Source organism: Saccopteryx bilineata, chromosome 1 (assembly GCF_036850765.1).
Source record: "Saccopteryx bilineata isolate mSacBil1 chromosome 1, mSacBil1_pri_phased_curated, whole genome shotgun sequence".
NCBI lineage: Eukaryota > Metazoa > Chordata > Mammalia > Chiroptera > Emballonuridae > Saccopteryx > Saccopteryx bilineata.
This window is the reverse complement of record NC_089490.1, coordinates 48,189,001-48,432,793: the sequence shown is the minus strand read 5'-3', so window position 1 is coordinate 48,432,793 and position 243,793 is coordinate 48,189,001. Positions and strand designations below refer to the sequence as shown.

Below are 243,793 nucleotides of genomic sequence, written 5' to 3'. Positions count from 1 at the left end.
GTAGGGAAACCCGAGCTCCCCAGCCCGCCCCGAGCGGAGGAGTGCGCGGCTTCCTTTGGCAGCGACCCGGCTGCGGGCGTCCCCCGCCCGCTCCCCCCCCCCCGGGGCCCCCTCCCCCGCCCCCCGGCGGGGCGCTGCTACTACCGCGATCGCCACCTCACGCCGAAGGAATGCTCGAAGTATGCACACGTTCCCAAAAGTAGACCTCCTTCACCGCCGGAGGAGCATACATCACCCCGTGGCAGCCGTCCACCTTCCCAGGCGTTTCGTAACCGAGTAAACTGAGAGCTGGGAACAGCCCTCTATTAAGTAGCCCGCGGCGCGGAGCCTCTTCCCACTCGACAAAGGCGAGCCTCTCCAGACGCGTCCGCGCGCCGGCAGCTGCGGGCCCTGGCCGCCTCAGCCCGTTCCGCTGCTCCTGCCGCTCTTCCCGGTCCCCTTCTTCCCCTCCTCCTCTTCCTCCTCCTGCTCCGCGGCCCAGCCGCTGCTCCGCTCCTGGCCGCCGCCAGGTGCTCCTGCAGCGCAGCGCCGCGCCAATAGTCCGAGCGTGCGGGGGTCGCACCGAGCGCAGTTTTCTACAACGTCGGAAAGCCGCTCACGCCGCCTCTGCCTGGATCACGGCCGCCTCAGGTCCGTCGGCTTCCAGCCTTTCCCCCCTCGCCCCATCCCTTACAAAGATAACTAGAGAAACTTGCTTCTAGACTGTCGCTTGCTCCGCCCTAAACCATTAAGGATCCCGGGCGAGGACCGTTTAGACTTGTAAGTGTGGAGACTTGCCTGAGATTTGCCAGGGATACTGGCATTGTGTGATTCATTTGTATCTTTCAGGAAGAAAGAATTGTAGCTTTTCTTAAGAGCTAATGCAAGTGGCTGTGTCTGTCAAGCACCCTGTTAAGTGTTTCTGTTTGTAGCGGAATTTCATCTATAGATGCTGTTGATTTCAATGAAGGGTGCGACTGGTTTTGTGGCCACTCGTCCTCATTGTCTCGCGACTGCAGCGACTGCAGCTTTGCCGGGGATGCCGTGGTGCAGGGCGCAGGGAAAGTATTTTGGTGACGCATGGTGTGGAATTCTTTGGAGGGCTGGTGGAGTGCTCTGTAGCTCGTCGAGGCTGCGCGGGTGTGTGTGGCATCTTGAGACAGATTCCTGGTTGAGTGTTCTGGCTCGTGCCTCTGCTTTTCAAAGCATCCGAGATGGCGGGATAGTCTAGTTCTAGGGAACTCAGTCTTGGCCGAATTTCCCTAGCTTTTAGAGAAAGCTCCCTCTCCCCTCTTCCCGAGTTATTGGTGGAGGGAGGCCTTACTCCGGGTCGGTGAACCTTTTAGGTAGTTCCCATCCCAAATCCTAGAGTGTACGGATTATAGAGTGTGGACAACCAGATTCGTTTACGGATCGAAGACCGGTAGCCAGGGAGCAGAAAAGGTACTTCAAATCGAACACCCTCAGGGATCCCCCGGTGACCATTTCGGGGCTTTCCAGGCCCCCCTGCCCCCCCACCTCAACCAGTATGCTGGTACGCTGGGGTAGGGAGGGGGCAAGAAAGGAAATGAGCGCTAAACTTGCCCTTGGCCAACTCATGTCGAGGTCTCGGTGGGTAGGGGAGCATAGGATCTAGGACCTCAGCGGGGTTGGGGAAGGTGTAATTTTTTTAAATTTTAAATTAAGGAATTGACCTCTTACACCGGGGTGGGGAGGAGAAAGTTGGCAGAAGAAGATGTATCCCTTAAAACTCCCCTTCCCGACACCCCTCCCCCCACCCCTCAAATGACTCATTTTCATTCATGAGGGTGAAGTGAGGGAATCCTCGCTGCCACGTAGGGGCTGCCGTTTTCAGACATTTATGTCTGAGAATGCTCAATGAAGTATTGCTTAGCATTCAGATAAATGTTTTGGCTAAAAGAAGAGAAAACTTAAAAAAGGAAGAAGAACAATATATGCTAGATGCTCAGATACCCAGACACGACGTGATTCATTCTTGCCACTGAATCAGGTAGCCGATAGGTGGCGTTCTAGACCCAGACAAAAGCGCCTTCACTACTCGGGTTTTCTGTGGAGACTAGCGGTTTTAAAAAATATTTGCACACAACTTTTCGGTGGGTCGATTGTCAGCCTTTAACTTTTCGTGAGCACGACTGCCAACTGAGTTGGAAATTATTATAGCAAAGTAAAGGCCAGATGACGGGAACAATGGGCCAGTCTCACTTTTTGCTTTTCACTGATGTAGAAGAGAGTTAGAAATGTCAAACAGTTGTTAATTGGGAAGAAAAAAATTGCTAAAGCCCTTGGCTCTCCAGAGCAGCGCCAAAATTTTAATTTTGGCTTCATAAAAAAGAGCTCTGGGCAGATTTGGCACGCCTGTTCACCAGACATTTAAAATGCAATTTACACTCAGGCCGAGGAAAGCTGCCCTAATATACTGTGCCAATAATTTGGAAAGACCTGGTTGGAGCTTGTCGGGTTCTTTTCTCAAAGAGGACTTGACCTTTGGATCATTTTTGGATTCCCAAGCATGACTCCATTTTTCATGAGGCCTAGTCTGTTGCCTTACAATAATTTATGTGCCCAGACTCAACTGTCTTTTTATGTTTTATTGCTGGCAGCTTCCCAGTTCAGTTCATTGCTAGCGGCTTCTGTTTCTGGATTAGACCTTAGAATGGTTTAGAAGACTCCCTTCTGCCCACATTTATTAAACACCTACTGTGTGCTGGGAACCACAAATGAGGAATAAGACTCTTTGTCTTTAAGGAATTAATAATCTAGTTACAGAGTCAGGAAAAATTAGAATAGGACATATTCTTCTCTGGAGCAACACATACCTGTAATCTTCTGGGATAAATAAACAATTAAATAAAAAGATTAATTATTACTGAGAATTTTTATAAAAAAATCATCAGGAAACAGACAAGAGTGTTTTGTCTTTTCTATTGTCTCTTTTTTATTATGTAATTTAGAGTTGTTTTTCTCTAATTTTGCCTAAAGGATTTATCAGATGTGAAGACAACACAGCTAGCAGGAGGGTCAGGTTTCAGTTGGGCCTTACATATTTCTGTATAATCCATTACAGACCTAAAGAGCTGCATATTTGTAGGCAGAACAAAATGAAGAAAAAAAGAGAGTAGAAGAGGTTTATTATACTTTTCCAAATTACCCTGAGACCATTAAAGTACAGTTACCTAAAGAGTTCAGCAGCTAGGAAAAAGTGGCCGGCCAAATAAAATCCCCAGCTGGAAGAGACATTTAGTTGAGTCAGGGATAAAATGACCTCTGAATTAGCCATCACCAAGGCAGGATGAAGTCATGTGGGGCCTGGTAAGGCCTTCACCCTGGATGCTAAGCAGGACCGGCAGCCAGGAAAACAGGACCCTCTTTAAACTTGAACTCTCTCTTAGTGCCACGATTAAACTGCTGTAGATGAACTTGACTTCCACTGTTCCACAATAAGCCCATTATATTATATGCTGGGCTTGGCCCTGTTGGTTATTAAGGCAGATTTGGTTGGGTCCTGGCCCATGGCCAGGCTCTGATTCTAACCTGGTTCCAGGCCTGCCCAGAACCGGTTCTGATGCGGTCACTGCTTCCTCCCGTAGACCCCTTCATGCGGCTGTGAGCTCGGAGGCCCAGGCCAAGCATGAGGACCAGGCTACCCCCAGCGCTCACCATCCTGGGTGCGGCCCTGCTCCTGTCTTCCACTGAGGCAGAAGGTAAAAAAAAAAAAAAGACTCTTCCTTCACTCTCCCGCAGTGACAACGCAGAATTATAGAAAAGAAAAGCCAAGTGAATCTTCCTTCCATTGCTTGCTCTGTTTCCACGCACTTTGTCTTTTCTCCGGGGATTTCTCTCCTCTAGAGAAACTCCCTTTTCTGCTGAGGTTTGTCCACTTTCCAGCTCTCCGGTCCAGCTCTTCCGTATTCTGCTTAATCCATTCCGTACAGTGCTGTGTGGTCTCCTAGCGCTTGTCTCTGCGGTGTGCTGTCCACACTGCCACCTGCACTGCCGCCTTCCAAGAAGATCAGCTGTCCGAGTGGTGGCAGCGGCTGCGCCCGGCTCTCCAGACTGGATACCTCCGGGCGCCACCCCGGAGCCCCGGTGCGCGGGCGGGCTCAGGCGAGTAGCTGGTTAACAACCACCTGGCTTGGGGCTGCGACCTCGGTGACGGGACAAAATAAAAGACTCCAACAGCGCCGGCTCTGCGCGTTTGTGTGTTTTGTGGGGAGCTCAGTCGGACAGGCGGACCGTGCAGGCAAATGAGGTAGCAGGCAAACCGCCCAGGGGATGGGTGGCAAGTAGAGATCCGGGGCTCGGGGCGTGTTCGCGTGGCCCGGGGTTGCTGCTGTGTCTGTCTGGTTCGCCAGGCTCGGAGGCGCGTGGCCCCGGCCCAGCCCGACGCAGACGGCTTGGGTCTGGGCCAGAGCTCCCAACCCAGGAAGCGAACGGGAGCCAGACCAGCGGGGCACCACCTCCTCCTCTCTCATCCTTTCAGCACCAGACCTGAGCTCTGAGTTGGTTAGGGGCTGTGAAATGGGAGGTCCTAGACCCAAGGTCTGCAAAATGGCTCTGAGTGTCCTCCCCCTCTGGAGAACGAAGGGCTTTTGATAGATATTCAACCTCACTTCTTTTTCTTGTGTACACTTGATGCCTTAATTTCTCAGTATTTGCTAAACAAGCCATTTCTATCATTAACCAAATGGGGGCTTCTGTAATGCTCTCAATTGTCATTGGAGACCTGACAAACTAGATTTTTTGTCCTGCAAGGAAAATGGAATACCATAAAAGACATCTTAAAATTTCCCCCCCGCCTCCTTTGTTTCCTTCCTTCTTTCCCTCTTTCCCTCCTTCCTTTCTCTCTCTCTCTCTCTTTTTTTTTTCAATAAAGAAATGCTCTGATGGAGTTAAGGGGAAAAAAATACTTCTGCATGGAACAGACGTGAAAAATTCAAGGGTGGGTTCTGCTATTTAAAAGGCTGTGGGAAAACCCAAGCTGTTTCAAGCAACACTGAAATTTTCAAAGCCTTTTTTGTTGTGTTTGATTTTCTATTTCATGATTGCAGGTACAAGAAATTAAGATAGGAAAAACAGTGAGTCTCTACAATGTATGGCATGTTTAGAAAAGTGAGAAAAAACTTGCTGGCTCTTCTTATCTGATTAGTATTTTGTGAATGGAAAGGTTTTTCAAAGTGGCCTCTGTGACGTAATGTGCAGATGAGGTAGCCTTTAAAGTTCCTTTCTGTGTCACTGTGAAGAAGGAATTTTATTTGCGGAATTCTGGAAGCCCTACTAAAGATATTTTTAGATAACTCACTAAAGTGGCCTAGTTGCTGCTCATTAAGAAAATAGTTATTTGAAAATCAGAAAGATTTGGAAATTATTAGGAAAAGAATTAGGTTGGAAATGATGTAAGTGGAAAAAATCAATTCTGAATTAGATAATGGCTGGTTAGCAAAGTGCAGTTAAAAAGGACATTTTACTATCTACTACTGATTATTTCCATATTTCTCACATTGTATCTTTTTAATTTGTATTTCTTTCCACATGGCACAGCTTTTTTTTTGCCTTCTTAGGCTGTGTCTTTTCTTGTCTCTCATCCTCTTACAGCAGCATTTAATAATTATATTTTAATAGGATCCTTTTTTGGGGCCTTGATTCTCTAGTTTGGAAGTGTGAAATAGAAATATATTGTGGGCCACAAATGTAAGCCACATATGTAACTTAAAATTTTCTGGTTGTCACATTAAAAAAGGAAATAGAAACAGGAGATACTAATATTTATAATATATTTAATATCATTTAATGTATTCTAATAATATCACAATATCATTTCAACATGTAATCAATATAGAAATTGTTAGTAAATTAATTTACATCTTTTGTACTAAGTCTTTGAGGTTGAGTGTGTATTTTATGCTTGCAGTGCGTTTCATTTTGTACTGGCCACGTTTCAAGTGCTTGATAGCCACATGTGACTGATGGCTCCTGTAGTGGACAGCACAGCTTCCATGATAACTACCAGCTAATGGTCCCAGGGGCCTATGAAGAGCTAAAAAAATTTGTGGCCAAGACCTTTCTGAGGACAAGGGGCTAAAAACAGAATTTCTTTGAACTATTTCGATTGGGGATATTTCAAAATTTTAACTTGTACCCCTGTTTTCTGCTATGTCATTTTAATTTTAGTTTTAAAGTAGCCATAGTTACCTTTCTTTTCCTTTTGCAATTCATACTTATATTCTTGTATTTCTATTATTTTTCAACCAATTTCTATTTACTTAATTTTTATACGTTGAAAGCCCAGTACTTTTTTTTTTTTTCTGAAGTGAGAAGCAGGAAGCCAGAGAGACAAACTCTTGTATGTGCCCACTGAGATGCACCCGGCATGCCCACTAGGGGGCGATGCTCTGCCCATTTGGGGCTTTGCTCTGTTGCGGCCAGAGCCATTCTAGTGCCTGAGGTGGAGGTTATGGAGCAGTCCTCAGCGTCTGGGCCAACTTTGCTCCAATGAAGCCTTGGCTGCGAGAGAGGAAGAGAGATAGAGAGAAAGGAGAGGGGGAAGGGTGGAGAGGCAGATGGGTGCCTCTCCTGTGTGCCCTGGCTGGGAATTGAATCTGAGATTTTCACATGCCAGGCCGAAGCTCTACCACTGAGCCAACTGGCCAGGGCCAAAAGCCCAATAGTTTTAAAAATATTATTTAAAAGGTTTGGCATTCACTTTTTGCATATCTCTCTTTTTATAAGAGATACCGCTTTTGTCTTGTTCTTCTGCTATCTACTTATATAAGAAACTTTATTTTTCATAATATAGTGGTTTCTCCTATAGAAATAAGAGTAAAAAATTTTCTTTTCCTTTACTATTTGTAATTTTTAGCCACAGCATAGACTTTATTAACCTTGCCACTTGACCAGTGCTCTGTGTTACCTAGAATTAGAATATATAATGAACAATTTGACAGTATTAATTCATCAGTGAGTTGAAACCATAAGCTTTAATTATCCTGTGTTTAGATTAAGAGGCTAATTGATATATATTTCTATAATCCTATGTCAAACTTACATAAAAAATTTCAGATTAAAGGAGAACTCATAAATCATCTATTCTAATTCCCTCTTCCACATGAGAAAATGAGAAAAGAGAGGCTGAAAAATTGTTGACTAATTAACATGGTTACTCAAGGACAAGGCATAAGATAAACAAGACCCAGGTCTTCTAGTCCTGACTTGGTATTAGTTTGCCCATACTGGCCTCCTTTTTTTCCTCAAAAATTGGTCAATCCAATCAGTTTGAGGTGACACATTGTATAATGTGTACAAATGATTCATTACTTGTCTGAAATATTAACTTTTCAACTGATTATTTTTGGTTTCTTAGAAACACATGAAATAACATCAATATCATGCCAAAGATTATTAAATTTATGGAGAATTTAAATCAATGGCTATTGAATATACACTGCTCACAAAAATTAGGGAATATTTTATTTCTTCGTATTTATTTTGAAATATCCCCTAATTCTGCTCATAAAAATTAGGGGTTATTATATCACTTCATATTCATTTTGAAATATCCCTTAATTTTTGTGAGCATTATAGTAAAATCACCCTTTGCACACTTCTAATGTTTTCTGCCATTAAGGTAGCATCTTTTTCAGTGTTATTACCAGAAAAATTAGACCAAAGTTTTTATTAGTTTATCAAGATTATATTTTTGTAGTATATTCTCGGTTTTTCTTTGTATTGAACATATTTTAAAACTTATTAGAGTATTGTCCTCTCATCCGTTCATCTTTCCATCCATCCATCCATCCATCCATCCATCCATCCATCCATCCATCCATCCAATCATCTGCACAGTTAGTAAACTCTTGAATGTTTGTTTCTTTTGGGTGCCATGATTTTAAAATTTTGCTATTAAAAATTATGTATCAAGACAGACACTTTAGTTTTAAAATTATCTGAACAAGTGTATAGAGTTAATTTGACAAATATAATACTATATCTGAATTAGAAATATCTTAGTACTATATATTTATTATTGAACAAGCATCAAATAATGGTTTTCTATAAAGTAGAGAAATATATATATTTTAATATATGTGTAAATATTGGTTTTTAAAGTTAATCTTTCACTCAAATATTTCTTATTCTTTTTTTTTTATTTTTTATTTTTCTGAAGTTAGAAACAGGGAGGCAGTCAGACAGACTCCTGCATGCACCCGACTGGGATCCACCCAGCATGCCCACCAGGGGGCGATGCTCTGCCCATCTGGGGCGTCGCTCTGTTACAACCAGAGCCATTCTAGCGCCTGAGGCAGAGGCCATAGAGCCATCCTCAGTGCTCAGGCCAACTTTGCTCTAATGGAGCCTTGGCTGCGGGAGGGGAAGAGAGACACAGAGAAGAAGGAGAGGGGTGAGGGTGGAGAAGCAGATGGGTGCTTCTCCTGTGTGCCCTGGCCGGGAATCAAACCCGGGACTCCTGCATGCCAGGCTGACGATCTACCACTGAGCCAACCAGCCAGGGCCCAAATATTTCTTATTTATGTTGAACTCAGTTTAGAAGAAAACTGTATATGCTGAGTCAGATCTTGGAATCAAATTTTGCTGCTTATTAGCTGTGTTAATCCCCGTGGATCTCACTGACTGATCTCTGAAACTGGGATAATAAGGCCCACTATGCTGGGTTGTTATGAGAAAAAAGAGAGAAAATTATATAAAGTGTTTTAGGGAACACAAGATGCTGCTTGTGACAATACAAGGGCAATTGTGAAATATTTTTATGTAAAAAAAAATATTTTCAAAATTAATGAAAACACATTTTGCATAAATTTAAGTTGCTAGGGATCCATACTCACACCTACTGTTACCTTTTTTTTTCATTAAAAAATCCCAAAATGTATAAATAGCATAGTAATCCTGAAAGGTGTTATATGTGATAAAAGTGCAAGAAGAAAAGTGGAGTGGTCCGTTTGTTGTACACATGCCGGTTGGCCATTCTTTCCTACTTCTGACTCTCAAGTACCACATCTGAGTTTCTATGAACACCTGGAATTCCTCTGAAATGTTAAAGACTTTTCCCAACAGTCAATTTTTCAGTTTTTCTGGAGTCCTGGTCATTTGGAAATCAACAAGGTGGGCCGCTGCTGCCCTTCAGCAGTTTTAACCTAATGTCTGCTGCTTCAGGTCAATTTCCTTACAAGGTTGGTGGTACTATTTTTCCATGTACTGATTTTTTTTTTAAGCATGCTCAGGCCAGTTGTGTCTGCCTTTGCATTAAATTTGTCCTGAGCCATTGCTACTGGAACAATATTTTATAATGATATTCTTAATAGCTATTGTCCTATTAACATTTGTTGCATGCTTGTTATACTAAGTGATGATGACAGCTGACCTTGCAATATGGTTACAGCAGAATGTTGAATAATTAAACTATGCATGTAGATTAATAGTCTAATCTCACTGCCTGTGTATGGATAGTAAGAAAATAACATTCATTCCATTACTAGGGTATCCAATAAAAATAAGCCATCTCCTACAGTTGTAAGCAGCAGTGTTTTAAAGCAAATGTTTGCTTAATTTGTTTTATTCCCATTAAAACACATTAATATTACATGAATTGCTAACCCCAGTTAAATTCTATGACTCACGTCTCAAAGCTACTGCTGTATTTCAATTGACCTCTGTGAAAACCTACAAAGAGATTTCAATATCTCAAAAATTCTGACTCACAAGGAATACTTTCAGACCTAAACACTTTAAGAAGAGTATGGCTGAAAGTCTTCTTACTTTGTTGAACTGCTTCAAAAGTAATAATTTGTAATGCATTGACCATGCACTGACAGTGAGTCAGTACAATGCTGCATGATGAGGCATGAATATTACAGGAGAATATCATTATAAAATATTTCTGAGACGTCTTTGTGTAATGACTATTGTACATGGAGGCTGTTGTTCATTGTGGGAAACTAAAAACAAGTCAACATTTCATTGACACGTGCATGATGCTGTACAGTTTTGTATGTAAACTATTTCTTTCTGTACTTTTCGATTATTCTTTTCATTGACTTCTCCAAGTTTTTATGCGCAGTCATGTCTCCAGATCGCTGATCCTTCTTCACTGTTTCCTTTAAGTTCTGAAGTAAATGTCCATAAATATACATTGATGTTGTCTTTTCATAATTAACCATTGTTTTGTAGAGGACCATACTGGCATTTTAACTTAAAATGCCATTTCTAGTATGGAGTATACCTGCTGCAAAGGAAAAGAACAGTGTTGGTTTACACCTTGCAAAGTTATGGCAAGTTGGTGTAAACAGGCAGAATTTTCATTTTATAAACATTTGTATATCATTCTTTATATATTTATAAATTATTAACATCTCATATTACTATTTGAATATTTGTTTATATATAAATATACATTAAATGTATATTTCCTTGTGGAAAATAACAGTGCTAAATTTCCCATGATTCCTTCTTTTCATTAAAATTCAGTTTCATCTCTGCCACAGATTGGGATTTATTGAACAAAAAATTAATAGCAAAACTTTGATGCAGAGAATGAGCCCAAAACATCATTGATTCTTTTCCACATTATGGAAAAAACGTATTATGTCAGTGTTCTAAATGAACTGCGATGGTTGTAAGCAGGTTGTGATATGGCATGCTTATTCAAAGTGCACTCAGCATGTATTGAAATTCTTTTAATTGTTATGTGAATTGTTTGCATATGTGGTTATTATATGTGACCTCATTGTACTTGTATGTATTTGTATCCAAATATGTTCCTATTATGCTTGATTTTGCTGGCCATTCTTGGATGACCTAGCAACTCAAGGATCCAAAGTGTTTTGTGCTGTCTTCTGTAATATGTATACTCTCTGATGTTTTGTCATATCTTGTCAGCTTTTAATTTTATTCTTATCCAACAAGATATCTTTTATATTTGTTGGAAACAAATTTATGCAAAGACAATTTAGTAAGCTTTGCTCAACAAAATTCTTATTCTAAATTGACCATTTTCTGAAACTGGAAAATGTAGCTGATATCAATTCTCTTTTTTGCAGTTGACCCACCTTCAGACTTGAATTTTAAAATTATAGATGAAAATACTGTTCATATGTCATGGGCAAGACCAACTGATCCAATTGTGGGTTATAGAATAACAGTGGATCCTACAACAGGTAAGTTTTATTTTTAGGAACATCAAAGGTAATATAATCCAGTCTTCTTTTCTCCTTTCAGTTTATTATGAGGAATCTGTGATTTAGAAAACCTGAGAGATTTAGCCAATGTCACCAGATATTTGGTGGACTCAGGTCTCCCAATTTCTAGCCTAGTATTCACTGTCATATATATAGTATTTTTCTGAAGTTGGAAACGGGGAGGCAGTCAGACAGACTCCACATGCGCCCGACCGAGATCCACCTGGCATGCCCACCAGGGAGCGATGCTCTGCCCATCTGGGGCATTGCTCTATTGCAACCACAGCCATTCTAGCGCCTGAGGCAGAAGTCATAGCGCCATCCTCAGCACCCAGGCCAACTTTGCTCCAATGGAGCCTTGGCTGCGGGAGGGGAAGAGAGAGACAGAGAGAGACAGAGAGGAAGGAGAGGGGAGGGGTGGAGAAGTAGATGGGCGCTTCTTCTGTGTGTCCTGGCTGGGAATCAAACCCAGGACTCCTGCATGTCAGGCTGATGCTCTACCACTGAGCCAACCGGCCAGGGCCACTGTTATATTTTAATAGTGTAGAGTTTACTAGCATGGTGTGCTATGCAAAACTGTTGTTATTAAAAGTGGACTTTTTTTTTTAACCTGCTCAGAATATTGTTGGTAATCTTTTATTTTATAACATAGAATTTTCATTTCTTGACATTCTTCTTGAATTACTTAATATTTCCAACATGTAAAGTGTCAAGTGATAATTGAATTGTTATTACTGTACCCAGTGTCCTACACCCTTCAGTACTCAGGAAACATTGTTCTGGGATAATGGCGAGCTACCATGACAAAAGATAAGAATTTCCTTTGGCTATGTGGATTCTATAGACACCAGGCTAGGAGTCGGAAAAAAAATTGTTTCAGTTCTTCTCAAGAGTTATATTTAGTGTTCATGATGTTGCCTGTGTGGAAAACTAATCTCTATTAATTAACTATTAGTTCTAACATAAAATGGGAAAATAACCATTTCTATAACATGGACCAAATGGTCAGAAGAAGCCTTGATAGGCTGATGGTAGAGATGGATGATGTCAACATAATATCTCTAGAGCTGTGGTTTTTTAAAATGGTTTTTTAAAGTACCAATGATTTTAAATGCTGAACTATCAAGGAATTAGGAAACTATTTTTAGTTTGATATAAGAACTTAAAAAGAGCTCAATAATTTATTTTTTCTTCTTTGAATCTTTTCTCCCCATATATATTTGTAGTCAACTAATTCATTCTAAAGCAGAAAAACAGTTGAAAAAGAATCTATTCAGTTTCCAGATGTTGTAAAGAACTGACTCTTATATTCCCTAAGCTAGTACTGGGACCACCTAACACAGCAGAGCCTTGGTGTCTTGTTTTTCTGGGGGGAAGGGGCTGGTTGGTTCTGCAATGTTCTATGTGTAAACCAGGGGCATTTCTCAGAGTTCTATTGCATCTGTTACCTTTTTTGATTATTTGTGTTTTGATGAAAATTTCATGTAACTTAAAATCTTAACAAGCACTTAGTCCTTAGGAACTATTGTGTTTCTTGATTGATTTGAAATTTAACATGTTCTAGAGGGAAGTATATACATTGTTAATATGTAAGTAAACACTAGGTACATTGAACCTTGAAATGTTTGCTATCTGGTTAACTCAGAGGAGTGTGTGGTTATCCGTTAAGACATGCCCTCATTTGAGTATGGAGGACTCAAATGAACATTAACTAACATTGCTCCCACCTGAATTGTTTTCCAATAGAGGCTAATTTTAGCCTATGGAGTTTATTTTCCTGGCGCTGATTTTTATCCTTTCCCCCTGTCTTTTTCTGCTCTCCTCCAATGCATACTTTAATATTAAATTGTTTCTTACTCTATATCTTATTAATTGAAAAATTTTACCTCTCATTAGTCTTCCAAAACAATTAGCAATTTTTGGTTTGCTATTCTAGTATATCTTTAATCTAGAGGAATCCTTGAGGCCATATTATTGAATATGCTTGTAACAAGTAAAAGCAATGCTAGTCTATTTTATTGAAGTTCTAGAATTCAAAGTTTTGGGTTGGAAGGACAGTAAAACATAATATTTGGATGTTCTGGGAAATAAGACATATGAGTTTTTCAGATTTTGAGTATATCTGGGAATTACATTATATTGTGCTATATGTAAAAATGTTTTGTTGCATTCATATTCATTTTTTCTTTTATATTTACAGATGGGCCCACTAAAGAATTTACCCTTGCAGCTAGTATCACTGAAACTTTATTATCAGACCTTATACCTGAAATAGAGTATGTGGTGACAATCACTTCATATGATGAAGTAGAAGAGAGTGTACCAGTTATAGGCCAACTAACTAGTAAGCACACCTGTGAAGTACTTTTATTCTTTTAAGTTTTATTTCTGCAAAGGATTTCTCCAACTTTCACATTTAATCTGTTATTATGAAGAGTTAATTTACATCAATATTAACTATTCTTTCTAGAAGAGTCATTTTTATGATCCTAGTTATTACTGGATTGAATGATTAATTCTTGATTTATAACCCTGGTCTCTGGAATCATCAGGAATGTTATGAATGAAAACTATTTAAAACATTAAAGTTCGTTAGGCCAACAATATTAATGTCTTTTTGAAATATATCTAAAACTTATTAAAAATAATTTAGTTGCAAAAAAAAAAAAGCTTATTTGGCTATATTCTATGACCAGCTAAGCATGGACCATACACTTGAAAGACAATGGTGAAGGACAATGTATTCATTTTATTTTTAGGAAGTATTTGTATGGGTTCATTTCCTTTTGTAATATTGAGGTTTTGATTCAGTTCAAACAGGTGGTCCAACAAAGCCAGGGGAGAAGAAACCTGGAAAACCAGAGATACAAAGTAAGCATTTCCCTTAACATTTTTGCTGGGTTTGTAGAAGTCATAAACGTAATGTGAAGGAGATGTTTTAGTTATATACACAGTCTGATCTTATTTCTATATTATTTTCTATAAATTTTATTTAGAAGTATAGGCAATGTAATAATAATGTATGACTAAGCAGTTACAATATTTACATTTTGACTTTCTAGCCAATTTTTCACTTTATGCAATACTCTTTTTACTAGGAGTGTTTTCAATTTGTGTGTCTCCAGATTTTCCTGCAGAATTTTGTCAGTAGGTGAAAAACAAACCTCATCACTGCACTTAACTCATATTTCAAAGACAACCTGATAGAAATAGGTGGTTGCTCAGGGATATGAAAAATATAAGGCTGGAACAGAAGAGAGATGCCACCATAGTGTTTTAAGTAATTCAACTGCCACAAAAGTATATTTCCAAGTCTGTGTATATGTTATGCTCATGTCTAGGGTATTTACATGGCCTTAGTTGATGGTAGCTATATAAGCTTTCCAGAGTCTCTGTAAGTTATAGCCAGTAAGTTTGTACATTTGTAATCAAATGAAAGCAATTTTATTTAGTCTAAGTTTTGCAGTTTCTAGCTTCCTTTTGTCTTAGTGGGATGGACCCTTTAGGGGTTTTTTTGGACTTCCAATTTTGCTACCTTGTAAAAGTTGGATTTATGACCCAGAATGACAATAAAAACATTATAAACACAGTGTCTCCTTTATCTGGAATTTTTCATTCTAGATCATTGTTTATCATTCTTTCTGATGTTTAATAAATTGAAATGAAGTATGCAGTTACAATGCTGATATTTTCCTTGAACCATCAATATTTATTTTAGATCAAAGCATTGTGCCAAATATTGACTTTTCAGTAGACTTAAATTGGCCCATTAAATAGTGTGCAAAAATTATTTGGGCATGCAACTTATATTTTGCTTGCAAAATTTTCCAAGACCCTTTCCTTCTCTTCCTAGGCAAATACTTTTTTCCTTTTCTTTTTATCTACCAATTGACTTGTAAAGCCAGATGTCTTCAGAAAATTCACTTATTGTTGCCTTACAAATACAGATTTTTATGAAAACCAACCTGTTTCCCTGACCACAGAGAGTTGTAAAAGCAAGTCATTGTATTTTAGTAATTTAAGGGTACCACGTGTAGTTTTACTTTTTTTATTGATTTTTTTTTAGAGAGAGAGAAAGAGACAGAGAGAGAGAGAGAGAAAAAAAACTTGATTTATTGTTTCACTTATTTATGGACTTATTGGTTGATTTCTGTATCTGCCCTGACAGGGAATCGAACCCACAACTTTGGCATTTTGGGATGATGCTCTAACCAACTGAGCTACCTGGCCATGGTGTATTTTTACTTTTGAAATAAAATGTTTTTCCCCCTCTTTGTTTAGTAAAAGTAGGTTTAAGTTATCAAATTTAAATACATTGATAATTAAGATAACAAGATATTATGGCTATTTTGTACCATATCTATGCTTGCTTGTACTTCTGTTAGAGTTTATTAATCTTCTAGACTGACCCACTGCAAACTTTACACAATTATATTGTAAAATGCAGGAAAGTGTTAAAAGATTTGCTTATTTCTTCAATTCAACTGCATTTGCTTGAATGGTACAGCAATTGTTTTGTATTTATTTATTGCTAAATACCAAGGAGTAATAACACTGCTTACATTTCTTTTTTATATCTCCCAGATGTTTTATGTAATTTTTACTTGGAAAAAAGAATAATGTAGTCTATAAAAATAGGTTGATAGCATGCATACTTGGGTCACATGCTTTTGGAGAGAAGGTCAGCTATCTATTTATCTCTTCTTGCATGTCTTATTTAGCAATTTAAAGACATGTAGTTCCATAAATGCATCTTTGTGAAGGCATTGGACAAAATTCTCTGTGTGCTAATAAAATTTTCTATTATTTTGTGCATGTCGGTTGTGAGTGAAGAACAATGTGAATATGTTCCAATGAATAAAATAGTTTTAAGGAGCCAACATTTTTGCAATGTTCATTTGTATTCTTTTAATGATGGATAGCTTTAATAATGCATCATTTAAAAGTGTCTCAAATGTGTTTCAGAATGCTCTGTCAGTGCCTGGACTGATTTAGTGTTCCTCGTGGATGGCTCATGGAGCGTGGGAAGAAATAATTTCAAGTACATTTTAGACTTTATTGTTGCTCTTGTGTCTGCTTTTGACATTGGGGAACAGAAGACAAGGGTTGGAGTCATCCAGTACAGCTCTGATACCAGGACTGAATTTAACTTAAACCAATACTACAAAAGGGATGAGCTTCTTGCTGCCATTAAAAGAATTCCTTACAAAGGTGGCAACACAATGACAGGTATGTTTTATAAATTTTTTTATTGTTGGAAATAAATAAAAGACCTGCTTGGAAAAGAAAGGAAGCATTGTACAATTATCATATGGTAAATAATTTTGAAATTAATCACATAGTTTTTGACTTGGGCAAAATTGTGTTGTGCAGGGTGAATGAATATATTTCTTTTCATTTCAGGGGATGCCATTGATTACTTAATTAAAAATACTTTCACGGAATCTGCTGGAGCAAGAGTTGGCTTTCCTAAAGTGGCAATTATTATTACGGATGGCAAATCCCAGGACGAAGTAGAAATTCCAGCAAGAGAGCTTCGCGGTATTGGGGTTGAAGTTTTCTCTTTAGGTAGGTCAAGTTTGGTTATTTTCACTTTAGAACTTTTCAGTGCTTAATGCTGAGGAGGATGAAGGGTTGACTTCTCAGGGAAGGACATTGTTAAAGCTGTCATATTAAGCCACATCATCTTTGAGTAAAAATTCGGCTTGTCTATTTCTCTCACGTAACTCCCTTAGCATATGCATTCAGTGAGGTGGTAGTCACGTTCTTTGCCAGCCCTCTCTTTTGCGAAGAATACTGGGCCAATAGTTCTAATAAAGATCCTCCTTGTATTATCATTAAGTGTTTCTTATGTTTCCTATATGATGTAATACTTGAAGAATTTAGAGGGTTCCATCCAGCTTATTCAGGGCTCTGGAAGAAAACAGGGTTATCTTTAGAGATGGCAGGGACAGATGATGGCATGGTGGGATGAGGGCCCACTTTGTCTTACTAACCACTCATTTTCATCTTTGGCTGGCCATTGACATAAATGTATAAAATGCCTTTGTCATTTGAACAGTTGCACATTCATTATGAAGCAAAGCAGTCCTGGTTTATGACTGAATAAGAATTCGAAAATGTCTTCAGTTGTGAAAGACCGAGAAAACAAATATCTTCCCCAATTCAACACCTTTCCCTTTTCACTATACCTTTGTTATTTTGTTTTTAAGGCATTAAAGCTGCAGATGCAAGAGAACTCAAACAAATTGCCTCCACACCTTCACTAAACCATGTTTTCAACGTGGCCAACTTTGATGCAATTGTGGACATTCAGAATGAGATCATCTCCCAGGTGTGCTTAGGTGTTGATGAACAACTTGGTGAATTGGTTAGTGGAGAAGAAGGTGAGTGGATTGTTGACTTGTTGAGTGTTCCAGGTATTACCCTTTTCCATTATTTGATAGCATTTGGTTTCCATTATTGGATACCTGCTTTACAGGTATGCAGGAGGAAGAAATATGTGTTCAACCATGTCCTCCAGTGATTCTCTGTGTGTTCTCCACTGGTATTGTTTTTTAGTTACTCAACTTGTTGATATCATTTGTACTGCCCCCCCCCACCTTAGTGGAATATTAAATGATAAAATATTTCTATCACTGTAAAGTTCTTAAAAGTCTTTTTTGGATAAGTTTGACTTGCTCTTTTTCTTTCATTTTGTGCATGTTGATTATCCATAATTATACTGTTCAGGTACTTGCTTAGTTGTTTTACACTCTGATTTAAACATTGACAGTCTGGGGAGACATCTATTTTAGCATTCTGCAACTTAAACTAATAACAACACTTTCGTATTAAACTATAAAAAAAATGTATTTTTCAGCATCATACTCTGCATCATGTTTTCAAAGCTTTAAGAGTATTTCAAAATCAGTCAATTTGATTGTCCCATATCTGGAAAAATTTCCCATTTTTGTAAGCTATTGTTTCTGAATACATGAGACAAAGAGAAGATATTTCATATCCATCCTCTCAGGCATTAAAAAGTCACAATTTCTATGATTGTTCTTCTCTTAGCCTGAAAATCGACAAGTGATTAAAAATAAGTTCTAGATAGCTACATCTTCAATTACATAAACTCTTTAACCTCCAAACCCCAAGTACTTTGACAGTGTTCATTGGCCTTAATTCTGTTTCAGATCTCCTCATTACTTCATAGGCTCGAATCTTTTTCTTTGCTTTAACTGCCTAATGTCTGACGTTTTTGATTGGTATTAGTACAAAATCCACCCTCCACCCCACTTTTCTCTAGTTAATCTCTTTTCCTTAGTTTTTTAGCATTCTAACTCCTCTTTGTTTTCATTGGGAGGCAGATACCAGGGCAGGCCAGACTATGTCTGTCACTGTTTTAAGTACCCCCTGCGGTGGTGCAGGCCACATCACAGGTGGTGTTCACAGTCTTCTCTCTCTTGCTGGCATTTGCCTGAGACTTCTGTTGCTGTACTTCTCTGAGTTGCTCAAAAGATTTGGCCAGACTTCCAGCTGGCACACCCATTGCTTCCCTCCCACGATTTCTTACTTCTTTAGACATCATTTTTATGCAGTACATCTGATTACCTTTTTGAAATGATGAGTAAACTTGTACTAGTTTTATCATCTACTTCTTGCAGGCTGATGTAAAAATTAGAACTCTATTTTCGGGAAAATTGATTCCATTGACAAATGTAAAATTTGGGAGATTTGGTCTGAAGTATAGTAAAGTGCTTTATGTTTTCTGTTAAGTACAAGAACATGTTCTACATTGAGTAAGGGTAGAAATTGTTTAGATTTTAGTGTTTGTTAGTCTGCACGTTGTAAGCCATTGTTTCACCTCTCATTAGCATTATGAACCTGTTGAACTATTTTTATTACCTTGAAATAAGTAGGAATAAAATGGTTTCAAATGATTAAAACCTGTCATTTTGAACTTGTTGAATTCTTTTATTTTCTTGGCATACTATAAAGTGTCTTTTAAAGAGAAAACCTTTCTGAATAATTGAGTAAGTCGTTGATTGAACAAATATTTATAAAGTGAACAAATATTTATAAATTACCTACTTCGATATCTGAGAATAAAGGCAATGAATAAAACACCAAAACCAGAATGGAAATCTTGGTCCCAGAGAAGAAGTAGGCATAGGATGTCCTATCATCAATTTCTTCCAAGGACTTTCTTTTGCCCCTACACTCCTTAGCTTCCTGATTAAAAATCTAGCACTGAGTCTCTTTTGGTTTTCTGGATACAGGTGGAAATGAAAGATTGGGATTGGGTGACTCTTTCTGATATATTCATGATTAATTTGAATAAGGAGAATTGAAGGTCCAAACATGAGGACCTGATTAATAGGTTGCATCCTACTGTTTTTAATCATTGTTCTGCTTGCTACTTTTTAGTTATTGAACCTCCCTCAAATTTGGTTGCCACGGAAGTTTCATCAAAATACATTAAGCTAAGTTGGAGTCCATCTCCTAGCCCAGTGACTGGCTATAAAGTCCTTCTTATACCAATGACCGCGGGAAGCCGACAGCATGCTCTGAGTGTGGGGCCTCAGACGACCACACTTAGTGTTCGTGACCTCTCAGCAGACACAGAATACCAGATCAGTGTTTCTGCTATGAAGGGACTGACATCCAGTGAACCTGTTTCAATAATGGAGAAGACTCAGCCAATGAAAGTTCAAGTGGGTAAGTTAATAAGTGTATTACTGGGTTTGGAATATATGAAAATCCCTTTGATAGTGTGTCTTATTTATTCAGATTTAGTTATAAGCTAAATATTTTCAATAGTTTTAAATTAAGAAGCATGCTTACTAAGAAAATGAGATTGGTGTATTTTAATGGTTAATTCGTACTTGTTGAACTTTACTTGGCTTTCTTTCTTTTTACAGAATGCTCACGTGGTGTGGATATAAAAGCGGACATTGTGTTTTTGGTTGATGGTTCCTATAGCATCGGGATCGCTAACTTCGTTAAAGTTAGAGCCTTTTTGGAAGTTCTCATAAAAAGTTTTGAGATTTCACCAAATAGGGTACAGATAAGTCTTGTCCAGTACAGTCGGGATCCTCATACTGAGTTCACTTTGGAAAAATTCACCAAAGTTGAAGATATAATTGAAGCAATAAACACTTTCCCCTACAGAGGAGGATCTACGAACACTGGGAAAGCAATGACTTATGTAAGAGAGAAGATATTTGTGCCTAGTAAAGGTTCAAGAAGCAATGTACCAAAGGTCATGATTCTTATCACGGATGGCAAATCATCAGATGCTTTCAGAGATCCTGCTATAAAACTAAGGAATGCAGATGTTGAAATCTTTGCAGTTGGTGTGAAAGATGCTGTTCGCTCAGAATTAGAAGCTATTGCCTCTCCTCCTGCTGAGACCCATGTGTTCACGGTGGAAGATTTTGATGCTTTTCAGAGGATATCTTTTGAACTCACACAGTCCATTTGCCTTCGAATTGAGCAAGAATTGGCAGCTATAAAGAAAAAAGGTTAGTAGTCTTTGTAGAGTAAAAGTTATCTCTCTCTCTCTCTTATTTATTTATTTTTTTTACAAAGACAGAAAGAGAGTCAGAGAGAGCGATAGATAGGGACAGACAGAAACGGAGAGAGATGAGAAGCATCAATCATCAGTTTTTCGTTGCGATGCTTTAGTTGTTCATTGATTACTTTCTCATATGTGCCTTGACCATGGGCCTTCAGCAGACTGAGTAACCCCTTGCTCGAGCCAGCAGCCTTGGGGCCAAGCTGGTGAACTTTTTGCTCAAATCAGATGAGCCCATGCTCAACCTGGTGACCTTGGGGTCTTGAACCTGGGTCCTCCGCATCCCAGTCCGACACTCTATCCACTGCCCCACCACCTGGTCAGGCAGTTATCTCTTCTTGAACAAATAATTTTTGGTTTTAAAATTGTGAGTAATATGCTTTTTAAAATATATATATATATATATGAACCTTTCATGTGTTATTGAAAACTATTAAGTAAGTTTATTTAACTCTGAAACATGAATTTCTCCTAGACATTTTTGCTTTATAGAGTCATAAGATGTTTCTGATCCTAGATCTTCAAACAGGACTAGGAACCAACTTTGTCACACCTATTTATCTTATCTAATCAATTATCATATCTAATTGAGTGACCATTAACTGAGTGTCTACTATGTGCTGGATGCTGAGCTAGGTCCTTTGACTCAAGGGTAACTAAAACATAGTCTCAGACCTTTGAATTATTTTATGCACTCCCTTTCCTGGGTCATTTTTGAGTACCTTATATATGGACTTCCCTGTTCCTCTTTTTCTTTTTTATTTGTCCAATTTTTTTTTAGTGTTTACTTACATGCCTCATCTCTTTCATCAAGCCTTTCTTAATTGTTCTAGTGTTGACCACTTTCAGTCATTTGGCATTCATTTGTACTGCTTTGTTTTGTTGGTAACTTCACACTCTCTTGTCTCTCCTGTTACTTTGAATCTCCTGGGAGGACAGGCTGTGTGCCTTAAACATTGTTTCTTTCTACGTTTTAGTTTAATAAATATTCTTGTGTTAGAAAAAATTTCCTAATTATTACTTAGAAATAAACTGTTTACCACCAGAGGTTAATATATGATCGCCATGGATGAATGAGAACATTTTGGTGGTTCATTTTTAGGTCTGTTACTACTTAAAATCCCAATTATGGGCAGGACCATTGCATTACTATTTTGTCTTAAGAAGCTCAATATTGAAATTCAGTTTTAATTAGTCTTAAACAACATAACTTAGTATTGTGAATGGTCAAGATACATGATCAGACCTCTTTATAGGACTATGAAAAGTCTTCTCTGAATGGTCACTTGAGGAATATTTACTCAGTACATTGGTCTCAATGATCATTCTCCCAAATGACTATGAGCCATTTCAGAAACACGTCATTAAATCTAATTTTGCCTTATAGATTTAAAAATTTTGAACTATGTTCTCCTTCTTTTTTAATTAGCTTATGTGCCTCCAAGGGATCTTAGCTTTTCTGAGGTGACTTCTTACAGTTTTAAAACTAACTGGTCACCCGCTGGAGAAAATGTCTTTTCCTACCACATCACCTACAAAGAAGCTAGTGGGGACGAGGAGGTCACGGTGGTGGAGCCGGCGTCGAGCACCAGTGTCATTCTCAACAACCTGAAGCCAGAGACCCTATATTTGGTCAATGTGACTGCAGAGTATGAGGACGGCTTCAGCATTCCCTTAGTCGGAGAGGAAACCACTGATGAAGGTATGATGAGGTATAATGACACTTCATTGGATGTCTGGACAGCATTTTTATTCATTCACCCATGATAGATACTTGGGTTGCTGTCATGTTTTTAGCTATTGCAAATAATGCTGCTAAGAACATAAGTGTGCAAATTTTACCAAATGTTTTAAGCCATATTTGTTTAGATATATTCTCTTTGCTAGATAGAATTGAGTACTTTCTGATCCATTTCACTATATTTGACATTTAAAAGGTATGGAAGAACCTGGCTAGAAGAACTGTTAGCAGACAGCTAATTTTAAAGATAAATATAATGAATATTACAAGAGATATTGGTTGTTTCTCTCTATTGCTATTGGGGATAGGAGAAGAGGTGGAAACAGCACAGTTGAGGAACTTAAGTAGTTCCAAAGAACTATTTGCTGATGGGAAGGCATATGTTGGCACACCTTGCTGATAAAAGCTGGAGAATATTTTTTCTCTGAAATATTTTTCAAATAAGATTGATGTTTTTCTTTTGTGAGTGATTTAGGTATATTTTTACCTGAAGACCAGCAAATATAACAAATAGCCTAAGGTGTCTTGTGATTTTTATGATTATATAGCCTGGAAGTCCATCCTTAGACATTTGTGACTTTCTGATGATTTCTCTGTAGTGTCTATATTACTCCTTCAAAACCTGGCCTGGTTCTTCAGTACTTTGAGACAGGGATGGGAAAATGACTCAAGAAGAAATTTTAATTGAAAGGGTTTTTGAGTAGAGGTAACAACAGTCCTATACACTCTAGGTTCTGATCATTGAACTACCACAGTAGACTTTGATAATGCCTTTCCAGTCCTATTTGTCTGTAGTGATATCTGAGATTTGAATTTTCTTTAGTCCGTAAGGAAATTTCTGATGTAATACCTTTATTAAGTTAGCAATTATTGAGCTCCTGACTGGTGTCAGATATTATGATAATTGATTTCCACGGGTTATCTCATTTAACCACTTCAATAATCCGATTAAGTAGTCACATTTTCGCTGTGGGGTAATCAGAGGTTCAGAATTACACATCTATTAAGCTACAGAGTCAGTATTCAAACCCATCAGTTTATCTGCCTCATTTTGGGGAACTAATTTAGTCATTTTCTTTGTCATTTAAATTAATCATGGCACTAGTCTGCCAACAGCCATTTCTTTCTTTTCTTGAGAGGTATAATTTCTCCGTATGCGTTGGGTCTTTACGTACATTTCTAATTATGTGTGAGTGCATGCAGGCATGTTGCACTGTGATTTTGCCCCAGTGGCTCAGTGGATTGAGAAGACAATAACCTTTAATTCACTTCCTGAATGTGTGGTCCATGTGGACAATTTTCCCACTAAGTAAATAGACCACAATACAATCAACAGTTCAGATGCAATAGAGATGCTTACCTGAATTCTATGTATTCTTATTGATTAATGTCACCTTGTTAAATTTAATTTTCTAAATTAAAAAATAAAAATAAATAGGCCATTTAAACATGGTTACTAACCGCAAAGCAAAATGATGTTCTCAGGGTTTAATCAAAATTTCATTTAAGACTGTGAGTCCATGGATGTTACCTACATAGCTATTTAACCTCAAGATTTAGCTCTAACTAGCATTCACTAAGAACCTACAAAGTGTTTGGTCCTACATATACATGGTCTCCACATCAAATGACTGTACAGGTAAAAGTTAGTTGTGGGACTGATTGGGTAAGACAGTTCATTCACATGGTAATGTGGTAGGCCTGGGTATTAGGTATTATTTTCCTACTTTCCTGAGAAAATCTGGTAAGAGAAGTGAAAGCCGTGGTTACTTATATTTGAAGAAACAAATTGTTTTTATTTTTGAATTTTATGTCAATATGAACCTACCATTTTTTAAAGTATTTATGATTCGAAAAGTTTACTATTGTATATAACTCTTTATTTGATTAAAAAGTTAATAATACTTAGTCTGTTTCTGGATATTGTATTTGTTTGCTGTTTCAGAGTCTAGTTAATGTCTGGCTAAATGAATGCAGTAACCAGGATGTTTGTTAAAAAACTGTTCATGGGTTTGTTTACAGCAATGCCATTGTTTAGTGATCACAAAAGCTAGTTATATATTTTTCATATACAATCAGTCAACTTCTTTTCTTTTTTAATTTCAGTAAAAGGAGCACCTCGAAACCTGAAAGTGACAGATGAGACTACAGATAGCTTTAAAATTACCTGGACTCAAGCTCCAGGGAGAGTTTTAAGGTACCGAATTAAATATAGACCAGTTGCTGGTGGAGAGAGCAAAGAAGTGACCACTCCAGCCAACCAAAGAAGGAGAACCTTGGAGAACCTGACTCCAGACACAAAATATGAAGTCTCTGTAACTCCCGTGTATTTCTCAGGACCTGGTTCTCCATTGACTGGGAATGCAGCCACTGAAGAAGGTAGAGGAAATAGGCTGACTGTATGGTAACAACTAAAAACTTAGAATGAAAGAGAGACTTTGACAACTCTCCGCATACTACAAGCCCTGAGACACTTGGTCTCCATTATCTGAGTATTTTAGGATGTAGTTGTTTTAGACTTGAGTTACTCAAAGTTTTGGCTTACTCATAATAGCATTTATTTGTGTCAATAGAACTCACGTGCATGGTATGGCCTAAATATTCTTTTAAAAATATTATTAACTATTTTAATATAAATTTAAAGATTACTAGGGATTAAAAATCAAACTGCTATGCACAATTGAGACAGATTATTTATTACTTCTTCAGAAATACTTAAAAATATTAACTTATTTTTACTTAAATGATGTGGTTTGGATCCCAGGATAGATTCTGATATTTGTAGCCATTTATTAATATTTAATATTATTCATTGAGAAAAATTAAAACATTCATAATTTTTATTTTATTCCCCCCCCCTTTTTTTTAGAGAAAGAGAGACAGACAGACAGGAAGGGAGAGAGATGAGAAGCATCAGCTCATAGTTGTGGCACCTTAGTTGTTCATTGATTGCTTTCTCATATGTGCCTTGACTGGGGGGCTCCAGCCAAGCCAGTGACCTTGGGCTCAAGTCAGTGACCTTGGGATCATGTGAATGATTCCATGCTTAAACTTGCAACCTCAGGGTTTTGAACCTGGGTTCTCAGCATCCCAGGCTGATGCTTTATCCACTGTGCTACCGCCTGGTCAGGCTATTCCTTGTTTTTAAATTTTTTTAAATATAACAATAATAAGAACATACTAGCAATAATGAACTGTTGGCTAGTAAGTAGTTAGAATTTCCATGTTCTCACCCAGGATATGAATTTAATTTTACACACACATATGCATATGAAATAACAAAGTGTTTTCAAGTCATTTTTTTAATTAATGAGTTTCAATTTTTTTTTTTAATGAAGTTAGAGGGAACCCAAGAGACTTAAGAGTTTCTGACCCTACCACATCAACTATGAAATTATCTTGGAGTGCAGCACCAGGAAAAGTGAAACAGTATCTCATCACGTCCACCCCGGTGGCAGGAGGTGAAACTCAAGAGGTCACTGTGAGGGGAGATACAACCAATGCTGTGCTGAGAGGACTAAAGGAAGGGACAAGGTACACCTTATCTGTGACGGCCTTGTATGCTTCTGGGGCTGGAGAGGCCCTTTTCGGAGAAGGAACAACGCTAGAAGGTAATTACTGTCATAATTTATAGAAACCCCTCTTCTTGTCTGTGATTGCATTTAGGAAGCTTAAAATGTTTCCAGTGAATGAAATATAGAAATGTGCAATCCTTTTTCTTCAAAGAAATTTGAATGGAAAAATAAGTAATCATAAAACTCTCTCTTATTCAGAGATGGAGAATATAAGGGACTGAAAAATTTAACTTGATTAGGAAGAAGTGTATTGGGGAGCTGGGTGCATAATAAGGCCCGCGCAATGTGTCTGGTATGCCATGGGTTGGTTAACTGGAGAGTAGGTATGTGACACTCAGAGTAGGAAGGCAGCTGGGGAAACATTTGTGGATGAAGAGAGTTTGAATGGCCCAAGGTCACACAGCTGCTTCTGTCGCCCAGGGGCAGATAGGAGCCCTTTTCTTACTCTGTTTCTTCTCATTCGCAATGCAGGAAAGCATTCATAATTGCTTGAGATATTTGGAAATCCAAGTTTCTGTGTTTGTTTTTCAAGTGACCTCTAAAATTCAGTTATGTGTTAGAAGTGGAGAGTTCCTGCAGTGCCGATGCAGTGTTGATGCAGTGCCGATGCAGTGCTGATGCAGTGCTGATGCTATCTATACTGATGCAGTGCTGATGCAGCATCGATGCAGTGCCGATGCAGCGCTGATGCAGTGCTGATGTGGTACTGATGCAGTGCCGATGCAGTGTTGATGCAGCGCTGATGCAGTGCTGATGCAGCGTTGATGCAGTGTTGATGCAGCGCTGATGCAGCGTTGATGCAGTGCTGATGCGGTACTGATGCAGTGTTGATGCGGTGTTGATGCAGCGCCGATGCAGTGCTGATGCAGCATTGATGCAGTGCTGATGCGGTACTGATGCAGCGTTGATGCAGTGCTGATGCAGCGTTGATGCAGTGTCAACGCAGCGCTGATGCAGTGCTGATGCGGTACTGATGCAGTGCCGATGCAGCGCTTGGGAAGAACCATCAACAAGACTGGGGCAGTTTCCTTGGCTCTCTAGGGCAAATTGTCAGAAGGCTTCGTATCTTTTAGGATCTTTTGAAATGTAATGGCAGCTTAGTTTAGAATTAACTCACCACAACTACAAAGTTAAGTCATGTAAGAGAGAGAAAATATAAATTTAACTTAACCACAAAGAGAGTGGAATATAATGTTAAAAAGAAATATCAGAGGATGATTACAATGATGAGTCAGTTCCATAGTTGGAGGCCTGAATGGAAAAGCAGGCACAGCTTGCTTTCCTGTCATCACTGTCTTTTAGATGACTTACTCGAGGTGGTTATAGGAAAAAAACAAATCTAAAGTGTCTTTTGTGATGTGAAAGCATGGTGACAATTGGAAAAATATCCATCAGGTTTGATGGATCCAGGAGTTTGGAGCATTGTAGATGTTTTAATCAACAGGGGAAGGCCTACGGTAGGCGGTGTTGGTTAAAGATTCAAGACTTAGTCAAGAATTTAAAAAAATTAACAAAAATATTTTCTAATGAAAATTCTCTCTGTAATAGTGAATAAAAGGATTTAACTTCAATAGCCCATGAAATTTGTTTTTAGAAGAGGATTTAAATACAAGATTAAACACTTGTGTGTAAAAGTAAAGTCCTGGTTTGGCTCCTTAGCCATGTGACCTTGAAATAATTTCTTAACCTCATTGAACCTCATTTTACCCATCTATAAAGAGGGTATGATCATTGTTACCCTTTCCTACCACACCTACGGAGAGATGGGAGAATGCAAGTGACTCTCTTTAGGAACTGTAAAATACTATATGTATATACATTTATCAAGAAGAAATAACATTAATTTTGGAAACTGATATCTAATACTTTTGTAAGTATTTCAGAGCTATTGAGTGATTATACTAAGGTTTGGAAAATAATAAAAGTTAGAAATAAAAATTAGCTTAATTACAGAGATATAATCCAAACAATAAAAGTATGTGATCTTTATATCTGAAGCAACATCCAGAATTTTTGAGAAGTTGGTCCTTTTCTTTTGACCTTTTGAAGTTCTCTTTCTCATGTGTTTTCTGAAGGCTTTCAACATAAATTATTCATAAGATTTTTTAAAGGATAAACTTTCAAACTTTCCTTTTTTACAAAACAGTTGTAGTTTAATTATATTTGTGCAAATTTCTCCCTTATAAGGAATATCTTGGAAATATTTAATAGTTTTAAATTTGTTTGTAACTTTTAATCTTTTGATATTCTTCTGCATTTTCTTACTTTAAAAAATATATTTATATTCAGCCAAAATCTTTTTTTTTTTTCATTTTTCCGAAGCTGGAAACGGGGAGGCAGTCAGACAGACTCCCGCATGCGCCCGACCGGGATCCACCTGGCATGCCCACCAGGGGGCGATGCTCTGCCCCTCTGGGGCGTTGGTCTGTCGCATCCAGAGCCATTCTAGCGCCTGAGGCAGAGGCCACAGAGCCATCCTCAGCTCCTGGGCCATCTTTGCTCCAATGGAGCCTTGGCTGTGGGAGGGGAAGAGAGAGACAGAGACAAAGGAGAGGGGGAGGGGTGGAGAAGCAGATGGGCGCCTCTCCTGTGTGCCCTGGCTGGGAATCGAACCCGGGACTCCTGCATGCCAGGCCGACGCTCTACCACTGAGCCAACCAGCCAGGGCCCAAAATCTTCTTAATCCTAAAAATTATGGCATTTTGCTAAGAATAATACATGAACAACTTTAGAAAACAAAATGTGCATTTTAATTTAACAGCAGACACATTCTGCTGGGCTGTGATTTTTCTAGGCTAGGGTGTAGTTAAATTGTTTATACTATTATAGCTTTGTACAATCGGTGTAGAAAATTTACCAACTTGTAAGCATGTGTGAGTATGTGCTCGGGCATGTATTTGATCAAAATTATCTCTAAGGGAGATACATGAGTAGCAAAATAAAATTTAAAAATTATTCTTTTTCATTTCCTGAGGAGACAAGCCAGATGATTTGCAAGTTTTCTTGAAAAATATAGTTAATTCATAACTAAATTGACAAAATAAAAATTTTTTTTTTATTTACACCAAACTCTTGACTGTGGTGAAGGATTACATTAAATGCTGCCAGCCTGATTTTATTAACATATTTATCCCATTGCATTATGTGTGGTAAACTTGAAAATATGTGAAAGCATAGTTGTGTCTAAATTAAAATAATAGAATATTTTTGCCCCTGGTTATTCCATTTCATTTTATTATATTAACTCAGCCAAATCCACATACCATATACAGGAATAGGATATGATGGTAAATGCAGGAGATGGAAAGCCCAGAAGCAAAGCCAGGCAACTGCTCTTTGAGGGCTGCTGTTTTTCCCATCTGCTTCTCTCTCGGGAGAGGAGGTGGTAAGAGCCTACCTTGGAGGAATGTTTCCTTCATCCAGAGGCGTGGATCAGTGGGCAAGAGCGTTCTGTAGGTTGAAAATTTTATAGATTGCCTGAAGTGCATTCTATTCAATTCAGAAAGAATTACCAAAAATATTTAGTGTGGTCTACAACCATTCTTAGCTTCAATCTGTTCCCTAGTCCTTTCTTGAAATGCAGCCAATGATCAGAAAATTTCCTTGTCTCTGGAAGAGAGATTTATTAGCATTGGCATTGGGGAAGTTCATGGTTGGCTTTAGTACTGTATGAAATAGAATCACAAAGGCAGAGTTTATTACTATTTCAGATCCAAACTTGAGAGGAATCTGAGCACAAACCATTAAGTTTGATTTACATTGTTTTTATTTTTTTCTCCTTCTGTTGTTGTCAAAGTAGATTTAATATGCTTACTAAAACACTGTTGTGGACATAAACGCATCTTTAAATTTGGTAGAATTTTTACTTGTCACTGTGAAGAGAGAGAAAGGAAAACCTGCTCTTATAAACCTTGAAATGAACAATGCCCATTTTAATTCAGAGTTTTACCATAAATGAATGAAAATGTTAGTTTAGGTATAGTACGTTTTTTTGTTTTGTTTTGTTTTGGTTTTTGAGTGTTATTTTCTGGCTATGGAAAGAAGACTTTTCAGAATTTTCTTTGTTTCAGTTGCTATAGCAACCTGCCAATGTCCCAGATATCAATGGCTTCTTGTACATCACACCAGGCTAACTCAGCTGACATTTTGTTACAATGAGGGTTTTAGGGTACATCAAGGAATTCCTCTGCATGCTGTTGAGTAACATGAGGCCTCTCCAAGAGGTACTAAACAAAGCCTCTATGTTTTCCTAGATTTACTGCTATCTCTTAACTTGAACAAAAAATATTACACTCTGGGTAAAACTACTCTGACATTTCCAGGGAACTAGCACAATCACCGAACAGTAATTCATATTTCCTTTTTTACCAATTAATGGCTAATCAGAGAAAAATCTAAATCAAATTGGAGAAGTAACCAATGTGGAGGAAGTCTCACAGGCTGTGAGGCTGAGGGTGATTTAATTGTTAAGAGGTTTTTAGGCACTATGTACTGCCCTGGCTGGATAGCTCATTTGGTTAGAGCAGTGGTTTCAATCAGAAATTTCATACCCTTCTGTAATCGTTATACAACATCAGGGTGGTTAACTCTTTTACAGACAGGCACAAAATTTCTGACAGGCCAAAGATTGAAAAACACTGGGTTAGAGCATTGTCCAGAGACAGAACGGTTGTGGGTTTGATCCCCAATGAGGGCACATATAGGACCAGAGCGCTGTTTCTCTCTCTCTCTCTCTCCTTTCCTATCTCTCTAAAATCAATAAATTAAAATTTGCTTATAAGTAATTAAACTCAGTATTCAATACTGAACTTTGTCCTTTAGAAAAGTAACTCTAATTCATTGGTTGTACATCAACTGTGTTTCCACATAAACATCATCCAGAAGCAGGGCTTTTGTATTCTGCTATGGAAAGTTGGATGACTTCTGAGTTGAGCGCTAACGGAAAAGACAAATTGATTTAGAAGAGGGTTTACATTACATTTTCAATTTAACTTCTATTTTTGAAAGTGGTATGTGAAATTCAATGAAAGCTGACTGGAACAATCTATAAGATGAAATATAGTTTCAGTTCATTATGATTAATTTTTCAGTTATCATTATTGGCTAATTTGTATTATAATTATATTTGAATTGGATGACGATTTGCTTTTCAGAAAGCAAATGGAAAAGGGCTAAGAAAATGTAGGAAAGTTACTTCAATAAGGCATTAGTTCTTTGGCTTCCTACATGGAAAAAAGTAGAAATCAACCTCTGTGGATATTCAGACCATGAGAAGTGCACCTGTCTAAATTACTCCCCACAGCAGCAGCACGGTGCTGTGTGCAAGCAGGCACGAAAAATGCCTTTTGAACTAATGTTAATGCACTTTATAATCAAAGTATAAATGCTGGGTATCAAATTTCAAAAGCTGACAAATCTTGTACGTTTAAATTTATAAGAGAAAACCATTGTTTTTCCTTATTCCTGTACGGGTACTATGCTGGGGAGAATAGGGCAGAAGGGAAAACTATCAAGGAGAAATCAAAGGAATAAAGACGAAGGCATACCATCAGTGTAGAGCAGGGGTCCCCAAACTTTTTACGCAGGGGGCCAGTTCACTGTCCCTCAGACCGTTGGAGGGCCGCCACATACAGTGCTCCTCTCACTGACCATCAATGAAAGAGGTGCCTCTTCCGGAAGTGTGGAGGGAGGGGCAGATAAATGGCCTCAGGGGGCCGCATGCCGCCCAAGGGCCGTAGTTTGGGGATGCCTGGTTGCCTGGTGTAGAGGATGACTTCTATAAAACCATTGCCACGAATTCTATTATTAGAGGTAAAAGTAATATATAAAGCACAGGCACATAGTTTAGAATCATAAAATTAAATATTACCGAAAACAATGTGACCGGTAAAAAGCCTGAACAAACCAAAACATCATAGAACAATGCTGGTAAATCTTGGCGCAGAGGAAAGGAAGGAGCCTTTGCTAGAGCAGAAGTGGATCCAGGTTCAGGGAAAAGTAATGACAAAGTGGCAGGATGTCTACGAGGGCTGGTTTCTGTTGACTGCCACCACTGCTCTGCCTTTCCTTCTTGAGGAACAGGAGTCTTCTCTGGAGAGAGGCTACAGACTGGTCCCGTGGCGTCCTTCCTTTCTTATTCCTCTCCCTTTCCTCTGCCTTCCCAGGTACTCTAGAAAGAGATGTTCCTAAACCTGGTCTAATGAAAACAAGACAAATCATCTCTTCCCGTAGTTATTGATGTTTGAAGTTTCTTAGACTGGGGACAAAACTTACAATTCAATATGTTAAACCAAACCAAATGCTTTGCTGGATAATACTTAGATTGAACATCTTTCACAGGAAAATGTGATCAACTCTTGAAAAAGAAGCATACAGGTTCAGGCAAACGTAAATTTACAGGTGATCACATGAGAAATAATGCAATAATTAATAAATAGCAATAGAAGAATAAAGTCTTGTGTTTCACATACGCATCACTATAAACCTACTTTTACCCACCACTGTGTATGGAGAACCATTTCCTTTTGAGACAGGATGAGAGGGAAGAGAGAGCGGTGAGCTTCCCACATATGTTTGGGATGGAAAGGGTATGATGAGAAGCTTCAGTCAACTTCTTAATGCTTTCTGGGTTAATGTTTAGCTTACTCCCCTACCTGAAGGGCGATTTGTTGTGCATGGTCATAGACCCATACAATACAAACCTTTAAGCAGTCCTACACAGCATCACCATGTTCAACAATGTTGACCAGTTTTGCTTTCACCACACGTCTTTATTTTGAAGGAGCCTCATTTCAGAGTAAAAGCAAGTGTGAGGGTTTCTTCCCACACTGATCAAGCACACTTCCAAATAAATGTCTCTCTAGGCCTCAGAGAGGCGTAACAGAAAGAAGGGAAAAGGAAGAAATGAGAAAAGAATAAATAGTTGTGGATGAATTACAACCACAGAGGAGATTTAGAAAGCATCAACGCTTGGGCCTATTTACAGATATTCCAATTTCATTCATTTGAGCATGGCCTAGTCTTTGGCTCTCCAGGCGAGTCTGTGTATCTGATGAAGTCCAGTCCAGTTATTTTGTTCTGAGGACCCCAGCGTCCCAGGAGGTGACAGAGCCTGTTGGTCTGCTCAGCTGCTTTCATATCTAGTTTCAAGACCAGCTTGGCCACTTGGCAGCCTGCCAATGAAACTGGAGGATGTAATCTAAGCCAAGATCCCATTTTTAAAAACTTCAAGGGTTATAGGTCTGATAAAGTTTACTGTCATAATATATCATCTTCTCAAAATTCTTGGGTGTCACACAACAGGAATATTCAACCTTCCCACTTTTTTTTTTCAGATAAAGATGTTTATGGGTGTGTTTGACCATAGCATAAACTCAATGTTTAGCAGTATTCTTATCAAACTGTCTGACACCAAAGGAGACCTTTGAGGTGCTTTATCATTTCAATCTTGGCTACTGGATTGAGTGGTCTTTCTTCTTCCCTTGGATTTCATATTTCTTTGTCACTAACATGGATTTTATAATGCCAGTGCCTGAAAATAATGTCTTTATGTGACACACATAGAAATTATAGTTTTTGAGGATATTTTGTCTGTAATTAAGAACTTAGTGTTTGCTTGACTTGGTGTTGTTAGCAATAAATTAGAACTCAGGAATATCTTTTAGTTAATATTTAATTTGTGTCTTAAAAGGTGCTTTTATAGATTCTATTTGGGATATTGATAAACCTTACAAAGGTCTTTACTGCAGTTTAACTAGTATTTTGTTGTAGCTTGAGAATTTTAAATAATTGATTAAAATCCATGGGAATATGTCTAGTGATCTAGGTTATTTTGTATTCCAGAAATGTCTTTTTGAGTGTATTTTTTACAGCAAACACAATTCTTTTCTTATTATTTTCTTACTGTGACATCATTAGCCTGTGTTTGTGAAACTGATGTTTGTTGTCATGGAAATAAACAATGCCACAAATTCAGTGCTGTAGAAAATAGGGAGAAAAAAAAAGGCTGAGAAGCACAATCTTTGGGAAGACTAGAAACTGGAATTATTGCTAGCAAATTACTTCAGTGATAATTTGGAACATAATTCCACATTCTAGCTAATTTATTTGTCATATACTTTTTGGAATATCATTCATACAGCTTTTTAAAAAAGATTTTATTTTTATTGATTTTACAGAGGGAGAAGAGAGAAAGGTGTGTGGGGGATGAGAAATATCAACTCATAGTTGCTTTACTTTAGTTGTTCATTGATTGTTTGTCCTTGACTGGGGAAAGCCCAGGGTTTCAAACCAGTGACCTAAGCATTCCAGGTGGACACTTTATTCACTGCGCCACCACAGGCCAGGCCATTCATACAATTTTAACTCGTTAAAATTAAAAGTCAGTTTTAAGTAAAATTATTTTACAACAGCTGTTTCTAACTGCAATATAAGAAAGTTAGGAGAGACTCATAAAAAAAATCTGAATCTCCAGCCAACATGAGCTTAAATACCACTGGTGGGGATATCAATGATTAAAAAGCAAAAACAAAAACAACACCTAAATCAAACCAAATAAAAAGTTTGTTTATATTTTTGTAAGTAGAGAAAATATAAAGATGTATGGCCATTTCAGTAGCAAAGACAGGTAAAGAAGACCTCTAGATGAAATTGGCCTCAAGTACTAAGGGAAGAAAGTCAACATGTTCTTAAAATAAGTATTCTTGGTTACAATGAAATATGTAACTAATTTTCCTCAAGAGATGAAATGCAGTGTCAGCAGTTAAAGCTATTTATAATGGAGTTAGAATTTTCCACTTGCACTTGGGGTCTGGTAGGGTGCCCAGCTTCTGTTTTATTTATTTTCCCCTCTAAAGTCTACCACTGGTTTTTGTTCACCCAGATTTCTTTTCATTTATTGTTATCTTTATTTTTGTGCTGAAATTTAATTGTTTAATTATGAGTATTCTTGATATATTCATTTTTATTCTTTGCTTTAAGTAAAATAATAGCCTTCAAAATTCTTGTAACAGCATTATATATCGTTTGCTTGAATATATAATTACTGGTAGAATGTATGCTATAGAAGTAGATCATTTTATGTCATACTGTGGCATAAACCCTAGCAAAGGTAGCCAATATAAAGTAACCTGTATATTTAACTTACATTTAAATTATGGAAAGTGAGGGTTTTATTGGAAGACATCTATACCTCCTATTAAGTTGAGGTTTCTGAATTTTTCCGTTTGGGTTATATTTTTTTTAATGAAAGAACCAAAATTTAGTAGCAGACATTTTTGATCAGCTAGAACAAGTGGTGTTTTATTCTGATGACTAATCACTTTTAAGTTTTCCAGAAGAATTGGTGGTTTTAGTTTCATTAGGGGTAAGCTGTGTTGAAGGTTTACACTTCTACTTTTTTAACAATATGGACGAATAGTTTCCACCAAACAATGATTGTTGGAATTAAGATTTGTGATATGAAATTGTTGAAGTTATTGTAAATCATACACTGAAACTGAACTTCATCAAGTCAGATTAGAGAGGAAGAGATGATGGTAAAGAAATAAAGCTCTTTGTGAACAATGGGCTATGTCATTAGGTGGGCTGACCTGTGGTAAAGTTTTCTACTTTAGATGCATTGTTTTCCTTGGAACACTTTTCTCTTAGGCATATATTCTTTCATATTTGCTTGTCACCTTTGTCCTGAAAGACCTTACCATGTGACAGGACAGATGGGAGGCAGGGTAATATGTAAGAAGCAGATATAATCTCAAACTTTATTCCATCAATCTATTCCATTAATGGAACAGGACAGTCAGCTCAGAAAGGAGAAATGACCAACTGTAGGCAGTTTGAGTTTAGGTCCTGAAAATTAAGATGTCTACTAGGATAAAGGACTATTCATATGTCTAGTAGACATTAATAAAATATTTCCTTTTAATTTGTGTTCTAGAACGTGGTTCAGCTCGGGATTTAGTTACTAAAGATATCACTAACACGTCAATTGGGGCTTATTGGACATCTGCTCCTGGAATGGTTCGCGGTTACAGGGTCTCGTGGAAATCACTTTACGATGATGTTGAGGCTGGAGAGAAAAGTCTTCCTGAAGATGCCATTCATACCGTGATAGAAAATCTGCAGCCGGAGACCAAATACAAACTTTCAGTATTTGCAGTTTACAGCAGTGGAGAAGGAGAACCTTTGACCGGAGAAGCCACAACTGAATGTAGGTAACATCACAAGTGTGCTTGGGTGTGTGTTGATGCTATACCTAATAGCTACCAGCTTAAGCAACATGAAGTTGAACCGCTTGCATTTCTTTTTTCTTTGTATGGTCACTGAGGACTGAAAAATAAAGATCTTTAGAGAATGTGGTTTAAATTCAGATTCATTTAGTACCTAAAATTTATATCAAAGTTTGAAATTTTGAATTCCTTTTAATTACTATATTTCTCTCTCCCCATCCCCACCCCCCTCTCTCTTTCTCTCTCTCTCCTGCTGGGATGATGAACTAGATAAGAAACTCAACTAATAGAATGATCAGGAGCTATGGTGAGAGAGAGAATTGGGACACACTTGTAGCTACATGACCTTGGGCAAGTTACTTAACCTTTTTTGAGCCTCATTTTCTAATCTGTACAATGCAGCCTTTTAAGAGTTGTCCAGAGGATTACATGAAATAGCAATTTTCAGAGCACCAAGCAGTGTGTAGCCACTTAGCGATGATTGATAGATAAATGATAGAAGCTATTGAGACTAAGATTATCATACACCCAAGACTAATTTTAGAGTCTTTATTTCTACTGTAGTTTGTAAGTTTAAATCAAAAGTTCACTCAGATTTCTGGTGGATCTGATTTACCTTAACCTCATTAATATTCTTTCTTGTGAATAATTTGGAATGACGTGCCATCATTTATTATCAGCTGGCTGGTGAAATATGTGTCCACATTTCTTAATTCTCTTTCCTTAAAGAGTCATTTGTTAATTATGGGATTTCTTAAAATTTATAGGAAAAGTTTTGGAAAAATTTTAGGAAAAGATGAAAGAATAGGGATTCTAACATTTCCTTTTATTGGAAAAAAAGTAGAGGAATTGGGTGATTTTTTTGTCGAATAGGAAGTTCATTTAAGTCCTATATCTTGATTTTAAGGTACTTTTAAAATCTTTTAGTCTGCAGTGTCTGAAGAATTAATCTTTTTAAAATCACTGGCAAACTCATTTTGCTATATCTAAGCTTAAATTTGTGTCTAAATTAATATTTTTAAAAAATCAATCTCCTTTTTAGGAAATTTAAGTAGATGAAAAGGCATATTTCTCAGTCATTCACATGATTGCTTTGTATATCAGTAAATGAAATCTTGTGATTGAATATTTTGGCTGATGTTGTTTAAGAACATGGCAGAAATTTATTTCTATTTCTGGCAGGAATTTATTTGTTGTAAAGGGAAGCCATGTTGTAAACTCAGGCCAGAGACAACACATAAAGCTAACTATATTTGTTGTAGTAAAAGTACAATTTATGTGGCCGAGCATATATTCAAGCAAATTTATTAAAAGGGAATGAATTTTTTAAAGCTCTTCTCCATTGTGTCTTCTTCCCAAAAAACTGATTTTTCAGTTATTTATTTAGGATTGAAAGTCTCCACAAAGGATATGCTTTAGCCAAAAGCAAATATGGTAACAGAAATCCTATATAATCTTTCATCTCTAAAAAGCTGAGCATCTAGGAAATTTTCACTTTTTCTTGGCTAATTGATTGTAAAGTAGGGGTATGAGAAAGGCTTTTTAAAAACTAGGAGCAGACTAGGCAAGACTGAAACATACATTTTATAGAGTATTTGAAAACTGCTTTAACATCTAAGCAAATATGAGAGAAGCCAGGAACTTTTGTTTATTGTTTTGCTTAGCTCTCTTTGTGGCAAGTGAAGCAGTTTAGAAAGTACTTTTGGAAATCTGAGTCAGATGTGCTGTCTAGGAGGTGGATACATCCTGAAGTGTGGGTAACTGGGCAGAGTCTCTAGGTCATGCTCATGGAGTTTCTTATAAACTTCCCAGGGCTTTGGAAATACTTTCAGGATTGCTTTCAACTCAGAGACATGGTATGCAGGCTGTTGACAGAATAAAATCCATGCATTGTTGCTGGAAAGCCATCAGATAAGAAACTTTCTATTGGCCCTCCAGTCCGTAGCAGCTGGTTTAGCAGAGGTAAAGTGGTTGTTGAGAAGCTCCTTCTGAGAGTTACTGATACAAGGGAAGAGCTAACAATGTGAGTGCGACAGCATTATGTAGCATGTGGTATATCTATCAATGAATTAATAATTTTATTTTTATTTATGGGAAGCCAACAAAGCTTTTTTTTAATTTATCCCCCAAATCCTGTTTTCTATTAAACCTAGGATGAGGTATGTTCTACTTGAACTTCAGTTCCTTCATTTTAAAGAATTAATTAAAAGTCAGGACTATAATTGAGATCTTTGAAGCATTTCAAGGTATGAAGTACAATACTTGACTGTTATTAACATTTAAATTACAAGATATTTTCAAATTTGAGATTCTATTCTTTTGAGAACACAAGATTTAAAAGTCTATTTCCCTTAATTTTGAGTTGTGTAAAATTTGTGTTAGAATTTTTTAATAAAAACATTTTGTTCTATTGAATAAAAATTCAGTAGAAACAGAAGTCAGAAAAGATATTTTAGCACAACCCTTTCTAGAAAAAAAAAACTGTGTTAAAATTTGTAATTATAACCCAAATAGGTTGTCTATATACCATTCTTTCCCATACCATTTTCAAAATCCTATGTAAAGTTTTTACATTTTTTTGAAAATGTTTTTTCTTTTAATAGTTCACTTACGTGGAAATACTAATAGACAATTAAGAATTAAGCTGAGTACGTTTTAATATTTCCAGAAATTAATAAACTTGGCTGACAAATCTCTTATTTTCTTTAAACTCTATAACAAAAAATTGCAACTAATTTACTCCTAGTTGAAATTACACTTTTGCATCTTTCAGAAATATAACTCACAACCATTGAATTTTTTAACCTATTTTATAATTCTTATCTTTGTCCTCTATACATAATGTATCTTTTATTTATATGTCTGCTTTCAAGGTTTTCTTTTTTATTGCTGATTTTAAGCAATTTGCTCATGATGTGGGTTGATGTCATTTTCTTTATGTTTTTTTGTGCCTAGGATTCATTGAGCTACTTGGATCTATGGATTTATAGTTTTATAGAATTTGAAATTATTTAGAATGGTATTTCTTAAAATATTTTACTTCTTATGCTCTCATTCTCTTTAGGTACTCCAATTATACATGCATTAGTCTGTTTAAAATTATCACACAGCTCACTCTTGTGCTGTTCTTACAACGCTTTTTTTATGTTATATTTGATAAGTTTCTATTATTAAGCCATCAAGTTCACTAATCTTACTTTTGCAATTTCTATTCCACTGTAATGCTACCTTATTTGAGTCTCTTTTATATGTTCTATGTCTTTACTTAACGTGCTTAATATTTCCTCAACCATCATTAATATATGAAATATAGTTATAATAGCTGTTTTAATGTCCCTTTTGAATAATTCGGTCATGTGTGTCATTTCTAGTTCTGTTTTTATTGATTGATTTTTGTTCTTATTATGGGTTTTCTTAGCCCCCAAATACCACCAACTGTTGGATTAAACAACAGAATATTATTTTCTCATGGTTATGGAGGCTGGAAGTCCAAGATGAAAGTTCGGTCAGAAGTTTGTTTCTGGTGAGAGTTCTCTTCCCGGCTTGCAGATTGACATCTTCTTGCTATGTCTATACATGGTCTTTTTTTTTTTTTTTGTCTGTGCCTAAAGAGAGTGCTGAGAGCTCTAGTGTCTCCTTTTTTTTCTTTCAAGGATTTTATTCCCACCGGAGTAGGACCCTACTGTTATGGCCTCATTTAAGCCTAATTACTGCCCCAAAGGTCCTATCTCTAAATATCATCCATTGGAGGTTATGGCTTTGATATATAAATTTTGAGGAGGCACAATCATTTTGTCCATACAGGTGTCCTATTTTTTTTCCTTATTTGCATACCTGGAAAGTTTTATTTGATGCTGGACATGGTGAATTTTACTTTGTTGGGTGCTGGCACTTTTATATTCTTAAAACATCCTTAAGTTTTATTCTGGAGGCAGTTAAATTACTGAAACTTTATTTTGATATTTTAGAAACTTTATTTTGTTCTCTGTTAGAGATAGACCAGAGAAACTTTTAGTTTAGGGCTAATTTTGCCCCATTACTGGGCCAATAACCTCCTGAGTAAAATACATGATATTACAAGAATTCTGCTTTTTTTTTTTTTTTTTTTTATACTCTGGTTAGGGGAAACATTTCTGGCTCTGTGAGAACTCTAGAAATTGCTATCTCTGATATTTTGGGTAGTTCTTTCCCTTATTTGGAGTAGTTTCCTTATACATAAACACTGATTAGTACTGGGTTGAAGACTCAAAGAAGATCTTTTGCAGTTCTTTTTTGTTGTTGTTTTAGTGAGAGAGCAAGAAAGAGAAAAGAACAGACAGACAGGAAGGGAGAGAGATGAGAAGCATCAATTCTTTGTTGCGACACCTAAGTTGTTCATTGATTGCTTTCTCATATGTCCCTTGACCTGGGGCAGGCGGGGGGGTCTCCAGCTAAGCCAGTGACGCCTTGCTCAAGCCAGCGACCTTGGGCTCAAGCCAGCAACCTTTGTACTCAAGCCATCAACCATGAGGTCATGCCTATAATCTCATGCTTAAACCAGTAAGCCCATTCTCAAGCTAGTAAACCCACACTCAAGATAGAGACCTCGGGGTTTTCAACCTGGGTCCTCAGCATCCCAGGCTGACACTCTGTCCGCTGTACCACCACCTGGTTAAGCTCTTTTGCAGATTTTTGGAGGTTTTTCTCTGTTAACACCATTTCCTCTATAATACTCTATTCTGCAAGTTCTAAGAGTCTTGCACTCCCCAAACTTGAAAAACCATCTTCTGAATTAAAGAAGACCACCAAGCTCTGCCCGGATCCTGCCTTCCTGTACTGGAACTGAAAACTAAGTAATAAACCAGGGCAATCATAAAGTGCGTTTTTGTCTCTCAGGGAATCACTGTTTGGTGCTGCATGATGTCCAATGTCTGAAAAATGTTTTATAATATATATGTATATTTTTAATTCTTTCAGGATTTTAGTTGTTTCAAATGGTCCTTGCCTGAGTGAACATGAAAGTCTCTTAGAATTAAGAAAGATTCATTGCGGTGTATCTTTAAGCTTTAGTGTCTTCCTATAGAACATGCTTATGGCTTTCAAATTGCTAAGATTATTGAACTGAATGAAAGGATCCTGCTTACAAACTCTGATTATGTATAAGAAAAGGAGTAGTGTTGGCTATTTATGGGTGTTTGTTGATCTGTTTCTGATATAATTATTAGTAATTGTGAAATATTAGTAAAAGATAATTTAATACTAAATGATATGTTAATCAAACAGTTCTTCTATATAGTGCTTCCTAAAACACTCAGTGTTTACTAATTTATCTTTAGAGCTCTTGAGATGTTTTTATGTGTTAGAGTTTCCAATTACTTTGTGTTCATGACCTTACATATTCTTAGCAATCACAAAGAACAGCGTTAGCTATAGTCCTCTGGCTAGTCATTTGTGGGTTGTGCCTTATTCTGAACAGATCCAAGTAACGCTTCAAACCCTGCAATTGAGATTTTTACTCTTTCTCACAGAATGATAGGATTAAAAAATTTTTTTCATAGATTTGAGAGAGAGAGAGAAATAAAGAGGAGTAGGGAGAGAGAGAGGAGCATCAACTCACTGTCCCACTTAGTTGTTCCATTTAATTGTATACTCATTGAGTGTTTCTTTGTATGTGCCCTGACTGGGGATGGCATTTGTGACCTTGGTGCACCAGGAAGATGCTTTATTCACTGACCCACCCAGCAGGGCCAGGAATTCTTTACAGATGGAAATATAATAAAAAATTTTAAAGTTCATCTCTGAAAATGGGTGTTTTCTTTACTAAGGCTGTTAGAATGCAAACAGGAAATTTGTGCAATATGAGCTTCCATTTTTTTTATTAGCCAGTTAAAGAAAAAACACCTTCCTGTGATCTCGCTGAGATTAGGCTCATATACCATCCTGAATGATAAGAGATTATGATCCTAAGCAAGAGAACAGTGTACATATTTAAGAAACCACAGATCATTTATTTTTACATAAACGGGAGGTGGATCTATATATCTTCTTTCTACATGGTACACATTGCAACCTCTTTTTATTCCACAGTATCCCAAGATTCAAAAACCTTGAAAGTGGATGAGGAAACAGAAAACACAATGAGAGTCACCTGGAAACCAGCGCCCGGCAAAGTCGTAAACTACCGGGTTGTTTACCGCCCCCGAGGAGGAGGAAGACAGATGGTTGCCAAAGTGTCACCCACAGTCACCTCAACAGTGTTAAAGCGACTCAAACCACAGACCACATATAACATCACAGTTCTCCCAATTTACAAGACAGGAGAAGGAAAGCTCAGGCAAGGGTCAGGAACAACAGGTACAAAACAAAAAATTCTTGGAAAGTGTGTCAAATTTTAAGGAAGGCTTTATACATCTACTTTATTTGTAAATGTCTAAAATTAATACTATAATAAATTAAATTAGAGTAATTTGATAGCATGCCTAATTATCATATTACTTTTACCAATTGAGCTCCCGGTTAAATGATTCTACATATTAATCTTCTAACGCTAATTATCTGAATTGTGAGGATTATCTACACTTCCACTTGGGTAGCACTCTGTTAATCACCATTTTTATTGTGTATTACTGTATATCTTGTGCTGCCAGACTTTACTTTCCTATAAATATACATTTTGAAGTGTTATGTTTGTGATGATTCCCCCGTATGTCTCTTAGATATTTCCAATTCGATTTATAATTGTAGGAGCTAAGAAAAAAACCCCAAAGCCTAGTCTTATGGATAATATTTTCATCTCTTGTTTCCTGTACAGCTTCTCGATTCAAGTCACCCAGAAACCTCAAAACATCTGACTCAACCATGTCAAGCTTCCGAGTGACCTGGGAGCCTGCCCCCGGGGAAGTGAAGGGTTATAAAGTCACATTCCACCCCACAGGGGATGAAAGAACACTGGGGGAGTTAGTGGTCGGACCCTATGACAACACAGTTGTTTTGGAGGAGCTTAGGTAGGAATGAACTATATCTGGTTTGTGTTACAAGACTGAATATTTTATGTAAATTAGTTTGGCAGCCGAGTATTTAAAATCAGCTGAAGTTGCTTTCTTATTCTTGATGCTGGTGACGCTGACGTAGGATTTAGGCCTGAGCAGATTTTTTTGTGGTGTTTTAATGATTTTTGTTATTAAGTAATCAGGGATGGCATTTTTTTTCCCAACAATACCCTGTTTTTTAATAATTAACACCCATATTATACAATTGTACCCCAAACAGCTTTTCCTTAGCAACCTTGTGGCCATGTGGGGGTTCCCGTGCTTTCTGGAAGGCCCAGGTGATGCACACTAAGATTCTGAGTGTGGCCCCTCCTCCAGGGTGGGCCATGGAAGAGAGCAGGCAGGACTTGGTGCTTGGTGCCGCTGGCAGGATGGCGGAGGGGGAGCTGAGTAGCAGTCTCCCTTCAGGATGTGGAGTGGAAAACGAGGAAGTTTGAGTTTGAACAGTACTAGACATTCATTCAAGTAAAAAGAATGAACTACAGTGCAGTGCCTTTTTTTTTTTTTTTTTTTTACAGAGATAGAGTGAGACTCAGAGAGAGGGATAGATAGGGACAGACAGACAGGAACGAAGAGAGAAGAGAAGCATTAATCATCAGTTTTTTGTTGGTACACCTTAGTTGTTCATTGATTGCTTTCTCATATGTAGCCTTGACTGTGGGCCTTCAGCAGACTGAGCAACCCCTTGCTCGAGCCAGCGACCTTGGGTCCAAGCTGGTGAGCTTTTGCTCAAACCAGATGAGCCCGCGCTCAAGCTGGCGACCTCGGGGTCTCGAACCTGGCTCCTCCGCATCCCAGTCCGACACTCTATCCACTGCGCCACCACCTGGTCAGGTTGCAGTCCCTTTTTGAAAGTTTATTTCAACCATTCATTCAACGATATTGAAATCTATATAAATGCTTGCTATTTACTTTTATCAGAATAGGGAGTATAAAACTGATTGAGCCTACCATGCGCCAGGCATTGTGCTAAGTGCTGTGTGTTACCTTGCAATGTACAACATTTAAATTACTTTCTTAAAGTCCTATTGCTTAGAAGCAGTAAGAGTGAAGAGGCTCGTGTTTCCTTGACGTGCTCGGAAGCGTGGTGGGGATCCCTCTGTTAGACAGGAATGGATGCTCTGAAGCCCGAGTATTCTCTAGTGTCTGCTGGCTAGCTGCCCTTGATGCCTCACACTGGAAGTTTAGACTTGAATGTGATGGAAGTTATTTTTCTTCTCTTGAAATGTTATGCATTATAACTTACTCAGAGTGAAAGTTTGTAAATCAGGATGAATGTCTTTAACAAAGCGAAATGCTACCACTTGGGCCAATTATACGTACAGACTATATGTTTTCACATTTCAGGGCAGGTACCACCTATAAAGTAAATGTTTTTGGAATGTTTGATGGAGGAGAAAGTTCACCACTTGTTGGCCAAGAAATGACAACCCTTTCTGATACAACTGTAATGCCAATTTTACCCTCTGGTAGGTAATTGTGTTACATTTTCCTAGGAAACCTCAGTGTAATGAAAGTTATGAATTGTTAGGTTAATCATACAGTGAAAAGTGGCTATAAAATTTTTTACACTAAAATTCATATACATAATTTACATAGTTAAAAGTTTCTTTAAAAATCCAGCTAACCTACTTTTTGCAATATAGTTTTAAGGTTTTTTTCTTAGCATTGTAGTAATTACATAGTACTATATTGTCTAGAGATGATTTTTTTTTTACAATAGGTAGATAATGTACATTTTCTCTCTTTTTAATGTCTAAAAGGCAGTTTTATTTTGTTAAAGTAATGTCAGAAATGATTTATGTGGCTGAGCAAGCAGTGTTGGGTCATGTAAATAAGTGGGGGGCGGTGAGTGGGGAAGCAGATAATAACATAAACCCTTTAGACTGTCATGTGCTCGCCACAATTCCAGCTTTCTTGTACGTGGAGCTAGTTTTGAACATTCTTTGAGGTGGTAGTGGTGGGTAGAATTTACTTCTAAATATTTCCTATCATTTGCTAAAAAAGAGTAGATCTGGGCAGTCCGGGAGCAGACTTGCAAAGGTTTAGGTGCTTGGAACAGTACTTGCGAATCCGCAGGCCTGATTTAGTGTGTAATATGTTTTAACTTTGTAGTGTGATGGGCATTGTAATTTTTCTCCATGACCTACCTTCTTTTGTAATATGAAGGTCAGATGCTAACATGGCAGGAGGTGGGAGAACTCATAGCTGGTAATGCAGGCTCCTGGAAAAGAGAGAGTTTGAAAATATGGATGTGGGCAAAATAAAGTATCAAATCATGTTGTTTTGCTTTAATGTTCTATTGTTTCTCCTATGATGATATTAACTGACTTATATTTTTATTTTGTAGCTTGTGCACTGAGGATATTGGGATTTTCTCTCTTTCCAAAGCATCCTAGCTTTGTGTCAATGTTTGTGCTTGTTGTCTCTATGGCTCTCAATTTGTGTATTTGTTTGCAAACTTTTTCCAAATTGTCTTTCTTCTCTCTTGATTTTTTAAATGTGCAGACTTTACCATCTGTATTTACCTGATTTACATAGCAGATAATTCAGCAGTTAATAACTATATAATATAATAACTATCTGGTTTTAAAATAATAATCTTTATTTTAAAAAGGTCTGATTTTAAGAATTATGTTCCTAATCCTTCATAATATATGCAATAGTTACCTGGGAGTGTAATTATTTTAAGATAGTTTGGCTCACTAAAACCTTTTCTGACTTACACATTTTATCAGTTCATCTCATACTTGTCAGCTAATGACCATTGACTCTTACAGAAAAATAATCTTTAGGTCACATTAAAAATTTATTAAAATTATTAATGCCTTACAGATAGATGGCTGTACATTCTGATTTATTTCAGCTCTTGAGTTTGTGAGCTCATTTAAATATATAATGATAGTTTCATTTATGATGAAGGAAATATTTGCCACTGAAATAATCCTTGGAGGAAGTGATGATGCTTATGACTTACTTGAAGTTAATAAATCACATAAACATATTTTTCAGAGTCTCCACTCTAAAGCTACAAAACAAACAGTTAGGCAACACTGAGCACCCCGGGGGTGGCAGAGGCATGGCTAGGAAATAACCCTGCTAAGAATCTGCTCCTTATTCTGCCCTGTCTCACAATTGCCGTGTCAGGGATGGAGTGTCTCACCAGAGCCGAAGCGGACGTTGTGTTGCTGGTGGATGGCTCCTGGAGCATTGGCCGCGCCAATTTTAAAACCGTGAGGAGTTTCATTTCTCGTATTGTGGAGGTCTTTGAGATTGGCCCTAAAAGAGTACAAATTGGTAAGGTCTGGCAATATTGAAGACTTTTAGACATTTTTATTATGCTCTTTTCTATATGCTAATGTCAATGGTGTTATTTTAGCCCTTGCTCAGTATAGCGGGGACCCCAGGACAGAGTGGCAGTTAAATGCTCACAAAGACAAGAAGAGTTTGTTGCAAGCTGTGGCAAACTTACCCTACAAAGGAGGCAACACTCTCACAGGTGAGTCGGGATGGTTTGGTCCAATTTTATCTCCTGTTTTTCGTGAAAGCTTGTGGCTAAATAATGATGTCATTGATTCTCTTTTTAAAATCCCACTAGGCATGGCTTTGAATTTCATTCGCCAACAGAGCTTCAAAACCCAAGCTGGAATGAGGCCTAGAGCTCGTAAAATTGGCGTTCTTATCACTGATGGAAAGTCCCAAGATGATGTTGAAGCACCTTCAAAGAAACTCAAGGACGAAGGCGTAGAGCTGTTTGCTATTGGTAAGCTCCGAAGAGGCTAGCAATGCTCCCTGGTTACAAAAGCTGAGGATATTTTTGTAGTTAAAAATATTTTCTGAGGCATGAAAAAAAAGAACACATTTGCCTTATCATATAATTTATCAAAAATGATGTGACAGGAAGTTTATTTATTTTCTCCTTGTAATGAGACAACATTACATATCTTCTTTGAAGAAGTAATGGCTCAGGTAATGGATAACTACTTTTAATCGGGTTCAAGAAAATTCCTGTTTGGTTTTCCATGGCACCATCTTTATTTTTGGTATCCATTATTTTACTTTCTATAAAAATCACTGAGGAGAAATGATTTTTAGAAGCATTTAGAAGAAGTTAATTCAGAATATACTTCAGTTTATATTATTTTTTGTTTCTATTTTATATATTGGTAATCATTTTTTATTGAGGAAAATCATATATATGTTCTGGTTAACACTGACTATATAAAGGTAACTGATAAAATATTTTGCTTCGTTCTATTAAAAGCACCTGAGTGTTGCTTTTAATTTGTATGTATCCATTTTTTTGAGGTATTAAAAATGCTGATGAGGCTGAGTTAAAGATGATTGCAACGGATCCCGATGATGTCCATGCGTACAATGTGGCAGATTTTGACTCACTCGCCAGGATTGTAGACGACCTCACCATTAACTTGTGTAACAGTGTCAAGGGTCCAGGTAAGGTTAGCCCCAGGTTTCCACCTTCAGCACTGTAGTATTTTGGGCCAGATAATTCTTATTGTGGGTGAGGGGAGGGGACTCTTTTGTGCATCATGAGATGTTTAGTAACATTCATGTGCCCTGCCCCCCTGAAAGCCAGTGATATCCCCAGGTTTGTACAACTAAAAATATGCTCAGAATTTTACAAATGTCTGCTGAGAAGAATACACTCCCAGTTGAGAATCATTGCTTAGTCCCTGATTTGTTTCTGATGGAATCAAACTAGAAATGACTCCTAGCTGATTTGAGGATACTTTTAGTTATATGTGCCTGCACATGACAAACACACACACACACACACACACACACGCAGGCACACAAATGGGGATTAGGAAAGAGAGGTGCTTTCTTTTCTAGTGTAACATTTTCTCTTGTAAAGCATCTTCACTCTATAATTACAAAGTTTCTATTAGCTGGTTGTTTCCTGACTTTTCTGAAGTTTGGTAAATTTTTGTTGACTTCGAATGAAAGAGGGGTCTCATATCTGATTTGCTTTGCCTCAACTATGGATGAACACATTTGATACTTTGTACGTGTAACTCTTAAATATACAGAGACATAACAATTTTAGAGTTTGGACTTTTAGAAATGACATAATCTGTCTGTACCTGTGAGGAAACTGAGACTAGAGAAGTTAAATTACTTAGGGTCAAATGGTTAAAGATGCTTTTAGAGGTCTTTACAAAAATGTAAGCATTGAAAGAGAATTAAATTTTAGAAATAAAATTACGGAACTGAATTTGTAGTGACAATGGGTAGTGCAAAATGATTACTTTATATAAATCACAGGATAAAACACGGTAAGCACCAAAATTGAAGGGTTTTGAAAAATTAATGGTATCATATGATAAAAGTTTCTTTTGAGTACTTATAATGGCAATGTAGATTATAGTAAAGACTGTCTGTTATGAATTTATTCTGTTTTTGGAAAAGTTGGAATGAAGTTAACAAATAATGTGGTAAAATGGTTTACATGCTTTGGGGACTGGGCATATGTTTGTTTGACTGTTCCTTCTTGAATTTCTTGCTTCAAACTTTTTATAGATTTGCTTTTTGGGTTTTGAATAAAAGACTGACCTTTTCTCTAGAGAAATGGACCAGCCAGGAAGCCAGAATTTGTAGGCTTCTTGCTCTGGATTAGCTGAGAGAATTGGAGTTTTATTTAGTTGAAGAGAACTTTGAGTAGGGATGAAAACATCTTTTATCTCTTTTCCTTTTTTTTTGTCAGCTGTGTAATAATTGCATTCATTCTAGTCTCCCACACAGTAAAACTGCTTGATAATTTTGTAGGCTTGATTATGACCCAAGTACAATAAAGGTTAGGATACTAAGAATGGACATGCTTTCTCCAGCTTTGGCTTACAGAAGAAGTAGAAAGAATTTACATAAGAATGATTTGCCATTCTCATTAAGTCACTGGATTAATTCTCTTTAAATTTTTATTTGGCACATCTTCTTAGTGGTCAGATAGAGCTTAATAGTTTTATATTCATTGGTATTTATTTCAGATATTTTTCTGCATTAGTCATTTCACCTATATATACCCACAGAGAACAGGATCACAGACAGTATGATATAACCAAATTAAAAAAAAACAAACTTGGTTGTGTTTTTTTCTCTCTTGAGTATGAAAGTGATTAGTTTCTCTTCCCACTGAACTAGGTTCTGTAGGGAAAATAAACAGAAATAAGAAACCAATTCAGCTGTCATAGAGCGCAACCTGTAGTTAAGGAGATAAAACGTGAGTACAAATAAGCAAAGTGATAATGAAGGCAACGAACTTGGGTGATGCCATTAGTGAAAGAGACAATGGAATTGCCAGATCCCAAATCCGCATTTGTTGATTATAATTTAGGATTTATATTGAGTACAAATTATTAAAGTTATTAGACTATAAATTGATTACAAAACTAGAGAGAGAAGAAAGTATCCGAAGGATGATTCAGAGGCTTTGAGACTAGGTGACTGGTAAACTGGTGGTGCCATCAGGAAGAGTGGGATCAAGTTTTAATTGAAAGCAGTGAGCTCAGGTTTGAATTTTTGGAGACTGAAGAACCCTCTGGTCACCCATTCAGGGACATCTTATGGGCAATGGACCTCTATAAGGATTTACGGTAGCTACTTAGAATGTGAAAGAAGGTTTGTACAAACTTAATTTGGGCACTAATACCATTTCAATCTAATTGCAAATTTCCTCACCTTGATGTAGTAATGAAAAAAGTATATGTACTTTATTTCCATGTGTAGGTGACTTGGAAGCGCCTTCCAATCTAGTTATTTCTGAGCGAACTCATCGTTCTTTTAGAGTGAGCTGGACACCTCCTGCTGATAGTGTGGACAGATATAAGGTGGAATACTACCCAGTTTCTGGAGGGAAACGCCAAGAAGTGAGTAGACAGTGCCTACAATCTACTTCTTCCTGATGTTCAGGTTGAGTCCTCCTCTTCATTAGGGTTCTGAGAAAAATGTTGGGTGAGGAGCAAGAGGGTTGGAGAGCAGTGTGGAATAGTCAGCGATAGTGTTTTCTATTTCTTGCTAGGTAAGCACTTCCATTTGGGCTTACTGAAAGGGATAGAGCTTTCTTTAAATTCTTATGGTCTCTAAGAACTGAAGAATATCAATATGATTTTAATTAAAATTTAATTAGAGAATGCTTGGTTTGTTTATGAGTTTATACTGGAATCACAAAGTTAGAAGGGAACATTAAAGATGATCTAGTTTTACCCATTCATTTTACAAATAAGGAAACAACAGCTGGGAGAATAAATTATATGAATTGTCCAAGATCTCATTGTAATCTGGTAGTTTGCAAAAACAAAAGACAATAGTCTTATTGAAATATAATTTCTATGCTCATTGCAATGAACTATTTTGTAATTATAATAGAAAAGAGGGAAGTGATTATAACATGTTGTTGTTTAATTTCTTTCCCCTAGTTTTATGTGAGCCGACTGGAAAGTAGCACAGTACTGAAGGATCTGAAGCCTGAAACTGAGTATGTTGTGAACGTGTATTCTGTCGTAGAAGATGAATACAGTGAGCCTCTGAAGGGCGCAGAAAAAACCTGTAAGTCAGATTAAAAAGAAATTTATTTATTTATTTATTTTTATTTTTCTGAAGTGAGAAGCAGGGAGGCAGAGAGACAGACTCCCGCATGTGCCCGACTGGGATCCTCTGGCAAGCCCACCAGGGGGCAATGCTCTGCCCATCTGGGGCATCGCTCTGTTGCAACCAGAGCCATTGTAGTGCCTGAGGTGGAAGCCATTGAGCCATCCTCAGCGCCTGGGCCAACTTTGCTCCAATGGAGCTTTGGCTGTGGGAGGGGAAGAGAGAGACAGAGAGGAAGGAGAGGGGGAGGGGTGGAGAAACAGATGGGCATTTCTCCTGTGTACCAGGGCCAGGAGTTGAACCGGGGACTTCACATGCCAGGCCGACGCTCTACCGTTGAGCCAATGTTGTTTTGCTTTTTAAGATAAAGAGATGACAGCTCATGTGGAATTTTGTCAGTCTTCCAAATCATTCTATTATTCAATAGCCATTCAACAAATATTGACCAAGTGCATTCTTTGTGTAGGTGCTCAATAAATACTCAGTGGGTGTCTGTTTTTATTGGCTACTCCTGCCATTGTGGAACCCACTGGTGCAATGGGTAGTCATAGCTGTAGATAAGTTAGAGGACCAAGTTCCTCTCCTAGAGTTATTCACTTCTTAAAAAAAGACACCATATGAAGAGTGCAAGTAAGATTAGGAAGAAAAACTGTACAGAGATGATCTATTTTCATTCTGTTCATGGCCAGATCTTCCTGCTGACAATGTGATCTCATTATTTTCTGGCCTTTGATTTCTGGTCTTTACTAGAGAAGTTCTAATGGCTTTGACTTTGAGTAGATCTTTTAGGAGAGATGTTCCTCATACCTATTCCTGTTAGGGTTTCTGAGACCACATGAAAATACTCTTTTTTTCACCCATTCTTTTGTTTGGGCTCCAGGGGAAAGGGAGGCCACTTATAAGAGAAAGGAGTGGGTATCACTGTCTCCAACACAAGAACTGACTCTACTTACTAGTCAGTTCCTTAGGTCTTTATTTCTTCTATTTCCCTTTATATTAGACCACAGGCAATGGGAAAAAAATGTATTTTATAATATGCAGGATTAATTTAATAATTTCTTAAAATTTTAAACTCTATCTTTGAGCAAAAATAAAAAGCTATATGGGTACTAAGTGAGGAGAAAACTGTAGACTTTATATATATTTGCTTCATTGGCTTGATTTCAAAAAGCCCATAAATCCTCTAAGTTCCTGTTAGCAATGTGTGACACTCTCAGTTAAATATATATATATATATATTAAAACAAGGTGAAATAAAATACTGTGTTGCTTACTTATATATGAAATTCTATAATTGAAGAGTGAAAATAGTCAAATTAGAGATGTTCCAGAGAAACAGATTGACATCTCAGGAAATTGGTATCTATTTCAGCTTCCGTATGGACTCACTGGAATGTTATTTCAAATTTAAGTTTTCTTCCTTCTATGATATAATTGCAACATACAGTTGTGAGTATAAGATGGCAATGAAGATGAGATAGGGTTTTTTAGGGGGAGAGGAATGGATATTATCTCTTACTGATTTGTCATAGCAACTCATTCTCTGTTTAGCATATAGAAATATAAATAACTAAGTGAGAACAACAATGAGAAAAATGAGTAGAATGACAGGAATTAGACTGATCTCTGCTTTTACATTCCAACAGTGCCTGTCCCTGTGGTCAGCCTGAATATTTATGATGTTAGCCCTACCACCATGCACGTGCAGTGGCAGCCAGTGGGAGGGGCTACTGGCTACACTTTGTCCTACGAACCCCTCAATGCCACAGAACCTAAAAAACCCAAAGAGGTGAGAGATATTTTGTTTCTTTTTCATTGAGTCTTTCTGAGACCTTGTAGGTTCAGAGTCCTCATTAACTGTAGTTACTTAGAACTCATTTATACCTTTACTCAAAAAGCAGAAAAGTTGAAAATTAGATTTGTGCCCTATGACACATTTGAGAAAATATTGGTATGAAAAGAAAATACTGTTCAGAAAAATAAAAAATAAAAGTTGTGTTATATATAATCTAATGGTTACAAATGGTTTGTAATTGGCTGTCCCCAGTAAGTGGAAACGTTTGATTTGAATGTCTGATTTCTCCTCGGCATGTCCGTATATAGATGCGTGTGGGGCCAGCAGTGAATGACATGGAGCTGACTGACCTCTCTCCCAACACTGAGTACAAGATCACAGTCCAGGCCGCCCTGCATGACCTCACTAGCGAACCTGTCACTGCTCGGGAAGTCACCTGTAAGACATTGCTAGTTTTCCTTCTTTCCTGTGCTGTAAACGTGTTTGTTAAAACTTTTCTTTTATCCAATGATGCTAATCATAATTTGATTATTTGTGTATTTGTGCATAAATTATAACGTTATTACATACACAATCAAATTTGAGAATTAAAATTAGTGCTAGACTGATGGCAATCTTAAATTGATTCTAGGATTTACATTTTTTCCCTCACGTTTAACATGCCCAGTATTGAGATGTGTCTTGCACTTAATGTTGTCCTACAGTTCGTGGCCAGATGTCTATCAGAGCATTGAACATAAAATAATGGTATATCTTACAACTGACATTGTTGTAGATCGATGCAATACAGTTGGCAAGAATGGAATGTTGGGTGAGTGTAGTTTTGGAGAAAGATATTCAGTTGAAGATTAGGATGTTCCAAATTTTTATTATAGAATCTCTGTAGCACATATGAATAAATCTGTTTCAATGAAGTGTATTAATCAGTTAACTCAACCCAAAACATATCGATCATTTGTTATAGACCCATCACTGTGGCCGGTGATGCACCAATATGTAATACAAAGCACTAAAGAATGTGGATTCCATCCTGGTTTGCACTTCTCTTCAATGTCCTATTCAGCCCATTTTTGTGTGTTTCCTCCTTGTTTCACTAACAGTTTTCTTGAAAAGTGACAATAATTGCACATAAGACCTTTGCCTGACCTGGCTTGGTGTTTGATTTTATGCTTGTTGAGGTGGGCACGCTGGGGTAGATGATTTGGCTTAAATTTGGTGAGTGTCAGCCCACATTTCTAGGGAAATAAAAAATATTGGAAGGAATCTTCAAGGGGAAAAGAGGCTGAGACAGAAGCATGATGGGGCAGCAAAAAGAAAGAGTCCCTGCTGGGTGGAGCAGTGTAAATTCATGGACAAAAAATAATCTTCTTTTATATGTTAGATCCTGTTTCGAGTTGGTGGTTTTGTGGAAATGGGTTAATGGCAGGTGGAAAGAGTTGGCAGCCAGCCAGGGATGAAGACATGTGTTCTAAGAGTTCTCGGGGTGAAAGAAAATATGGCCATGGATTGAGATACAGGGCTGGGCTTTAACAATAGAGGAAGGCAGCACAGAGAAATAGAAACACTGAAGGGATGAAGGTTAGAAATGGGGGTGGAAAGAGTGATTCAGGAAGACAGAGATGTCCAGAGCTTCAGTAAGAGACAAAGGAAATTGGTCAAAGGGCAGCTAGAAAGAAGGAGATGTCTCATATAACGAAATAAAACCTCCTCATTAGTGATCCTCCTCCCCATTCTTTTGGAGGTAAATCTTTGTTTTCTTGGTAAAAAATTATCACTTGTATTTTCTTCCAACCATTTAAGCTTTTGTGGATTTTCATAAGAGCTTATTGGATGCTTACTTTTGGCCCATCTTCATTCTTGTCAGCAGCTGCCTTTCTATCAATATTCTTAAGGGATCTTGACTCTTATGGTGTCATTTTTTTATTTTAACCAATTTAAATACCTGGTAAAGAAACAGTTATAAATTTATGGTGGATTATGATTTATTATAGCTGAGCAGCAAGTAAGTGCTTATTTAAATAGAGTAGAAGAAATTAACATGTAAATGAGAAGTAGAGTTGTTGTAAAAGTTTAAATTTATCCTATTTTTAAAAAGCTTTCTTAAGAATAATTCGACTCTACCTGGTAGAATCATAGTGCTTTTATCATCGTAACCATTTTTTAAAAGTTATTTTGCTGCATACTTTTAGGCTTTCTCCAAACAACTTTCTGAAAGCTTGTGTGGATTCTTTAGAGTTAGGTGGTTGAGAGTTCCATCTGGACTTAATTTCTCATGCATCTTTTTAGTGCCGTTACCCAGACCTCGAGATCTGAAACTCACAGATGTGACCCACAGCACTATAAATGTCGACTGGGAACCCGCGCCTGGAAAAGTGCGTAAATACATTGTTCGCTACAAAACACCAGATGAGGATTTCAAAGAGGTAGGTTGGAGATTAGAATGGGTTTGGCATTATTTGTTTTCCTAGTAGGTTTAACAAAAGAACCTAAACACGTATAGTTGTTAGCATGTTTGGCATATTGTCATTTTATTAAAATAGTGTTGAAAGATTATGTTAATAAAGCGCCTTTTGAATACTGATTGGACTGTCTTGGATTTAAGTTAAAATGTTTTGCTGTATGATAATAATCTCCAAACGTCACCCCTTAGATAGTTATAGGATTGAGATGGGATTTCCTTTTCATCCAGAGGCCCTCATTTGGTGCTCTGCCTTCTATGAATTACTAAAAAATATCAAAATGTTTCTAAAAATAAAAGCTAGCAGGGGATATTGGAGAGTTTGTCAGAGAATGGAAAGGAGGACAATAGAAAAGGACAGAGAGAAAGTATAAATATGTTGTTAGAGGACTGTTCTTTTGACAGTGAGTGGTTTTGAGTAGATGCTGTGGTGGAGAGCTGTTTCCATGGCGACCTGATTCAGAGTGAAAACAAACTGAAGGCTTCACTAGTGAATGGGTTTAAAACTTGGGCATGCTGGGGCGGTGGCATCAATGTTGGAATCTCAGGGGCATTTTTTTTGAATACAAAAGTAGTTTCTCTAAGCACCCAGTACTGACTACTGGTCATTTGGATTAAACAAGCTAATGTATCCATGTGCACACATTCATTTCAATTTGGGTTTCAAATTCAAAAGAGGTACAATAGCCAGTGGGTCTCACAGGGTTCTTGTACATGGCAAGTGAGATCATGCATCGGACAACATGTCCAGAAGAAATGAGGCAGCGATACAAAGGAAAGCAAGTGGAAAATGATTAAGTTTTTTTGAATCAATAGGCTGTCATCATTTACCATGTCAGATATGGCTCTTGTATGTACTTCTTTTTCCACTTCAGAAACATGAACTGTCTCCAGTTTCTGGATTCTTATCTTATGCAGATTGGAAAGCATTGTTTTTTTTGTTTGTTTTTTTTGTTTTGTTTTTTGGTGCCACTGTTCTTATGCACTTGTGCTTAGAGGCACAGTTAACAGAGATGTCAAAACTGAACACTTTGTGAAATAGCTCCACTGCTGTGTTATAGGTAGAGGTGGACAGATCACGGACCAGCACCTCTCTCAAAGAACTCACCTCACAAACTCTGTACACAGTCAGCGTTTCTGCCGTGTATGACGAGGGGGAGTCTCCCCCAGTGGCTGCTCAAGAAACAACCCGTAAGTTGTGATCGTGCTTTATTGGGTCATTTCATTTCTTAATGCTATTTTAGCCAGTATTTAATGTTTGCATTCATCGATTGTTTTTCATTTATTTTGTTCTCTTCTATCTTTATGTTCATGTCTTTTATAATTTATATACTACTGTTATTCTATCAGCCAGTCACTAATTCATCTTCTAGATACTTAACTGCTATGTGTGGGGTTGGAGGAATGAGGGAGAAAGTACATTCTTGATGTATGTTGGACATTTTCTCTGAGAAAGTTGCATTAGTTATCAAATATTTTTTGACATGTTATTATAAGTAAAAAGCTATCAGTGGTAACAAAATATAAGCATCTTTGTGCTCAACAGTTTATGGCTTCACTGTAGAGATAAAATTCATTAAGAATACACGGGATCATGTAAGGAAGGTGAGGGTGTGGACTCAGACTGTGTGCACGCGGATGTCAGAGGAGGGAGAGCCTTCCGCAGTGGGAAGGTGGGGAGATGCAGAACACCCTGCCTCATCCTCCTTCCTGCTCCATCCGGTTACTTCTCCGAGGGACCCCAGGCTCTCCCGCCATGGCACTTCCGTGCATTTAACCCGATTATTATTGAGTGTTGTTGTTGTTTTTAAATTTATTCTCCTTTGCCCTTGCTCCCTCCTAGTGAAGGTAGAGACATATTTATTTTGTTCAACTCTCTATCTTGAGTGCATGGCACAGTGCTCAGCCCATAATTTCCTAATTGAATAGTAGTTAAGAAATCTAGGTCTAGAGCCAGATGTGTTCCGAAGAAATATAATGGGAGTCACATATGTAATTTCAAATTTTCTAGTACCCGCATTAAAAAGGTAAAAAGAAACAGATTAATTTTAATAATGTGTTTTACTCAACCCAACACAGCCAAAATATTATCATTTCAATATGTATCAGTATAACAATTATTGAGATATTTCACAATTTTTTTCATAATTCGTCTTTGAAATCCAGGATGTATTAGTTTTATATTTATAGCACACCTCAATTTGGAGTAGCTACATTTCAAGTACTCAGTAGTACATGTGGCTGGTAGCCTTCGTAGCAGACAACACAGGTCTTAAGAATTTGAATGACTTGCCCTGCCTTATGTAGTAATCTTGTGGTGGGGTCAGGGCTGTAGTCTGGAACTCTTACTTCTTATACAGGAACTCCCTCACCAGATCAGAGTTTCTCCTTTAGTGCCCAGCTGTCTGTACATGGTCAGGGTCTCTTGTGAAATGCCACAGCCTGCTCTTTAGTATTAGGCAGTGTCTACTTCTGCTATTTTCTTACCATGCGATCTCTCTTAGCAATTTCAGTTGCCTTCTTGACATCAGTTCTTACCTGGTAAGGGCAGTGGCTAAAGACTACAATTGATGCATATGAGTATAGTGGCAGCTTTGCATAAACATGTGTAATAAAGAGAAAAAGAAGTCAGGAAAAAAGGCTAGTGAAAGCAGGTAATTAATTTAGTACACTAAATGAAAACTTTTAATATGTTTTTAATTTTAATATTGCCTAATAACTTTTAGATACATCCAAAGTCTGTCCTTAGCCAACTTTTTAAAATTCAATTTATTTGGGTGAAGATTTAAATTCAATTTATTTGGGTGCAGTTTGAGGTGTGCAACTCAATAAAATATCATCTGCATCCTGCATTGTGTGTATACCCATCACCCAAGCAAAATCTGTCTCCATTGCCCCTCCCCTTTGCCCACCTCCCCTACCCCCACCCTGTTTCCCTCTATCACCACCTGTTGTCTGTGTCTTTGAGATATTTTTCTTGCTTAATCCCTTCACATTCTGTGATCCAGCTCCCCAACCCCCTTCCCCTCTGAGAGCTGTCAGTCTCATCCACGTATCCATGTCTCTGCTTCTATTTTGTTCATCCATTTAATTTTTAACAGATGTTTTGATGGCAACCGTGCTTGTGAAAGTGGTACCACTCTCCTTATCTCAATGGACCCTTTCATTGTAATTATTAGAAACAAATTTTTGATGGCTCTGGGTTTTGTGTAGTTGGTTTTCATTACCAGGAGATAGTCAGGGAAAGTTCAGGACTGGTGACAGACATTCCAAACTGCTTGTGCTGCAAACTAACTGGAGGGCCTGGTTAAGGAGGGGTTTTTCAGTGGGATTTCAGCAGTCATCAGCACTCCGTGGCTTTTCCTCTCTTTAGTGATAGTCTGCTTCACATCGTGTTTAAGGTTAGTGACTGTAGGAAAAGCTTATTGCATAGATTACTTAGATCATAACATTTCACGGACCATGCAGGTTCCTGCACTCTCTGACAATATATGCTAAAGTTTCTGCTTTTGTGTTCTGCTTTGTGAAAGAGCCCATGGCTTTCATTTGAGTCTCAAAAAATTTGAAATGCAAAATGACTAGGAACCATTGAATTAGGAGAGTATTACTAAATAATACCTTTTAAAAAACCACCCTTTTAATAGAATATAAATAATCACCTAGAAGAAATAAAAAATTAATAATGACCTATTATAGCCATACACTATTTCCAGTGTTCAGAGCTCTCTTTTATAGTTTTCTTGCAAATCAACTGAATTGGGGAGATATTTGATTTTAAGCCATGTTTTCAACCAGTTTTTCTACGTCTAGTAAAATAAAACAAAGCATTTTAATTTTATTAAATTAAATTTGTGGCTCACATTAAAAAAATTAGTCCTGCCTTTTCTCACGACAGGCACGGTGCCAGCCCCAACAAACCTAAAGATTTCTGAAGTAACCACAGAGAGTTTCAGAGGAACTTGGGATCACGCAGCATCAGATGTGTCTCTCTACAGAGTAACCTGGGCACCTTTTGGAAGCTCAGATAAGATGGAGGTAGTGTTGTTAACTCCGTTTCTTTTTTTTTAGTGTCCTATTTAATTATAGGAAATCTTGTCTGAAATCTGCAATACCTCTGTTGCCAGAAAAGCATCCGTTCCTTCTATTGACATTCGAACTCATGGCATGAATCAAAACAGGAACATCTGGCTAAATACTGTCAACAGACTGCCCTTGAGTGTATCATATACATGGTGACTTTATTTGTGTGGGTTTGTTTTTTTTTTCTTTTCCTAAGACCATCTTAAATGGAGATGAAAATACTCTGGTGTTTGAAAACCTGAACCCGAACACTCTGTATGAAGTTTCTGTCACTGCCATCTATCCCGACGAGTCAGAGAGTGATGATTTGACTGGCAGTGAGCGCACACGTAAGTGTTCAGCCTTCAGGACATTGTTATCTTAAAATTAATTTAAGACTAGAGCTATAACTTTATTAATAATATTTTCCTAATTTTTTTTTTTAGAGCGTGTGATACCTTTACCAACACCAGGTAGGAATTTAATTTGCTGAATTGTATGAATGACCAAATGATGAATGAATGAAGGGAAAGTGCAATAAAATGCATTACAAACAGGCCTTCTGCTTTTAAGCTTTTAAATTGGAAGGTGTTTGATTGAGACCTCTTTTAAAAAGGCTTTCTTGAAAAACTTTGCTTAGCTACTATTTGCTAAGCAGTTATGTAGGATTCAATGACCAATTTAGTTCTAAACCTAAAGGTATATAGCTGTATTGATTTCCTTAGGAACAGTGCATACTTTGCGGGGGTGAGGGGGAGGTACTGTCCTTTGTGCTTACTATGTTTCTCACCAATCTTCTTTCAGCTCCAAAAAGTGGCCCACGAAACCTTCAGGTGTACAATGCAACATCCAGCAGCTTGACCGTTAAGTGGGATCCTGCTAGTGGTCGTGTGCAGAAATACAGAATCACTTACCAGCCCACAACAGGCGAAGGCAGTGAACAAACGGTAATTTGTTTTGTAAAAACTATTACTTAGAAAAAATCTACTTTTTCCTCTTCAGATTGCTTTCACCCCCAGTTTTTAGTTAGCCATACTTGTTATTTTGAGAGCCGCAAGATTTACTCTATTGGAAGGAAATACTGGGCTTCACCCGTGGTGGAGACTCTGGAGGTGAGAGTTGTTTCACAGCAACCTCACAGAACAGGTGGGTGCCTCTTTGCACCCTCATGTTCCTTAGAAACCGTTCGTGTTGGATTATTCATGAAGATACCTAGATTTCCGAGTTTAGGTAGTTTTTCAATCCATATCTATCTGTCTTAAGTACTGAAATTTTCCTAAACTTCCATTATTCTAATTTTTTTAATGTGTTATAAGTTATCTCTTAGATCTGGTGTTTTCAGGCCTGTATATCTACTTCCCTGATTCATACTATTTGTCATTTTTATATTTATTTAAATAGAGGTTCCTGAGAAAGATGGCAAGACTGTAAACTCAGCTTTAATCTTTATTATTTTCCCAGTCTTCCCTTATTTAACAGGGCTGTTGTCCATTCACCTCGCTCACTTTGTCTGCCTTTCAACTTTCTCGAGCTTGGTTTTTATGAAACGTGACTATCCTAGCTCATGAAGTACCATGATTTTTACACAGATGGAGTTGATGCTTTTGGTGAGGTCTAGTTTTCTGTTGGCTCTTTTGGGGACTATAATGTTTCTTTACGTAGCTTTAGAGAGTTATGAGTTATCAACCTTTAATCTTCCGACTTGCTTTTCTCCAGCAAGCAGTGAGAAGTGTTAGCAAAGGTAGCTGCTGGCAGTGGTTAAGGGTGTGTGGTTAAAGTTCTCAGATAGTACATAGTGATAAGTGGGTATAGCTGAACCAGAAATCCTCGCATCCTCAGTGTAACTTTTAATTTGGTCTTTTGAGGTTTTCATTTAATTTGATTTAGGTAGTTTGATATATTTGGGTTGAGAATATGTCTATTTGAATTCAATAGATTATTAGTAATAAACTAAATACCAACTGTATCTATCTGGTTTGTATAAAAAGTAAGACAGATTTGATGGATTGACATTTATTTTTCTGAAGTGAGAAGTGGGGAGACAGAGACAGACTCCTGCATGCACCTGACCAAGATCCACCTGGAAAGCCCACTAGGGGGTGATGTGCTGCCCATCTGGGGCATTGCTCCATTGCAACTGGAGTCATTCTAGAGCCTGAGGTAGAGGCCATGGAGCCATCCTCAGTGGCCGGGCCAACTTTTTGTTCTAATGGAGCCTTGACTGCAGGAGGGAAAGAGAGAGATAGAGAGAAAAGAGAGGGGGAAGGGTGGAGAAGCAGATGGGCGCTTCTCCTGTGTGCCCTGGCCGGGAATCGAACCTGGGACTTCCACATGCAGGGCTGGTGCTCTACCACTGAGCCAACCAGCCAGGGCCTGGATTGACATTTTAATATCGGAAACAAAACTTATTTTCTTCTGTCCCAGGCCTGGTGTAGGTAAAACTATATAGCAGGATAAACTTGACCTTAACATTTCTCTTCTTCGTGATACCGACCCCGCAACTGCTGTTCTCAATCTCTTTTACTGTCTCTTAGCTATTTGTTATAATTAGATAGAGTCTCATAAGTGTATCCTCTGGAAAGTATTAGCTGATGATCCCTTAAACTTTGTTATTGTTAGGAATTTTTTCATTTCAGTGCTAATCCATGAACTAATCAAAGTAATGAGTCATTGGTGCTAGAATAATCTTGGAGAGTTGGACGGAAGAAGTAAGCAGATACCCCTCTGCTTACTCATAAGGCTAGTTCTATTAACTGGATGCTTTCAGATTGTTAAGTATCAATTGATACTTTTCTCTCATCACCTCAAATATTAAATTTATTAAAATTAGCCACTGTAGTTCATTTTGCTTCTATTAGAATGACTACAGTGAGTCACTGAGGTTTCCTCTGGAACTTGAAAGGATGGGGGAGACGTTGGGAACATCTGGACTGTGCTAACACGTTCAGCCATCCACATGTGCACTCATTATGGGCAGCATGCCATTTTCATGTGATTTTAATTAGTATGGCACAAACATCTGAATTCGGTAAACTGTTAACAAATCATACAAATTTTCTTTCAACAAGATAGCTAGATAGCCTTAAGCAATGAATAAAATGCTAAAACCTCTGTAATTGGTAAAAACTGAAAAAGTATCATTCCCCACAAAGAAGTCTGGGAACTTCTGCGTAAGTGTGTTATGTCACGTAGTTTACACAGCTAATGCTGTTAGAGTGGCAATGTTTTGGGGGAAACACCAAAAACTTTAGATCTTTTGCTGAATCATTTTAATGTGTTGCTAAAGCAAATAAAAACCATCTGTAAAAAAAAAAAAGAGTAAGAATAAAACTGAATGCTGCAGAGCCTCCGCTATCATTCAAGTCTTTGCTGCCTTAAATTTCCTTTGTAGCTCACGTACGATTAATGCTTTGTGGGAGGAGATCTGTGAAGTGTGCTTTGGATAAAATTTCACAGGGCTGGTGGCAAGCAAGTGGAAATATCTTTTTAAGGTCACCAGTGTAAGGCTTGGAGTCCTTTCTGTGATTTAAGGTGCATAATTTACATTTAAATTATGCCATATCTTTTAAACTTTCACTGTGATACATGTTTCCAGATCTTGGCAGGAGTCTCACACAGCTCCCTTGTAGAAAGAGAAAGAGCTTTTTCTAAGAGACGAGTGAGATGGAGACAGGGTTAACACTTATTCCTGTTTTACTCCAGACCACAGTAGGAGGACGACAGAACAGTGTGCTCCTGCAGAAACTGAAGCCCGACACTCCTTACACGATCACGGTGTCATCCCTGTATGCTGACGGTGAAGGAGGCCGGATGACGGGAAGAGGCAAGACCAGTAAGTGAACTCGGGCTCCTGCAGCTTCTTTAAGGATTTGGAATGAAACCACATCTTTATCTGGAAACACGGAGGTGATACAGGGTTTTACTCCTTAAAAATGCATTTAAAATAATATTGTTTTTAATATCATTGCTTGGAGTTAACTGTCTCTATTTGTAGAGAAAAACACATTATTTTCTAAGATTAAAAAAATGCTCTGAGGCCAAAATATCTTGTGGAGAGATGAGATGTGTCAGATTATTGCAGACAACCTTTCGTTATTCACTACTTCAGCAAATATTCGTTGGGTGCCCACTATGGGGTACCTGCTATGTTCTAGGGTTCCTGGGATGTATTGAACCTGTGTGTGTGTGTGTGTGTGTGTGTGTGTGTTTAATTTAAGTGAGAGGAGGGAGCTAGAGAAACAGATTCCTGCATGCACCATAACTAGGATCCGTCCGTTGACCCTGTCTGGCACCCATGCTTGCAACGGATCTATTTTTAGCACCACGGAGCCATTCTCACCACCGGGGGCCAACACACTCAAATCAATTACGCCATGGCTGCAGTAGAGGAAGGGAGAGAGAAGGGGAAGGGAGAGGAGAGGAGAATCAAATCAGAGGGTTGTTTCTCATTTGTACCCTGCCCGGGACTCAAACCCAATACTTCCACATGCCAGGTGGACGTTCTACCACTGAGCCAACTGGCCAAGGCCTGAACCTGTGTTTTGTGGGTGCTTGGTTGTTAGGATCATACTGTAACATGATCTCTGTACATTCCAGAACCTCTGAACACCGTGCGGAACCTGAGAGTGTATGACCCTTCCACCAGTTCTCTGAGTGTTCGCTGGGACCACGCAGAGGGGAACCCTCGCCAGTACAAGCTCTTCTATGCACCCACAGCAGGTGGTCCAGAGGAAATGGTAACTATTTCCTATAGTGAAAAATGTATGTTTGTTTAAACTGTAGCTGAGTGATTTAAAAATGGAGCTAAAGGAGTTAACTGATTTGTTATAGCCTTAATGAAGTTTATATTCATTTAATAGAACTTGACAGAGAGTAGGTTGGTGCCTTGGTGCCTGGGTGATATGGGGATATGGGGAGTCGGAGGAAGGGAACTGCTCATTCTAGAAGTTCTAAAGGGGGAGCCTAGGGTGAGTGTGGGGGCCTAGAGAAGTCTTCATAACCTCTTATAAGTTTGTGTGGGGGCATGATATTTCAGTATTACAGTGCTTGCTTCTTGACTTGCTCTTGAGTTAGTGTTTTGAGTATTCTACTATTTGAAGTGTTATTTCTTTTATAAGTTTTTCAAATCAAGTGTTTTATGTTTTATTAAAATCTTCAGGTACCAATCCCTGGGAATACCAATTATGCCATTCTTAGGAATCTGCAGCCCGACACCCCCTACACTGTTACTGTGGTTCCTGTTTACACTGAGGGTGATGGCGGGCGCACCTCAGTTACTGGAAAGACCTGTAAGTAAGAAGGCTGAAAAATCTAGCCTTTTCATTATAAAGGCCATATAGACCCATTGAAAAATATTTGGAAAATTCAAAATAATAAAATAAAAACATAAAAATGACCCATAATTCACCTCACTACTATCAGTTACTATTAGTGTATGAAATAAAAAATTTATAATGACATTTGTCTTCTGAAATGATAATTTCAAGATTTATAAATGTGTATACAATCATTAGGATGCCACTTTGGTTATTTTCTTTCACTGACAAAAATTCATTGAACTTTGGTTTGTGCTTTATAGATTTGTATAAAGCAGTGCTTTATAATTGGCTTTATAATGTGAATTGTTGAAATCTATTCATCACATTACTTGGTTGTACATTTCTACATTTCTCTGATTTGCTGAGGAAGTGCCCTTTGGCATTAAAAACCTGTATGCTTTCATTTGCTATTAACTTCTTAAAAACCAGTTTATAGTGGTTTTATTGTTCTTTGTAGTATTGCTTAAGGTTTTTGTCCATACTTATAAATATTTCTTTGGCTTTAAAAAGATACCTTCTAATGGCTAAAAGGAAGCAAGTGGATGGCTTCTTTTGGTAAAAGATTAGTGGTCGAAAAAGACGATATTGACTAACCTACAGTTTGGGCTTAATACATAGATTTAGTGTTTTTCTAAATCCCTATTGGAGCAGATGACTGGGGATCTTATTTCTCCCTCCTTTTGCCTTTAATTTTAATTATGGAAGACATTCATAAAATTAGAAACAATGAAATTCCTCTTCTCTATCTCTCCATTAACTCCTTTGTTGCAAAACTGAAGCTTCTTTTCTAGGTTTTTGTTCCTTATCCCTTGTCCCTTTAAGGCCAACACAGCACTAATTCATTTCTTAGCTTGTCTTTACTGGTCGCTTCTATATAGACAAAGGCCATCATTGGCTAACTGAGTAAACTTGGATTTGGAGAGTGTAAATCTACTTTTGTATGTAGATCATTAGAACTTTCAGAAGGATAGTATTTTATCCTTTTACAGAGTGTAAGTTCTGGAGAAGTGATAACAGAAGCTCAACATTTATAAACAAACTTAAAAAATATATATCGGCTTTTCCTTCCTCAGTGGAGAGAGGGCTGGCGAGAAATGTCCAAGTGTACAACCCTTCACCCAACAGCCTGGATGTCCGCTGGGACCCTGCCCCGGGGCCTGTGCAGCAGTATCGCATTGTGTATTCTCCTGTGGCTGGCTCCAGACCCTCCGAATCTGTAAGTAACTTTGTCATCTTAGAGCTCAGCAAATGAATGCTGTCGATTCTACTGCACCTCCTGCCATGGCTGCTGGCCCAGAACAATAGCCAGTTGTTGGTGTGGCACTGAGTTTCAGCGAAACGTCATTTCCTGATGAATGTAGGCTTGTCTTTGTGTCATGCTGGGTAGCCTGTGAGAATGCCACCACAAACATGCCAGAGTCTGAGGATTAAATGATTGACTTTGGTGCATTAAAGCAGGTATATTAATTACAAAATGAGTGAGCAAAAATGAATTTTAGGGCAAAAGCAAATTAGCAATGGGAGTTAAACTCGCCAGTAATAAATGCAAATCCTTGCTAAACCTTGTCAATATGGGCTTTTGTTGTAAAGTACAAATGTCTTATTATGAAACTGTCTTAGAGTATTCCCTCACTGGTTCATACAAATTGCCCAATCTGTCCTCAATTCATAGTACCATTCAGCTTTGTAAATGGAGTAGTAATTTAGAAGACAGAAATTCTAATTTGAATAAGAGAAAATATCAGAATACTTAAGAAAAAGTAAATTTACAGGCTACCTTTATTTATGTCTTTATGAAAATAAGCAATCATGGTAAACAAAGGTAAACAAATGATGAACAATATATGCTTTGTAAGAATGTTGATTTGCACGTCCCTGTGTATGATAAGACATATTCAGACAATGTTGTCCTTATTCATTGCAGAATTGCTCTCTATTTCAATACAAAATTTCTCCCCCCATCAGTGTAGAAGTCTCTTATGTGTATCTAACATTCAGGAATGTTTTTTGAATTATGATAATGAGCCCTGGATGTTTTATTTGAGAATCTTTACAATAAACCTAAATGTGAGGTGATTGAAGCTACTAAAGTCAAGTGTGAACTAAGTTTGTTTGGGGAAGAAATTTCAGAGCATAAACTCCATCTAATGGTGTGGGTTGGGCAGATTTCATGAAGAGGCAGAGTCGTTAGCTTCTGGCGTGTCTGGGCTCAGCCTTTTATTGTCAAAGTTATTGTGCTGACTAATAAAAGACTTGCTAAGCATTTGGGTTGTCATCAGGCAGAATTTGGCATTTTCTTCCCTCCAGGTGGTGGTGCCAGGAAATACCCGTACGGTGCACCTGGAGCGGCTGATCCCAGACACACCCTATTCCGTGAACATCGTGGCTCTCTACTCCGATGGAGAGGGGAATCCCAGCCCTGCCCAGGGCCGAACGCGTGAGGCAGAAATCCTTTCTCTACCCAATTCCCTTGTGACTCAGTGGCGGGGCATCTCTGAGTGAGTGAGGAGTGGGTGGTGAGTGAGAGGTGGTGAGAGCTTTTGTCACCTTTTTGCAAGTGAGGGTAGGCGTGGGCATGTGGTTCCCACATTTACATATCAGACTAAAGCTTTGGGTCCATGACTACCCTTTGTGCTGAGTGAGCTTTATCTGGCTTTATTTTCGTCATGGACCGAAGTTAGGAGGGGTTTCTGCTCCTTTTCTGTTCTTCAGTAGGTCTTACTAAATGCGTACTGAGCAAACATGAGGGCTTGGCTTCTGTTTCACTAAGCAGGAAGTGGGTCTAGTGATTAAAATCATCCTTTTCTTTCCCAGTCTGTAGCTTTAGGCTCAAGCCTAGTTTTATGTCACTGGAAGTTCAGCACGTAACGTAGCTCTGACATGTAGCACTTTCTGTGGTTTATGTTTTCACATTAAAACCATAGAAAATGTGTATTTTATCATAGGGAGTAAACAACCAAGTGAATGGTGAAACACCTGACAATAACTTCCTTAATCTGACCAGGGTGAAGTTCTTTTATACCCCTCCCTCCATCCCCATGTCTGTCATGCTCACAGGCAGGCATATAACTCTATTGTATTTATTTATTTAGTACCACGAAGTGGACCAAGAAATCTGAGAGTCTTTGGGGAGACAACCAATAGCCTCTCTGTGGCCTGGGATCACGCTGATGGGCCAGTTCAGCAGTATAGGATCATTTATTCTCCCACTGTTGGTGATCCAATTGATGAATATGTGAGTGTGATTCTCATTTATTGAGTATTTTATAATCTGACCTGGTTAGAGGGTGAAACTAAGCTTTTTTCTTTAGGATTGTGCTAGGATTAGAGTTGAGTTCTTGACTCTTGGTGTGACAATTACATTCTGTATGACTTTCTTTGGAGGCCATTTTTATTCTAAAGACAGATTGGAAAAACTCTCTTATCTCATGAAATGCATATTTCTAACCACCTAATTCTATCTTAAAAATTAAGTCTAGTGAAACATGATACCATTAAAAAAATTTATTTATTGATTTCAACAAGAGAGGAAGGGAGAGAAAGAAACAGGAACATCAAGTTGTTCCTGTAAGTGCCCTGATCGGGGATTGAACCAGTGACTTCTGTGCTTTGGGACAATGCTCTAACCAACCGAACTATCGGCCAAGGCACTACTAATTATTCTGAGCTACCTAAATTAACATTCAAATGCTGTGACTATTCAAATCTTATTTTTTTTTAATCTAATTTCTTTACAAGGTCTTCCTTAAATATTTGTGCTAATTGATCATTGATCTTTCTTTTCTCTAAATTTAATATTTTTCAGTACATTGTGATTTTGAAATATACATATGCTAATATTAGTTTCACACTCTTTGATTGTCATGTTTTATCTCTTTAGAATCAGATTCAGATTTCTTACAGCTTCTTCAGAGCCCTAATTATGCATGTCCATTTGTTGTGGATAGAAAGAGTCAGCACTTTCTTTAATTTTTTTTTTTAAGTTTATGGATTTTAGAGAGAGTGGAAAAGAGAGAAACACTGATTTGTTGTTCCACTTATTTATGCATTCACTGGTGCCCTGACCAGGGATCAAACCCCAACCTTGGCATATCATGTGATGATCTAAGCCAGTGGTTCCCAACCTTTTTTGGGCCACGGACCGGTTTAATGTCAGAAAATATTTTCACAGACCGGCCTTTAGGGTGGGACGGATAAATGCACAAAATAAAATTATGCGACCGGTGTAAAAACTGTGGTATTTTTAAATATAATTATCGAACTTACGAGACAATCGTCAAGAGTAAGTCTTAGACGGATGAAACAGAGGGAATCTGGTCATTTTTAAAAAATAAAGCATCATTCATACTTAAGTATAAATAAAACAGAAATAATGTAAGTTATTTCTTTTTTTCTTTTTTTTTTTTCTGAAGCTGGAAACAGGGAGAGACAGTCAGACAGACTCCCGCATGCGCCCGACCGGGATCCACCCGGCATGCCCACCAGGGGCGACGCTCTGCCCACCAGGGGGCGATGCTCTGCCCATCCTGGGCGTTGCCATGTTGGGACCAGAGCCACTCTAGCGCCTGGGGCAGAGGCCACAGAGCCATCCCCAGCGCCCGGGCCATCTTTGCTCCAATGGAGCCTTGGCTGTGGGAGGGGAAGAGAGAGACAGAGAGGGAAAGCGCGGCGGAGGGGTGGAGAAGCAAATGGGCGCTTCTCCTGTGTGCCCTGGCCGGGAATCGAACCCGGGTCCTCTGCACGCTAGGCCGACGCTCTACCGCTGAGCCAACCGGCCAGGGCCAATGTAAGTTATTTATTCTTTCTCTGTGGACCAGTAACACATGGCCCACGGACCGGTACCGGTCTGTAGCCCGGGGGTTGGGGACCACTGCTCTAAGCAACTGAATGACCTGGCCAGGACTGGTCAGAACTTTAGTGATAGTTTGGTGGAAGATTATACACAATGTTGATTTCAAAACAGTTTGGTCTGTTGTTTGCAACTGTTTTGCTGCATATATATTTTTTGGCCATTTTCCTTGTGTTATACTTATGTTATAAAATATGTCATCTACTTGAATTTGATATATTAGGCTTTAATTTAAGCCCCCATTTTAATCAATCAGAAACATGTAATTACCATTTAGTGTTTCTGATCAAAATGAGAGGAGTAGTACTGCCTGCCACACTTAGTTTGCCAAAGCAAAGATGTTTGCACTTGAGTGTTTGTTCAACCTTTCCAAACATACAATCATGCAATTTCCCTTCAATTTTGTCCCCCAATTCACCATTTGTAATCAAGGAACTCAATTCTGGGAATCACTGGCATAGCGATTCACATTATTTATAGAAGTAGAGCTTAAGGTTGAAAGAGAGATTGAGAGATCTATTTGATTCGTTTCTCCTTCATGGAGGTATTAAATGTACTTTCCCATTTCTTCTTTTTCACCTAATTAATATTAGTCCCACTGATACTCTTGAGTGCAGAAACCCTCACCAATGTATTCCCAGTGGCTAGTACCATCCCGGGCTCACAGTGGGTACTATGTGCATCTTTGCTGAAGGAATACACTAACATGTAGCTTGTACTGTTGAGAGATGGAGACAGACATACTACCGAGTGCTGCAGTACTCAGTAATGTGTACTGGGCTGTTGTACGTGGTACTGCTTTTCATCTTCACAATTTCCTTCAGAGGTGCTAAGTCATAACATTGGTAAATAGCTAATCTGGGATTTGAGCCCAGATCTGTCTGACACTAAAACTATTCTCCCATGCTATGTGCAGATGATCTGCCTTGCTGTGAGTTATTGTGCAACAACAACAACAAAAAATATGAAGAAAACATTACTGTTTATGGGAATACATAAAACAATATTGTCTTTTGACCTGCATGTCCTCTAGCTGATAATAAATTTATGATTTAACTTCCCCTCTAGACCACAGTCCCAGGCAGAAGAAACAATGTAATATTGCAGCCCCTGCAATCTGATACTCCATATAAAATTACTGTTATTGCGGTTTATGAAGATGGAGATGGTAGCCATCTAACAGGAACTGGAAGAACTGGTAAATGTCTAATACCTTTTATAATCTTTGAATTTTGCCTTTACCAATGCATCTCAAATACTTCATTGGTATTGCATTAACATTTATATTAGACATTGAATTTTGTCAAAATAATATAAGAACAAAACATGTATTTTAATTGTTTAAAAGTCCACTTGAAGAAAGGAGAGAAATATCTTTTATTTATTTTGCTTTGCTTGAGATAGTTTTATTTCTCCTTTGGAAAACCATTGCATATTCTCTGAATATTGTTTTAATTTGTGTGGTATCGGCTAAGCCAGTAGCTGATAATCAATTTAGTATCAGCAAAAAACATTCCATTGGGATAGAATCTTAAGTCATGAATAAATGAGATGAATAGCATTTATCATCTCTCTTTTACAAATATAGCTTAAAATTTTTTTTTTCTATTATACCAACTAATTTACAGAAAATACCAGTGCTCGGGCCCCTTTTCTAGCCTCCACCGGGAGCAGTTTCTAATGTTGCTCATTGGAATCACCTGAGGAGCTTTAAAAACTGCTGTGCCTGGGTGCCATGCTCAGAGCTACTGATGTAACTGGTCTGAGCTGTGGCCTGGACCTGCTGACGTTCTAATGAGCAGCCAAGGTTGAGAGCCACTGCTTCAGTGTAAAAGCATGCTAGGCTATAGATCTGGTTTCTGTTACTGGTAAATATTGGCATTCCTTCTTTCCACTCCATTCAGCGTGGTTTGAGGATCCTTACTACACCCAGTTGCCCTGACTCTTTTTTGTGCTTAAATGACCTTGACAATATTACAGAATTCGGGAGAGGTGACATGCAGAGGCTCTTAAGAGAAAAGCAGGACCAGGGCTGTTTCAGTTCAATCTGTAAAGACCAGGAATTTATATATTTATTGATACCTATAGGACTGAGGCAACAGAGACTGTTTAGTAATTTTAATTTAAAATCAAGATGATTTAATTTAATAATTTCTCATTTTTTACTTTCCCTTAGGTTTTAGAATATTTTGGTACTTTTCTGGGGAAATGGCATATTTCAAATTTTGTGCTTACATATTTATATATAATCTTTCCTAGATATTAAATTTTCCAGGAAGGCTCAAAGCCGTTTCTAGTTTCTCTTGCAAAAATTTTTTTGAAGTTGAATTCCTTATTTGTGTAATTCTATAATAATTCAGAAACTACTTAACATGCTGCCTAACAGTATTGACTTGAGGCTGTACCTCTGAAGGTCTGAGGATTTACTCTTGGTTATGTTGGTGGTGAATAGAATGGTGTTGAGAAAAACACCATTTTAGTCACCAGCTAGCAGTGTGGTCTTAAGCAAATCATATCTTATTCATGTGATAAAGTGGTTGGAGTAGATACGTCTCTAAATTGCTTATTGCCTCTAATAATCTGTATTCTGAAACACTGTAAAAGTGGTATGAGTTTTCTTATTTTCTATCATTCTGCATACTATAACATACCAGTTCTGGAAATTATCAGTTCCTGAGTCCATTTGAGCTGCAGTTTGAATTTGGAAAAGCCTTAAGCTTTCTGTTGAACATTTCAATATCTGTTATTTTCTAGATAAGAAATTTATGGGATATTATTAAATATCTTTCATGGGGCTGTATTATCAACACTTATTTTATTTAGAAAAATTAAATTTAATGGGGTGACATAGATCAATAAGAGTACATAGGTTTCAGGTGAACATCTCTATAGCATTTGAACTGTTGATTGTGTTGTGTGCCCATCATCCGAAGTCAAATCATTTTCCGTCACCTTATATTTGACAGTTATTATTGATACTCATCAAGTTCTATACTCTCCTTGCGAGTCAATGGAAGGTCAGTAATGTGTGCCAATATCTGTTTGCAGTGGGACTACTTCCGCCTCAGAACATACACATCTCTGATGAATGGTATACAAGATTCAGGGTGTCCTGGGATCCTTCACCCTCTCCGGTTCTTGGGTATAAAATTGTGTATAAGGCAATGGGTAAGGAAGCACGTTTATCATCATAGAAATGCACTGGAGAGTTATTTGGGTTTGAGGGTATTCTTTGTTGCATCACCTATGATTTGATTCTACTGGCAATTCAGTTATATCAAGTCCTCTTTGATCAGAGGTAGTGTTTATGGCAATAGCATTTTAAACCAATGCTCTAAAGTATCATTGTTACTATGGGTGTAGGTAATATTCTCATTAATTTGCATGACTAAAAAGTTTTACCTGGTCCATAAAACTGCACATATTGCAAACATTTGTGTTCAGACATTCTATGTGTTATGACTATGAAATAATGCATCTTTAATCAATACAAATTTCTGTATTTTTCCCATTATTTCAAGGTATTATTTCATTTGGGGCATATGCATTTTAGTTTATTTATAAAAGTCTTGCTTTCAACTTCCCATTGACACCGTCACCTAAATAGATATAACCTTTATTAAATTATTTGCTATATTTTTATGCTTTGTTTATATACTTAAAACAGTAGAAGAAAAATACTCTGTACCAAATTTTTTAGGGCATCTTTAATTTTTTAAAAATAAAAAACTTACCTGGCCAGGTGGTGGTGCAGTGGATAGAGCGTTAGACTGGAATGCAGAAGACCCAGGTTCAAAACCCCGAGGTCGCCAGCTTGAGCGCGGGCTCATCAGGTTTGAGAAAGACTCACCAGCTTGAGTACAAGGTCGCTGGCTCGAGAAAGGGGTCACTCGGTCTGCTGTAGCCTCTTGGTCAAGGCATATATGAGAAGTCAATCAATGAACAACTAAGGAACCACAATGAAGAATTGATGCTTCTCATCTCTCTCCCTTTCTGTCTGTACCTCTCTCTGACTCTATCTCTGTCACAAAAAAATCATTTAAAAAATAAAAAACTTTAATGTTATTTTATTTTTCAGAGTGCCCAAGCATTTCTGTAAATAAGAGTAAGAGTAGAAACTCACAGAAGAACTATAATCATTCAATAAGTCTACTATAGAGAATGAATATTTAAAAAATGAAAAAAATAATCAAAAGGAAAAGATTAGGAACTGTTTGTTTAATGTCCAGAAAAATGGAGTGTTCCTACTTCTTGGTACAGAGAGGAGGCTCAGGTGCTGGGACCTTGGACCCCTGCCAAGAGCAGGGACATCCGGGTGGGACAACTGTTCATTCGCTCCTGGCCATCAGCAGAGATAAAGGGAGGATTAGATGTGGCTCTCCTCAGCGGTCACCTGGGGCCACTGCACTTTGTCTGTTTACCTCAGGAGGCTACACAGATATGACCATTTTCAAAGTGTGTCACATAGGGCATAAACTTTCTGAAATTTCTTAGAAAAATTTCCTAGAAATACATAAAGACAGAGAGTAAGAAAAAGGAAAGGAAGGTGAGCTTGTAAAAGGAAATGCAGAACTTAAAGGGAGAGGTGTCAGAAACTGAGGACCTTCAGTCACTAAATGTATGAAATGAGGTCCACGGCAGATGTTCTTAAGTCTACAATAGACTGAAAAATGTTCATTGAGCCTCGACTAAGTGCAAAGCACAACGCTGTCCAAGTGAGGCTTAGAGAAGAGGCTTGAGAGTCTAGGGTAGTGGACTGTGTGGTTGATTTATTCGTTAGAGGAGCAGGGATTACATACCTGCCGCATTCCAGGGACTGTGCTGTTTTCAGAATCAAAGGATAACGAATTCGTTCTCTGCTTCCAGTTCTGGATTCGTTGTACAATGTGGCATGTGCTACAGTGCACATGTGCATAAGGGGCTTTAGAATGAATGGTGTTCATTTTGGTTTTAAGAAAAATTTGACACTACTGATGACATATATCTATGTATTTCATTGATTGTTATTAAAGGTTCCAATGAGCCTATGGAAGTCTTTGTTGGAGAAGTGACATCGTATACACTACACAATCTCAATCCCAGCACCACCTATGATGTAAATGTTTATGCTCAGTATGATTCCGGACTCAGTGTTCCCCTGACGGATCAAGGCACTACCTGTGAGTCATGATCTTTGCATGGTAGTAAGAAAAAATGTAGTGCAAATTGCCAGGTCAGCCTGTCTTAATTTTACTTCATCTTAACATATGCATGTTTCGTCAGCATTAAGTAAGTGACCCATTTGTGTCCAGCTAAACAAATCTATTGAGTAATATAATTGAGTATTCAAAAATGTATATGATGAAATATGTTTAGTTCACAAAAATATTATATTTTGAATTTTAAAGATAAAAATTGTAATTTCATTTCATCATGAATAAATTAGAGTTGGGATGCCATGTAGTTTTTTTGACATTTGATGTTAAAACATATATTACCTAAATACATTGATTTAATTGAAAGTTTTCACAGAAATGCCATGATCATTGATTCAGCCAAGTGCTTTAATAACAATTTAAGGACTTAGCACACTGCCTTTTAGAAAAAACTTCTACTAATTATTTTCATGAGACATCTTTGACATTTGTGGTATTGCGAGGGCCCATGTGGAATTTCTTTCCTCTTGAAAGTCAGCAATAAAAAGGGAGATCTGTTTGGCTATACTGCATTCTCATGGATGTTTCATATATGTTTCTTGTAAGGAAACATAGCAAGATTTTAGGCATTTATTTTTCATTTTAACCACAGTAGAAGTTTTAAAATTTTGTTATGATTAAAAGTATGCTTTTATGCCTTTATTCACAAAGTAAATTTAATATCTTCCCTTCTTTGTTTTGTAGTGTATTTAAATGTGACAGATCTGAAAACTTATCAAGTTGGGTGGGATACATTCTGTGTTCGATGGTCACCTCACCGGGCAGCCACCTCCTACAGGCTAAAGCTAAACCCTTCAGATGGTACGTGAGCAAAATGAAAAAGAATTGGAGCACAGAGTAGCAACATCTCTAAGTTCAGTGAAGAAGATGCCATTTTGTTTACAAATTTATGTATACAATACCTTTAAGTATAATCGATGATGACACTGGTGTTTTCCTTTGCTGTCATAACCAGGAACCAGAGGACAGGAAATTACAGTGCGCGGATCAGAAACCAGTCACTGCTTCTCTGGCCTTTCACCAGACAGTGATTATGATGTCACTGTTTTTGTGCAGACACCAAACCTCGAAGGTCCTGGTGTCTCTGTCAAAGAACATACCAGTAAGTTTCTGAGTGCTCTGCAATATCCCTGTTAGGCTTTCGAATAGGATACTCTAGGAGTTCTGTTACTGTGCTCTATTATTACAGAGGTGTGGCAGACTTAAGTGACTCCGGTATAGGCACATCTCCATGTAGGCAGCAGTAATGATGTGATGATGGCAGGTCCTTGAATGTGGAGTCTGTGGCTGGTTCAGGACCTTTATCTGCAGGAAATCCATGTTGCCGCTATTACAGTTGGTGTTATTTTAAGGAAAAGGCTAAAGGAGGGAGACGCCGCCCTAGTTGACGATGGGAAGTTGAGATGCATCTATGCTAGTGACTTTTATTCATTTAACCCTATCTGAAGGCCTTATATTCACCCTTTGAATCTTGGCTTTGCTTTTTGTAGCTATAATCAATGTTGAATGACTATCAATGATACCAAATTTGGATAAAATAGAACTCCGTGGATATAATGCCAAGGAAACTTGATTTGTCATCAAGGATTTAAATTGTTCTTAAAATTTACTCTCTGTGATGTGAAATGTACACATACTGTGTTTTTCTAATTATTATTTTAAAAATTCTAGCCATGAAACCAACAGAAGCCCCTACAGAGCCACCCACACCTCCTCCCCCTCCCACAATTCCACCCGCTAGAGATGGTAAGTACAACTGATTGGCAATTTAATAAGTAAGAAAGGATTTATCTTCTTACTGATGTAGCCTGTTCATCATTTATAATTGACATAGAACATTTCTGATTAATTGTTCTTGTTGACGAGTTTTTAGATCAAAAGAAAAGATTGTCAGTAATTTGTTCTCCCCTCCAAGCACATTTTAGTGTGAATAAAATCAGTCATCAACTACTCCAACTTTTCAGTTGGAACCATTTTCCCCTTAATTTTGCAGATTAATATCTCACAATACCTTACACAGCCCATGGTCACATGGTGGGCAGGCCCTTCTTTCTGTGGGCTGCTGGCATCAGTGAGAGCCATAGGTCTTTTTGGCTATTTCTGAAAGCTAGTCCCGGGCCTGTGGCTTCGGAAGTCCTGGTTTCTGACCAGGGAGTGCCTCGGATTACACAAAACTGAAGCATTTCTATTTACTCAAGTCTGAGGCATAATTGTCACTTGCAATGAACTGATAAAAACATACACTATTAATGCTGGTCTCTCAGTAATTTGGGGCAGTTCTTTCTGCTTCATCAAATTAAGTTTAAAATAATTAACTACTGGTTTATTTTCCCCCCATATTCTATTTTCAGTGTTTAATAACTGAAAGCATTTCAGATTTTCAAAATATTTTTCTTTTATCTTAGAAGGCGCTAGGCTGCCACAACTTCTTTAAACCTATTAAATAAGATAAAAATTAAAAATATTATTATAAGGCAAAACAATATTGGGTTTCTTTAAATTAGATTGTTGAAAAAAAATCAGTAAGCAATTTTGGCTCATTGAATTGTTTCAATAGACTTTATTTTATAGAGCAGTTTTGATTCATAGAAAATTGAGCAGAAAGTACATAATGTTCCCATATGTTCCTGCACCCTTGTACGCACAGCCTCCCATGGCATCAACATCCCCTGCCAGAGTGGCACCTGTGTTATAATCCCTGAACCTATATTGATACATCATTATCATCCAAGGTCCATAGTTTATATTTAGGTCCACTCTTGGAATTGTATATTCTGCATGTTAAGTTTTTATAACTAACATGTTGTTAAATTTCTATTTTCAGAATTATTTTTTTAGCCTCTAAATCTAAAGATTCAATGAAAGGTATTTATTGTATTCCATCCCTTTCTTCCCTCCATACAATTCTAGGGGCCTGATTTCAAATTAAAAGACACCTTATTTGCGCCAAACTTTTTGATAAATATATACAAAAATTTTCAAACTGTTAAGTGCTGGACATAGTTGCTTTTCATTTCATTTTGTTCTCATTTGTTGTTTGAAGCTCTTTGAGGAGTTCCATGGGGAAAGAGCATGTATTTGCATAATGGGTCTAAATAGATGAAGTAATTCTAGAGCAGAAATTGAAAGCCAATCAGGCTAGTGCCTGTCATACTTCATTGTGAGTTGAACCCACCTGGGCATCATCTTATTGCTGATTCTGATCCAGGAATTCTGGGATAAGACCCAGGGTTCTGCATCTCTAAGTCGCTTCCCAGGCGATTCCGTTGCGGTGGAACCACACTTTAAGCAGCAAGGTGTGAGACTACATTTCTCAGTTGTGGAATTTCACTTGAATGAAAGAATTCATGAGGTTTGCTTCTTCCTGTGTTTTTTGTTTCTCCAGTATGCAAAGGGGCCAAGGCAGATATTGTATTCTTGACTGATGCCTCCTGGAGTATCGGGGATGATAATTTTAACAAAGTGGTAAAGTTCATCTTCAATACTGTGGGAGCCTTTGATGAAGTCAATCCTGGTGGAATTCAGGTGGGTGTTGTTTCATAGGTGACTATTCACTTGTAACGTCTTGCTGTTTTCTTTGAAATTCTCTTTTTAAGTAGAAAGATTTTTTTAGTTCAAATTATGTTTTGAATTTTTCTATTTAATATTCTCATAACACATACATTTTTGGAAGGAGTTGGGTGTAAATGATAATTTAACAGAAATAGATAATCTCTTTGGCTCGATGATATTCCTGTTGGAGATTCTGACTTTAACTTCCTGCTTAAAACTCTTGCAATGATACATTTGCATAAAAGGTCAGCTGATGTTCTGAAATTAAATGCATTGTGATTGTCACACAGTGTTAAGTCAGAAGATTCAATGATGAATAGTGACTGGAGTGGGTGTATAGAATCCTGCTGTTCCCTCTATCACAGCATTGCAGATATTACCTTGACTAGAAGAGTGATCATCATCATTATTATTTTAATTTTAATGTTTAATTTATTGTGTAGACATGCTTTCAAGTGCCCCACTCAATACAACACCTCTGCACCCTTCATCCTGCCCCCCCCCACCATGCCCCATGCAAAGTCTCTCTCTCTCTACCCGCATTTCCCTCCCTTTGATTGCTTTGACCTCCCTCCCCCTACCTCCACCCCTCTTTTCTCTCTGGCTATTGCTACCCTGTTGTCTATATGTATTTATATATGTCAAGTATATATGATTTTGGCTAATCCCTTCACCTTCTTTGATCTCATCCTCTCTTCTTCCTTCCCTTTGACAGCTGTCCATATGTTTATGGTGACCCTGGCTCTCTTTTGATTTTGTTCCTCAGTTTATTGTGTTTAGATTTCACATATAAGTGAGGTCATGTGGTATTTTTCTTTCTTTGACTGGATTATTTCACTTAGCAAAATAATTTCTAGGTCCATCCATGCCATTGCAAAAGGTAAGATTTCCTTTTTTTTGTGTGTGGTAGAGCAGCCATTATCGATTCATTTAATTCATTTGTTTTCCTAACATAACTACCAATTATCCTGCTGTGGAGTTACTCCAAAAGAATTTGTTTTACTAGAGTAGGAATTTAGAGAAGTTTATTTTTCTATGAGAGGCTTCTAAGAATACATAATTCAGAATTTAGCCATAACTCACATGTAAATCTGAGAATTTCCTTTACTATTCTCATAAACCAGTGATCTGAACACTCAAGTCCAGTGGCTCTAAACTATTTTGGGGAGGGGGACTCTTCCCAGGCCCTTCTGAGAATCTGATTAAAGCTGTTATTAGCTATTTCTTGGATTCTGCAAACTTGAAGACCTGCCTTATCTGAAGAGGCTTGCTTGATGCCTTTAGACATTCCATGCTTCTGAAGGATTTTGTATGGATTACTATTATAGAACTGGTGGATTCAGCCATTTTGGAACTGGTTTTGCAGAACCAATACCTAACTTTTTGTTGAGTTTGGTGAACTGTTGTTAAAAGGCACTTGTAATCAGGATTCTCTCTAAGGTGGGTGCCTGGGCAGCCGCCCAATGTGAAAATCACAGATTTACATTCCTTATGCTTCTTTTCTTTTTGACAGAGACAGAGAGTCAGAGAGAGGGACAGATAGACAGAGGGGGAGAAAGTTGAGGAGCATCAATTCTTTGTCGTGGCACTGCAGTTGTTCATTGATTGCTTTCTCATATGTGCCTTGATGGTGGGGGGCATCAGCAGAACAAGTGACCCCTTGCTCAAGCCAGTAAACTTGTGCTCAAGCCAGCGAGCTTGGACTTCAAGCCAGCGACCTGTGGGCTTAAGCCAGCAACCATGGGATTATTTCTATCATCCTACACTCAAGCCAGTGACCCTGCACTCAAGCTGGAGACTTCAAGGTTTCAAAACTGGGTCCTCCACATCCCAGTTCGATGCTTTATCCACTGCACCACTCCTTTTTAACGAACTGCATAATAGCACATTCTAAGAGCTCATTGTAATGTTCATCCCATCCATAGGTGAAAAAATTTGCAAGTGAGGATGCCAATCAAAAAACAATATGGAAATATCTTAAATAACAGTTTTATTGTTTTTTGTCAGGTATTAATATTTTAAAACTCATAACAATCTAATTTTATGTACCTCTTTTATTCTTAAGTATTAAATGCATGAAATAATAAACTACGTTTTGGTATATCATTTTTTATACTTAAAACAGTCATTAGGGCAGAGAACTGATTGTTAAATAATTTGAATCCCACCATTATAGTATAGCAAGTATCACTTTATATGGTCCTTGTTTTTTGCGAATCTCTTCTAACTCTATCTTTATTCTTTAATGCCAAAGACTATGTTGTGTTGTTATTCTTTTGAATTTTCTTGTTTCCTTCCCTATTCCTCATGATGAATTGTATTCTTTATTTTGTTAGTTTGTACTTTTTTATTGCAGCATCTTAAAGACATTAGGAAAATAATAGATTTTGACATAAACCATAAATAATTTCATTAAAAAAGTCTTCTTTTATGGAAGAGTACTTTATGGAATATTCTAAATTTCAAATCCCCAAATAACCCTGTGTATAATATTTGAACCCAAAATGAGTAAAAAGTCAGGCCAGTTATAGTCTCAATTCAATGTGTCAACAACCAAGCCATTTTTCCATCTTATAAAAATTTAAGATTTCTAATAAAAATAAAGAATAGTTATATATTTTATTAACTTCTATGTGACAGCTACTTTGTATATATGATTACTACATATGTCTTTAATACAACTCTAGGAAATCAGTATAATTAACTCCATTTTACTGATGAGAAAACCGAAGCCCAGCGATATTGGGAACTTACCCAATGTCACATGGCTACTAATTGGCAAAGCTAGGATTTCAGTCCAATGATTCCTGACTACAAAGTTTGTACTCTTTCCACTAAATCACACTGCCACTAAGTTTGTGATGAATGCTGATTATTTTCACACGTGATATTTTTATATTACCATAAAGAATGGTAATATAAAGAAAGGCTGTGGCCAGTGACAAGAAACAGTTGGCTGTGGAACCAGTTGCTTAGCCAACATTTGAATTCAAGATGGCATGTTCTCATTTTTAATTTTGGAACCTCTCTGCTCCCTGATTTTACCCAGCTCTTCCTATATCCTAGAAAAAGTTACCATATAAATACAATATATTTACATTTTAATATCAATTATTAATTTAATTGAAGATAAGAAATGAGATAATTTAATGAGATAACAGTAGTCAGCCCTGTAATACTAGCTATAAAGAGCTTATAATACTCTCTCAGTCCTGAGGCAGTCCATTCTGCAGCTGGAGGGGTCACTGAAAAATTGCAACATAAAGAGAGCTGACTTACCTTCATCACAACCCACATTTTCTTTCAGGTCTCATTTGTGCAGTACAGTGATGAGGTCAAGTCTGAGTTCAAGCTAAACACATACAATGACAAGGCCCAGGCCCTGGGGGCCCTCCAGAATATTCGGTACAGAGGAGGAAACACAAGAACAGGTACAGCTGATCAGAATACACACAGACCTCATTCCCCAAAGTGTTTGGAGTGGAAGAACTGAGTGTACCATCTCACTCTAATATTCAAATTCTTATCAGATGGACGTGGCTAATGGCATGTGGATAGTTTGCATTGAGGTGACACTAAAATATTCCATGCCACACTCTATAGGTAAGGCTCTCACGTTTATCAAAGAAAAGGTCTTGACCTGGGAAAGTGGCATGAGGAAGAATGTCCCCAAAGTGCTGGTTGTGGTCACAGATGGTCGGTCACAAGACGAAGTCAAGAAAGCAGCTTTCGTTATCCAGCAGTCAGGTAAGCCCAGGCACGGATTTGATGCACAGCGATTGTGCTTATTACTTTAACAGATTTAAATGGTCAGGAAGGATTGCAAAGAAACCCCCAAATTGCTGATTTTACTTTATTGTTCCTGTTTAATCTGTACTTCATACCCTTGTAATATTAACTTATATTTAATTATGGAATGGTTTGGTAATTGCTCAAAAATAACGCGGTATATAAGATGTGACTCAGGGTCTGTCAGTGAGCAAGCTGTGTTTCCTCAAGGTGGCTGCAGGCCACAGAATGCCATAATGGGATGATTCTAGAGCAGCTTTCCTGCCGTAGCAGAAGTGAGTCTTGTTGCTGGTTCCTGGGCAAAGAGAACCATAGATAGGCCTTCACTTGAGCACAGCCTTGCAGATACAGGCTTTAAGCAGATGCTGAAAGGTACCCTGCAAAGGGGGAGCAGCTAGGCCTCAGGGACGTGTCTCTGGGGTATCTTGGCAACCAATCATCCTGAGTACCTCTTGATAACACTGCCCTTTGGTTTTGTTATTTAAATTATTGGGGATGAAGCAAGGTCTTTCCAGTACTTGCATTAACACCCTGTCTGCTCCCTACCCCTTCCCCCATAGGGTTCAAGGTGGCCATATATTATGCATATGTAGTAATTGAAAAGTGCTTGTTACATGGAATTGCACTGATCTTTTTATAAATTATTGTCACTATGTTATGCACTTTGAGCAGATTTTAGCATATTTTGTGCTCCTAGCTGACTTAAGTTTGGGGTTATGAATGCTTACTCCTTATGTTGCCTTATTTATACCTAATTATGTAACTGATTCCTTATATAGTTTCTTTTTTTCACAGTCAAATCAAACTTTTGGAATGAAAACTTTGTTTATATGTATTAACTTGAATAAAAGAAAGTTATTGCCTTTGGAAATTGTAGATTCCATTTTAAAAGCGATCAAAATCCTGCCTTTGAGCATGAGTTTGTTGAGAAAATTAGTTTTAAGAATCAGATTTTTAAATTAGCCTATTCTTGGTTTCTGAGTTGACTCAGAGCATAAGCGTAAAATGGAAACGGTGCCTAAGAGTGCAGCAGAATTCACGGGTATATCAGGACTCTAGATCTATGGAAGAAAATGTGCACCATGTTAAATCTTTCTGCTATTAAAATGTTTGCCTTTTGTTAGGATTTTAGTCTAAGGAAATACAATTAAATGAATTTTACAAGCCAGAAAATAAGAAGATCTTGGAAAAGTACATATTCATTCAAAAGAGTTTATGTCAATTAAAAGGACTTGCTGCATCCACTGAGAAAATATAACACCAATTCTGATAAGACTTTATTTTGAGTTGTTTAAACATTAAAAGGTAGGAAAAGAGCTAGATGATTCACTCTCCACACACTGTTCTGCAGGGTTCAGTGTCTTTGTAGTTGGCGTGGCTGATGTTGAGTACAATGAGCTTGCCAATATTGCCAGCAAACCAAGCGAGCGGCACGTGTTCATTGTGGACGACTTTGAATCTTTTGAGAAGATAGAGGACAACCTCATTACATTTGTCTGCGAAACGGCCACCTCAAGTAAGTTGTGATCCACATGGATCCATAATCTCACTTATTTTGAAAAATAACTACTTGGTAGGACATTCTCTGTCTCATATGAGATCAAGTTTGCGCAGAAAGAGATCCTGGGAAAGCCCTTGAGAACCTGATGAATCATTGTTCCTATTGAGATCGTGCTAAATGTGTGTTATCAGAGGTACATGTTAATCCTTGAAGATGTAATGTATTCCTTGTATAGAATTAAAGTGTTTTAATACATTTTTTTCACCACTATTCCAATGCCTGTGACATTTGAGTAAATTAATTTTCAGCTTTAGGATTGCATTTATAGAAGCATTTCTGTGAGATGAACTTTTCCTTATAAGTATTCAGTGGGTATTTGTTGTCAACATTCATGCTTCAAGGAACAATGAAAAACTGACTTGTACGTGTGTGCTCCATAGAAATTTATTTGGTTCCCATTTGTTTTTCTGGTACAGATCTTTTTTGTTATACCAATATCTCAAGCTCCACTTTTAAAATACAGTGTAAGATAAAACGTTGGTTATTTTTGTTAACTCATCCTCTTTCCCATCCATTAGCATTGATTCTTGGAGTATTAGATTATGGAGATAGTTAAGTGGCTAGCGTAGGCTCTTGATCCTAGGCAGGGCTATGCTTTACGAGTGTTATATTAAAGCCTCGAAACTCTGGTGAGAGTGGCAGCAGTCAACAGATGCCAGTGCTTCAACTATGAAAACTGACCTTGATGCTCAGAGAGGAGCTGAGTGGTGAAAGGTGGGTGGGGAACTACAGTTGTCTCATTTCCTCTCTTCGTGGTCCTGAAAGCCACTGTCTGGTATCCCTGGCTCCCGGTGGGGAGCCCAGGGTGAAAACTGCTGTACACTTGTCATTGTTACACCATGTTTGGTAGGTAGGATGAGGCTCTGGAGCTTGGCAGAGAAGAGGGTTGGATAGGGACAAACTCCTTTAGCCTCAGCATAAATCTAATATTCTCTGGGTGAAAAAAAAATAGTTCTTTAATCTATTGAAAAACATATGAAATTGTTTCCATTTAATTATATTTTATTATTCTTCAAAATATTATAAAACTCTGATTGGACTGGAGAATGTTCAGAAAACATTGCTAATATGGCAATAGTATAACTTATCCTACACATGGGAAGTCTATAAGAAATCAGTTATATACAATCAGAGTAGTGTTAGGTTTTATTAATGCACAAACAATTTTATTACTTGATATACAGACACAGCTGCTTTCTGTACCTATACAATGTTTGCATATCCTTGTTGAATATCTTGTGCATCTCATCTGTGTGAGTCATACTTAAGAACACTGTGCATTGCAGGTTGTCCTCTGATTTACTTAGATGGCTACACCTCACCAGGTAAGCATTTATGAACTTGGGCTAACTTATTTCAGTATTTAAGCAATAACATAATTTAAATGAGCTCATTTCCATATTTTCTTTCCTGATATAAAGGTTTTAAGATGCTTGAAGCATACAACCTGACAGAAAAGAATTTTGCTTCCGTACAAGGAGTCTCTTTGGAGTCAGGGTCTTTCCCCAGCTACGCCTCCTACAGGCTTCAGAAGAACGCCTTCATAAATCAGCCCACAGCGTAAGTGTGACAAGGTTCTTTTTCTCACAACGTGCCAGACTTTCTTTTTGAGGCTCTTGGAATCTTTGCTGGCTTGTCGGAATCCTGGAACTTTGTTAGAAGATTCCTTATGAATGACCTAGCTTAATTTCCTTAAATGTGGTTGGGTTAAGTGTCTTCTTCCATCAAGGTCATACAGGAGAACAGGACTCAAGCCTGGCTTTTCTCAGACCAAAGAATCTCATCCTGGTTCTGCAGTATTGTAGATTCCTGACCCTTTTGAATCGAAGGCTAGGACTGTAGCTATGCTTTTTCTAAGGGAGGTTGTTTAAACAGGAAGGCAGCTTCTCACTTGGAACGTGTCTCCCTGTGGTGCGGAGGGACTGAGGGGGTACGTGCAGAATGAGAGCAGCGTTCTGTTCAGTGCTGTGACTTCCAGATGAAAGGCCATGCAGTTCTGCTGTCCGGGCTCAGAGCAGTGGTCAGTTTGTATTGGCCGCCACTCAGACGATCCATGGGGTAGCTCTAGATGTTATTTTACTCCATGAAAGTTTGCACCTGGGAACGATAACCAAAGTATGTATTTCTTACTCATTAGAATTAAAACATTGTAATCTTGAGGAATATGTGTTTGGCAACTTATGGAGAGAAAAGAACACGGAGAAATAAAGCTTTCAGTAACTCAGGACAGGGTCAGAAAATGCTGTCGTAAATTTGAAATGCTCTGGGAAAGATGATGGAAAATTCAGACTAAAACCAAAACTAATTTGTTTTAAGGAAGTAAAAATCATATTGTAGTTCCTAACACTTTTTATGTTCAACCACACTGGTCCACAGCTTTGGGGTTTTCAGTGAACCTTAATTCCCAGTGTTTAACCCTCAGTCACCTCAAGAAATGACACCTACATTTAACTAATGACAGTCTGCAGTCCTCCCAAGAGCCAGAATTTGTGATTGAAAGAAGCATAAGTACAATTCAATTATAATTTTTTTCATAGGGACTCGTTCACTGAGAAAGAAGAAGAAAAATGGGCAAGGTTAGATGTAAATTAATATGGAGATGATATTTTTAATATGGGATATTATGCAGATAGTAGGCTTTTGAACACATGAAAGCTATTATGTCACATGCTCGGGACACATGCTTTAGGAAGCAGGGCTGCACTCTATTCCTGATGTACCAGCGGTATGGTCCAAGGGCTGGAAACCTTAAGAGACATTCTGTGCCGTCTGTCAAAATTCATGGAAGAATAGTTTCTCTTGAGTCTAAGACTTGATGATCAAGGCTTTTTAAATCTACCTTCAGAAATAAAGTGTTATTAAAGGGTATCAGGAAGAAAACTAACAATTTTGCTACAATTCCCCCTGAATAATGATTGACTCAACTCTGGAAGGACATGTGGAGCCACATTTTTTTGTCTAACAGTTTTAGAGCAAAGAAACATTTCCTTTTATTTGAATTATATGCCTTTATCACCACTAAACATTTGCACATGTACATGACCTTAACATTTTTTACTGGTTTTATTTTTGGAAGCATGTAAGCTTCTGGAGATTATTTGATTTATTTTATTTCAAGGAAGGAATTTGGAAGTGTAAAAACTATTAGAGGAAGCGAGGGAGAAATTAAAAACATGCACCATCTCATGATCTCATACCCCTGACACTGGAAATTAAGTATTTGTAGTAAGATTCATCCTCTTTAAGTGATATCCATAGATATATTGTTTATCACTCTAAAATTACTATGTAATTTTATAATCATTTATGTGTCTAGAACAAATTAGTAATTAGGATAAAACACCATTTGGCAATTTCCCAGACTTTTGTGACTTTATCAGATTATAAGTAATCTCTAAGTACTCACATAAGGGACTTTTAGTGTTTGTTCTTTTGCTGCCTTTCCTACATTTTTCTCCCTCTTTTTTTTTTTCTTCTTCTTTTCCAAGTGAGAAGAGGGGCGATAGAGAGACAGACTCCTGCATGTGCCCTGACTGGGATCCGCCCAGCAACTCCCATATGGGCCTATGCTTTGCCTGTCTGTGGCCATTCTCCCAACTGAGCCATTTTTTTTTTTTCATTTTTCTGAAGCTGGAAACGGGGTGGCAGTCAGACTCCCGCATGCGCCCGACCAGGATCCACCTGGCATGCCCACCAGGGGGCGATGCTCTGCCGCTCTGGGGTGTCACTCTGTTGCGTCCAGAGCCATTCTAGCGCCTGAAGCAGAGGCCACAGAGCCATCCCCAGCGCCCGGGCCATCTTTGCTCCAATGGAGCCATGGCTGCGGGAGGGGAAGAGAGAAACAGAGAGGAAGGAGGGGGGGAGAGGTGGAGAAGCAGATGGGTGCCTCTCCTGTGTGCCCTGGCCGGAAATTGAACCCGGGTCCCCCACACGCCAGACCCATGCTCTACCGCTGAGCCAGCCGGCCAGGGCCCCAACTGAGCCATTTTTATTGCCAGAGGCAGAGGCTGCAGGGAGCCATCCTCAGCACCTGGGGCCTGTGCACTTGAACTTGAGCCATAGCTGCAGGAGGAGAAGAGAGAGAGAAGGGGGAGGAGGAGAGGTGGAGAAGCAGATGGTTGCTTCTTCTGTGTGCCCTGACTGAGGATTGAACCTGGAAATCAAACCCAGGACATCCACATACCAGACCATGCTCTACCACTGAACCAACTGGCCAGGGCCTCTCCTTCTAATATGTAGCCGGATTATTATAAGTTATTTCTAAGACTACCCATAATAAACTTCTGTTCCAAAGATTTAAAATATTCTCTATTTCTGATGAGAAGTCCTTATTAATTAATTCATTTATTTGTTTTATCTAATAGAGAGCTACACCCAAATGGACTCCCTCCTTCATACACGATTATATTATTGTTCAGACTTCTCCCAGAAACTCCCAATGACCCTTTTGCAATTTGGCAAATCACAGACAGAGACTACAAACCACAAGTTGGACTGATTGCAGATCGTAAGGATTTTTATCTTATTTTGAGGCACATGTGTTCATCTTGCTTATCATGTTTTCTCTTTAAGAATCTTCTCAATATACAGAGTGAGGCAAAAGTAAGTTTACAGTTGTGAATATGCAAAAGAGAGTTTATTTTTGTATTATTATTTATTAATTATTGTATTATTTTCCACACAAACAACTCTAAAACTTTTGCTTCACCCTGTATATATTTACTTGGTATATGCTTCTATATTTAAAGTTTTAAAAATGTAACATATTAGTAAATATTCTAGTCATGTTTATCTCAGCTAAAATTATTGAATTTTGACATCTTACCAAAAAGAATCATATGTTAATACTTTCAATATAAAGTGTACCATGCATGTGATTTAGTAAAAATTATGTGTTGATTACAGCTTCTAGCAAGACATTATCATTTTTTAACAAGGATACAAGAGGTGAGGTACAGACTGTCACATTTGACACAGAAGAAGTGAAGACATTATTTTATGGAAGTTTTCATAAGGTAAAAAGATTATCTAGTTATTTATAAAAGAAGAATATGATTTATAATTTTAAATTAATTTCTTTTATTATTTATTAACATGTCATGTTAAATTGGTAGAAACATAACTATATCTTTAAAAAAATCTTATTTTAGAGAATTTGATTAATTAAAAGAAAACCCAAAATAAAACAATTTTACTATTCAAAAGATAACTATTATTAACATTTTGATATAAGAATGAATGCCTATTTTTTCTATCTACCATTTTATTGTGAATCATTACATCATTTTATTTCCAAACTTCATTTTTTATTATATTTTAATTGATAGAATTATTTCATAGAGCTGCTTCTTCCCTACCTGTTTATTATAAAGTTACAGATATGCCAGTCTAAAAGTTTTTATTATCTACCAAAATAATAAAGATAAATGTTTCTATGATTAGATTTACATGAATACACTTATGAATTCTCTAAAATATCTTATTATAAACATTCTAAAATTCTTGTAAGATTGCCTATATTTGTTGGTCTTAATATTTTGTTTGTCAACATCCAAGGATAATGAAGACTTTCTGTAAGGTTTTTAAAGGATGATTAATTGAAAAGAATACTGAAGTTTGGGATATTAGAAAGTAATAGAACAATCAAGGTTAAGAGTTGACTTTTTAATAGTATTTCTTTATCCACGGGTTGACAGGAGGAATACCTCTGGTTGCACAAGTGGTCTAAAGTCTCTCTAGGATAGCGGTCAGTGAGTTAGTCCCGTACACAGAAGACAAATATTTCCAGTTCAATCTGATTTTCAAATGAAAATTGAAGAACTCGTTCTTATTTAAGTAGATTTAGCTTTATTTTTTGCTGATTCTATTCCCAAGAATTTGGTTTCTTTCCAGAATGTTTTTCTTATTCATGAATTAGATTCTTAATAAGGATGGCAAGGGACTCTTCTGGAGCTCAAAGAGGCTTCATGATATGCACATTAATGAGGAGCAAAATACAATGAAGGAAAAGCAAAGGTCTTTTAGTAATAATGGCATATCCGCTTAACAGTTTATTGGCTTTCATGGTGAAGTGTAGTAAAAGAAATGTCTCATCATTGGGAAAGCAAATTCTTTTTTGACAAATATTATTAGCTTCAGCTGCTCCTTATCTGATAATAAATGTTGGATTTGCCAAAGTTCTTATGAGCTTTTTTGGCTCATTGATATACCTATTAAACTTACATTTGAGTAACTTGTTAAAAAGGACTATTTTATTTTTCCTTCCACATCCACTGAAGATATTAGAAATTTAATTTTCTATCAGCCAACTGATAACTATTTATTTTTTAAATTCAAACTTTTATTGAAAACTTTATTTTACTTGGGCAAAAAAAAAATGGCAGAATTTTTCAGAGGTCTATAGTGATAGTTGATTATTGCAAATCAAGATAATTTTTGGCATTCCTTCTTTATTTGTCTTTATACAAAGGTTTCTTAGTTTTAGATTTTTCTTTTAACAAACTCTCTTCTCAAATACTATACCTTCTTTTTCCATAATATGTTTCTTTTATTTTTTAAAAAATTTATTTATTTATTTAAAAATTCTTTTTTTAATTTAAATTTATTGTGTTGACATGGTTTCAAGTGTCCCACTCAATATAATACCCTCTATATTGGGGTATATAATACCCTCTATATGGTGCCCCCATGCAAAGTCTCTTTCCACTCCTGTTTCTTTCCTTCTCCCTCCCTCCCCCTATCTCCATCCTCCCTTTCCTTCTGGCTATTGCTACCCTGTTTTCAGTATATATGTGTTATGTATATATGATTTTGGCTAATGTCTTTACCTTCTTTGACCTCATCCCCTCTTCCCCCTTCTCTCTGACAGCTGCCCACCTGTTTCCTGTGACCCTGCCTCTCTGGCCCTGATTCTGTTTCTATTTTGTTCCTCAGTTTGCTGTGTTCATTAGATTCCACATACAAGTGAGATCATATGGTATTTGTCTTTCATGGTTTCTCTTCTACTTTTTCACTGTACTCTTTTTCCTCTTCCATTCCTTTACCCCATTCTTGTCACCTATTCTCATTTATTCTATCAAGTGCCAAGTTCAGTCACTATTAGCTATTTATATTCTTTACTGATTTCAGGATTCAAACACTCATCTTTCATTTCTCATTTATACTGGGAACTGAACTCTTTCAATCTGATAGCAGAGAATGAGTGAAAATGACATGCAAGGAGCTCTTGGGAGAGAAGAGATATGCCACAGAGAAAATGAGTATTCAGAGTAGCAAAGCTGTTGTTTGGTTCCCAATCCTCACATGGGGCACCACTTACTGTTGTGACAGTGACTACTCGAAGTCCACATGAAATGCACCGAGGGGCTGAGGGGAGCCAACAGGCCTGAACAGCAGATTGAAGGACTGAAGCCCCATCTTCAGTCCTATTCAGATATTTATATATATTAGCAAGTCCAAATAACTCAGGGAAACTGACAGCAGAAGTTCTCAGGGGGTGAAGCAAAGTGCAAGGAACATGTTGACTCCTAATCTCTGTTCTGTGAGCCTAAACATTTTCTTGTTGCTAAATCTTATCCTGCTGTTTTGCTGTTTCCAGCATGCACTGTTTCCAGTACAAGGTTAGAGAGGTCCCTGGAGTCTTATCCACTCAGGGCTTTTGCCCTAGGACACCTCACTGTCTCTAATTGTTATCCTAACTCTGAAAGTCTTCACAATATATTCCTACAGGGATAGGCTAAAAGAGCTTAAGTAGGGAGTGGCAGACAGCTATTGCTTCTTGAAAATTCTCTTGAAAAGTTTTTTTGTGTCTCCAGTCTATTATAACAGATGACATAGATCCAAGTGAGAAATTTGTAATAAGAGGAAAAAGAGGAATAGATGAAAAATAAAGTTTTAGGAAGTGGTGGAACTTTGGATGGGAAAGGAGGGGGAAAGAGTGTTCCTATTTCTTTCTGCTAGTCTATGACCAACAAGGTTTCATAGTTCAGAAACAGTCCTTAAGCATTTAGGACAATGGCCTGTAGACGAAGACTCCTCCAAAATGTAATTATGCATGTGTTTAAAATAAAACATATGGAAGAGACCATGGCAAAGTATGTTTTTAACATGTGCTTTGTATGGTTGGCCTTAAATGAGCAGTGTATTTAGAACATTTTTGTTACAAATTAAAAGTTTTGATTTTGAAATAATTTTTGAATACTATAATTTCTTCAAATACTTTGTAATATTTGCCTCTGAGATTGTTTCTACAAGAACCAACAAATGGGTGTAAGTTCTGACTAGAAAATAAATGTCTTGGGAGTGGTTGTATAATGGTTTGCTTGAATTCAGTGTTAGATGATTGTGTTGTGGGCGTTTAAAGTCTCTTTATTTTTAGTAAGATATGTATTACTTCTATATAAATGCAATGTACAACTCATGTTTACCATTTACAAATGCAATAAATTAGTGTTTTGATGGTGACTTTCTGTGGGAAAAATATTTACTGTTAAAAAAAAAATCTCTAGAGATTGTTCTTATGCTTATTGTCTGAAAGTACTTAAAAGAATTTCTCTTCCTTTTGACTTGGAGCCCAACTTTTAAAGTAATCATTAAGTGCTTACTGGAGTATTTGTGCTGTGATAAGTATAAACTATCAGCATAATTGTAAACTCCAACATTAACTGCCACCATTCTTTACATTGTTGAAATACAAATGTTTTGTTAATAATCTGTACTAATAGATTTCTTAAGATTCCAGATGTATTAAATATCAGATAAAAAGTAAATAAGCATAAAATTTTTTAGTTGTCAGGAAGTTGAATCTTGAGTCTACTGATTTCCAGAACTGAATCTGTATAGAAGACATATACTAGTTCTTACTGTATTAGGTATCTATATAGTATGCAAGTTCTTTTTAAATGAGATTAGGAAATAAATTAAGTATTCAATTTAGCAAAGTCAGTGGAAGACATTTGAAGCTCCTTTTGACTGAATATAATGAAATATTATTGACTTATTAACTTGTATTTGAACAGTTCTTTATAGTTTACAGAGTATCTCAGAGTCAACTGCATTTTCTCTAGTCATCTCAGCAAGAGTACATGGTGGGAAAATAAGAAATTATGCATTTACATATTGATGAAGGAAATTGAGACCTAGAGGAGTTAAGTGGGTCATTTGATTTGATATATATAAATGGAATGACATTGTAATCTGGTATTGGATTTTTAGTCTAAAACTCTTCATTTAGGGTGACAATAACTTAAAGAACACATTTTTAAAACTGGGATCTAGCATATGAAGAAGTCAGCCAATTTTTTGGTGGTAGAAAATTTATAATGGAAAAATGATCTTTTTTAGGTTCATATAGTAGTGACCTCAAAAAGTGTTAAGATTTACATCGACTGTTATGAAATTATAGAAAAAGACATCAAGGAAGCTGGAAATATCACAACTGATGGTTATGAAATTCTTGGTAAACTACTTAAAGGGGAGAGAAAATCAGCCACAGTAAGTAACACATTTTTATTTTTCTTGGTCTCTTGCGTTAAGATTGAAATGACTTTTTTTTAAAGTAATAAGTGAATATTTTTCTCAGTGAGTTTAAATTGTTAAAATTTTTGTTCAGAATGAAACATTTAAAAAGTTGCATTCATAAAATATTCTACTGACAGAATATAATAATATGCTTTATGGCTAAAAACAAAACAAGATGTCAAGGCAACAGAACGCCATGTAGTCATCTTGAAATAGGATCAAATTGGAGAGTACAACATAAGTCGCTGCCAAGATAATCAGTGAAATCTAAAATTATTATTTTTTTGTTCTTCAAAGAGAGTAATTGTTAATACAAATTTGTGCAGTTGGGACATTAAGCATTTGTGGACATTGGCTGTGACCATCACTGGAGCCCAAGCTTTCTCGCAGAGGAGTCATCGTCTGTCTCCGAGGGAAGATCAGTGTAATTGAGCAGCCAGCTGACCGCATTACTCACAAGTTTCCCTGGCTCATGTTTGAGGCAGGAGTATGCCAACCCTATTTACAATTCTATCTAGTCATAAAATTTTAAATTGAAGGTTTACACTGTACCAAGCTAATTAAGTTCATATTACATGTCAATCAATAATAACAGCATTCTAAAAACAAGTCTTCTATCTTTGGCTTCTATTATTTTTCTAATTACATTTATTCAATTTAGCTTTCTTCCCTAGACAGAATTTTCTTCTCCTAGATTAAAAAGTGAAATTTTTATTCCACAATGTAAAAATAGTAAGTGGAAGTTTAATACAAGTGTGATTAAAATTCAGACTTTTTATTGAATATTTCATTTGATATATATACTTTTTAAAAGTTTATTTCTGTATTCTTAGCACATGCCAGGATTTTTACAGAGACAGAGAGAGTCAGAGTGAGGGATAGACAGGGACAGACAGACAGGAATGGAGAGATGAGAAGCATCAATCATTAGTTTTTCGTTGCGCATTGTGACACCTTAGTTGTTCATTGATTACTTTCTCATATGTGCCTTGACCGCGGAACTTCAGCAGATCTAGTAACCCCTTGCTTGAGCCAACGACCTTGGGTCCAAGCTGGTGAATTTTTGCTCAAACCAGATGAGCCCACACTCAAGCTGGCAACCTCCGGGTCTCGAACCTGGGTCCTCCGCATCCCAGTCCGATGCTCTATCCATTGCGCCACTGCCTGGTCAGGCTATTTCATTTGGTATTTAAATAGAAAACTATATCAGGGTTTTTTTTTAAGATGACCTTTTTCTTTTTTATTAGAAGAGCTTTATTTTTAAAATGTAGAAAACTAGTATATATAGTTAGCCCCCTGTATTTGCCGATTATGTATCCATGGATTCAACCAACTGATGGAAAATAATTAAATAAATTCCAAAAAGTTTATCCCTAAGCAATTCAGTATAACAACTATTTACACAGAATTTACATTATATTAAATATTTTAAGAAACCAAAAGATGATTTAAAGTATACTGGAGGATGTGCACAGGTTATATGTAAATACTAGGTCATTTATATAAATGACTTGAGCATTTTTGGATTTTGGTATTCACGGCGGACGCTGGAACCAATCCCTCTGTGAATACTAGTTGAAATAATTAGGCTGAAGGTAATCATTAAAAATATAAGTCAGCTCCTAGGTAAAAAATTATAAAGAGTATCAATTTTAGAATAAATGCAGAATGACTTTTGAAATTTTATTTTAATATTTTTACAAGGATAGACTTTTTTTTTTAAGTGAGAGGAAGGGAACTAGAGAGATAGACTCCTGCATGTGCACCAACCAGGATCCATCCAGCAACCCCTGTCTGGGGCCGAGGCTCGAATCAACTGAGCTATCTTAAGTGCCTAGGACCAAACCAGTTGAGCCACTGACTTTGAGAGGGGAAGAGAGAGAGATGGGGTGGGGTAAGGGAGGAGAAGAGAAGCAGATGGTCACTTCTCATCTGTGCCCTGACCAGGGATCAAACCTGGGATGTCAATATGTCAGAAAGCTCCACTGCTGAGCTAACTGGTCAGGGCCAAGGATAGACCTTAAAAGTTGATTTAAATATTTGTTGTTTTAAAATTCTTAATGAAATAAATTCTCAATTAAATAAAAAAATTAATATTCTCATAAAAAATAAAACTGAATCAAACATTTTATTTTAGACAAGGAAGTGAAGCCGAAGTGGGATTTCACATAAGCATTTGCTTTACTCTCTCCTTCTCTTAGGCATAAGTTTTTATGTTCTTTTCTTATGCAGTAAGGATCTCATTACGCTCAAGGGCTTGCACTCTTGAGACAGTCTATGTAAGAAGTTGGCAAAGGTTAAAATGCAGAAACGTTAATATACAATGTTTCTCATGCATCTTTAGCTGATATTGTTATTGGTTGTTTGCAGTTCCAAATCCAGAATTTTGATATTGTCTGCAGTCCAGTGTGGACCAGTAGAGACAGATGCTGTGATATTCCCTCTAGGGTAAGTAAAATGGAATGAAATCCTGTGGCAGTTTTAATAGTCCCCCTGGAGTAAGGGATGCAGATTCGGATGGTCTGGAAGAGGAAGTAGCACTCAGTAACTTTGTCTCCAGGATGCAGGCATTGTGTGCACGCTAATCAGCTGCCAGAGTTCAGGCCAGTGACCCCAATCTTGGAAGCCAAGAATGCATAAGACACATCTGGAAATTCTCCCAAGGTGGTCGCACATAGTTAGAAAAGTCCTACTGAGTCAGCATGTTTGACATACCCACTGATTGCAAATCCTTTCTATTGTTTGTAAAATCTCAGCATTTTACAGAATAAGCCATCACCTTTCTGGACATTTATAGTTTATGACTAACCATATTTATTGATGAGATGGCTCATCCCCATAGTATGTGTGTGGTGGTAATAGCTAAGAAGTTGAATACTGATGATGGACTTGAAGTGTTTGGCAAGCAATGAACTGCATACATCCACAGGATGAGTGTGCATTTATTTACTCAACAAATATTGAGCACCTATTATAAGACAGGCACTATTCTGTGTGCTAGGGTTAGTGAAAGGTGAATATTCTAGTGAAAGGCACGGGGAGAGAAAGAATTAACAAATAGATATAGACTACACTATAGAGTGAAAAGTCCTAATATGAAGAACAAATCAGGGTAAAGGGATTGTTTGATAGCCAGGTGAGTACCGTCAGCCCTCAGTGATGAGGTGAGATTTAACCAGCAACCTGAATGGAGTGTGGGAACAAACAATGTGGATTATGGAGTCAGAGAGAACTATAAATGCAAAGGTCCTAAGGCCAGAAGGTACCATATGTATCTGAGAAATATTAAATAGACTGGTGGGCTGGGGCAGGGGCTGGAGCGGAGTGAATGGGACAGGGAAAGTGGGAGGCAATGAAATGGCCTGGGGGGGGGGGGTTGCTGTTTGCAGAGCATGTAAGACCTTATAGGCCATGGAAAAGATTTTAAATTTAAACCAAATGAAAATGGGCATTGATTTCTGAGATAGTCAGCATTTCTCCAAATTAGAGAAAATTAGATTAAATTGCCCGTGGTCCCAGTAGTGATTTTGTAAACATTTCTTTGTTATGTGAGGTTTCTGAAAGTAAGAGGTCAAATGTAAAATAAATACTTAAAGAAGCAAAGACCATGATGATAACTAAAAAGTATTTCTGCGCATTGGGGAACAGAATTCCTTGTGCAAATAGGAGGTGGGGGATGGGATTTCCCCCCTCAAGTCATACGTAAATATGCTTTTCAAAATTTCAGAGAGACGAAGCAAAATGCCCTGCTCTTCCGAATGCTTGCACGTGTACACAGGACAGCGTTGGACCCCCAGGACCACCAGGCCCCGCCGTAAGGAAACTGAAATAGTCCTGCTTTTGCTTGTGAAAGTTTTGGAGCAATCATTCTTTTGCATAAAATGCTTTTAGCTCTCTGTGTTTTCTGGGGCAGGGCAAGTCATATTGCAGACAACTTTTGTGGTAGATTTTGATGGAGTAAATCAAGAAGAAAATTTAAACACACTTCTTCATTCATGTAGGAATGAATAATATCAGCTTAATGTTCAAGAGCTTTTCTTTTAAAGATGTGAATCTAGCTTTCCATCTGTAATCACATGATTGTGTAAATTCCTTGTACTTCCTGAAAGCTTCTTGTGTGTATTTCATGGAGTTACAGTTAGTTGAGTGGCTGACCCAAGAACAACTTGTTTAAAATAAGGATGTGTGTGCCTTATGTAGTGGACATCTCATGAGAATAATATATGAAGATGGTGCATGTGTGATGACATCATAAACTCTGGTTTAAAGTATTGGGATTCGGAATAACTTGAATGAGAGGATTATGAATAGGTATACTCATTGAGGAAGGGGAGACCAAGAAATTGCAAAACAGAACATTGAAGATTATTTAGTGATACATCTCATTAATCAATGTGGAACCCTTTGATCCAGGCAATCTAACATCTGATTTAGGCTGGTTTTATAAAATGGTAGTGATACTTCTAGTCCCTGTTGGCCTATTTGAAGAAAATGATTAATTTACATAGGAACAACTCAGAGATTTTTTAGAACACCTAATTTTGCTATAGCAAATAATGTAAATTGATTTTAGGTTAATTACAAACCAGCTTCTCAAGTGCAGAATTAAAATGTCACTGGAGTCACCGTAATTTCTATTGATTTATATTTGTAATCATAAAAAGTATATCTCAGTGTGACTGAGATGTTTTAGAGAAGTAGAGATTTTTTCTCTCTAATTGTAAGATAACATTATTGGCTATCACTATCATATTTATTTCTTCTTTGTTCAGTAGTCTCTGAATTCCTGTTACTAAACTATATATTTTGAGATTCTGAGAGATTCAAAATACTCTTCTTTTTGCATTCCCTGAAGAATGCATTCATATAATTCCAAAGCTCATTTTTCTCTTTATTATATTTTAAATAATGCTTCCTTTTTCTAGCAGACTTTGAATTTTTAACTAAACTTGAAGATTTTCTAACAATTAAGAAGAGCTTACTCAGAATGTAAAAATAAAACTTAGGATGCACAGAGTTTTGAAATTCTCTTCCCCCACATATTTGTATGATATATAGTATTTAGTATCTTGTAAGCGGCTGCAAAAGTATTGATTGTTTGGAGAATGCATTGTTTCTTAAAGCAATTTTTATATATTAACTTCCTACTTTCTTTACATTTACCCTAAAATGTGCTCTTACTATGTATTTTAGGGAGGACCTGGTGCTAAAGGTCCCAGAGGTGAAAGAGGTATCAATGGGGCTATTGTAAGTATATTTTAGAGTGTATTTTAATTTTCTTCTATAAGTTGCAGTCTGTTCAAGTTTCCACTAAGGAGGTATATGACCTTGAGCAAGTTAGTTCAGGTTTAGTGTGCCTTAGGCAATATAATTACCTCTGTCTTGTCTCTGGATATCAAAATAATGGATTAGAGAAAGAAATGTACAGGACATCTCACTGCTATAGGAGGTGCACATCGGAATCTACAGAAGAACCTATGGGCTCTATTGGAACAGAGGGAATAGAGGGGTGACCCGGCCATCAAACAGAAGACCCCACAGGAGCAAAGTCCCGCTAGAGACCTGGAGAGGGCCGAGCACAGTGCAGCCGCTCTGCTTTTCACCTGTCTCAGGAGGAGCTGAGCAGCCACACACACCTTCACAGGGGTCGCCGGCCCCATTTGTCAGTTTCACACAGTTTTCCATGAAACAACTTAAGCTTTTTAAAGGGACTATATGATGAAGATAATGCGTAGCTTTTTGCTATAATATCACCAATGATAAGCTAGCCCAGTTAGGAAAGGGTGAGGCTGGGATGCTAACCCAGGTCTGTCTGACTCTGTCTGTGCCTTTTTCACCTTGCAGAGAAGCTCCAACACAGAGTATCTGCTCTGGATGTCTGTTCTTTCCTCGCTTAATTCATATGTATTTTAATTCCAGAAATAAACCCAAGTCTAAGAGAAATCAGGACTGGCTTAAAATAAATAAAATTCAATAACATTTGAACTTTTATCTCATGAATACATGAATATAAATATCTGAATATATCAATATTATATTCAATATATTTTATTTCTTTGAAAAATCTACTTCTAACAGGACTTTCTGGAAATTTAAGTGTTCTTGTGAATTTATTTCGTTTTCCAATTGTTTTTATATGAAGAATTCTATGAAAGCAGGTGTTTGACCTGATATTAGCACTGGATGAACATGACATGACTATGTGGTTGTTTCTCTCTTGTGTATTTTAGGGGCCCCCTGGCCCTCGTGGGGATTCAGGTCCTCCAGGCCCCCAGGGTCCTCCAGGCCCCCAGGGCCCTAATGGACTCTCTATTCCGGGAGAGCAAGTAAGCACAAAGTTTTTCTGTATTAAATAAGGGTGATTAATACGGAGCTTAACTGGAACATTCTTTTTCCATGTTTTGCCAAATGTTAATGTTTTCTCAGAGAACTCAACAAAGTTAGTCATTGAGATGACTTCCTGCAATGACTATTATTTCAGATATGTAAATAGTATATGTAATAATATATAACTGTATAGAAATAGTTTATTTGACCTATAAAAACTTCTTTATAAGTAATATATATATATATATATATATATATATATATATATCCTTCAAGATACTGAAAGCATTGAAATTGCTTTAATCTGTGGCAGCTCTGAAATCCTTTTCTAATATGTACTTACAACTGCAAGGCAAACTTGTGTTATTTATCTAGGTCATTGCTTTAAATTTTTTTTTTGAATAAAATGTTTACCTTTTATTCCAAATGCTAATCTGAAGTTATAAAAGATTTTTTACCTTTTAAGGCTTATATTTTATTTAACTAACTTTTTTCTATATCTTAAGGTAAAACAAATACAGTATATGAATAAAAATCAATGGCTATATAGTTCTTAAATTTAAGTCTAACCTCCCTTTTAAGAAGACAGATAAAATTTTTTTGGTGTTTAAAGAAAAAAATCTATATCAGATATAACTAGAAATGAGACATGTGAAGGAACAGGTATTTCTAGCTCAAGAGGGTTTAATATGTCTACTTTTAGCTTATTTCCAAAAGAAAGTTTTCAGAGCTTTTACCTTCCTTTTTAATACTACTATTAAACTAAGTTTATCAGTTTTAATTAATTCAACTTTGCCTTTGTAACAAGTGTCTTCAAACATGTAGTTATAAATACCGAATTGTTATATTTTTAGAATATTTTATCAAATACCTATTAAAATTAGCACCAAATTAAATGTATTAAGTACAAAATAGTTTTTCCCTTCAAATTGTATTTCTATGAAAATCCTTTATGTTAAATATTATTTTAAAGTAGGTAGGTATATTATTCCATAACTATATAAAATTATTGCATAACATTATAAGTGGAAGTTATAATATGGTGTTTGTACTTTAAAGATTAAGCATCAATACCAAGAAATGATTTATTCATCTCCCTTCAAAACCATTCTTAGATTGAATTTATGAAGTAATGAAGATCTCAGAGATGACTCATGTCTTCCCTTTTCACTTAATCTCTGTAAAACGCCTGGGAATTGTTTTCCCACTGCTTTCTCTAGGGTCGCCAGGGGATGAAGGGTGATGCTGGAGAGCCAGGACTTCCGGGCCGAACAGTGAGTTTTTCTTTAAAAGTTGCCTTTCTTTCACTGGTCAAATGTTATTTGAAAAGCTGCCTTTGCAGTGCCTCAAAAGGTGAACCAAGGTTAAGCAGAAGCCTGGCTATGTCCTTCACATTGTTTCCATTTTATACTCTTATCTTAATCCTCAAGCTTGCGCTTGTCAGTTTATGGATCTGCTTGGTGGCTAAGTATCTACAATATGGCTGACACTGTGCTTGGTTCTAGTTTTCTGTTTCTTTACAGAGTCCCTGAACTTTCTTTTATTTTTAAAAATATTTTAGGGAATAACAAGTATCTTTTCCCACACAGGAAGTACATTACAGTGTTCCACGTGTTTGTTTCTGTTCATGTAGGGAAGCCCAGGACTACCTGGCCCACCAGGACCCATGGGACCTCCAGGAGATCGAGTAAGTTTGCCTGAGCAAGCTATAATTATGTTGAACGTGATATCACAGTGCTACTTACTATTTAAGAACCCTCCACAATTTGTTTGCATTTTGGAAAGTAGAGTTTACATATTTTGTTGAAGACTGAAAAACTATTATCAGTGGACTAACGTTAGATCAGACTCAAGGTCTTGGCAGGGCATTAGGAGGGTATTTGAAATTATATGTCCTTAAATTTAAAAATTAGTGATATTTTAAAATTTATCAGATTTAAAAAAAAAGAAAGTCCATAAAAGGAATTTTAGCTGATTAGCAGAAGATTTAAGATTTCTACCAGATTGTTTTAAATTCTAAAATTAACATCTTTGTTATGGGTCAACTTTTAATGTGATTCTGAGTAATCTTTATTTCCAGAGCACTTTTTATGAAGTCAGTACCTCCTCTCTAACATCTTTAGAACTCAAATACCACTTTTAGGTCTTGATGATGGAATGGATAACTAGTACTTAGTAGGGATTTTGCCTATTTTTGGACAGCTTTCAAGTTTGCTTTTGACTTACTATGGACAGTGTAGGAAATCCAGTCTTTTCTAGGATAAATAAATGAATGACACAGTAAACATGGCCTCTATGCTGTGTTCAATATTATAGAAATATTTGGTTTCATAGAAAACCATGACTATTTTAATGAGATATTTTTTAATTTAGAAAATTAAATTTAACAGGGTGACATTGATCAGTAAGAATATATAGGTTTCAGGTAAACATTTTTATATCATTTGAACTGTTGATTATGTTATATCCTCATCACCCGAAGTCCAATCATTTTCTGTCATCTATGATTTGTCCCTCTTTACACCCTTTCCCAACCCCTCCCTCACATCCCCCTCCCCTACACACCCTTCCCCTGGTAACCGCTTCACTTTTATCTGTCCATGAGTCTCAGTTTTATGTCCCACCTATTTGTGAAACCATACAGTTCTTAGCTTTTTCTGACTTACTTATTTCACTCAGTATAATGTTCTCAAGGTCCATCTATGTTGTAAATGGCACCACATCATAATTTTTTATGGCTGAGTGGTATTCCATTGTATATATGTACCACATCTTCTTTATCTAATCCTGTATTGAAGGACACTTTGGTTGTTTCCATGTCTTGGCTATTGTGAAGAATGCTGCGATGAACATGGGGGTGCATGTGTCATTACATACCAGTGTTTTTGAATTTTGGGGGTAGATATCTTGTAGAGAGATTGCTGGGTCATATGGAAGTTCTAGTCTTACTTTTTTGAGGAACTACCCTACTTTTTTCCGACTTGCATTCCCACCAACAGTGGATGAGGGTTCCTTTTTCTCCACAGCCTCTTCAACACTTGTTATGACCTGTCTTGTTAATAGACAGTCTAACAAGTGTGAGATGGTATTTCATTGTACCTTTGATTTGCATTTCTCAAATAGCTAGTGAAGATCAGCCTTTTTTTATATATCTGTTGGCCATTTGTATGTCCTCTTGGGAGAAGTGTCTGTTCATGTCCTCTTCCCATTTTTCTATTGGATTGCTTGCTGGTTTGTTGCTGAGCTTTGTGAGTTCTTTATATATTTTGGATATTAACCCCTTATTTTGAAGTTCTTTGCAAATATAATCTCCCATTTAGTTGGCTGCCTATTGTTTTGTTGTCAGTTTCTTTGGCTGTGCAGAAACCTTTTAGTTTGATACAATGCCATTCATTTTTGGCTGTGCAGAAACCTTTTAGTTTGATACAATCCCATTCATTTATTTTTGCCTTTGGGGTCAAATTTATAAATTATTCTCTACGGCCACGGTCCATAAGTTTAATACCTATGTTTTCTTCTATGTAATTTATTGTTTCAGATCTTATATTTAGATTTTTTTGATCCTTTTTGAATTAATTTTTGTACAAGGGGACAGGTGTAGTCATTCTTTTGCACCTAGCTTTCCATTTTCCAAGCACCAATTTATTGAAGTGGCTTTCTTTTCTCCATTGTGTGTTTTTGGCTCCTTTGTCAAAAAGTATTTGTCTATATATACAGTATGTGGTTTTATTTCTGGGTTCTCAATTCTATTCCATTGGTCTGTGTGTCTGTTTTTCTGCCAATACCATGCTATTTTGATTATCATTGTTCTGTAGTATAATTTGAATTCAGGAAGTATGATACTTCTGGCTTCATTTTCTTTCAGGATTGTCTTGGCTATATGGGGATTTTTATAGTCCCATACAAACCTGGTGATTTTTTGTTCTATTTATTTAAAAAATAACATTGGAATTTTAATGAGGATTGCATTAAATTTGTATATTCCTTTGGGTAATAAACAAATGCTTCCAATCCATGAACATGGAATATTTTTCCATTTCATTGTGTCTTTTTCAATTTCTTTCAATAATGTTTTATAGTTTTCAGTATATAGGTCCTCCACATCCTTTGTAAAATTTATTCCTAGGTATTTTATTTTCTTGTTGCTGCAACTGTAAAAGAATTTTTTTTTTTTTTTTTACTTCACTTTCCGAAGTTTCATCCTTGGCATATAGGAAAGCAATCAACTTTTCTATATTGATTTTGTATCCTGTGACTTTATTGTATCAGTTTATTATTTCTAATAGTTTTTTTTGGTGCAGCCTTTGGGTTTCCCTATATACAGGATCATGTCATCTGCAAAAAGTGATACTTCATTTCTTCTTTCCCAATATGGATGCCTTTTACTTATTTCTCTTGCCTGATTGCTCTGGCTAAAATTTCTAGAACTATGTTGAATAAGAGTGGAAAAAGTGGTCAGCCTTGTCTTGTTCTTGTCTAGAGGAAAAGCTTTTATTTTTTTTTTAGCATTTAGTATGGTATTAGCTGATGGTTTGTCATATACGACCTTTATTATGCTGAAGTATTTTCCTTTTATCTAATTTTATTGAGTGTTTTATACATAAAGTGATGTTATATCTTATCAGATGCCTTTTCTGCATCTATTGATAGGATCATATAATTTACATTTTTTGTTTTGCTGATGTGGTGTATTACCTTGACTGATTTCTGTATTTTGAACCATCCTTGTGCTCCTGGAATGAATCCCACTTGATCGTGATGTACTATTTTTTTAATGTGTTATGGTATTTGACTTGTTAGTATTTTGTTGAGGATTTTTGCATCTGTATTTATTAGAGATATTGGTCTGTAATTTTCTTTTTGTGTGTTGTCCTTGCCAGGTTTTGATACCAGGGTTATGTTGGCCTCATAAAATGTGTTAGGGAGTATTGCTGCTTCTTCTATTTTTTGGAAGACTTTGAGAAGGATAGATACCAAATCTTTGAATGTTTGGTAGAATTCACTACTGTAGCCATCTGGTCCTAAATGTCTGTTTTTGAGGAGCTTTTTGATAGTTGTTTCTATTGCCTTCATGCTTATTGGTCTAGTTTTGTACTTCTTTGTGACTCAGTCTAGGAAGATTGCATAGTTCTAAGAATTTATACATTTCCTCCAGGTTGTTGAATGTGGTGGCATATAATCTTTCATAATATTCTACTATAATCTTTTGTATATCTATGATGTCTGTGATAATTTTTTCTCTACTTTTGGATTTTATTTATATGAGACCTTCCTCTTTTTTTCTTAGTGAGTCTAGCCAGTGGTTTGTCAATGTTTTTGATTTTTTCAAAGAACCAGCTCTTTGTTGTATTAATTTTTTCCATAGTTTTTTTGTTTTTCATTTAGTTCTGCTCTGATTTTTACTATTTCTTTTTTCTTTTTCTTTTTTGCTGACTTTGGGTTGCTTTCATTCTTTTTCTAGTTCCTTAAGATATGATGTTAGGTTGTTTACTTAGGATCTCTCTTGTTTCTTTATATAAACCTGTAATGGTATAAATTTCCCTTTTATTACTGCTTTTGATACATCCCAAAAATTTTGATATGTTGTGTTGTCATTTCATTTGTCTGTATGTATCTTTTGATCTCTGCTTTTATCACTTCTTTGACCCATTCATTTTTTAGAAGTATGTTGTTTATCAATTTTTGTGGGTTTCTTTACTTTTTGCAGTTGAATTCAAATTTCAAAGCTTTATGGTCAGAAAATATAATGGTATAATTTCAGATTTCCTGAGTTTGTTGATGTTAGTGTTGTGGTCCACCATGTGGTCTCTCCTTGAGAATGTTCCATGTACACCGGAGAAGAATGTATAATCTGATGTTTTGGGATGAAGTGTCTTGTAAGTGTCTGTTATGTTCATTTGGTCCATAATGTTCTTAAGGCTGATATTTGTTTATTGACTTTCTGTTTGGATAATTTATGTAAAGCCGTCAATGGTGTGTTGAAATCTCCAAGGATAAGTGTGTTTTTGTTTGCTTTTATTTATGTCTTATATATTTTGACGCTCCCTGGTTTGGTGCATATATATTAAGAAGTGTTATGTCTTCTAGATACAGTGTCTTTTATCATCATTAAATATCCATCTTTGTCTTTGGTTACATTTGTTGCCTTGAGGTCAACATTGTCAGATATGAGAATGGCTACACCAGCTTTTATTTGGATATTATTTACTTAGAGCATTGTTTTCCAACATTTCACTTTGATTCTACTTTTGTCCTTGCAGCTTAGATATGTCTCTTGAAGACAGCATTTGGTTGGGTTTTGCTTTTTGATCCAATCTGCTATTCTGTGCTTCTTTATTGGTGAATTCAGTCAATTTATATTTAGGGTAATTATTGACATTTGAGGATTTCCTATAGCCATTTTATTTTGTTTTCTGGTAGCTCTGTGTCTTGTTTGGTTCTTCTATTTTGTGTTTCTGTAATTTTTTTTTTTGGTGGTATTCCATTCTTCTTTTCCCTGTTCATCCTTTTTTAAAGTTGTGTGTTTCAGTAGTGGCTTTTTTTATGGGTGGTTACCATTAGGTTAAGAGAAAAGTGTTTATATGTACAAGAGTCCTTTGTCTTATGAGTACTCTGTACTCCATCCACATTTGCTACTGCAGTTCTTTATCCTGCCCCCTTTTATGTTATTGTTACAGATTATCCTTGTTTTATTATGACCTTGTTGGAGCTTTTACTTGTAGTTTTGATTTGTTTTGTTCTTTGTATCTGGTCGAATCACCCTCTTGAATATTTCTTTCAGTAGGGTTTTCTGATGATACATTCCTTCAGCTTCTGCATGTCTGCAAAAATTTTTATTTGTCCTTCATATTTGAAAGATAACTTTGATGGATATAGTATCCTTGTCTGGTAATTACTCTCTTTCAGTACTTTGAATGCTTAGGTTCACTTTCTTTTGACTTGTAGAGTTTCTGCTGAAAATTCTGATGACAGCCTAATTGGCCTTCCTTTATATGTTATGTTCTTCTTTTTCTTAGCTGCCTTGAGGATTCTGTCTTTGTCATTGATTTTTGACAATTTTATTATGATGTACCTTGGAGTAGGTCTGTTTGGGTTGAGGTAACTTGGTGTTCTGTTTGCTTCTTGGATTTGAGGCTCTCTTTCTAAAGGCTTGGGAAATTCTCATCCATTATTTGCTTGAATAGGCTTTCTATTCTCTTCTCCCTCTCTTCTTTTTCTGATATACCCATTATCCTTAAATTGTTCTTTCTCAGACAATTCTTGTAGGGCTTTCTCACTTTTTAAAAGTCATGAGTCTCTGTCCTCTTTTTTTCTATATTTCTCTAGTTGCCTGTCTTCCATGTCACTGATTCTTCCTTCTATCTGGCTTGTGCTGTTAGCTAAACTTGCTACCTCTGTCTTCAGTTCATGTATTGGGTTCTTCATGTTTGTTTTTAAAGTGTCAATCTCCTTGGTGAGATAACTACATTGCCTATTGGTGTTTTCTTACATCTTGTTTAGTATTTTCAGAACTTCAATTTTAAATTCTCTAACATTTAACTCCAAGATTTTCTTGTGATTGATATTTTTATGGGAATTTTTAATTTAGTTTCTGAACTAAATTAAATTTTGTTTCTGAACTACTAAATTTTGTAGCCATGATATTTGATTTCTTCTTCCTTGATGGCATTTGAAAGTGGTATTGTTAAAAATTCTAACAAAAACACAACTAAAAAATAAAAAATTAATATTAAAGAAATACAATATAAAATTTTAAAATTTTGACAAGTAAAAATAAAAAACACACAGCAAACAATGATTGAAAACCTAAAAAACAACAAATCAAACAAAACACCCACAAAAAATAAGAAAAAAAATTAAAATAAAATTCTAAAGGGATAAAGTGAAAAAAGAATAAGAAAACAATGTAAATAAGGGAAAAAAATTTTTTAAATTTATTTTAGTTTTGAGAGGTTTCTTCTAAAAGGTGTCACTGTATTACAAGTTTTAGCTGTGTGAAATTCCTGTCTTCTGCTGAGATGTTGCAGTTGCAAAGATGTCATGGAGCCACAGTTGCTTTGGTGGGTGGGATGTGTAGTGAGGGCTTTTCAGCTTTGGCTTTCTGGCTTTACAGCTCTAGGTTATCTCAGGCTTCTGCACATTCCTCCCCACCTCTCAGCAGACCCATGGGCCAGACAGGGAGCACCTCTGTTCTTCAGGGGAGAGAGTAGTTCTGGAGAGCTAGCTGTGGGGTTTGTCTCTGCCATTCTCCATACTGTGAGGTGCTGGAGGTGGGATCTGGGAGGCTGGGGTTCCACACTTCAGTTTTCTCTGTTTCTGCTGAGTGTGGGCTGCAGGCAGACCATGGGAACACTGCCTGTGCCCTTGTGCTCTGGATGCTTTGTTTCAGTATCTCCCCTTCTGCCTCTCCATCTCACTGCTCCTTCAGGCAGAAGGAGACCCAGTCATTCCAGGTTTCCCTCTCCATACAAAACCCAGACAGCCTGAGCTTCCCTCCTCCCTGTAATCCAGCAGAGAAAAAAAACCCAATCACTCAGTTTGTCTCCTCTCCAGAGCCCATTGCAAATGCATTTTATCTTCCACCTCCCTTTTCATCTTGTCCCACCTTTAGTCCATTTGGTGCATGGACTATTCAGGTGTGCCTGTGAGCCCAGCTGGGATTCCTTTGCTGTGTTATATCTGTTCAATTTGTTGAAATATCAAGGGGAGAGATCAGGAGTATCTCTCATACTGCCATTAATCTGATGTCTTAATGAGATTTTTTTAGTTGCTCAGAACAAAAGAACTAATGACTTTTCAATATCCTCTGGTTCAGACAATAGTCTGAGAGTAGTCTGTATTCTGATTAATTGAAAGTTAAAACTTATGACTAGCTGCAGAATCTTAGAGAGCCAGTGCTATAATAGCTGTCATTAAAAGCATCAGCTTGTTGGACATCTTTTCATATGTCTATGAGCCATCTGTATGTCCTCTTTGGATGTGTTTATATAGGTCCCTTACCCATTTTTTAAGTTGGGTTATTTGGGGTTTTTTAGTGTTCAATTTAATAAGTTCTTTCTAATTTTTTTTATATTAATCAACATCACCAACCATCAGAGAACATCAGAGAAATGAAAATTAAAAGCATCATGGGATATCACCTCACACGGTCAGAATGGCTATCAATAAATTAACAAACAATAAGTGTTAGCAAGGGTGTGGAGAAAAAGGAACCATCATGCTCTTTTGGTGGGAATTCATATTGGTACAACCACAGTGGGAAGCAGTATGGAGATATCAAAATATTAAAAAGGGAAATGCCTTATGACCCAGACCTTCCACTTCTGGGAATTTATCTGAAGAAACCCAAAACCATAATTCTGAAGAATATATACACCCTTATGTTCATCGCAGTCCTGTTTACAATAGCCAAAATCTGGAAGTAGCCAAGTACCCATCAGTAGATGACTGGATAAAAAAAGCTATGGTACATTTACACAATGGAATACTATTCAATTTAAAAGTGGAAATCTTACCTTTTGTGACAGCATGGATGGACCTGGAGAGCCTTATGCTAAGTGAAATAGGACAGTCAGAAAAAGACAAGTACTGTATGATTTCACTCATATGTGGAATCTAATGAACAAAATGAACTAATAATCAGAATAGAGACAGACTCATAGAGAGCTGGCTGACAGCTGTCAGGGGCAGTGCTGGGTGAGGGGGGTTGAGAGATTGAGCAAAAAAGGACAAAAAAAGAAAGAAAAATCTCAAGGACATGGACAATAATATGGTGATCACCGGGGTGAGGTGGAGGAGAAGTAGAAGAGATTGTGGGGGGATAAATGGTGATAGACGAAAACTTAACTTGGGGGTGAATACAATACGGTGTACAAAGATGTGTTGTAGAATTAGAGACCTGAAACCTGTTTATTTTGTTAATCAGTGTCATCTCAATAAATTCAATAAAAAGATACTCCATCAACTTGTTAATGTTAATACCTCCAAGACACCACTAGACAAAAGAGGGAAGTCATTCAGATGGAGCAAAGATTTGCCCAGATAATGCCAAATGGTGGATGATATGCTGATGAATTTTATTTTCTCCTATGCCTACTTTTGAGTTTGAGAATGAGGTGAAAGCGAAAACAGTATTCTGGAGTTAACACACCCACACATATATGCGTGCATGCGCACCCCCCACCCCCACACACACACATATGCATTTTTCTCTGAATCTTTTGAAACTAGAATTAGGTTTTTTTTTTAATTCTTATTTCACAATAATAAGCAATAGGAAAAAAAACCCCAAAAACCACAACCAAGAAGTGATGATGGGCTGAGTCACTTGCTGCTGCTGCTACTACTGAATGAAGCCTTATTGGGCTCATCTCTCCCACTCAGTGTGGGCTTTGTGCAGACATGATAGGTTGCCAGTGCAAGTCTCATCAATATTCTCTTTTTGAACTGGCTGTCTGGCAGCCATCACCACTATCACCGCTTCTCTGAAAAATGAGGGAATGGGAAGGATTGGGCTTTCCCACTCTCAGATTCTGATCTGAGAATCCAGCTTTGTGTTGAGGCTGCCCAAGTTTCCCAGTGTGAGGAGACTTTTCAGGAAACCATTGCCCTCTTTTCATCACAGCCTTGTACACCTATCCACCACTTATTATTTCTCTACTGCTAATATTAAAAGTACGGTGCTGATGGAACATAATTTTAGAAAGTTAGGTGACTTTGGATATAAGCATCTTCACTGAAAAAGAAAAGAAAGGAAAGGAAAGCAGAAGGCAGGCAGGAAGGAAGAAAGTAAAGAAAGGAAGAAAAAAAGAAATAAAGAAAGAAGCAAATAAAAAAGAAAAGGAGGGAGAGAGGGAGGGAGGGAAAGAAGGAGGGAAAAGGAAGGAAGGAAGGAAAGAAGAAACTTAAACCTTGTGGTGGAAAGAAGGGAAGGAAACTCAGGGGAGCAAAGCCAAGGACCATGGTGGAGAAGGAAGATTGTTACCAAGGTAGAGTTGGTAGGAACAGAATGCATGGGTTGTTTTCAACATGAATGATTTTCAAAATGAGACACAGCTTTGAGGAGTGTTAAGAAGTAACAAAAGAAATGCATGCACAGGTATCTAATATGTGTGTGTCTATGAAGACTTCCATTGGTGGTCTCAGCCCCCCTCACATGGGGAAGAACAGTAATAGCTGCTACAGCTTTGAAAATAGATAATAAAATTATAGCACAAAGTTCTGCAGATACCTCTGATGATGACATTGGAATAAAATTCTCTTCAACCTAGATACATATTTCTACTAAAGAAAATAATTGATCAGACCTAGGTGTCCCATCAGTGGATGAATGGACCAAAAAATGTGATATATAGAGAATAGAAAGCAATTTAGCCTTAAAAAATAAGAAAATCCTGTCATTTGTGACAACGTGGATGAATCTGGAGGACATTAAACTGAGTGAAATAAACCAAGCACAAAAAAAGACAAATACTGCTTAATGTCATTATGTGTATAATCTAAGAAAAGTTGAACTCAGGGAAGCGGAGAGTAGAATGGTGGTTGCCAGGGGCAGACTTGATCAAGGGCACAAAGTTTCAGTTATGCAGGAGACATAAGTTCTGGAGATCTCTAGTAGAGTGTAGTGTCTGTAGTTGATAGTACTATATTGTATACTGAAATGTATTAATGGAGCAGATTTTATAAGTTCTCAGCACACTCAAAAATAACTATTTGAGGTGATGGATATAATTATGATTATGATGGTTATGATTGTGGTAATTATTTCACAATATTTACATATATCAAAACATGTACAAGGTAATGTACATGCATATATATATGCATATATTTGTCACTTATACCTCTGTAAAACTGGAAAAAAGAAAATGATTTTTTAGGCTGACTAAAGGAGGGTTATTCATAAATATGTTAGTTACTTAAAAAAGAAAGAAAAAAAAGGGGGAAAAACATGTTTTATATAACATTTGGAGAAATTCAGATGGAAGAAAATCCATTCAAACTGTCCAAACAATAATACTACCAGCACATTTTCGCTTCTTAAGTGGCTCTCAGAAGCAACGCTGATGTTACATCTGATGAACTTGAAGTCTGTTTTTTATTAAGCAGGCTTAGATCTTCCAGAAAACAGTCTGAAATTTTAATCTGTATAAGTTTCTGAAAAAAAAACTTTTGTAAGGGTGTAATATTTCTAACAATTTTAAAGAAACAGTTTAAACTTCCTGCTATAAAATCAATGGAAGCGTGGATACTTCATGCAGGCAGTGATCCAAACGTTCTTGACTCTTGCTAGAATCCAGGAATATGGATGAAATTATCACTCTTATTCTCTGCAGAAAATGAGACAAAAATCTCCTTTGACAGAGGAATGCAACACCCATAAAAAAAATGATCTGACTCAGAACTCCTCGGCTGGATTTCAGGGCCCTGCTGTTGGGAGGGCTGTTAAGTGGCTAGCTGAGTGACTCATTCCAGGCAGAGGTCATCTGGCACCGTTTGGAGAAGAGGCGTGAGAGCCAGAGAGCGAGGCTGCAGGAGGTGCGCTGTGCCTCTGGGACAAGTCTCTGTCCTTCCTGGTCAGCTGGACATGGATGGGGTCTGGCCTGTGCTGTGAGATGAGGGGATATGGGCCACTAAAATAAAAATTAACTGAAGATTGAGGATTTTCTTTGTTTCAATTGGAGGATGGTTAAGACAGCATTGACTCTTTTTTTTGGTTGGAGGAGAGAAATTCATCATGAGTGGAGACAGCAATTGCCCTGCCCTGGCGGTCTGGCTGTGGCTTAGAGAATGAACGAAGGAGGTTTCTAATCAGGTTCTGGGCCTCTCCTTTCTCTGTTAGGAGACCGTGTGCCTTTCACAGCAACATTTCTCTCACCCACTTTGACCCTTCCCAGTCCAGCTTGTGGACATGGACTTTGCAGTAGAAAGGGTTAGTTTCTCTTTAAACTTCCTCACACTTTTACAAAAGCAAAAGCTAGTATCTTCAAGAAAGAAATGCCTTCTTTGTAGATTAGTTTGACTCTTAAAATGATTTTAATTAGCCTGACCTGCGGTAGCACAGTGAATTAAGCGGCAACCTGGACACTGAGGTCCCCGGTTCACAGCCCCGGGCTTGCCTGGTCAAGGCACATATGGGAGTTGATGCTTCCTGCTCCTCCCCTCTTCTCTCTCTCTCTCACTCTCTCTCTCTCTTTCCTCTGTAAAATAAATAAATAAAATCTTAAAAAAATATTTAAAAAATGATTTTAATTATAACTACATAAATGAATGAGTATAGAAATTAATTTTCAGTAAAAGGCATTAAGTTAAATTGTAAAGTTTTTTAAAAAATCTTTATATTGCAAGGTTACTTACAAATGGCAAATTGGGTTAAATCCTCTTCCTTCATGTGCAACCTGTTTAGCATTTTTTCTTTTCCCTTGGTCATTATCTCACTAATCTGTAACTAATTTTTTTTTACAATAGGGCTTTACTGGAAAAGATGGCGCAATGGGACCCAGGGGCCCACCTGGGCCACCGGTAAGAACCGAATGGCTTACATAGCTGTCCTCCTGCGCCCACTTTGCTAGAGAAGGACCTGGTACCTTGGCTTTTGAGGTGTATTCCACCTCTGCTATGGACTACACTATTGAAGTTGTTGTTTGTTTTTATTTTTCTAAATCAAAATGGGCTAGAGAAAACAGATGTGTTAAGATACAGGGTTTTTTTTTTCCTTTTCTTTTTTTTAAATCAAGTTATAGTTGAAAAATAGGGAAATATTCCTAAATAACTAGGCCACTAATTGTTACTGTCTTGGGTCTTCCATCCCCGCATTGAGTGATGGAATTTTGTGATCTTATTGGTTACTTCCTGTTTTGCAATTTTAAGAATCTGTGGCCTATGCTACTTGAATTTTAAAGACATTTATTACTGAATAGCTATCAGTCATTCTGAGGGAGTAAATTTTACACAAGGAGGTCTTCTATTTAGGATCTTTGGAGAAAATGCTGAAGTCAATGATTTTGAAAGTGGCACCTGTATACCTGTGTCCAGGTGAGACCACAGTTACATTGCTTGAGACGATGGATGTTCTTCATGTCTCGTGGCAGGATGTGATTCAATAGCTTATGTTAGAATAATCTTATTTATTTTTACTATGTATATTTTCAGGTAAAGGGGAGTTTAAATGTATAGTTAACGTTCATTTGAAATATTTACTATAGAGCTTAAACTTTTCATAATTGATGAAGTAAAGGATTAATTATTTTACTAAATCTGATGATTTCATTTTAAGGAAATGTTAGGCTTTAGAACATAATGTATCAGTTAGTAGATATTATAACTAGTCTAGTAACACATGGCTCACATGCCTTGAAGCTGTGCTAAAAGAAACAAGGAGAGATTTTCAGAGTTTTAATGGGATGAAGGGTGTTGATATGACAAGAGAACGGAAGAATGGAGAATGCACTAAGAGTGAATTTCTAGGCTGAGAGTGCAGTTTCCAGCAGACAAGGGAAGACTCGGCCACAATGATGCCCAATTTAGAAGGGGAAAAAATCTGGCTACCTTCTTAATTTCTTCTCCAGCCAGTTTTCTCTCCTGTCTTTTGATGGGTTGTCTGGTTATGTAATAGAAATGAACTGAAAAACAGGAATTGCTTTCTGCAGATTTACTTTGTAACCAATTTACTGAGATCACAGTTTGTGAATTGTAAAACCAATTAAATATATATATGTGTGTTTTTCAAATGGTCTAAAAATATATTTTAGAATTCCACGGTCAATAAAGAGAGCATGGGCATTTTCAAGATTTTTTCCCTTTATGTTAACCTAAAATTTAGCTTAACTCTTCCTTACAATGTGACCATTTGCTGTTTGATTTAAAAGCTTTAAAGCCGGCCACTTGGTTTGTTTACTTTAGATGGGATTTTTCTTTCATCATAACATTCTCTTTCCTGACCTGTGCGTTGTAGGGAACCCCGGGCTCTCCGGGAGTCACAGGACCGAGTGGGAAACCAGGGAAGCCCGGAGACCACGGCAGACCAGTAAGTAGAACGTTGGCATATCTAGAGTCATGTCACTGTGGCATCGAGAACGAGGGAGGCAATGATGAGGAGACTGAAAGGCTTTGGCGTATTTATGTTATCTTCGCTGTAATGTGTTTGAAGAATTTGTTGAAACAATTCTAAACCCATGGAATTAACTTGGTACCAGTCCTAAAGTTTTTCTCTCTGAGTTAGAATATTCTGGGATGAAAACTGTGGTTATAGGGTTTCTTTAAAAGGAGAAAGGGATTACCAGCCAAGACACATATTTCTGCACTGTGTAAACACTCCAAGCTGGGTCAGCAGAATGACTCTTTTTATTTAGCAATGGTATGCTGCTTAACATAAGAGAAATACATGCTGATGGCGCCTGGTGCTTCCATATGCAGCGAGCCCTTGGGCAGGGTCATCCAGCCAGCCACTCGTTCTTTCCCTTTCCTCAAGGATGCTAAGAACATCAGACTCAGAACTGAAATGATTGATCTAATCGGCTATTTTACTTTTTTATATTGCCCAGTTTACATCTAATTTAACCTTTTTTAAGTCAGGTGTTTTGGTTAAAATAGTCATTGAGATGGTATTAGGCATATCTGTTATTTCAAATTAGTATCTTCAAAACTGAATTTGAAGTTCTTAAAATATCCAGAAGTATTTGTAATGATTATTGGGCTTCATAGACTTTATAAGTTCTTCCTTATTTTATGTACGATATGAGATTTTAATCTTGCTAGATAGAATTCTGAAATATAAAAAGTTATCTTAAGGACAATTGAGTCCAACTATTAGCTGTTCTCTGCACTGGATTTCTGTTTCCTTAAGTGTTGTCCAAGTTACATAAACCCAAGTTTTAAAAAATTTTAATGTCATATAAATTTAAGGTAGAATATTTGTATGACATGGGTTGCCTTCTGTGTTTACATAAAATTAAACAAGCAACATAAAGATTAAAGGACTCCTGCCTGACTAGGCAGTGGCACAGTGGATAGAGCATCAGACTGGGATGCAGAGGACCCAGGTTCAAAACCTCGAGGTCGCCGGCTTGAGCGTGAGCTCATCTGGTTTGAGCAAAAGTTCACCAGCTTGAACCCAAGGTTGCTGGCTTGAGCAAGGGGTCACTTAGTCTGCTATAGCCCCCCAGTCAAGGCACATATGAGAAAGCAATCAAAGAACAACTAAGGAGCTGCAATGAAGAATTGATACTTCTCATCCCTCTGCCTTTCTGTCTGTCTGTCCCTCTCTGCCTCTCTCTCTGTCTCTGTCACACATACACATACACAAAAAAAGATGAAAGGACTCCTGATATACTTTATAATCTGTGTATACCCTAGCACATGATTTTATCACTCTCTTTTCCTCAATGTATCATAGAAGAAACTTCACAAGAGCAGTTTAAAGTACACGGAGCTCTTCTACCTATTCAGAATTCTGTTTTGTTTTACTATGATCGAAATAAGAGTCTTACGTGAGACTACTACTGATGTGATTGATGGCTACAGCTAGAAACCTGAAAGAAACTACTTCCTTGACTTGAAATGTGATCTTTAGATGCTGACAATAAAGATGACTTCTACAAACTATATACAAGAACAGTTTTCAGAGTGGCAGTAAATTAAAATAAGCACATCAGGAACAATCTCCAAAGTAGCAGTAAATGTTAAAAAAAATTTTCCTGAAACTTATAAAAGGCTCCAAACTCAGTAATAATAGTTTTCATAACAGTCTAGTACTTTTGACAAAGGGAGAGCCCAACTCCAGTTTATCTTATGATTATAACTTGTAACATTTATTTAGACCTTGTCCAGCTCCTTTTTTCCTTTAATCATTCTTTTTCTCTAAGGTGGCAAATTTCCTCTTTTATTCTTCTGTAGTCTATCTTACCTTTCACTTCTGTATTGTAAACTAGCGGATGGGTATATAAAGGTGTTAGCAGAAAGCTTAGCTCAACCCCTGTTAGCTTATGTCAGCGATTTTCAACCTTTTTCATCTGATGGTACACATAAACTAATTACTAAAATTCTGTGGCACACCAAAAGTGTGTTTTTTTGCTGATCTGACCAAAAATCAGTATAATTATGATTCATTCATACCAGATGGCTATTGTTGTCTTGGCTCCTGTCATTTCTTTTTTATTTGACAATCTAAGGAAAAAGAAGACTGTTCCCCTGATTAGTCAGATGTTGCATGTTTCAAAATTCTTGCAGCACACTGGTTGAAAATCACTGGCTTATGTCATAAGCTGTTATAACCAGTTTTTATCTTCCTGCTAACTTACAACACCTGATATTATACAGAAGATGTTTTCAAGGATTTCTTGTGGGGATATATATTTATTAATTTATCTAACACCTATTTGTTTAATGCCTAAATGTTCTAGTCAATGTTTTAGGGTCTGGGGATATAATGACAAAGAAGACAAAGTCCTTGCCCTCATGGAGATTCTAGTGAAGAATAGAAACAAAAAAAAAGGAATAAATATTTGTGGTGAGGATGAATGACATGAAAAAAACCCCAAATAGACTAAGGAGTTAGAGAGTAATTGTGGTGTGGGAGGTGGCTATTTAAATATTGTAGTCAGAACCCTTCGGAGGCGGTGGAATGAATTGAGGGAGCCAGCTGTTTGAAGAGCTGTGGGAAGAGGAATCCAGGCAGTGGGAACAGTGTGAATAAAGCCCTGAGGGAAGAATGAGTCTGGTATATGAATGGAACAGCAGAGAGGATCAGACACCTGAAGTCAAGGCAGTGAAGGGGAGAGAAATTAAAGACCGTTTCAGATAGCTGAGCAGAGGTGATCATGTGGACCATCGAGCCAATGATAAGGAATTCTTCTTTTATTCTAAGTGTCTTAAGAGGCCGTTGAAGTCAAAGAGTGACATGATCTAATTCTCCTTTCAAAAAACATTACTCCGTCTTCTGGGTGGAGAATAGACTCTAACAGGGTAACCCAGGAAGCAGGAAGGCCGATTAGGAGGCTATTGAAGTAGTTCAGGCAGAAGTCTTGGAGACTGTAAGATGTGATTTGGTTTGGGATACAGAATCTGAACATCATATTTTTCAATGGTTTGGATGTTCTTTCTGTGATAGCAGTTGGCAACCTTGAAGTACGTTACTAAAAGACACTTCCTTGCACTAAAAGGAAAACTTTTTCCATATAGTATCCTCTTATGGCCAGTGGGAGGCCTGACAGAGCAGGGACCATACGGTTAATAAGGGAGACATGTGGTTCCTTTTATACCCAATACACAAAAAAATCATTGGAAGAAGTTAGAGATACATGTTTAGTTAGGGAAATGACAAAAGCCCAATGGTTCTTACTAAGACTGAATCAAGATTAATCTCATGGAGACTCCACAATAACCTGTTGCGTTGCCAACCCTGGGGATGTCAAGAAAGTATAATGCTACTAAGAGTAATTTTCATATGTATTTCAGTTCCAGGATTATATTGTGAATGGCATCATAAAATGCATGCCTAGTACATAACTTCTAAATTGTATTAAAATTCACACTTCAGTACTCTTTTGGAGGTCATGTGCTTCAGAGGGAGGGAGTGGAGGGAGGGAATTAGATTGCTTTTAACAGACAAGGACAATGTGAATAACGTCAGTGTAGATGTAATGTTGTAATGTGTCATCTTGCTAATTTATTAGAAAGCAGGCCTTGCCCTCTTCATCATCATGTTTATTCATGAATCATTTTAGGTTATGTTTGTTACCTTCTAACATGAAATTCCTATATTTCAGGGTCCATCTGGATTGAAAGGAGAGAAAGGCGATAGAGTATGTATTTCTTAAAATTTGACTTACATTTATTTTATGTGTAAAACATTGAAGTCTGAAACTATAGGAATAATATGCTAATGATTCTCATTGCTTTAATTAACAAGGGAGACATTGCTTCTCAGAACATGATGCGGGCAGTTGCAAGACAAGTCTGTGAACAATTGATAAGTGGTAAATTTGTTTCTTTTTAATGTGTGAATTGTTTTTAATTAATTCCAGGAAAATACAGAGTTTGAGTCATAAAATTTCTAAGATATGTTTCTATTTCATTTTTGATGATCTCCTATTTTATACATTGTCAGTTTTATAGCCAGTTAGATAAGGCTAGTGATATTTTAATGATTGTCATTAAGATAAAATTATAACTCAAGGTAATACAAAGCCTCTTATCTCTATATTTGTTCTGATATAAAATAATATTTTAAAAGAGCTTTTCAGTTTCCATATTGTGGGATTTTTAATGATCTTATCTGGATGTATATAGAAGCAGAAAACATTGGATCTTTTAAATTAAGACCTTAAGTTATTGTATGACTTTAAGAAAGGAGGCCTGCCCAGTCTTGTTTGATAAAAAAAAAAAAAAATGTCCATTCTGGTGGGGCATTTTTTATGGCCTCTTTATTTTTCACAGACTCTTTCTTCTTATTCCATGAGGCCTAATGAGTTTATTAATAAAGCTCAGTGCCTGAAAACCAAGTATGGCCTTAAACTCAGGGTGACCCTGTCAGAAGCCTTGGTCCCTAGGAACACCAGCATTAGCACCCCTGTGCTGCTCATTAGAAATGAGGGTTCCCGGGCCATACTCTAGCTCTGGGGAGCCAGTTTCTTTGGAGATGAGGCCCCCAAATCTCTATTTTTCAACATATCCTACAGACAATTCCAATTTACACTAACTCCTGATTATCATGACCTTATGTACACGGAAGAGTGGCATCATTTCTTAACTTAGAAAAGGTTTGCTTTTGAGTAACGTCATCTGACAAACATCAGGGCTTTCTCTCAGAGCCATATTAAACTTTTACAACTTGTTTCTGTTTATAGTAATGCTTGTGGCCTACTTGGTCAGTATTTTGTGGAGATAGTTATTTATCAGAGATCATTTTGTCCTTGGTGACTGGAGAGTTTTATTTTATTTTTAGGGTTATAATTAGAATGTTTCCTGGACAGAGGAGGAATAGAGATGGATTTCACTAAACACTAAGAAAAAAGAGTTTCACCCTCTCATCCCTCCTTTTTTGGATTTATTAACACGTGTTATTCCTATTTATAGGTCAGATGAACAGATTCAACCAGATGCTGAATCAGATTCCAAATGATTACCACTCCAGTCGTAACCAGCCAGGCCCACCGGGTCCCCCAGGTCCCCCCGGCAGTGCAGGAGCCAGAGGAGAACCAGGACCTGGGGGGCGACCAGGCTTCCCGGGCGCCCCGGGCATGCAGGGACCCCCAGGGGAACGAGGTAGGCATTTCTGGCTGCAGCATAAGCATAAAGGGGGGGGGGGAATCTGCAAGTATAGGAGCTGGGAGATGCTGAAAAGTATGTGGAGGACTGATCTTGGCAAACGACTTGAGCTTGTCTTGTTTGGACAGCCCCAGAAGAGCTGTGTGTCTGTGAACCTGTCTTCTTCTTCAGGCAAACTAAATCAGGCACTAGAATCTCATTCATCGTTGTGGTTAGCAAGAGTTGGGCAGCAACTGAATGTACTTAAGTAGCCCTACAGCTTTAGATCCAAAAGTTTTTGGTTCTTTATTCAGGCTGTGGCACTAGTCTTGTGTGTTTGCTTCACGTTATTTTATGATAGAGAAGTATGATTGAAGGAAAAGGCAGATAGGATTATCTGATTTCAGATGTGTAAGAACTCTGAGTGCCCATTTTTGTCAAAGTAGCTGTTAATGTTTTGGAGAAAATGTAGACTCTTTCGTAATTCTGATGGTTTTGCTGTTGTACTAATAAGGCTACTAAAGATAAGATATTTTTCAATGAGTTGTAACTATTTATTTGATTTCTGTTCATAATAACTGTTTCTAAAAATATATATTAGACATGGTTGTTTCCTTCAAGTGAGTTTTCCCCTGATGTGTAGCCAGATTTGTTTCCTGGCCATGAATCTGGGATTACACAAATCTCTAGAAAGAACTTGGCTTAAAGCATGAACTTCTGTGAAAAATTAGGTTCTGCTTTCACTAAAGGAAATCAATTACTTGAATCAAGTATTATCAGTTAAAATGAAAACTACGTTTCCCAGTAATTTCTTCCCTGTGCTTTTATCTGTCTTCTTTAGGTTTGCCAGGAGAGAAAGGCGAAAGGGGTATTGGTTCTCCAGGGGCTCGAGGGCCTCCTGGCCCCCCAGGTAAGTCTGCTAGTACACAAAATAATAAATGGTATAGCCTGACCAGGTGGTGGCACAGTGGATAGAGTATTGGACTGGGACGTGGAGGACCCAGGTTCAAAACCTCAAGGTCGCAGGCTTGAGCACTTGCTCATCCAGCTTGAGCACTGGGATACCAGCTTGGGCGCGGGGTGGCTGGCTTGAGCATGGGATCATAGACACGACCCATGGTCACTGGCTTGAGCCCAAAGGTTGCTGGCTTGAACCCAAGGTCGCTGGCTTGAGCAAGGGGTCACTCACTCTGCTGTAGTCTCCTGGTCAAGGCACATATGAGAAAGCAATCAATGAACAACTAAGGAGCTGCAATGAAGAATTAATGATTCTCATCTCTTCCCCTTCCTATCTGTCTGTCCCTATCTGTCCCTCTCTCTAACTATCTCTCTGTCTCTGTTAAAATTTTTTAAAGTAAATAAATAAATAAATAAATAAATAAATAAATAAATGCTGTAAATACTGAGAGACCACACATCCCCCAAGAGATTCACAACCTCATCATGTTAGCTTCAGGCATGGCTATCATAGTGGGTTATATTTTATCAAGAAGTTCTATTTGTACAACCTCCTCATTTTTATGTTCTCTTTGCTCAAAAAAATGTTTAAATGTGTTCTATTAAACATTCACTATTGCTTGAATGGAGAAGGGTAAGAGTCAGGAACACAGACGGTTGCTGTTTTTTTTTTTTTTTTTACGGAATTCTTATTTGTTTTGTTTGGCCTCAAAGCTTTTAAGAACGGTGTCACTTCCTGTTTGTTTGTTTTTTTCCAGTGTGTTCTTCAAGATGTTGTTAGCAGACTGAAAAATGTATCTGCTCACTAATAAGCCTGGGACATCACAAAATTTCACTTACAGATTCTTTATTGACACTTTGGAAAGAAATAGTAGTTATATAGTTGTTTTATGCATTTCTTTTACTAGGTTAGAAATGAATTTTTTTCTTCACTATAATGTCCACGAGACCCTTACAGCCACGGTCAACCTCAGTAGTTACATGTTTACACTGATGTTAGCCATGAGGATCACTCGATCCAGAGATAACATTGCTTCCCATAGCGAGGAGGCATGGAGCAGGTTCTCTGTGTTGCCCTGGCAGTCTAGGCCAGCCAGCACAGCCATTTCCTTTGGGCGGTCTTATCTCTGTGAGTGGGGGAAAGCCAGAAGACTCATTGATATCTTTAGTTTGGCTTAATTCTTGCTAAGTCAGTTTTTTTAAAAAAATAAATAAAACCATTAAAGCAATTAGATTTCTGACATTTATTCTTGATGAATCACTTATAAGAAAGTTCCACACTTTGGTTCATATTGGTGATTTCATAAAGAAGTATTTTCTTATCCTATACGAGTGAGTCGTCTAGTCTTGAGGCAGTAGAGTTGCCAAAGTATTGTTGATTGCCCCAGGAGTGTATTTGACAGGAGAGGAAATATTTGTTTTAACTCTACACTAGGTCCACAAGGAGAATCCAGAACGGGTCCACCAGGGTCTACAGGTTCCAGAGGTCCTCCTGGCCCCCCTGGTCGTCCCGGAAACTCAGGTATCCGAGGGCCCCCAGGTCCTCCTGGGTACTGTGACTCATCCCAGTGTGCCAGCATCCCATACAACGGGCAAGGCTATCCAGGTAGGTGGTTGTCATTGTAGGAACCCAGAGGCACCTGAATAAAGAGCCTTTCTGGAAATGAAGTTCCCTAGGATTGAAGGAAGATTGATTTGAGTATTTCTTGAAGATAACAACCTTTCCAGTTGTGTGTTTTGATTATGTAGTAATATTATTCTCTCTAAAAGTATAAAACATTAATTCACTGGTAGGAGTTGAGTACTTATTTTTTCTCCCTTCCAAAATATTTCTACAATTACCAATTCACATCCTAAAACTCTCCTTGTTTATTCTGAAAGTTCAAAGAATGCTACCAAATGACTTTTTCCCCCCTAACCTAAAGGTTGGGAACAAGGGTTTGTTGAGTAACAATTGTAGAATGCTAAGAGTATATATACATGTATATAGATTTGGAACCTAACATGTAGGCAAACTACAGGGTGGGGCAAAAGGTACGTTTATAGTTGTACATATGGGAAATAATACAATACTTAATAAACAATAATATAAAATAAAATCTGTGTTTCATGTTCTTACAACTAGAAAACTATTTTTGCCTCACCCTGTATATGATAACATGATGCAGACAACTGAAGATTCACTGTCTCACACAGTCTATAGAATTAATATTTATAATATCTAGAACATAATTTTTTTTAAAGGAATTAGTACTGAAATTCTAGTTTTTCACTTCTCTTATGTCTGATTTGGGAAATGTGGGGACGGGACATATGCTGATCTGGAATAAGAAAGTCAGGCTGTGGTCAATGGTGACTTTTTCATCAGCTTACCCTCAAGCATCTTGCAAGTTTTAAAAATGATACTGCTGTTTGATATGGTTGGCTACTAGCAAATAGTGCATGAGTAGTTGGATATCTAAATATCTATATATCTATATATTTATGTGAATACTTACATATGGCCAAAAGTTATAATGACTTAACTGTAAATTTCTCATGCAACCCATTCATGTAATTATAGTTGAATGCTTTATAAATTCAATTTAAATCACTTCTGCCTTATGGTACGTGTGAATAACTGAAAATATATGGATATATATATATATATACCTTAACCATTACATACGTAGATGGATGTGTTTATATATTTTTTGCATAGTAATTCAACTTTTAAAAACTATCATCTTTGACCTGTTTCAGGTTCCGGCTAACAAATTTTCTAAGTCGCCAGTGCTGCTTACAGTTTGAATACATGAAAATCCTGTCTCTGAGATGTTTGCGCACATGCTTATTAGGAAATGAGTCTGTATGGAAATCTCACCACAGATATGGTTAATGAACCGGGTCAACATCATAAAGGCGGGGGGGAGACTCTATACTAACTTGAATGAGACAAAAGCAGTGGTGTTAGTTCATAAGCCTGATGCATTTCAGTAATAATGTAGAAAATTATTATTAAAAAAAAAAGTTCAAACACACGGCCATGAGAAGCCTCAGTTGTGAAAGAGGCGCAAAATAAAAGTACTAACCAGCAGAGATCATGCGATTTTGAGAAAAAACAATTAACCTGGTTAAAGAGAAATGTCTTATGTAAATAATAAACTAATTATGGCTTGTAAATGATCTGTATGTGATCCTGTCCACTAAAATCACTTAACAATTCTATACAGTAAGCTTCTGCATCAAAGCCTGCTGCTTGCTCTGTGCCGGAATAACACCGAATGGAATCTCCTCATCTCTTGCTTGTTAGCGATGTGTCTGATTCAGGGCATGTGTCTCACTATTACTATTTTTGTACATGTACTCTCATTTGGGTTTTGTAATTACAATTTTCAAATCAAAGTTTTATAGTCACTTTTTTTTTTTCATCCTCTTTCGCTGTAGTCACTGGTGTTCCTCACCCACAAGCTATAACAGTCTGTGGGAGAGACAGCCACAGAAAATGTCATGTACTGTATTTACCTGGTGATAGCTGACTTTCACCTCCAGAGTTCAGTTTCTAGGCACCGACAGTACTTGCCCTCATCTCCTCATCTTTCCAAATTGTTCTTTGAATTGAGGAGTTTGAAGTCATGAACAACTATTTGGGGATTTGCGAAAATCCTACCTAGGTTCTGCGTTTACAGTTCTTTGGCCCAGTCTCTGACCCTTCCCAGGTATTTGTGCAATGATTGTATTTACTGCTGGATCTTTGAAGGTTTTTTTTTTTCAAGTGCCATTACTTTATTTGAGCATCACCAAATTCTCTATGCAAATAGAAGTAAATCCGAACATTGTAATTTATATATTTATAGTTATGAGATTAAGACTGGAGTGCCATCACCTCGGGTGATGGTTTAGCTTTTGCTGTGTCTGTACCTTCCAAATCATACCATAACTGTAATGTTGAATCGGACAGAGCCATACGTGCCCGAGGGCGGGGCCTACCTGCCTGAGCGCGAGCCCTTCATCGTGCCGGTGGAGCCCGAGCGGACTGACGAGTACGAGGACTACGGCGCCGACGAGCCTGGCGACGAGCATCCTCCCCACGCGCGCTGGCGCCGCGCCCTGCCCCGCAGTCTGGGGCAGTGAACCTGAAACCGCGCCCGGGGTGGCCAGGCTGGGGGAAGGTGTTGGGATTATCATTTACAGGTCAGCTAGAGCAGTGAACGTCTGATCTGCGATGTGTCTTCCGGCGTTGCTTCATCCAAAAGCCCCCTTTTACTGTAGAGAACCTTGTTTCTGCAGGAAGCCTAGCTAGCTGCACACAGTCTGTAGACATCTTTGCTTTGGCCCTTGAAATGCTTGCAAAATACTTTGTTCACAAAAGCTGCAAGGAGAGAACGTGCCTTGTGCCTTTTGTTAGCATAGCCAGCAGCCTCAGTGAAACTCGTAGGTTAAGCAGTAAGTTCTGGAACCCAGAACTTCTGTGTATTTCGAGAGGGCAGTTTATCTCTTCCAGTACTTATTTGCAATTCAATTGCATTCAAGTAATTTCCCTCCTAAAACCAAAAAGGAGGGAAAAGTCAACTCCATTGCAATTATTCATCTTCCTCTTCTATGTTCTGTTATACATTAAGATGCGGCATAGAATGCTCTTATACATCTCCTTTAACAACCACAAACCTTAAGCCATGTAGCTGAAATTATTGTATCAACTGGATACAATTTCATATTGCCTTAAACCTCCTTGTTTTAGACACACTAACATTTATGCCAAATTGCAGATTATTCTGCAGAGATGGAATTGCATGTTTGTGTTGTATATTTAGTATGAACTTTTTTTTTTCCAGAACATGTTTCTTAGTTATCAAAAGCAGTTGGAAATGTTTGCAAGACTATGAACATAGAATTGCTGCTTTTATATTTTAACTGCAGATTGTGAATTTCACTGCCTTATATTATTTATTTCTGAAACAAAAGAGGCATTTTTCAATAAAACTACTGAAAATTTGAAATGGAATGTTGTTTTCTTTGAATGGCCTTTTGGACTGTTCAGGCGGTTGTTACAACAAACAAGTTAATATCCTTGGATACGGTTACAAATCTTGCTAATATATTAAATTATGCTAAATAACTTTAGATTTTTTAATGATATGGTGAAGTCATAGAGAGTGGTGAAAACCTTAAAAAGCCAAGCTGATTCCAAAGACTTTATTTAAAGAATGTAGAGGCTATGTGGGTTGGTGGCAAAACAACGAGGTATCCTAGGAGACCCCAAACAACCAAATAACCTTTAACAACTACATGATTTAGCATGCGTTTAATCACTTTTCTATACCGTACTTTACCCAATAGCACGGTGAATTGCAAAATGGAAAATTCCTTCATGGAAAATTTTACATGTTGTGATACTTTCCTTTTGCACCTTTACAAATGCAAAGAACATCGTTCTAAATATCAAAGAAAATAGTGTAAATGTTGGTTTGAAAGAACTTACATCAATTGAAGAGAGAGAGGTAGTGATGGAAAATTGGCTGCAGAGCAAAACATCTTTGAGTGAAATACTTCCTGGAGATCGGGATAAAAAGAAATAGACAATAAATGAGTGTACTGTGTTCACGAGTTTTCCAGCAGATTGCTAAATTCATGGCCCTCATCAATTTCCAGTACATACACTTTTACAGTTAGAAGTGAGATCATCCCAATCTATTTTTGTTTTTTGCTTCATATACGAAGAAGCAGACTCACCTAATTAGTATCAGAACAAGACTAAAATTCTAGGTTTTTTCTTATCCCTCTTTTATCATCAGACGCTCCCCACCTCCTTTCTCCTTCGCTGGGAACACTGATTGACTGGGTAGGAGCTTTTAAATCTCAAAGTTCTATTTATTTTACTCACTGATTTACTTGGGTTTCTGGTGCTCCTTGATGAACCTCGGAACCAGGAGCATGAAGCTGGTTTCAGTTTCTCCTCGCTGACTCAGCAGGGTCCCAAGGCACGTGGATCTGAGGCACAAAGGAATTCTATCTTCTTTCTTTGGTAGATGTGGATTTGATTCTTGATGTTGCCAGACACTGATTCACCACCTTCTAGTCTGTGTTCAGAGAGGGGATGAGGGGTCAAGCCATTTCTAACTAGGGATAAACACAAAATTAATAACCACTTGAGAGACAAGTTTTGATTTCTATTTTCATAGTCTATTTCCTTTGTAACTACGTTTGCTGACCTTTACTTTAAAATAATTTTTGTAACCCCTGATTGAATGCATTCTGACAAGTGATAGGGAGAAAAGGCAAGATAGTCTGGGTTTAACAAACAATACTAATGCCCCACAAAATCACATCTGTCAGTGCTAGTTTATTTATTCAAAATTTCTTTGGGGGAACACTGAACAACTTGATACACTTTTTCTAGCTCTTTAAATTGGAAGCATGATTAGAAACATTATTTATAATTTATATTTTAAGGTAGGGCTATGATTTTTAAGAAACTAGCTTGAAATAACTGTGGGAAGAGGTTATAGCTTCTAATGTGGGCTATAATAAGAAAGGTTTTAAAATTCAAATTCAAAATAACACTTAAATAGATCCTAAGTACCTTTTGTAAACTATTTTATACAAAGGGATTAATAATTTAGCAAGTTAAACAATTGGCAACACATATATATTTTCAGATTTGCTTATTTTTGAGTTTAAAGAATTATGCTACCTAAGCAGGTGCTCAAAATCACATTTTATTTTTTGTGCAAATACAGTCAATGCAATTTTTCCTGAGTATTATTTATCTAGCGCACTGTATTTGACACACAAGATTCTTATTTTGTTTAGTTATAATTTCTCCATATTAAAAGAGATTTTCATTATCCTAGTCTCACGAGGTCTGAGTGCCTTATAAAAAGTAACCAATAATACCAAGAATAGCTGTGTTGTCTTTTATTTTCAAAGGCAATCTTTTAAATACAAATTAATATTGATCTCTAGATCACCTTTTTTCTTGTGGTTAGAAAATGAATTTTGATGTGAATGTCTAAATGAACATTTGTTAACTTTTTCACTCTTAGATCCAGGCTGCTAAAGACTATCAGAAAAAAGCACACAGACTTACTTTCAGGGAATGACCTATATGTTGGTCACTTACAGACCATTCCCAACACTGATCTCTTGTCCTATCAGCATATTCAACTATGTATACTTCCTTGAAGTCCCACAAACACTTCTAAATGAACACATCTTGTATTTATTAGGACTAGGTTCAGCTGCGATGGACAAAGTCACAAAATAACAGTGGCTTTAACAAGTAGAACTTGCTTTTTCTTGTTTAAGAAGTCCAAGCTCCAAATTTTTTCTATGTTGCTGCAGTGCCTTTTGTGGTCTGGTTAAATTTATAGTCCAGGACCGTTAATAGACTTCTAGCTATTATGTCCATGTTACCCCTGCAGGAAGGGAGAGTGAAGAAAATTCCACCTCTTCTTTTAAGGTCACTTCCTGGAAGTTGCAAACACAACTTAAAACAACAACTTTATATTCTATACCATTAGCCAGAATTTAGTCATTGTTACATCTAGCTACAAGAGTAAAATGTTATCTTTATTTTGGGTGGCTATGTGCCAAACTAAAAGTAGCCACTCTGTTACAATGTAAGAGGGGAAATGAATTACATTAGGGATTAACTCAAGTTTTTAGTCTTTGAATAATATCCGAATCTGAACACATCTTCCTTTAAATCTGGTTTTCTTCCATTGTTCCCCACCAACCACCAAGTTCCTCCCACAAGCATTTTGAGTCTTTGAAAACGTTTCCTTCCTTTACTTCTGTATCCAACCAATCAAGCCTAGCTGATTGAGCTTCTATATATATCTTAATCACCCTGTTGTTACTACTGAGTTTCAGATTCTTGGGATTTCTTGTCATGACTGTCATAACAGTCTCTTAAATGGTTTCTTTTATTGTAATGTTGGCCTCTCAAATAAGTCTTTCACACAGATGCCAGGGTGATCGCACAGATGCAAACCCGACAGTGTCATGTTCCCTGCTTAACATTCTTCACATGGTATATAGATTTCTCTAAAAATCTTGACTCCGTCTGTCAATTCTCTATCCCTCCTTTATCACCAGCCCTTCCATTAGACCACCTGGAATTTCTATTCCATTTTCTACAAACTTCCCCAAATCCTTTGCTTCTTCAGTGAACAACCCCAGCATCTCCTGTCATGACTCTGCAGGTACTGCAGACACAGTATGCCTCCCAGAGTGGGTGGGTAGGGACATGTCCTCCTCACTCCTCAGCACTGTTTCCAAACCAGTAATCCTTCCTTCTACAAAAAGCCTTTATTGCTGGAGGCTTATACCCAGCCGCACCTAGATTCACCTTGCGGTCACTCCACCCCATTCGGAAGAGGCATTAGTGCTGTTATCCACCCAATGTCTGCCATCACCTAGGTGTCTTAACCATTCACGCTGGATAACAAATCTAACATTATCTCAGTTATTGAACTTATTGTCAAAGACGTTTTCTGTTACTCAGCTTCAGCTACTCAGTCTCTGCAAGGTTCGACCGTGGACTTGTGTCAGGCTGCCACTCCTTTGAAATCACTCACTTTAATTTGGGGAAACAAGTTTCCCCATGCTTGGAAACTTGTTGGGTTTCCAGCTCACCTACTCAAGCACCCCCATTGAAACTGTTTTCAGCCTCGTTATGACACTCACTGCAGGGACCCCTCCATGCCCTTCCCACCCATCCCCTCCTGCTTGTCTTCACTTCCTTCCTTACCTAACTTGGATTCCGCGCCATGGTAACACACCCGGTTTGGTGAATAGCCTGAACTGCGAGAAGTACAAGACTAGTTTTTATTTTTCTTTCGTCACTTCCTCCAGTTATGTTCTGTTATATACTCTTTGTGTATCCGTTAGCATACCTCAGGCAGATGCCATTGCTTTTACATCATTTCAAGAGTGAACACTCCAGTCCAATCCAGTGCACATTAATTCACTTGAAAAATTTAATTCCAAGTCCAATTTTGTACTCATTTTTTTCTGCCTCATGGTCAGAACTTAGACTTATGGGCCTGGGATGCAGAGGCGGCAGGCCAGCTCTTCCACCCCAGCTTCTTCAGAATTTAGGTAGGAGAAGAGGGCTAGAAGAAAAGGGGGTAAAGGTTTTTTTCAATTTACCGTATTTCCCCATGTATAAGACACGCCCTTTTTTGAAAAATTTTGGGTCTAGAAACTGGGTGCGTCTTATACAGTGGTTCTGGCATTTCAAATGCCATAGATGGAACTGAGGACAAGGCGATATATGAAGACAGTGATTCGTCATGAGACACAGATGAGGACAAGCTAATGGATGGGAGTTTTGACTGCGATTAGGAGTTGTATGAATTTTATGATGAAAAAAACTTACATTCAATAACTTTATGTAATACATTTTCTTTTCAAATTTTGGGCCCCCAAATTAAAGTGTGTTTTATACATGGGAGCATCTTATACACGGGGAGATATGGTACATGTGACACTAGACTCCTCTCTTGAATATTAATGCTTCTGTGTGGCAAGTGCCCAAATGCTGCTCCACTTTTGGGGTGTCTGTTTTTCCAGAGTGTCATATGCTCACTGACCTTGTTGATATAGCTGCCAAGTTTCAACACAAGGGCAGGGAAAGTATCCAGGAATGGTTAGTGCAGCTATGGGATAGAGGGGTGGCACGAGATAGTGGTGGGGGAATGACATTTCTTTGATCATCAGGAGGCAAATAAAACGATCAACATCACGGTACACCCTGCCCTCCAGGAGGACCTGCATGGCACTGGGGGAGGGGGGAGGGGTGATTTGAGACATTACTCAGCTTCAAAGCACTCACTACCTTACAGATTGGATTATTCTAGCTTGTTGGGTGGCTTGGCCCAATGAGGGAGGTCTCCCTGAGCACATGGGACCCTAGAAATCTATAGAGGAGGTATAGCAAATTCTTAGGGAGTTGGGAATGAGACAGACCATCTATGCCTCAGTCTTTGAAGGCTCTGATCAAGCCACATTCACTGAAGAAATAAAAGCCAAAATACTCCTGTCTGCTCCCAGCTACTGGTGTAGGATACTGATAACCACACTGAGCCCAGTTGTGAGACAAGACATCTTTGATGTTGGACTGATCAGAAAGCCACCTTTCAGAAGACATAAATATTAGTGAAGCAGATGGATAAAAGCTCTGGGCATCACCCAAGCAGGGCTACCATTTGAGGTGGATGTGTCTGTGACTCTGGAAGCTATGGGTTAGGCCCTATGGTAGAGACAACAGTAGGAGGGAGCACTCATAGGATTTTTGTCCCAGCTCTGAAGTGGGCAAAATACCAATATAGCCCCATAACGCAAGAGCTCCTAGCTGTACACATAGCACTTCTTTAGGTAGAGTCTCTCACGAAGGACAACATATAATGATAGGAAGTTCTCTTCCTATTATGGGGTGGGTTGAGAATATGTCCCATCCATCCACCTCGGCCAAGGCTCCAAATCCCAATTTGGCTAAGTGGTGTGCCTATTTTTATCAGAGGAGCACCCTGTTCACCAGCCGATGGTCTCTAGAAATGTGTGTGCTCCTAGTCCCTTTAGATACTGGTATGTAGATTCTCCAAATGCCCCCACGTCTATTTCTTTGGCCACCAGTGAGGTCTGCAGACAGGAAGTGTGAGAGACTCTCACTGACGCCTGAGACACAGATGGGTCTAATCAGGGCAACTCCTCCACAAGGACTGCAGGTGCTATTCATCCCGACACTGACACCATCTGGAAGGGAACAGGAATGAACCACAGAGGCCAGCAGGCTGACCTCAGACCTGTGTGACTGGTGATCACTCTTGAGCCCTGGCTGTTAACCCTTTGCACTGACAGTCAGGCTGTTCTGCAGGAATCAACCTTATGGCTTGGACAATGAGAAACCAATAAGCCTTTGTAGGGTCAGAATATGTGGAAAGACATTTGGGTTCTCCAGCCTGCAAGAGCCCCAGGCAGCCCTCCTTGTTTCCCACCAGCTGGTAGGTGCTGACATCCCGCGGCAGTCAGGAAGCTGATGCCCTAGCTCATGTACATAGCCCTAACAACTGACCTCTCAGTAGATGCAGTCGACTGGGTGCTTAGAAAGAATGGCCACCATGGTGCATGAATGGAATGGCATATTGCCAAGGATATGCCAGATTGCCCTTCAAATACAGTGATTTGGTTACTGAAGTTAAAAGCATATCCTGTGTGTTCTAAATAATGCCTGAGGCAAACTGCCAAAGGAGTCTGGGGCCATAAAGTCCCCATCCACTGGGGGACTGTAAATTGATTATATCGGCCCCCTCGCTCTGAGTAAGGTTCTGAGTAGGCCTTGGTTTGTGTGGACACTGTAAATGCACCTGTCCTACCACAAGCGTTTCTCTGTCACCATGCAAACCAGGCTGCCAGCATCAGGGGTTTAGAGAAGCTGAGTACCATGTACACGTACCCTCAATACATAGACAATGATTGGGGGTCACCTTTCAAAGGTCATGATATGCAAAACTGGAAAAAAGAACATGGAATTAAATAGGGTTTTCACCTCCTCTATGATCTACATGTGTAGGGTTGGCAAAAAAGAATAATGAAATATTAATGAAGCAGATTAAATTAATAACAGGTAAAACCACTTTGGCTGGGGAGACTTAAATACTATCCCAGGCTTTATACATTTGAATGACCAACCAGTAGGAAGTGTTGTCCTACTGGGGGCCCCTGCTGTGATACCTAATGCCACAAAGACATAGGAATCTAAGGAAACAGCTTTCGTCCCCACTTTCATAGTGGATCAATGTGCTAAACTGCTGAGAACACCAAGTCCCATCACACTGGGAAAGATGCTACCGACTGGAATTTGCAATGGGTCATCCCACTGGGATGGATGAGTTACTTTGCATCCCTGCTGGCTGGCGTAGGGAGGCACCACTCAGCGTCCAATTGGATTCAGTTGTCCTGCTGCAAGCTGGATCTTTTGAAATGCACTATGCCTGGAATTGAATATGTACCACTGAGAAAGGGGAAAAGGTGGGGAATTTCTGGTCTAGCACATCCAGCCCCCCCCCCTTCCCGTCTATCTCCTCACACCTGACAGTGCTGCTCCCTCTGGCCAACATGTACGGTATGCACCACCAGGTCATAGTCCCAAAGCGGCAGCCACATCAACATCTGAGGACCAGGCCACACGTATAATTCTTATAGACGGGGCCCACCTTCCCGTACAAGTTCCTACCATAAATATCTGTGTTGTTTTTGATCTTAGAATTCTGCTGCTCCTGTGGCGCCCAGTCATGGGACAGACAAGTTCTGATTGCAACTGGCACAATCATTTGGCCACTGTCTCTGTCCTCTCCCTTGACCTGGAGGATGTTATAGTAGACATAGGAGCCCTCGCAACATTCACTCAACAAGCCTTAAATGATAGCGCGTTTTTACTGAACACTGAAGAGTCTGTGATGTCCTCTGAAATAGGATAGCCCCGGACATTATTCCTGCCATACAAGGAAGCGCCTGTGCCATTATCCCAACAGGATGTTGTATGTTCATATCTGAGGATAAGCTAATGTATCATCTTTATTAAATCACATGGGGGCACAAGTGAACACCCTGGACGGTCAGATTTCCAACCTAGGAGGCTTAATAAATCAATGGTTTGGGTCATGTGCTCTTGATGGGAACAAAATTGTTACTTATTTTGAGAATAAAATCTTAATCTGTGTTTTCTATTGCATGAGACTACGTTGTTGCTGTGGTACTTGCCTCCAACGCAGCCAGACGGCTGCCGAACGAACCCCCTCCTCGCCAGTGAAATCTGACCTCGCAGGGCTCATTACCGGAGAGGGGGACATATAAAATTGTAAAAGCTGGTCACATGGGCTAGAATATTGGAGGAGGTCATCAGGAGAACATGACCACCCCTTGGGCTGCAAGCTGGACCTGGGGAATCAGAGGCTCCCCTGTCCTTGGAATGTAGCTTCTGCCTACCATCTCCCCACTAGGAGCTGTTTCAAGGATGCAGCCTTGAGAGAGTAAGGGGTTGCTGAAACCATCTGGGCTGAATCCACAACTGAACCCCATTAAGGCTTCTATATAAACTGTTAAGATTCTGGCGGGCAGATGAGGAGATCTACTGGTCCTGCTGTGCCTAAGACATGACTCAGGTAAGTTCCCTTGCTTATTAAGCCTGCCACTCACCAATCTGGAGTGGTCAGCCTCTTCCTTAGTCTCTCCTTACCCTGCATATATGGGCATCAGTTTCAAATTTCACTGGGGGAACTCTGGAGGGTTCACACCAGCACCTATATTTATGACTCAAAGGTAATGGCAGCAATAAAGAGTAGAAAATTGGCTAGACTAGACTATAGAGACAATTCACTTTCTCTTCTTTAAGGTTCATAACTGGAAGGTAAGAGGCAGAGGTTGCTCCAGAATCTCATTGAGTTTAATGAAAAAATCTTCGAGTGCTCAGGAAATACCTCAGTAAGAAAGAATATTCTCTTTTGCCCAAGCCACTCCTCCCAAAGTCAATACCTGACAGGATGGTTAGACAATGGAGTTTGTTATCAATTTGAGTTTGTTATGAATTGTTGAGAGAGGTATTGGTGAGAACTGTTGTCAGTCATTGGAGCTTTTGAATGTAGCTAACATTACTACAAATGGGATAAACCAAGCATGTCAAATGGAAAAATACCTTTAATCGGAACATTTCCCAGAATTGTCAAATCAAAGCAGATGTGAGATATTTATCAGTTTAACTTTCTGCTGTTTAAATCCCTTAAAGCAAATGCTACTGGAACACGGTGTATAAGTTCATTTTATTTGAATGGAACTCAACTGAGAAGACAATTGACACATTATGTTTTTCTTCTAGGTATACCTTTTAACTTTAAATATTTGTATTAGTATGTGTTGGGAAAACAGCTGTGTTGGGCTTGTTCACTGGTACTCTGCCTGATTAGTGTGTGAGCATGTGGCAGTGCCACGTGTGCATAGTCTATGGAGGGCTATGGGTGCTTGCCCTCAGGGCAGATTATGGATCGCTCACTGAGGGCCAGTGAGGGGCCAGCTTTGCTGTTCGTTTCTCTGCAGCCATGAGAAGTGGTTTCCCCCTGCCGCCTTGCTCGGTTTGCTCGTTCACCATTGGAGACTCTATTAAACAAATGGGCCAACACTTTCCAGCTCCATGGTTCCTTTACCATCTGCCCGAATCCCATGTGGACCTTGTCCGGCCTCGGCCACTGGCATTACAATATGTATTTTGTTTTTTCTCAACCATGTAATTGATGTAAGTACCTATTAAGTTAGATATTAAGAAAACTGCTAAGGTATAAAATACTTTCCATGGGTATTTTAAAGACAGAAATAAAACAGACATGTAAGCTGTTTTGTGCCAGGCATGGTGCTGAGTGCCCTCACTCAGGCTTTTTTTGCAAATATTATTGTCCCCATTGTACAGATGAGAAAAAAAAAGTCAAAATATTAAACTATTGCCAAAGGCCATACAGTTAGCAAAGACAGTTTTCCAATGTACGCTTTTCTGCATGACATTGTCCATTCTGAGCACAGTGGTGATGCAGGCGTAGCCATGTCTGTAGATCAGGACGTGCTTAAGAGTGCAAACGTTGCTTTCACATAGACCTGGGTTTCAACCGTGACACAGGTGCTTTCCAACTGTGATCGTAAGAAGATTCTCAACCTCTCTAATTTCAAAGTTCTGAAAACTTGGGCTTCATACCTATCTCGAGAGATGTGGCAAGACTGCTGTCAATATCTGTGATATGTTTGACTGTATTATAAAAGTCAAGCCAGATACTAATCCTGTGAGAAGGCGTTATCGACCTCTGCAGGAGTTAGTTCAGCTCATGCACGGGTTGATTCAGTTCACTTTCCAGCTTACTTTCTCGTTAGTTTTCATTCCACCATTTTAAGTTTTTACACCTGTTTCTCCTTGTACATTTTAAAAGCTTATAGTTCTTATCCTTTTATTCTTATTAATAGAGTGACAGAAGATAATTATACATGCTAGCTCTTTCCCCGCTCTTGCCAGCCAATAGCTCCAATAAATTGGTCTTAATGTAGTGATTGGGTTTCTCAATGCTTCTCCGGGTTAATGAGGATATTTCCAAACTGTTTAAAGGTATTGGAATTACGTCTTTCTTCTATAATATTGTGTTCTTGGGTTTGGAGTCAAGTGTTACATTTTAAGAATGAAACACTAAGGCAAAGCAGCCCACATGGGGAATGGGGATTGCAGGGCAGTAGTGGGTGTGAGTCTGGACTTGCCACTTACCAGAAGCTTTGGAAAAGTAAAAACTTCTCTGAACTTTGCTTTTCTAATGTATTAATGGGTACACACTCTCTCTCGCAATATTGTATTAGAGATAATACATGTATAAACACCTGATGTATAGTAATTAATTTTTTAAACTTAGTGGAAATTCAGATATGTGTAAAATTATTTTTTTTCTGCATTTGATACAGGAATTATTTTCATGTGGATGTTCTGTCATTCATTATAATAAGTGTGCTACACAGCAAGCTGTTAGAATGTACCAGGAAAAATAGTTTTTTAAAAAAAATGAAAAAGAATTGTGGGGCGTATCTAAATTCTTTTTTTTAATTGATTGATTTTACAGAGACAAAGAGAAGAGGGAAGAAAGACAGAGAGAGGGAGAGAGCAAGAGAGAGGGAGGGGAGCATTCATTTGTTGTTCTACTTTGCTGTGCATTCATTAGTTGCCCATATGTTCCCTGACCGGGGATAGGACCCTCAATCTTGTTGTTTCAGGACTATGCTTTAACCGACTGAGCTAACCAGCCAGGGCAAAAATAGTTTTTATTTATTTATTTATTTATTTATAATAATTTTATTTTTTTAATGGGGTGACATCAGTAAATCAGGATACATATATTCAAAGATAACAAGTCCAGGTTATCTTGTTGTTCAATTATGTTGCATACCCATCACCCAAAGTCAGATTATCCTCTGTCACCTTCTATCTTGTTTTCTTTGTGCCCCTCCCCCTCCCCCTTTCCCTCTCCCATTCCCCCCTCCCCCCCCCGTAACCACCACACTCTTATCAATGTCTCTTAGTTTCACTATTATGTCCCACCTACGTATGGAATAATGCAGTTCCTGTTTTTTTTCTGATTTACTTATTTTGCTTTGTATCATGTTATCAAGATCCCACCATTTTGCTGTAAATGATCCGATGTCATCATTTCTTATGGCTGAGTAGTATTCCATAGTGTATATGTGCCACATCTTCTTTATCCAGTCATCTATTGACGGGCTTTTTGGTTGTTTCCATGTCCTGGCCACTGTGAACAATGCTGCAATAAACATGGGGCTGCATGTGTCTTTACGTATCAATGTTTCTGAGTTTTTGGGGTATATACCCAGTAGAGGGATTGCTGGGTCATAAGGTAGTTCTAAAACATAGTTTTTCTTAAAAACATTATTTATACTCTGTCTAAATTACGGCTGATTGGAAATTCCTCCTCAGCCAAGTTAATCAGCTGTTTAGCAGAATTATCATCGTCATGGCATATTTCTTAGCAGAGATCTATCTCGAGTCTTAAGGAGTGTCAATGAAGCTAGAAACTACCTTATAATTGATGTAAAGATTAGATGCCATCATGTTAGTAAAGGCATGTTTTCTCAAAAATGCTAGTGAAAATAGCTTATAAGACCTATCAACTTTTATAATGACACCCAGGTGTTAATTACATTCACACCTAGACTGAATGCAGTCCATTTGTTTACTATGGTTTTATTTTGGGTATTTTGAGAGCTTCCTCCAATGAGGTTGGCCATTAAATGAATTGTTGACTAAATTATTCCTTGGATTTACAGTATATCCAGTGTGAAAATGTTCTCATCTGCACATGAATAAAACATATATCTAGAAAACCACTTCAACAAATTTAGAACTTAATAATCTATTTATGGACAAAATTAAAATTAAAGCCTCTTGACCATCTTCACAGCCAGTGGAAACATCCCACTTTTCCAGAATTGGATAGAAAATAATAACATGTCAACCAGGAGGCAAAATGCCCTTTGATATACAGTGACATATGCTGGGTGGGACACAGGAGTTTTAAGTGGGTATTGGTTGGAGTTTTGGTTCTTGTGGGCAGACAGCCATAACCACCGAGTATTTTGCATGTAACATCACAAATCTGTTCCTGAAACTTGTGGGTAGCAAGAAACCTCCTTAAAAAATCTGGCCTGTTAAATCTTCTGTAACTAGTGCACTTATAATGATTGGGCATTCATATAGTAAAGTCTTATTTTATAATTGAGAGTTATATATTATCTGCTGAAAAGGTTGCTCATCAATTCATCCTCCAGATTGATTTATGACCAAAAGGGGAAATTGAATAAAAAAAAGGGGGAGGTGTTTGTGGAAAGTAAGCTCACAGCGTGATCTACTTAAAAATTCTTAACTGGGCAGATCATAGTAGGTATTTACACCCCTGGCATATAACTTTTTAGTAAAAGGTTTATCTTTGCTTTCAGCAAGCCCTGTTCATTGTTTCTGTGTACCTAGGTTAGCACATCTCTGAAATCACTACCTTCAAGAGAGCACAGAATCTTAACAACTATCCTTAATCCAATGCCTGCCTTGCTTCTCCCGCCTGCATGTAATCTTTCTTAAATTTCCACCTTAATTTTGAATGCATCAAAGAAGCTACAAAACTTATTCTTTGGAGCATTTAAGATCTTGCTCCCCAGTGTATGTCAGTTTGGCTCAAATAAACTCATTAAAATTAAAAAAAATATAGGGTGTGATACTATGAAAGAGTCATAGAAGATATGGGAGTAAGAGAAGCAGGTTGGCAGGATGGGTGAGGGGCAGTGTGAGAGTCAGTAGGAGGGAATCGTCTTGGAGAAGCCTGAGCTAAGACAAAAAAGAAAAGCCTTCCGTTGTATCACTGTCAAGAATGGTGCTAATTTGAATCTTTTTTTGTAAAATGTGACTTCATCATTCCTACAACATACTTGAAAAAAAATGTCGATAGAATATATTCTATAAAGGCAAGGGAAATCTTTATTGTGATAGAAAGGGAAGAATCCTTGTTTTATTTCAATTTTTAATGGGGGGCTAACATTTAAGTGGATTCATTAACATTATTAATAATAGCAAACATTTAAGTGCTTTATCATGTATCACTATGGTGCCAAATATATGATATGCAATAAATGAGTTGATACACAAAAAACACTTAGATCAGTTCTTGGCACATAGTAAATGCTCCAAATATTTTAACAATTAGTATAATTGCTAAAATTATACTAGTTATATATACAATATATTATACAATAATATGGGGACAAAAGTTTGAAATAATACTAGATAATAACAAATTTGGGATTGGAATTCAGGAATTTCTGAGAACCCAGGTTCTAAATCATTATGATATAATCCCTAGTTTATTGCAATTATTCTCTAACAACCTATAAGCTAATATCATATTAAGATGAACATGAGGTTACACACATTACTTTAACCTAGACTGTTGCTATTCACTTTTTTAAAAGCCATGACACAGGTTGTATGTTGTAAAGACAGAATTTATTCATAAGTGGATTTAAAATTTCTGGAGATAAAAGCAGAAAAGCATAGACAAGGGCTACCTCCATATCAGAAATCTGATAATACTGGTTACAAAAACCTACCTGGGCATGAGAAATGAAATTATGTTTCTGTCAAGGTTGATATGGCGAGGAGACAGGTCAACGTGGGAGTCAGTAAAGACAAGTGACTGGGAAAGCCAAGAAGCAAACCTGGTAGTAGCTAGATTACACTGGGGATTTATATGGTTTTTGTCTTCTACTATTACATCCACATAAAACAATTTGCCTGTCAGACACATTTATCAATCTCCAGCAAAACAGAAACCCTTGGTTTTGCATTTGCTTACTTATTTACTCTCTTCTCTTTCTTCCAATTGTTTTTGTTTTTCTTTGTTTCTCTTTTAGCTCCTGTGGTATATTAATGAAGTCTTAAGAAAGCAACTTAAACTAAAAGTAAAAAATATAATGAAAAAAAATCTTTTTAAAAGCATAGCTGTTGGGGAAACCAATGTGTAACAAGTGTGTTAGGCTTGCTCTCTTGTACTTTGCCTAATTGGTGCATGAGCACAGGGCAGCACCATGTGTGTATAGTCTATAGAAGGCTGCAGGTGTTTACCCTCAGGGTGGTAGATTGCAAATTGCCAATTGCCTGCTGCCATTGGGAGGGGACATTGTTTGCTATTTTTTGCTGCAGAAGGCCCCCCCCCCCCCAGTCTGTTTGGCTTGTGAGTCCTGAGAGAGATAGAGAGAGAGAGAGAGAGAGACTCAATTTGCCCTTCCTGCTTGCTCGTCCACAGGAGCGAGACTCTAATACATGGACTGGCCCACCATCCTCCAGCTCCACAGCTTCTTTACCATCTGTCCAAATCCAATGTGAACCTGCATGGCGGTGGGACCTGGCCAGACACTAGCACTGGAAACTGGCAGTGCTCTGGGATAGAACGAGGGGTGACATATCCATTCTGAAAAGATGGAACATTTCTCTTTAGACTTTCTTCTAGCATGGGGTGATTCATTTCTGGAGATCTAAGAAAGCACCTCTAATACCTGCCCCAAACCACGCCCATCAAACTGACGTTTCAGCATTAGGTGCTTCTCTCATAGCTCCCATTGAGTAGAGGGGCAGGGGCTTCCAGCACATGAAAAATGAAGCAGAGGCGAGATCCCCATCTTAGATGTGGTGTGAGGAGATCTGTGCATCTGCTCCCTACTGAAATCACTGTTAACTAGTAAAAATTATTTTAGAAGCCAATAAATTATTTAAAAATTTTGGAGAGTGTTCTAAGGGCATAGAGCAAGTGAAGAAATATTTATTCAAGAAAATTTACTGTATCTTGGTGAAAATAGCAAGAATCTGTGGCAACAGAACCATGAGCTGCTCCTTCACTCTTTCTCTCTCTCTCCCTTCCTCTTTCTCTTCTTCCCTCCTTACCCCCAGTTGAACTTGTTAGCATTTTAGGTGGGTGTGACTAAGAGGGCACTTTCTTCCCCCAGCTCGACTCAAAGATATGATATCTCCCTTCCTGAGAGGATCAGGAAACCAGCATTTCTCCTCCCCTCCAGGTCCATTGTGCAGAAGATAATTTCCAAGCAAATGAGACTGAAATGTAAAGGTGTCCCCTTCTCTTCCAGGAACTCACTCATAAAGTGGAGGGTTGACCACAAGTACAGCAAGCTGACAATACTGGGGCCCCATCTGCCTTTATCCCAACTCTCTTATAAAATGGAGGCTGCATTACAGGAAAGGCAACCATGAAGATTAAAGGCTATTGCTCCACTCAGGACCTAAGCAAAGATTTCACTCTAAGATACCTGGGCTATCTTGCCCCCAGCCCCAGGGCAATGGCTCAGAGGGTTTTCCTGATTTGGTGGTGGTAGGAGAAACAGGGGTGGAATAGAGATAGGCCATGGGGAGAGAGAGCACCTTCATTCTCCCTTAGGAATTAACTTTAAAGAAAGAAATGTCTAGGTATGTTAGAGCCCAGGAATGCTCTTGGGAACCATGGAGATTTTGGTGGCATGCAATTTAAAAGAAGCTGGCCACCCATTAGAATATGCTAAATCCTGACCAGCTAGTTCACCAGTAGAGGTGGATTAAGGTCAGTTGAGGCCCTGGGCACAGAAGAAAATACTGGCCCCCTTAAATTAGAAAAAAGTATGAAGTTGGGGTTTTGTGGGGCCTTTCAGAAGTCAGGGCCCAGGGTGCATGCCTTGTGCGCCCGCTGTTAAATCTGCCTCTGTTTACCAGAGAGAACCAGGGAAAGGGACGGCTAAGGAAATCTTTTCTGGGGTCAGAACAAACTTCAGAGACTGACTTTATAAATACCTCTGCAATGCATACCAGAATTTAATTAAATCAGACCATAAAGCAATTTATGCCTTAGGACATTGATAGAAACAGTAATCAGCTGGTAATGAGCCAAGTCTAAAAGCTAGTGTGATATCACAGAGGAAGACGGGTTAACAGAGAGATAAAGGAAAGAAATAGTAACAATGAAGGTCTGGTAAAACAACTGTTATTTGAGGGGAACCATGTGTACTCTTTGAGGAGCAATATCAGAGATTTCACACCACAAGGGGAAGAGATATCATTAAAAGAGTTTAGCTAAGTCACTAACAAATTACAACAAGCAATCTTGGGGAAAGGGAAAATCAGTATCTGAAAGTACTATAATATATTACCTAAATAACATACAATTTTCTTTTTTTTTAAGAGAGGAAGAGGAGTAGAGAGAGAAAGGAAGAGAAAAGTATTAACTTGTTCAGCTTAGTTGTGTCATTGCTTCTCATAAGTGCCCTGACTGGGGCTCCAACTGGTGACATCAGGGGTCAAACTGATGCCCTTTGCACTTCAGGAGGATGCTCTAATCACTGAGCCACTGGTCAGGGCCTAAAAAGTACAATTTTCAACAAGATGTGAAAAGAAACACAAAAGTAAGACTAATAAGCAGGAAAAGAACATTCTAGTGAAACTGCCAGTAAGAGGCCCAGATGCATTGTAAGATCAGAGTTAACGAAAAACTTCAAAATAGCCATTATAAGTGTATTCCAAGAAGTAAAGAAAACTATACGTAATGAATTAAATGAAGATATGATGATAGTGCCTCTTGAAATGGAGAATATCAGTTTAAAAGGGAGCTGAGGAATATAGCAACTAAAATAAAAATATTAAAAGGACTTGACAGTAGATTGAAATTGCCACAAGAATATGTTAGTGAATTTGAAGATAGATTGATAGAACTTGAAGATAGAAAATAGATTGAAAGACAAAGAACAAGAAAAATCAATAAAATGAACAGAGCCTCAGAGAAAAATGGGACATTTAGTACATCAATATATTTATGATAAAAATATCAGGAGAGGAGAGAGAGAAAGGATCAGAAACAAATATTTGAAATAATAATGACTAAAACTTCCCAAATTTGATGAAAAGTATTAATCTACACATTTAAGAAACTCAACAAACTCCAAGTACAAATTCAAAGAGATCAAGACCCAAAAATTTTGTTGTCAAATGTTGAAAGCTAAAGCCAAAAATACAATTTTGAAAGCAGCAAGAAAGTATGACTCCTCATATATAAGGGAACCCTAATGAGAGTACTTGATTTCTCATTTGAAACAATGGAGTCCAGATGGTGGTAGAATGACATATTCAAAGTACAGAAAAAAAATTCTGTCAAACTACAATTTTACGTGTAGTAAAACTATTTTTTTATTTTTAATTAATTTTAATTTATTGAGTTAACATGAATTCAAGTGTCTCACTCAATATAACTTCCTCACCCCTACCCCCTTGTCCCAAATTACACCCCCTTTTACCCCTCTCTCTCACTCCCTTCCTCTTTCCCTCTGGAATTCGCTGTCCTGTTATCTGTATCTATGTATTATAAGGTGAAAAGATTAGTAAAACTATTTTTTAAATATAAAGATAAAATAAAATCATTTCAAGATAAACAAAAATAAATAATTCATGGCTAGTATACCTACCTTACAAGAAATACTAAAAGAAGTTCACTAGAGTAAAACTAAGTATTCTTAGACAGGAATTAAAATCTTCATGTGAAACAAAAAGCATTGGCAATAGTAAATATGCAATTATAAATATAATTAAAAGTTATATAATTATAACTAATTATGTAACTAAATTATAATTGTTATTGTAAAAGACAGTACAAATAATTTAATTTATAATTATAAAAGGTAGTATAAAGAAGAAGAAATACATATTTCTTTTTCTTTTAACTGATTTAAAAAGCAATTGTATAATAAAAAACTACAATTCTATTGTTGAACCTATAACATATAGAAATATTTCACAATAACAGCACAGAGTTTGTAGTGAGAGTAAAGCTGTGTTGCAGTAAGGAAACTACATCAATTTTAACCTGAACCCACAAGAGCAAATGAAGAGAACCAAAATAGTAAATAAAATGGCTGGTATAACTAATTCTATGAATTGCTCTACTGTCTTCTCTCAGTTTCTTTGAAAGATATAAAATTATACACAGTAATTTGTAGCAATGAATTGTCTTTTAGTTTTATATATATGGAGAAGATATAATAGAGCTATATATAAGAATATATATTTCTATATCTCACTGAAATTAAGCTATTATAAATATAAAGTACATTCTGATAAGTGCAGATATATATGGTAAGCCCTAGAGCAACCACCAAAAAAATAACACCCCAAATATAGTAAAAATATTATTAAATAAATTTAAATATTGCATTAGAGAAAATATACTTATTATAAAAGGAAGCAGTGAAGGGAAAAATAAAAAGAAAAAAGACATGAGATATATAGAAAACAAAGTCAGATGGCAAACATAAACCCAATGGTATAATAATAATCTGTTTGCAGATTCATTAAATATAAATGAATAGAACAATATATTAACTCAAAAATTGTCAGACTGAATAAAAATAACAAAACCCAACTATATACTGTCTACATGAGATATACTTTAGATTAAAAGACATCAAAAATTAAAAATGAAAAAAACATTATAAAACTATCTTTTATAAATGTAGAAACCAAAATTTTTAACAAAATACTAGATACCAAATTCAGTAGAATATAAAAAGAATTATATTCATTATGACCAAGTAGAATTCATCCCAGGAACTCAGGGATGGTGTACGCCTAGTAGCCACGGCCACCATCACAGCCGCCTGGCCTGTGCAGGTTCAAATTTGATTTGGACAGATGGTAATGAAACAATGGAGGTAAGAACTGGTGGGCCATTACCTTTAATCCTAGCTTGCACCCTGCAGGTGAGAAATACACACAGTAGAAAAACACTTCCTTTTCCATGCAGGGCTCCCAAAGCCACTGATTTATCTGAGTTTTCCTAGAATCAAAGTCCCCACCAGACTTATTCACCTCTGTTCCCCATCTCCTTCTCTCTGCACAAACTGGCTTCTCCTTCAGCACTCCGCCATCTTGGCTGCTTCTCCTCTGCAATGCTAATCGCAGGAACTGAGAGAGAGAGCAAGCCCTTGGTCTGCCCCATTTTATAGTGTAGAAATCAAAACCTTTAAGCCAATATACAAATAAGGAAGTCTCTGATACAAAGCCACTTATCTGAAGCATAAATGGGATTCCTCATAAGAGTGCACCACCCCACATCATGCAACAGTCAAAGGTGTGGGGAAAAGCTTAGTTTTGAAGAGATCTTAGTATTAAAAGAGTGGGAAAAGCTTAGTCTGAACACTAAGCCTTAGGCTATAATGACTTTGCCAGTTTACAGCCTGTCTCCCACACCCAGTGCAAACTATAAACAAGCAAACATATATATCATATTTAGAAACTTATTTGACTGACAGATGGTTTAACAGCTGAAAATTAATAAATGTAGTTACACTAAATTGATAGAACAAAGAACCAAAAACCACACGATCACATCCATATATGTACTCAAAAAATTTTTTTATTTTACAAAACCCAATAGTACTTCAGGATAAAAATATTCAGACATCATGGAATAAAAGGGAACTTCCTCAACTTGGTAAAAAAAAAAATCTACAAAATACCTGACAGCAAAAATAAAATATAATCATAATAAACTGAATGCTTTTTTTCCTAAGATCAGAAAAAGACAAAGACAATCACTTTTGCCACTTCTAGTGATATTATTCTGGAGGTTTTAGGCAGGGAAATTAGCAAGAAAAAGCAATAGAAGACTTAAAGTTTGGAAAGGAAGAAGCAAAACTATATTGTTTGCAGATGACAGGACATTATGTATGGAAAATCCTAAAGAATCCACTAAAAAAACCATGAAAACTGATGAGATGAGCAAGTTTTCAAGATATAAGATCAATCTACAAAAGTCAATTGAGTTTCTCTCCACTGGCAGTGAACAATCTGAAAATTAAATTGAGAAAAAATTCCATTTCCAGCACCAGCATAAAGAATAAAATAGGAGAGTAAGTGAGGATAAATAGTGACTGAAGGAGACTTTGACTTTGGATGATGAACACAGTATATTATACAGATAATATAGAACTCTACACTTGAAAACTATATTTAATTTTATTAACCAATATTACCTCAATAAATTTAATAATTTTTAAAAAGAATGAAATAGAAATAAATTTAATAAGAGAAAAGCAAAATTTGTACTCCGAAAACAAAAAAAGTCAAAAAAAATTAAAAAGTTTTTAATTAAGTAGAGAAAAATTATTTCATATTCATGAATTTGAAAGAATAATATTGTTAAAATGGTAATATTTCTCAGATTGACTTACAGACTAAACACAATCTTTATCAAAATCCCAGATGGCCCGATTTCTCAACAGAAACTCTACAAGCTAGAAAAGAGTAAACCCCAATATTTAAAGTCCTGAAAGAGAGGAACTTTCAGCCACAAATACTATACCCATCAAAGCTATCCTTCAAATATGAAGGAGAAATAAAAACATTCACAGATACAGAAAAGATGAGGGAATTTATCATCAGAAAACCCCCACTCCAGGAATTACTAAAGGGGGTTCTCCAATCAGATACAAAGAACAAAAAAAAACAGAGCCACAAGTAAAAGCTCCAAGAAGAACACAATAAAACCAAATTTAAACTGTGACAACAACAAAAAGAAAGAGGGGGAGAAGATGGAGATTAACAGTAGCAAAGGACAATGGAGTGCAAAAGTACTCACAAAATAGTGCACTACAATGAACAGGGTAGGAACCCTTTTCATTACTTAAAGGTAACCACCATTGAAAAAACCACCACAGAAGCACATGATTTAAAAAAGATAGCAACAGAGGAAAGATGTATGGAATACAACCAAATAAAAACAGAAGATAGAAAAATGAAAGAGAAGGATCAAACAAGACACAAAACTGGCCCTGGCCGGTTGGCTCAGCGGTAGAGCGTAGGCCTGGCGCGCGGGGGACCCGAGTTCAATTCCTGGCCAGGGCACATAGGAGAAGCGCCCATTTGCTTCTCCACCCCCTCCCCTCCTTCCTATCTGTCTCTCTCTTCCCCTCCCGCAGCCAAGGCTCCATTGGAGCAAAGATGGCCCGGCACTGGGGATGGCTCCTTGGACTCTGCCCCAGGCACTAGAGTGGCTCTGGTCACGGCAGAGTGATGCCCTGGAGGGGCAGAGCATCGCCCCCTGGTGGGCAGAGCGTCACCCCTGGTGGGCGAGCCGGGTGGATCCCGGTTGGGCGCATGCGGGAGTCTGTCTGACTGTCTCTCCCCGTTTCCAGCTTCAGAAAAATACAAAAAAAAAAAAAAAAGATACAAAACTAACAGAAAGCAATCTATAAAATGGCAATAGGGAACTCACAAATATCAATAATTACACTAAATGGAAACGGATTAAACTCACCAATAAAAAGGCACAGAGTAGCAGAATGGATTAAAAAAGAAAATCCAACTGTATGCTGCCTACAAGAAACTCATCTAAGTAACAAGGATAAAAACAAATTTAAAGTGAAAGGCTGGAAAACAATACTCCAAGCAAATAACATCCAAAAAAAGCAGGTGTAGCAATACTCATATCTGATAATGCTGACTACAAGACAGCAAAAGTACTCAGAGACAAAAATGGCCATTTCATAATGGCTAAGGGAACACTGAATCAAGAAGACATAACAATTCTTTTTTTTTTTTTGTATTTTTCTGAAGCTGGAAAGGGGGAGAGACAGACAGACTCCCACATGCGCCCGACTGGGATGCACCCGGCTCGCCCACCAGGGGTGATGCTCTGCCCACCAGGGGGCGATGCTCTGCCCCTCTGGGGGGTCGCTCTGCCATGACCAGAGCCACTCTAGCACCTGGGGCAGAGGCCAAGGAGCCATCCCCAGCACCCGGGCCATCTTTGCTCCAATGGAGCCTTGGCTGCGGGAGGGGAAGAAAGAGACAGAGAGGAAGGGGAGGGTGGAGAAGGAGATGGGCGCTTCTCCTATGTGCCCTGGCCGGGAATCAAACCCGGGTCCCCCGCACGCCAGGCCGACGCTCTACCGCTGAGCCAACCGGCCAGGGCCAACAATTCTTAATATATATGCACCAAACCAAGGAGCACCAAAATATATAAGACAGCTACTTATTGACCTTAAAACAAAAACTGACAAAAATACAATCATACCTGGAGACCTCAATACACCGCTGACAGCTCTAGATCGGTGATCCAAACAGAGAATCAACAAAGATATAGTGGCCTTAAACAAAACACTAGAGCACCTGGATATGATAGACATCTACAGGACATTTCATCCCAAAGTGACTGAGTATACATTTTTCTCCAGTGTACATGGATCATTCTCAAGAATTGACCATATGTTGGGCCACAAAAACATCAGCAAATTCAGAAGTTGTACCAGGCATATTTTCTGATCATAAAGCCTTGAAACTAGAATTCAACTGCAAAAAAGAGGAAAAAAATCCCACAAAAATGTGGAAGTTAAACAACACACTTTTAAAAAATGAATGGGTCAAAGAAGAAATAAATGCAGAGATCAAAAGATATATACAGACAAATGAAAATGACAATACGACACATCAGAATCTATGGGATGCAGCAAAAGCAATGATAAGAGGGAAGTTCATATCACTTCAGGCATATATGAACAAATAAGAGAGAGCCCAAGTGAAGTACTTAACTTCATACCTTAAGGAACTAGAAAAAGAAGAACAAAGACAACCCAAAACCAGCCGAAGAAAGGAGATAATAAAAATCAGAGCAGAAATAAATGAAATAGAGAACAGAAAAACTAAAGAAAACATTAATAGAACAAGGAGCTGGTTCTTTGAAAAGATCAACAAAATTGACAAACCCCTGGCAAGACTTACCAAGGAAAAAAGAGAGAGAACTCATATAAACAAAATCCAAAATGAAAGAGGAGAAATCATCATGGACACCATAGATATACAAAGAATTATTGTAGAATACTATGAAAAACTTTATGCCACTAAATTCAACAACCTAGAAGAAATGGATAAATTCCTAGAACAATACAACCTTCCTAGACTGAATCAAGAAGAAGCAGAAAGCCTAAACAGACCTATTAGTAGAGAAGAAATAGAAAAAACCTCCCTAAAAATAAAAGTCCAGGCCCTGACGGCTATACCAGCGAATTTTATCAAACATTCAAAGAAGACTTGGTTCCTATTCTACTGAAAGTCTTCCAAAAAATTGAAGAAGACGCAATGCTTCCAAACACATTTTATGAGGCCAACATAACCCTCATACCAAAACCAGGCAAGGATGGCACAAAAAAAGGAAAGTACAGACCAATATCTCTAATGAATACAGATGCTAAAATACTAAACAAAATACTAGCAAATCGAATACAACAACATATTAAAAAAAATAATACATCATGATCAAGTGGGATTCATCCTAGTATCTCAAGGATGGTTCAACATATGTAAAACGGTTAACGTAATACACCATATCAACAAAACAAAGAACAAAAACCACATGATCTTATCAATAGACACAGAAAAGGCTTTTGATAAAATACAACACAATCTTATGTTTAAGACTCTCAACAAAATGGGTATAGAAGGAAAATATTACAACATGATAAAGGCCATATATGATAAACCATCAGCTAGCATCATATTAAATGGCACAAAACTGAAGTCTTTCCCCCTTAAAGGAGGAACAAGACAGGGTTGTCCACTCTCTCCACTCTTATTCAATGTGGTACTAGAGGTTCTAGCCAGAGCAATCAGACAAGGCAAAGAAATAAAAGGCATCCATATCGGAAAAGAAGAAGTAAAGGTATCACTTTTTGCAGATGATATGATCCTATACATCGAAAACCCCAAAGAATCCACAAAAAGACTACTAGAAACAATAAGCCAATAGAGTAAGGTTGTAGGATACAAAATTAACATACAGAAGTCAATAGCCTTTCTATATGCCAACGATGAAACATTTGAGAACGAACTCAAAAGAATAATCCCCTTCACGATTGCAACAACAACAAAAAAATACTTAGGAATAAACATAACAAAGAATGTAAAGGACTTATATAATGAAAACTATAAACCATTATTAAGGGAAATCGAAAAAGATATAATGAGATGGAAGAATATTCCTTGTTCTTGGTTAGGAAGAATAAATATAATCAAGATGACCATATTACCCAAAGCAATATACAAATTTAATGCAATTCCCATCAAAATTCCAATGACATTTTTTAAAGAAATGGAGCAAAAAATAATCAGATTTATATGGAACTATAAAAAACCCCGAATAGCCAAAGGAATCCTAAAGAAAAAGAATGAAGCTGGGGGCATTACAATACCTGACTTCAAACTATATTATAGGGCCACGACAATCAAAACAGCATGGTATTGGAAGAAAAATAGACACTCAGACCAATGGAACAGAATACAAAACCCAGAAATAAAACCACATATATATAGTCAAATAATTTTTGATAAAAGGGCCAACAACCTACAATGGAGAAAAGAAAGCCTCTTCAATAAATGGTGCTGGGAAAACTGGAAAGCCACATGCAAAAGAATGAAACTGGACTACAGTTTGTCCCCCTGTACTAAAATTAACTCAAAATGGATCAAAGATCTAAACATAAGACCTGAAACAATTAAGTACATAGAAGAAGACATAGGTACTCAACTCATATACCTGGGTTTTAAAGAGCATTTTATGAATTTGACTCCAAAGCAAGAGAAGTGAAGGCAAAAATTAATGAATGGGACTATATCAGACTAAGATGTTTTTGCTCAGCAAGAGAAACTGATAACAAAATAAACAGACAGCCAACTAAATGGGAAATGATATTTTCAAACAACAGCTCAGATAAGGGCCTAATATCCAAAATATACAAAGAACTCATAAAACTCAACAACAAACAAACAAACAATCCAATAAAAAAATGGGAAGAGGTCTTCAACAGACACTTCTCCCAGGAAGAAATACAAATGGCCAACAGATATATGAAAAGATGCTCATCTTCATTAGTTATTAGAGAAATGCAAATCAAAACTGCAATGAGATACTACCTCACACCTATTAGATTAGCTATTATTAAGAAGATAGGCAATAGCAAATGCTGGAGAGGCTGTGGAGAAAAAGGAACCCTCATACACTGTTGGTGGGAATGTAAAGTAGTACAACCATTATAGAAGAAAGTATGTTGGTTTCTCAAAAAACTGCAAATAGAACTACCTTATGACCCAGCAATCCCTCTACTGGGTATATACCCCAAAAACTCAGAAACATTGATACATAAAGACACATGCAGCCCCATGTTTATTGCAGCATTGTTCACAGTGGCCAGGACATGTAAACAACCAAAAAGCCCGTCAATAGATAACTGGATAACGAAGATGTGGCACATATACACTATGGAATACTACTCAGCCATAAGAAATGAAGACATTGGATCATTTACAGCAAAATGGTGGGATCTTGATAACATGATACGAAGTGAAATAAGTAAATCAGAAAAAACCAGGAACTGCATTATTCCATACGTAGGTGGGACATAAAAGTGAGACTAAGAGACATTGATAAGAGTGTGGTGGTAATGGGGGGAGCAGGGAGAGGGAGAGGGAAAGGGGGAGGGGGAGGGGCACAAAGAAAACTAGATAGAAGGTGATGGAGGACAATCTGACTTTGGGTGATGGGTATGCAACATAACTGATTGACAAGATAACCTGGACATGTTATCTTTGATATATGTATCCTGATTTATTGATGTCACCCCATTAAAAAAATAAAATTATTAAAACAAAACAAAAAAAAGTCCCAAATGGCTTTTTGCAGAAATTGACAAACCGCTTCTAAAATTAATATGGAAGTTCACAGAAGCTAGAATAGCTAAAACAATCCTGAAAAAGTATTCCAAAATTGGAATACTCAAACTTCTCATAAAATTTACTACAAAGCTACAGTACTCAAGATAGTGTGGTGCAAGCTTGAGGGTAGACATATAGAACCGTAGAATTCGAGGGTCCATAAATAAACCCTTATACTTACATTAATTTGATTTTTTTTTTTTTTTCTGAAGCTGGAAACTGGGAGAGACAGTCAGACAGACTCCTGCATGCGCCCAACCGGGATCCACCCGGCACGCCCACCAGGGGTGACGCTCTGTCCACCAGGGGGCGATGCTCTGCCCCTCCTGGGTGTCGCTCTGCCCCGACCAGAGCCACTCTAGCGCCTGGGGCAGAGGCCAAGGAGCCATCCCCAGCGCCCGGGCCATCTTTGCTCCAATGGAGCCTTGGCTGCAGGAGGGGAAGAGAGAGACAGAGAAGAAGGAGGGGGGGTGGAGAAGCAAATGGGCACTTCTCCTATGTGCCCTGGCCGGGAATCGAACCCGGGTCCCCCGCTCGCCATGCCTACGCTCTACCGCTGAGCCAACCGGCCAGGGCCACATTAATTTGATTTTTGACAAGACAATTCAATGGGAAAGAACAGTCTTTTCAATCTGGGGCTCTTGAATATTCACATGCAAAAGAATGAAATAATTTCCTTTCTCACACCAGACACACAGATTAACTCAAAATAGATTATAGGCCTCAATGTAAGAGGTAAAGTTATAAACCTCTTAGAAGTAAAAATAGGAGTAAATCTCTGTAGCCTTGCTTTAGGCAAAGCCTTGTTAAATGTGAACACAAGCAACAAAATAAGAAGTAGATATATTTGAGTTCATCAAAATTAGACACGTTTGTGCTTTAAAGGACGCCATCAAGTAACTGAAGAGATAACCCACAATATAGGGAAATATTTGCTAATCGTATATCTTATAAGTGTGTATACTTATATATGTATATAAATAAATATATACAGAACTCTTGCAACTCAGTAATAAGAAGATATATAATCCAATTTAAAAACAGGCATAGGACCTTAATGGACATTTCTCCTAAGATGGTATAAACAGAGCCAATAAGCATATGAATAGTGTTCAATATCATTCATTAGTGAAATGCAAATCAAACCCACAATGGGATACCACTTCACACCCATTAAGATGGTTATAATCAATAAATGGTGAGTGTTAGCAAGAATATGGAGAAATCAGAACCATCATACACCGGATGATGAAAATGTAAAATGGTGCAACTTTTTTGGAACTATACCAAGAAATATATCACAGCATACAGAAATCTAGTATCACTAAATATGCTAAATATAGTAAAACCACTGACTTGTGCACTCTAAATAGGGGAAGTTTGTCTCAATAAAGCTGTGCTACTAGAAAGAAAGAGCTGGCATCTGAGCCTGGTAGAGGGATCCCAGAATTCTAAGGTGGGCAAGCAAAAAGTAGGAGCAGAGCTGATTGGAGGTTATAAACTCAGGACTTGATGCAAAGAATTTTTTCTTTTGGCAGACAACGTCAGTCTCCACGGGTGCTTGGCTTGGTCCTTGCATGTCTAACTTTGATCGTCACTTATATTCAAGTTCTAATTTGTGTGTGGGTGTAAAGATGTGGATAACTTCAGTTGTCATTAATGATTTATATTTCAGTGCAAATGAATTTTGGGAAAAGGTTTGATTAGGAAAATAGGCAAAAACCCATGAAAGTGTCAGATATCATGAAAAAAAGAGAATTGTAAAGAGCTGAGAAGAGGGATGTTAAAATAACCAGAAGCCCGCCTTGTTAATATCACGGACCAAACTAGATCTCTCCTTTGGTCCTCACATTTTTTTTTTTATATTTTATTTATTCATTTTAGAGAAAGAAGAGAAAGAGAGAAAGAGAGAGAGAGAGAGAGAGAGAGAGAGAGAGAGAGAGAAAGGGGGAGGAGCAGAAAGCATCAACTCCCATATGTGCCTTGACCAGGCCAGTCCGGGGTTTTGAACCAGCGACTTCAGCATTCCAGGTCAACGCTTTACCCATTGTACCACCACAGGTCAGGCATGATCCTCACATTTTTGTAGACATGAATTCACAGGTGAAGGTCTCCCACTTTAAGGATCAGACTGATCAAGAAAGTCTTTGTCCTGCTTTTATGAGGACTCTTGGACCAATAGCTATAGTGGATATATGTCTATGAAAGGTCTAGTCTAGACCAAATCATGGAAAGCCAGGAGGAAACTTCTACTGTCTGGGATATTGGGCATCCTTGTCAGAGAAAATCAGGCCAGCAAACTACAGTCTAGATATCTTCAATCTGAATGCTATCAACCTGTGTGGCCAAGAATTCAGTTATCAGCGGGAGCATTTTCCCTGGGGATGGGTGAGTGTCACCTCAGAATTTGAAGGATATTTGAAGATGCAAGCTCAATACACTTATTCTATTAGTAACATAAATTATAGACAATAGAACTCCATAGTGCTTTTGGTTGGTGGACATCAAATATGCAGATCAAATCACAAAGCACTTTTAAAACACGGAACAAAAAATGTTGATAAAGAGTGCTGGAAGCCAGCAGGAGATTGGACCAAAGAATATTCTTTTTTGATGAGATGTAGGACACTTTAAGTCCTTGGAACAGTAGAGCAAGGGCTGCATTTGAGTCAGTGATTATAAGTGCTGAGGAAAAATGTTAGCTCTCCAATTGGGATGTCTTGTATTGATCACATGTTCAGACCTCTCTCCATTTTTTTTTCAGTGGAGTCTGTCATGAGAAATAGCATTAAAAACTTTCATGTAGTCTATGTAGACTGTCCTAGGGAAGCTCACACTGCACTTCAGAAAGCATTTGATTAGTGACAGAAATTTCCTGATGTTAGATGGTTGATTGGCTAGAAAACAAGAGTCTTACACCATGGCTGGATAGATCGGTTGGTTAGAGCATCATCCCAAAGCACAGAGGTTGTGGGTTTGATCCCCAGTCAGGGCACAGACAGGAACAACTCAATGTTCCTCTCTTTCATTCTCTCTCTCTTTCTCTCTCATTGAAATCAATAAATACAATTGAATAAAATAAAAATATTTTAAAGAAAGAGTCTTATAATTTTTAAAAATATTTGAGGTCATAAGTAAGATTACTCAAGGATAAGATTTCGAATTAAGTATTAAGCTGACTCCTTTAAATGGGAATAATTCAGCCTGACCAGGCAGTAGTGGTGCAGTGGATAGAGCAGGGGTTGGGAACCTATGGCTTGCGAGCCAGATGTGGCTCTTTTGATGGCTGCATCTGGCTTGCAGACAAATAATAAAAAAATTACATTAAAAATATGAAACATTCTCATGTGTTACAATCCATTCATTTTCTACCGCTCATGTTCATGGTTGCAGGTGGCTGGAGCTAATCACAGCTGTCCTCCGGGACAACTCCAAATTTTTATTGGATAATGCATAACGTACATGGGTCATTGTATGGCTCTCATGGAATTAAATTTTAAAATATGTGGCGTTCATGGCTCTCTCAGCCAAAAAGATTCCTGACCCCTGGGATAGAGCATCAACCTAGGTGCTGAGGACCCAGGTTCGAAACCATAAGGTCGCCAGCTTGAGCACAGGGTCATCAGCTTGAGTGTGGAATCATAGATATGACCCCATGGTTGCTGGCTTGAGCCCAGAGGTCACTGACTTGAAGCCCAAGGTCGCTGGCTTGAGCAAGGGGTCACTAGCTTGGTTGGAGCTGCCCCATCCCCTGGTCAAGGTATGTATGAGAAGCAATCAATGAATAACTAATGTGATGCAACTAGGTGTTGGTGCTTCTCATCTCTCTCTTCTGCTGTGTATCTGTCTGTCTGTCACTTTCTCCTCCTACTAAAAATAAAATAAAATAAAATAAAATAATAAAATAGAATAAAATGAAAATACAATTGTTAGTTCACAAATGTGCCTAAATAAAGTGTGCTGGTTATTTATTCTCCTTTTCCCCACTCTCCAGCTCTAACCACTAGTTTATTCTGCACTCTTGGCCTCTGGAAGCTAACTCCTTAAGACAAAATTATTTGGGATCTTGTACTGATTGACTCTGAGATGGTTCAGGTATAATGAGAAACACCAGCAGGAGATCAGAAGGAGGAGACAACTCTTTTGATGTTCTGGCAGTAGCTATTTCCTGCCACACTGTGTCTCCTGCTGGGTGTCTTCCTCTCCTCAGCTCCAACTCTCACTGAACTCTGACAACAGTAACAAGATTGATGTTTTCTTCCTGACATTTTCTCTTTGCGTCTCTTCAGTGTTGGGGATGGTAACGCCTTTCATTAGCATTTCATTAGCAAGTTCTCATTGCCAGTTTCTAGATGCTTTATCATTCTTAGTTTATTTTCTTAACTTGCTCACCCCTTTGTAAACCATTTCTTTATTAAAGCCTCCTCCTTTTTGCCCTTTGAGGGAACTTTTTTTTCTTCTGAGACTCCAACTCATAACACAGGGGGCAAGATTTAAGAAAAGAACACTAAATTGAAATTTGAACTGGCTTGATCACTAACTGATTCATTGATTTTGGGCGAAAATGTTTTAGCTTTTCCAAGCATTTATTTCACCTAATATAATAAGGACAGAACATTATACTCTGACTCAAAACCAAACATGGCATAAAAGGTAGAAAATGAAAGTGGGTAGTTGGATTGGATGACAAGCCTCGTCGATTTTAGATAGTGGAAACAGATACAAGTACAAACAGGCGGAATTGGAAGCCATCTCAGGCGCTGTCAGGAAATTTTATCTTTGTAAGAGAAGAATACTAAGAGAAAATTGTCTCAAAAACACACATTACCTAAGGCTGGATTTCCTCTAGGTAAGGAAAACTCATGCAATGGCACAGAAAATTGGAAAGAACTGGAATTGTAAATTTATGTGAGAGAAGGCAGCTTTTTCTTTGATTCCCAAATGCTGTAAGTAAGGAGAATTAAGTCACTGAAGAGTACTAGTGGCTGCCATCATTGTTTAACAACATACGTGGAAAGTTGCAGCCTGAAGGTCATGATGTCGCTCTGGACTATAGATTTATAATGCACTTAGGCATACTTCTAGGTCCAGTGTTTTCATTCAGTCCTTAGACCTGAAAAGAAAGTGGCAGGTTAGCTTGAATGATAAGCCTTGTCATTTTTAGATGGTGGAAGCTGACAAATCAGGTTCTACTTTCCCACTCCTAATGAACAATTTTTAAAAACTTACTTTTCCATTCCCAGTTCTTGGAAAACACAAAAAAAGGATGGATGAAAAAAATACAAAACTATTCCTTTTTTTTTTATTAAATAGCAAATAATTTTTCAATAAAACTATATTTATTCATTAGGTTTATAGAGTTCTGCTTTCCCAGAGGGCACTGATATACTCTTAGAACTTCTTTAGAAAGCTAGCTAAAAAAAAATGTCAAAAGTAGGGATAAAGCAGAGAGTATGGATGGAAAGTAAGCAGAGGAAAGAAATAAACTGAAGAGGAGAAGAAATATATTTCCTAAGAGATACAGAGAGATTAAGAGCTAAATTTTGCTCAACAATGGGTAAAGAAATGATGGTCATAATATGTTAGCTTATAAATGTTAGCTTACTGACTAAATGTACAATCTCAGTGATATTTTTAGAACTTGTAATGAGATATTTAATTTAGAAGTAAAATTTCCAAAAGAAATGCTGAACACGGAGATTCACAAAAATACATTATTCATATAAATATTGGGTATATACATTTGTGAAATATCTCAAGGACACCTCTCCAACATAATTTGGTACATTTTGAAAATATAATAATACCCATGCCTTGATTTTGTTCATTTTTTAAAATTTATCACGTGAAAGGAAAGAAGGTCAATTGAGATGAGCATAGCATTCTCATTAAAAGTGAGAACAATCATTTAACCCAGTGGTAGTCAACCTGGTCCCTACCGCCCACTAGTGGGTGTTCCAGCTTTCATGGTGGGCGGTAGTAGAGCAACCAGAGTATAAATAAAAAGATAGATTTAACTATAGTAAGTTGTTTTATAAAGATTTATTCTGCCAAACTTAGCAAAAATTTGACATAAAGTACTTGGTAAGTAATTATTATTATATGCTTTAACTTACTGTAACTCTGCTTTATAAATTTTATAAAGTAAAGTTACTTCCCTACTTTATAAATCACCATTACTGTGGAACCGGTGGGTGGTTAGAAAATTTTACTACTAACAGAGGTACAAAAGTGGGTGGTAGGTATAAAAAGTTTGACTACCCCTGATTTAATTGATGTTTTTAATTGAAATAGGTTCATTAGTTATAAGAATATTTCAGCTCCCAAAGCTAAGAACACTCTCTATAATTCCAATGCTATATGGATTTATTTTTGAGGTTCTTGCAGCTTCCATCAGTTATGTTTGATTTTATTTGGAATATTTTTTTCCCTAGCCAACCTCATCCACACATTAAGGTTCCAAGGAATCTTTATTTCAAGAACAACTTGAGATCCTGGCCAGTTGGCTCAGTGGTGGAGTGTTGGCCTGGCATGTGGATGTGTTGGGTTTGATTCCCAATCAGGACACACAGGAGAAATGCCCCTCTGCTTGTCCATCCCTCCTCTTCTCACTTTTCTCTCTCTTTCTTCCCCTCCTGCAGCCATTGCTAGATTGGAGGAGGGTAGCCCTAAATGCTGAGGATGGCTCCCTGGCCTCTGCCTCAGGTGCTAAGAAGAGCTCGGTTGCTGAGCAATGAAGCAAGGCCCCAGATGGGCAGAACCTTACCCCCTAATGTGCTTGTTGGCTGGATCCCAGTTGGGGTGCATGTGGGAGTCTGTCTCTCTGTCTCCTCTCCTCTTGCTGAATAAAAATAATAAATAAATAAATAAATAAATAGCTTGAATCAATTCAGTTTTGGCAAATCAAGATCTAGAGGTCTCATTCTATTAGTATGGCCTCTTTTGGCATGTATATTGTCATTATTCATCACACTTAATTATGTGTTCATCTTCTTTTTCCTCTTTGCCTTATCCATAGCTAATGTTCCCTCTCTCCAAAGACACCAAGAAATTATCTTGGGAAAACCAATAGAAGGCCTACTTTTTAGTGTATAAGCTATTAGATTCAGGGAGTACTGATATTCTGGGGCTGCCAAGAGTGTAACTATTGAAGGAACAGGGAGTGCTGATATGGCCCCTGTGAGGTTGAGAACAAAGAAGGTCAGAGACCCTTATCAGAAGTTTATGTTTGAAATTCGCCACTAAGCTAAAACCGGCCCCTGTTGCTATGCTGCATGCGACCTCCCTAGCGAATAGCTAAACTGCCACATCTGCTTCTGTAAATGCTTGCTCACTTAGGATATATAAGGACCTGGCTGTAAGCGCCAGGTGCGGCTTCCGTTTGCAGCTCCTTGTGAGCACGGTGTCTCCAGACATCTTGGGAGTTCGCCCCTGCACAGGTTAAACTGGCCAATAAAGTAACATCTTAATTCCTGAAAGTCTCCAGCGTTTGTTCTCATACCCGGTGGATGCTACATAAGCCACCAAAATATGGGAATGTAAGAAGGAGTAGGATACGAGAGGAACACAAAAGAAGAGATTGATGGACCAGTTCTCTATCTTCTGATGAATAGTATTAAGATATTATTCTCTTTTGATATTTATCATAAACTATATGGAACTTCTAGTGGTTATCTTAATGAAACATTAAAATAAATAGTGCTATTAAACTAAAAAGTATAAATACTTTTTGGTTATTCTGGTGCTATTGTTGTGTTTATAGAAATGATATGTAATAGTCATGAGAATTGATTTGAAATAAATTCTTGAATACTCAAGAGCCCCAGAAGCTTAAATTATAGTTTCCAAAGACTTTCTAAATGATGAGCTTTAATTATGTTTTTCAAATGGCTTTTTTACTTAATAATGCTGATACCCACTGCCACCAGTAAGTCCTTCAGCATTTCAGCCATAAGTGAGGAAATGTAGCCAACATTAGTGGCCTCAGATATAGTATATAATATAGTCTAGTACACAATTAACTGAAAGTCAAATTGTATCTATCATTTATATGATGAATATTTCTCTTGATGTTTTACTGGTGTTATTCTTGTTTCCATTAGAATTTTAATGATTGATCAATTCATAGTAGATGACCAAAGATAAAAGTTTAAGCTTCCTTATAAAAGACCAAAAAGTCAAGCTTGAGACTGAAACTTAGGCTATTTGAGTAAGTGGCAAGAGGTATGAATGAGGCACTACATTTGGCATGTTACTGTTTTCCCAGATATGAACATTGCAACATAACCAAGCGACTTTAGTTTCCTAGAGGAAAGGCATTGCTGGCTGATGGAGCCACTTGTAAAACGGTGTGAAGGAACATGGAGTGAGAGTGAGACTGGGCAGACACAGGTCTGGGTCTGGAGGGGAAAACTGGAACCAGATGGTGGAGAAAAGTTCTTGCGGTCAAGCTGAGAAACTCAGCATTTGTCTTGAGGATGAGCATGGAGATGATGGAGAGGAAGCTATTTACTCTGTGACATAATCGGAAGTTCCCATTTATTTAATCCAGGCTTTTCCCTGGAACAGCTGGGCCTCACAGTCTCTCTGGAATTCTCTCCTCCAGTCACTGGCTGGGTGACAGGAAGCAGCCATGAGCCAGCGGAGAGAGAATGAGACTGGTGGTGGCAGGTGACTTAGAGTTCCTTTCTTGCCTGGGGGAAGACTGCTTTGAGTTCAAAGGGAAAACTAAATTCACTTATAAAATTTCTATTAGGTGACCTGTCAATATATTTGTTTGCACAGAGTCAGTAGTCCAGTAGAGCAATAGCTTCTCATTCTCCTGCATCTGTTTTTGCCCTTTGCCACATTTAAGACTCATTTGAATTTCTTAGCCAATTCTGACTAAATGGAAACTCAAATCCTCCAAATCTTGAGAGCGGCATTATATTATTATTAAGGACTCTTTCTTCACTTCCTTCTCATTCTCATTTCTCATTAGAATCATGCAGGTGGAGAATGAAAAGGGCTCTCTTGAGCATGCAGCTACCTCGCTGTTCAAATGGACAATCCTTCTTCTGGAGAAGAGAGAATGCAAGGAGATTCAGTCCCTGCCCCGGGCACGGTGTGTTCTCGTTTGAGAATGTGTCAAGATTTCCAACTGGATTGCTGTCCCTGTGATGGATATTTTTAGGTAATACTGAAAAAAAAATAGAGATGTTATGTGAAAAACAATCAAACAAAAGAGCTTCTCAATCTACCATAATAAACCCACATTATAGATGTGTTATTAAAATACATAGTATCTATTCAACTACTTTTTGAATGAATGAGCAAATATCCTCCTGATATTGCCTTATAGACCTATGGTGTTCCAGTGTAAAGACTAAGCAACTTGAACCTATCTCTCTGTGGGGTTTTCTCAGCTTTGGCTATGTTTTGTTTTGCTTTGCCTGCTTCTGTTTGCTTGATAATGAAGATTTAAAATGTTAGTCTTTTCAAGTGTAATTTGTCCGTTTTAATACATGTTTTTTCCTGTTGATTGATTCAGAGGCCCTGTGTGAGTCTCTTGGTAAACCCATGAAATAAGACACCCCTGCCCTTTACAAGTTCTTAGTTTATAGCACGAGATAATTTCTTAAAAAATAGGAAAGTAACGGAAATGGCGCCGTGAGAAGCGCGTCCGACAGCTCTCCCCTAAATCACAACAAATTTATCAACTAGAAACAGAAAAATTTATCCTCGGAGCATTCCGGAGTTCCACACAAACTGAAAGCAAAAGGACTGTTATCACTTGAATCTGAGAGACGAGGGTGTGGAGGAAGCTACCGCAGCGACGCTCATTCAAGCCGCGAGGGAGTGCGCCTGCGTGCTATCAATAAGACCACCCTCAGATGCCGATAAGAAAGAGGAAATCGAATATTATGGATACAAAAGAAAGAGAGGTAACACAAATAGATGTGAAAAAATCTATGGAGAAAAGACTTAACATATTGGAAGCCTTGGAGCTAAATGACAGAGAATTTAAAATAGAAATCTTAAAAATACTCAGAGATATACAAGAAAACACAGAAAGGCAATATAGGGAGATCAGAAAACAACTCAATGAACACAAAGAATATATTACCAAGGAAATTGAAACTATAAAAACAAATCAAACAGAAATGAAAAACTCAATTCACGAGCTGAAAAACGAGGTAACAAGCTTAGCTAACAGAACAGCCCAGATTGAAGATAGGATTAGTGAAATAGAAGACAAACAACTTGAGGCACAACAGAGAGAAGAAGAAAGAGACTCAAAAATAATAAAAAATGAGAAAGCCCTACAGGAATTGTCTGACTCCATCAGAAAGAATAACATAAGAATAATAGGTATATCAGAGGGAGAAGAGAAAGAAAATGGAATGGAGAATATACTCAAACAAATAATAGACGAGAACCTCCCAAGCCTGTGGAAGGAACTAAAGCCTCAAATTCAAGAAGCAAACAGAACACCAAGTTTTCTTAACCCCAACAAACCCACTCCAAGGCACATCATAATAAAGATGACACAAACCAATGACAAAGAAAAAATTCTCAAGGCAGCCAGGGAAAAGAAGAGTACAACATATAAAGGAAGGCCTATTAGATTATCATCAGATTTCTCAGCAGAAACTCTACAAGCTAGAAGAGAGTGGACCCCAATATTTAAAGCCCTGAAAGAGAGGAACTTTCAGCCAAGAATACTATACCCATCAAAGCTATCCTTCAAGTATGAAGGAGATATAAAAACATTCACAAATACAGAAAAGATGAGAGAATTTATCAACAGAAAGCCCCCACTCCAGGAAATACTAAGGGGGGTTTTCCAACCAGATTCAAAGAACAAAAGAAAACAACACCACAAGTAACAGCTCCACCAAGAACACAATAAAACCAAACTTAAACTGTGACAACAAAGGAAAAAAAGGGGGGAGAGAATGGAGATTAACAGTAGCAAAGGATGATGAAGTGCAGAAATACTTATAAGATAGGATACTACAATGAATATGGTAGGTACCCTTTTCATTACTTAATGGTAACCACCCTTAAAAAAACCACCACAAAAACACTTGACTTAAAAAAGGTAGCAAGAGAGGAAAGAAGTATGGAACACAAACAAACAAAAACAAATGATAGAAAAACAAAAGAGAAGAATCAAACTAGATACAAAACTAACAGAAAGCAATTTATAAAATGGCAGTAGGGAACCCACAAGTGTCAATAATTACACTAAATGTAAATGGATTAAACTTACCAATAAAAAGACACAGAGTAGCAGAATGGATTAAAAAAGAAAATCCAACTATATGCTGCCTACAAGAAACACATCTAAGCAACAAGGATAAAAACGAATTCAAAGTGAAAGGCTGGAAAACAATACTCCAAGCAAACAACACCCAAAAAAAAAGCAGGTGTAGCAATACTCATATCTAATAATGCTGACTACAAGACAGCAAAAGTACTCAGAGACAAAAATGGTCATTTCATAATGATTAAGGGGAAGTTGAATCAAGAAGACATAACAATCCTTAATATATATGCACCAAACCAAGGAGCACCAAAATATATAAGACAGCTACTTATTGACCTTAAAACAAAAACTAACAAAAATACAATCATACTTGGAGACCTCAATACACCGCTGACGGCTCTAGATCGGTCATCCAAACAGAGAATCAATAAAGATATAGTGGCCTTAAACGAAATACTAGAACACCTGGATATGATAGACATCTACAGGACACTTCATCCCAAAGCGACAGAGTATACATTTTTCTCTAGTGTACATGGAACATTCTCAAGAATTGACCATATGTTGGGCCACAAAGACAATATCAGCAAATTTAGAAAAATTGAAATTGTACCAAGCATATTTTCTGATCATAAAGCCTTGAAACTAGAATTCAACTGCAAAAAAGAGGAAAAAAATCCCACAAAAATGTGGAAACTAAACAACATACTTCTAAAAAATGAATGGGTCAAAGAAGAAATAAGTGCAGAAATCAAAAGATATATACAGACAAATGAAAATGAAAATATGACATATCAGAATCTCTGGGATGCAGCAAAAGCAGTAATAAGAGGAAAGTTCATATCACTTCAGGCCTATATGAACAAACAAGAGAGAGCCGAAGTAAACTACTTAACTTCACACCTTAAGGAACTAGAAAAAGATGAACAAAGACAACCCAAAACCAGCCGAAAAAAGGAGATAATAAAAATCAGAGCAGAAATAAATGAAATAGAGAACAGAAAAACTATAGAAAAAATCAATAAAACAAGGAGCTGGTTCTTTGAAAAGATCAACAAAATTGACAAACCCTTGGCAAGACTCACCAAGGAAAAAAGACACAGGACTCAAATAAATAAAATCCAAAATGAAAGAGGAGAGATCACCACAGACATCATAGAAATACAAAGAATTATTGTAGAATACTATGAAAAATTATATGCCACCAAATACAACAATCTAGAAGAAATGGATAAATTCCTAGAACAATACAACCTTCCTAGACTGAGTCATGAAGAAGCAGAAAGCCTAAACAGACCAATCAGCAGGGAGGAAATAGAAAAAACTATTAAAAATCTCCCCAAAAATAAAAGTCCAGGCCCAGACGGTTATACTAGTGAATTCTATCAAACATTCCAAGAAGACTTGGTTCCTATTCTACTCAAAGTCTTCCAAAAAATTGAAGAAGAAGCAATACTTCCAAACACATTTTATGAGGCCAACATAACCCTCATACCAAAACCTGGCAAGGATGGCACAAAGAAAGAAAACTACAGACCAATATCTCTAATGAATACAGATGCTAAAATACTAAACAAAATACTGGCAAACCGAATACAACAACATATTAAAAAAATAATACATCATGATCAAGTGGGATTCATCCCAGAATCTCAAGGATGGTTCAACATATGCAAAACGGTTAACGTAATACACCATATCAACAAAACAAAGAACAAAAACCACATGATCTTATCAATAGATGCAGAAAAGGCTTTTGATAAAATACAACACAATTTTATGTTTAAGACTCTCAACAAAATGGGTATAGAAGGAAAATATCTCAACATGATAAAGGCCATATATGATAAACCATCAGCCAACATCCTATTAAACGGCATAAAACTGAGGACTTTCTACCTTAAATCAGGAACAAGACAGGGTTGTCCACTCTCTCCACTCTTATTCAATGTGGTGCTAGAAGTTCTGGCCAGAGCAATCAGACAAGACAAAGAAATAAAAGGCATCCATATCGGAAAAGAAGAAGTAAAGCTATCACTTTTTGCTGATGATATGATCCTATACATCGAAAACCCGAAGGACTCCACAAAAAGATTATTAGAAACAATAAACCAATACAGTAAGGTCGCAGGATACAAAATTAACATACAAAAGTCCATAGCCTTTCTATATGCCAACAATGAAATATTAGAAAACAAACTCAAAAAAATAATCTCCTTCAGGATTGCAACAAAAAAAATAAAATATCTAGGAATAAACATAACAAAGAACGTAAAGGACCTATATAATGAAAATTACAAAGCATTGTTAAGGGAAATCGAAAAAGATACAATGAGATGGAAAAATATTTCTTGTTCTTGGATAGGAAGAATAAATATAATCAAAATGGCCATATTACCCAAAGCAATATACAAATTTAATGCAATTCCCATCAAAATCCCTATGAGATTTTTTAAAGAAATGGAACAAAAAATCATCAGATTTATATGGAACTATAAAAAACCCCGAATAGCCAAAACAATCCTAAGGAAAAAGAATGAAGCTGGGGGCATTACAACACCTGACTTTAAACTATATTATAGGGCCACGATAATCAAAACAGCATGGTATTGGCAAAAAAATAGACACTCCGACCAATGGAACAGAATAGAAAGCCCAGAAATAAAACCACATATATATGGTCAAATAATCTTTGATAAAGGGGCCAACAACACACAATGGAGAAAAGAAAGCCTCTTCAACAAATGGTGTTGGGAAAACTGGAAAGCCACATGCAAAAGAATGAAACTGGACTACAGTTTGTCCCCGTGTACTAAAATTAATTCAAAATGGATCAAAGACCTAAATATAAGACCTGAAACAATAAAGTACATAGAAGAAGACATAGGTACTAAAATCATGGACCTGGGTTTTAAAGAACATTTTATGAACTTGACTCCAATGGCAAGAGAAGTGAAGGCAAAGATAAATGAATGGGACTACATCAGAATTAAAAGTTTTTGCTCAGCAAGAGAAACTGATATCGAAATAAACAGACAGACAACTATATGGGAACTGATATTTTCCAACGACAGCTCAGATAAGGGCCTAATATCCAAAATTTACAAAGAACTCATAAAACTCAACAACAAACAAACAAACAATCCAATAAAAAAATGGGAAGAGGACATGAACAGACACTTCTCCCAGGAAGAGATACAAATGGCCAACAGATATATGAAAAGATGCTCAGCTTCATTAGTTATTAGAGAAATGCAAATCAAAACTACAATGAGATACCACCTCACCCCTGTTAGATTAGCTATTATCAACAAGACGGGTAATAGCAAATGTTGGAGAGGCTGTGGAGAAAAAGGAACCCTCATACACTGTTGGTGGGACTGTAAAGTAGTACAACCATTATGGAGGAAAGTATGGTGGTTCCTCAAAAAACTGCAAATAGAACTACCTTATGACCCAGCAATCCCTCTACTGGGTATATACCTCAAAACCTCAGAAACATTGATACGTGAAGACACATGTAGCCCCATGTTCATTGCAGCACTGTTCACAGTGGCCAAGACATGGAAACAACCAAAAAGCCCTTCAATAGAAGACTGGATAAAGAAGATGTGGCACATATACACTATGGAATACTACTCAGCCATAAGAAATGATGACATCAGATCATTTACAGCAAAATGGTGGGATCTTGATAACATTATAAGGAGTGAAATAAGTAAATCAGAAAAAAACAAGAACTACATGATTCCATACATTGGTGGAACATAAAAATGAGACTAAGAGACATGGACAAGAGTGTGGTGGTTACCAAGGGTGGGGGGGGAGGGAGGACATGGGAGGGAGGGAGGGAGAGAGTTAGGGGGAGGGGGAGGGGCACAGAGAACTAGATAGAGGGTGACGGAGGACAATCTGACTTTGGGCGAGGGGTTTGCAACAAAATTTGATGACAAAATAACCTAGACATGTTTTCTTTGAATATATGTACCCTGATTTATTAATGTCATCCCATTACCATTAATAAAAATTTATTAAAAAAAAAATAGGAAAGTAACATTATTTGGAGCAGAGCTCAAACAGTAGCCAATTAACTATCTAACCCTTTTATCTGAATAAATTTCCAAGGTTCTTAAATGTGGCACAGTTTATGAGTTCCTTCTTGTGTACCAGTAAATAGATTTAGGTTTGCCTCTTTAAAATATTGTGACTTTACATACTTTATCTCTTTTACTGCTGAACTCCTTGAGGATGAGTCTGCCTGCTGCTACCATCTCGTCACCGTAAACACAATGCATGATTCCATGGACAATGACCTGTACACCATGACTCCGCTCTAGTGGCCCTTGCACGATCACTACTGGTAGCTGTGTCCAAAGACTTTTTTCTTTTTATATTATTTATTTTTATGTTTGCTGCATATAAGGCCAGCGGCCATCACCATGGGCATGCAGATTCGCTTCGAATTTGGGCAGATGGTAAAGGAACAGTGGATCCAGAGGATGGAGGGCCATTCCAATTTATTGGAGGCTCACCGAGACAGGGAAGTCAAAAGAAGACAAAGGGAAAAAGGAAAAAAAAACAGACAAAAACCCAACTGCACCTCTCAGTGGTGGGGCGCTATCTCTCTTATCCCCCTGAGAAGAAGTATTTACATCCTTACAATAGTGCTGTCCTGTGCTCCTGCACTACTTGCACAAAGGGCTTGAAGCCGATGAACCTGTGAGCAAGCCTAACATCCATTTCCCCCACATTTCTCCTCCCCTATAGGGTTGCTCGCCTCACAATCTACGTGACAGGTATCTTCCAGGATGGTCCCTGTGCGAGGAGTGAGGCATATTACATAAACAGAAACGGTACAGACTTCAGCAACAGAATTACCAAAGCATAAACTATGGGCAAAATGCGAGAGAGTTGTCAGCAGCACCAAGAGAGGCAAATCTTTCCCCCCTGGCAGAACTCAGGCCAGAGTTCTGTCTGCAGACAGCACAGTAGCTGGTACCGGAGGCCACCCCGGGTGGGCATACCAAACCTTACTGGCCAGTACACTGTAAAACACACTTTTGGCCTCCCCTTCTTCCTTAAAACCCTCCTCCCTTGTTTGCTCTGATGTTAGCGGTTCTAGTTCTGTCACATGTGGCTGCCCTCTCTTGTCTGACAGTTCCGTTCCCCTTTGTTTCCTAAATATGTGTGGGGTCCCCATGGAGCTTTCTGGCCTGCTCTGTTTCCAGCCTTTCTTCCTTTGGGTTCTAGCACCCCGGTTTTCCTTCAGAGAATCAGTTTGAATGTCCTTAAGCCCCTGTCATCCCAGAGGGGCCAACCCAGCTCCTCGGTTCCCAAGCCCAGTACCTGGCCCTAGCCCCCACAATCGGCAGGCTCCAGCTCGGTCCTCTGCCCTCTGCCCTCTGCTACCACAGGGATGGCTGAGGGATGCTAGTGTGACCTAAGTTGAGCCGATCTTTGTTAGCCCTGGAATATTGCTGGAAATATGTATTGGGCAGGAAAGTTTTTGATTCTACCAAGGTTGACCTCTTAAAATAATAAGTTTAGAATTTCAGGTGACAATTTCCCCTCTTCGAAAGGAAAAGGGGTAGGCATCCAGCTCCGAGAAAGGAAGGGAGGATGAGCTGATAGAACCTGAGTGAGGTGAATTAGGCATCAGTGCCTGGGGACGGGAAGCAGCGAGGTGATGCAGGTGTAAGGGCCAAAGCAGACAGTGTGTGCTCCGCGCTGCAGCCTCTCGGGAGAGATGTAGGGTCACGTGGTGAGGTATGAGTACTTGTTGCCTTTGTTTAAATATCAGTTATTTAATGGCATATTCATATAACTTAAATTTTAATAATCTTAACAACTGAGTCACAAAATTCTCTAAGATTTTAACAACTGACTTGATCTCACCAATGCCTCCAGTTTGCATATCCATTGATGTTTCTTGGCTGAACTAATTTTTATTATTATGGCTACCAAATGGTGATTTTTAATAATTCAGTAGTTCCTTGTACACTTAATTAGTTGGCCTTCTAACCTTAAAGAACAGCTTGTTTATTATTTATTTATTTAAAGGATGGACTCGTTAATACCTATTTTTTATTTCATTGATTATAATCCATTAATATTTTGATGCTCAAATTGTTCACAATTTGGCCAGTGTGTGGCCCTTGAAGCTGTTTCTGTTACCTTGAAACATATCCTCATAATTCTATTCGGATTTTCTTTTAGGGTTTTTGGTTACCTTCTGGTGTTAGAAGATTATTCTCTGTATGTCTCAGTCCCCTGTGCAGGTAACCCTTCTCTTGTTGCCATCATCACTGGTACCCTCATCATTTTACTTGGGTATCTACTCACTCTGAAAAGACACTCTCTGTCTCCCTGTCCCATGCACAATGCCCTCCTCAGCCTGTTCTGCCTCTGGCGTCCACCTCACCTCACCTCCCTCTGTGTGGACTTGGCACTGTGTATTTTATGGTTTTAAATATTGTTTGACTCAACTTTAGTGTTATTTTGTTGAGAAATTTTGCATTTATGTCATGAGTTGGCAAACTTGGTAAAGGACCATATAGTAAATATTGCTGACTGACAGGCCCCACATTTTCTTTTGCATCTGCCACTGTTCAACTCTGCCATGGCAGCTAAATGGATGGGGTTGTGTTCCAACAAAACTTATTACAGTTGACCCACATACCGTAGTTTGCTGACCCTTGGTCTATGTTCATTAGGTCTGCAGTTTTGGTCCATAGTTTTCCTGTAATGTTTCTGTTTACTTTGGTATCAGGGTAATGTTCGCTTCATAAAATGAGTTAAGAAATGCTCTTTCCTTTATTTATTTATTTTATTATTAAGTGAGAAGTAGGGAGGCAGAGAGACAGACTCCCATATGTGCTCCAACTGGGATCCACCCAGCAAACCCCCTACCAGGTGATGCTCTGTCCATCTGGGGCTGCTGCTCCACTGCTCAGCAACTGAGCTGTTTTAGCACCTGAGGCGAGGCCATGGAGCCATCCTCTGCATCTGGGACCAACTTTGCTCAAGCCACTTGAGCCATGGCTGTGGGAGGGGAAGAAGGAGAAATAGAGAGAGGGGGAAGGGGTAGAGAAGCAGATGGTCGCTTCTCCTGTGTGCCCTGACTGGGGATCTAACCCAGAATTTCCGTATACTGGGCTGACACTCTACCACCAAGCCAACCGCCCAGGGCCTGTTTTTTCCTTTTTTTGTAAGAGATTGTATAGAATTGGTGTGATTTCTTCCTTAATGTTAAGTAAAATTCACCAGTAAAGACATCTGAGCCTGGGGTTCTGCATCGGCCTGTCTCTCTCACAGTCTAGGCTCCAGAGACAAGAACTCATCTTGTAATAGGCAGGAGGGCTGCTCGTGAGATCTGCATCATGAGTCCTCCACTGATAAAAAAATTTTAACCAAATAACTGAATAGTGAAAGAATGTTTTCTTTCTTTTTTTTTTCTTCTTTTGGGATAGTGTGAACTTTTCTCTGATTAAAGTTTGACCTATTTAGTATAAAAAATAAGCCAAGTTTTATTTTTCCAAATAAAAAAAATATATAGAAAAGGAGAAAAAAAATCTTAAGATGTTGCAAAACCTAGCAAGCAGACGTATAAAAGATATTTGGCATCCTTTTTATCATAGAGGTATTAATCTATATGACATTCTTAGGTTAATATCCGAACTTACCATATGTTAAACTCTTATGGCAACATCTTATCTCACAGTCATGAGTCCTGGATGTCAGCTGAGATTACTTTTGAAATATTCCAACGAGAGGTAAGCAAGACCAGGCCCTTCATACAAGGCTGATAGCTTGCCAATAGCTATCACAGAAAAATGAACCTTCTTGACACATGGAACGATTATTGGCCTGAGTGGAGACCATCACAATACTCTTACCTACATGTAGCCAGAAATACATATTTGATCTGCTGAAAACACATAATGCTTAAAATATGTGCATGTGGCCTGTAATAATTTAAGAACATTCATCTTTCTTACTTTGTTTCTTCCCAGTTGATTTTTTTCTCTATGTCAGGTGCCATAAGGAGAGCCGCTAAGGAAATGGGGTTAGAGGTTTATGTTGACCCTGTGAATATGTATGCTTGAAGTATACAGAGTGTCCGTAAAGTCATGGTGCACTTTTGACTGGTCACAGGAAAGTAACAAAAGACGATAGAAATGTGAAATCTGCACCAAATAAAAGGAAAACTCTCCCAGTTTCATACCTATTCAGTGCAATTTGATGTGGGCTCACGCACAGATTTTTTAGGGCTCCTTAGGTACCTATCCCGTATAGCCTCTACAGACTCATCACTGACTGATGGCCTACCAGAACGGGTTTCTCCACCAAGCTGCCGGTTTCCTTCAACTGCTTACCCCACCAAATAATGTTATTCCTATGTGGTGGCATTTCATTATAAACGCGTTGATATTCACGTTGCACTTTGGTCACTGATTCAAATTGAGGGAGCCACAGAACATGCTGAACTTTCCTCTGTACCATGGGCTGCTCAGCTGTATACACGGTGTTACGCCATCATCTGCGCATGCGCACATGCTGCCACATCATCCTACAGAAACTGGGAGGGTTTTCCTTTTATTTGGTGCAGATTTCTCATTTCTGTCGTCTTTTGTTGCTTTCCTGTGACCGGTCAAAAGTGCACCATGACTTTACGGACACACTGTATTTGAGTTTTACACACAGATTAGAAGAAGCCAACTCTAAAATGAATGATCTTTCTGTTCTTGGCAAGGATACCTTTCCTAGCTGTGAATGAATCCCTTTCCTCTGACCTCACTGCCAAAGGCATGTTTGTGCCATTCAGTTTGTGATCTGCGTGAAGTATTTCTGTTCTATGGATTTTGCCAAAAGATACTGTGTGCCTCCCTGGTTTCAACCCATCACGATCTTAGCTTGCTGCAGGCATTGAGTTGTAAGACAGATACTACACTGGTTATCTTCCCTTTGTCCCTTCAGAGTCACTCTCCCTCATTCCTCCCCTTCTCTGGGTCCAAACAAGCTGACCTTTGGAATTACACTAAGAGCCTCTCTTGCTATCTGGTTATAAGTAGGATTGGCCAATGGGGAAGCCCCCCACTACTTGGTGGGTCCTCGGTCAGCTGATTATGTCCCTCATTTGAAGGTCACAGCTTCTCTAAGATGGTCCTCTCCACACAGCTCTCTCTTGGTAACCACCGCCTCCCCTTCCTTCTTTAGGTATAGGAGTGGTAACTAGAAGGACTACCCTTGAGGTGCCTTTTTTTCCCCTATACCTGCCTACATCTCGGTAAATAGTTATTTCTTAAGATTCTCCTATTTTCTTTGTTTGAACATATTATCTGTTTCCTGCTGGTATCTGGACTGATACAGGAGAATCATTCCAATAAATCTCTTTTTAATCTTTTTTTTTTTTAAATCTCTTTGATGCCTTGCCATAATACTTCCTAGTTTGGCTTTCATAAATTAAAATCAATTAATCAGAAAATTCCCATGGGCAATAGAAAAACTGGAAAGTCAACCTTGTGTTTCTAGTAGACATATAGTTTTGTGTATTTGCAAAGTTAATTGAACACAAGCTGCCTCAAGCTATTTTTCTTTAAGTGTTTGGAGTTCTCTTTACCTATGGTTACATATGCCTCCATGATGAACTTCTTTTCTTCAAGGCTGTCTCGCTGAAAGAATTAAAAGCTGAAGAAGACTCCTCCAAAGTTCTTTGTGTGGGAAAATCTAAATCAGAGCTAGGAAAGCTTTAGCAAGGATGATGCTTATTTATAAATGCAGGGTAAATACAGCACTTACAATGAAACATTTTTCTGCTTGTTACTCATTTGATGGCAGCTCTTGTCTAGTTCAGAAACTTACTGTACTGTATATTGGCCTACTCAGAGCCATATGCTTCCTGACCAGCTTTTCCCCATCCTGTTGCTCTGGTACTTAGGATAATAATTCTTACCCCTGAGAATCACCTCTAAATATGTCTGCTTTTGGTGTGCTGTCAGGGAATGAATACAAAGTGTCCATGGCAATGCTGTGCAGATCTAAGTATGTTAATACCTTGTATTCTCAGTGTCCTAGGAGAAACTATTACTATTTCTATTTTTTTTTTACTGTTTCTATTTTTATAGTGTGTTTACCTGCTCATTTATCACAACCCTGTTGCAATAAGATTTAGGTAATGAAGTAAAAAATCATTGGCTGACAGATGGCTCATTTTTTTGAACCATTATGTCCACTCTAAGAATGAGTAGATGGATCTTCTGGAATATTTATGGTCCTGTCTGTGAGTGGACCCTTGGCCAATCTGTTTCACCAGCACCAAGGACATTCTGAGGGAGACCAGGTTTAAGTTGGGAACCTCTGCTACTCTATGGGGTGGAGGGGGCCAAAGTGGCCTCCCTGATGGCCAAGACAATTCATAGCTGTGGACCATTGTACAGGTTACACAGAGTCCTGAACCTTTGCTTCTTTATTTGTAAAACAGAGCATACAATGACACCTACCTAATGGAATTGTTGTGTTGAGTAAATATGTATGTATAACACTCGGCACAGTGCCTGACACAAGGCAAGCCTTCAAAGAATGTTAGTGATTTTTCTTAGTGCTGTATAAGAACATGCTTGAAAGTTTGAAAAATTTGCCTGTTCTATAGAAAGTAATAATATATGAATATTTGTGTATAAAAATACTTATGTGTCGCCCTGGCCGGTTGGCTCAGCGGTAGAGCGTCGGCCTAGCGTGCGGAGGACCCAGGTTCGATTCCCGGCCAGAGCACACAGGAGAAGCGCCCATTTGCTTCTCCACCCCTCCGCCGTGCTTTCCTCTCTGTCTCTCTCTTCCCCTCCCGCAGCCAAGGCTCCATTGGAGCAAAGATGGCCTGGGCACTGGGGATGGCTCTGTGGCCTCTGCCTCAGGCGCTAGAGTGGCTCTGGTCGCAACATGGCGACGCCCTGGAGGGGCAGAGCATCGCCCCATGGTGGGCGTGCCGGGTGGATCCCAGTCGGGCGCATACGGGAGTCTGTCTGACTGTCTCTCCCTGTTTCCAGCTTCGGAAAAATGAAAAAAAAAATACTTACGTGTCAATGAATATGCTTTCAGAAAATAATTTGGTACTAACTGAGCTGGTTTGAGATATCTTCCTGCTAGTTCCACTTTTCTGCGATGAATGGAAAGCTCAGACCGCAGATTGTTTTTCGGTTTCTGAGACCCAGACTATTAGAGGTCTGAATTACACGTTTCCCTTCTTTGTTAAAAACTCACAGGAAAAATTAGGTTATTTCCTTTTCATTCCTAAATATTAGAGAGCCTATATTAGTTCACACTTGGGCAATGTTTCAATAAGTAAAATGCTTTGACTTAACTTACACCAATCTTAGATTGGTCTGTTTATTCGTGACTGACCTGGTTTGAGAGGCCAGATGACAGTGGAAGAGACATATGCAGGCCAGAGGAACAGGTAACATTTCAGATGAAAAAAGTATCAGTGAACCTGATGGCACTATGTTGCTTTTTAAAAAAATGTATTTTTAAATTCCTAAAGTAATAATGTAACAAATCAAATACTGTCTTGTCCTTTTTCTTTTGATTTACAGATCCTCTCTCCCTACTCCGACATGGCTTACCACTTGGTTTGTATCATTCCATGCTTCTTTTCTGCTTATCTACAAATAGACCCAGACACAAAGTTTTAAAAAATTTTAATATACTATACACATTATTTGGTAACTTTTTAATGTTAAGAGTATATAATGAATATCTTTCCAGGTCACTACATATCAATTAAGTCTATTCTTTTCAGTAGCTATAAAATATCACATTATATTCCTTAGTGTAATTTTATAATAGTTTATCCAGCTCTTCCTCTGTTGATGGAGATATAAGTTTACAGTTCTTACTGCCATAAACAGTGCTGCAGAAGAGGTTCACGAACATTCACGTGAGGGTATTTTTGGTCATCTTATTTCTGTGGGTAGCAGTTTAGATATGGACTTACTGGATCAAAGATTATACACATTGGTAATTTTGAAAGATATGTCAAATCATTTTCTGGAAATGTATCAACTCATATTCCCACCATAAGCATATGAGAACCCTTTCAGTACTGGCTATTATTGACTCCTAAGTTTTATTCGTCTGTTGAGTGAAAAATGACCTCTCACTGTTATTTTTTGCATTTTAAAGACTACCAATGAACTCAAACACTTTTTATATGATTATTCAAATTTTTTCTTCTGTGTTCTGTAACTTATTCTTTGCCCATTTGTGAATGAACAATTTGAGGAGCTTTTTGTTGAATAGCTATTTACCAGTGGTTATTTATAAGGGTTGCAAATATTTTTTTCCTCTGAGAAAGTATAATCTTTTTTTTTTTTTTTTTTTTTTTTTTTTTTAGAAAGTATAATCTTTATCATGGAGACATTTCGCATTGTAATGAAGTAAAATCTGCCAGTTTTCTCTTCTGGGAATTCTGGGTTTTCATTCTTTTTGATGAAGGTCGACACGTATCCTCTGTTTGCAATATGTGACAACATGGATGAACCTAGAGGACTTATGCTACCATATTTCCCCAGGTATAAGATGCACCTCAATTTGGGGGCCCAAAATTTGAAAAAAAAAAGTATTACATAGAGTTACTGAACTTGTCTTTTCTCTTTTCTTTTTTTTTTTGTGGCAGAGACAGAGAGAATCAGAGAGAGGGGCAGATAGGGACAGACAGACAGGAAGGGAGAGAGATGAGAAGCATCAATTCTTCATTGTGGTTCCTTAGTTGTTCATTGATTGATTTCTCATATGTGCCTTGACCAGGGGCCTACAGCAGACCGAGCAACCCCTTGCTCGAGCCAGCGGCCTTGCACTGAAGCTGGTGAGCCTTGCTCAAACCAGATGAGCCTGCACTCAAGCTGGCCACCTTGGGATCTCGAACCTGGGTCCTCCACATCCCAATCTGATGCTCTATGCACTCTGCCACCACCTGGTCAGGCTGAACTCAAGTTAATTAATCATAAAATTCATACAACTCATTTGTGTGAAAAAGCTGGAAATGCAAGTAAAAGGAAACTACAACCACTGTATAAGATGAACCCAGTTGTTAGACCCCAAATTTTTTTGAAAAAGGGTGTGTCTTATACATGAGAACATATGGTAAGTTAAATAAGCCAGCCATGGAAGAACAAATACTGCATGATTTCACTTATATTAGTAATGTAAAATAGTCAAACTTATAGAAACAGAGAATAGACTGATGGTTGCCAGGGGATGAGGAGGAGGATATAATGGAAAGCTGGTAACCAACAGGTATAGAATTTCAGTTACACAAGGTAAATAAGTTCTATAGATCTGAGGTAAAACATTGTGCCTATAGATAAAAATACCATGTTGTACACTAAAAACTCTAAGATCTCATGCTAGTGTTCTTACTAAAATTAAAAAAAACCCAAAATACACATACATAATGAGATCTTTAATCCATCTGAGATTTATTTATGTAAATGGCATTATTTTATATTTTTCTGGATAGACAACAATACTGCTGATACCATTAAGTAATCCACTCATTAAAAACTAAAATTCCATATTTGTCATATATTAAGATTTTGGGGGGCTTTCTACTTAAGTGCATTTATTTATTTGTCTATTTTTAAGTCAATAAAATATTCTTTTGGTTATAGATGTTTTACAGTCAGTGTTAATATGTAGAAAGGCAAGCTTTCCTAATTGTCTCTTTTGCCTCAACCCTCCCTTTTCTCGTAAGTACTTCTTGGCAATGTTTACTCTTTATTTATACACATTTTAATAACTTGAAGCATACATTTGTTTTAATTGGTTCCAAATAAAACCCCATTGGGATTCCAGCTGGAATTTCCTTAAGTTTGCATTTTATTTTGAGATAAAGTTTTAATAGAAGTAAATCTTCCCATTTAGGAATTTAGTGTGTCCAGCTCTCTGTTACTCATTCAGATCTTGTTTTAAAATGTAGTGTATTGTTATGACCTGGGAATGCATACAGGAAATGCATACAAAATATATATATATTGTTGTTGTTGTTAATCGTAAATGTTAAAAACAGGAATGGATATGACCTTCCCCAGGAGGCTGTGGTTTGGAGTTTGCTAGATGATGGTGTGTCTGCACTGCCATCCACTTAACTAAGTTGTAAGACTTTTTAAAGTAATAGACCAGAAGTGGAATTCATTTATCTGGAAAAATGCTTGCATCTCTGATTCTTAATGGAATGCTAGTTTTGCCTAAGGATTATAGAATGCCAACTTTTGATGTGTGTTTGTTGGAAGAAGAATGAATTTCTTCCACATTAGTTTCCGTTCGATAAGATTTTTTTCTTTACTGGTTGAAATAATTTTTTTGGGTCCATTTATTAAAAAGCAGCATGTTTAATTTACTAAACAGTTAATATTTCTTTGGATACAAAGAATTTTTCCTGCAACTATGTATAGTGACTTTTTTTTGAAGTTGTATTTAAAAATCAAACGTGATATAAATGACTTCATGTACCTTTTACACTTTTGATCACATTCATTTCCTCATCAGATTGAAAGAGGGAAGAGTGGCTGCAATATACAAAGGAGACAGGTCTTACAGCCAGGAAAGGAAATTCTCCTGTGGGAATCATTATTGTGCTTAGATGTGCTCTTTTACTTTTTTTCTCCAGTTGTAAGATAGGGAGACATTTTTCAGCCATCAGATTTGTGCACCAGCATCCATGATGTTCCTCTTCATTTTGATTTATGAATCTTAACCTAAATTATGTACATCCCCAGTCTTTACAAAGGATCCCTGAGTGAGCATTCTTTGCCATCAGCAGACATATGGACTTTCGTTGCCTTTTGCATTCAACTTTTTTCAGGGTGTGTGTGGAACACGCCACATACAGAGTTTTATGGATTAATTTAAATATCATGAAAGAAGTACTCAGACCTTATTAGTTATAGAACCTCATTTATTATAATAGCAACAGTAATGAACACTTTCATTGAACACTCATTTTCTGCTCTCTATGGTCATGAGTTTGTCAGCATCTTTATTAATGTCCACTCATTCTAATGCCTTAAAAAAAAAGCCTTAAACAATTGAGGATTGAAGTTGGTGGGGAATCTCTGTATTTAATTAAAATAGTTGTTTTATGTGACCGAGAACTTAAAATTAGACTGTTGTCTAGAGTTCTCTATAGATTTGTGCAAGGCAAAAATCAGCTCAAGACATTTGTTTCCACTTTCTTGTGGGAGAGGATTTACTTTATCTTCTTAAAATTAATGATACTCATGAATTGGAGTGCCAAGCCTCTTTTCCATAGACAAGTATCTTTATGAAAAACATATTAAATTTGTATTTTTTTTTATCAAATAATACCTAAGGAAGTATTTGGTTCTAATTATAGTCAGGAAACACTGAGATTTCATAGGCTCAAGCCATCAGCAATCTGTACAGGATCCAGATTAAAAGGTGTTAAAAAAAAGTCACTAAAATAAAGCAGAAGTATGGTACCAGTTAACTGAGGTTTCCACTGTGACCTACATAACTGATGAAAGTTGTCTGGATCCAGCGGATAGAGACCTTCCCCCAAGCAGAAACTCAAACTCTTTCCACCAGGGCCTGTCCACCTCTGTTAAGAATTTGTACAGATTTAATGGAACAATTCCAAGCCACTTCACCAAGTGACAAGAATTTCCCTCTTCTCAAGTTGTCAGGTATAGTCAGCTGCAATTGAAAACCATATAATATATGACATAAGGGTATTTCCCAAGATAATTGGCTTAGTTTTATATCTCAAGTTAAAGCCTTTCATATGCCTCCCAAGATGCTGACTGGCTCAGAAGCAAACAAAGTGAACGTATAGAACAAATTCCTTATTTTGAACACGAATAGAGAACATACAGTTTTTATTAGTAGAAAAATCTGATTCTCCTTATCTAACTAAACAAAGGTGCAAAATGATTTTACATATTCATGCCTTGAAGGGGTACTAAATGTTAACTTTCTCAAGTTGCCCTCAGGTCTTTGTCTGGCCCTGAGGACCAGATAATCAATCCCCAGGTTCCTAGTCTCTGACCTGGAGCTCATATTATCAGGCTGCAGCGAATGGAGCCTACAGTCTTTCAGCATGCAACGTGAACTTGGGCAAATTAAAAAACTAATCTTTAATTTGGTCTTCATAGCTAAAAGAGAAAACTGTTTCAAATAAAAATAGTTTTAGGCATATAAATCAATATTCCTGTCATATCCACCTTTCCAATTAGCTCAATTTGCCATTCACCAAGCGAGGAAAGATTTTATTCAGATGTAGCCACTGACTGAACCAGAAGTGAACAACTGACTCATGTGCTTTTCTAGAGCAAAGAACTGTGACCACACCTAACTGATCTTATCTGATCCGATTTCATTTTTTTAAACTTAGAAATAAGAGACACAGAAAGAAGCAGACAGTTGGGGTTGAGGAGAATATGGACTAGCATTGGAGCTGGTGACTTGTTGTACCATGTGCTTGACTAGAGTATGAGTTAGTGAAGAAAGCAGCTGTAGAGATGCATTAGAAGGGTGAAGAAAGCAGATGTAGTGATGCATTAGAAGGGATCAGAGGGGAGGGACTGTTGCTTCACAAGGGGGCGTGAAGTCTTTTAGGTTCTTACTCCCAGGTTCTCATGATGCCTGGAAGTATCTGCTATATCCCACATCTGTGAGAGTCCTTTTATCCTTTTAACTTGACTTAGTTTGAGCAATTTTTGTTTCTTGCAGCCCAAATAAAGATAAAGACATTATTAAAACATTTAAAATACTAGGAGGGTGGACTCATAAAAAACATTATGCTTTAGAAAGAACCCTAGTCCCATACCTAGGTTCAAACCCTGGCACACTCACCAACAGAGGGAGCTCTAGAAAGATCTATAAACTTCTGGGTTCTAGTGTATCTACAAAGTGGGGGAGGGGAAAGAGGATTGAACAGTACCATCTGTGAATTCCCTTCAAGTTTTAGCATTCTTGGAACCTACTGATTTTGTTGAATTTTAACTGGATGTAATTATTTGGTTTCTGTGAGTTCTATGAGAGTAGAGAAAGGAAGATAAAGGTTAGGGAATCATGACTGCCCAGGACTAGAGGATTCTGTATTGAAGATCTAAGCACCCTCAGTCAATTTTGAATATGGCATCTGAAAAGCATAATCTTGAAAAGAGTTAAAGAGTGTTCCTTTCCCTTCCATCCTGGTTCCAATTCAGAGGACAGAGAGGCTAGACTAGGAAGTGGATGTTCCTGTATGCTTCTGTTGCCCAGTGTGGGAGCCCCTTCTCTGGCATTTGAAGATTTTCAAAATTTCAGTATCTTCTGTTCTATGATAGTAATAGGTTATAAGCTCTTTTCCTCTGAGTAAAGAAACTTCAAGGGCAGTGGAGACCTTATCTCTGGTAAGAATAGTCTACAGAGATAGAGAGGGATTTAAAAATCCTCCTTGGGATGCTGAAAGATTCTCTGATTGCCACCACCGCTCAGGTTAATATCTAGAATTCCATTGGTAATGGTAAGCACTGGCCTCCAGATGCTAGAGTCTTAAGACTTCTAATTTAAAACTAAAATTCTCGGCCCTGGACAGTGGCTGAGCAGTAAACCATCGGCCCAGTGTGTGGAAGTTCCGGGTTTGATTCCTGGTCAGGGCACACAGCAGAAGCTCCCATCTCCCATCCATCCCCCTCTCCTTCCTCTCTATCTCTCTCTTCCCCTCCCATAGCCACGGCTCCATTGGAGCAAAGTTGACCCGGGCATTGAGGATGGCTCCATGGCCTCTGCCTCAGGCACTAGAATGGCTCTGGCAGCAATAGAGCAACACCCCAGATGGGCAGAGCATCGCCCCCTGGTGGGCATGACAGGTGGATCCCGGTTGAGTGCATGCAAGAGTCTGTCTGACTGCCTCCCCGCTTTTAACTTTGAAAAAATCCAAACAAAACAAAACAAAACAAAACAAAACAAAAACCACTAAAATTCTCCCTGAAGATGGATGAGTAGGAAGTTTTTTTCCTGCTCTCAGGAGGAGATTACCCTGGATTATAAAAATGAACCCAATTTAATCACAAGACTTCTTAAAGCAGAGAATTTATTCATGCTGTAGTCAAAATAAGAGGGAGATGTCACAATGAAAGAATGGTCAGAGAGATACAATGCTGTGGGCATTGAAAACGCAGAGGGGAACTACAGTCTCTGGATCTGGAACAGGCAAGGAAGTGAATTCTCTCCTTGGGTTTTAGGAAGTAATGCTGCCCGGCTGACGCCTTGATTTAAACCCAGTGAGGATTGTGTTGGACTTCTAACCTACAGAGCTGTATGAAAATAAATTTGTGCTTTAAGCTACTATGTTTATGGTAACTTTTTACAGAAGCAATATAAACCAATGTGGTGTGCATGACTATAAGTCATGTACCTACTGCTGTAGCTACCTTTTCTCTAGAATTAGTCTTCATTCTTAATGATCATGACGTTGGCAACCATTTGTGATTTGTAGTCTGAAGCTCTTTCCACTGAAACAGAAGTCAGAAGGTCAGAGTGGAGAGAAGACCAGGCCAGAAATTGAGATATATGGGTTCAAGTTCACACTCTGCACTTGATAATTATGTAATCTGAAATGAGTCCTGTACAACCTCTGGCTCCAGTTTCCTCAACTCTACGATGAGGAGTGTGGACTGAGGTAACCTCTAATTTCTTTTACTGCTCATCCTTGATGATTTCCCTGAGTTCCTGCCTCACACCTAGAGCGGGTGTTATTGAGAGACTGTCTAACATGGCCCTATCCACTAGGAAGTGAAGTTTAATAGAAGTTTCCAAGAGTAAGAGTTCTATGTGTTATACTTAATTTTCAAATGTAGTTTTGCTTGTTTGGTGAAAGATGAATGTTTAAAGGTATTGATCACAGGGAAATGTTTTATCCTAATGTTTATAATTCTGCAATAAGGCATAATATTTCAGGACTATTTAGGATATGAGACCCAAAACTTCCACTTTAATTTTTATCAAAATATTAATGATCTATTTTATAGTTATTGAAGGGCAGAATAAATTGATCTTAAAATCTCTTATTATTATGAAATACAGATAACTTTAAACATGCATATTTTTCTTATTTTCTTTTCCATAGAGTTTTGCCTTTCTTGTTTGCATAGTAATTCCTTTTCTTTAGAAGAGTCTGTGCTGTTTTTGACATATTTACTTTAATCTGTGTCAATATATTTGTTTACATTTTTGACTCATTTGATTACCTTCATTTAATTTTTTACTCACAGATTTTTAAAAACCTATCAATAAATCCTAAACCTTTCTTAATCTCTTTTTACTTATTTTGCCAATAAAAGTATCTGTTAAATGGTTGCTTGTTTATTATATGTTGAATGACTTTGGGTATGGAGGTAGAAAAGTATCTATTTTAGTTTTAGAGTCAATTTTTATGTCAACTACCAAATCTTTACTTTGGAAATTCTTGTTCTTAGAAAAATGAGCATCAGGAGCCTGAATGTATTAGAGAGGAATCTCACTTTAGTTATTTTTTGATATAAAAACTGAAAATTTGTTAAAATATCTAAAATATAGCTTAAGGTCATTCTGAGATTCATGTAAACTATTATACAGCATTCAGGAATGTAATTATAGAATGTCAGAGTTGGAAGGGACTCTAAGCTACAGTTATTATCATTATTATTATAGGTATTTATTTCATGCCATTTTGAGTAAAGTGTTTACTACACCTACTGAAATAATAAAATTAGAAACTTAAATCCAAGTATAAAATAAGTTTAGATTAGATAATCCACTGTATGCAAATGGTAAAAAAAAGCATCTGGGAGGGAGTTTATATTTAATTTATAGTGCATTTTGAATTTAGATTTTGGAATGCTAGTATTTCATCGTGACCCCAAGTCTAAACAAGCCATTAACTTGCACACAGCAGTGGAAAGAACTTTGGTGCTGTGCCCAAAGCTGGGCTTTATGCCTTGCTATTAACTCTTCCTAGCTGTGCAATCTTGTGTATACTTTTTCATTTCTCTGGTCTTTAGTTTTCTCATAGTCTGAATAAGGATATTGGTAACCAGCTTAGAAACTCATTAGTCATAAATTATTTAGATAAAAAGTGCCTAGAATATAGCAAGCATTCAATAAATTATTTTGGTTTTGTGTACATTCCCATTTGGTTCCTAAGGCATGATACTTCTATAGCATTCTCTGAGAAAAGTCTGAGGGTTGTTTATGGGATATATTATATTTTGAGAGGCTGAATGTTTTATGCCCCATGATGCCCTAAGTGTTAGACTGTACACTTGACGAATGGATTGCCTCACCTGCATTTCAAGAACAGTGCTAATAGTGAGATAATTTACATAAAATACTACAAGTATGAGGCTACTATATTGTTTGCTAGAAACTTTAGGTCCACCTTTGTTGTACATTGGTACCAAGTGTATACAAATTTGTGAGATGGATTTTTGTATTTGCTTTATTCCTGAGTCTGTATTTTTCTTTTTTCTTTCTCATTTATTCCCAATTTATGCTATCTTACATTGTTTTACATAAATTAGTATAATGCCATCACTCTCCTTTAGAACAAGTTGGGATACTAACACACAAATATATATGGATATCATTAATACTTAAAAAAAACCCACTGGGACATGAAGATGGCAGCAGAGTAGGCAGACGCACAGACACCCAGCTGTCACCACCAAACTGAAATACAAATCAATTTAGGAAAAATCAGAATGAAAAACCAACTCTGGACTACAAGAACAGCTCTCAAAAACCAAGGAGCAAAGAAGAAGCCACAACAAACCTGGTAGGGAGTGCCTGAATCTCCCCTGCTTATAGGAACGGAGGGGGAAGGAGAGGCTGAAAGCTCAGAGGGGATCTCACCCCAGGGAAAGAGCAGAAACTACTGCTCACAGCCACTTGCCTGGTGACCAGGGAGCGAGGTGTGTTGAAAATACCAGTTTATCTCCCAAGTGGAAAGGAAAGAGAGAGGGACAGACTGTGAGGGGCTAAGGAATGCAGGAGATGATCTAAAAAATGCTGACTCATCCATGCTGGAGGCGGCCATAGCTGGGGGAGGGACTGATCCTTCCCCACAAAACAGTACTGAATTGCTTCTGGATCTCCAGACATCTCTCCAGCTCCAATCAGTGCAACAAGACACAGCTGAAAAAAAGAAGTGGGGAGGAGGGGCAGTAACCCAGGTCTCCATGGAGATCTGAGATACACCTCCCCCTACTGAAGCTGAGAAAACACCTTGCCCCCAGAGAGATTAGTTGGTGGAAGACGCCTTCAGAGTCTCAGGTTACACCCACCGCATTCCTGGATATAGTTTCAAGGAAGCCCCCTGCTGAGGTCAGTAAACAAGACTATCACCTGTTAAGAAAACAAACAAATCAAGACTTCAAAGCTGCCCAAATCCAAAAGTGGATTACAAATAATAGCTGATACCAACCCAAGAAGACCTAGAAATAACACAACTGAAAACTGGAGGCAGACAACACCAAGCCTAGACTCAACCAACTCGATAAAACACAGACAATGAGAAGACAAAAAAGTGCAATCCAAATAAAACCTTCAGGAGATGAACTGAGTGATATGGAAATAATCAAACTTCCAGATGCAGAGTTCAAAATAATGATTGTAAGGATGCTTAAGGATCTTAGAACAACAATGGATGGTCATTATGAACACCTAAATAAAGAAATAGCAAGTATAAAAAAGAATCAGTTGGAGATGACAAATACAATATCAGAAATAAAGACTACAATGGAAGGAATTAAAAACAGGATAGATAGAGCTGAGGATCGAATCAGCGAGTTGGAGGACAACTGGAATGAAGGCATGAAAGCAGAGAAGAAAAGAGAAAAGAGACTCAAAAAGTCTGAGGAAACTCTTAGAGAGCTCTGTGACAACATGAAGAGAAATAACATCCGCATCATAGGGGTTCCTGAAGAAGAAGAAAAAGAACAAGGGATAGAGACTTTGTTCAATTATATCATAGCTGAAAACTTCCATAAATTAATGCAGGAGAAACTCTCACAAGTTCAAGAAGCACAGAGGATTCCATTAAAGAGAAACCCAAAGAAACCTACACCAAAACACATCATAATTAAAATACCAAAGCTAAGCAATAAAGAGTAAATATTAAAAGCTGCAAGAGAAAAAAAAAACTATCACCTACAAAGGAGCCCCTATAAGGATGACATCCGACTTCTCAACAGAAATACTTGAGGCCAGAAGGGAATGGCAAGAAATAGTCAAAGTAATGCAGAACAAGAACCTACAACCAAGACTACTTTATCCAGCAAGGCTATCATTTGAAATCGAAGGAGAAATAAAAAGCTTCCCAGACAAAAAACAACTCAAGGAATTCATTACAATCAAACCAATGCTGCAGGAAATGTTAAGGGGCCTGTTGTAAACAGATCAAAGTGGGAAAAAATATAGCAAAAAAGGAATACAGCTTTAAAGAATAAAATGGCAATAAACAACTACGTATTAATCATAACCTTAAATGTAAATGGATTAAATGACCCAATCAAAAGACATAGGGTAGCTACGTGGATAAGAAAACAGGACCCATACATATGCTGTCTACAAGAGATATACCTTAAAACAAAAGATGCACATAGATTGAAGGTAAAAGGATGGAAAAAAACATTTCATGCAAATGGAAATGAAAAGAAAGCTGGGGTAGTAATACTTATATAAGAGAAATTGGACTTTAAAACAAAGGATATAGTAAGAGATAAAGAAGGCCACTACATAACGATAAAGGGAGTAATCCAACAGGAAGATATAACTATTATAAATATCTATGCACCTAATATAGGAGCACCTAAATATATAAAGCAGACTTTGATGGATTTAAAGGGTGAGATCAACAGCAATACTATAATAGTAGGGGATTTCAATACCCCACTAACACCACTAGATAGATCCTCAAGAAAGAAAATTAACAAAGAAACAGCAGACTGATTGGAAACACTAGATCAACTTGATTTAATAGATATCTTCAGAACCTTTCACCCTAAAGCAGCAGAATATACATTCTTTTCAAGTGCTCATGGTACATTCTCTAGGATAGACCACATGTTAGGGCACAAAAGTGGTCTCAACAAATTTAAGAAGATAGAAATCATATCAAGCACTTTCTCCAATCACAACGGCATGAAATTAGAAATGAACCACAACAGAAAAGCTCAAAAATTCTCAGACACATGGAAACTAAATAGCAGGTTGTTAAATAATGAATGGATCAAGAATGAGATCAAAGAAGAAATAAAAAATTTCCTAGAAATGTATGACAATGAGCATACAACAACTCAAAATTTATGGGACACAGCAAAAGCAGTACTGAGAGGGAAGTTCATAGCACTACAGGCACACTTTAAGAGCTAGAAAAAGCTCAAATAAACAACCTAACCCTGCATCTAAAAGAACTAGAAAAAGAACAGCAAGTAAAGCCCAAATGTAGTAGAAGGAAGAAAATAATAAAGATCAGAGCAGAAATAAATGACATAGAGGCTAAGGAAACAATACAGAGGATTAATAAAACTAGGAGCTGGTTCTTTGAAAAGGTAAACAAGATTGATGAACCTTTAACTAGAATCACCAAGAAAAAGAGAGAGAGGACTCAAATAAATAAAATTAAAAATGAGAGTGGAGAAATAACAACTGATACAACAGAAATACAAAATATTATAAGAAAATACTATGAAGAACTGTATGCTAAAAAACTAGACAACCTAGAAGAAATGGACAAATTCCTTGAAACATGCAATCTTCCAAAAATCAATCTGGAAGAATCAGAAAACCTAAACAGACCGATTACACCAAATGAGATAAAAACAGTTATCAAAAAACTCCCAACAAAGAAAAGTCTGGGGCCTGATGGCTTCACAACTGAATTCTACCAAATATTCAAAGAAGAACTAACTCCTATCCTTCTCAAACTATTTCAAAAAATTCATAAGGAAGAAAGACTTCCAAGCTCCTTTTATGAGGCGAGCATAATTCTGATTCCAAAACCAGGCAAAGACAACACAAAGAAAGAAAATTATAGGCCAATATCTCTGATGGATATAGATGCTAAAATCCTCAACAAAATATTAGCAAACTGGATCCAACAATATATGGAAAAAATCATACACCATGATCAAGTGGGATGTATTTTGGGGAGGCAAGGCTGGTACAATATTTATAAATCAATCAATGTGATTTATCACATAAACAAAAAGAAGGAGAAAAACCACATGATAATTTCAATAGATGCAGAAAAAGCATTTGATAAAATCCAGCACCCATTTATGATCAAAACTCTCAGCAAAGTGGGAATACAGGGAACATACCTCAACATGATAAAAGCCATCTATGAGAAACCCACAGCCAACATCGTACTCAATGGGAAAAATTTAAAAGCAATCCCTTTAAGATCAGGAACAAGGCAGGGGTGCCCCCTTTCACCACTCTTATTTAACATAGTCCTGGAAGTCCTAGCCACAGCAATCAGACAAGAAGAAGGAATAAAAGGCATTCAAGTTGGAAAAGAAGAAGTAAAACTATCATTATTTGCAGATGATATGATATTGTATATAGAAAACCCTAAAGTCTCAGTCAAAAAAATACTGGACCTGATAAATGAATTCAGCGAAGTGGCAGGATATAAAATCAATACTCAGAAATCAGAGGCATTTTTATACACCAACAATGAACAGTCAAAAAAAAAATTAAGGAAACAATCCCCTTCACTATTACAACCAAAAAAATAAAGTACCTAGGAGTAAACTTAACCAAGGAGACTAAAGACTTGTACTTGGAAAATTACAAAGCATTAATAAAAGAAATCAAGGAAGATACAAACAAGTGGAAGCATATACCGTGCTCATGGTTAGGAAGAATAAACATCATTAAAATGTCTATATTACCCAAAGCAATCTATAAATTCAATACAATACCAATTAAAATACCAATGACATACTTCAAAGATATAGATCACATATTTCAAAAATTTATATGGAACCAAAAAGGAGCACGAATAGCCTCAGCAATCTTAAAAAAGAAGAATAAAGTGGGAGGTATCACACTTCCTGATATCAAGTTATACTACAAGGCCATTGTACTCAAAACAGCCTGGTACTGGCATAAGAACAGGCATATAGATCAATGGAACAGAACAGAGAACCCAGAAATAAACCCACAGTTCTATGGACAACTGATATTTGACAAAGGAGGCAAGGAAATACAATGGAGTAAAGACAGCCTCTTTAACAAATCGTGTTGGGAAACTTGGACAGCTACCTGCAAAAAAATGAAACTAGATCACCAGCTTACACCACTCACAAAAATAAACTCAAAATGGACAAAAGACTTAAATGTAGGCTGTGAAACCATAAGCATCTTAGAAGAAAACATAGGCAGTAAGCTCTCCGACATCTCTCAGAGCAATATATTTGCTGATTTATCTCCATGGGCAAGGGAAATAAAAGACAGAATAAACAAATGGGACTATGTCAAACTAAAAAGCTTTTGCACAGCTAAAGACAATAAGAAGAGAATAAAAAGACAAATTACACAATGGGAGAACATATTTGACAATTCATCTGATAAGGGATTAATAACCATAATTTATAAAGAACTTGTAAATCTCAACACCAGGAAGACAAACAATCCAATCCAAAAATGGGCAAAAGAAATGAATAGACACTTTTCCAAAGAGGACATACAGATGGCCAATAGGCATATGAAAAAATGCTCAACATCACTAATCATTAGAGAAATGCAAATTAAAACCACAATGAGATATCACCTCACACTAGCCAGAATGGCGCTCATCAACAAAACAACACAGAATAAGTGCTGGCGAGGATGTGGAGAAAAGGGAACCCCCCTGCACTGCTGGTGGGAATGCAGATTGGTGCAGCCACTGTGGAAAACAGTATGGAGATTCCTCAAAAAACTGAAAATCGAACTGCCTTTTGACCCAGCTATCCCACTTTTAGGAATATACCCCAAGAAAACCATAGAACAGCTCCAAAAGGAGATATGCACCCCCATGCTTGTGGCAGCATTGTTCACAATAGCAAAGATCTGGAAACAGCCCAAGTGTCCGTCAGAGGATGAGTGGATTAAAAAGCTTTGGTACATATATACTATGGAATACTACTCAGCCATAAGAAATGATGACATCGGATCATTTACAATAACATGGATGGAACTTGATAACATTATATGGAGTGAAATAAGTAAATCAGAAAATACTAAGAACTATATGAATCTATATATAGATGGGACATAAAAATGAGACTCAGAGACATGAACAAGAATTTGATGGCAATGGGGATGGGGGGTGGGGGGAGGGGAGATGGGGCGAGGAAGGAGAGAGGGGGTGGGGGAGGGGAGGGTCACATAGAAAACCAGATAGAAGGTGACAGAAGACAATTTGACTTTGGGTGAGGGGTATACAGCACAATTAAATAATGTCAAAATAATCTGGAGATATTTTCTCTCAACATACATACCCTGATTTATCAATGTCACTGCATTAAATTTAATAAAAAAAACCCACTACAAAAGAGGGGGCGATGAGCTCTAGAATTCTAATTTATACATGGTGTGCTTCTGATTGTTCGTGTGCTTCTGACCAGTTGATATAAGATTTTTGTGGTGAATAACAATTCAGTTTGGGCGTGGAGCTAGAAAATTTCCCCCTTAGAAACATTGCATGCTTAATTTATTAAAGACTGAGTCAATATTACCGAAGTTTTTTAATGTATATTTATAACATTGTACTTCATATTAAACCAATTAGCATTTAACTGCTTGGATGCAACGTCTAATTTTCTTACTATGTGAATGAGGAAACAACCCAAAATACTTGCCTGGGGTCTTTGCGGTTCTTTCAGGCACAGTTCTAGAGCTTGTTGCTACTTTGCATGTGGAGCATATTGCTGTAGGAGAGTATCGGGCTCTTTCTGAGGCCTGGGTTTCTTCAGGGCCACTGTTTTAGGAGCTATGATGCCTGGATAAACAATGTTTTAGTTTCATTTTAATATTGAACCTGTTTATGGATTTGGTCCAATTGATTCTTTTCGGATAGAGGTTAAGCCCAGGGCTTCCTTCTGAGTGGCTTTTGTCTTTCTGAATACCTATCATGTGGGCACTCAGTTTGTGACAGTATTATGTTTGCAAAGATTGTTTTCTTGAGTCAGGACTATTGTCAGAGCATTAGTACCTATGTTATATTATAATTTTAGTTCTTAAGAATCAAAGAATAGCTTGACCAGGCAGTGGCGCAGTGGATAGAACATCGGACTGGGATGTGGAGGACCCAGGTTCAAAACCCAGAAGTTGCTGGCTTGAGTGCGGGCTCATCTGGTTTAAGCACAGGCTCATCTAGTTTGAGCAAGGGCTCATTTGGTTTGAGCAAGACTAACCAACTTGAGCCCAAGGTCACTGGCTCAAGTAAGGGGTCACTTGGTCTGCTGTGGCCCCCTGGTCAAGGCACATATTGAGAAAGCAATCGATGAACAACTGAGGTGCCACAACAAAGAATTGATGCTTCTCGTCTCTCTCCCTTCCTGTCTGTCTGTCTCTATCTGTCCCTCTCTCTGTCTCTGTCACACACACACACAAAAGAATCAAAGAATAGAATAGAATTATAATAGAATCACAGAATAGAGTGAGAGTTGGAAGCACAGTGATGTAAATCAAGTCCTTTGCATTTAATGTATTGCCAGATATCAGACTTGGGTATCCTGTTTATTTGTAATTAAACTTTATTTGATTGGCATCAGATTGAAGAAAAATAATTTAGTTATTGACTTTTCTATGTATGGAACACTTTGTATTTTTAATCACAGAACAACACATGAATTAAATAAAATCAAACAACATTTCTATTTGATATAGAGAAAATATAGAATAATTTTATTTAAATATTTACTTATTCTCTTTATTTTTAACCAAAAATCAAACATGCTAAAAATGTTTATGATCAAATCAATAAAATATCAATATAGGAATAGAAAATAAGTGGAAGGAATAAAGTAGATACAAGAGAAACATTTTCATAGATACAAAAAAATTAATATGTGATAAAGTTGGTATTTCAGTTCAAAGGGAAATGAGTACTTAGGTATTCAATGGTACCTTTGCATAATTGGCTAGTCATGAAAGAAAATAAAACTGAACCCTTAAAACACAAATTTGCAAGAAAATTTGGGAGACTAGATATACTATCTAGAGGCAGGGGAGACCTTCCCAACCAAAACTGTTTGAGAAAATATAAATTAAAGTAATACATGAGGTATTTGATTATGTAAAAATCAAGACCTATTCTAAAATTGTGTGCTTGTTCTTCATTTTTACTCTAGAGTTTAATTCAAAGCCATTTGATTGAGATCCTTAGAAAACACACCACATTTGAATTCAGTCCCCTAATGAGCAAAATTGGTGTCTCAATGCTGAAAAAAAGTCATAAAATAGTGACACGTAGTAAGAGACACAACTTTAGTCATTTTAAGTAGGTGAAGAAAAAGTCATTGAAGCATAATTGCTTATCTTCAAAGTAAGGCGAAACTACCGTCTTGACCAACTGTGAGAATTGATGTTAATGAAATGCATTGATGTTAATGATATATCTTTGGGCCTAAAAATATTTAAGAAAGATTCCCTTATACTGTATTTTAAAGGAATACTTGGGTTCATCGCATGATGCAAAATCTTGCACAGTTTTTGTAGGCTGTTTTGGATGCGGAGCAATTTGATCATATTTGTGGGAAAGGTAGAATAGATTCAATGATCAGTTTTAGGACTTACCAGCCCGGACACTTTCTGATTCTCTTCCCCTGTTGTTTAAACTACTACTTTTTCTTCAACAAATTCTTTCATCAAAACAACTCCCCACCTGGGTCCCCATTTATCTTCATCCAGCTGTGGTATCAATTTCTGGACACATACACTCACGCACAGTACATAAGTAAGTTATATACAATGTAATCATTTTCTTAAACTTCAAAAAAGATATTTATAAAAATAATTTGAAAGTAAGAAGTATTTTGTTCTCTTTCAAGCTAAATCACCTAACAAACAAAAAGAATTACCTGATCTGATGTTTTATGACTGTAGCATCTACTGGGTACGAGAACAAATGTCAGAGACTTTCAGGAGTTAAGATGTTACTTTATTGGCCAGTTTAACCTGCGCAGGGGTGAATTCCCAAGATGTCCGGAGACACCGTGCTCACAAGGAGCTGCAAACAGAAGCTGCGCCTGGCGCTTACAGCCAGGTCCTTATATATCCTAAGTGAGCAAGCATTTACAGAAGCAGATGTGGCAGTTTAGCTATTTGCTAGGGAGGTTGCACGCAGCATAGCAACAGGGGCTGGCATAGCAACAGGGGCCGGTTTTAGCTTAGTGGCAAATTTCAAACATAAACTTCTGATAAGGGTCTCTGACCTTCTTTGTTCTCAGCCTCACAGGGGCCCTATCAGCACTCCCTGTTCCTTCAATAGTTACAATCTTGGCAGCCCCAGCATATCAGTACTCCCTGAATCTAACATTCCCCCATCTCTTTTGGGCATAAATCAAACCCTTGATTCTTCATCAGTGGGGAGACTGGTGTAAGGTTGGGACAGAACTATTAATTTTACTACATCTATCCTCTCCTTTACTAATGCAAGGAGCTTATTAAGGATTATTGGTCCAAAGGTAAGAGCCAATAATAATAATAGGAGGGGTCTAGCAATTGCAGATATGAGGGTAGTTAACTAAGGAGAAGTCTTGAACATAGAGGCATACCAGCTAGGGCTGTCTTCTTCTAGGTTCCTATTCTTTAATTTGTTTGCAAGTATCTTGATATTCTCTCTAATTACTCTAGAGTGGTTAGCATAAAAACAATATTCTTCTCTTAAAGCAGCACACAGTCCTTGTTATTCTGTGCTATAACTGTGCTATCTGCTCTCCTGATTAAAACCTATTCCTGCAACTCTAGTCCCTTGCTGAGTAAACAATAAAAAGCCATTAGTCCTAAGTGGAGGAGAAGGTGAGCTTTAGAGGCTCTCCAGGGGTCCGCTTGACTTGCCATCTCCGAGATCCTTCGTCAGGTGCTTGGGCTGGCTTCATGTGGGAGAGGTGGATCTAGTAGGGCTTTTCAGCTACCTTAATAGCTGTGGATGTACTTAGGATCACCTGGAATGGTCTATTCTACCGCGGCTCAAGGTTGCCTCATCGGTGGTTGAGAATCCACACCCACTGTCCAGGCTCTGGTGGCTCCGGTAGTCGGGAGCTGTGTTCCGCATTCGATTGGGCTGATCTCTGGAGGGCCTGCACCTCGCTTCTGATGTGTTGCAGGGCCTGCAAGGACTTGAGGAAATTATGATTAGAAATCTCTAGTTCCCCTCTGGTCAATTGAGGTACAAGGGGCACAGGTTGCCCAAATAAGATTTCATAAGGGGTCTATTTATTGAGATAGGGGGTACATCTGGTTCTAAAAAGGGTGAAAGGGAGGAGCTCAACCTAGTTTTCACTGGTCTCCCCTCTCAGCTTAATTATAGTTTCCTTCAGAATCCTGTTCATTTTTTCTACCTGTGCTGAACTTTGGGGCCTACAAATGCAATGTAATTTCTAATTAATACCTAACTTAGTGGCTAATTCTTGAGATATCCTGGATATGAATGCAGGTCTATTGTCTGATCCTAGGGCTAGGGGAATGCCATATCTAGGTATGATTTCCCTTAATAAGACTTTACAGACTGTGGAAGCAGCTTCTCCTCGCGTGGGGAATGTTTCCACCTATCCTGAGAAGGTGTCTAATAATACTAATAGATACTTATAACCTGACTTCTCAGGGGTCATCTCTGTGAAATCTATTTTCTACAGTTCTCCCGGAGCTTTCCCCTGATACTTCACAAAGGGGGTAGCTTCTTATTCTGCGCATTTACCCTGGCACAGATGCTGCACCTCGAGACAATGGAGTGGACAATATCCTTGATGCTGGGCCCTACATAATACTTCCTGATAAGTTGTTCTAGCTTGTTTTGTCCTAGATGGGTACTAGTATAAATACTTTCTACTATTTCTCTTACTATTCCCCTGGGGTAAATAGAGCTGGGAGTCAGGAAGTTCTATCTATCCCTGCTAATTTTTCTTCCCTTTCAACTGTATCCTTTCCTGCTCTTCTTCTGGGGAATATCTAGGATCCGGAGGTAGCGTTGGCTTAGGCAGCAATGGCAGAAGGCTTTCTTGTGGCCTAGTGGCTGCCTCTCTTGCAGCTGAGTCTGCTAGGTTGTTACCCTTTACAATAGGCGAGTCCCCTCTCTGGTGTCCTTTGCAGTAGATGAGGGCAACTTTGGTAGGTAGCCAAATGGTGTTTAGGAGGGCAAGAATTTCATTGCAATTTTTAATGTCTTTCCCCCCTGCCGTCTGTAAGCCTCTCTCCTTGTATATGGCTCCATGGACATGGGCAGTGGCGAATGTATACCGGTTGTCAGTATAGATGTTGGCAACTTTTCCCTCTGCTATCTGTAAGGCTCGGGTTAGTCCTATTAGCTCTGCCCTTTGTGCAGATATTCCTGCGGGCAGTGCTTTCTGCCACAGGACCTTATTTTCCGTGGTCACTGCTGCCCCTGCATGTCGCTGTCCATCCTTAATAAAACTGCTCCTGTCAGTAAAGCAGGTCAGGTCTGCCTTCCCGTATGCTTGATCCCTTAAGTCCGGGTGGGAGCCAGTCACTGTGTCAAGGATTTGTTTGCAACTGTGGACCAAAGTGGAGTCGCTGGGTTCAGGGCAGCAGTTTTGAGGAACTGAACAGATGGAGGGTTTAGCAGCTGAGCCTGATACTGCGTTAGCCGCGCATTAGATAGCCACCTGTCAGGAGGTGCTCGCAGCACTTGCTCTACGTAGTGTTCCTCAATGACTTTGATGTCCTTCCCTAAAGTTAATTTACTAGCCTCCTTGACTAGTATGGAGGTGGTAGCAAGTGCCCTCAGACATGTTGGCCATCCTGAGGCTACAGGATCAAGTTTCTTGGACAGATAGGCGACAGGCCTCTTCTATGGCCCAAGTTCCTGGCTCAGTACCCCTAAAGCTACCCCTCCCTTTTCTGCTATAAATAGCTGAAAGGGTTTGGCCAGATCTGGCAGGGCCAAAGCTGAGGCAGCCGCCAGGGCCTCTTTCAGTGCTTGGAATGCTTGCTTCTTCTTATCTGTCCATGTGAACTGCTCTTCCTTACCCCTGGTCAGTTCATGCAGGGGTTTAGCTAGTTCTGCAAAGCCCAATATCCACAGTCGGCAGTATCCTACTGCACCCAGGAATTCTCGTACCTGTCTTTTGTTAGTAGGTTCGGGGATCTGCAAGACCATCTGAATTCGCTGGCTGGACAATGTCCTTTGCTGGACAACTCCCTGTAGTTATACCTCAAATAACTTACAGTTTGTGTCACAATCTGGGCCTTCTTGGCGGAGACTCAATACCCCATTCGCCCGGGATCTTGTAGCAGGTCGGAGGTAGCTTCCTCACACTCTCCTTCATCCTTGGCAGCTATGAGGATATCATTCACATACTGGAGCAGTACGATCGACAGATGGGAGGAGCGGAAAGACTGCAGATCTTTGCTAAGGGCTTCATTAAAAATGGTGGGGGAATTCTTAAACCCTTGTGGTAGTCTGGTCTAAGTGAACTGCCCCACCAGTCTATTATCTGGGTCATTCTATTCAAAGGCAAAGATCCCTTGGCTCTGAGGTGCCAGGGGAATACAAAAGAAGGCATCCTTCAAATCCAGGACAGAATAATAGGTATGGGTTGGGGGCAATGAGCTCAGTAAGGTATACGGGTTGGGCACTGTGGGATAAATAGTCTCTACCTGTGCATTCACCTCCCACAAGTCCTGGACCGGAAGATAGTATTGGCTCCCCAGTTTTTGGACGGGAAGCAGCGGGGTGTTCCAGGCTGATTGGCACCTTTGAAGGATGCCTGCTTCCAGCAGGCGTTGCAAGTGCTGGGTGATTCCCTGTCTAGCTCGGGCTGGGACCGGGTACTGCCTGATCCTAACCGGTCTAGCAGTGCTAAGCAGTTGCACCAGGACAGGAGGTTGGTGAGCAGCCAAACCTGGGGGGTTGGTTTCCGCCCAAACCTCAGGTACCCGGGCACGCAGGGCATCTGGAACCCTTTCCTTGGCCTCCTTACCTTCTAGGACAGTGGCAAGTAAGTGTTCTTCAGACAGTGGAACAGTTACTTCCATGCTGACCTCTGCCTCTTTGTTCCCCATAGGGCTTTCCTCCTGTTGGAAGGTTATGGTGGCCTGAAGTTTCTGCAGTAAGTCCCTTCCAAGCAGTGGGTAAGGGCAGTCTGGAATGACTAGGAAAGAGTGGGTGATGGTGCCTTGACCTAAGTCAGTAATTCTTGCGGTGGCCCATGGGTAGGCTTCTGCTTTGCCCGTTGCCCCTATTATCTTAGTAGTTGCCTTCTGCATCTGGCCCTGTGGTTTCTTTAGGACTGCGTAGGTGGCTCCCGTGTCGACTAGGAAGTGTATTGGCTTTCCTTCGACTGTTAAGGTGACCATGGGCTCCTGGGAGCTGGCGGGAATGGAGCCCTGGCCCCGTCAGTCTAAGGTTTGGAGCAACACCTCTGGGGCTTGTTTTGGCCTCTGGCTGTCGGCCCTCAACTTTGGGCACTCTCTCTTCTAGTGTCCTTTCTCCTTGCAATAGGTGCATTGATCCTTGTCTATTCGCTGTCCTTGACCCTTCCTCTGCCCCCCTTTTCCTTTGGGGGGAGGTTTCTGAGCAGCAATCAGGATCTTGGCTACCTCCTTTGCTCTGCCAACCTCCGGATCATCCCTGTTAATATATAGTTCTTCTGGGCTATCTCTAATAGCTTACTCCTATTCTCTCCCTCGAACCCCTCAGTCTTCTGAAGCTTTTTTCTTATATCAGAAGTGGCTTGAGTCACAAAGGCTATGTTTATTAGCCTCTTGTTTTCTTCCGCTTCTGGGTCTAAGGGGGTGTACACTCTATATGCCTCCATGAGTCTCTCTAAGAAAGCTGCCGGGGATTCTTCCCTCCCCTGGATGACCTCACTTACCTTGCTAAAGTTGGTTGGCTTTCTAGCTGCTGCCTTGAGCCCCCTCAACAGAGCCCGGCGATACTGGAGGAGCGCGTCCCTTCCCCCAGCGGTATTAGAGTCCCAGGTAGGAGGTTGAGATGGGAGAACATCTTCTATTTCCCTTCTTCCCTCCCAAGTTTCCCTTTCTTCTCCTAATACTGCCTTAGCAGCTTCTCTTATTATTCTGTCCTTTCCTTCAGAAGTGAAAAGGGTTTGTAAAATCTACTGACAATCGTCCCATGTGGGCTGATGGGTCCTAAAAATGGTCTCAAGGAGAGATATTAGTCCCTGAGGTTTCTCGGGAAATGGGGATTCTGATGTTTCCAATTGTATAAATCACTAGTGGAAAAAGGCACATAGATGAGGTGAGGAGGTGCCCGTGGGCCAGCATCTGGTGTTGGCGGTGCCTTCTGGAGAGGCAAAATGGCTGCTTCTCCTGGAGGAGGAGGAGGCAAAATGGCTGCTTCTCCTGGAGGAGGAGGAGGCAAAATGGCTGCCCCTCCCAGAGGAGGAGGCAAGATGGCTGTATCTACCCACACAGGTATTGGTCTGGGTGGGGACCCCTATAGACCGTGGCTCTGACAGCAAATAAATTTGGAAGGTCAGAAGTGCCCTCTGTGGGCTGTCCCACATTAAATGTAGGCCATTCTAGCTGGCTTAAGGTCCGGAGGAAACCTGGACTTGGCTGCGGACCTCCGTACTCCTGAGCCCTCTTCTGGAAATCAGAAAAATTCTTCAACAGGCACTCGAGCAGGGATCCCGGCACAGACTCCTGTTGTCCCATCCTAGATGACTCAGGAATAATGAGAAAGGGTAGGATACAGGCAACACACACTATTAACACAAGGAACACACTTGTCTCACACTCAACTCAGTCATTTGAGCTCAGACAAAATGCAGCGCAGCACAAAACGGATTCCTAATGTGACCAGTCACTCCTAAAGTTAACAAATCCAAATATCCAAATTTCAGAGAGCGGCATCCTGCTTCTGAAAGCCCTGGGTAGGTTACCGGCAGCGTCCCACCTACTACCTCAGGATTGTGTGCTCCGGAGCCCAAAAGCCAAACCAAATGAGGATCCTCCGTGAATACTTACTCAGCTCGAGCTGTCCTTCCAGTCTCCGACCCAAAACTCTGCCAAGGGAAAATCCCGGATGAACCCCCAAAATGTAGCATCCACCAGGTACAAGAACAAACGTCGGAGACTTTCAGGAGTTAAGATGTTACTTTATTGGCCAGTTTAACCTGCGCAGGGGCGAACTCCCAAGATGTCCGGAGACACCGTGCTCACAAGGAGCTGCAAACAGAAGCCACGCCTGGCGCTTGCAGCCACGTCCTTATATATCCTAAGTGAGCAAGCATTTACAGAAGCAGATGTGGCAGTTTAGCTATTTGCTAGGGGGGTCGCACGCAGCATAGCAACAGGGGCTGGCATAGCAACAGGGGCCAGTTTTAGCTTAGTGGCAAATTTCAAACATAAACTTCTGATAAGGGTCTCTGACCTTCTTTGTTCTCAGCCTCACAGGGGCCATATTAGCACTCCCTGTTCCTTCAATAGTTACAATCTTGGCAGCCCCAGCATATCAGTACTCCCTGAATCTAACAATGACTCCATCTTATTTACTTTATTTTTATAAGAATAATATATGTAAATGTAAGAATATTTTTGTTGGTGGAAAATTCTTTCAAAACAACTTCTGTTTTTTCTTTCTTTTCTCTCAGTTTTTGTTCTACCTAACGCACTGTCACATTGACTAAATGCTAATTAACCTGGAGACTGCATTAAAACAGTATATGCTACATGTTTATGGGATCCTGAGAGCCTTATGCACAATTTTGTTCTATGAGTTGAGAAAATAGCCTGAAGACTGTAGATGGTTAATCAATTTCCTCAATTCCAAGAAAGCCAATATTTACAGAGAGGGCATAAGTCATAAAATTTATTTTTTTTTAAAATCTCTATTAGGCTCTGATGTGGTATGACAAGTTTCTAATATTAATTTTCCCCATGTCTCTTCAAAACAACGAACTCTCCATCACTAGAAATATTCAAGCAGAGAACAGATAGTGATGGCAGAAATATAAACAAAATCTTGAAATATGTGTCAAAACATTTTGAATCAGTCAAGCAAAGAGGTATTTAAGAAAATGAGCTTAACTTCATTGTACTATTTTGCATACCATAGTCCTTCCCCTAAGATGCAGTACTTGAGACTTTAGCCTTTTTCTTCTTAATGTAGATAACTAAAAGTACTTTCTGTCCATAATGCTAGCCAACTCTACTTCCTAACTAGCTCTTATGTTTCATATATTAAAATATCAAAATATGTGTGTCATATCCAATGAAAATACTTGAAATTTTAAGGAGCTGTTAGAAGTCTTTTGAGAAGTGTAAATGAACAAGATGACTAAGTTCATTTGTAGCCTCCAATTTGGTTAAGTGCCTAAGCAAATTCAATTTCTATGTATGAAGTAAAATTCTGGGAGATGAATGTCTTCTTCCCAGTTTCATTATTTATAAAATTTCTTAATTTTTTAAATAGTAAGAGTCATAAGTAAGAAAAATATTTAATGGAAGTTGAGACATTGTGATAATTAACACATAGTGAAAGCTTACTATTTGCAAAGTACTGTTCTTAAGGACTTTACCAGTGTTACTTCATTAATTTCTACAGTGTATCTTTGAAATTATTAATTTGATTATCTCCATTTTATGGATGAGAACACTAAAGTACAGGGAATTGAAATATCTCAGCTAAGGTAATTTAAAAATGATGCAGTCAGGACTCAAATGCAACCAATCGTGATATAAACTCTGCTTTTTACCACTATATCATGCTGTCTCCCACATAATTTAAACTTAGAAAGACTTGAGTCCAAATCCTGGCTAGATTATGCATTAACTGAGTCACCTACATATTAGTTTTGTCATCTGTAAAATGAGCATTATAATTCCTATTCTAGTGGGTTGCTGTGAAGATTAAATGAGAGAATCTGTAGAAAGAAATAGCAAAGTGCCTGGCACAAAATACATAGCTAATAAATGCTAGATTCTTCCCCTATTAATGCATTAAATTAAAAAAAATTATTAAAATAACCTGTCCAGGCCATGATGCAGTGATTAAAGCATCAGCCTGGGATGCTGAGGACCCAGGTTCAAAACCCTGAGGTCGCCAGCTTGAGCATGGGCTCATCTGCCTTGAGCTCAAAAGCTTAGCACAAGGTTGCCTGCTTGAGTGTGGGATCATAGACATAACCCCGTGGTCACTGGCTTGAGCCCAAAGGTTACTTTGCTTGAAGCCCAAGGTTGCTGGCTTGAGCAAGGGGTCACTCTGTCTGCTGGAACCCCTAAGTCAAGGCACATCTGAGAAAGCAATTAATAAACAACTAAGGTGCCACAATGAAGAATTGATACTTCTCATCTCTCTCCCTTACTGTCTGTCTGTCCATGTTTGTCCCCCCCCACATGCAAAAAAAGTATAAAAATAACCCCTTTTCTCCCTCCAAATATGATCTTCTTAAAACCTAATTAAATTATTTAATAGCAGATGGTTTATTCATTTTTTATATCCTTTAAGTTTATGATAAAGATAAAAAAGTTACCTGCAAGCATAGAAAAGTATTTAATATATTTTTTCTTTCCTTTCTCTTTGCTCACTTCTGCTTAATGATGATGTTTTTGTGATGGGGTCGGGTGGGTTTGAGGCTGAGGCAGAAACAGCTGAATTTGTGGTTCATTTTGGAATTTTAATAAGTCCAAGAATGCTCCTTTGATTAAATTTTGTTATTAATTTTCTTGAAAAGATTTTTGTGGCCCTGGCTGGCTGGCTCAGTGTTAGAGCATCAGCATGGCATGTGGAAGTCCTGAGTTCAATTTCTGATCAGGGCATTCAGGAGAGGTAACCATCTGCTTCTCCCTCGCCTTCTGTCTCTCTCTTTCTCTCTCTCTCTCTCTCTTCCCTCCCCACAGCCGTGGCTTGATTGGTCCCAGGACATTGGCCCTAGGAACTGAGGATAGTACCATGGAGCCTCTGCCTCAAACTAGCTTGGTTGGGAGCATGGACTCAGATAGGCAGAGCATCAGCCCCAGATGGGGATTTCTGGGTGGATCCTGGTTGAGATGCATGTGGAAGTCTGTCTATCTCCATTTGTTAACTGACTCTTAAATGAGGAATTATATAACACACATTCCACAGCTTGTAATAAGCTAAACTCTTAGTAAAAATTAGTCTAAGAAGAGAATCATGTATAAAGGATTTTGTGGCATATAGAGCAGGGATTTACTTCTTAGCTAGACATCACCCCAAATATGCTCCTCTAGCAATAACTAGGTCTGTTTATTGAGATGAAGCGTTCTGGCATCTCTGATATCTCAATCTGAGGGCTGTGAGTAGGAAACAGTACAATTAACCTAGCACACTTAGAACCACATTCCCACATCTGTTGTGTCCCTCAGTGTAGGCTCTGAGGAAGCCAAGGTCATGCGGTGAAAGGAGCAAACAACAGCTTGTTGAAATATGTGCCCTTCTCCTTCCACGGCCATCCTTTAGAGCAGTTTAGCTTGAACATCTTTAACGTATCATACACTTATCTGGGATTGGATACATGGAGAAAGTCAGCCTTTTGCTCTGTGGGTCACAGGCTGTGGTTTGGCAGGGTACGTGAATGGCTTCCCAGGCCACTTAAACCCACGTGAGTGATGGTAACCAAAGCCCTTTTCCATTTCCCACTTCTACAAATGTCTGCAGAAGAAAAAGACTAAACAAAATATTCTTTTTTTATCCTAAATGAAAACAAATAGAATATTGAGTGGGAGAAGGATCTGGTCAAATTTACTGTAAATGTCTCCAGAAAGAGGCCCTATCACAATAAGTGAGAAATACTGGTTCTGGGTTTTGAAATGCCAGCACACTCGGTGAATTAATGTGTCAGCTCTTCATAATGGAAGCAGAATTCTCAGTCAGTGACTCCCACCCTCCGCGTGCTACAATAGCTGCTGTGGAGGCCTGGTCAACTGGCCGGTGAGGCCTTCCTCAAAGCATTTGCAATTTTCTTTTAAATTATTTTAATTTAAAATTTTATAGTTGTTTTCTGGATAAACATAGCAGAAGTAACACAAGTGTTAGTATCTGCTCCCCTTAGAACACTGCTGAAATAATAAGGAAATGAAACAGAAGCTCAAAGGGATAAAGAGATAGAGGAGATAACAGCATGTGAAAGATGTCAACAAGTCTTGCTCCAAAACCTAGAAATTAGAGGATTTATAACTGACTCAAGTGAAAGATGCAGCTGAAAGTGTCGACAGGAGGGGCACCACGGGAAAGCAAGCTGAGCCCGCCCTGCTGAACCCACAGGAGCTCAGAAGATGCAGGCACCACGTGCTGCGGAGTTGGGAATGAACACAGGTGGATCAATCGAAATTTGTGTAGGAAGCAAACTCCTGGGCCTTTGTCCCCTCTTGGATTGCTGGTGAGTACTCCTCTGCTGGAGCAGGAGCCCGAAAATGTATTTCTTTGGAGATATTTGTTAAGAGAAAAATTAAAACGGAATAAGCATTGCTGACAGAGTCATTTAAATTGGCGTCTGGAGGGTATTAGGGAGTAGGAGGGATGCGCCTCTGCACCTCAGTTCTCAGAGGTGCTACTATGTTTCTGAACTGCTGCTGCACTTAGCTCAAGGCCGACCCGTAAACGTCCTGGAAGAACTGCTGCCTGGATGCATGTGGGCTTTACCGGCTCCTTTTAGTTTTTGCCTTCCTCGTTTGCATATTGAAACTAACCAATCAGCAACCTTAATTTGTGTGAAAGAATTACATTTCATGGTTTTTGCCATCCTAAAACCTGACTTCCTTTGTTCTCTACCTAAATCTGTCTCCAGGCTAAGTACAGCTCCTTTGGCTCAAATAATTGCTGTTTATTCTTTATTACAACATAAAATTAATTTTGGTTCATTCATTACAGCAGATTAGTTGTTGATTTAGTAGTTGTTGATTTAGGGAAACAGGAGCAGGAATGAACTGCTGGGCTGAGAAGTGAGTTCTTATACTGGATAGTGAGCCCTTCTGCGCCCAATGCCCACCTCCCAGAATGCGGTCCTCAGGAATACACTTTCCAGCGGGAGGCAGGAGAATCTTTCACTGAAGACACTGAAAGGACCTCTGCATTCTGACATTTGGAGGAACCTTCTCAGAAATCCATCTTGTTACCTAGTCACCCTCTGGTGAAGCCTTCCAGTTGACAACTGTCTTCCTCCCTCTGACCCTCCCCTCATACACCTCTTCACCTCCCCTGCAAAGAGAACGTCTAATCACACTTGTTTAGCCTCACTCTGAAACACGAACTTATATACAAGGGTCACCCAAAAATATCCGTGCCTCCATTGACTAGAGACTATAACAAACAAACAAAATGCCTGACCAGGCGGTGGCGCAGTGGATAGAGCGTCGGACTGGGACACGGAAGAACCCAGGTTCGAGACCCCGGGGGTTGCCAGCTTGAGCGCGGGCTCATCTGGCTTGAGCAAAAAGCTCACTAGCATGGACTCAAGGTCACTGGCTCGAGCGGGGGATTACTCAGTCTGCTGAAGGCCCACGGTTATGGCACATATGAGAAAGCAATCAATGAACAACTAAGGTGTCGCAACGAAAAACTAATGGTTGATGCTTCTCATCTCTCTCCATTCCTGTCTGTCTGTCCCTATCTATCCCTCTATCTGACTCTCTCTCTGTCCCTGTAAAAAAAAAAAACCAAAAAACCAAACAAACAAATAATAAATAAAATAAAGGGAATAGAAAACACTTAAGAAAAAACCCATTGATAAAAATCCTCAGAGGAAAAAAGTTCTCAGAGAGGTAAAGGTAGGTTACTGCATATATAATATAAGGATAAGATGTTGTTACTGCATATATAATATAAGGATAAGATGCTGTTAAGAGTAATATTGAGAGAAAAAAAACTTTGGGGTATTAAAACTACCATACCAAATATTAAAATTAAATAGAAGAAAATATTGAAGAATGTCTAAGAAAGCAGAATGACAGAAAGATAGATGATACAAGTTTCTCGGAGGGCAACATTCACTTAAAAGAAATTATAGATAGAGAACTGCAAAAATAGAATAGATTTCACAAGTTTTCAGGCTAAAGGCCTTGTCAAATATCCAGAAAAATAAAAAGGACTCACACAAAGATTTATTAGGAAATAGAAAATTTTGAAAACATCCAAGTTGATAAAATGTCATATTTTCCATCTAAGGCTAATAACGGCATCGATTACTAAAAAAAAAAAAAAAGCTGAAAAACAATGGAGAAATGCTTTCAAAATTGTGAGGAAAAATTAGCATCCCTAGAAATTATGGTATTAGTTTGTTCAAGGTCTTTAAAAATTGTCTATCCTGTGTCCTTTCTTAGAGAACCACTGGAGAACATAAGAAATAGGTATATGGGACCCAGGAAATTTAAGAGACAATGGATTCTCAGAATGGTGGCCAAGGAAAGACTGAGGGTGACAATTACTCTTCTAAACAATTACATACATAATCATAAGAATGTAAACATTGATTATTATTTTAACCAATAATTTGATATAATTATATTAGGAGAATAGGGAGAAGTGAATTAAGTTTATTATTGTGAGTAATATTGGGGTTGGTGGTCGTGATATACGAGAATAGAATCCTGATTTACCATAATAGGAAGCTGTTTGATTTATAATGGATAAATCAAGAAATAGCAGTAGAAGCAAATTATTTAGTGTTATAGAGTTGACTACCATAAAATTTGCTAAAAGCATGAAATTAGTTGCTTCTGGGAAATGGAACTGGTTTTTATAAAGATGAGGCAAGATTTATTTTTTATAGCATTTTAGTGCTATTGGAACATTTTAAACTATGTACCTGCATGAAATAAAAATATAAATATAAGAAATTTAATGGCTTTTTATTATATCTATCAGTATAGTCTATTATACTTCATTAACAAACAATTGCAAAATTTCAGCAATTAGTCATGAGTAAGTCTAACATGATTCAGCAAAAGTGTCTGATTTCTGTCCTTCTGTAGTCACTTAAAAACCTTGAGATGTAGGCTTTGTGTCAACTGCACTTGCACAATCATTGTGGCTGTGGAAAGAAAATTCTGGAGTTTTCTAATTGGCAATTAAGTGCATTGGCCCAGAAGTACCACACTTTACTTCAGCTCATAATTTATTGGTCACATGCCTCCCTGCCCCCAACCACAATAATGCCAAGAAATTTGTTTCATGTGCACAAAAGGTGAGGAGAACTAAGTATCAGTGAGCAGAATGAATGACACACATTTTTCCATTTTGCTTTGGTCTTTGTTCTTTTCTCTCCTTTCAATTTTTTACCCCCAAACCAAGTATCAGTGCTAATCCAGTAAATGTTTTTCTACTCTTTGTTTTTATAAAAAATATAACCATTCTTTCTATATATGTTACTTGCAACTTTTCTTACTTAGCAATGTATGGTGAGTGTTCTCTAAGGTCAATCTATTTTGATCTAACTGTACAGAGTATAGCATGAATGTACTACAATGCATTTAATCAATCTCTTCCTGATACACACTGAGAAAGTTTATGAACTTTTGTCACAGCATAAAGAACAACAGTGAACATTGATGTACATATATCTTTCTATATTAGAATTTTATTTTTTAAAGGTGAGTCAGAGGTAGAATTCTTGTGTCAAAGCAGAAGTGTTTTTAAATTTCAATAGTTATCACCAAATTGCTTTCATTAAAGATTGTAGGGATTTATTTTTCACTAGCAAAAATCAGATTGTCCACTTACCAGCATCTGCAGCAGTACTATGTAATCTTTCTTTTTCTTTTTCTAAATTGGTGGGTTACAATATAAATAAGGGATTATGAAAAGTGAACTTGAAATGACTGGTGATTAAGACATTATGTAAACAAGAGAAAATTAGGTGTTAAAGCAGTAAGAGAGATTATCAAAGGGAAGACATCTCCTGAACCATAAGGAAAGCAGAGAACATTTCAGAGGAAGAGAACAACACAAACAACTGCCCAGAGGAAGGGATGCCACTGCCAAGTGTGCTGAGCCACAAGACAAGCTTGTCTACCATGGAAAACACACGCTGGACAATGGGGAGAAATAACACCAGGCTGGTAGGATGGGAGAGGATTGTGCTAGGTGTAGAGAATCACCCATTTAACCTGAACCCTCTATGACTTGGATTGGGGAACTTCAGTTAAAAGCCCAAGTGAATGTCTCTTGGATGCAAACTCCAAGAAACTGTGTGAGTGAGTGACCTTTGTGCAGAAACAAAGAAATGCATGTGAATACTGGAAGGCCAATAGTCACGGCTGTCATGGCCATTCACATTCAGGTTCTCATTGAATTCGAGCAGAAGGTAAAGAAACAGTGGAGCCAAAAAATGGTGGGCCATTCCTTTATTAAAGTCTTGCACTGGCAGATGAGCAACACACAGGGAAAACACTTCCCTTTCACTCAGGGCTCCCAAGGCCACTGACATATTCTCCGGTTCCACAACCAGGAGAATCTTTCTGGTTCTTCCTAAAATCAAAGGCCCTAACCAGTCTTAGTGAAGCTCACAGAACAACTCACCTCTGGTTCTCCATCTGCACACCTTCTCTTTTCCTGCCAACATGGCTTCTTTCTGCCTCTTCTCCTTCTCCTCTCCTTTTCAAAACTTTTTGGTCTGAAAACCTCTCCTCCAGCAAACATTAGCAAAACAATGGCCTTTCCCAAGCAGGAAGGTAATTTGCAATTTCAGACCACATATACCTGACACTGCCCAGCCCTCAATGCCAACTATAAGGGAGCAAACATAAAAATTATATTTTACAAACTTATTTGACCAACAAATATGCTTTAAAAAATTAGCCTAGAGGTTCCAGATTGTCCCTTCCTTTGTGCTTGTTAATTAACAAAAGAAAAAGAATGTACTGACCTAAATTATCCCTTCCTCCATGTTAACAAAATGGCCATTAGACATTCTTTCCCTTTATCACCTGGTCTCCCTCCCTTGTAATCCTGCTACCTCTGTTCTGCTTCTGATCAATAAAAGCCGAGGGAGAAGGAAATTCAGGAGGTCTTTTTTGTCTCCCTTGGCAAATCTCCCCCTCTTCCTCTTGACATGTTTGTGTCTTGAGTAGGTTTCTTCCACTGGTAGTTCCCAGTGGGCTGGAGTGCTACAGCTAGGTATTAGGGTAAGGGAGAAAAATTTAGACTTAAATAGAGAGAAAAGAGTCTGCTAGGATAGATTTCCCCACAGGAAAGTGATCATCGTAAAAAGGAGTAGTTAAAAAACCATTTTGGCAGAAGGCTATAGGCAGATTGAGTGAAAAAGAGCTAGGAAGCTGTTGTAATGATACGGGCATCGTGAGGGTTTTAAATGTCTCAACCCCGTTTCCTTGCATTTAGTGCACATGATTATGCTAAAAGAAAGAATATAGTAACATAAACTTTATTTTTGCCAGTTTGTTGTTTAAAATCCTTAAAATCTTACCAGAATGGGGAAAAAAGCAGAAATGTGAAGGAAACAGAGGCTATAAGTAAAGGGATAAGATTAATTCAAAACATGAGATATAAGAAGAAAGCAACTTTAAACAGCAAAAGACAACAAATAAGTTGGCAAGAACATCTCTGTGTAAACACAGCTGTCAGTGATCAGGGCATCTCAAAGTAAAACTGTCTCCTAAAATGAGTAATAGAAAGCACAGCTACTGTATGAAGGAAAACTATGATGTAGGTTAAATTTTTAATACACATTTGACCTATGAATACAATGCTATTGCAATTCCTTCATAATATGAATTATTTAGATTAGTCTTTTATTATATATCTATTGTGGCCTTTGTTTTAGACCTTGAGAAAAATAAAAATGCTTTTTTTTTTTTAATGTGGAATGAGACTAGAAAAACAAAATATAATCATCATATAAGTTAATAGGAGGAAGTAGAAATGTAGATGATACAAAGCATTTGTTGTTTTTTTTTTTTTACTTTTTTTTTTTTAGATTTTATTTATTTATTTTAGGGAGAGGAGATAGAGAGAGAGAGAAGGGGGGAGGAGCAGGAAGCATTGACTCCCACATGTGCCTTGACCAGGCAAGCCCAAGGTTTTGAACCGGCAACCTCAGCATTCCAGGTCGATGCTTTACCCACTGCGCCACCACAGGTCAGGCACAAAGCATTTATTTTTAACAATGTATGTTACACATACACAAATCCTTTCTGTGCCAATGGAGTACAAGTCACTCACAAGCCAATAAAAGTGGAGCAATTTAAGAACCAAACAATAACAACAACAAAAACAGGTTTTTTGTTTTTGTTTTTGTTTTAAATACTGAAATGCAACTAATGCATTTCTGAAAATTCTTTTAGGTTTCTGCATCACTTTCTGCAACAGTACAGGAAGAACCATTTTGGCCCTTAATCTTTTCATTCTTAAGTCACATTGAATTCTCAATTAAAATTGAGTACTGCACAATTGGCTTTCATGGGTAATTCTGAAGGGATGTCTTTGAGCACTTTAGAAAGGGTAATATAATATTCGGGAGGACTACTTCTGGCTTTCCTTTCTCCAGACTATTTCTGTCTACCTGCTCTGGCTTATGGCTCCCTTTTTTCATGCTGTCAGATATTACCTATGTGTCGTGTCCCAGGTCATCTGTTTTCTCTCAGAGTCCACCTCTGGGTTGCACACTCCTTCAGCATGCAGCAATCACACTCTTAACTCATTTCTTCCTTCTGTATTAGAACAATATATGAAAGATTTAATAACTGTCATATTGGTGTAGTTATGTCAATCAGCTCATAATCTTATTTCTGTCAGTGGCATCAAAGGGCATTTTATGGAAAGTCATGGTGCTCTTCATAACACCAGAACAAAAAGTGAGAAATTTAACCTCCATAATAAAGTTTCCTGTAATATATCAGTTTGTAATATTACTCCCATTACTATAGTATCCATGGCTTCTTGTGGCTCTATAAAAACTGCATTAGTAAACTATATAAAAAAGAGAAGAGGGACAAAATAAGAACTTAACTTTTTTTCACATCTCATTTTCAGTTTTACATTCCAGAGTTAAAGTGGCTAATTTTTTTTTTGAATATGAAATTTTATCTAAGGCATTTATATTAGGCATTTTAGGGAAAGATTATACTGTGATAAAATATCTACAGTGGGCAAGAATTTGCTTTCTCGAGTTATTTCCTAGCTCCCAGGCTGGTTTTTTCAAACTGTTTGTGATGGAAAACTAGCTCTCCCCCCATTTCTGTAGACCGATATCTCTGTGAAATTCAATGAAAACTCTTAACAAAAAAACCTGAAACATGCAAATTGTAAGTCCCCAAAGTTTATATTAAATTGAACAAACATGAAATTACTCTGTCACGTTGCTATAAGAGTTTATGAATGTCCATCTCAGGTTCTGGATGAATTCTGTCACCCAGAGCAGCAAAGAGCTCAGGAATTGGGCCTGGGCAGTGATGAAGCACACTTGGAGAAGGGTCTTTGACATTACTGTCCATCACTCTTTTAGTTTCCAGAAAAGAAATTCTCCGTTGTGTGGAGCAGAACATCATTAACGGAGCAAAATTAATGAAAAAAAAAAAAAAAGAACTTAATCTGCTTGGCTCTGGAATGTGCTCACTTCTTAAAGCAGGAAGACAAGCTGAGTAACTACGGGCTCATGGGCTGTGAAGGCTGAACTCGAGCCAAATGCAAAACTCACCAAAAAACTACAGTGTATGCTTGGAACGTGATTTCTTTTAACTGCCTTCTTCCTGTAAAGAGATGGAATAATTATAGTGAACTAAACTACTTTTTGTATATTTTAGAAGGAGAAAAACCTCATAGACAAGACAACAGTGTGGTGATGACCAGAGGGAAAGGGGTGGGGGAAGTAAAAGAGGGCAAAGGGGGGTAAATGGTGATGGAAGGAGAGGTGACTCTGGGATAGGAGCACGATACAATATACAGACGCCATGTTATAGAACTGTGCACCTGAAACCTGTATAATTTTATTAACCAACGTCACCCCAATAAATTCAATAAAAAATCATTTCTCTCTCTCTCTCTCTTCTTTTTTTAAAGAGGAATGTCTTTGATAAGCCAGCTGGTTTATCAAGACCTTAAGAAACGTAAGAGGACAGAGCTGTTCTGTGCAGTACAGTGTGGTCACTGGACATGTTTGTGAGCTGTGATATGAATCTGAGCTCTGCCACGTATTAGGTCTGTGAACCTTAAAATGTTACTTCTGTAAGACTCAGTTCCCTTGTATGGAAAAAATAGGTAATAAGAAGAGTGTCTACTTCATAAGATTGCTGCAAGTGAACTAAAAGTATGGTGCTCAGTGTATATTAGTTATTACTGTTAATGATAAAAATGATGTCATATGCCAACTCTGAGGGTGTGTAATAGAGAAACATTTAAGTACATTTACTTTATATTTTATATGACAGTATTTTCTAAAATCTTGCACAGAAGATAAATTGTGCTCCACACAAAAAGGGTTCCGTAGTCTAATATATTTGTGAAATCTTGCATGTTTAGAGACTCATAAAACATTATATTTTTATATTAAGGGCTCTGGGAAATCATGCATAAATAAACCTGTGAACTTTTATTTAATACTTCTTCATAGGGCTATCTGATCACACAATGTTTTTTAGAAAAATACAATAGCTAATGAAAATGAACATACATTCTATGCTTATTGTGTGCAGGCGCTAATAAGATAGCTTACTGAATACAAAGATGCCCTTGGTGTGCTCATTTCACAAGGGAGGTTGGGGAAGTTGTTTAAGGTTACACAATCAGAGGTGGAGGGTTAGGATTCAGAACCAATGATTTGGTCTCTGGTGACCACATCCTTAACTGTTTTATTATCTGGTTTGTCTTTGTTTTCCCTGGGATCCAGCATTCCTGGAAGTACTTTGGGAAATGCTGGTTTTGAACACTATTTTGATCAGGCTGTTGTGCTCACAGTGATTTGTACACACTAAGTTGTTTGCACAATTATATCTTTCTTCATGCTATGCCACTCAGTCTTGTTTTTCTTCTTAAATTTTACATCTTAGTTAAGACCCTGGTCAAGCCATGTCCTCTGCCATGAAATGTTCCTAATAGTTCCAGTCATGGCAGGCTCACTCTCTCTTAAGTTCCTAGACATTTAGCGTCTGTTTCACCAACTTCACAGTTCATTATTGGCCAGATGTCCTACTGAATTCTGGATGAGACATTCATGTAAATTTTGTCTTCTTAAATGGCATGTAGATCTTTAAAGATGGGAACCATTTTCTGAGAGCATGACAAATGTTAACTTCTAGAGCTGTTTTCAAGTTTACTTGGTGTGAGCCTCAAGTGGCTAACAGGAACAAATGAATTCCATTTGCAGCCCTAACAATAACCATGCAAATTGGAAATGATCACCTTTGCTCTTTCCTGTAAATGAATGATTCACAAGTTCAACTAAAAATAACATTTTTGTAGTTGTAAATTACAGCAAAAGATTAAGCATGTGATCTTTAAACTGACAGCAAATAATATGAAATATATTCATAGAGAACAAAATGACAAAATATACTTACTGAAGTCATATTTCATTTGTCTCCTAGAGAAATTTCTAGAGTGACTTATTTTCTAGCTGGATTAGAGGAGATCTGGTGACAAATGAAACTATTTGAAAATAGAATTATGAGACTTGAAAAATCCTTGAAAAGTCATCTAGTTTCTTCTCTCCTACTTAGAAATATGCCACTATAAACTGCAAGAGATTAGAATCCATGTTTTTGTAGAATTCGTAATGGCACAAACAGGTGTAATCTTTTGTAGAAAGGGAACTACTCAAGCCTTTCCCTATTACTTAATTATATCTCAGATTATCTGTTTGCTGTTATTTGAACATTGTTCAAAAAATGTGTGTATAGTACTGGAATTTTTATTAAGCAATAATCTAAAATATTCTATAGAATTAGAAGGAAGTTACTTTAGAATTAGAACTGTAGAGCAATAAAATACTCTGTATTCTAGAGTACAGAGCGTAGAAGTGTGTTAAAAACTGTTGTACAGGCCTGACCTGTGGTGGTGCAGTGGATAAAGCATTGACCTGGAATGCTGAGGTCGCTGTTTCAAAACCCTGGGCTTGCCTGGTCAAGGCACATATGGGAATTGATGCTTCCTGCTCCTCCCTCCCCCTTCTCTCTCTCTCTCTATCTTTCTCTCTCTCTCCTCTCTAAAAATTAATAAAAGTAAAAAAAATATTTTTTTTTTAAAAAAATACAAAAACTGTTGTGCAAAGTGTTAGACTAGAACAAACAGAACCAAATGAGTAAGTTGCTCGGAATTCTTGATAATAGGATTTACAATGAAAACTCACTCTTGGGGTTACATTTGCCATGATCTGAATTTTCAATATGCTTCCAAGGCAAGCCCCTCATTTGTTTTGAGAAACATATGCTTGTCCCTGGAGCAGAATGCTATACATGCCTCCTGCCTCATATTCCAGCAAGGTGACCTCTGTACTTCCCAGTCATCACATGACCTCCTGGCAGACATGGGCATAACAGTATTTAACTCAGTTGCAGCCAAAACCAAGTTTTCACACTGCTCAGCGTTTGAGTATGATGTGTGGAGGGTTTGTATTTATGCTTCTAGAACCAGATGCTGAAGATGTAGAGATAGACGGTGGCTGCTGCCTGATCAGGCTCACAGCCTGTCTGCAGGGAGACAGAAAGCATATGAAGAAGGCTATATGATGAGTGCCGGGATAGCACTGCAAGTTCCAGGGGAGCTGCGGGGAAAGGGTCAGAAAATACTGCAGAAAGGAGTTAGCCTTTAAGGCAAAGAGCAAATGGAGATGGGTGGGTAAGGCATCTCACGGGAAAACAGCACTTGCTAAGGCACCAGAACATGAGAAATATGAGCTTGAGAAGAAAGCAAGGTATAGATGGAGGGGTAGATTGCTGTGCTAATCAAGAGATGAAGTTACAAAGGGAGGTTATTGTTTTACCCATTTTTTAAAATTTTTATTTATTCATTTTAGAGAGGAGAGGGAGAGAGAGATAGATAGATAGAGAGAGAGAGAGAGAGAGAGAGAGAGAGAGGAGAGACAGAGAGAGAGGAGCTGGAAGCATCAACTCCCATATGTGCCTTGACCAGGCAAGCCCAGGGTTTTTTTTTTTTTTTTTTTTTTTTTTTTTTGCATTTTTCTGAAGCTGGAAACAGGGAGAGACAGTCAGACAGACTCCCGCATGCGCCCGACCGGGATCCACCCGGCACGCCCACCAGGGGCGATGCTCTGCCCACCAGGGGGCGATGCTCTGCCCATCCTGGGTGTCGCCATGTTGCGACCAGAGCCACTCTAGCGCCTGGGGCAGAGGCCACAGAGCCATCCCCAGCGCCCGGGCCATCTTTGCTCCAATGGAGCCTTGGCTGCGGGAGGGGAAGAAAGAGACAGAGAAGAAGGCGCGGCGGAGGGGTGGAGAAGCAAATGGGCGCTTCTCCTATGTGCCCTGGCCGGGAATTGAACCCGGGTCCTCTGCACGCTAGGCCGACGCTCTACCGCTGAGCCAACCGGCCAGGGCTAGCCCAGGGTTTTTAACCAGTGACCTCAGCATTTCCAAGTCGATGCTTTATCCACTGCGCCACCACAGGTCAGGCATTTTACCCATTTTTAAAAAATAGTATTCTCTCTCTCATAAATTAATGCAATGCTTGGAAAGGAGATATAGATTACTACTTCCTCTCTAATTCCTGTCAGTCAAGTATTGGTTTGATGCTGATGAGGCAGTGTACACACATCATGTTAAACCCTGACCATTTGACAGCAAGTTCCCTGAGGTGGGATTAAGTGAACCTCTATGTAACTACTGCCTTTATTTTTAGTAACTAATTTTTTACAGAAATATAGTTTAAGATGTGAAGATTCTATAACTGTTTAAATAGTTTATATATACATAATTTAAAATGCTTTTTTGATAACATAATATCATGTGAAAATTTTTTACATTTATTTATTTATTTTGACAATACTCTTGATTTCCAGGACAGAAAATTTTTATAATCTTAGGGTATCTTTTGTTACTCACATCCATCACCCCAATACCTTTTATAAAATTTATAACAGTTTGGATGGGATAAAAGAATGCTTTTCTCGGGCTATTTAAATATGATAGATGATGGAAGCGCACATACTATATATATTTCAGAAATGTAGTAGGTATAGTCACATTTTAATGAACCACAAGGTATTGCAAAAGCGTAAGGGAACAAGATATTTAACAGGTCACTAGTTTGTTACTTGTGATGTGGATGACATTTTTCATTTGACCTTTTTGTAAAGCTAAATTTTTATCCATCAGTTGCCTCAGTTGGATGGTGCATATCCCACTTAAAGAGAATCTAAGAAATTTCTCATGATAGTATATCATCCTATAACTTTTAGAAAAAAATCAAGGTAATTTTTTTTTGTGTGTGAGAGAGACGGAGAAAGAGACAGCGAGAGGGACAGATAGGGACAGGTAGACAGGAAGGCAGATGAGAAACATCAATTCTTCATTGTGACACCTTAGTTATTCATTGATTACTTTCTCATAGGTGCCTTGACTGGGGGGCTCCAACAGAGGAAGTGACCCCTTGCTCAAGCCAGCGACCTTGGGCTCAAACCAGTGACCTTGGACTTCAAGCCAGTGATCTTTGGCACAAGCCGGCGACCATGGGGCCATGTCTATGATGCCACACTCAAGCCAGCAACACTGCATTCAAGCTGGTGAGCCTGCACTCAAGCTGGATGAACCCATGCTCAAGCTGGTGACCTCGGGGTTTTGAACCTGGGTCCTCTGTGTCCTAGTCTAACACTCTCTCCACTACACCATTGCCTGGTCAGGGAAGGTAATTTTTAAGTGAGGCTATCAGTGAAGTATAAATTAGTTTCATAGTATTTAAAATATAATGAAAATTATTGCTCTTTTGCAGTTTTATTGATATGCAATTCATAAAAGACCCCCAATGAAAGATTTATTAAGAAAGTGCAGATATAAAAATGTAGTGAACAGTATTTTAGCCAAAAAGCGTGTACATCTCCAAAATCTTGAGAACTATAGGTCAAGAGAATTTGATTTAGTCAGACACTAACTCTCAGCATGTCAGAGTTTCTGGCTTCTATTTAATCCAAGAGTCCTATCTTTAATGTGAGGGGCTTTCCAGCACTTCTGATAGGGAGTACGTGATTGTCAAAGTAAATCAATGCCCATTGTGGAGAATGGAGCCAGGCAGGATAAAGGGACCGAGAGTGTGAACTCCTACAATTCAGCCTAATAGCTGGCTAAATCCGACTTAATTAATGTATGTATTTATACTACCCTTTCACAAAATGGTAGCTGAAAGCCTGTAAGTAAAAATGGAACTACTTACTGCAAATCCATCTAGAGGTTGTTAAATATAACTCGCTAACTTTCCCATGCCCATTCCTTCCTGCTCTCCTGCTCCCTTGGAAATATAAACTATTGTACATGATCCCTGACACTCTCATCCCCATCAACCTCTCCTCTTCTGCAACCGATATTCTATCGCAGGATATTTTTTAAAACCTCACAATTAAAGATATATTTTTTAAAAATTCATCAGCATTATATGTTTACTAGCTGTATTGAATTTTTTGAAAGAGTTGGTCACTCACATAATTAATTCAAAGGCTGATGGTGGTTTCATTTATTAAACTAAATGGGCTCCAAACAGAACAGTCTGCCCTACCCCCTGCCTGTGAATGCGCACCCATCCGAAGACCTCTCTCTCATCATAATTTTTCTTTTCTTTTTGGGTGTGACAGAGACAGAGAGACAGAGAGAGGGACAGATGGGGACAGACAGACAGGAAGGGAGAGAATTGAGAAGCATCAATTCTTCATCGTGGCACCTTAGTTGTTCATTGATTAATTTCTCATATGTGCCTCGACTAAGGGGCTACAGCAGAGCCAGTAACCCCTTGCTCACCATAGTTTTTCTCAAACAAAAGTTACATCCTTGTGTGCCAAGTTAATTCCAAAGTTTGGAACATTGTATGTACATTAAAGAAATTTATTTCACCGTGACATTTGTTGATTTGAATATGATCCTTTCTGGCAAGATAGAAGTATTTTTAATCTCCCAATGATGCCTTTAGTTTCTCAATAGATACTTTATACATATTTAGCCATTATGATTTTAAAAAGTGGAGTGAATAGCAAATAACAGGGATTCAGAGTAACAGAGTTCTTGGGTGATCCTAAAAATAATGCTGGTGCAGAACATTTTATATGGACAAAGGTTTGGGAGTAAACTTTTTGAGAAGTCAAAAACAGCTTTTACTTCACAGATCTGCCAGTGAATTTCCAGCTAAGTTACTCTAAGATAGACCATAGGGGTGCCCGTTTCAGTCACTACTAAATGAATGGAAATGTTTCTATGAATCTGAACCAGTTAGTACTACCTATTCCCAAAACAACTCCTTAGGATGATTACTGCCAAAACTCTTATATTTAGATCAGTCAGGATCAAGACCTTTCTTCTCTCTCACTTTCTCTATTTCATCAAAGACACTTATCTTTATCCTTTCTTTGAAAACCACACAAGCACCATTGTGATTCAATTTTTATTTTATTAATCAGGCTAACATGATAACTTCTGAAATAACCGTCACATTTTTAGAATTTTCTTTAACCATCTTGGAACAATATTGCCAAATTTAGCAAATTTAGCTTCATCAAGTATAACTTTGAATGTATACTCTTTTGAAAAAAAAACACACACAAAAAAAGCCATCGTAGGCTAGTCATTTTCTACCCAAATATGATGTCATTTAAGGATATCTACATAGCTTTCCCTTCTGCTTGTCCCCTGCTATTTTCCCAAAAAAATTCTGTGTTCCATTAATCAAAATTACATGAGCTTTTCTTGCAAATTCACATGAATACAGAACCCAAGCAGGGGAGGATTTTTAGTAAAGCAGGTCTATACATTTTGTTTAAACAGTGTTATTCAGCTATAATTGATATAAAATAAACTGGAGATACTTAAAGTGTACAATTTGAAAAATTTTTATACTCAAGACACCATTGCTACAATTAAAATATGAACATATAATATTTATCACCCCCCAACTTTTCTTGTGCCATTTTATAATTCCTTCCTCTTGTTTCATTTCACCCTTTTTTCCAACCAATCACTGATCTGCTTTATGTAACTCTAGATTAGTTTGCTTCTGAAGTTTTATATACATGGAATCATACAGTCTGTACTTGCTTTCAGTCCAAAACTATTTTTCTTGTTTTTGAAAGTTTGAAATTTGCCTTCTTAGGTATTATATATTTTTGTATGTCTGTAAATGTTTTTGAACTTTGTTCTGGGATGCAGTTAAAATACTTGGAAGTGGTGTCATTCTTTTATGCCTTCCTTTTGAGATTTGTTAATGGGACCAGTCGAGAGGTAATTATTTTCCACCACTGAGGCTAGACCTCTCTGATTACTCTACCCAAGGCCCCATGAATTATGTGCTTTTCTCTTTGCCTGGCCAGACTAAACACTGTTCCCAGCCCCGTGTCAGCACTGGCTGTGTCCCTCAATCCCTTCAGATGGCTCCTTCCCTGGCCCACAGTTGCTTTCTCGCATGCTTGTGTCATCAGCTGTCTGCTAAACAGTCCTGTGGCACTCCCTCTTTGCTCCCTGGAGTTCTTTATCTGTTAGGCTCTCCCATTGTCAGCACTGTGTCCTGCCAACTCTAGCCACTTGGTTGGTCTACTGGACTCTCAATCTCAGTTCCATCTCTTCCTCTCACAGAATCTGCTGGGCTCCATTCGGGCTCCCTATCTGCATGCTGCCTAGAAACTCTGTCAGGGAAGTTGGCTCAGCAACTGGCCCACCTTGTTTATTTCCAGCCTTTCTGTTTATTTATTGTCCTTTTGTTGCCCAACAGACAGAGTTTTAAAAACTGTTGCTTTAAATATTGTGTTTGGGTATTTTGTTAATTTTTGGCAAGAGATGAAATCCGGTCCCTTTTACATTTTTTAAATATTTCAGCCAGATATGACCCCTGTGATTTTGGAATCTGCATAGCACCTTGCGTCTCTGGACACAGCTGTGTGTCATTCTTTATTGTAATTATACATGCAGTTTTCTAATTCTCACCAGGAGATTTTAAGCTCCTTGAGAATAGAGACTACTGTAGTGCTTGTCTTTGTTTTCTCTCTTTTGAACAAGCAGTTGTTATCTATGAAGTATCTAATAAATATATGGTGAATTGAGTTCATGTAAAAGATACTCTGAATTTATGGATGAGACCTTAGCCGATTGGAACTTCAGAAAATGACTTTTTTTGTTGAGACTCAATAATCCCAAGCAAATGCTTAGATTTATCAGCACCTGAATTTCTTTTTTTGTAAAATAGTGGGGTAGTGAAATATATTTATTATGTGTATAGAAAATTTTTTCCTATGTTAAATGATCTATAGTGGCCAAGTTCTGGGCATTTTCTAAAACTGTTATGGTTGTTAGAAATCAATGTGCTTAAAAAAACATCTTACAGATATATTTTCCATAGGAGCCTGTGTGTCTGATAAGTATATTGACATTATCTTTCACTGATAAACAAGAAAAGTGATTACAGTTATGTCACACACACATGGTTATATCACAAGGCTCAGTTTTTTGATATCTTTCATGATGCAATTTTTGGAAGTACTTGTCTGTCCTTTACTGAACTCTGTATGTGATTTTTTTCCCACCTTGTTATTAAATATATGTATCTCTGTCTATTCCCCATGATGTTTATTATTATTATAAGAGAAGTTGGGATAATAGAATAACCAAGATCTAGATAAATAACCATTTTTAAAATTTTTATGTAGTAAGGAAGACAGTTTGGAAAACTATGTAAATTTGAATATGTGAATTTTATTGCTTGACTTAAAAAATAAAGAGAACAGAGTCTTCATAGGCTTTTTAGAAAGGTCTAATGAGAAAATACTTGTGAAAATGTTTTATAAACTATAAGGCATTAAACAGATACTGTTTTCTATTATTTTCTCAAGATTTCTGTACCTTGTTTAGAGCTGAAGCAACGGGCTCTATTTGCTACTGTGTCTGTGTCTGTCAGGTCACTGGGAAGTGGGGAGGATGTTTTTGAAACATGGTTTTAGCAACTGTCAAGTTTCTGAATTTAGAGTAAATTTTTGTATTTCAGAAATTAATTTATTCCAGAATATTTTTCATACAACAATTAATGATCCAGGCCCTGCTCTGGGGCTTAGAATAAATCAATAAATAAAGCAATAATCCCTTTCTTCTTAGGGCTTACATTTTGGAGGGGTGGGAACAGCAATAAATAATAATATAGATAAAATAATAATAATATAGATATAATAGTTATAAATTGGTAAATTACATAGCTTCTTGGAAGTAACAGTTGTCATAAGAAAAGACAAAAGCATAGAGAATAAGGGAAAGAAGGAATCAGGAGTGTCAGGTAGGTTTGGTGTTTGAATTTTGGATAAGGCCTCATAGAGAAAGTGACAAGTAAGCAAAGGCATGGAGAAGATGTCACGGATTTGTGGATATTTGGGGAGAGTATGGCAGGCAGAGAGAATGGCTGATGAAACTAGGGTGAGGTGGGAGGATCCAGAATAAGGGGTGAGAAGTTAGGGACTATGGAAGAATGGGCAGATCTCACTGGACTATAGCTGTTGCAAGGACTCTGGCTTTAACTCTGAGAAAGGAGGAACTCATGGAGGGTTCTGAGCAGAGGAGTGATGTGATGATGTTTAAAAGAAAGTTGCCTGAACAGACAGTGGCGCAGTGGATGAAGTGTCAGCCTGGAACACTGAGGACCCAAGTTCAAAGCCCCAAGGAAGCTGGCTTGAGCACAGGCTCATAGTTTGAACATGAGGTTGCCAACTGGAGTGTGGGATTATAGACATGACTCCATGATCACTGGCTTGAGACCAAGCTTGCTGGCTTGAGCAAGGGGTCATTGGCTTGGCTGGAGCCCCCTGGTACAGGCACATATGAGAAAATAATCAATGAACAACTGAGGTGCTATGACTGTGGTTTGCTGCTTCTCATCTCTCTCCCTTCCTGTCTCTCTCTCTCTCTTTAAAAAGAAAGAAAAAAGTTCTTGCTTTGACTGTAATATCTGTAATAAGCATATCAATGGCTTATGAAATTAAAACCACTTTGAAATTCTAATTTAATAAATTTTAAATCAATTTGAGAGAGAGAGACAGAGTCGAGGGAAATATTGATTTGTTGTTCTACTTATTTATGCATTCATTGGTTGATTCTTGTATATGCCCTGACTGGGGATTGAACACACAACCTTGGCTTATTGTAACACCAACTGAGCTAACAGGCAAGAGCTGAAATTCTAACTTTTAACATAGCATTTTGGTTAAATAATGTTAATTGATTCTTAGAGTTTTTCAAACTGAAGGTTTTTACATCTGTGTTTAGCCATTTATCAGTGATGTCTTACAGGGAAACCCTTGTGCTTGACATCATTATTCTAGCCAGATATTAGGAATGGAGGCTGGCCTGGGGCTGAGGGCACCAGAAGATACTCAGGGCATAGCGTCCCTTCTGTGTGGCAGATTTACCAATCTCTGATTCTGCCTAACAACTTAGGGTATGAAATGGAGCCTCAGCCAGAAAATGTCAAGAAAATGCACCCAGACATTTGGCTCTTTCTGACATTGGAAAAGGGAGATGTTTTTCTTTTACTTGCTTTCCTGTAAGAGTGTGAACTGTTTTCCTCTGCCAAAACAAACAAGCTTAAAGGTGAAGATGTATATCATACCAACCCCAGAAGGAGGGGGATAATCTGAGGCACAACAATTGGCTTTGGCATGGCCCTGGTTCTGCCTGGTGAACACACCTGATTAACTACAAAGATAGTCTTGCAAGCTATGGATCTCCTTCTCTCTCTCCCAGTCTGAATTTGGGCATGGGCAAAATAATTGCAAATGGAAGACCCAAATAATGGGTCTGTATAAAGGGAGATTACAGGGGCCTGCGCTTACATGCAAAGCCCTGGGGTATGAAGAACCACCCTGTCTACTGCAGATGGAACACAAATCCTGCAGAGAGTGAGCAATAACTTATTTTGGCATGAATATCAGCCACATATCTTTGTAATGAATGTTAGTGATTCCCACTGATATCTTATTTTCTTCTAAAGACAATATGTATAAATACATAGTCCTTTTTCACAATTTTAATCAGAAGATGATTATTTCTTATTCTATGCAATTGGGTGTAATCAAGATTAATAAATTTTATATTAAATATCTTAAAAGGTGACAGTTTAGGTATTTTTGAAATATGAATACCTTGAGTAGGGCTGAATCTGATCTTGGAACAAGATGAAGTTGCTACTGGGACTTTTACTCTCTCACAGGTGTTTGAAGGAGTGGCCAAGATCTAACAGTCTCAGACTATTCAGAGGCCACTCTCAAGCTTGATAACAAGGGGCCAACATAACAGCACCACTTAAGGCTTTGCAAGGACCATTGTAAAGCAATTTGTAAAATTGTGAAGTGAGTAATGTATCATTGCCAATAACCACCATGCTGGTACTTCTAAAGTCCACTATTTTTTTTAAATATTTTTTAAAATTTTTTCTTTTATTAATTTTTTTTTAGAGAGGAGAGAAAGTGAGAGAGAGAGTGAGAGAGAGAGAGAGAAAGAGAGAGAGAAAGAGAGAGAGAAAGAGAGAAGGAAGGTGGAGGGAGGAGCAGGAAGCATCAACTCCCATATGTGCCTTGACCAGGCAAGCCCAGGGTTTTGAACCTGCGACCTCAGAGTTCCAGGTCGACGCTTTATCCACTGTGCCACCACAGGTCAAAGAGTCCACTATTTTTTTAAAATAAAAATTATTTTCTTCAAATTTTTAATTTACAGTTTACATTCAATATTATCCTGTATCAGTTTTAGATGTACAGCAAAATGGTTAGAAAACCGCATACTTTACAGAATGGTTTCCCCGCTTCTTCAGGGTGCTATACAGGGTGGGCAATAGTTGTAAGTAATAATGCAAGAATCAACTCTGTTTTGCATTCTAACAAATATAAATCTACTTTTGCCCCACCTTGTATATAGTTATCACAATATTACTGACTATATTTCCTATGCATAATTTACATCTCTGTGACTATTCAAGTAAACTTTTTGATTTACACACAACATACATAGATAAAGGTACCCAGTTTATTAGAGTATAGCTGGAAGAATATTCTTTTTTTTTTTTTATTAAACTGATTTATTTTAAAGAGACATAGAGAGGAAGAGAGAGAGAGAGAATAAGATAAAGAGAGAGAGAGAAGCATTTATTTGTTGTTTCTGTTTAGTTGTGCATCATTGATTGCTTCCCATATGTGCCCTGAATGGGGATTGAACCCACAACCTTTGCTTTTCCGGATGAGGCTCTAACAGACTGAGCTAACCTACCAGGGCTAAGAATTTTCCCAAAGTGCATGTATTTATATAACCAATATCTGTATTAAAATGTTGACCACTGCAACCTGTTCTTGCCAACTTCTAATATGTAATACCATTGATTAGTTTTACTTGTTTTGGGGTTGATGCAAATGAAGACTTGCAATATGTGCTTTTGGCTTTTGTATGTTTTAAATATTCATCTAACCAATTGAGCCATGCAGCCAGGGCCCCAGTTGAGTTATCTTTAAGTTCTAGAATTTATATTCTATTTTTTACTTACAGATTTAAATGTCTGTGGTTAAAATATCTATTGTCATCTATTTTCTTAAATGTATTAATTGTAATTATTTTAAAGTTTTTATTTGATAACTAAAAATTCTGCATCACCTGTGAATTATTTTAGTTCATTTATTCTCTTGTATCTGTTTCTTGAGAGCACTGGTGATTTTTGGTTGAATTCCAGACTATAATATTACAGAGGTTTGGTACATCTTCACAGGAAGACTTAACTCTAGCCTCTGAAAGGCAATAATAAGAAGAGCAAACCTCAATACAATCCAGGAGTGTGGGTTTTTTTTTCTTTTTTAATTTATTGAGTTTAGAGAGAGAAGACAGAGAGAGAGAAACACATTATTTTGTTGTTCCATTTATTGCTGATTTTTGTATGTGCTGTGACCAGAGATTGAACTGTAATGTTGGCAATTGGAGTAACATTCTAACGAACTGAGCTATCTGACCAGGGCCAAAGTCTGTTCCCTTGATTTTGAGTCAATAAGCATAACAATGCATTTAGGAAATAGAACTTGTTATTTTAAATATAGTAGGTTTTGGATTTTAAGATGCAACCTAGAAAATAAATCTTTGAAGATTTTATTCAATATATGTGGTTGTACAAAAGTTAGCACAATGCTTGATTAAGAAGAATCGTTAGAAAAGTTTGTTGTATTTGTATGATTTAAAAGAATAATATTAAAACTATTCATCTTATTTAGATCAGTGGAAGATTTTTAAAGAATAAAAGCCACAAAGAAGTGCCAAATATTTAAACTACATTAACATTCTGATGTACAAAGTTTAATCATACAAAATTCTAGTTATGTAAGGAGTGTAAAATACCATCAAAACAAAAAGACAAATAACTGAGTCATAGAGTAAATATCCTTTTTACAAGGAAAGTTATTAAAATCATTGAAAAAAACAAGACTTCAATAAAACAATAGTCAAACGACATAAAAAGAAATTATAAGTGGGCTATAATGAATTCTAAAATTATTCAATTCATTTGTAAGTGTAAGTAAAATTTTCATAACTCACATATTGTACGGAAAATGAACCTAGGATTACTGGCAAGGATAGGCAGGCACGAGGAGATCGGTCCCATCCACGTCAGTTGTAGGAGTGTCACAATGAGTGCTTTCTGGCGAGGAGCACTGTAACACTAATCATTCTTAGAAATCTGTTCTTAAGAAATTGTCAGACTTAGTGTCAAAAACTGATGGACAAGGAGATATTTTGGAGCATTGTTTGTAGTGGCAAATAAACTGAAAAAGCTCCACATAAATATCCGAGGAAAAGAAGATTATCGGATAAAATGAATTGAATATTATATAATTATTATAAATTATCTTTGCAAGGAATTTTTAAGGACACAGATAAAAAGTCTACGGCATAATATTGAGTGAGAAATGGCAGGATAGACAGTTATATAGAGTGTGCTATAAATTTTGTAACAATTTGTATGTTCATGTCTGTGTGTGCCCACACATGTGTGTATAAAGAAATATTGTTGGAACTATAGTAAAGTGTCAATAGTACTTTTTTTCTAGTGGTAGAATTACAGATTTTAATTTTGTGTTGTGTGCTTTGTATTTTTATAGTGTTTTCATAAAGTTCGATATATTTTTTAACTAGAAAAATATTATTTTAAAGTTAAAATTTAGTATTTTATTTTTAGTCTAATCAGATCAGTTTACTTGGAATCTTTGTATTTATAGTGTCTCATGATGAGCTATATAAAACTGACTAATGTCTTGATTAATATCTCTGACTCAGTCATTCCTTACAAGCCTAAGCAAGCAGGTGACATCCTTGCTCTTCTTTCCCCACATCTGTCTCTTCACCTTTGAAATGTGGTGAGAATAGTGTCACAATAGATTTCTTCAAGGACACAGAGCAAAGCAAAATAAATAAATAACTAAATGAAAGACAAACATCTTCCATAGGATTTTTCACCTTTTATTAAAACTCTTGGCAAGATACTAGTGATTAGAAAATAGAGAGGCTGGCAGCAAAGTAGTGAGTATTTCTTTCCTCCAGTAAAGACATTATCCCCTCAGAAGGAAAAACTAAAAAACTGGTGCATTAGGAGACGAAACCCAGAGCATTCTCCTTTCCCTGTAAACTCCATCATACCTTTACCCTTCCATGGACTGTCAGGTATTATGAGCTGCTCTGTACCTCCGTCCTCCTTTCCTCACCACACATGCAGCCTCTTCACCTCTAGTTTTGTTACTCACATTTTGCCCATTCCACTGGAAACACACTCTCAAACTATTGGTGCTTAGATCTAAATGACCTAGCTTTGACTGTGTCTGCTTGACTTCTCCGAAACATGCCAGACCAATCACCAGAGTAGAGGGGATCCTTGACTTTCAAATACTCTTTTCCTTTGCCTCTGTGACACTGTATCACCCCTATTAATCATGAGTAATCTTTAGGATTTCATTGGCTCTATGTACTTCTGTCTTTGTAGCCTTTGGGATGGGAGAGAGCAATAGTACATTCTCCTATTTGAGCTATTACTTCTAGAGAGGCTGTATATGAATTTCTTCCACAAACAGCACATCCCATGTGCTGTGTGCTTAACTGGAAACTAGATATATGCAGGTAGTGGTGGTGGTGGTGATGATGATGATGGTGTTGGTGGCGGTGGTGGTGAAGAATACTGACTTTCAAATATCTTAGATGGATTAACTAATTTTACTTCTCCCCAAATCCTATGCAGTAGATGGTATTATTTTCCTCATTTTGCCAATGAGGAAAATGAGGCATACAGAGTTTAAATAATTTGCCCAGTTGATGGAGTTAGTAAGAGACAGAGCTAAGATTAAATCCAAGAAGTCTGTGCTCTTAATACTGATGTAATACTGTCCATGCCTTCAAACCAATCATACTTGAATGGAGGAGTCAGAAAACTGAGAAAAATTGCAACAAAGACTGAGATTGTCATTACAAGATATAGAAAAGACCTGGAAGCAGCAAGGAATTCAGGGTGTACAAGGGTAGCCTCCTAGACTTGAACTTGCAACATGAAGATGAGGAAAAGGCAGAGATGAGCACACCAGGCAGAGGGAACTGCATGTGCACATGATGTGAGAAGCAAGCCTTGCATTTTTGAGGATCTGCATGTCATTTCTCCCTCTTTGTAATAGAGACTCCAGAATGGCAGGATATGAAATGATAGCTACACACTGGCCAGATAATACAAAACATGGAAACAATACTTGAGATGTTGACTCTTTTTCTGAAAGTGATGACGTGCCAATGACAGATTTTAATGTGCGTAGGGACATGACCAGCTTTTTATTTTAGAAGGTCACTCTGGATGCCATACAGAGAATAGAACAAATAGGTTGCAGACAGGATGAGTGAGTAGTTCTAGTGAGAGGTGAGAGGATTACAACCAAGGTAGTAAATGAATTTAGAATGGAGGGGAGGGTCAGACATGTACTTATAGAGTCAAAATCCACAGAAAGGATATTTGATTATATATGAGGAAAGATTAAAGAGAGAAGTAGGAGTCAAGGATGATTTATGCTCCAGGCTAAAGTGGAAGATGATCCCAAGTCCTAAAATGAAGACTAGAGTGGGAGAAGCTGGCCTATGGATGAAGATGAGGAATTCATTTGTTGAAATGGTGATTTATAGTAGACTACTGAGTAAAAGGAAGCAGCAGATGCAGTGATGGGATTCAGCCGGTTTGCACTAGTTTGGAAGAACCAAATACCTAAGTTTTTGTTGAGTTTGGTGAACTGATTGTTAATGGCACTTGTAATCAGGGTTCTCTCTAAGGTGGCTACCTGGGCAGCTGCCCAATGTGGGAATCACAAATTTACATTCCTTACTCTTTTTTAATGTTTTCTGTGCAACAGTGTATTCTAAGTGTCCATAGTGATGTTCATTCCATCCATAAGTGAAAAAATGGCAAGTGAAGACACTAATCAAGAAGCAATATGGAATATCTTAAATAACAGTTTTATTGTTTTTTTTTAAATCAGGTATTGTTTAATATTTTTCATTATTATTTTAAAACTCTTATCTAATTTTGTATACCTCTTTTATTGTTCTTTTTAAAGTATTCAATGCATGAAATAAGAAACTACCTTTTGGTATATCATTTTTTAATACTTAAAACGGTCAGTAGGGCAGAGAATTGGTTGTTAAGTTTTTGAATCCCACCACTGGTATAGATGTGTGGTAATTGGTAAAGGAACTGTGAAAAGTATTGCTGGATGTTATGAAATGTACTTTTTGTATTATGAAACAGAAGTAAAAATTGCATGCAATTCTTCAATATTTTAAATAGCCATATTGCCCCACTTCTGAGTGCCGTAAGTCTAGAATTTAATTAAATTTATAGTTGTAAACATTTTTATTTAAAATTGAGTACAAAAGGAAAGAGTGCTAAAAGTGGATAGTAGAGAGTTTTCAATTTTTCCATACTTGATTTAATAATTCAGGAAGTTTTTTTTATATTTTATTTTATTTTATTCATTTTTAATGGGGTGACATCAGTAAATCAAGATACATATATTCAAAGATAACATGTCCAGGTTATCTTATCGTTCAATTATGTTGCATACCCATCACCCAAAGTCAGATTGTCCTGTCACCCTCTATCTAGTTCTCTTTGTGCCCCTCCCCCTCCCCCTTCCCTCTCCCTCTCCCCCCTCCCCCCGTAACCAAAAGCATTTAATTGCCAAGCTAATCTCAACAAGGATAAAGTGCCTTTACCACTCAACAGTGGACCACTTTACCACTTTAAGATGAAAAAGGGCATATTGCGAGTTAAAAATACTTTTAGTTTTTAAAAATAAAAATATTTAAAAATCTGGAATATATAGCCCTAGTTTTTATGCATGGTTGAGTATGTATAATATCACACACACTAACATCACAGTAGTCACCCTATTGGGTTACCTGCGTTTTCATTTAAGAAAAAAATGAGCATTTTATCATATCATTAAGTGTAGTAGTTTCCAAAAATATTATTTTGCATGGATGCACATGAAAGTGCTCAAACCAGTGTTGGGATTCAAATAATTTAACAACCAGTTCTCTGCCCTAATGACTGTTTAAGTATAAAAAAAAACAATATACCGAAAGGTAGTTTTTTAGTTCATATATTTAATACTTAAATAAGAACAATAAAAAAGGTACAAAAAACTAGATTGTGTTATAAGAAAGAGTTTTAAAATATTAATGAAAAGATATTAAATAATACCTGACAAAAAACAATAAAACTGTTATTTAAGCTATTTCCATATTACTCCTTGACTGGTGTCCTCACTTGAAATTTTTTTTAACCTATGAATGAAATTAACATTACTATGGGCACTTAGAATACACTGTTGTGCAGATGAACATTAAAAAAGAGTAGGGAATGTAAATTTGAGATTTTCATGTTGGGCAGTAGCCCAGGTACCCGAGAACGCTGATTACAAGTGCCATTTTAACAACTGGTTCACTGAACTCAATAAATTAGGTATCTGTTCTGCCAAACTGATGCAAACTGGCTGAATCCCACCACTGGTTTAAACCAATTTTTTAGGTCAACTATTTTGTTTTCTTTCAAACCATTAAAATTTTGAATTGAGATACTAATTGTTCAAGCACAAATATTTAAAAATTTAAATGTTTCCTATCTTTCTGCCTTCTCTGACATTTTATAGATGCCATGTACTTTATTCATGATATCTATTTTTTGTGATGTTAACCACAATTTATTTGATTATAAGAAAAAGTAATTAATTTGGTATAAATTATAGGGTAAATAAGCCCAAATTACTCATAAGAAAATTTGAATTGCATATTATTATTATTATTATTATTATTATTATTATTCTTATGTATTTTTCTGAGGTGAGAAGTGGGGAGGCAGAGAGACAGACTCCTGCATGTGGCTGACCAAGATCCACCCAGCATGCCCACTAGGGGGTGATGCTCTGCCCATCTGGGGCATTGTTCTGTTGCAACTAGAGTCATTCTAGTGCCTGAGATGGAGGTCATGGAGCCATCCTCAGCACCTGAGCCAACTTTTGCTCCAGTGGAACCTTGGATGTGGGAGGGGAAGAGAGAGAGAGGAAGGAGAAAGGCAAGGGTGGAGAAGCAGATGGGCGCTTCTGTGTCTCTAGCTGGGAATCAAATCTGGGACTTCCACATGCCGGGCCGAGACTCTACTGCTGAGTTGGATGGCCAGGGCCTGAATTGTATATTATTAAAAAAGATATTTAGTTTATTTAAAATAACCATACATAAGTAAATTACAATAATACAAATGTACTTTGTAATTGTTAACCATGAGACAGAAAGAGTAAGGGGTAATATCGAAGTAATTCTGGCAAAGTCAGAGGGAGTGGAGAGACCCACATTCCGATGAGCAAGCCCCAAGGTCCAGTTTGGTGGTGTCAGTGCATGAGCCGGGCCCAGAGCTGTTTGTGCCGCCTTCACTGGAGTGATTCTGTGCTATGATTTGAGGTATTACTTCCGGCCCTGCAGCCGCGGTAGAGAACCTATGAGCCAAGGTAGAGAACCTATAAAAAGTCCTTTTAATAAATTCCTTAAAAAACTTTTTTTTTGTCTTAGTAGGTTTTTGTTGCTTGCAATTATGAACATTTGCTGATAGCATTGTAGAACCCTTTTATCAAATTAGAGCTTACCTAGAATATGAAATGTATAAACCCAATAGGCCAGGCATGCTGATTAACTTACTGATGGAGTTGCAGCTAGCTGATGTGAATTTTATGGTGATTTTACGGAAGGAGGTACAATGGTCTGGAATAATGGAAGTTGGCTGCATCTATTGAGCTATATTACTTTGGCCCTGATTAACTAAGGCAGCTGTTACAGCACTGAAGTGTTAGAAAGATATTACTTTTTCCTGCTTTTTAAGTTTGCTCAGGGAGGGCCTGTTAGCCAGTTGTGTAGACTTCACTAGAATAATCTATAGGCTTCATGTATGGGCCCATCTATTTGTGGAAGGCACAGGGGTTGGAAGTGATGAGGCCTGGTCAGGACCTGATACTGCACAGTTTATTGTAGTCAGCTGACCCAACTAGGTCATACAAGTAGAAAACACAGTCTCATGCTTTTAAAGATAAAGGCTCTGGGCTACAGCATTTAATAGTGTAGCTCAGGTGCAGGCCAGTCTCAGTCTTTAAAAGGAGGTTACATAGACTATGCTTTCTGTACAACAGATTACTGAATAATCACAATGTGTAATTGGTTGCACTCTCCACCACAGAGCAAGGGGATCTCTTTTTTGCCAAATGTCCAGAAGGGTTCACCTGCAGTCATGACAGGTGCTTTTATTTCACTTGAAGACTTCTTTGAACAAACCTTGGCATGAATAAGTTCTTGGCATGTAAGCTTAACCTGAAGGGAGTTCCAAGTTGCAGAAAGCCTTTTCTTTGGCTAATAAAATTCCTCCACCTCTTTCATGACCAATCTCCTCCCTCTGTTTCCAGGAATTTCTTATTTTGAGAGGTCTCAAACTGGCTCACAGCAACATCTGCAGACTGTGAAAACTTGATTCTGTACCTTTGAAGATTTTAACTGATACCATATACTCTTTCTTCCTTCTTCCACATTGAACACGTGCCTTCCTCTCAGACTCTGTTTCTCCTTGCTTTTGGTTAGCCTGCAGCTACATTTCTGTGGAATACAGAAGTTAAAAAGATTGAGTAACACCTGAGCTTTGGGACATTTATTTAGAAGTATTTTTATGTCTTTTGCTCGTCCATTTGAGCACTGTTTCTTCCCTGACCAGTGATTTCCTTTGTTTCCTGCTTCCTCCTTTCTTTGTTCTCCTCATTAACGACCACTCTTCAAGGTGGTGGGAGGATGGTATTCACCTTGTTCTCTCTCTTTTTTTTTTTAGATTTTATTTATTCATTTCTAGAAAGAGAGGAGAGAGAGAGACAGAAGGGGGGAGGAGCAGGAAGCATCAACTCCCATATGTGCCTTGACCAGGCAAGTCCAGGGATTCGAACCAGCAACCTCAGTGTTCCAGGTTGACGCTTTATCCACTATGCCATCACAGGTCAGGCCTCCTTGTTCTCTTTTGTACATTATAGTGTTTCCAGTTCCATTAAATAAAGCACAAACACAAAACTGAATTCTTTATTTTTAATTTTATTTAAAAATTTTATCATCTCATAGTTTCTGTTATTTAAAAAAAAAGTCAAATGATTGAGCAATTAACAATACAAAACTGATAAATCTAATTGACAGCACCCACTCTACAATACCATGCAGTTTTTTTTGTGGTTGTTTTTTTTTTACAGACACAGAGAGACAGTCAGAGAGAGGGATAGATAGGGACAGAGAGATAGGAAGGGAGAGAGATGAGAAGCATCAATCATCAGTTTTTTGTTGCGACATCTTAGTTGTTCATTGATTGCTTTCTCATATGTGCCTTGACCGTGGGCCTTCGGCAGACCGAGTAACCCCTTGTTCGAGCCAGCGACCTTGGGTCCAAGCTGGTGAGCTTTGCTCAAACCAGATGAGCCTGCGCTCAAGCTGGCGACCTTGGGGTCTCCAACCTGGGTTCTCTGCATCCCAGTCCGACGCTCTATCCACTGCGCCACCACCTGGTCAGGCAATACTATGCAGTTTTTAAAATAGTTATGACTTTCTTTAACATTCAGTATATTTTGTATTAGCTTTAGGTGTACAGCATAGTGGCTAGACAATTATATATTTTACAAAGTGTTCTCCCAATATTTCCAGTATGCACTTGTCACCATTTATGGTGATTGCAATATTTTTTACTGTATTCTCATGCTGTACTTTACATCCACATGTATATTTGTAACTACCAATACGTTCTTCTAATCCCTTCACCTTTTTTACCCAGTTCCCCAACTCCACTCCCCTCTGGCAACCATCAATTTCTGTATCTATGAGTCTATTTCAGTTTTATTTCACATGTAAGTGAAATTATATGACATTTGTCTTTCTCTGTTTGACTGATTTTATTTAGCATAATACCCTCTAAGTCCATTCTCGCTCTTGCAAATGGTAAGATTTTATTCCTTTTTTAAAAAATTTTATTTTTTTATTAATTTTACTAGGGTGACATCAATAAATCAAGGAACATATGTTCAAAGAAAACATGTCCAGGTTATCTTGTCAATCAGTTATGTTGCATACCCATCACCCAAATTCAGATTGTCTTCCGTCACCTTCTATCTAGTTTTCTTTGTGCCACTCCCCCTCCCCCTATCCTTCTCCTCCCCCCATAACCACCACACTCTTAACAATGTCTCTTAGTCTCATTTTTATGTCCCACCTACGTATGGGATAATGCAGTTCTTGTTTTTTTCTGATTTACTTATTTCACTCTGTATAATGTTATCAAGATCCCACCATTTTGCTGTAAATGATCTGATGTCATCATTTCTTATGGCTGAGTAGTATTCCATAGTGTATATGTGCCACATCTTCTTTATCCAGTCTTCTATTGATGGGCTTTTTGGTTGTTTCCATGTCTTGGCCACTGTGAACAATGCTGCAATGAACATGGGGCTACATGTGTCTTTACATATCAATGTTTCTGAGTTTTTGGGGTATATACCCAGTAGAGGGATTGCTGGGTCATAAGGTAGTTCTATTTTCAGTTTTTTGAGGAACCACCATACTTTCTCCCATAATGATTCTACTATACATTCCCACCAACAGTGAATGAGGGTTCCTTTTTCTCCACAGCCTCTCCAACATTTGTTATTACCTGTCTTGTTAATAATAGCTAATCTAACAGGTGTGAGGTGGTATCTCATTGCAGTTTTGACTTGCATTTCTTTATTAACTAATGAAGATGAGCATCTTTTCATACATCTGTTGGTCATTTGTATTTCTTCCTGGGAGAAGTGTCTGTTCATGTCCTCTTCCCATTTTTTTATTGGATTGTTTGTTTGTTGTAGAGTTTTATGAGTTCTTTGTATATTTTGGATATTAGGCCCTTATCTGAGCTGTTGTTTGAAAATATCAATTCCCATTTAGTTGCCTGTTTATTTTGTTGTCAGTTTCTCTTGCTGAGCAAAAACTTCTTCGTCTGATGTAGTCCATTCATTAATTTTTGCCTTCACTTCTCTTGCCTTTGGAGTTAAATTCATAAAATGCTCTTTAAAACCAAGGTCCAAAAGTTTAGAACCTATGTCTTCTTCTATGTACTTTATTGTTTTATGTCTTATATTTAGGTCTTTGATCCATTTTGAATTAATTTTAGTACAGGGGGACAAACTGTAGTCCAGTTTCATTCTTTTGCATGTGGCTTTCCAGTTTTCCCAGCACCATTTGTTGAAGAGGCTTTTTTTTCTCCATTGTGTGTTGTTGACCCCTTTATCAAAAATTATTTGACCATATATATGTGAATTTATTTCTGAACTTTCTATTCTGTTCCATTGGTCTGAGTGTCTATTTTTCTGCCAATACCATGATGTTTTGATTGTCGTAGCTCTATAATATAGTTTGAAGTCAGGTATTGTAATGCTCCCAGCTTCATTCTTTTTCTTTAGGATTGCTTTGGCTATTCGGGGTTTTTTATAGTTGCATATAAATCTGATAATTTTTTGTTCCATTTCTTTAAAAAATGTCATTGGAATTTTGATGGGAATTGCATTAAATTTGTATATTGCTTTGGGTAATATGGCCATCTTGATTATATTTATTTTTCCTATCCAAGAGCAAGGAATATTCTTCCATTTCATTGTATCTTTTTCGATTTCCCTTAACAATACTTTGTAGTTTTCATTATATAGGTCCTTTACATTCTTTGTTATGTTTATTCTTAGGTATTTCATTTTTTTTGTTGGAATCATGAAGGGGATTATTTTTTTGAGTTTGTTCTCAAATGTTTCATGTTGGCATATAGAAAGGCTATGACTTTTGTATGTTAATTTTGTATTCTGCGACCTTAGTGTATTGGCTCATTGTTTCTAGCAGTCTTTTTGTAGATTATTTGGGGTTTCAAATGTATAGGATCATATCATCTGCAAAAAGTGATACCTTTACTTCTTCTTTGCTGAAATGGATGCCTTTTATTTCTTTGTCTTGTCTGAATGCTCTGGCTAGAACCTCTAGCACCACATTAAATAAGAGTGGAGAGAGTGGCCAACCCTGTCTTGTTCCTGATTTAAGGGGGAAAGCCTTCAGTTTTGTGCCATCTAATATGATGTTAGCTGATGGTTTATCATATATGGCCTTTATCATGTTGAGATATTTTCCTTCTATACCCATTTTGTTGAGAGTCTTAAACATAAAATTGTCTTTTATTGAATGCCTTTTCTGCATCTATTTTTTTTTTCTAATTTTTTTGTATTTTTCTGAAGCTGGAAACGGGGAGAGACAGTCAGACGGACTCCCGCATGTGCCCGACCGGGATCCACCTGGCACGCCCACCAGGGGGCGATGCTCTGCCCCTCCGAGGCGTCGCTCTGCTGTGACCAGAGCCACTCTAGCGCCTGGGGCAGAGGCCAAGGAGCCATCCCCATCGTCCGGGCCATCTTTGCTCCAATGGAGCCTTGGCTGTGGGAGGGGAAGAGAGAGACAGAGAGGAGGGGGGGGGGTGGAGAAGCAAATGGGCGCTTCTCCTATGTGCCCTGGCCGGGAATTGAACCCAGGTCCCTCGCACGCCAGGCCGACGCTCTACCACTGAGCCAACCGGCCAGGAACTTTTCTGCATCTATTGATAAGATCATGTGGTTTTTGTTCTTTGTTTTGTTGATATGGTGTATTACGTTAACTGTTTTACATATGTTGAACCATCCTTGAGATTCTGGGATGAATCCCACTTGATCATGATGTATTATTTTTTTAATATGTTGTTGTATTCGATTTGCTAGTATTTTGTTTAGTATTTTAGCATCTGTATTCATTAGAGATATTGGTCTGTAGTTTTCTTAATTTGTGCTGTTCTTTCCTGGTTTTGGTATGAGGGTTATGTTGGCCTCATAAAATGTGTTTGGAAGTATTGCTTCTTCTTCAATTTTTTGGAAGACTTTGAGTAGAATAGGAACCAAGTCTTCTTTGAATGTTTGATAGAATTCACTAGTGTAACCATCTGGGCCTGGACTTTTATTTTTGGGGAGGTTTTTAATAGTTTTTTTCTATTTCTTCCCTACTAATTGGTATGTTTAGGCTTTCTGCTTCTTGACTCAGTCTAGTAAGGTTGTGTTGTTTTATGAATTTATCCATTTCTTCTGGATTGTTGAATTTAGTGGCATAAAGCTTTTCATAGTATTCAACAATAATTCTTTGTATATATATGATATCCATGGTGATTTCTCCTCTTTCATTTTGGATTTTGTTTATATAAGTCCTTTCTCATTTTTCCTTGGTGAGTCTTGCCAAGGGTTTGTCAATTTTGTTGATCTTTTCAAAGAACCAGCTCCTTGTTCTATTAATTTTTTCTATAGTTTTTCTGTTCTCTATTTCATTTATTTCTGCTCTGATTTTTATTATCTCCTTTCTTCGGCTGATTTTGGGTTGTCTTTGTTCTTTTTTTTCTAGTTCCTTAAGGTGTGAAGTTAAGTAGTTCACTTGGGCTCTCTCTATTTGTTCATATAGGCCTGCAGTGATATGAACTTCCCTCTTATCACTGCTTTTGCTGCATCCCATAGATTCTGATATGTCGTATTGTCATTTTCATTTGTCTGTATATATCTTTTGATCTCTGCACTTATTTCTTCTTTGACCCATTCGTTTTTTAAAAGTATGTTGTTTAGTTTCCACATTTTTGTGGGATTTTTTCCCTCTTTTTTGCAGTTGAATTCTAGTTTCAAGGTTTTATGATCAGAAAATATGCTTGGTACAACTTTGATTTTTCTGAATTTGCTGATGTTGTTTTTGTGGCCCAACATATGGTCAATTCTTGAGAATGGTCCATGTACACTGGAGAAAAATGTATACTCTGTCACTTTGGGATAAAATGTCCTGTAGATGTCTATCATATACAGGTGCTTTAGTGTTTTGTTTAAGGCTAATATATCTTTATTGATTCTCTGTTTGGTTGACTGATCTAAAGCCATCAGTGGTGTATTGAGGTCTTCAAGTATGATTGTATTTTTGTCAGTTTTTGTTTTAAGGTCAATAAGTAGTTGTCTTATATATTTTGGTGCTCCTTGGTTTGGTGCATATATATTAAGAATTGTTATGTCTTCTTGATTCAGCGTCCCCTTAATCATTAAGAAATGACCATTTTTGTTTCTGAGTACTTTTGCTGTCTTGTAGTCAGCATTATCAGATATGAGTATTGCTACGCCTGCTTTTTTTTGCATGTTATTTACTTGGAGTATTGTTTTCCAGCCTTTCACTTTGAATTTGTTTTTATCCTTGTTGCTTAGATGAGTTTCTTGTAGGCAGCATATAGTTGGGTTTTCTTTTTTAATCCATTGTGCTACTCTGTGCCTTTTTATTGGTGAGTTTAATCTGTTTACATTTAGTGTAATTATTGACACTTGTGGGTTTTCTATTGCCATTTTGTAAATTGCTTTCTGTTAGTTTTGTGTCTTGTTTGATTCTTCTCTTTTGTTTTTCTATTTTTTGTTTTTGTTTGGTTGTATTCCATACGTCTTTTCTCTGTTGCTATCTCTTTTTAAATCATGTGTTTCTGTAGTGGTTTTTTCAATGGTGGTTACCTTTAGGTAATGAAAAGGGTTCCTACCCTGTTCATTGTAGTGCACTATCTTGTGAGTACTTTTGCACTCCATCGTCTTTTGCTATTGTTTATCTCTGTCCTCTCCCCCCCCCCTTTTTTATTGTTGTCACAGTTTAAATTTGGTTTTATTGTGTTCTTCTTGGAGCTTTTACTTGTGGTTTTGTTTTGTTTTGTTCTTTGTATCTGGTTAGAAAACCCCCTTTAGTAATTTCTGGAGTGGGGGTTTTCTGATGACAAATTCCCTCATCTTTTCTGTATCTGTGAATGTTTTTATTTCTCCCTTGTATTTGAAGGATGCTTTGATGGGTATAGTATTCTTGGTTGAAAGTTCTTCTCTTTCAGGACTTTAAATATTGGGGTTCACTCTCTTCTACCTTGTAGAGTTTCTGTTGAGAAATCGGATGATAATCTAATGGGCCTTCCTTTATATGTTGTATTCTTCTTCTCCCTGGCTGCCTTGAGAATTTTTTCTTTGCTGTTGATTTGTGCCAATTTCATTATGATGTGCCTTGGAGTAGGTTTGTTGGGGTTAAGAAAACTCAGAGTTCTGTTTGCTTCTTGAATTTGAGGCTTTAGTTTTTTTCCACAGGCTTGGGAAGTTCTCATCTATTATTTGTTTGAGTATGTTCTTCATTCCATTTTCTCTCTCTTCTTCCTCTGATATACCTATTATTTTTATGTTATTCTTTTTGATGGAATCAGACAATTCCTGTAGGGTTTTCTCATCTTTTTTTTTTTTTAATTTTTGAGTCTCTTTCTTCTTCTCTCTTTTGTGCCTCAAGTTGGTTGTCTTCTATTTTACTAATTCTACCTTCTATCTGGCCTGTTCTGATTAGCTAGGCTTGTTACCTCGTTTTTCAGCTCATGAATTGAGTTTTTCATCTCTGTTTGATTTGTTTTTATAATTTCAATTTCCTTGGTAATATATTCTTTTATATTACCTCGTTTGTTACCTCGTTTTTCAGCTCATGAATTGAGTTTTTCATCTCTGTTTGATTTGTTTTTATAATTTCAATTTCCTTGGTAATATATTCTTTGTGTTCATTGAGTTGTTTTCTGAGCTCCCTAAATTGCCCTTCTGTGTTTTCTTCTATATCTCTGAGTATTTTTAGGATTTCTATTTTAAATTCTCTGTCATTTAGCTCTAAGGTTTCCAATATATTAAATTTTTTCTCCATAGATTTTTCCTTATCTATCTGTGCTACCTCTCTGTCTTTTGTATCTATGATATTCAACTTCCTTTTCCTTAATGGTATCTGAGGGTCATTTTGTTTATAGTACTTTGCGTTTAGTGTGGATCTTCTAGAGGCTCTAAGGATAGATTTTTCTGTTTCTGATTGAAGATCTTGTTGAATGTTTGGGGAGATTTATTGGTATTGCTCCTTTTGGCACCATTTCTCTGACATCAGTCTGGAGATTTTATTCTTTTTTGTGATGTAGTAATATTCCATTGTATATATGTACTACCCTTTTTTTTATTCACTTGTTTATTGATGGGCACTTGCGTTGCTTCTATATTTTGGGTATTATAAATAATGTTGCAATGAACATAAGGATGTATATATTTTTTAGTATTGGTGCTGTGAGTTTCTTCTGCTACATACCCATAAGTGGAATTGCTAGGTTATATTGTGATTCCTTTTCTAATTTTCTTTGAGAAACTTCCAAACTATTTATTATAGTGACTGTGCCAATCTGCATTCCCACCAACAGCACATGAGGGTTTCCTTTTCTCCATACCCTTGTCAACACTCATTTGTGAATTTTTTGATGACAACCATTCTGACAGGTGTGAGGTGTTACCTTATCATGGTTTTAATTTGCATTTCTCTGGTGATTAGTGGTGTTGAGCATTTTTTCCTATGTCTATTTTCCATCTATATGTTCTCTTTGAAAAAGTATGTATTCAGGTACTTTGTTCATTTTAAAAATTTGATTGTTCACTTTTTTGGTATTTAGTTGTATGTGGTTTTTAATTTTAATTTTATTTTTGTTTTGTTATTATGTGAGAAGCAGGGAGGCAGAGACATACTCCTACATCGACTGGGATCCATCCACCTGGCCAGCCTACCAGGTGGTGATGCTTTGCCCACCTGGGGCACTGCTCTGTTGCTTGCAACCCTGCCATTTTAACACTGTGGTGGAGGCCATGGAGCCATCTTCAGTGCCTTGGGCTATCTCACTGAAACCGCTTGGGCCATGGCTGCAGGAGAGAAAGAGAGAGAGGAGGGAAGGGTAGAGAAGCAGATGGTTGCTTCTTCTGTGTGCCTTGACCTAGAGTTTAACCTGAGACTTGCACACACTGGCTGAGCCAACCAGCCAGGGCTGTATGTGTTTTTTATAAATTTTGGATATTAAACTGATAAGAACAGATACTACACTTGATCTTAGCCAAAAGGCCTAGAAGAGATAATAATCTTTTAAATTTATTGAGATTTGTTTTGTGTCCTAATGTTGTTTATCCTGGAAAATGTTCTGTGTGCACTTGAAAATAATGTATATTCTGCTGGTTTGGGGTGAAATGCTCTAAAAATATTAGCTAAATCTGTCGTCAAGTCTAATGTGTCATTTAAGGCCTCAGTTTCTTTGTTGATTTTCTGTGTGGAATATCTATGTAAATGAGGTGTTAAAGTCCCCTACTATTACTGTATTACTGTAGATCTCTTCCTTTATGTCCATTAATATTTTCTGTACAAATTTAGTTACTCCTATGTTTGTTGTATAAATGTTTATGAGAGCTATATCCTCTTTTTGGATTGATTCTTTTATTATGTAATGCAAGACATAATTCTTATTTATTTATTTATTTATTTATTTATTTATTTTAGGTGAGAGGAGGAGAAACAGTAAGGCAAACTCCTGCATGCACCCTAATGGAAATCTACCTGGCAACCCATCAGGGGCTGTTGCTTGATTACTGAGCTATTTTTTAGCACCTGAGGCTGCTGTGCTCTAATAGAGCTACCCTCAGTGCCTGGGGCCATGCTTAATCAATTGTGTCACTGGCTGTGGGAGAGGAAGAGTAAGAGAAGGGAAAGAGGGAAGGGGGAGAAGCAGATGGTTGCTTTTCCCATGTGCCCTGACTGGGAATCAAACCCAGTATATCTATACACTGGGCCAATGCTCTATTCACTGAACCACTGACCAGGGCCTGCAAGATAAAATTTTCTTTTCTTTTCTTTTCTTTTCTTTTCTTTTCTTTTCTTTTTCTTTTTCTTTTTGTGTGGCAGAGACAGAGAGAGTCAGAGAGAGGGACAAATAGGAACAGACAGACAGGAAGGGAGAGAGATGAGAAACATCAGTTCTTCATTGCGGCTCCTTAGTTGTTCATTGATTAATTTCTCATATATGCCTTGACCAGGGGGTACAGCAGACCAAGTGACCCCTTGATCGAGCCAGTGACCTTGGGCTCAAGCTGGCGACCTCGGGGTCTCAAACCTGAGTTCTCCCCATCCCAATCCAATGTTCTATCCACTGTGCCACTGCCTGGTCAGGCAAGATAAAATTCTTAATAGATATATTTATAACTATGAACAGCACAGTGATCTCAGTTCAACTTTTGTCCAATGGAGGTTTACTGATAAGTCATGAAATATCTTGGGTGGAAGGTAACTTTTTTGAAGGCTATCCCATAACTCAAGGCAGATGCTTATCTACTTCATTCCACACAGATTCTTTGCCAATGGAAAGTTTACAACTTCTCTTTTTATATCTTAATGATGCCTCTTAAGAAATTCTGCTTTCTGTTTAAATGCACATGAACTGATAGAGTGTCAAGTCCCTAATTCTTAATTTCAGTGAATATTTGACACTGAAATACAGTGGGAATTCCAAATTTAACATCCAGGTCCTATTTCAGTCGTTGGGTTATTGAAAGTTTCTCATGCTTACTTTGAATAAACTCTGTTCTGAACCTTAATATTAAGCTGGCCTTAAAACTGGCCAAACTATAGAGGTTTTTATGCTGGGTGCAATGACTGGGATTTAATTTGTATAATTTGGCCTCAGTAAATATCCCTAAAGCTGGGCTAGAATTTGAGTAAATCCTGGGAATGAAAAAACATCTTCTTTTCCTTAAAATTATTTTGGTATTTGATTATGATGAAAATCCTTTTCCCCCTCTGTATTAAGGGAAAGGAGAATAACTAGATAATAGTTTCTTTTTAATAGTTGTTGATATGCAGAGTGGGTGAAATAAAATTGGAAATGTAAGTGATATGGAACTCTTATTGTCCATGAGCACAAAAGTCATTGCATGCAGGGCCAAATCTAGCTAAATTCTGAGGAGACATATGTATTTTTATTTTTTTTAAATTGTCATATTTATGTCCTATTCTATGGAAATTAGTATTCTCTAATAATAATCCCCATACTTTGCATGTACCCAGCACTCTTATATGTTCTCCTTATTCTCCCTTTTAAATATCTGCACTCAGGAGGAAATGAAAAATGCACTCATACTGCATTAACACCACCAGGACTATTCATACCAAGGTTCTCTGAGTAAAATCAAATGTGAAACTTTATGTGGAATTTCAATCAATTGGTATGTGAAATAGAGTCCTATGTAGTGTACTCTACTCCATATAGATTATGCAATATAATAATTTGGACCATAGTTTATAACTAAAATTAATTATATTGAATAGATCTTATGTGATGACAGAGCAGAATGTTTGAAATAAAGGTTGTTTTGGAAAAACCAAGACAAAAGATTATCATACACTAGAGAAGTCACCCCTTGTATCTTCATACATTCTTTTTCTGTATTAATTCTGAGTCTATATCCTGATCTTCTTTGATTTTTTTTCTTTCTTTAATTAGCTGTTAGTTAACCATGAATTTAGACTAATAATATCAACTCTGGAAGTTGGTCAAACATGAGTTACATTGATGAGAGAGCTAACACATTGTTACAAAATCTTAGAAAGTCACTTTTACTGCAGTAATATTTATAGGGTTTGTGTAAGTAGACTTCAGGATATAATTATTGAATTTATTTGAAAATTATTTCCAATAAATACAATAAAACCCTCATTCATTGTGATTTTTCTTATGGGCTGCCTTCTGATGTGGAGGTGTATGGGAGAGAAGAGGAGTGAGGTCAGTGTTCACGTCTAGCCTGGAACAATCACAGCTTTTCTTAGGTGTTTATGTAAGTGACCATTTATAAAATAATCTTAGAGGAAATATGATAAAATAAGTTTGTTGAAATGTGACCTTTTCAAAACAATTTTTGAGGCAAGAATCCTTTTCCTGATTAGAGAGTTGGGATTATTTTTTGACACATTCTGTTCTTCTCTAACATTTAACCCAGCTTTTTATTATGCAATACTTTTTTCTTCCCATGGAAAAAAATCTATGTCCACATAAGTGGTAAGTATATGATAATCATTCTTTTATAAGACTACTCTAATATACTGTCTTTGAGAATAAGAAAAACAAGTCTTCAATGCCTTTCACAATAGTTGGCCCAGGCTAGATACTCTGTAAATATTGGTTTAACAAAGAGAAGAAAAAGCAAATGAAAGGTCAAATTTGAATGATAGACAGAGATATCTTGCTTTGAAAAGGAGCAGAAAATTATGGTTGAAAATGACACCTACCTTAAAGCCCTTTATGAAATAACTTTCCACTTCTAAAATAGTTTAAAAAATAAAAGTGGTAAAAATCAAAATACAATCCAAATGTAATTCTTTTTTTTTTTTTTTTTACTCTTCTTTATTTTCTTTTTTTTTTTTTATTTTATAATTTTATTTTTTAAATGGGGTGACATCAATAAATCAGGATACATATATTCAAAGATAACAAGTCCAGGTTATCTTGTCTTTCAATTATGTTGCATACCCACCACCCAAAGTCAGATTGTCCTCTGTCACCTTCTATCTTGTTTTCTTTGTGCCCCTCCCACCCCCTATCCCTCTCCCATTCCCCCCTCCCCCCCGTAACCACCACACTCTTATCAATGTCTCTTAGTTTCACTATTATGTCCCACCTACGTATGGAATAATACAGTTCCTGTTTTTTTTCTGATTTACTTATTTCGCTTCGTATCATGTTATCAAGATCCCACCATTTTGCTGTAAATGTTCCGATGTCATCATTTCTTATGGCTGAGTAGTATTCCATAGTGTATATGTGCCACATCTTCTTTATCCAGTCATCTATTGATGGGCTTTTTGGTTGTTTCCATGTCCTGGCCACTGTGAACAATGCTGCAATAAACATGGGGCTGCATGTGTCTTTACGTATCAATGTTTCTGAGTTTTGGGGATATATACCCAGTAGAGGGATTGCTGGGTCATAAGGTAGTTCTATTTTCAGTTTTTTGAGGAACCACCATACTTTCTTCCATAATGGTTGTACTACTTTACATTCCCACCAACAGTGTATGAGGGTTCCTTTTTCTCCACAACCTCTCCAACATTTGCTATTACCTGACTTGCTAATAACAGCTAATCGAACAGGTGTGAGGTGGTATCTCATTGCCGTTTTGATTTGCATTTCTCTAATAGCTAAAGAAGATGAGCATCTTTTCATATATCTGTTGGCCATTTGTATTTCTTCCTGGGAGAAGTGTCTATTCATATCCTCTTCTCATTTTTTTATTGGATTGTTTGTTTGTTTGTTGTTGAGTTTTATGAGTTCTTTGTATATTTTGGATATTAGGCCCTTATCTGAGCTGTTGTTTGAAAATATCATTTCCCATTTAGTTGGATTTCTGTTTATTTTGTTATCAGTTTCTCTTGCTGAGCAAAAACTTCTTAGTCTGATGTAGTCCCATTCATTAATTTTTGCCTTCACTTCTCTTGCCATTGGAGTCAAATTCATAAAATGCTCTTTAAAACCCAGGTCCATGAGTTGAGTACCTATGTCTTCTTCTATGTACTTAATTGTTTCAGGTCTTATGTTTAGATCTTTGATCCATTTTGAGTTAATTTTTGTACAGGGAGAGAGACTGTAGTCCAGTTTCATTCTTTTGCATGTGGCTTTCCAGTTTTCCCAGCACCATTTATTGAAGAGGCTTTCTTTTCTCCATTGTGTGTTTTTGGCCCCTTTATCAAAAATTATTTGACTATATATATGTGGTTTTATTTCTGGACTTTCTATTCTGTTCCATTGGTCTGAGTGTCTATTTTTCTGCCAATACCATGCTGTTTTGATTGTCGTGGCCCTATAATAGAGTTTGAAGTCAGGTATTGTTATGCCCCCAGCTTCATTCTTTTTCTTTAGGATTGCTTTGGCTATTCGGGGTTTTTTATAGTTCCATATAAATCTGATGATTTTTTGCTCTATTTCTTTAAAAAATGTCATTGGAATTTTGATGGGAATTGCATTAAATTTGTATATTGCTTTGGGTAATATAGCCATCTTGATTATATTTATTCTTCCTAGCCAAGAACAAGGTATATTCTTCCATCTCATTATATCTTTTTCAATTTCCCTTAACAATGGTTTATAGTTTTCATTATATAAGTCCTTTACATTCTTTGTTATGTTTATTCCTAAGTATTTTATTTTTTTTGTTGCAATCGTGAAGGGGATTATTCTTTTGAGTTCCTTCTCAGTTGTTTCATTGTTGGCATATAGAAAGGCTATTGACTTCTGTATGTTAATTTTGTATCCTGCGACC

The 243,793-nt window shown here is 37.8% G+C and overlaps 1 protein-coding gene and 1 pseudogene across 3 annotated transcripts; one reads left to right on the top strand and one right to left on the bottom strand.

Moving 5' to 3' along the window:
* The first annotated feature begins 241 nt into the window (after window positions 1-241).
* On the top strand, window positions 242-125,511 carry COL12A1 (collagen type XII alpha 1 chain). 3 transcript variants are annotated; one of them, XM_066253717.1, is made up of 66 exons: window positions 242-630; window positions 3,588-3,701; window positions 11,049-11,165; window positions 13,387-13,530; window positions 13,998-14,057; window positions 16,152-16,415; window positions 16,590-16,754; window positions 17,399-17,572; window positions 19,599-19,889; window positions 20,093-20,695; window positions 22,178-22,450; window positions 24,596-24,868; window positions 25,828-26,100; window positions 35,999-36,271; window positions 42,357-42,623; window positions 43,081-43,273; window positions 44,666-44,787; window positions 46,466-46,615; window positions 46,698-46,817; window positions 46,917-47,081; window positions 47,627-47,773; window positions 50,063-50,202; window positions 50,752-50,881; window positions 52,570-52,712; window positions 53,027-53,156; window positions 55,005-55,145; window positions 56,242-56,367; window positions 59,072-59,211; window positions 59,453-59,585; window positions 59,682-59,708; window positions 60,040-60,182; window positions 62,938-63,067; window positions 63,832-63,971; window positions 64,394-64,523; window positions 65,627-65,769; window positions 66,861-66,990; window positions 67,646-67,788; window positions 70,471-70,600; window positions 72,451-72,570; window positions 74,415-74,561; window positions 75,282-75,398; window positions 75,553-75,699; window positions 76,269-76,343; window positions 77,983-78,122; window positions 81,457-81,580; window positions 81,753-81,896; window positions 83,290-83,454; window positions 84,786-84,824; window positions 84,921-85,059; window positions 87,864-88,006; window positions 88,405-88,514; window positions 92,842-92,991; window positions 95,389-95,466; window positions 96,746-96,832; window positions 98,212-98,265; window positions 99,249-99,344; window positions 100,566-100,619; window positions 100,979-101,032; window positions 112,813-112,866; window positions 114,299-114,370; window positions 118,110-118,145; window positions 118,253-118,319; window positions 119,419-119,607; window positions 120,431-120,499; window positions 121,982-122,152; window positions 124,487-125,511. In XM_066253717.1, the coding sequence occupies exons 2-66, from the start codon at window positions 3,629-3,631 to the stop codon at window positions 124,657-124,659; spliced, it is 9,360 nt and encodes a 3,119-aa protein (XP_066109814.1). In that variant the 5' UTR covers window positions 242-630; window positions 3,588-3,628; the 3' UTR covers window positions 124,660-125,511. The 3 variants fall into 3 exon arrangements, with proteins under 3 accessions (XP_066109814.1, XP_066109823.1, XP_066109824.1); XM_066253726.1 differs by having other exon boundaries at window positions 123,289-124,627; XM_066253727.1 differs by lacking the exons at window positions 11,049-11,165; window positions 13,387-13,530; window positions 13,998-14,057; ... (10 more) ...; window positions 43,081-43,273; window positions 44,666-44,787.
* A 112,969-nt stretch (window positions 125,512-238,480) lies between these two features.
* On the bottom strand, window positions 238,481-238,571 carry LOC136321442 (U2 spliceosomal RNA; annotated as a pseudogene).
* Between the last annotated feature and the right edge of the window lie 5,222 nt (window positions 238,572-243,793).

What these genes read in the sequence shown, in the direction of transcription:
- COL12A1 (XM_066253717.1), top strand. Translation starts at nt 3,629, where the DNA reads ATGAGGACCAGGCTACCCCCAGCGCTCACCATCCTGGGTGCGGCCCTG. An exon ending in CTGGAGGGAAACGCCAAGAA is followed by an intron (nt 50,203 to 50,751) that starts GTGAGTAGACAG and finishes TCTTTCCCCTAG; the next exon opens with TTTTATGTGAGCCGACTGGA. An exon ending in GACGGATCAAGGCACTACCT is followed by an intron (nt 74,562 to 75,281) that starts GTGAGTCATGAT and finishes TTTGTTTTGTAG; the next exon opens with TGTATTTAAATGTGACAGAT.